This window comes from Sparus aurata, chromosome 14 (genome assembly GCF_900880675.1).
Source record: "Sparus aurata chromosome 14, fSpaAur1.1, whole genome shotgun sequence".
In the NCBI taxonomy this organism is placed as follows: Eukaryota; Metazoa; Chordata; class Actinopteri; order Spariformes; family Sparidae; genus Sparus; species Sparus aurata.
This window is the reverse complement of record NC_044200.1, coordinates 11,742,707-12,031,064: the sequence shown is the minus strand read 5'-3', so window position 1 is coordinate 12,031,064 and position 288,358 is coordinate 11,742,707. Positions and strand designations below refer to the sequence as shown.

The window sequence follows — 288,358 nt, the reverse complement described above, 5'->3', positions numbered from 1 at the left end:
GCGCGCACAGACACGGGGCCAACTGGAAATGGAAAAGGAGCTTTAATCTCACTCTTTGTCATGCTCCAAAGAGTTCCTCCTCCCTGTGTATTTTTCTGAATCTCTTTGGTTCATCCTTCGCCTACCTCTCTGCCCTTTTCCCGCTCGCAATCCCCGCATTCATAATGGCACAGCGCGGCGCAGCACCGAGGGGTGGGCAACAATTAATGAGTGGCTGTTTTCGATCCGCTGCTCACATTGTGGTCGCCACAATTGATTGCATCTGTGAAACAAAACCATACCGGGAGGTGTTATATTTCCGCGACAGAGGCGGAGGCACAAAGGGAGAGATTTTAACGCTTGGAGATTAAACAACAGACCCATGGCGGGGGGGGAGATATGACTGCGGGATTCGCGTCTTCGGCCTTCCGCATGTGATATTCGAACTTACAGATTTGTATTCGCCAAAGGAGCTGTCAAAGTCTTTTACCTTTTTTTTTTTAAGAAGCACAAGCAAACTAAGAGGATGTTTCTGACACACATCCAGCAGCCCTAATACTGATACACCATAGTATCTGACATCATTGTATCACTGTCAATTGCCTGGCATAGTTCCACCCCGAGGACAACAATGATACCATGGCACAAAGGCAGTTGTGCTAGTCCCTCTCTTCCTATCTCTTCCAGTGATTCTCTCCCCCCCACCCCCCACCCCCCCTCCTCTTCTCTCTCCCTCTGGTATCTTTCTAGTGCAGTGGCCCCCGTTTACCACCATAACCCAAATTAGCTGGGCAGGCGTTATCCTCTCCATCGCTCTGCGCCGTTTGGAGAGGAGAGGAGAGGAGAGGAGGGGGAGTGTGTGCGTGTGTGTGCGTGTGTGTGTGTGTGTGTGTGTGTGTGCGTGTGTGTGTGTGTGGTGGGGTGGGGTGGTGTTGGGGGGCGAAATGTGGCAGAATTTCCTTTCTGCCTCTGTGACAGCGCTATCTGACAGCGTTTTACATCTCCCCTGCTCTCCCCTCACTACACTCCACTGTCAGACAAAGAAATTAATACCCCCAGTGACTGTGTTTTAATTAAGCAATTTCATGCAAATTACACATTTTAGATTGTCAAATAATATACTGCGCAAAATTGTAGGCTGGCTGATCTGATATGCATGGAGTGTTATTCTTCCAGGCACTGTGCATACATGGAAAATGAACAAAAATGCTAATTTCTAATCTATTATGCAAACAGTGGAGATACTTACATAGATTTGCACGCCTTTCTCGGATAAATACAGCTCTTCAATTCTATGTATAGAATGACTGGGTTTCTTAAGCAGTCTGCCATTGTTATTTATCTTTTTTTTGCCTTTATTTTTAATCGTATCACTTTTTACTTTCCAAGCAATGTATGCTAATACTCCCCTATCCTTACAAGGCGCAGTCTGCGAGACAGGATAACATAAATAAATACATACGGAACAAATCTGCTAAGTTTTTCATTAAACACTGTTTCGAGATCTCATTGACGATGAATAATGAGGGGAGGACTGTCTGACAATCAAAGAACAACTTGACATACAGTAGTAAAAATCCTATTTGAATATTCTCTGTCTTAATACAGTCTAATGAAACATGGAGCCCCTAACTAATATTAGTAATCCTCACCGCTCTCCATCTTTTCCCATTAGCACATTGAACTTATTTGGAATTCATTATAATCCACAAGCCTTTTAGTACACTGGAATCAGTAATGATGACAAAATGAATATAACATTATACTTTATTATAGCCGACTTGATTTAATCTGGGGTTGCCGCCGTATAAGAGTCCTCAGAACTACCCCTCTTGAAAAGCCATGGGTGTCAAAAGTCAGCGTGCGCAGGTACAGAGTGAAAAAGCAATCCTTATTAACTGAAAGCTTGAGGAGGGGTCTTGCTGTTTCTTTGTGATTCAAATCCATTTAATCAAAGGTTTGTTTCTATATGCTGCCACTTAATAGTGTATATTACCGCATACAATGAGACCCCAATGATTGCAATCCATCCAGCGCCCCGCTCCATTTTGTTCTTAAGAAAAAAAAATGGAAGGATAAGAGCAGCAGAAGGCGAGGGTAATGGTAGGGTATGGCAGAGTTGTTGACGTGCTTCCTGCATATTCAGAACAGCGTGCCTTTCAACAGTCGCAGATTCATACAATAAGCAGGCCTTTTTTCTCACCCTCTGGTATAATAACATCTGGATGAACAATAGGGAAACATGTTCACCACGCATTCTAAAACATTGTGGGGCAATTACAGGAGCTCTGAATATTCGTGCTCAACATGACGCTGCTCACAGGTTCCCTTGACTGTGCACTCCTGCTGCGAGGCCCTTTTTACATTATACCTCTCATCTCGCTGAAGTCAACTCCAGGTCCAGGTCCACCGGAAAACAGGGTCACAAAACCGGCCTCTCAAACTCCCGCGAGCTTCATCTAAGACACAGTATGGCGGCTTGAAACTTTTTGAGTACCGCGTGGTGGTTGAGGCGAGAGGGGGACGGGGGGGCAGAGGACAGGAAAAATGTAGGGCTTAGATGAAAGAATAGAAGAAAAAGGGCGTAAAACTATTTCAAAAGAAGAAAGTGCTCTACCACCACTACAATCCAATTCTGACAATCAAGCGAGTTGCTAAATTATTAGTGTTGTCAAAAGTACCAAAAAGTCATACTTCAAGATGAAAAGTAAAGATATTGTGTCAAAGGTGCAATATCTAAGAAACCACAGAGAAGGGCAACATATGACCAGAGTGAATGCTAACTGCATTCTCTTTATATATCCATGACTGCAGCTCTTGATAGCTTGTTAGCTTAGTTAGCCCTGCAGCTAGCCGGACTACCAGGTCACTGTCGTAGTTTACATTACTAGCACATGTGCTTTAGACCACTAGGAGGAAGAGGTTTTCAGGCATGGGGCTAGGTGGTTAGCATGCTAACTTAGGCAGATATCTCTGTAGCAAAATACACAACAACCTTTGACATGATGTCAAAACTGTTATTACTTCACATCCTGTTCATAGTTTTGGTATATTTTCTAATTTTATAACTGATTTTTTTTTTTTTTTTTTTTTTTTTACACATTCTACCTTTAAAGTAAAACTTGTGAGATTTCATATGAAACAGAAAGCGTGCCCTAAAGCTGACTTGTGCAACCTCAATATATCTAGAACATTTAAACAGATTGTGCAGAACTGCCCAGAGGTTTATGAGTGGCAGTAACTCTGATATAACTGGCAAGCCTGTGCCCCTACAACCAGTTCCTCTGTAACTCAGTGATGATTCACGATTGACTGAGAAACAACACAACTAATGGCTTGTTGGCTTAACTGCAGCCTAAAAGCTTTTAGTGCAATGCTGGCCACCACCGCACAAACTAAATAGTAGAGAACGATTAAATCATTTCAAGATCCAGTCATTTTTCAACCGTCCACAACCCGGGTAAACAAAGCCAAGGCCATCTCGCCTGGAAGTTGGAAGAAGGCTGCCTCTGAAATAATAGACCTACTTTAGTCGTGGAACATAAATTTGTAATAGTAATGCAAGTCTAAACCAAGATGGAGGAAGGTAAGTGGAGGGTAGAAGAGGGGTGAAGGTGCACGTGTATTGTAATGTGATTAACTCTTACATGCCAAACTAGCCGCTAGACATAGATTATTAAAATGTGTGACTCTGTGACGTAGTGAGATGTCACAATGTCACACAATTAAAGGCGGGGCCACTGGCGAGGCCTTTCCGGAGCAGTGTTTTCTGGGTGTGGACTTTTGAATTTTCGAGATGTTTAAGAACTTTCTAAAACGCTGAAGGAAAGGGGGAAAAAAAGCACACCTGGTCTCCTTAATTTGCCTATTGGGTTAGATTTAGGATCAGGATTTCAGGCACGGGCTAGCGATCTCCAAGTAGTAATGGAGTAAAAAGTACAATATTTGCCTCCAAAATATAGAACAGTGGAAGCATAGAGTAGTAGAAAATCACAAGTGCCTCAAATGTGTACTTAAGTGCAATACTTGAGTTAAAGTTACATTCCGTCACTCACCCATAAGAATAACATGCGGTCCTGTGTCTTCCTGACCACCCATTTAACCTCCTCTCCTCTTCTCTTTGTCCGTCTAGTTCCATAATTCCTCATCAGCTTTTTTTCCCCTACTTTTTCTCCCTTCCAAAGCATCACTTTATTTCAGGCCACGCTGAGGCGCTGCCTTCCCGTTCCCTACAAACTAAACAGCGATCTGACAGAAATTCAAAGCCTCCCATCGGCCTTCTGTGACTCCTGGGTGAACCTATGGAATCACTCGAGGCCAGCGAGGCAGCGGTGGAGGCCAAGCGGAGGCTGCGTCCTGCAGTCGGGTCCCGTGGATGTAAACAGAGACTCAGGCAAGACAGGAGGGTTGTGGAGGGGTGGAGGGAGTCAGGAGCTGCCTGGAACCATCAGCTGCACGCTCCCAAACTCCTCGCTGGGTATTAGACGGTGATTAGAAGATTCGCTGTGCCATCTGATTCCCACATGGCAACAGCCTTTATTGATCCCAGGTGGGCAGAGGGAAAATGTTTATAGTATGTCGCCCGGGTGAAATTGATTTAAACACGGCAGTCAAACAGCGAAGCTCGGGGCCAGGGACGGAGCGAGATTAGAGTCGAAATTCAAGTCAATGTGGCAGTGGCAACAACTTGGCAACGACACAGAGAGTGATGCAATAGGATAAACAAAAAGGGTAATGGAGTGTTGGTCGGCATCACAAGGCTCCACCATGACATTATATCCCTGTGGTGTAATTACTGCATTGATATTTCAGAGATAAGGTGCCATGCAAGAGTTGTCCCATTCAAATGCCAAAAAAGGTTTTTAAGACAGCTTTGCAAAGTGAGCAATGAGCTGTGATTATTGGGTACGAGATTACTCAGAAGGTCATTAGTCACACTAGCCGTTGGACAAAAAATATCACTGTGGCGCTCTGATGTCATGCAAACGCGAGAAAAACAAAGTTGAAATGCCCCTTAAAGGTACAGTATGTGATTTCTGTGGGTTTCTCAATCGGAAAAATTTAAAACGAAGAAGCGGTTTGACAACGCTGTAGAGTAGACGAGGCGCTTCAGGAGTAGTGTTCTCAGCGAGAGGAGCTTGTGTTCGTGCAGACTTTGACCTTTTTAACTTTCAAGATCTTTTACATGCACAAGAACCTGTATAAAACACTGAAGGACAGGGAAGAAAAAAAACAAATAAGCATAATTAATCTGCTAGTTTTGAGCATTGTTGGAAGCATCTGGGATAATCTAAGTACACGGCTCAACAAAATATGTAACAAAGTCCGCTCGTTTTCAGATATTTCACTGCGGAAGAGTTACATCTTCTATCTTTAATTCATGTTTGGTTACAGGATGATCCCTGCCCCGAGCTCTACTCGAAAGTGTTGGGAGGGGAGGGGAACTGGAAATTATTCTTCATCATTCTCCTCCTATTGAAAACTACGAGGCAAGAGGCAGACAACAACAGGGCCCCGGTGTTGTGCTTTGCTCATTAAGTCTGCCCAGAGGTAAGCCAATTGATCTGCAATTCATTCTCACAAGCGTTAAATCGATGCAGAGAGACATGAAAAGCCCCAGATTTTTTACGACTTCAGTCAAAGATTCCTGAAAACGCTTTGTAACGGCAGATAATGGTAATCCGCCTTGTTTGTGACTCCGAACGGCGCGATCGATATGGTAAAAAGGGAAGTGGGGGGGGGAGCCGTGCACCCTGAGAGGAAGTTGATTTGAATGAAAACAATACAGTGCAGTTTTTTCTCGCTCCGTGTCGTCTATACTCCCAGATAGATCAGTCACCGTTATATATGCATGCACTGCTCTCTCCGCGTTCCTCGGTGCCATCGTGGGCCACACTGGAGCCACTCTCAAATCTAAAAAATCCAGCCACTTGAAGATAAATGATCGTGCTCACAAACCTTATCCACTTACATAAACCACACTGAAGTAACCTGCTAATTATTCCTCCGGAGACCTCCATCGCACACGCAAACACGCAAACAACTGAACTCCATCGCTCTAAGTACAGTATGTGACACCTGAGCGATCCATTACAGCTCGTTCCATATTGATTGACAAAGCAGCAACATAAAGTAATTATAATTGATTCCAGATGAGGCTTAGCCTGCCATACACAGATCCTCCTCCTCCTCCTCCTCCTTTTTCTCTCTCTCCATCTCACTTACTGCTCGGAATCTGAATAGGGAGCTCGGGTAATTAGGTCACGCTGTTAAATTTTTAATGATCTCTGAAATCATATTCATGCTCACAGTGTGTCAGGTACACGTACAGCCAGCCTGGAGTGATACATCACCATTCTATGACATGAACAGAAGGCCTTAGCCATTTAATTGTGTGACCTTTTCGACCGAGCACTGGGTGAAGCCATCGGGAGAGGGAGGTATTTAGTGGGAAAATGAGTGATTGGGTATTGGTGGGATGTACAATGCACAAGCTCGTCATAATAAAACAGACTCAGACATTGTGTGTGACTGTGTGTGTGTGTGTGTTGCGAATGAGGAATCTGTGCCGAGGCACTGTGATGGCGGGTTTCCTGCTGCATTTTTATGGAGGAGGTGGCTCAGCCGGGGTCAAGGTTGAGGCCAAAGGGCATAAAGGTCAGGCGCAGAGACAAAAGCTGGCAGCTATCCCATAATTTGTAATGACAGATGATGATCATCTGTCTGATGGAACATGTAGTAAGAAGGCAGGAGGGAAAAAAATCCACTGCACGTCTCGAGAAAGTCGGCAAATTCGAAGAATACTTCTGTTTACTGTGGCACGTCTTTAGTAGTGAATTCATTTGTCTATACTGATGAAAACTGGCTAGTTTACTAGCTGTGATATCCTGTTAAGGGAGATAGTTGCACTTGACCAACCTGAACAAGCTAACAATAGCATTCTGTTGACCCCAAAAATCCCCAGGGTGCTCTGCAGTTTTCAGAACCAGATATTTTTTCAGTGTCTTACGGCTTATTTTGTTGTGGTGTCTTTCATTAAAGCAACAAAATGCAACATCCTCGAGAAAGACAGTTGATTGTTGCGTCTCACCTCCAGGTCATGAGTTATGGGCGCTATGGTTTGACCCAAGCTTCTAAGCCAATACAAGTCAGAGTTTGACGATCTCAACAATCCATTATCTTTGTCCCGACATATATGATCATATTTTTATGACGCAGCATATCATCACATGTCTTACTGAACAGAATTATTCAAATGATCTGTCTGAACGTCTGAGCTAATCTGTTGAAATGTCTACTAATGTTAATAAAAATCATATTTATTCATCTATTTTTACAAAAGCTGGGTAATTTCATGGAATACATTGTTTATTGTGCTTGAACTGTGATCAATGAACTGTTTCAAATGATATCACATCAAATATTTGTCATAATTATCATATTGATATAATTGTTCTGCCGTTCTTTTTTTTAAGATAGTGAAGTTAGGCCAATTTGGGATGATACTGCTGATGAACTCATAACAATTCAGCACAATTTCAAACACTGGCCACTTCGCTTGGTTGATAAATTGATTTGTAGTTGTAAGTGCCGAAATGTCAGCGTCAGACCATTAAACATTATCTGAACTGTTAGATATTTCTTCAGCAAATGTAAAAATTGTAATTGGAAGAATTTGGCTTCCACTCGCTGTCCATGTTGCCATTTTTTTTGCGAAGTGGACACTGTTTGACCTGCTGCTTCATCTATTTTGGGGGCCTTTTTTTTTTTCCACCTGAGTCCGACTTCAGAGTGCCGGCGGTTCACCTATGCGAATGCTCTCTTGACCGCTTTACCACAGCACTTACATGCAGTCAATGCATTCACTCTCATTATTCATCAGCGGGTCAAAAGACTGCGGTATTACAAACCTACATAAAACAACATACTAGGGAAGGGCACAGTGAGCAGCAGACAGAGTTGAGAAGGAGTACCTTGTTCACCTCGCACATGTAAAATCCTTCATTAGTGAGTGATTGTCTCATCCCGCACCATGCGTCTGACAGTAACGTGGGCTTGATCCCCTATAATTACCCCCTTCCCATGGAAATGATTGCATCTTGAGTTTCCAAACTGACAACTCTATTTGGACACAAGTAATCCACTTTCTTCGCTGCGGCTGATACCTGAGCATAATCTGCCCAGTCAAGCGGCAAAGGAATGGCAGCAACCGCGCCGTGAAACACAAACGATGAAGCTTCTCCCCCTGTTGCACTCTGGTAATTTAGCCCATCCTGGGTTTGTGGGGGTTTTTTTTGGAGGCGTGTTTTTTTTTTTTTCCTCCCCCCTTTTATTCATCATTGTAGGGGCTTGCATGGCTGGTAGGAAATGGAGATGTAAATGTGGATAGGTTGCCAGCGCTTGGAGAGAGTGATGTGAGCCGCAGATTAGCTTGCTCCAGTGTGGCGCAATCCGGAGATCAGACGAAGCCGCGTTCGTCCACTAAAAAGAGGTGGGTATTGACTGGATTGTGGACTTTCAACTGGGGATAAATTGCACCACAGAACGCTGTTAAACACTATCTCACATTATACTAAACCCCTCTGCCATTTCTCATAAAATCCTACTGTATATATGTCTACTTTTTAGTGAGTATAAGCATCTTAAAGGGGCAGTTCCCCTGTCTAATCAAAAAAAGCGTATTTTCCTGCTAAGTTCTTCGTGTTTTTGAGATGTCTGCCACTTCTCAAATATAAAGAAAGTACATGACACTCGGCTTGTAGTGCTCACAGCTCAAAAAAAATATATTTAGAAAAAATTTGACAGCGATGCGTCTTTCCAGAAAACATGACCAGATTACTCAAGATAAATCTACAGGGGCGTAGTTCAGTTGAAAGAAAATAGTCCCTCCAATAAACTGTTCACAACAAGGACTGTCTGGAGTAGCTGGGTAATGATTTCTGGAAAATGACATCGCTGTTGAGTTTTTCTAATGTTTTTTTCTGGCGTTTTGAGCACCATAAGCCGAGTGCCATCTTAATTCCATTATATTCGAGAGAAGGCGGACATCTCTCTGGCTGTTATTCCAGATCTCAGCAACTTCCACCAAAAACAGTCTGGACTGAAAAACCTTCACACTGCCATGGTTTGGGTTTTTGGTTCAGTTATTTCCTGTTTTATTGTGGTAGATTCGTCCCTGTGTGTTTCCACTTCCTGTCACTGTCTGGTTTTTGGTTTTGTTTCTGATTGTGCAATTAGTTTCACCTGCCTGTGTTCCCCAAGCTGCTAGTTTGCACATTTTGTATTTCTCTCCTCTTTTTTAATGTTCCCTAGCCTGCTTTTGTCAGGTTTGTGGACTTTGTGTCTCAATCTCACACTCTCTCAAAGTTTAAACAAACCCAAGATATGGTATTTAGCACGTTCAAAAGCCGCCGCATCAAGTGGCGCATCGGACAGATGTGTGTGACGTTTTTGTTGACTTGAGATATCCCGCGGGAGCTCAGACTGCATCAGTCACAGTGATACTCTTGTCTATTCATAGCAGTAATTTGACACGAATCGCAGCAGATTCTCGCACATACAGAGGTGTTAGAGCTTAACCGGTTTGTGAAAATAAATTGTGGATGTGAAAAAGAAGAAGACAAAGACCAGGAGGAGGACGGAAAAAAAAAAGAATCAACAGAGCCTAGCAAAGAGCAAATTAATAGAAATGGCACCTTAAAACAGACTTAACAACTTGGTGCTTTCGATTCATTAGCGTGCCCCGCCGTTAATACATCATTGTGTGAGAGGCATGAAGGACAGGCAGTGACGGGATTACACCCCCTTCTAATAGCACGTTGCTGAAATTAAAATTCACAGGGAGACGATGCATCAGTCGAAAGTGAACGGAGGCAGTTGGGTGATGGAGTTGAGAAAAAAAGAGCGGAGGATGTCGGGGGCCGGGGGGGGAGAGGAGGAGGAGGAGGAGGAGAAGGAGGAGGGGATAAATAACAGAGAAAGAAATGACTCCCATAAATAGAGCCGGAGTCGAGAAGGCCATTAGGCAACGTAGCCAACATGACAAGGCAATGATGCTGGGTAAATACTTGCTATTTATTCATTTAAATATCGTTCAGCTGGCTGAAATAATCATGATGAACAACCGCTGCCACGGCGGAAGATTAAGGGTCCAAATAACATGCAACGATATAAAAAAACAATTTTGTGTAGCTCATTTACAGCGGGAAAATATCATTCGACACGGACACAGCAACTGATTTCATTTTCCAGCCGCGGATTTCCGCTAAATCAGGAGGGACTAACGCGATCAGCCTTTCACAGCCTGTTTATGTATTTATGTATTTATCTATTTACATTACCATGGGAGTTGTGGTGAATGCGTGGTTGTCATGTTTGCAGAATCCCCGTTTCCTAATAAGGCTAAGCTTCTTCTTATGAGCCCAGAGCCACAGAGCTAAGCTCTCCCACTCCGGCTGAATATCTGGAGTCAAAAGGAAAATCAATTGACTAATAAGAGAGGGTGTCACAGTGTCAATATCTGCTTTTATATTGGACGCTACGGCGAGGCGTATGTGCATGAAATAGTACACAGAAGATCGGAAGTTTTAGTGCAATTTGCGAGTCACTGACGCTCATTGGAACTCAACAAATCATAAGGTGTAAGGTGACAGGAAACTGATAGGAGATCAGACTCAGCGGATGTTGAGACAGAGACACCATGAGAGCGTCCAGCCCTTTCAACTGTACCCTCAAAGTGATGGGTCCCCAGAACTTCTGGCGCTGAGGCCAGGCCTGGAGAGAAAAAAAAAACCACAGATATGCAGCTGTGACTGTCTGACACACACACACACACACACACACACACACACACTCACAGACAGGCAGCGTTCTGGAGAGAGTTGTGCGTTGTAACTTTATGATTTGATGTCTCAGGGCAGCTGAGGTCACCACTAAGAATATGTTTATGCAGAGTGCGAGTATCTTTGACTTTTTTTCTCTTCTCCCTGTCTCTCTCTCTCTCTCTCTTTCCCCTTCTCTCTGTTTTTAATTATTTACAGTTTTTGAGAGGGGAAAAAAAGAGAGAAATAAGTAGTCAAGCTTTCGGACATTCCTGATGCTGTGCTGCACTTTCCCTCTGAAACTTCATGCATATTTAAAGTTAATAAAGCATATTCCTTACCTTTTATCCAGGGCTTTTTAATGCAGGGCATAAAGCGAGAGGAAAAAAGTATGTGTGTGTGCGCACTTGCCTGTGCATGTGTGTGTCCAGTCAGTTATCTGCTCTCCCCGATGAGCCGACTCTCAGAAAGACAAATCAGATCCACGATCAGCATTAGCGCAAATTACAGCCGATTCCTCCAAGGTTTCATAAACTCAGACCTAAACTCTCGGACAGCCACATCATATGACCTTCGAATGCTGACGAACCTCCATCATTTATCTGTCGCATACACAGTCCATTGGAAAGTCATGAATAAATGAGGCAGTGGGGTATGTTTGCCATGGGGTGGCGCTATGATTAACATCTGGATGGTGTATTTGATGATAGCTATCAGAAGTTAAATTAAGCTAGTGATGAGAAGGTACAAGTATGCCTACCAGTGCATCTCTTAGCATGTTTGAAGGGCTAGTACTGGGCTATAGTGCTATTTTTATGTTATTTACAGGGACAGTGCATATTGACAGAGTTTGCCAAGAGGGTGTTTCTCATCTACATTCCCTGGACAGATGCTTCCATAAAAACACCACGCAGCGCACATGTTTTGATGCTAAAACAGGCGCATAAAAAAACATTTAGATCCACATTTTTTTATCGGTGAATCAAAATTAATGGATGGATTGAGTGACACGAAAAAACAATCGTAAGTGGCAGCTGTAAACACGTGCATGTCACACATCAGACGGCTCGCTTGTTTGTGCTCTTTGCAGATCCTGACCAAACGTGGGCATGTCCAATGCCATCAGTCTTTAAGACGGCTGACGAGTGTCAAGAAATTCCAGAACTGAGCTCCTAAAGATACGTTATTATGAGGATGCAGCACAGTCTGTCAGCCAAAGAGCTCTGACTTCTTTTTTTTCTTCACTATAAAAAGTGCAAAATCAATACATGTCTTTTCAATAACCAAGTTTAAGCGAAGGAAAGCCGGTTGGCATATTATGATCCGATATGTTGTTCTCAAACATCGATATCAGTCTCAACAATCCACTATCGTTCCTCCTAACATGTGCATGTCTGAGCGATCTGGTCAAGCCCAGGTGTGTGCGCGTGCGAGAGGGGCAGCGTCTCGGCTTTGAACAAAAGGCTGCTGGATGGAGGATTTGGAGCGAAGTCTTGACTGGGGATCGTCATAAATCACCGGCCTAGCGGCTGGATTCTGACAAGCCTGTATAGCTTTATCTGCTGCTGCTGTTCTGCCTCTTCCTCTGCTGTTTATGCATATCCAGTGGATATCCAACCTCTTCTCTCCCCTCCTCTCTTTGGATGGCCCTCCTCCCTCTTCCTCTCTCTCTCTATCCCTCTTCCCTCCTCTTTACTACTTCCCCATCTCTTCTGTTGTCCACCTCACTCCCTGCGATTCCCCTCCAGCAGGCCCAGCTTCTCAAGGCCTGGCCAAGCCCGGAGCCTCCCAAAGACTCTCTTTTCCTCCTCTGCCCGCTTAATTGATTCTGCTGGGGCGAAGGGGAAAAAAAAAGAAAAAAAGAGATATATACCTCATAACTTATTTATGCTGCCCTTTGATATGTGTGATATTTAAGAAGGGTTAATATGTATAGGGTTAATCCTTGAGGGGTGAGATGTGTGAAATTTTCATGAAGTACTGACCAATGAGACGAGATAAAATGAGATAAAATGAAAGTTGGAAGTTGCGGCGCGGGCCTCTCTCTGTGGGACGTTGCTACGTTCGCATACCAAAGGAACGAAACGGGGAATGAAATCAACTTTTGAGGAATTTATTTTTGCTATAAAATCTTAAATCCAACTTTCCACGGACCACCTGGGAGGGCTTGCATATTTTTCTCCCATTTTTTTTTTTTTTTTTTATAAAGGAGAATAGAGAAGTTGGGCAAAAGGAGTGCTGGCGAGGTTTCCACTCATGGCAATTCCAAAGCCAAAAATTGCATTTCATATACATATGCCATTTACCTTCTGGCGCATGTGTAGGCACTATATGTGTGCAGACGCCCACGCACATGTATGTATAGTCCGTGGGTTGCTGACAGAGGGAGGGGAGCCCATGCTCTGAGGCTGGTGCGTAGAGGCTTGTGGGGCTACGGTCCCAGCATATTCATAAATCAGGCCTTTCAGGGAGCTGTCAGAGGCTCCATAATGAGGGTCATTACTCAGGCAGGGTGTCAAAGCTACTATCACAGGGACCCGTCCCTGGAAATCACACTCACTCTGCTCCTTGTTAAATAAACAGTGCAGTATACAAAATGGCAAACAAGCTGAGGGTCAATCTGATGCAGTGCGGGGCCAGGCAGGCCTCCAGAGTAATTTACCCTCGGGGAATACCTCTCGGCTGGGGAGATGGATTATAGAAGGCCCTCGAAAAAGATTAATGGAAGTAAAAAACACAAAAAGAGGAGCGGAGGAAGAGAAATAAAACGAGAGATAGCGAGAGGGAAGGAGGGATGAGGAGTTTTGGAGGGCTGATAGACGGATAAAAAGCGGTTGCATCTTCACACCGAATCGGAAAACTACAATTCAAGTTTGCGCGAAAAAAAAGCAAAACAATTTTCAGGGCTTGTTTTTTTCCGCTGACGCGAGGAGGCGGCATCCACCTCGAGTCCGAGCTCGCGGTGCTGATGCAATGTCCAAGTAATAACAGTGTCGGAATCCCTGCTATCAAATATTCATCCTTTTATTGCCTTGCTAATATCTGACACGAGGCTTTATTAATTCGGGGCGGTGGAGGTGGTGTGGCTTGGCAGGTAATGGCAGATCAGAGAGTTGAGATAAAGAAGAGGGACGTCTGGATTGTCTCCCAATTCAACTGCTTCTCCCGCCTTCTCTCAGACCTCGTCTTTATTTTAAGCTAATTATCGTTAATTATTCAACATTTTTACTTCGGATGTCATGTGGCACGTACCTTTTGACTCAGAGTCGCCATTGTGCAGTAATTTTACCGGTGTCAAAACACGCTCATCTCAATACACCAGTGAGAGGGCAATAAGCAGTGAATATTTATACCTTTAATCTTGGTTGTAATATACGACATTATATCGCCGTGTGAAAGGGCAAGCCTCACTCACACACACGCACGCACGCACACACACACACACACACGCACACACACTCATCAGGGCTATGCAAAATTCAAGCAAGCAATATTTGAACCCTGTTTCATCTAAAATAACAGGAACATTCGTTTTGAATTACGATGCATTCATAATGCTCAGTGATTATACTCATTAAAGCATACTACGAGTCCTTTCTAGAGTTCATTGTTAAAGAAAAAAAAAGTTCACCCAGAAGTGAAAAATCCATTCATCCGCTCAGGCCCAATGTAGATGGAAAGGTTTCGTAAGTCTGCAAAACATTTGTGGAGCCACACAGCCAAACAGCTCTGCAGCATTCTCCTGAACAACTGCCTGGCATAATCCAAGTCTCAAGAAGCCCTGACATGTCCCGAATTGATTTTAAAAAAGGCATTATTTGAACCATTTTTTAAACTTTTTTTTAGCAGCTCAGCTAAAAGCGTTCATCTTTTTCAATCAATTTGGAATCTCAGGGCCTCTAGACACTTAGATCATATCAAACAATTTTGATGCTTTCATACAAGTCCCCATCTACTTCAGTTGTTTGGGAGAAAGCTGCCACGCTGTTTTGTTGTGAAGCTCCAGAAATGTTTTAGTGGACTATGACACTTTTCATCAGCATGGAGGCGAGTATATATAGATAGAATTTTCATATTTGGGTAAACTTTTCCTTTAAGGTGTGTCTAGGTGAGTATAGGTTGTCATAATGTATTATAAGCCCCATCAGGAACCTTTAGCCAAGAGAATCCATAAGACACTTGAATTTATTATTCATAATGAGTCAGCCTAGATTATTTTAGCACTGTTAATCTGGTGCCTTAAAAGCATTATGTCTGTTTATGAGTGCAGGCGTTCACATTATTAATGTATTATAATTCAACACTTTACAATAACCATCATTAAGAAAATGTAAATCTATAGAAATCAAACTTTAATTGATAGCTGTTTCACTGTCAACAAACAACAAATTGCTTCACAAACCATTCATGAAGCAACTTTTTAATGTCTAGAAGTTAGTAAACGGTTCATAAATACTGTGTGGTTCATAAACATTCGGATGGCCATTATAAAGTTGCAACTGATGTTTAAAAACCTTTACAATTTCTTGATAAATAGTTTATAAAGCATTTCACTGTTTGCTAAAAGCGAAATAACTAATACCTACAGTTTCATTAAGTATAAAGTAACCATTTATTAATGCCAGTTATAATAACATGCGACCAAATTTACCACGAACGACCTCATCTTTACTGAAAGTGTTACCAAAGCAACCGTTTACTGACCTGAAAACTTCCTTTGTACTGTCTCTCACTGAAGAAGATGTAAATTATTGCTAATGTTTAATATTCCAGTCACTTCTTTGTTCTGGGATACAGAAACAGTGCAACTGTCACATGCGCTGTGTTCAAGGACAAAACACTGAACACTTCCTACAGTAGCGCGGATGTGCCCTCTCCTCTGTTCTCCCCGCTAACCAAACAGCTAGGAGTGCTGCCTTTTCTTTTTTTTTCACCCACTGATTTTCAGCTCACCTACCTGAAGGCAAAAAGATTAATCTTTTACATCTGTGAGTTTTAGACAGGCGCTCATGCTGTGCGAGACACTGCTAAAGCAGCCAGCCCTTACGCAACGCCAATTAATGATTTTGTCATTTCAGTGACGGGGGGGTGGGGGGGGGGGGGCTGCTGTGAGTTTGTCAGAGCACTTTTAAGGCACAACTGCCATTGTAATTTGCGGCCATCTGTTTCTGTGCTGGAGTTGAGAGGGGGAGACGAGAGTGGAGTGAAGACAGTAGCCGTGTGATGATGCGTTTGTGCGACTTAGCTTAGCTGCACGCTGGCTGCCATGTCTTGGGGACATGCAGGGGAACATATGTTGTCTTGGAGCCCCGGGGCTGACATTGAAGATGAGGAAAGACAGTACTTCAAGGCAAATGTTTTCCCTGAAGTGAGGCTGCCACAGCCTATACGGCTCCGAGTATTGACAAGTCTCCCGCGGACCACCAAACGTTGAGATTTACACACAGGCGTGAAGGGGTGACTAACAAAGCGCTACCAGCTGAGATTCCCCAGACTGCGAGCGGAACGGGACAGATGCCTTCCCCCCCGAAAACTGGATCATTTCATCAGATTAGCCTGGAGGAGATGCATAATCACACATGTTACTCTACACGCACCTGCGGCTGCGCTCGTAGCTGTGACTGCACTCTGTGGTGGCACAGCTGAGCTGAGGCCAGGGGATGGTAAAGACTATACATTTCAGCGGCAATAACATGCTACCATCACGGCGCTGGGTGCTGTGTAATTACTGCGAAGAATGCCTCGATGCTTTGTTAACAATTCGAGGTAATGCTGTGCAGCAAATATGCACTTCCACACGCCCTTTCTTTCCCTTTCCTTACAGCTGTAAATGTAGCCCCATAATGACTCTATGCCTAAAATAACACTGCCAGCCACATGGCTCATTACGCTTAATAAAACTTAGTGTCCATGTTTCATGCACGACATTCGGAGTGCACTTAAATCGAACTAATCAAACCGACTACAATGTACTGGAAGAGCAAAGACACCAAACTACCTAATCTTTTAGCTATAACCTGATGCAATAGGCGGCTAAATGCAAGAGAAAAGTTTCGCCGCAGACTTTTAAAAGCACTGGAGGAATTTATTTAAAGCACTAGTGTTTAAGTTCCATCAAGTGCATATCCCATTCCTCTGCGACTTTGACTTAAAACACTTCGAGCTCAAATGTAGGGCCTCGCACCTTGATGGCTGGCTGAGAGCGACACCATAATTGACCCAGCTTAATATCGCTGAGGTGTTTGCATGAGAGCGGAGCGAGGGCCTTCATTAGGGCCTCGCTAGCGGAGGGCCTAAGTGTCTCGCTCCCTTCTCCCTCTCAGCTGCGTTCAGGCCTTATGATGAATGGCTGCAGAGATGGACTGCTGCCGAGGGAGAGTGCCTGACGGGCCCGGGCAAAGCCTTGGATGATGAATAATGACTCTGTAGCCATTTCCCCACAGGAAGCCCCCTCAGACTCCGGCCGGCTCTTCTACAAAGGAAATCCGGTTGACAAGCTCCCCTTAACCAGGGACCGAACCCTATCACGGCTAGGTGTGGCTGGGGATTGCTGAGACGGTGTGAGACATCACCTGCTTGAGACAGGATTCATCATCTCATCAAAGCCTGCGAGTGCGAGTGAAACAGCGAGTTTTCAAGTCCTTTTCTTTCTGAATGAGGAAGAAGAACTCGTCTGTGAGGACTTCTCAAAAGTGGTGGGCAAAAAAAAGAAAAAAAAAGAAAGAAGAAGAGGCAGGGGAAGAAAGAGGCAAAGAGGGAAAGGATAAAAAATCAAAGAGCACGTTTGCAAATTAACTTTGACTGCTCAACAAGGAGCGCGTGTTGACAGGGGAGAGAGATGATCTGATTTACTGACACAGGCAACGGATAGAAAAGAGAGCAAGCGGAGAGGAGGCACGCGAGACAAAACAAATTCAATCATCTTTTCCATCAAGAGGAAAAACCTTAGCCTTTCCTCCACAAAAGACCCCCCCGGCTTAAATCAATTGCAAACAAACCTGATTCTGCGACGAGACACAAGGGGAATAAACAGTAGCTTTCAATTTAATTCAGCCCCGCGCCCTGGGAGAGGAAAACTTTCATCCATCACTTTCATGTGCCTCGCAAGGCAGCCGTAACTCCGAGTGCGTGGTGGAATTGGTGACAGCAAGGAACGGTAAATATGTCTCAACAAGCAGCTCCGCTGACAGAGCCAGTGTGTTTACAGCGGTATACACTTGACAGACATCGGCGCTGAATGGCAATACATACGCGTTATGATCAAGCCTGCTCTCTGCCTCTTTGTCAAGGTAGAGTGGGGAGGTGCCCTGCAGGAGGTTAAGGATTTACATCAACCCTCTTTAAAGTCTTTCACATCTGAGAGACATACGTGCGCTATCTTTATGTCAGTGTGGGTAAAGTTGGCACGGTGAAGCGTATTTACTGCAGATGTTTACAGGCGCTTCGGGGCGTACGTTAGAGAAAAAAAGCCTGTTGTGGCAGCTAAGTGCTTCTGTGATGCGTGATTTGCGTATCTAAGATAAATGTGGATCTACCGCAGCTCCTGCTGTTGGAATTTAACACTTCGTGGCTTGTACAGTAGAAAGTTTAACAATTCATTTGTTGGCCTTTTCAGAGAAGTTTTGGCTTCTTTACAAACTTTTTAGCCTGGACTTTTGAAAGGGCATGACGTAGTTTAGGGGAAGAAATTCACACTTCATTTTTTTATTCATTCATTTTAATATTAATGAGGTAATAATAAACTCATTTTTCCCATAACTGAATAAACAAGCCGCTCTCAGAGGATAATAAGGTGCCCAGAACACTGTGTGAAGCTAGAAAGGTGGCAGGGTCCGCCACATATAAACAGCAGGAAACTGTGTGGTCCTTTAAGGTCAGTTTGTTTATTCAGTTTATTTGTTCATGAAAATTTTAAAAAAGTATTTGTTTATTGAATTTGTTTTGGCATTAAAAAAGTCAGTCAATACAAAATCATTCTCCTTTGGATCTAATTTCTTCCCCAAAAACTACATAGGGCACCTTTAACTACTCTGTCTTGCCCTACCCTTTGCGGGCATTGTTAATCGCCACTTAAATCAAAACTAAACAAAAAGCGAGATGTTCTGACTTCACTTCGGCTCCCTGCACCCGACTTTCTGCTCGTGGATAGAGGCTCAAACTTAGAGGCAGCTCTGCAGCCCCTCATCCAGCATCCTGTCTCCACGCATTGTGTCTGAATGAGTAGGTGGTCCAACGCAGTACCTGCATCTGCCTACCCTGCCTAGCTGAGAGCCATGTCATTAATCTGCCCTGACTGATGATGAGCATTAGCATACAGTGAAAACGTACGTGAAAGTGCCATATGCGCGCGTGTGTGTGTGTGTGCGCGTGTGCGTGTGTGTGAGAAAGGTGAAAGCGAGTGTTTTTAAATGGGCTACCGGTGTAAAAGCGTATGCGAGCTTCAACACGCGTGCGAGCGTTTGCGCAGGCGAGCTGTGTCTGCATGTGCAACTCCCACCCACGCCGCCATCCTTCACAACTCGGTCCGAGCACTTCCTGTCATTAAGACACACTCATCCTTCCTTCCTTCCTTCAAAAATATTCTCAGCAGTTTTTTGTCAATCCAGTAATAATTCAATTTAGCAGGACCGGGCCGGGTTGGGACTGCCATTAGTTTGGAGGAGGTGATTTAAGATTGATGACTTGTGTCCCCCGGGAGTCGATTCCTCATCTTTCGGGAAGGGAGGCGGGGGCGAGAGTGGGGAGGGGGGCACCGGTGGCCGGGGCTCTCCGGCTGCACCGAGCGTGGGAGTCGTCGAGCGAATTAAGGTTCCGAATTGATTTCCTCCAAATTTGAGCTGACTAATGTGACAAGTGGCAGCTGTGAGCGCCTCACCGCCGCGGCCTCGGCTGTCTCCTCCGGGCTCCTCACTGTGACACCGTGCCGATGCAGGAAACGGAGGGAGAGAGCTGCACCGCTGTTCGTTCTCACAGGTACACACACACACACACACACGGTAGCAGGTTCACATGGCCACATCTCAGGATGGAGACAGACAAAGACGTGCAGAGGCGCCGCGAAAAATGCGCACACACACAGCCGAGTGCGTACACATTTACACACACACTCCACCTTGTGACACAGTGTTGTGCGGAGCTGCTCACCCATCAAACTCAAGTCAGTGACACAAATTACAGCCGAGGACTGGATGAGGAGAGCGTTGCTTGGCCCTGACACAGACACACGCGGATGCACCCACGCGGCTGCAACACACGCACGCACACGTACACACACATACACACACACACACACACACACAGCTACAGCACTGACAAGGAGCAGGTCAACATGATGACACTGGTGAATAATTCAAGAGAAAACTGAGAGTGAAAGAGAGAGCGTAGTGAACAGAAAGAATTGAGAGAGATGGTTGATATATACAGTAAATAAAGAAAGAGTGGAGGGGAGGCATCGCTGTGAATGCATACTGTACATACTGTACCCCTTTTTATAAATCATACACCTTGTCACGGACCTGTATACCATCACGAGGATGTTTTATTCAGAGGGTGCTACGGAGGGTAAAGGCCCATTAATCCATGACTGTAGTTATTTTCCCCCTGTATTAGGACACCTTTGTATTACAAATGTGCTTTCTTCAAAAAGCAGGGAGAAATTCACTGAGGGGCACGTCCCCCCCCCCCCCCCCCCCCCCCCAACACACTAACGGGCAGCTGACGTATTTGTTTTTAGCAGCTCTGAAAGTCTGTCTGTGCCCGTGTGACAGGTTATAGGCGGCTTGGAGGAACGGTAAGCAAACAGTGTCTCTCCCTCTTTCTCTCTCTTTCTCCCCCTTTTTTTTTTTTTTTTTTAAAGAAACAAAAAAATTGTGCAGCCCTCCACGAGTCAACGTTGGAATTGGTTTCACGCATGAACGCAGCCTTTAAGACAAAAGCACCTCAGGAGATAATTACAGTGTCAAGCATACCCTGCCAAGTGCCTGACGATTGCCCAATATTTAGCTTTAATTAAATCAAAGCAGAAATGTAATTTCTCCTGAGTGAACTCCGCATAGAGTGGATTCCCAGAAACACACAACATGGCTGACTAATGCGTTTCCTTTGTCCCTGTCACATCGCCTATCGCATGTTGTGGCTCCGAACCCTCCGCATCCAGGAGGTAACTCCTGCCTCCAGCAAAAGGCTTCCCTAACCCGCGACACGCCGCCGCTTCCTCCGCTGGTGTGTTTACATGTGTGGAAAACAGACACAAATGAGCTGTAAACAATTGGAAATTGTGTCCGGGAGCGTTTTCAGCGCCGTTCTTGAGGGGAGCGGTGACGAGAGGCCGCGCGCTGAGCTGTGTGTTATTTTTCAAGCGAAGTAATTTGCTTTGCTCACAGACTTAAAGCTCCTAACACCTGCTTTGTAAAGTGTTCTTTAACATATCTGACTAATCATTCTTTTAACCTCCTTAACAGGAGTTTGCTTTGTCAATTGTGAAGCCAGTACAATGTGCCTACACGCTGAGGTTGGAACAATTAGCCGCAACACTTACTTTCTGTGCCCATCAACATCTGAATATGAATATATATATATATATATATATATATATATATATATATATATACACATATATCACATACGAGATGAAGTGAGAGCTGACGTCAGTGTTAATGATCAATGTCAGTGATAAAGTTAGCCTTATGTTGCGCAAGCAAGAAGCTTAGACCTCGAGATTTTTTTTTTTTTATTAATGTGTGCAAGCAAGTGTATGTGTTTCTCCCACCCACCACCCCCCAGACCAGGGAATTAAAAACAGCTTCTGTCTGTTTGGACTGCAGTACGGAGCCCGTGGATGGCAAAAGGTCAACACGAAATTAATATGGGCATTAATATTCCTAATGCAAACTCACACAGTGCTCTGTGTGTCAAAGTTTTGAGTGAGGTCTGCACAAAGTTTAATAAGACCCCTCTGTGTGTGATCTGCGCTCAGCACCTGGCACCAGCAAAGTTCAATACACAAGCGCGAGCGAATGCGCACGCACGCACGGCAGACAAACACCGACGCACACATACATGCACATTGTGAAATTGTGGAGTGAACGTGGATGTTATGAATGTCTTTGAAGCTACTGATCAGCACAGAGTGCGGCGGTGCAGAGGGGGCTGCGGGGTCTAATTGATTGTAAAACTGTTTAAAAAGTGCTTGAAGTGCAAAAAGAGGCTGCAAGGTTGTGTCGAGTGCTAAGGGATGTAATTACTGTTATGATGTGAGGAGGGATTTGACTCTACAAATTCCTTTAAACTGTCGAACCCTGTATGTAAACACCGGAGCGCCGCCACTGAAAAATACCAAAAGCAGAGTCGAATGGAGGGGAAAATGCTTCTACGTGAGATGTTAATTTCTGTGGTTGTGTGTTCGGTATATGAGCTATATACCTGCGGGATGGCATTAAAGGGGCACTATGTAGTTTTTCCAGATGAAATCCAAATTCAGAATTTAATATTTACAAATATTAATGATGGAATAAACCTAACTTTTTTTCCATAACTGAATAAACAAGCTGTTCTCAGAGAAAAACACTGTTCCCTTAGAACACTGTCTGAAGCTGGAAAGGTGGCAGGGTCCGCCAAATATAAACAAAGTAAAGCAGTATGAAGTTGTGTTGGTTATTTAGTTTGTTCAAATCAGTCGATGAATATTTTTATCTTCTTACTAACCTTTTTCCAAAAAAATGCATAGGGTACTTTAAAATCCTAAGTGACAGCCATATAAACATTTAAAAAAGGCAGCATTTTAGCCTAAAAAATACATTTCTGTGTGTTTTTTTGGCTGAAAAGAAAGCCATTTCAGCTACAAGAAGCTTGTGTATTCCCATCCATTGGTCTCTACGTGGTGCTATTTATGTGGGCTCTTGTTTAGGGATGCACAGCCTCATGTGTGCCTAATTAATCCTGCCGACAATTAGATATTGTTTCAGCTGCAGCTGAGTGCAATTAGCACGTGGCGGCCCGCATATGCCAGCGACGGCACGGATTAGGCAGAGATGTGGGCGCTTGTTAAAATCTCTTACCTAAGGCCACTTGTGCAGAACTCCTCCTAATGATCCTCTAAATGTTGTTGATGGAGAAATAATCCATTTTCCTGTTGTTAAGCAGTGCGCCTTCGGAGTTTGGAAACCTGGTTAACTCAATAATAAGCCACTTCATTAGCATTCCCTGATTACCTGGTGCACTTGTCTGTTGCATAAAAAAAAAAAAAAAAAAAAAAAAAAGGTGGGTTTTTTGGGACGAGATGGATATCAAACAGCTCCGAGATTAATGAAGATCATTACTGTCAGCGAGGCCGGGATTAACGTCTTCTCACAGTGTCCCCGCAATACCACAAGACCACCCCGAAGTTGAGCGTGCGAGTTTAGTCTCAAGCGTGATCAGACACAGTGAGGCACTGACTCTCGTGATATTCTGCGGGCAAAAAAATATCCCATTATTTTCTCCTCACCAAGAGGCTTCCACCATCGTCCTGTGACACATGTTAGAGGCCCCATTTGTGAGGCCTCAAGAAGAAATAAAGCGAAAAAGTAAAGCAAGAGAGGAGCGAAATAGAAAAGAGCTAAGCAGCGAAGCCTCACGCCCCGATCAGGCTCGGCTGGACTGGGGTTTTTTTTTTTTTTTTGCCAAAGCAGTTGCCTGGGTGACGCTTCACAGACCGCGCTGACCTTCCACAATTTCCAACCGTCAATCTAAATGGGAGCCCCTTATCTCATCTTCTTCCCCCGCTCACACCCCCTTCTTTGTAGATGTGCACATCTTTTTATTCTAAATCCAGTCATTATTGTTCCTCTCCACTGGCCAGCAGGAAAAGCCCTGCTGAAGTTGGAGAGTTAATTGAGCATGTCTCTCTCACTGGCGGCTCTGAGGGCTGTAGCGACTGGCTCCACTGTCTGGCTGCTTGGCTTGCTGGCTAGCCTCTTTCTGCTCGACGTATTTGCCTAGATTGCCGATGCAGGGGCCTGGCCGAGGATGTCTTGTCCACCGGACTTCACTTGAGCATTCATGTCTCGGCTGCGGCAGCATCCGCTCATTACAGAGAGAGAAGTGTCAGAACCGGAGAAACCAGACGGCTAAGACTCCTCTAATGTAATCTGGACATAGAACTTTTTCCTCCTTAATGATATGATAGCCTGACTTTATCTGAACTGGTGCCCTGTCAGGCCTAACAGCTCGAAGTTACAGGACCACAGAGCTCCCTGGAAGACAGAACTTAGCCAACACTGCTTTGCTATGCAAGTCTTTTGTGCTTTTACGGTGTAGAAATTCACATAATCTAAGCGAGGACAAGGTAGAGTGTTACCGTGGCAACAATTAAACACACGTACCGAACAGTCTGATATATCTCGGAGAGATTTAAAGCCTAATCTGAAATGTTTTTGCCTCCTTGGGGGAACTAAAGGTGAAGCCAGTTATCTGCCATTATTTGGTTTAAAACATTCCCAGCAGTATCCAACATCTCTGCCTATTTGATTCACTTTGAGCATGTCTCTCTCCTGGATGCATTCATCCTCCCTAAACTCCTGAGTTGGAGTGGTTCGCCTCAGGCAGAGGAAGCAATAATGTGAACCCTGGAGAGCTATTCAGAGTGAAGAGGAGAGTGGAGAGGAGCCTCCTCCACTGTTCTCCTCCAGCGGGCCGTTTGGGAGGCTAAACGGCGCCGATATCCCTTATTAAACCATCTGGCTGATGCTAATTAGATTATCAGAGATAAAGAGAAGGAGTTTTCTTTGTACATTTTAATGAGATAATGTGTCAGGCAATTGCGGGGAGAAGCGTTATTTTCCGAGTGCAAAGACTTTTCAGGTGAAAGTGTACAAGAATGAACAGATGCAGGGGTATGATTAATAGTGCTTATCTGGAAACATCTTGCCTACATAAGAGGAAAAAGAAGATGAGGAGAGTAAAAGTCTGGGTCTTTTAGTGGCTTCCTGACTGCGTGAGTGTTAAAAAAAAAAAAAAGTGCCTCCCTCGGCTTCAAAGAAAATTGGGAAAAACTTCGGCTCAAGCGCTCTCCTTATCGGTGGTTATTTTGTGGCATCGGACCAAAAAACAATCCGAGCGCATCAGAGAAATCCTCCACAGTGCATTTTTTGATTCAAAGCGCTCGTACGGCCGTCCAGGCACTTCCAGGCTAAACATAGTCTTGGAAAGCTCTCGCCCCTAATGAGAGCGAGGAGGGGGGACTATTGATCAGGCTTGTCACCAGAGAAGAACATAAAAGTACACATTCAATAAGGGACTTCATATCGCGTCCGGCTAGTGTAAAGGTTAAGTGCTGGAGAATATCGCCAGGATCAATAATTGTCTGCAACTTCACGTATGGTCCACCATCACTGCCTACTCCTGTCGCTGCTCAACGCTGATTCAAGTCACATATGAAATGCCACAGGAGGCTTATGGGACTTTGTAGCTTCTGTTTGACAGACCTATTTAAAACAAACACAAATTTGACATGCGGCCGCTCCCTTACTGTATACGACTAACACTTTGGAATGAAGACAACGGCCCGCGCGAGGCGTCAACACAGTGTAACAGCCGGAATTGGAGCTTATTATGATTTAATAGCCTACGTACATAACTGCCGCATTTCTTCTCTTACAATAAATAAACTCAATTTCCCTATGGTAATGGAAAGAGAGAGGCTCCTTAAGCAAGACAAATGAAGGGTTTGCAGCACCGAGTAACAACATTAGCTGGCTAATTAAACAACAATGGAGGATGCCGCTGACTCGCCGTAATTATGCAATGCGGTTTAATGAAAAAGGTTAACTGCGCAGAAGAAATAGAACCTCAGAGTCTCTCTTTGCCGGCCCCGAGGATGGCTTCCGACAAACAATCCCCCCTATTTGTCTCCCTCTTATCGAGGCAAAGTGATATGTGTTTCTGCAACTGCATTGTCTTCCTCCTTATGGCAACTCTATCCACTTCACAGATGAATGCACGATGAAATGGAGAGAGCAGCGGTATTATGTGGCCCGCAGTATTGCTGGCGTGACTCCGGTGTTCACGGAGGCACAGCCGACTGTCAGTCTGAAAGGGGAGATGGGACATATGCACATATAGAAGTTACTTACAGCATTGCTCAGTGATCGAGATCAGTGTTCAATGAGTGCGTCATTGCCTCATGTGTTCTGTAGCAGATACTGTATGTTTTGTGTGTTTTAAAGGACCCATATTGTAGAAAGTAAGATTAAGATTAGATTATGTCTTTTTTTTATTTTAAAGTCAAGGTGCTATTAAAATTGCTTAATCCACAAACAAATGCACACAGCCCATAATCAGAAATAATACCTTTAAAGGTGCTATATGTAGAAAATGACCACCTGTCAATCCTAGCTGTAGCTGCCGACAGCTAATTAGCTCTGTTAGCAATGAACATAGCTGTCTCTGCCCGGACAGGGAGCTCCGAGCCCGAGGGGAGTGGTGCTGTTGTTTACTATCGCAGCAAAATGTTTAGGGGCTAGCTTGTTAGCAGGCTAGCTTCAGAAAATATCAAACATGTTTTGGATATGACATCAAAAGTGTTATTTCTACAAATACAGGTAATTATACAAACTCAGAATTTTGTTTTTCCTTAACTGAATAAACAACACTGTTTAAAGTTAGAAAGGTGGCAGGGTCCGACAAATATAAACAAAGAAAAAGAGGATGCAATTGTGTTGTCCTTTAAAGTCAGTTTGTTTATTCAGTTATGAAAACAAGAGTTTGTTTATTTATTTAGTTTGGACATATCTCATGGCAGTGGATAATGAACCTTGACCTTGACCTTGAAAACAAGGGTTTGTTTAATTATTTAGTTTGGACATTAAAAAAATCAGTAAATTAAGATTTGTGTCTTCTGTTTACAATTTATTCTCCTAAACTACATAGTGTACCTTTAAATGAGCCGACAGGTCTGTAGGGTTGTGATGCACAATTATATAGCTTGAGCCCACAGCCATGCCCCAACATAGCCTTGGTTGCAAAAAAACAGAGCTGGCAGAGGCACTGTGGAAACACAGTGGACGGTCCCTACTCAGGCCTGTGAAAGCTGACCAATCATAGCATACTGGGCATTTCCAAAAGAGCGTCCTTAAAGAGACAGGCACTGATACAGAGCGTTCAGACAAAGGGTGAATAGAGGCGCTGCACTGATGGACACAGGACCAAAATACAGTGTTTTATTTAACTTAAAAGCATGTAAACACGTTCTATTGTACATCCTAAATAAAAGTATGAACCTGAATATCTGCACAGGAGCTTTAAATGGCTGTCTAGGATGCAACATACTGGCTGGAAAAGTAAAAAAAAAAAAAAAGAGGAAAACTTCAAAAGCTAGCCTATTAGTTGTCTCAACCAGTCTCACGTAAACAGAATGATTTCAATATGACTTCAAATGTCATTTCCATCTGATGTGATCTGACTCGCTTTGCAGTAATGGGATGTGAAGGGCATGGTTTGTTCTGAGGAGAGGCCTCTCCTGCTTCCTCTCCAAATGCAATTAATTGTGGCTCCATGCTGTGAGGTGTTCATGGCTATTCCATGCGGACTCATCCTCTTGCAGACACTTAAATATTCTATTAATTGATAATGTAAATACCCGTTGGGCATTGCCACAAAGCCATGCTGGAGACTCCTGCATGTGGCGGTTTATAAGTGACAAAAACACCATTAGACCCCTAAAAAAGAAAACACCTGCGTTGCTGCTCTTTCCTGAACCACATGACCCCCAGAAATGTGGGTGTTAACTTTTTTTTTTTTTCTTTTTGGATTACAAGAAGACTGTTTTCTGCATTGCGGGCCATGTGCCCATTAGACATGCTTGTGAATGTGTTTTTATTGGGATAGAGGTTGCACTTCCAACTGTTGGGTTATGCGCTCGCCGTGAACCCTTTTCCCAATAAAAACCAAGAGAATGTTGGGAATTAGACACAGGTGGGCGCAGTTGATGGACGGAAAAAGGATGGAGTAATGGGTAATGAGGTCAGGCAGGAGAAGCGATGTAGAGAGGTTGACTTCAGTTAGAGCGGCTGACCATATGCCAAAAAACCAAAGCTTCCTGCTATTAAAGAAGCTCCAGTAATGTTATTGATTAAATCACAGTGCTGTGACTATCACAATATGTCCACATAAAGCTGAGGGAGACATGTTTTCATTTTCTGCTATGTTTATCACCACTCTCATAAATACATTAATTACTCCTAAATTGTTTATCATCACTTAGTGAAAGCACTTTTGAGATTATGGCTGCCGCTGTTGCACTCCATTAAATAGATCATTCATCGAGCTACAGACTCAGGCCCGTGGAAAGTCGGGTGAAATTTTTGCAGTCCACAAAACATTTCTGCAGCATTCTCCAAAACAATTGAAGTAGATGGGGACTTGTTTCAAAACGTAACGTAACAGTAGAAAGAAAAACATAAAAACCCTCCATACCCAGGGTAACTGATCTGGAAAAGCATTATTTACACTCTCGTTGTGCTGTTAACTTCAGACAGACAGTTAAGACGTTATGGTGAAGATTTCTTTTTTTTAAAAAGGGTGTAAACGAAAAGAACGTATTTTCAGATCAATGTAGGATCTCTGGGCTTCTGGTGACTGGAATCACGCTGGACAAGCTGTATGGAGCCATTTTCGGATTTTCTTACGTCTTAAAACAAGTCCCCATCTTCTTGCTGCAATGCCGATCTGCTGGGAAGCTCCAGAAATGTTTTGTGGAGTACGAAACTTTACCTGACTTTCCACTGGTATGGGGTCGAGTAGATAACGACTCAATTATCATTTTCGGGTGAACTTATCCTTTAACAAGATAAGAAGATGAAGTAGCAGTGAAACAAACGGACAAAGAAATCTAAAAATTCTTAAGACCCCTGTGAAATCGTGGCCTTGGTCAAACACGTTCTCTATCCGAGCAGCTTCTGACCTCGGTCTATTATGACTTTTCCTCACACTCCATTCTGACATACTTTCAATTTTGTGTAACTGCAAAACTTGTTGATTCTCTGTCAGAAAGTGCAGGAATTTATTCACACAATGCACAAACATTTGAGGAAATGCATTTATTAAAAAATATGAACAAGAAGACGCTCTGTGACGACCTAACCAGCACCTCCGAGGCCACCGCCATGTTTTATAGACACTCTATAATCAGTTTGATAAGGGAATAAAACAGCAGGTATATGGCTTTTTTGTTGAATCGCGCAAATATTCAGCTCGTGCTTCAGATGAAGTTACGTCGGCAAGTCGCCTCATGTGCGCGAAGACGGCTCTAAAAGCACTCACTGAACCACAGAGCCACTGCATGCAATCGCCCGCTGAGGCAGCCTGTTACTTATTCACTGCGAGCTGCTGCCGAGGAAGGATTTGAAAAACAACTGTAATGATCAATAATACAATTCTTTGATTGTACATATTGTATAAGTGTTAATTATTCACTAAACAAAGTGACATAAAAGTCCATTAGTGAAGCTCTTCCACAAAACAAGAAATCACTCCAAGCATACGCCCAATCTTATGAATTATGTTTTATTGGTGTGGTGTTTAAAAAATGCATGATACAAAATATTTATCTTGTTTTTTTTTCAAAGGCCTGGGATGCAAATCTCTGATGATGATGATGATGAGCTCTAAATGGATGGTGTCTTTTCAAAAATGTATGCGCTGCACAAAGCCCTCTCCCAGCATGCAGTGTGAGAGGCTTTTTTCATGAATTTGTTATGAAATGTGGGTTGACAAATACGAAAACATAAATATTGAACGCATTTACAGCATTTTACTTTATGAGTTGACACATTTAATATGCTGATTAAAAGCCTACAGTTCTAAATTACTGTGCGTGACTGTCTGCGTGAGTGCGTGTGTTTGTGTGTGTGTGTGTTCATTGTGTGTATCGGGGCACTTAAAACGCATTCTGCAGAGAGGAGCTCACTTAGAAAACATTCTCGTACCTCAAGGCTTCATAAACACTCTTGCATTACACAGATAAGATGCTGCTGTGCATATTGTACAACTTCAAAACATGCACTCATTGCATTCATCAAAACCCCCATGTCTTATTAGAATGGAAGTGCATTAAGCTTTAATACGGACGCCGGAGAAGCCTAAACACGGGCGAACAGCTGAGTCGACCGCGCAGGCACGCACACGGCGGCAACGTGGACACAAAAGGCAGCCGAAGATTACCATTTAAATGCTTTAATATAACTGCACACACTTGATTCTTGGAAATTATAACAAAGCAACGGGACAGATGTTGAAAGAACACATTGATAAGCAAATCTGCAATGATGTTCTTTTGTGTTTGCGATAGAATGAGTCACAGGGCAAGCTGCGGTTTGACTATTTGACAGAAAAATACTGAACAAAAGATGCTAACGGATACAGTGAGCCGCACATGACATTTCAGGGAAGGGAAAAAAAAAGAAATATATATATATATATATATATATATATATATATAAATATATATGTAACAGAATTATTTTTTAATAGAACACATCTACAGTAATTTTTAACCCTCACTCCCCCTCATTCTTTTGTGGGTAACACACCTCACTGCAGGGAATTCCACTTCTTACTTTTGACTCTTTTAATATTCAGTGTTTGACGAAAAGGAAAAAAAAAAAAAGAAAAAAGAAAAAAGAAAGAAAACCGGTAGATTGTCAGAGAAGAAAAACGATAAATAGCACTACAACTAGTGTGATTGAACCTTGTTGTGTGAAGATCAGAGTCCCCAAATCGCACCTGACAATTCAAACACCAAAAGTTATGCACACACACACTCGCGCACACACTTCATGTGTCCCCTGTCTCGCTCTCCGGGGTGCTGCTTTATTAATGAGTTCGACACATAAAAAGCATCCGGAGGACGGGAAGTGTCACTCATCAAAAAAGGCTGTTTTTGAACAGTCTTGGCGCATGTTAAAGAATTATTCCCTTTCATAAGGACAAGAGACAATCAGTGATTGCCAGGGTTTGTTCAGATGACCAGACCGTGAATCCTCATCCTCAGACATGGCATGAATATTGTATGTAAAGTGTGCAAAGTTGGCCTGCCTGGTGGGATGGAGGGAGGACTGAAGGCTGTAGACATTTGGTGCTGTTCATTATGACTGTTTGCAAAGGGAAAGAGTGTGCGTGCGTGTGTGTCTGCGCAGAGACAACATGAGCGAGTGATTAATTTCATTGATTTAATGCGATGTTTTGGGTAAATACAGATAGGTGTAAACCACAAATGAGTTGAACGGATCAATGGGATTGATTTTTTGTGAATAAACTTTCAGTCCGGCTCAATAAAAGCCGCCTTCTCGAGCCTAACCTGCCAAGGCCAGTAATAACAAACCGCGATATGACAGGTGAGTGAAAGCCTCGCCGCGCACACAATCTGCACCATCAAATCAACCCGCGATCATTCGGCCCTTCACCTACCTATAGATACACACACAAACACCGCCGCCCAACGACCGTGTGCCAGCTCATGCAATGAGCACATCACGTTTCCCACACACAGACACAGTACAAATGCCAAGTAAGGACACACACTCGAGTGCACACAAACACACACACGCATACAGCACTGTTCCCTGTGTGATCTTGCCTGTGCCTTCCCGGACTGGAACAAATAATGGGGGGGAAGTCGACTGCGGGATTTTGAAGCTCTCCCTGTCAGTGACACTGTGTCAGCCCGGCATCTCTCTCTACCAAAAAACACACACCTTTGCTCCCTCCCCACCCCCTCCCCCTTGCTAAAACAGCATAGGGAACAAGGCCTTTGAATAATAAATACTCCCAAGTTTCCACACGACTCCGGCCAGAGATGCCCGTCCAGCAAACAATGTTGATGTGTAGAGGAGGAGAGCCATGGAAGGTAGCCCGGATGAATACAAGATACATGTTCAGACACAACACAGGGAAGCGAGTTGGGCCTGCAGAGCAAGGGAGCGAGTGGCCTGGAACTTCAAAATCCCTGTGTACACACACGGACGGCTGACATCCCTGCAGAAGGTGGTACAACTGCAACACAAGCAAAAAAAATAAAGTTGAGGATATTTTTCCAGGGAAATTTGAAGATATGCTGCAGAAAGAGAATATTCCTAATGAAAGAAACAATGCAAGAGCGACCGAGCCACTGAATCTTGAGGGGAGTTCACAGTTGTGTAGCACAGAGCGGAACTTGGCTCATAATTGAGCCACCTGATGCGTGATGTTTTCCTGAACTTTTTCCCTCCGAACCAAAAGAAGTCTTGACAGAAAGTTACGTGCCATTTCCCCCGCCTGATGTAAAGATTCTTAAGAACTTGGCTTAAAATCCCCCAAAGGCCATGAAGCGTACAGTATTAGACAGAAGGATGATGACGGACCAGCCCTCCGTGAGCATCGCAAGGTGGCCCCATACTTCACTTCCCCTACAGGGGTGTAACGGGAGAGGGTGAGGCTCGGCTGATGAACAGGGGCCATTGTAGTGGTTGATGTGTCCATCGTCGGCCGATATTTAATCCTCCGGTTCCGCAGCGTGGCCCGAACATGACAGAAAATCATTAGCCACCGTGGGCCGTTAACTGTCACATGAGTGATTGAATAGGCAGTGAGCCGTGGAGTTTTGTATGGCAGTTAAACGTCTGTCCTGACGACTCGCAGTGGCGGCCCATCGAGGTCAATGATGAGGCAGATTTGGCGGGCAGCCACTCCCACTCTCTGAGGGATTGGGGTTCCTTGATGTCTGGCAACTGGGGTGGGGGCAAGTCGGGGTCGGGCCGGCAAAGTCTACATCGCTGTCTGAAGGTGCCTCCAGATATAAAACGTACATTTAGTCAAATACTGTACTGTACAGTCTACGGTACAGGCTATTCTATTTGAGCATTTCAATTTTCTTCTACATTTACTTCCACTCCACCACAATGTTCATATGTTCCACTTTTCACTCCACAAAATGTGTTTGATAACTTGGGTAAGAAGTTATTTTGCAGATTCATGATAAAAAACATAATCAATAAATAAAATATGATGTCTTATTATTCGTAAGATGACCAGCAGTAGAAGCCTACATCAAGCCATTAAAAAAGTTAAAAGCTCTGCCTTTTACCAGCTGCAACAATATAGCGACAGTTCACCTCAAAATCTATGTTACATTCCATTACTTCATGTTGACATCTAATGCTTTTTCGCTGACTTCCACATCTGGGGGTCGGGGGGACGGTGGTGGCGTTATTACAAAACAGGTATTTCAAGCCAAACCATAATGTTTTCCTAAACCTAACCAAGTGGTGTTTATGCTTAAGCCTAACCAGAGCGTAAGCACGGGGTTGTGGCAAGAGAGAAATTGAAAAATCTACCTCAACAGACATAAAGTTGCAACATAAGAGATGTCCACTTTTAACTTGACGTCGGTTTTCCAGAAACACACTTGATACATCCAGTGCCGTCTCAAGCATTGTGCCTGTCGTGCTGTCACTTTTTCGAAACGCTTGCAATATAGGTCAATATCATCCAAACAGTTGAGTTTTTCATATGAAAGAGGGCAGTACCTAGGTTTTTTTTCATATTGAGGCTGATATAAGAGACATATATAATACAGAACCTGCACATTTTGTTAGATATGCATTGGAATGACAGCTCGGAGGGCCAATTGCATGCATGCAGACTCTGAGGGATAAGACTCTACATGAGCTGCCGCAACACATTTGACATATCCAAGTGGACAACAATATCGTCTCAACGGACAAAAAAATGTCCATCTAACATCCACCCTCTCTCCACTCGCATCCTCTACACCTCCTTCCCTCTCGTTCCTGTAGCTGAGCCTTGACACCCACACCTTGGTCTGCGTAACCTATACATAAGATTGGTTGTGTTACCCACCAGGGCCGAATCTCCATTCCATTCCCTCGTGGCCTCTGTCTGTTATTTGGAGAAAGTAGGAGGCCGAGCTTCATGCACTCCTTCCCTGAGTGTGTATGGGTGTGTGTGTGTGTGTGTGGGTGTATGTGCAGGGGGGGTCGGGTTTCCTCTGGGGGAACACGGTCCAGTTTAAGAGGACGGATCACAGGTGCCATTAATGCAAGATCATTCTGCCTCTCCTTTTCACCGCGCCACACATTCATTAAAGTCACTGCTGTTAAATGTTTCTCTCAATTTCCCTCTTTTTTTCTTCTTCTTTTTTTTTTATTGAAGGCATACATGAAAGCGGGAGGAAAAAAAAAAAGGGGGTAGCAAATTGTCAAATTATAAATTAAGCTGCTGCTTCAATTATTTGCTTGGTTTGATAATAACGTGGTTAATTTTTGAACGAGGTTAATTACAAGAGGGTTAATGATATTCTAATAAAAAGCAAGAACTCATCACATTTTGCCGCCTAAATTACACTGACATATATGAACCAAATATTTTCTCCAATTAATTCGTAATTGTTAATAAATATCTTACAATTCAGGGGGCCGCGCGGTGCTGAGGCCGAGTTTTGGAATGACATATTTGAACAGATTCTCGACACATTCTGTAACAATAATTGCTGGAGCTGACTTCTCACCGGAGGTAATCTGACTCTTGCTGTCTTTGGTAGGTGGCCAATTTATTTCATGAAGAGGGGCAGATATTGCACTTGCTGCACATGGCGTTATTGAGTGCGCGTGTGTGTGTGTGTTTTAGAGAGAGACAGAGAAAGGGAGAGTGCGAGAGAGGGACAAACAGGGGGCAGGTAGGTGTGATCGCTCATTCACACTAGAGCTGCTTGACGTTGAGCCCTACGGGGCATGATTACTAGGCCCTGGGTGATCCTTCAGCTCTCCGTCTGACACTTGCAGCCTTTCCCCTTCCCCGCGCTCTCCTCGCATCCCACCTCCGTTCCTTCCTCTCTCCTCATCCATCTCTCTACAGCTTCTTTCTTTAACTCCCGCTCCCTCTCTCTCTCTCTCTGTAAGTTTTTTTAAATGTTCTCACAGTGTTTTATTTACTCCTCTGGACCTGCGTCTGTCTTGATAATGCGTTTCTGCCAGTCTGATAAATAAAAGCTGTTTGTCTTTTTACAGTGCCCAGGACACTCGCAGTTAATGTCTCTGCGTCCACCTCTGCTATTTATCAGACTTCAGACATGCGTTTACTGTGTATGTGAGTCCCCCGCGGCACATTTCAACAAGGCTATTAGATTTCATGTGCCGAGGAAAAAGTGAGTATCTACATTTCAGGCTTCAGGGGTAAGCGATTAAATTTTTTCTTTTAAACAGTAAAATTAGCATCTCTAATATCAGCTGAAGTGGCTATCCACGTTGATGGTCGCCCGTGTACTTTATGAGACAAAAAGACAAGTTCTGTTCAAACTAACGTCACCGCAAGGAGTGATCAGATAGCAACGTAAAGCTAACCAAATAGAGAGGAGGTATAATGCACCTTTGCGTTAAATTTAAAACCCTGACAACTTGGCATCGTCGCAGATCAATGTTGCAAAAGGACGTAACGCAAGCAGATCCACATCACACTTTTGTACCACTGCTAAATGGAAATGCTAGATCATAAGATCGGATGCTCCTGAGCAAGAGAGCCAACTCTTGGTTGCCGCCATCAACCAGATGTTGTTACTGGTTCGACTAAAGTTCAACTGAAGGGAACAGGAAACATGGACGGTATTAAGAAAAGCAGTTTACTACTTTCTACTATTTTGGTCACACATGAAGAAAATGAAGAAAAACTATTCCTGTGTACGATAATTTCCAGAAAGTGTAAAGAAACTATTTTAAAATGTAGTATTGGGTGCACCCAAGTTATGTTCTGGTGCAACCGAATGAAAAAGTTCCAATGAAAAAAAAACAGCATGAAAAGTTAATCTGGAGCCCTGCTTAGCAAGCTTTACTAATCAACGTTGTGTTTATCTGTGATGGCAATGCTGTACCCAAAGGGAAGACAAGAGCCAATGGCATGTACATATTATAGATACTCACACAATAGGCAATCTGTTTTGTGAATATGGTTGCAAATAATTATTATTTACATTATCGATTAATCATGTCAGATTTAAAATCTTACCGCGATTTCCCACATCCTTAAGGGATGTCTTCAGATTGCTCCTTTTGTCCAACCAACAATCCAAAACCCAAAAACTCTTCATTTACCATCATACACGACAAAGAAAAGCAACAAATTCTCACATTTAAAAAGATGGAACAAGCAAACATTTCATATTCTTGCATGTAAAATGACTAATGTGATGAAGCTGGCCACTGATTTCCTTTCAATCAACTAATCACATAATGGCTGCGGCTGTGGTCGTGAACATTTCATCAAATATACAAATCCATGCCCATGCTCACATTATGATCGGACTAGATTGTCTTTCAAAATTCAAATTCATCAGCTACACCGATGTCCCGCGAAACAATACGTCTGATAGCTGCAGAATTCCCAAACTTGTGTTTAAGAAAACAAATGCAAACCCATTAAAACCTTGATTTTGTCACGTTTCACTGTGAATCAACTGAGAGCAGATGATACGATCAGATACGGACACTGTTGGAGCCTTGGTGACAAAAAAGTTGGACGGAGCATGAGCTGACAAAATTGCTTCGACTTTGAGCACATAGTCTCAGGGTTTAATCTGCTCTTTTTAGAAGGACACAAGGGACCTGCGGTGACTTCTTTAGGGGGCTAAAATATTTCCATGATAGGCTAGCAGCATGCTTTCATGCTCTATCCCACAGAGTTCATATAGACATGGTTGGCTTAAAACCACCTTGTTAACAAAAAAGAGAGTGAACATAAAAAAAAAAGAATTGCACTCTGTAAAAATCCTGACACTTCTGCAATGTGCGTACTTGAATTTTTCAAACACTTGTCTTTTCTTTACCATAATAGATGTCAGTTTCCTCTGATGTAGCTCGAGTAGGGGGAGCAGGCACGTAGGGTCTCACTCTTAATGCATTTGAAGCTATCACTCAATAGCGGATCTGTGTTGTTCGAGATCAAACGGAGGAGACATTCGCGGCATCACCTGCAGAGCGCTCCAAAGGGATGAAGCAAAATATCTTCAAATCACTTGTCCAAGACATTTCCCCCTATTAAGGCTGCCTCCACACAGGCTTTAAGGCGGAGACAGGCCCTTTAGATAAGCTAACCAAACCCGAGTGTTACAGCTGGGAGATCAGACACACAGCCTGTGTTCTCTTACTGAACTCCCTTACAATGGAATGCCATTAGAAGAGAAAAAAAAGGTTGAGCGTTTAACACACCTAAATGTGTAAAATAACCTATTTTCTGTCGAGGCAAATGGCAAAAAAATGAAAAACATAATATTTTGCAGGAATTATCCCCCAGTTTATCTGTCTGATACAACAAAGGAGAGCAGAGAACAGGAAGATAATTGCACTTATTGCAGTTTATGACTCATATCCAGCTGAGTGACAGCTGACAATCTGCTGGTCAAACATGCGAAGAATTGATCGGAAACTGAGCCACTCATTTTGTTTTTCTAATCTATTCTCTTTTCATTTTTAAATGTAGTGAAATTACGAGATTTCTGGCCACAGAGGCTTCATTTCCGGTCAAATCATCTGCTGTCATTTCGAGTAAAATGTAAAAATCTTTCAACTCTTCACAGCATGTGTCTATTTTATCTGTATGAATGTGTATGACTCCCAACAGTGAATATGTGCTACCAACACTACAGATGCGTTTCGGTGTGTGTGTGTGTGTGTGCGTGCGTGCGTGCGTGTGTGCGTGTGTGTGTGTGTGTTGTAATCTCAGCAGCAGATCATGTTTTCCAGGCCTCAGATGAGGCAAAGCAGCTTTGGCAGCGGGCCGTTTCATCTCAGGCACTGGGGCCCAAAACAAAGAGAAAATGATTGATTGGATGATGAATTATTTAGAGGTGGAGGGCTGAGGAACGAACCAGCCATGCTGGAGAGAGAGAGGGAGAGAGGCATAGAGAGAGAGTGAGGAGACCGGAGAGAGAGAGGGAGGGAGTTGAGCCTCCCTTTATCACTTTCTCTCCATGTAGAAGATGGGAATCTGAGTAAAAACTTGCCCCTAATTGTACTAATGCGTGTCACCGCAAATTTGCCAAAATAAAATATTGATGTGGACGCAGTGACAGGGTGTGCAGTGCTGAGCGCTGATTGGAGAGGAGAGGTGTTTGCTCAGGGATCTATAGGGTGTTTGAACCTACATGTAACACTACACCGAAGACAGAAGGGGGAACAAGCCCCCTCAGCTCCAGACATCCATCCTTTCACCGCACTCTGTCTGCATCGCCACACTGTCACAGTAAAAAAGAGTAAAAACCACCGTCGCTGTATGTTTACCTGCAAGCTTACCTGTGGATCGCCGGTATTATTTCGAATGGCAGCGTGAAAACACACTTCCTAAAATGTCAGCGACAGAGCTGCGTTCACTCACAGAGCCACAAAGCCTTTATGTGATGCCCAGTTGGACCACAGGGGGCACTGATGTGATATGTGAGAGAGAAACAGACAAGGCTGGAGAGAGAGAGAGAGAGAGACAGAGGAAAAGAGAGAGGGGGAGACAGGGGAAGGGAGAGAGAGGCAGAGAGGGAGGGAGAGGAAGAGAGATGCAATGAGGCAAGGCTACAGGGATGAACGCAAAGCGTCTCTCTCCCTCCATTTTTTCAATATCCCCTCCTCATGAAATTTCATTTGGATTGTAAATGTTCAGTAATTTACCATCATAAATGTGTAATGGGCCCCTGAATCCAATGACATTGTGCTGGCTAATCAACTCATTTGAAAATGAATATACATCTATTAAAGGGAACTCAGCATTTCCCCTTTGTTAAGACTGGCATGCTGTCAAACATGGGAACACTTCCTAAAAGGGGTTTTTTCGGAAGAAGAGATCCTCTTCGGGGAAAAAAAGGCAGAAATAATCTACTCATCAGATGTTTTGATCTTAAATAGAGATGATGAATGAGATTAAGTGCTTGCGTTAAATTTCCTGATTTGTTTTGTCATTGGAAATCTGACATGCAATCGACTTAAGAGAAAAGGGGGCTCATTTCAAAACCTCATTCAGAAAATAAAAAAGCGGGGACAGGAAGTTAATGACGCTTCATTTTCTAGCTGGGGAAAATACGGCAAAATTAAATTCGCAAATTTTAAACTGCTTCTCAGTCCCATAGCAGACAGCCACAGAATCCTCCGGAAAACACACAATAACACCCACACACACACACACACACACACACACACACACACACCAGGATTACGGCTTCTTATCTATGAGAGACGGGGCCCGAGGCGCTACCTACAAACACTTAATCAAAAACCAAGTTCAACTCGTGGCAGCCAGTGACTCTTAGAAATAGAGAGTAATGGAGACAGTACGGAATGCAAATTGCAAAATGTTGGGAGTCTGTCAACGTGTGTGTGTGTGTGTGTGTGTGTGTGTGTGTGTGTGCATGTGTGTGTACAGTATGCTTGACTCCCAAAGCGAGTCAATCAACCCTCCGGTGCAAACCAAATAAGTTACAGTGTGTGTGGCTGAGCATCGGTTGGGCACTTTGCGGATCAGCTTACAGACCTTCCACTGGGCCATAGGACACCTGACGTCACTGACAATGGTCTGAATCTACATAGTATTCTCCTCAAGTCAAACTCATGCATCTATTGCAGCTTTTCAAGGGGTAACACGAACTTGCGTTGCTTGACGTAGCTGTTAGCTGTTATTCCACCTAACTGTCACGCGACTTTGAAGCAAACTTTTGAGTTGTTTGAAAAAGAAAAAAAAGACAATGCGAATTAAGGGTGTTTCCATCCACTGGTTTGGACCGGATAAACCAAGTCCTGCAAAGTGTTGTTCTGTAACAGGTTGGTGGTACAGGCTAATACACAGAGAAGGAGAAGAAGTGGAATAAGAGCAGGAAAAAGGAGGAAAAGGAAGAGACAAAACCAGTCGGCTTCATGAATGTATCATACATTTACTGTGGCTTTAGCAATCTACGATGAAATGAGGAATTAGGAATATCTGACACAGCTTCTTTTCTTCTCCTCTCTTCTCGGAACAGAAATGGCTGATCAGTCATGTGAGTTAAATGTTCGCTACGTTACAACTTACCTGTAAAGGCTGGTTCCATGTCTCATTTAGGGCAAAAACTACCAAACCAACCAAAAATGTGCATGCGTACTGTTTAGGCTAACTGATTGGGATGCACGATGTTTTCAAAAGGACATGCATCACCAAGACATACACAGTTCAATCTTTAGGTTTAAAACAATGCGTGAGGGATTTGGTCTGCTTATCCAGAGTCTGACAAACTGACGCATGGCTTGTTTACGTCTGTGTGTGCAGCCTGAAGGTGTGGTGAATCACAAATGTACGTTCTATCAGATGAGTAGCAGCTCCAGTAGCGGTGGTCAGAAAATGTCTCTGTAAAGATGGGTGATGTTTCTTAAAGGTGCACTGTGAGGTTTTTGACCACTAGGGGAGCTGTTGAGCAATGTTTGCAAGTAGTGCACAATACCCTCGTTATTTACTTCCACCTGGTAATGATGTATCTATAATAATACAAAAGTAATAATACACTGAACCTAGATACTTACTACGTCCATTTTCAGGTTATCATACTGGTTAGAGATGACAACAAATTGTAAAGACGAATAGGCCTCAGGGGCACAAACATCTATCACTTCTGCACTTGTTCATTTTCTCCCCAGTTCTCTCTCCTTCCTTCCTTCCTTCCTTCCTTCCTTCGTCTCTCTCACACTTTCACTCCCTCCCTTCTCCGTTTCCTCTCCGCCCGTTTCCCGCTCTCGGCCCTGATGCAGCAATCAAGGAACAGAACTCATTTATCAGGTCTGATGGCGGCAGGGGGTGCATTGTGCGCTGGTGGGGGGGCACCCGGTTAGCCTAAATGCGTGGCTTTAGGCTACTGCCCTGTTGTAAGGTCATTGTAATTAAGTCTCGCCTCACAGTGGTGGACCGTGCCTTTGAGGTTCAAATGCCTTTCCCCTCCATCCTCAAAAGTCCTTTCCAGCGCCATTTGCTTATGAGATCATCCAAAAAAAAAGTCTTATCCCATGCCAAATATTAGGCTCTGTCTGTGAATATTGATTTATCTGTGGACTCAGATGGGCTGGAATGAGTTCGATTCCCCTAACTTCCTCAGTGATTACTTTGTGGAAATAGAATATTAGAGTTTCAGTGATTGCCGCAGATGGAAAAGCGCAGTGCTCGACCGAACACTTAAGATTGCTAATCTCAGATCCTGAACTTGCCCTAACTTCAATTACAGGATTCTGGATTGAGGAAGAAAAAAAGCGCAGGGATGACCTATTGTTAAATGTACAGTATATCTATGTCATCTCTCTCTTTCCTTTCTTCTGCTGCCTCTCATGTGGCAGTTATAGTTGTGTTAAAGTTATACGTGACATCAAGTCCAATGCACTGAGAGACTTCAGCTCATTCGGGCCTGTTTGTGACGGCAAACCGGCCCAGATGTGGCAGCTGTTTGCCAGTCCCCACAGCCAGAGTTCCTTTGTGTGCGTCAGTGCGCTGAGTGGCCCCAGGTGTTACGGACATTTTTAAATCTAGACCTCACCGTGCTCCCTTATGTACTCTTTCTGCTCTTTTTTTTTTCTTGTGGCTTGGATGAGTAAACTGTTTTCTTCCCCTTGAAGACCTCATTGACCACCGATCTCAGCGCGGCACCCCAAAAATCCCCCCTAAATCTCCAAGTTTTTACTCCACTGAGTGAAGTGCTGACTTCTACTGTATGCCACTATGACTGTAGTGTGGTTGTTGTGCTCCTGAAAATGCTCATTATGAGAGTTCAAATTCAGCATTTCTGGCAACACGATGCCGGGCGTTCTTGCTGATGCAGCTTCCCCACAATTGTGATTTTGATTCTTCCGAACTCTGGGAGCATCTTACCGACCTATACAATAGTTAGAGGTCACTGCCTCAGTGATGCAGCACGTGTTTATCTATTCAGACTGGACAGACGGTCTGCAACACAGCCTCAATAATGAGATGGATGCACAATAAAAAAATAAAGAATGCAAGTATCCTATATGGGAGGCTAGAAGTCGCGGAGAAAAAAAGTTTCTGGAGTCGATAAATAAGACGTCAATAACACGTCTTCAATAATGTCAGAGATCAACGAGGATGACAACCCTGCGGGAAACACTGATATTGTATCCACATTTCAGTATATGAGACAGTGTGACAAAAACAATACAACCACAGAAAGACATAAGGGATTACAGAACAAATTAAATACCGCAGTCGAGGATTCATATAGTTTTTCCAGGATGGATTACATGTTCGGAAAAACCCACATTGTTACATAACAGCAGAGGCCGAGCCCCAGGGGCCACTGGCTGGTGAAGCTGCACTATAGGCCATGTAGTTTTTTACTACTTTCCAGGACACATGCACATCAAATGCAGACAGGCACACAGTCGTACGTACGTGGACGGGAATGCAGTCCATGTATAGTGGATTTTTCCGTGACCGCAGTGATCACAGTGAGTGGGAAGTTACTGCTCCCACGGGGCAAACAAAGAGGGCCAGATGATGCGGAAGAAGAAACTTTAATGAAACTGGGCCTCTGCTTTAGTCTGTCTTTCTTCTATGGTGGTCAATGAACAAAAAAATCACTATTAAAGGCTGCCTAAAGAAATGAAGGTTGCTAATCAGCAGAGACATTTTTCTACTTTACTAGAAAGTGAAAGCTAAGTTTTGGACTCTAAAGGTTTTGGAATCTCCTCAGTCGTAACAATGATTGAAAATTTTCCAAATTAAAACACAGTTTAGTACTGTATGAACATAAATATAACTGATATGGAAAAAACATGGCATAGAACATTCCGACTATTGTTATTTTCCCTCTTAAAATAGTTAAAAGTTTCTCTTATCCATAGTGATATTTATCCATCAACTCTAGATTGTTTTGGTGTTAGTTGCTGACTTTTAGAGATGTCCACCGTAGAGATGTCTGCCTTCTAGTTGTTCTAGTTTCATGTCGGAACGATTTCCTTTTGACCGAACTGCTCCTTCCAACCGAATCCCTGCATAGAAGAAATTATCTACTCATGGACAAGAGGCTAGCTAACGAAGCTAATCAGCTCACATTACAGCCATGAATGTATTATAGCCCTGGATGTGACAGAACCATTCCGCCCCGCTTCCAGTTTTGCCCTGTGGCCACTGGCGGTATTGCAGCAAAAAAAAATCATGCAACCTACAAAGCATTTCCCTCATAGGCTGCCACTATAAAGGAGAACTCTGTAAAACTGTTTATAATATACCTCAAACTGCATACAGGATAAATTATGATTGTTTGTGTTATTATTTTTTTAAGGAACACAGATTTCATTTTTCTACTACTGTCCTCGAGCCGAAAAAAGTGATTTAACTCGCGGGTGGGGCCAGCGGGAGCAGCTTTACTGTGCATATCAAGTGGTGCGCACAAAACAGGAAGCAAAGCTTGAAGCTAGAAAACTTTTTTGGCATGTGCGTCAAGTGAGTGATTCTCATTTGAATTCAATTTAAAATCCACAATTAGAGCTCAGCAATGGAGGATGCCGTTAACGGTCACACTCTACACCGTCACAAGCACAGGAAACTTGTCCATGATGAATGTTGGCAGGTGTAGTTTTGTTGAAAGAAAATTCTTCCCATATGAGACAGGTGAATCCAAGGTCCGTGGATTATCACGAGTAGAATGTACTGTGTATATTCAAGTCCAATGTCATCCAGTTCCATTGTATTCATCAGACATCATGAACTCTGTAACTCACAACAAAACAGACTAGATGGATAAATAGCGGCACAGGTAAGAGGAAAAATGTGCAATTTAGATTTTGGGGTGAACTGTCCTTCATAACAATAGAGGGTGTCACTGAATAATCTCCTCTTTTGAATTTACTGCATATCAAAAAACAAGTTTTACCATCGTTTGATCTTTGTGGCATGATGAACACAGGCGCCCGACAATTTACAAGGCTCTTATTCCGCTTACATAACAGAGTGGGATTAGAACTTTTCTTTTTTTCTTTTTTTTTTTTGCCTCAAAATGCTCCTCACACGTCTGACAGTGGGCTGAGCTGCATTTCAACTAGCGGTGTACTGTGGCGTATCTTTGAACAACCAAACAACTCAAGTGAAGTGCCTGCAGTCCTTTAAGTACTTTATCCTCAGAGCTTCATTGGGCAACAGACAGGCAAAAAAAAAAAAAAAGAAAGAAAAAAAAAAAACAAGACAAAAAATGCAAATGAACTCTTCAACGCTCCTAGATGCCATTCAAAACCACAACAGAGTACATTTTAAAAATGTTTCGGAATGCCAGACTCATAAATGCACTTTACAACAATGCAGAGAAATGAAAAGATGGGGGGAGTGATAGACGGAGAGAGACAGAGATACGTTCTTTTTCTGAGGCTCCTTGGCATCGCGCTGGGGATTCCATGTGTCTCATCGTCTTGTTTAGAGTGCATTAGCAGCCAGTGACACAGCCTCCCTCCCTCCTCATCGCTCTAGTTTTCTTGTTGTCGGGGAGAGTGTCCTGAGGCAATAACAGCAACCATCAGCACTCCTCCACCACCACCACCACCTCCTCCTCCTCCTACACCTCCTCTTCATGCAGCGATACGCCAGCGCCTAATTTTCCATCAGCAAAGCATGAAATCAAGAGAGAATGCCACACAACAAGCACTCTTATGAGGGGACACTTTGCCGGTTCGCCCACCCGTATGAGCACGCAAATACTGACGCGCGAGCAGGGACACGTCCTAACTTCTGAATAAATTATGAAATCAAGTGGATGCTAAGCTAAAGTGACAATCAGAGGCTTGTTGATGAGAGCAGGAATGTGACTTTGGGAGATGGTTGCACAAACGTCATTAAATTAGGGGGGGGGGCACTTGATATTTTCAGACTTTGTTTTTCTTTGACACGACGATGACGCAAAGTATGTTGATCGCGTCAGCCGGTTGCTGTATCCAGATGCTCGCTGTAACATCTTGCAGAGGTTGATAAAGAACAGAGGTTGACAAAGTCCCGAGAGGACCGCCGAGGTAGTTTTGCTGCGCATCTCGAAGGGAAATGAGCCACAAAAATTCACACGAGAAGAATCAATCACATTACATTATCATGTGCTTTAAAATGCAGCCAGTGCATTTCTATATCGTGAACAATGTTTTTGGTATGGCCTCTCAGTCAACATGCATACACATTATGCAGTCAGCAGACAGCAGCTGTACTACATTTATTATATATCAACTGTATTTATGTATTTTGAATCATGCTGAATGTAAATATTGCGTCTGCACCATTTTTTCTCTGCTTTGCTTTTTTAAAGCTGCGCGGTGAAGCCATAAACCGCAAACAGTGGACAATAAAGCTTCTATTCAACTGGCAGCACGTGACTACACATCAGAGATGGAATGTCACTAAGTATTTTTACTCAAGTAATGTACTTCATTTTGAGGAACCTGTACTTTACCATAGTAATTCCATTTTCAGCTACCATATACTTTCATGTGTTTGATCAGTTCAGTTACTAGTTATGTCCGGATTGGATCAGCAGCACATCTTTAAATTATTTTCTGGGATCTGATTCAAAAACATAAAAAAGAAAAAAAAGAAGAAAAAAAAGACCGCCATATATAAATTAGAGGGGTTAGAGATCCAAATACAAAGGCAACAAAGCCCATGTATCCAAACTTTATTTTCATGGGAACCTTGGTTTCAGATCTGTGATCAGGTTTATCCGTCCAGCACAATACTACAAATTTGGCACTGAAGTTTGTGTTCTCATGAGGCTTTTCAGGTTTTTATTGTGTGTGTGTCTGTTTGTTTTTTTATGTCTTGGAAGAGGAGTTCAGAACCGCTGTGACGGAAAGTCCAACATTGTCATTTCCTGAGTATCAATGCAGTATGTGCTACCAAAAAAAAACAATGGAGCCAAATAATAGAGTCATAACTGTCCAAAATCTTAAACCGCTGCTCACTGTAGAGAGCCCCGGCATTTTTAGATGTTAATCTTGTAGAGAATAATGAATGAAAGGGTGATGAAGTCATTTCAGCCGCAGCTCGAGTGTGTGCAAAATGAATGTTTTCCTCCATATTTTGTGTGCCATTCACGCATGTCAACAATGACACACAACTAAAATGTGATCAGGAGTGCCAGCCAGGTCGCGTCTGTATCCACATGACAAGATTTGTGTGACTGGATGCATCAGGGTTACAGGTTCACACCGCAGCCAGACACACTGAGCTGTCAGTCTGTGCTGGACAAGGAAAAAAAAACAGGAAGAAGAGCCGAGAAAATAATCTCCTTTGAGGAGTTGTGACTCAAGAGGACCGGCATTGTGTTTTCAGACAAGCAGCCGAGCAGAGACATATAGAGCATATGTTATCAGAGACCAACTGCCGGGCTAAACTGAACAGTACCGTATCTCGGCTTTCTATCAACTGAAAAATAAGGCAGTTAGTTATTAGGACAGTAACACTGACAAACACTACAGAGAGTGGAACAACTCTTTCTCTGCTACACACACACACACACACACACAAACACAGAGAGAAGAAACAGATCTCACAGTGCTGACTGACAAAGATGCCCTGCAATATAGATGACGAGAACAAAGCCCCCCATAACAAACTCCAGTCATATTGAGACGATTTCCTTTTCAATAATGAATCGCCATCAGCATCGGGCGTCAATACTGCCTCTGTGTGTTGCTCCCGCCAGCATTCGTGTGTGTGCGTGTGTGTGTCGGTGCGTGCGAGCGAGTGGAGGGGAAAAGGAAAAACATCTATCCTCAACGAGAACAAAACTTCTATATTTAATCTGCGCTGAGAACAAGCAGGCATGCAAAGTCAAAAACAAAACGGGGATGGCAAGCTGAGGCTTTGTGTGTGGCATGCAAATCACATCCGGACCAACCAGCTGCTGTGAGCTTATCCCCCACATCTTTGTGATTGACAGGATTTTTAAAATGTGTAGATTATAAATATTTATAATTGACTTAATATTGACTGTATTCTCTCTGTTTGGTTGAACTTGTGTGGGGAAAAGAAAAAAAAAAATAAGGCGCGCGCCAAAAAAAAAAAGCTTTAATTTCTCAAAAAAGCACGATACCACAATCCAGTTCATCTGTGGTGCCGTCTTCACATAAATTACCCTCCCAGTGCACCCCATTGTGTGTGCGTGAATGTTCAGTAGCCTGTTTTCCTCACGGAGGATAATGAGCGTTGCTTTGAATTTCTCTGGTGTTGTCGGGTCTGCTCGAGAGTTTTCCGGCTGGTCTCGGAGAGGTCAGCGCGCACGCCTGTGATGTCACGCTCGCCTTATAAAAGGTGACAGTCGGAAACACGGGCCGGATCTCCAAAAAAATTACACCAATAAAAAGGCACGACGAGCCAGGCCCAATCATGGCTGGGACAGGAGCCCAGTCTGGGGAAAGGGCAAATATTTAGAGTGGTGTCGCAAAGGGGCAGCGCTTGCCCGCCGTAGACTTCTTGTACCCAATGAACTACACCACAGAGCATTTCAGCATCAGTGCACAGCTGTAAGTAGCCTCCCGTCCTCTTGCGTTGCTGTATAATCCTGATGACGGCATGTTTTCCAGACAGACTTTGAATCTGTGGCTGTAACTTAGGGGTCATCAACTCCATTTGACCACGGTTCAGACTTTTGAATTTATAAAAGGTCATTTATTTTGTCCTAATTGGCTGTTTAAAGGAACAGTATGTACGATTTAGGAGGCTCTATTGACAGAAATGGAATATAATATTCACCTGAAACTAAAAATGGTTGTGTTTTTGTTACCTAGGAATGTGTCTTTTGTCTCAGCACAGGGAGTGGGTCCACCATGTTGCACCAACTATTGTTTCTACAGTAGCCCAGAGTGGACAAACCAAACGACGGCTTTACGGTAACGTTTTTCTTGTTTTTGTGTCCACCATGTGGGAGGGTGGGACAAGGGATGCTCGGTTGGTTGAAATCTGCAACCTCATGGCCAGATGCCATTTAATCCTCATACTGGCCCTTTCATGCTTATATTTTCATATTCTTACAGATAAAAAGTTATTTTCATAAGCCTACATCAGTGCAAACACACTAAAACATGGGAAATTCAAAAATGATGACTAAAAACATGTTCAGTCTTGCTGCTTGTTTTGGGAACTTTGATTTCACAAATGAAAAAGAAAATGTTCCACTGACGATGACAAAGAAACCACTGAAAATGAAGAGTTTCAAGGTGTCATCACACGGTCCGGTTCCAGAGCAGAAGCTGCGGTCGGGCGGAGGACAAGTGCAGGAAACAGCGCGCGAGTGGAGAACTGGGACGGGCCCAACCTCTAAGAAATTGAAATAGCTTTTTTGGCCTTTGATTGAATTGCGCCATGTGAGCTCACTACACTGTATAAGCCCTCTCTGTGTCTCTGTCTGTCTAACTCTCTTTCAGCTCCACATCAAAAAGGCCATCTGCAGTAAAAAGGGCCGGCCAACACACCACGCGCTCCCCATCTCATCCGCAAGTTTCCTCTGCCCAGCATCCAGACACGGCACTGCCCACCGTCTCATCAATTTTCCTCTTTGATTTAATCACCAGGTGAAACTAAAGTGGCATTGCAAAGTTTTATTTGGAGCGGAGCACTTCTTTTTTTCGGTTTACGACTGAACCTGTCTGCCGACCAGAAACTCCAATTTATGATAAAAAATAACAAAGAACAGTCTGTTATTTAAAAAAAAAGAATGTGGTGCCAAACAAACACACAAGGATTTGTTTTACAGTCTCAATAATGCAAACTGCTTTCAATCCCACAGAGCATTAGGATTTAAAGTGAGCATGAAACACAAACCCTTCAAGCAGATTAAATTTCAAATCAAGCAGGCCATGTAAATGATGTGGTGACAGGGGGCCCAGTGCAATTAGCATGCCAGGCTAGTGTTAAAGCAATTAGGCAAAACAGACGGCTAGAGCACCAGGGCTAAGCATGGGAAGGGAGGAAGGACGAATATTTCCATATTGTTCTTCAGGACATGAGTGCATGTGTGTGCGTGCGCATGTACAGTTCTGTTTGAGGTCATACGGCACTCGACTTGTTTGTGGATTTCTCAGAGGGAAACAGAGGTTAATGAGAACTAGACTTTGTTTACTGACGGACTATTCTGCCCTTTTTGGAGAGCAAGACGGGGAAAAAACTAAATAACAAATGCTGCAATCCTTGAAACAAAAAAGGAAAAAAAAAAAAAAAAAAAGAAAGAAAAGAAAACGGAAACACTTGTGTTGCTTTGGGGAATCACAAAAACATTTACTGGTAAACAAGCCCAGAGCGGAAACTCTGGGAACCACTTTGGGGAAAAAGCAGACACATTTGGGCAAATCTCTCAGGTGGAGCCATCAAAAGCAGTGTCGGCTCGCACACGGAGATGTGGCAGGAAAGACCACCTGGAGACGAGCTGCGACATTCGTTTGAGCGTAAATTACTCAAACAAGCATGCCAGGGAATGGCATTTAATACTTGATGTTTCCCCAGAGGGAACAGCGTTGGATGCCTCTAATTCAAACAAAGAGTTACGATATACAAACACGACTAAAAACAAACACAGCGTACATTGCACGCCAAGTTGTGTACGATGAGACGCGGGCCTTTTGGGATGCAAAGTGGGACAGCGACTCATCGCTGTCTTCAGCAATGTGGGAAGAAGAGCAGTAATAATGAGGTCGGAAAAAACAGGGTTTTATTGTAGTGCCTGTTATGTTTTGTTCCACTGCACAGTATCTTTTCTCTGGAAAGTAGACAATAATCGGAAATGGCTCCGTCTTTTTTATTTCCTTCCTGCGCGGGCAACAAGATCACACCTGGCAGGCACTTCAATTAGAAAAAGACAAACATATTTAAAAAAGAAACTTAAGTTGAAAACAGATGCACTAAACGAACAATATCTGTATTTTCATTAATGGTTTTTTTTGCATAATTTGATGTATCGCATCAGGGAAAAAAAAAAGAGAAAACTGTTGTTTTATGCTACGATGAAGAAGGAGAAGAAGAGGTTTCTGCTCTCACAACTGGTCTTGTTACAAGTTCACACTCTCCAATCAAATCGATTGTTTCCAATCTCTGACAGAAATACACTTTTATATTGCCCAGTCAATTTGCTATTTTTGGCAACATTTCAAAAGCTGGCTTCACATTTTCTTTGGAATTCAGTGGAAACACTGCTGATGTATTAAGTAATCAATGCTATAATCTCATAAACTGCAACATAAACTTAAGTATTTACATAACCTAGGGTTTTTATGAGTGTTACACAGGCACCATAAAGCCAATTAAAGCAAACTACTGGCACAAATCTGAATCTCTTTCACAATCAGCGGTCATCTGACACATACTGGAACACGGGAAGGACAAATGACGAGGTTTAAAAAGGAAGCGACGCATACTGGCACACTAATATTTGCTGACTCTCTGTGTTTCGCTCCCTGACTGATGGCAGTCACCGTCGTTTTGAAGAAGTGTGTACGTGTGTTTTTTAACTGTCACATTTTCCTGCCATTAGTAAAGCGAGTGTGTGACTTGAGAAAACAGCCAGTTGAGAACCCCGAGCCAGGACATGTATATGTGTGAGTGTGTGTGTTTATGCCAGGGGTTGCTTAGATACCACTTCCCTGGTGTGCACTGAGGTGAAACCTAATTGCAGAAATAAAAGTGTATTAAGGTAAACAATAAACTTCAACCCAGGAGAACATAATGACTGAAGCGGCCAGCGCACCACGGGTAAACAAACTCGCAAAAAAAACACAAAAGAGACAGAGTTGTTCTCAATTCCGTGTTCACATAAGCTCGAAAAAAGCGTTTAATTCTTATAAAAAATACCAACATGTAACCGTTAAATAAGTGCAGCAGGATCACACATAATTGTTATATCCTACTTTTTACCACTGCTACCGATGATTAATCTGCTCTGAAGACACCCAGCACCATGTATAACCCTTACAGAGAAATTTCCTTTTAAAACAGTCCTAATGTACACAACTCAATTAACTGAAATTAAAGATTAAATGGAGTTTCCAGAGACTGTACTAATTAGTTCCTGTTCGAGTCACCGCCATGAATGTATGCTGTGTAGTACAACCCATCAGACTATGTAGCGCCATATGGTCGACATGGCCTATGGGCTTTGTGAGAATTACTTCATGGAGAGAGTCCAAGCCAAGCAGGTGAAGCGGTGTTTTGGCTGCAGCGTAGCAGCAGGCTTTATAGACAGCGAGGGAGACACAGGGTACATTTTTCTTTTCCCTTCTACAAGTTCTAAAATATGTGTGGTGGGGAAAAAGTGCTGGAACACACATCACGCGACGAGATGATCAAAAAAATCAGGTCGAACGGAGGAAGATACTCTCACAGAAAGGCAGAAAGTCCAAACTGAGCTGCACAATGAAGTGTGGCTCGCAGCCAAGTAAAACAGATGACATGATGTAGCTGACTACTGTATCCTAGTAACACAAAGCCCAAAGCAAGAAAATACATCAACAGATGAATACGAATCATTAACACACCGGGTAATTTTACCTCCAAAACAGGAGAGATGACAGTGGTGACGGATATTCTTCACACTACACAAAGCGTGCTAATATGCCTGATGCTAACAGAGTGACAACTAAATTGCAAGTCTCAAACTTTGGCTGTGATAGCGCTTTCATGTGGTGTAGGATTACTCGGAAAATGAAAAGTGAGTTCCAAACAGGGACATTTCATGTGAGCACATCATTCCTTTGCTTACATGGTTTGTAATACGGTATTTGGTTTAAAACATATTTAGCATCAACCCTGAAAACAAGCCCAGATAAAGCAACATTTTAGCGGTTTTAGGGAATGCACCGTCTAAGCCCCTTTGTTATACAACACATCGGCTTTGTAGCAACAACGCTGTTCCCACACCACGATTTAAAAGCTCATGAATGCAGCGAAGTTGGAGGAACGACCTACCAACTCGGGAACCATCCGAGGAGCACAGGAATACACCGTGAGCCACCTGAAACACAGCTTGTGACGCAACAAACTGGCTGGCACAACAGACTAAAAAACCAGCCACACCAAACAGCTAAATCTTTCTCAAGAGCCTTGACGCACTGCAACGGCATTTCATTTCATTGACAGCTGCATATTAACTCTACTGAGACAAAGTTGTTGTTGTTGTTGTGTTTTCTGGGGTGAATCCTGATGACTGCATTGTGTGATCTACCCATGACTTCAGCGGCTAAGCTGCACTGTGGGTAGTGTAGGCTGCCAGGTTTTGAAAAGGAAGAATATGATGTAAAGGTGCGATACTAGACCAGTGGACTGCTTTCCAAACCCGGTGCCCACATTACCCACAATGCAATGTCACGGGACGCAATTCATCAGATTGCACGGGGCTTCCTCAGGAGCCACAAAAGGCTTCATACCACTTTTTGCAGATATGTGGTAGTACTCCACAAGACCTGCAGGCACACTTTAATGTGTAGCACTGGTGGAGTTTGCCTTGAAGCCGCGCTAGTCCCAGCAAGTCCAGTTATCCCGGAATCGGATCACTTTAATGCTATATATCTACACCTGTGATTTTCCTGTTATGTCACAAATTATCCAATAAATAGCCAACGCAGACATTTCCAGATAAAACGTTGATGGTAATATGGTAATATGGTAACATTTTCCGCTCTGTGGGATATGTTGGTGGTTGTCTTCCGCATTTGTTTTTCTCGGCACTTGAGCATTGCGTGGCAAAGCAACGCTCTTTCTACAATCAGAGCAGTGTTTATGAGGCGGTAAAGAAGTGTATTTAAAGTCCTACTCAGCTCTCTCTCGACAACTCCAAAATTGCAGGGTACTGTGCACACAAATGCCCAAGGGGCTAACAACTCACTGTGATTACACATCTTGAGATTTATGTCCGTTTACACATGTAACCCTCCCACAATGTCCAAAACCATCAAGTCATTACAGTGGATAACACTGTGCCATTTGTCAGCTCGACTGGATAGAAGTTTAGGCAACAATATTGTGTTGATAAGTACACCGAATGGCCTTTACTGTGCCTCCAAGTCCCATATGGTTATGTAAGCATTATACCTTGGGGATGGAAACTGCATAGCTGAGTGTAAACCGCTGATCAACTGAGAGCTCGGCGGGAGTATGTTGTGGCTTCCATGACTGGTTTATGACATGAGATGCCTGTTTTTAAAAGAGGAGGTTCTGTAGTTGGAGGCACGGCACGGCCCCCACGGAGAAAGCAGAGCCCAGCCGCTTTATCCATCACAACACCATTTGATTATACAAAGGCTAACAGGGAAAGTGCAATGTTATCCACTGCAAACAAGCAAAACGTGTACACTCCAAAGGGGTGACTGGCAAGACTGGCACCAATTGCGGGAACAAAGTTTGGTCAAATTATGCAAGAATCAATGTCAGGTGCAGTCGGAGAGGCGAACCGAGCGGATGTTTGCTTTCACCTGTCACACGCAGCCATTTCCTAATTTCCAGACTATCATGAACAAGGCTCAGGCTCTCAAAACAAAGGGGCCCGCTAACAAAGCTTCCCATGGAGAATTGTCTGCGGCCTTGGTTTGCTATTTACATACAGATGCATTGGCGAGGAATTTGCATAATGTTTTTTGTAGCTGGGTGCTCAGGGGAGCGGCATTGTAACATATTGGTGCCTAATGAACTCTGAAAAAAATTGATTTTCCACAGAGTAAATTAAGAAATGCATTATAGCTGTTAAAGCAATCTTGGGGGAAATCGGAGCCTTCCTCTGCTAAACTACGCTTGATAAGTAATAAATTACATGTTACACTTATTTGCTTTAATTCATGCTAATTTTGCCCAATTAATGTATCACTGTAGTTCTGAGGGCAGCCACTGGAGATTTAATTATTTATTGGATTTCCGTGTGTGTGTGTGCGTGTGTGTGTCTGAGCTTGTGATGCATTGTTGGCAAATGATGTGTGTATGAATGCAGTAAAGGATTTGTTTGTTCCACATACAATTGCAGGCTTCTGCGGTAATTGTAAATGTTTGTATGTGTGTCTGTGAGTGTCTATCAGCGGCAGAGTCAAATCCTGTGTCTGCTGGGACTTCCTGACAGAGGCCTGATTGTCTGTGGCTGCACACTCTCAAGTCTCTCTCTCTCTCTTTCTCTCTCCCTCTCTCTCTCTCTGACTCGCCACACACACTCTGGACTAGTTTTTGGCTGCCTTCCTCCCCTTCCTTCCTTCCCCTCCCCTCCCCTCGCTAGGCCAGAGCGCAGGGTGAGTCATTGTTTACAGGCCTTTCGCTCTGCTGTCCTATCACCCTGCTCCTGACGCTACTTTTCCATTCAATCAGAGCGCCTGCATGTGGGGACACGACAACCAGGGCCAGGCCTTGCGTTTCCTCCCCGAGACATCTCCGGGGGCCGACTGCTTCCGTCCACATGATAATCTGACTGCAACCTGCCGCAGCTTTTTCGCCACTTCCAACGCTTTACTTTTAAGCTCACGCTTAAGGCTGGGTCACTTCTAATGCACATGCATGCCAGAAGGTAGGGGATTCAGACGTTTTCTGTCGCCGTGGATTAAAACCTGTGACCTTCCACGTCCTCATTAGCCGCCAAGCTGACCTTATAATCAAGAACACAACGGAAACCTGATTTGGTACGAAGTACGAAATATAAGTGGATTAAGCCGGGGAAAATGCTGTCACTTTGCCCTTATCTGAGTATCATCTGCCAAATGATACACACACAGCATATTGGAAGACTGAATGGAATCTCAGGCCCACTTCTGAAATGTTCCTATGCAAACGTTTGGCGAAGCAGTCGGAAAAATGTACTGTTGAATTAGCCTTTTGTTTCACTAGGCTGTAGCAGAGAATAGGCCCCTGTTTCCCTCCTCATAACCTGCCACTGAAGACATTTCTCCCGTAACAGCGACGCACGGAGCCGCTCACATGAACCGAGTTCACCCAGAGTACTCGATACAACTCTGTGCAATCAGAAACTACATGCAAATTCAAGTTTCACTAAGGAGATCTGCAAGCACACCTGTGAGAGGGAAAAAAAAAAAAACAACGCAAACAAGGGCGACATGACGGCCTAGTTAGCTATCAGCCGGCTGTCAGACCTAATAGGAATTAGGAGGAGTTAACGCTACTTTGTTTCTCTCCCCTTCAAGTACTCCCTCTACCCATCGCACTCACTTCTGAGGCATCCACTAAGTATCCACCCTCATCACGCCAATATTAAAAAGCTTAGCTGACGATGGTTTTTCAAGTAAATTAGAGAAAACAAAATCTCTCAGATTAGTCAATTAAGTGGCACATTAGCCCGAGACTTAATTAAAAGATAGCGAGGCATACAGTCTTTAAGGATATTGAGAGGCGACAGGAGTGTTTAAACAGCAGATTGAACAAATGGCACTTATTAAAAACTTGACTGTGAGTCACTTGACACCTCACATATCCCCTGCACCTTGAGCTACATAAACAGAGTGTCAGCTCCCTGGCTTCCTGCTATGCAAATCTCGGGGATGAGGCGACGAGAGGAAGTGCACTCGTCATGCAGCATCCCTGCCTGGAACGTCAAGATGCCCTCCTACAATCAGCGGCTTAGCAACCGCAGCAACCAGAGCGGAAACGTTTACTAACTCGCGCTTCTCTCACACCGCTTCTGGATGGCGATTATGAATGTTTTCGAAGGGGAAGGGGAAATTGAACTTGCCAAGAAAGAAACTTGAGTCAGGGTTGAGATGCATCTTGTGCTCGAACACAGGAAGTGTGTTAGCGGGAAAATGTACCCACACGAACACAAACCCCTTCTGGGATAATATATGTGTGTGTGCATGCTTAGTGTCAACCTCTCTTTGAGAGGCATCCTTAATTAAACCTTTTGTTCTTCCGAAATGACAGAAAATAGCAGAGCCTAGGCGAGCAAAAGGCAGTTATTTTGTCAGAGTGCCGAGACTGAAGAGCAAGGTACACTAAAACATCACAGTTCACTGCTCGTGTTGCCATCTCAGCGTCACTTTCTATCCAGAACAATGCGACAGCTGACAGCTCGCACCCAAGAATTATCACGCTAAACTGAATTATTTCTGCCACGTGTTAATTTATTAACAACCTGTGCATGCTCTAATGTAGCCTGCATTTGCATATACATTTTTAACCTGCGAGCTCAATCGTCTCGAATATTCTTTCGTGGGGGGATGAGAATATTTCATACCGCCTTTTGTTGCACCACGTTTGAATTTTCAAGACCAGGGGTGTGGAGAAAAAAAAAAAAAACATAAAGAAAAGGAAGAAAGACACATAAATCTCACACATGTCCGCGGGGCACATATTCTTTAAGGGCAGATATCTGCACTTCATCACCTTGCAACATATGAGATGTGGCATCTCCGATCTGAAGCCTCCTCCTCCTCACTTGTTCTGCGCCTTGCTGACTCTCTCGCTCTCTCCCGCATTCTATCTCAAAGAGGCACCTATGACTGCCTTCAAATGGCTTCAAATAGTGCGAGTTGGCTTGTTTAGATGGCTCCCCGGGACTATTCTGTTAAAGAAGAGCAAACATACAGTATTAATAAGCGCCGATGAACTATTCATGTCAGGCTTCAATGCACTAGATTGAATATGTGACTGTGAATGCGCCAAGTTAAGGCGTCAAATGTGTAAACCTGTTTGTGTTTTTAAAGTTATTAGGTACAAAAGAAACGGGAGGGCAGATAATATAGTCATTAACGGAACGGCCATGGTCTAACAAAGTATCCAACTACATCATAGTGTGTCAATTATCATCTGACAGACAATGAATGAATAGGAAAACAGAATCTCGGGGGGGGGGGGGTGAAATCACAACTCCCACTTTAAGAGCCACCTTCGCTCGGCCCAGATGAACCATTAAGCATGCAGAGAAAATGACATTTGCCACCCGGCAAAACAACTCACACCCACCAAATTTTAATCGAAAGAGATGGATCATCATTGAGGACGAACAATCTAATACGGTTTCACTTTGTTTATAAGTGGCGGACCCTGCCACCTCTCTAGCTTCAAACAGTGTTCCAGGGACCTTATTTTCCTCTGAGAACAGCTCCTTTATTCGGTTGAGGAAAAAAATAATGTTTCTGAGTTGGTATTATTACCTCATTAGTATTGCAAATATCAAAATTATGAGTTTGAATTTCTTCTCCAAAAAAGGCAAAGCATTTAATTGTATAAATCTATAAAAAGGAACGCATATTGAACAGATGTGTTCATGTTTCTCTGTCAAAACTGCACTTATTACCATTTTTTTCATCTGTATTTCAGTTTATTTGCTTAATAATCTGTTAATTGAAACTCAAGGATCAGTACACCAAAACTCCTTCTATAGGCACCCTTATGTACATCATGAAGATGAATGTAACTAGCTTGTAGCTTGCATGTAGCTTGTTTTTAGTTTTGCTTATTTTTCACTTTACTTTTCTGAACATTCCGTAATTTCCACATTTCCTAAAAAAAAAAATAACAGCAACTTGTCTTTCCCCATGGAACTACTTACTAACGAAGAAATCCCCTATGAAAGCAGTTTTAAGGAAGACACAAGGACACACGAGGAGGTCCAAACACTAACCACAAACCTATAAATGTGCTGCATTCATCCTAGCGATGAATGAACGCGTTCCACACGTGTAATTTACACTCTATGAAGTTCTCCACGGGATTCGGATGCGAGCAGGTGTTGCAGACGCACACCTGCAAACTTTCCCCGCACATCAAATTCCCCATGGCATGCGTACAACATACCCAGACGACGCCTAGTTACCTCGCCTTTAATCTTTGCTGCACGCCACACGCCGTCACAAACAAACTGTTGCCGCGGCTGTTTGTTGCCGAAACGGCGTGTAAACAAAGATGCAACAGGAGATGTGTTTATTTGTAGCAGATGAAACAATTAAGGGGCGCTGACAGGCAAATAAAAAACACGCCGAGGCAAAGCATCTGGTGTTATGGGGGGTTATCGCTTGCTGTATTGTTGTTGTTTGTGGTGGTGGAGCTTGTAGAGACAAGGCTAATAGCCCAAGACGTGGAAAACAATTTATCAGATCTGACAAACAATTAATTCCTCGTTTATTTGTTTAAAGAAGGGGGGGGGGAATATGGGAAAAAAAAAAAAAAAGACTCATGTGAACGTATTTGTTTGATCTTGTGTTTTTGTTACGAGGCATGTTAAATGCAGCCTATTTGTGTGTGTGTGCTCGTGTGTGTGTGTGAGAGAGAGGCTTTGCCTGTCACTCATGTTAACTCAATGTGAAGAGGCTGCTCCAAGCGGAAAGTTGAGTCCTATATATTTGCCACAATGGCTGGTGTTATTAAGACCTTGATCCGTGTTTTCTTTCTGCATGGAGGGAGGTAAGCTACTACACGCTTGCTCTCTCTCTCTCTCTGCAGTGTGTCAGGGCGGGGTGGCTCGGTAGACTCGGGTTAAGAGGAGACACGGACACACAAACACACATCTTGGCTCTGTAAACATCCCTTTTTTTTTTTTTTCTTGAACCACCGCAAGGGAAGTTTTCCGTTGGTTGCTCGTGTTTGTGCTCGGTGGGAAGCATTTTTTGGTGGGAGCTGTGAAAAATAAACAGGGCTTTTGGTGTGCAAAATGGTCGCAGTTAATCTCAGAGGAAAAATAAACAGCCATAACGTATAAAGAAGAGAGCATTGTTCAACCGACAATGACAACCGACCTTCTCTTCCATTGAATTCCAAGAAAATTGCACAAAAAACCCAGTGATTAAAACCCAGATTGCATAAGACGCCTTTATTTCAAAAGCGAATTATCTCAGGGTGTTTCTAAATAACAATAATTGCCTTTTTTTCCCCTTTTTTTTTTTAAAACGAGCAGCTGATTTGATCATGACATATCCGGCTCTGTACGCGATTGCGAACCCTCAGATAAACTGCTACAGAATAAGCGCCCCTGCCAAACAACCTGCCAATCAACCCATGAGATCCAGATGACTGGAGGCCAGCGGAGTCGGCGTTCATTTAAGTGATGTTAAGAACAAACAATCAAAAGTGCTGCTCGGGAGACCGCAACACGTCCACATCAGCAGAATGACATGTAACAATGGTGACATCTAATTTATAGCTCAAGGAGCGTGTACAAGCAAATAAACAGGCATCCCTGGTCCGCACGTCCCTCTCAATTTGCCTCTCCCACGGTCCATTGCCTTTCAGACGGAGGGGCAGAAGGAAAATAGAAAAGTTGAAAGTGCGCAACTTTAAGCTGATGTCTTATTCACAGGTTCAAGACCTCGGCTTCTGTTAGAAACCTGCGCAGGCATCCGTTAAAGCCTCCCGAAGACAAGCACACAAACAAAAAAATACTCCGCTTGCAGTGTGAGGTGGAATCTGAACTAGGGGGAGGAGGGGTGTGAGGCGGGGGAAGGAGGGGTTGTTTTCAGCTCTGTCGAGGAAGAAAGGAAACGATTTGAAAACATCCCAGCATCTCTTCCCTCCTTTCATTCCTCTCTGATTCTCACGTTCTCCCCGGCAGATGTTGTCGGCACAGACTTCACGGGGGCAACGACGCGTGGCAGCAACTTTGAACCTCACCGCGCCCCATCCAGGAGGTTTTCAAGCCCCAGTCTCGTGATCTCACCGACTGCCGCGTTATCTTTGCATCGCCGTGGCGACGCCTCCAGGTAACAAGGAGATTAGAAGCAGTCGGAGGCCCATGCACCGCGGCAAAGCTTGAGCAAAAGGGGGTCTTTAAATATTTAAGGTATGAGTGCGATCACACATTGTTACTCTAAGACAAGAGGGAAACAAAGAAGACAAATCTTTCACTTGGAAATCATTTACATTTCATTGCTCAGACTCTGTTCTGAGACAATTTCTGAGAGTTGGATTTTCGAGTTTTCTTGTATAAAAAGTATACAAAATTTAACAGACGCGTGCCACTAAAAATAAACAAAGGAAATAAATTCTGATCAGCACTCCGTCACTGCTAATGCAGTTTGTATGCACTTTTCATGTGGGAAACCACATCAATAATTTGTGCGACAGAAATAACAAGCAAACAAATAACACGTGGTGCGAGACGGACGGCCTCTCCGGCCTCTTGTCAAAGTCAATTACACTCCTCAGGTAATGACCCTATTTGCATTGTAAACCAGGCCCTTGTGTGGGAAGGCTAATGGGGCCACTACCTGAGGAGATTAATTGAGAGTGACATTACTTGAACTCTCCTCTTTTTTTTTTCCTTCTCTTACACAGCCCTCTGAAAGATCGTCTCATCTTATTTTAATGTCGTGCCACAAGTCTAAACAGCGAGGTTGAGTCTTTCAAACTTTGACACAAGTGAGGAGGAAGAGTAAAAAGGGGTGGAAAGGACACTGAGGTGTGGCAGAGTAGGGGTGCATGTCTTTTTACTAAAAATAAAAAAAAGAGGTTGGAAAGTTTAACATGTTTCATGTTCTTTGGTATTTAAATGGACAGTTCAACCTGAAATCAAAAACAGCTTTCCTTTTAAACTGCTATTCATCCCTGTAGATTCTTTTGGTGTCAGTTACCATTTTTACCAATTTTTGGGGATATCAAAGGTGATATCTCTGGTTCTGCTGTGTAGATTTTGAACGTTTGTTTTTAATCCTTCCATAATGAGTCCAACAGTGTTGTGAGAGTCCAATGCTTAACCACTGGACTGTTTTTCGAAACCTGGTGCCCATATACCCACAATGCAATTTAGCCACTGTGTCACATCGCTGCAGGCAATTCAAAAGGCTTCGTACTACTTTTTTCATATATGCGGTGGTAATCCCCAAGCGCTGTAAACATACTTTTAATGTGTATAATTAGAGGAGTTGCCCTTTAAGAGAAGGCAGATATCTCTAGAGCCAATATCTCCCAAACGTGGCGATTCACACCAAAAACAATCTAATTAAATAAATAGCACAACGGGTCAGAGGAAAAACATGTGCTTATGATTTTTGGGTGAAGTGTCCCTTTAACAATTTAGCAACAAACCTCCGTATCACAAACACTGTCATGTTTACAACCTATGATGACACGTGCTGCAACACAATACAACAATGCCGGTGATTTTCCCTAATGTGCTCGGGATTCGAAACTTGCTCACAGACGCTGACAGTTATTGCATCTGCTTCATTATCTTTAATGACTCACAACACAATATCATAAATATATCAAAAGGAGTCACCTCAGTGCTAGCAGCCAGGTAATGACGGCTATTATGGATCCTATGGATTGACGGGGAACTGGGGGAGAAAAAAAAGCAAGCGTGGTTACGTTTTCAAAAACAAGCACTGATGTTCCATCTGGAGCAAAACAGATGTTGAATAAAAGAGAGGTGTCACACATAACTGCCACCTCCTCTTGTCCTGTCTAATTAGTCGAATTATGCGTAATTATAACATGGTTATAATCTTACGAGTATACAACTCTCAGGTCTACCTCCAGTATGAAAATGAAGGAAACAAAACACCATTAAGGCACCCATCTGCTTTTTCCCCCTCATATAAAGCTACAGCAGAAGCGGTAATTTGTTCCTGTGGCCGAGGGCAGCAGACTTTCATTTTCTGAGTGAAAGAGTTGCATCCCACTCAATTGAGCAGGAAGGATGGATGGATGGATGGATGAATACACGGCTAGTCAGAGGAGGAGGCGGCCGCCGCTGCTGCACTCCTAATTTATTTAATATTGTAAGAGAAATGACCTTGAGATCAGAGAAGCGCTGAATTTCTCCCCAGACGGCAAACAGAAACAATGGAGCCGTCCTAATTGTGACATTACAATCCGGCACACAGTGAGCGATCAGAGGGGGATTGATTAGAGGAGTGGAAAGGTGGACGACTTTGTGAAAAGGTCACCGCACACTCTACCTGGAGTTTTTAATATTTCCAGCCCTCCTCTGTGAACGCGGAACAAAGTGAAAGGAAGGGAAGAAAAAAAGTACAACTCCTGTGTGATTACAGACTTTCTGGACAGCGATATTTTCCCAAACGCATTAGTGAAATAAGATGGTAATTTTCCCGGGGCTGCGGTGTATCCAGGCAGAAAATGATAAAAGGAAATACGGATAGAATGGAAGAGAGGAGGGGGTTCTTCCTCTCTGCTCTCCCAGCACGGGTGCCGACGTGGGGGTTAATTGAGGGGTTAACAGGGGGTGGTGTCGGCTGAAGGTCAGACCGCTGTTCAAGCCACCAGGAGGTCCCTGCTCCTTGATGACCTCATTGAGTGTTGTTGGCCATGTTTCCATGTTGGCGCTAACGCTGCTGCCAGGTGAGCATCCTCTCTAATAGAGAAAGGACCAGAGGAGGAGGAATGTGCCACACAGAGCTGTGAAGAAGGGGGGGGTGCAGAGGGGAGAGGTGTTACAGATGTGGCCACCATGAAACTCACACTTACTGCTGCACAGCTGGCCGTAAACATTTCTGCTCAGGACACAGAGGTCTCGCATTAGAGACGCGACATTTTGATATAATTGAAGATTGCTGCAGTAACGACGCATGTTAAGCGATGCCGACCAGGACTGGAGACAGTCTGAAGATGAAAGGCACAGCTTAGGAAGGAGAGGAAATTGACGGCAGCAGCAGAACTATCATTTACAAGACAAGTGGAGGGAAAGTGACAACAGCTCCTGTACCGAACTGTCTTCAAATTGCATTTAATATCAGGGCTTCAACTGGCAATTATTTTTTATTATCAACCAATCCTGCTGATCATTTTCTTGATTAATCAATTAGCCATTTGGTCTATAAACCATCGGCAAAAAATACTGAAAAATGCCGAATGTACAGTCATTTCCCACAGCCGAAGATGTGTTCAAATGTCTTGTTTTATTGGACCAACAGTCCAAAACTTAAAGATATTGAGTGTTTTGTCAAATCAAATTTGCAATGCTAAAACCAGCAAATATTTGGTACTTCAGCTGAAAATAACAACTAATTGTTGGAGCTCCATTTGATTGTAATTGATAAAATACTTCCAGTTGTTACTGCAAACTCCCAAATGTTGACTTCATGGGTGAGAACATCTGTTTGGACAACTGCTGTAAAACAATTCATACCCCTCAGCCACCAAATTAGCTCTAATGGCTGAACCAGTTCCATCTAAGAGTCTAGGCACCATTGTGATCAAAGCTGCATCAACAGCGAAGGGCTTTGCACAATGAATAGAATATGACACGTCCAACATCAGTTCCCATTTCAGGTCTTGGAAAACCAGCAATTGTTTAGTTCGAGCTGGGAACGTTACCTGTTACAAACCGCTTAAATTTTAGTTGAAATGCTCAACACAGTTCAAATTTAGGGGTGAGAACTAAAGATGGAACCGGTTCCATGTTGGTGGAAAAGTCCCTAGACTGAGCATGCACATAAGCAGTATCAGTATGGAAAAAAAGACATTTTGATGTGACAACAGTGTCCTCTGAGGAGTTTTAACACCCATCACATGGAGTTTGGAATACAAAATGTAAATGTATAACCTGTGTGTCGCACAAGATACGTTAGACTCCATAATCAAAGAGAAGAGAGGCTTGCGGGTCACATTTTGCCACTGGGCATTACCTGATTGGACTGAGAAGAGTTTGCTAGTCTTATGATGGAACGAAGGACACAGAATGTATATGGAAAACAATCATATATTTCTTTGGTAATGTTTTATTTTTTAAAAATGGTTCTCTTTGAGATAATGTACAAAACTACTAAAAAAGGAGCTGTGAACTCCAATTTGAGAAATGATGCATCGAGATGAAATTGAAAAGGATCAAGTGTAAGAGGCACAGACTTTTTATAAAAAAGAAAACATACAACAGGATAGTAAAAGAGGACAACTACTGTAACTACATGTATACATTTTTTCTTTTTAGATGAATTCTTCACATTATCTATATAGTGTTTTCTTGACACTCTCTAGCCCGTAATAAACTTGTGGCGTGAGTTAATCATAAACATGAAAATGAGGTTTACTTTCTGCACATTATCTGCCGCAGAGGTGCCGATCCAACCTACTTAACACACAATAACAGTGCGCCATTAAGACGGGCTGTGCATGACAGCACATTATCTATGTTGGCGTTAGGAAGGGACATTTTTTGTTACCATGTAGCAAGCAGTGCTAATGAGGGCCAGCATTAAGTATCATCACTTAAACAACATCAAAGCGGATCTCAACGACAGGAAAATGACTCTGTTGGTGATTCACCACAAACTCATCTCGAGATACACAGAATTAAGCAACAGAAAAAAAAAGGAGACAAAAACTGCCTTTACCCTGCATTAGTTTACCATTTCAACTTGACAGTTCATGATTCCTTTTTTGTATTGTGAGCCCCTGGGCCTCATACCGGGAAAGCGGCTTATATGGCAACCAGGGTCACCATTTTTTAATTCCTTATCACGGCCCTCGTGCACAGAGTGCAGTTCAACAAGTCACACTCAAACGGTACGTATAGCATCACAGAAAAGACTTGTACCATACACAGCTGACAAAGCCTAATCGTCGATGGCCAACATTAGAGGAGGGCTCTCGTAGTGATAAAGACATAAGCTGTACACATTGTTTATCTTAACGTTGCTGAAACTGTACAGTGAGCTGGTCCAGACCCCTTTTTGTTCTGTAAAAAAATGTGAGTATCCGCACTGTATTTCCAGTAAATCCAAGGCTCCAAATACTGCCAAATCCAGAGATGATTCTTTCGTACAAAATGTTTTCATAGACTTTCCCGGATTTAAGATTTGACAATCCGTTATGAGCTTATCGGCAATTTTTGTGCAGGTTTCTTTTGTAATAGAAGGTCACTATGGTAAAAAAAAATAATAATAATTGCTTGAAATATAAAAATAAAACAGAGCAAAAATCAAGCACATTCTCTATCTTTGGCTTTAAGCAAGTAGCAGATTCTGATGTCCTGATTCACCTTTGATACTTTGATATCAGTTTCAACAGCTCTACAGTGCTACAGTAGATATGTGTAAATGAAAGTCTGTGTTGCAAAACTACAGTATCCAACTAAAAATATGTCACATAAAGCTTTTACAGTGTTGTACAGTATGAAGACTGCAACCTCTTTTTGAGCATAAAAACAAAAAAGAGAAAAAAGAGGGATGCACGATATGGATTTTTTCATTTTCGCCGCCACCTGCCTCTCCAATACCGATATCTGATAATTTCACATTTTTGCATTTAAACAATAACTAACCTGTAATTTATGCAAAACCTGAGGGTAAGGAAGGCTAAGATGTAGTGAGCAAAGAGGATTAAATATAAGATTTGTTGTGGTAAAGCTCAGATTTTCTCTCTCCACTCTGAACACTTTTGGAATGTGTATAGCAAATAACAACCATGTTATCTCCTCTGGACCTGTAAAAACTGTCAAGTTTATTGATTTAAGTACTGAACTTGCATACAATCTTGGGGTGCTTGTACTTTACTTGAGTATTTCCATTTTCTGCTATTTCATACTTCCACTGCACTACATTTTGGAGGCAAATATTGCACTTTTTACATTTACAACATTAACTTAATAACATTATTTACTAGTTACCTTTCAGATAATATGCTGCAGCAGAGCCAAACAAATGTACGTTTAGATACATTTATACTTGTTTTTTCGACTGACCTAAAAAAAAAAAAACAACATTTCCAATAATTGGAAAAGTGCTCCAATATTTGATCTGATAAATGACCAGGCCGATAATCGATCAACCCATCATATACATCATGTACATACATGTAAATATTGTGCATAATTGTTTTTTACTTGTACAAGTGATACTTACATGTGATTTGCATTTAATATCAGGTACTTTAGGACTTTCACTCAAGTACTTTTCGTACGAGTGACTTTCACTTTTACTAAAGTAATATTTTAACACCGTATCTTTACATTTACTCAAGTATGACTTCTGGTTCTACACTAGTTATTTTTCGTGTTTTTTGTTGAATGTCACCAGTTTTAAACTTGTATACGCCCAACAACTGTAGTGTGTTAAAAACTGCTAGTTAATTAAAAAAAAAATGTGGCTTCATATTATCATCTCAATATGATTAACAGCCAATTATATAAAGTTCCCATTATGGGGCTGACAGTAATATCGTGCATCCCCAAAGAAAAACTGAATGTCAACATTTTGCTTACAACACGTCAGTCAGATGAATGACTACAAAGAGGAAAGATACAATGAAACAGCATTCCTGATGTAACAATAAAATCTTTAAGGCAGTCTGTGATAATACTTCTTATGTAAAAGGAGATAATACATAACAGAAACAACTTACTACACATTGAAGATTTAACTAACTTGTTCATATATCTGGAGTTACTTTAAGCCCCTGCTGAGCTGGTTTTGATGGAGAAGCCCAGTGTCAAAATAAGTCTTTCCAAGCATGCTTTACTCAACTACACAATCACTCAACAGTCATCACAGACACACAAACAGACACACACGCACACACACACACACACACACACACACACACACACACACACACACACACAATCACACATTCCCTCTGTCTGTTGCTGAATTCATAGTGACAGCAGCAGCAATTTCCTTCCATGCTTCCATCATGGGTCCAGTTATCCCCCTCACAGAGGAACCCTGGTCTGCACCAGCGCAGGCCTGCTTATGTGGGGAAGCAGATGCCGCAGCACTCCATACAGATTTCCAGGCAATCCGAGGACTCGCAGCAGGCATCCATGATGCCACAGTCCATGTCACAGGGGGAGTTGCAGTCGTCGCCCAGGTCGTCGGTGCAGCAGCAGCAGCAGCAAGCCTCTGATGTGCACGCGCCGCACGAGGCCTGCGCCACCACCATGTTGCAGAGTGTCAGGAACTCGCAGAAAAGGCAGGCCAAGATGCAGTGGACGCAGCAGTCTGGGTCCAGACCGGCCATGGTGATGAGTTGTAAAGTAAAATAAACATGAACAAAATAAATAAGATGAAAAAAACAGACACGTAACAAAGAAATATACAAAATAAAAATATTTATTTGTAACATATTAAAGCGCAAATTCAATTTTCGCCTAAATTAGCTGACATTAATGAAAACGGAGCAGGGTGGGTGAGTGAGGACAGGCTGACAGCGGAACAGAGTAGGCATGTGGCAAAAGGGCAAGGGCTAACGAGGCAGGGGGCTAAAGGAAATAAGAGAAATTCAAAGAAATGAATTCCTCTCCTGCAGTTCTGATTAACGGACCATTAAATAATTGTGGCATTATCATGCAAACTGCCAGGTTGATCACACAAAGATGATTAGCGAAGTCCAAGAGTCTCTCCCGGTAAATAGGTGGATTAATGCTGGCGACGCTCACACCTCTGATTAACATTTAACCTCCCCACAGACTCCTGTTTAAGAGCTGGTGGCATGTTTTCAGCTTGTTGTTTCATAGCGATAAAGAGTTCCACTATAAATTACCAATATACCTATTAACTATCCCAAGTCTGTTTCTGAATGGCCAAATTAGTTGCCTTAAAATGATTCCGTGCTGCATAGATAATGGAGTAGAACAGATTTAATTCTTACTTAAAAACTTCCTCTGATGCAGTTTGTTAGTAATGACATGCAAAGTCAGTTCAAGATGCAGAGGTTTATTCCCAAATTCTGTGGCTTCAGTCAGCAAACGTCATTAAATTAAACTTAAGCTCTATAAAGAGATGTTAAAAACAGTCATTTAATTATATCAAAGACCTTAACTGACATGCTCTCCTTAAAAAGAGGAGAAGAAAAAAAAGAAGGAAAAACTCTTTAAGGACACAATAAGGTGTGAAAAAAGTTGTTAGTACACAATGTTGGATTACATAGAGAACAGGGCTTGTTTATGCCCAGCATGAGAGATAAATGTACACAATTTATGTTGTCATCAATCAAGCTGCTCCACCACAACTTCTGTAGTTGTATCCAAGTCACTAAATCATACTGAGTATCATTCCGTAAGTGTGCATGGCACACAACCCTTGCAGCTGTCTCCTTTCTGAACCAAGGCCAGCCCAGTGCCACTGCTTTGGAGTGTTAAAAAGACATGATGTGGATGTATGCAGAAAAATAGCATTACAAACAGGGCACATTTGCATAACTTTCATCAGCCCATCTTGAGCTGTCAGAAGGGGCTGTTACTGATTGGGTTAGAGGGAAAGCGAAAGGAGGAGAGTGTGGAGGACGGCATGGGAAGGCAAGCTGCGGACCGCTGGATGCTCATGTTTGATTAATCAAAGTAGAGGGGGATTTTTTTCTTTTTTCCCCCTCACTATTTTTGTGGCGCTCAGGGCTGCAGAGCTGACCAGAAGCAGCTAGCTGACTGTGATACAAACAAGATAGAGAAGGGAACATGAAACGGGCAAGTGTGTGCGTACACGTGTGTGTGAGGGTGCCTGGAGTTTGAATGCATCTTATTATCCTTATCTGAGGCCATAACACTGGCAGTGATGGAAGATGCATGAGAATAAATCCCTCACTACTGAACATGTGATGTGGACATGCAGTCATTTGCTGCTGGGAAGATTTTGGATTTATTTCATGTTGGCAAAACAAAACCCATACGACATTCTTAACTGGCATCCACTTTAGTGTACGACCATCTGAAATAAAGTTTAGGTTGTACCGATCCAATACCGGTATTGGATATCAGACTGATTTATTTGTAATATATTTAAATTCAAAAGATTTTGGTGTATTTTTGCATGTTGTATGGTTTACTACAATTCTACAAATAATACCATAATAAGAAGAACAATAATAGTAATTATAATAATGGTAATAACTTTGATGATGTTCAAGAAAAAAAATAACTCTGGAGTCAGTTAAATTCAGGGATCTGATCTCTGACCTCAGAGCAACAAAATGCCAAAAGAACAATAAATGCTGCCTAGCCACAGCTCTGTGCACCAAAACCTTAAAGTTCAGCCTAACAAAGTTTGAAGGACCCAGAGGGTATAGCCATGCCAGCGTTCAGAATGTAACAGTAGTCTCTGAATACGATATAAACACAGTACACAGGCATTAAGCAGCGGCCGGCCATCTCAGCTATTCGCTTGGATGTATAATTCAACACCAGCGATTAGTCTGGATCTTAGAGAAAGCCAGCACGGAGGAGGGGAATGATGGAGGGGGGGGGTCGTATACTGTACACAAGAGATCTGGACGCAAGGCACATCTCCATGAAAACAGAGGGAGACAGACAGAAAGGCAGACAGAGACAGAGTGAAACCAACCAACAGACAGACAGAACAGCACACAACTGACACTGCTCCTGTTTAATGTCAGCGAGCGGCGATGAAGCCCAGAGTTTGCAGGGCCAAAAAAACAGCGTCCGGCGCCTCTGAGGAAATAGTCTGAGACATCTGGAAAGCTAACATCAAAAAAAAAAAAAGGGAGCGGCATGACACAAAACAAGCCGGATGGGCCTCAGAGCGGCAAGCTGTTGCAAAACATTCAAACTCACAAAGAGGGAGAGAGAGGACGAGATGGCTAGACAGAGGAAGATGAAGAGAGAGAGATTGATCAGAGAAAGCCTTGGTGGCCATGGGAACGCACAGAAGGCACACTTGGGTAAAGAGGGCAGCGGATGTTGGCTGGATAGTGCAGGTTCACCATAAGAACTTCAGCAGCAGGCGTGTTTATAATGTATGACTGAGGGAAAAGTCAAAGCTGGAGGAGAGCTTACACAACACACACAAACACATTAAGGTTTATAGCTGGCGGCCTTGGCCCTAAATCTCTAAATGAGGCTAAAGCAGCTTGGAGGCCTTAACTGATTACACATAATTAACAAAAAAAAACATAAACTAGATGACAAGAGTTGAGACAACCCACCCCGCTAAACAAAAGCAGCGTGGTAAATGACTCCTCAGAAGCTGCAGTGTTATCACAGATTGGCTACGGTGCCAACGGCGTGTGCCAAGAAAACGCAGGGAGCGGCAGAATCCCCAGAGCTAGCTCCTGCTAGCTTACGCCTTTTATTTCCTGTGTTCAGGGGGCTGTTTAGGAGGCTAATTTCACAGGCAAACAGATTATGTTAATCCGTGTAAACATTCAAACACCACAGCTTGGCTGTTTTCCGGGGGGAAATAAATAGTTGAGAGCGAACATATTGATTCTGAGAGCTCTCGCGCCGGCAAATAAGCAACACAAAAGCCATAATGAGACAGCTGCTATTGTTTTTTTGTTTTTTTTTTGCACCCTCTCTCTTCTGTTATTTACCAATTAAGATGTTGAAAACATGACGTGTCTGGAATATCTCTGGTGGATGCATCCCACCTTTTCGTGCAATGTGTTGTGTGGATGTGTGCGTCTGCCTTCTTGTTTTTGCGCGGCCCACAACTCAATCTGATGCATATTTCAGGGGAAACATCATCAAATAAAGATCAGACTGCCCACTTTTCTCTTTCATTTAAACATAAATCTCAACCTGACCGTTGTGAATCTTTCATTAACACATATCACATCTTATTTTCCACCGTTACCTTGGAGTAAAAGCCTGCATAAAAAGACAAAACAGTGAAGGCCTTGAGTTGGATGGACAGGGAGGAATTGCCCCTCCACTTTGAAGAAACATGCCAAAACCTTCCTTCTGTCCATGCTACGAAACACATGTACGTCAACAAACACAGCCACAGAGTCTAAAAGTCGGAGGAGGGATGCAAAGGGACCCTATTAATGAGGGCCGGGGTGGCACTGACAGGATGCAGGGAGAGCCAGAAAGGGCCCAGAGAGGTGTGAGGGCCGTGAGGGGCCCGAAGAAGGCTGGTCACATCTTTTAATAGGCACCCCATGCTCTCTGGCCTCGTTAGACGGTCACACCTATCTCCCCCCATGGTAAGAGGACCAGCCGACCGCCTTCATTACTGGACTCACCTCGGCCTTGCACCTGACAAAATGATGGCTTCCCCGCACGGGTAACGGACTATCTGACTTGTTGTTAAAGAAAATAAAAGACTGGGGAGAGGAAAAAAAAATGTCACTTGCTTGACGGAGGTGATAAATATGAGAGGTCTTGCACTCCCATCATTAAAGGTGAGTGGAGGTATGAATTTATTATCAATATCTTAGTTTCTCTAAGGTATTATTCAGTAGTGACTCATTTTGATGACGTTTTTTTAATCAACTACTTAAATCTACCAATGTATGTCTTTTCTGACATTGTTTAGTGACTGGTCCTTATATTAAAAAATAGAATGAATATATCACAATAAATCCTATTTTCAAGTGTTTTAACATCATTTGAATTGGTGATTTGACAGCTGATGTATATGGAGCACAATTTCAAAAATGTCCTGACCTGCCTCAATGACATGAAGATGGGATGCAGAAGAAGAAGCATGCATGCTATCAAGTGTTAGTAAAGTTAGTGTGTATCAACGTGTGTGTGTGTAAATTTGGGCTCTCTCGTTACCTCCTCGAGTGTAGATACTCACCCTCTGGTAAAGGAGCTTTCTGTGAACCCGTAGAACTGCCTTTGCTGCGTCGGCTGCTGTCGCTGTTGACCGACAAGCTGGACCTCAACTTCCTCTGCATCCTCTGCGACACGGGCATGGACGACTGCTTCCGCGGCTGCTCTGTTGTCGCCGTCCCCACTGATCTTGTGCCAGGGCCTGACCCGCCCGTGGCGCCTGCGCCTATGCTGGCACCACAGGAGCATGTGCGCGTGGCCCCAGCCCCGCCGATGCCAGGGTGGATTCCGTTGCCGTTACTCAGTGTGGGCGTGCCAGTGCTGTTGTGGCGAAAGCCGTTTTGGTCCTTGCCAGCGTCTCCCTCGGCTCGCTCAGAGGGCACTGGCTGAGAATCCGACTGAGGTTGAGCTGGAGAGAGATACAAAGAAAAAAGGATTTCATTTTCACTCAATGTTCACTGAAGAATTGGTGTGTAGTCTTCCCACGATTACTCAAATCAGTATTTGAGGACAGTTTCCCTGGAGCATTTTATCTGAAATCTACGGCTCTCAATACAAGAAAATCAAATGAAACAGAAAATTGAAAGAAAACAGAAAAGATGCTTGTTTATTCAAACATATACTTTTGATGTGAACGTAAAAGGACAAAACACTGAAGACAGTAAACAAAAGAGCAAGTGGTATACTTTAATAACTTTATATCTGTAGTGTCTGTTCTAATGAAAAGAGTTGTGGATTCCTTTTACCCTTATGGGGCTAAACGCTTGATAACCCTGTAACTTTATTTCCACTTAAGAGAACTTTATCTGCCATCTTGCACTTCATACCTTTCAGTCGCATACAAAGCCGCTGTAGCTTGTAATGTTCAGCTCTTACAACCAGAGCACAGCTAAATATTCTCAGCAAATCTTGCCACCCTTTCCTAACATGATAATATCGATCATATGGCAAACATTTCAACCCGCACCGACAGAAAGAAAGTGGAACCTCATATGTGACAGGTTCACAAAAGCCACTGCTGCAGGCAGACACATTTGTGGGAGCAGTACCCAGGTGAGTTAAGACAGTGTGCGAGGAAGAGAGATTAATGCAGTGAAAAGCGAAAGAGAGCCTGTGATACTGTGCATATACAAAATAGCTGCTGTCTGCAACGGTAATGATCTCCTTTCCTCTGAAAGCTCGGAGATGGCCTCAACTAGTCTTTGTAAGTGTATGTGTGACAGCCGCAGAAAGTCAGGAGACAGCGACCTGTCTGATAAGAAAGAAGGCGAAGGATGTGAGTGAGCAAAGGCGGTGGCATTTTACTGAGAGGAACACCTGCACATTCAGCTCTACTGGGAGTTACTCCTACATTACCTTCGCTCCACATCAGAGCCACTGTGCATGTGCACGCACTGCCAGTGCATGGTTAACTTGAGAGTTTGTGAATTATTCATCTCTTTTAAGTCGCTCTGAGTGAACCATACTTATTCATTTTTTTCCTATTCTACACTTTTTATATACACATTGAACATATGGTCCCTTCACCACCACCATCTTTTTTTTTTAAAGCAGTGTAGCACAAGCTGGAGAAGGCAAATGTGTTGTGCATCTCAGCTGTCCAAATATCAACAACTTTCCCAAAGTGGACACAGAACTTAATATAGAACTTGGTAATTTCTTTCCATCTCTATTTTCTTTCAGCTCACCAACAAGTGCAATTATGGTTAACAAGAGAGGGAGCGAGCGTGGGAATCAGGGCCTCGCGCCTTTTTAACAACACATCACCCTGGGAGAGGCCGGACGTGAATGTGGATGTAAAACAAAGCAATTAAATACACACACTGGGTTTTGCCTTCTCCTCATCCAGGCTTCTGCATGCTGCTTCAATAAACAAATATACACTTTAGGGATCAGGATTCCATGCAATTTGAATTAGACAACTTGGAAGCTCACGATAGAATTCATTATGCAGTGATTTAAGGCCAGGTTGATGGATTTTCCTCTCCAAAACACAAAAGCCTTGCAGCCTGCCCATGACAATGTGGGGAGAGTAAGGCTTGCTAATAAGGAGACTGAGAGTAGGCTACGTCTGCTGTTGTTCTTCACTTTTACCCCTGACAGCTGCAACTTGCTACATTATTCACTCCGTTTTAATATATGCACCTTGCATTTTTTCACCAGTCTTTTTCATTAATGCTTAGTTAACCATCATCGTTAAGAAAACTGAGAAAACACACACACCCACCCTAGAAGGGTTTTCTACATATCAATACAATGGGCCTTACTTGGGTGGCCAAGGATAATGTTTTGCCTCAGCAGTAAGATGTTTAGTTTCAAACTAAACCTGTAGCTTGAAGAAGAGCTATCAGAGACAGACAGTACATCTTTTGTAGCTACGACCAGCTGCTCTATAGGTCACTATGTCACGCTCTCAGTTGGTAGAAAAATGTTCCCACCCTGAAGGTGTGTAGGTGCCAACTGGCTAATAGCGGCCATGGCAAAGGGAGGGGCCTATGACTAAAAGGCACATAGGTTTCAAATGGATTCATGTGACTAAACAGACACGCACCATTTACGCCACGTACAAATGCATTACTGTGCTGTTGTACACTCTTGTGGGAGGCATCATTCAACACAGCAGAGTTGGTCTTTCATTGCTCTATCCTTCTTTTTGTCCACCATGCAGTATCCACCCTATAGCAACCACAACTTTATATCCACGAGGCTGAAATTTGACATATGTGTACCTCGGCACAGTTTTTGTGAATACGCACTTTTCTTACTATGAGTCAGTGCACACTGCACACTGTATACACTGTATAAATATAATACACAGGAACCATTTGTCCTCATTCCTCTTCAACAAGGTTGAATTACTATTCGCAGAATGAAAATCAGAAACTCTTTGAATCACACTGCTGGTGTTTTCTCATGTTATTTGATTCCACAGATGTAGCTACCATCACAAACTAACACTAGCTGGTATTAAAGGGGCTGAGAGGGGAAATGGCTCTCGATAGCTAATGATTAACATGTCCAAACTCATTTGCTAAGACCCTGTCCACACAAACATAGCACGACTCGCAGCCAACACCGCACAGTCTTCAGGATTGTCCAGTCAATGCATCACAGCAAACTCCTGCCTGTCGAAAAGGATGACAGTTCCTTGACAAATCAATCACCCGGAGTATCTCACATAATAAGACAGCCGTTTTTCCCCATTTAGGTTAAATGAAACAGCCACACGAGCTCACGCACACACACACATAAACACATGTCCATGCACAAAGAAGCCAACTCGGAGGCATAATTACCTTTCCTTTTGAGGAAGTCAAGCTTTCAATTTACCAAAGCATAAATAGTTATTAAGAAACCACTACGTAAAACCCAGAGCACATAAGCGGCGACTCAGGTTTCTGACACGCTGCAAAGCCCTAAAAAGTGGGTTCAAGTCTGGAGAGAAGTGTGCCTCAGTGGCAGGTTCCTGCATAGTCTTTATTTTTATCTTGATGAACACTGCGACTAAGATGAATGGACACTACGGAGTAATATTCATAATCATTGATCATGATAATGATGATACTGCCAGAGATGGCAGTGACAGACTTGGTAGAGTCACCACGAGACAAATGAAGACATAATGAAAGAAAGAAGAAATACAGTAAGTCCTGCTGGAATTGTGCTACGCTGGTAGGCTGGGGCATCAAAAACATTCTCTGTACATGAAGCGCAGTGAAGGAAAGATTTATAGCATAAGCTCTGACTATGTGCTCAGGGGTATTTGGTTGTTTAGTGCATACAGCCCAGAAAAGACTGCTATATTATATATCATAAACAGTTATAAAAGTTTGAAAACAACTTTAAATAGCTTGTGTCATGAGTTTTCATAAGAATGGACTCAAAATAATATAATTGCGGATATAAAATTTTGGAACATAAAAGTTTATTTTTTCTTCTTCTTAAGATTCTGCTGATAAATGCAAATTTACGCTGAGCCTGTTAATAAATCCTGACGGAACAACACAGACGCACTGCTACTCCTGTGCTCCTATAGCACTGCACCAAAACACAACCTGCATCAACATTTTATATGAAAAACTCCCAGCAAGTTCTTTGAAAAGAAGAAATCATAGAAGTTGAGCCACAACCTCTATGTCCCGAGATAACTGAATGCACACAACCTGACAGGTTGCATTAAAACACCATGTTTTAGAGGAAGGGCTGGACACACACATGCACACACACTTCAAATTGGACTTGTAACCTCCCTATTTTGAGCACATCAACAACTGTTGAGAGTGTACATTTGTAGTTGAATAAAACATGGTACTCCCCTACACACGCTGTCACACACATCACAGGGGAAACTAGGGGGTGAGTGCTTCTTGACTGTCTAAGCAGCATCCCAATTTGGTCCCAGCTTCTAGTAGCTGACAGCCTCAAATATCTGGGGAGCATTTTTAAAAGGCCAGTGTTTGATGGATTCATGAAGAACACACAAATATAATTGCCATTTGTCACCGAGTCTTCAGTGGCTGCGCCACACAGGGACCAAGCACCGGAGTGCCTGGAGAGCACAGGAGCTGCGCCAGAGCTGTGCGGGGGGATCGCTCTGTATGTAAAACTGAGTATATAAACACCTACCTTTTTGTCACAGAAAATAGGTCCTACAGGAGGGAGCTGGAAATTGCACCCAAAAGACAGAAGAAAGAAGGGGAGGAGTATATATATGTCAAAAGCCTACTGGATCTCTCTCTCTCTCTCACACACACACACACACACACACACACACACACACACACATATATATATACATACATACACTCAGACCTACCAGGAAGGAATATGCATGCATGCATGTCAACTGAAACAGAGCTGTATAAACAAGAATTCTAAACCAGTCAGGAACATGAAAATATATCTCAGAGGTCAAACAGGGCAGTGTTGAGATTCTCATTTGCACACTGCCACGCCGAGAGTCGCAGGCAAGGCTGGGAGCGGACTGAACGCGAGCTCTGTGTTTCTAAAGCTCAGTCCTTTTTAATATTAATGCCCCTGAGACAGAGAGAAACAGGGAGAAGCGGAAAAGGTGTTTGCCCAGGCTTATTAGAATGCCCATCATAGAGAGCATACAGTTATTCAAACGTCACATCATGTCAGCCAAATAAACACCGCGATCCAGATCTTGTATTTATCTCCTAATAGCCATTATTACACAATGCAACGAGTTTGTGAGTTAACACCGAATGGAATACGAGAGCGGATGAGGAACCTTTATTTTTAGCCCCAAACAGAAATGCTCAGAATACACAGTGACAGTTAGCTCTGAAATGCTAATTCTGCTAACACGGCCGGTGTGTTGTTTATCTTTTTTGTGCCTCGTATTAGAAAAACATGTATATTTTCTGCTCGGCTGGCCATGTACCTGCATGATTGAAATGCTAATTTGCAAATGTGCAATGACCTAGCCAGACTCCCTCTTACCACCACCACCGCTGCCACTACCACCACCCCCCTCCTCTCTATGCCAAAACAGCCTGAGGTATCATCTCTCCTCCTAACAAACAGCAGCGTGTGGAACAGCCCCTGCCTTTCAATCCAAAGGGATATATTTTCTCATTAGAAATTATACATCTTCCCTGTCCATATTTATAGACGCAAAACCAGGGGAATTATACTGCAGAGAGAGTGAGAGGGACAGGGAGAGAGAGAGGAAAATAGTACAATGAATGTTATTACAAAGGGCTCTGATTGAAATTTTCCTTGGGCGTATCAAAGCCTCGTTTACCATTTGACCTTCCAAACTACAGGACAAGGACTTTCTTTATTGTCTAGAAGGACGCATTGGAAGCAACACATGAGCGACTCATCATTCAAGTGTCCCAGCACAACAAAACCCACCAACTGTGATTAGCATCAATATAATGCAGATATCAGAGGTGTGAAATGAGAGCAAATTAGCGATGTCAACCTGCAACCAAGAACTACCGTTTGATTAGAAAATCAGACCCCTGTTAGCGCAAAGATGTGGGTGCCATGCAAACCTCAGCGGCGTTTGCACAGAGTGGACGGCGACCTGACACGGGCTAACAGAAATGTCACTTGTTCCAACAGACATGAATAAAAATGTGACTCCGGACATCACACAGCAATCCTGGTCCTGTCAGTCCGTACGCGCACCTCACGATGTTTTGTATTTATCCAAGATAAAACGATGATGATGGCAGCGGCACGGATGGCGATGATGACCGCTGAGGATAGCTAAATTACCTGCTCCGATATTGGATCCTCATCAGCAAAAGTGACATGCTCTGTATGTGTGCGTGGGTGTGTTATGGGAACCTGCAACGGAACTCTATTAGCTGTCTTCACCTGTCAAGGCTGATCATATTGTGTAGCGTCTCATTTAAGCAGGAAACATCACATTTCTTGTCTGTTTTTTTCTATCCCATTCCAGGACAGTCGGTCATATATTGCTCAGCTCATTTTCTGGCGCCGACACACTTATTTTCCGCCCTGTTTTAATTCTCTGTGACAGTCGTTCAAATTTGGCTCCTCCAACCTGCTGAAGAGAAAGTGACACGCGAAGACGGAGCTTAATATTATTTCCAAACCCCCTCCTTACCACCGCCGCCTCCACCCAACAAAGAGAGAAGCAGGGCGTCAGGGATTTACTAATTTCAAATTTTGCTGCTGATTGAGTGGAAAAAAATAACCCCCTCGGACCTTGTTCTGCTTAATTACATTTTACAGTAGCAAAGGCAACTTGAAAGACAAGAGCTTGATTTGACGACACAAACCTCTCAGCACACTCAGTGCGTGAGGCTGGCTAAGGTGTGTGTGCACGTGTGTGTGCGCGCACAGGGAAGGGGTGGCGGGGGAGAAGGGGGTCATCAATTATCCTTTGATTTCCAAACGGAACATTTTCCCAGATTAATATGTCTGACTGCTATCTAAATCATTGAAACTCCCAATGAGATGCCATTTTCTCTTACATGAATCACGTTGAGGGGGGGAAGTCATTCACAGTCGGCTCATCCACCCCTCCGCCACCCCCAAGCTCCGACCACAGAAGTCTCTGGTCTCTCCAGTGTTGTGTGGAATTTGGCATGGTGCTAATTTGAGTGCTACTAATGTAGCAGAACGCCAAGACATCAAGGAGCGTTCAAAAGCCTTACAACCTGGCTGCTGTGAGAGACACTAAATGGTGCCTTATTCTCTTCCTCTCCTCATTTCGGAGATGAATTTGTACAAGCCTGTTTCTGCATTAAGCTTTGTCAAGCGCCTTTTATTCTCCCTCATCTGCTCCTCACCATCCGAGAGGGGAGAAAGAGTGCGGTAAAAAAAAGACAGCGCGGGTGCAGTATCTTTAAAAAGCTGCACGTCTTGCACGGATTTAGACTTTACATGGCTAGCTACCACAATTTCTAGAAAGATCAATTATGACGTGACTCAGAGCAGGCCTGAGGGAGCTGCCAGGCTCCATACTCCAAAAACGTGCTCCACCCTCTCCTCGCTGACGACTCAAAACAAAACCGGAGCAACAGAGCAGGAGTGAATGGGAGGGGAAGAAGGGGGAGGGAAGGAGGGGGAATGGGGGTATTTTCAGTTTCAGTTACATCGATGACTCAAATATTCCACCGGCTTCAAAATCTCCTCGCCGAAGTAGAAGTTCCACAGGAAAGTTGTTTGAAATTCAACGGCAGGCGCGCAGATGTGCACATGCGCACAGTCGAACTTGTGCACATATACATAAAAAGGCATGCAAAGCAGCAGACATAGTCAACCACACACCAAATAAATACAGTGTGCAGTCAGAGATGAGGACCTGGCAGCAGCTCCACCACTCCCTAAAAGTCAAAATACAGCTGAGGTCGGTCTCCGGGTCAGAGAGGGGATAGACAGTCTATCAAAATACCCCCACATCTAGTTCCTTTATTTGCTCAGTATCAATCTCAGCATTAACCCTCTGCTAATGGGACAGCTGTGGGTCAGCGCCTCGCATCTTCGGGATGCCAATCAAGGCCTTAAGCTGAGAGATCAGCCTTTGGGACAGAGGTGCTCGTCTGCCTCTGAGTGGCTTTTTAAACACGGAGACGCCCGTATCGATTTTAGCTCTAGCCTGAAAGAGAGGAGGGAGGCGGTGGTGGTGGTGATTGGGGGGGGGTTTATAGCACTAGCCGGGGCCCGTGTCGGCTGTGGCTGTCTGCGAGTCTGGACGGGAGCCATCCCCTGGTCCCCGGTCACCCTCTGCTGATCAGGGGGGCCTGACAGAATGACCTAGCAGAGACGCACTGAACCTGCAAACACGAAGGGGGCAAGGAGCTGGAAGCTCGAGGGGGTCGGGGCTGGCGGGGGCAACATCAGCAGAGATCTCAGTAATAGAAAAGGGTTTTAACCTTAATGTTGGAGCCAAAACCCTGTTAGAGGCCAAGTAATCCCCCCTGCGCTGCTCTCATTTGAACTGTCTGATTTTTTTCTCTCTCTGCGAGTGGGTTGTGAAAGGCACTGACACTGCTTTGCCTTCATTGGTTAGGGAGGCAGTAAACATGAGCTAAGCAGTGCACCTATGTTACCTGTGCTGAACAGACTAGGGAGACTACGTTTAGATTGTCTGTCGATTTATTGTGTACATTATGGAAAAAAACTACAAACGCACAAGTGTGCAGCAATGCTGAAAATAAATAACTTCTGACCCAATTAATTTAATTGTTTGTTACTTCTTACTTAACATGATACAGTATCATATTGCAATTATTTGATATGTGTATAGCAATTAAGATATTCACTACTAGGGGTAAAGATATTTTTTTGCATCAAAATTTTATCATGCTGATGTGAAAACAACCATTCTTCCTTACACCTGGAGAACAACATTCTTAGGCCAGAACCTCTCTCTCATCTCCCTCCATTTTCTCTACCTTTACGAACTTAAAGTTTTGGATGCATGACACATTTTGAGACTTTTCAAACTGCGATATCGCCGCTTTCATTCCACTAAATGATCGGAATTTTCTCTTCCACCGCTGAAGACACGTGCTACCGAAGATACGAAGATACGAGGGTGAATCGGTGTTAAAACGAATTGGATAGATTACTCGTTAATATGCAAAAATGCACCCTTTCAAAACAATCACAGTCCGTATATGTTGCCATGTATCCAACACGAGCACTTAAAAGACTGCAGTCCATGGATTGAGGTACGCATATCTAATCATTTGGCTCAAGTATTTTGAATACCTTAAAAAAAAAAATTAACAGTGAATAGGCTAGGGCACTTCGGGTAAAATATGCTAATTAACACACTTGAAATTTCCCATATGAAATCTATCTGCACCAAGACAATGAGAAAATAATTACAACAGAGGTAGAATTACAATGGCCATTTTAATCAACCCCTACACTAGCATTTCACCCTATTTATACAGTTTTTGATTCCATGACCCACTGGTAAGTAATCACTTGAAAATTACGGTTCAGTTTATAATAGGTCTACGCTTTAGACACATTATTTCTGCAGAGACAGGGCTCTGCGGGATTACGATAAAGATATGAATCTTGCATAACAACAATCACCATGCACTTCCTATAGCTGGAAAAAACATTCAGGGAAAAGAAAAGCTGGCATGAGGTTAAAAAGTCTCCAAGTACTTAAATAACTTTAGAATATACATGAGGCAGAGCGTGACAGTCTGAGAATGTTGATTCCACACTTTGGTGGCAAAAGTATGTCAGCGCTGATGATGGAAATGATGATGAGGAGGCACTTGCCCTTTTGTTTCATCTTAGTCTAACTCTCTAGCATCATAACGCTTTATAGTTTTGTGTATAAATCTTAATTTTTACACTGTCAAGGAATCTTTTCTTGCAAGAGAGATACTCTCCATTTAAACAATCCCTTTTACTGCATCTATTAGGGGTCACAAATTCACTTCTAAAAGGTCAATTCTGCGCACAGGTAATAACCTTGAAGGTGTGCCACTAAAGAGCCCAATCAGGGATTCACACAAAGGCCAGACTAATGTCTTTCTTTAAAAAAAAAAAGAGAGAGAGTCATGTTATTTGACCTTCTTTTCTCACTACAGAATTTAACTGAGATAAAAAAAAAAAAATAACAGACCTGTTCCTCAGAAGCTAGTAAGGTCATCTTTATCAACCACAGAAGCATTAAAAAAAAAGGTATTTGACAATCGGGTGAATAATGTGACGATTAAACTCCTAAACTTGGTGCTGCTGGGGTGGTTGCAATTTATTCTGAGGCAGGGGCTGGAGAGCCCAGGTCCTGTTTGCAGGAGATATCAGCTGCTTGAAAACCCAGAACGGTCTCTTGAGGAATGTCTGTCGCCCCCACAAGATCCTCCCTCATCCCCCAGGACGGCGGAGCCACAGAGGAACCGTTCACTGACAGCAGCCTTACAGAGAGGGCAGGATTGGACTTCTTTTTTAACAAACCGCAGTGGTTGGCAGGCCTTGGAATTTTTTTTTTCCACCAATTGAATCTCTGACCGTTCATAACAATAATTTTAGTTTTTTAGGTCAGACTGATGATCAGTTGTGTGATTGCTGACTCTGTTCTTAATGCACTATACACTCCATACAGTCTTAAATGGAAATGGAAATGCTGCTTTGTTTACTTTCCTGTTTTGAAGGGGGATCCGCTGGTTTAAAAGTCAGCATGTCAAAACAATAGTATCCCAGTTAACATAGGATACGTGCTGTTATTACAACAGTACAATAGGCTTCCTCTTGTTGTGAAAAGTCACCCACCACACACTGTACACAGGCTTTAAGTCAGGCATCGAGCGGGGGTGAAAACGGCGAGGGCCAGGATGTAGGCAGGGAGATGATTTCTTATTGATTTCCTGTTTCTGCAGTGAAGAGGGCTCTCAATTACCCGTGCCAGCGAGCAATCTGATTGGCCCCCTCAATAAACAACAGTGAGACGAAGACCCAAACAGGCTGACTTGAGCCCCCTCCTTCAATGTTTCCAACTTTGATTTAACCACAAACAGACACAAGTACATTTAACTCAAACAAAGATTATCATAGCACAAATCTGCCTTTATTTGACATGACTATTTTATGTTCCTGTAACTCAAAAGAGAAGCAGCATATCTTCCTCCCACTAAAATTCCCTTACCAGACTGTGTCAGTGTGTGTGTGTGTGTATGACAGAGTATGTGTGGAGGTTGGGGAAGGAGGGGGATGACATCAATTACAACGCAAAACTGTTGTCACAGGGGCTTATCTGCTGAGATGAAAGAAAAGCATGCCTCCCTCCAGAAGTGCAACACTCCACACACCTGCCAAGCTAAAAAGACCTCTTGACAGAAAATCTTTTTTTTTCTTTTTTTTTTTTTTTGCAACTGAATCTCTTTTCCTCCTCCCTGATTCAGTAAACAAGCCACCGGCAAGTCATTAAGCTTAATACTGAAAAAAAAAAAAAAAAAAAAAGCGGCAGGAAAAGGCGCCCTGGAAAAGTTAACAACCGAGAAACAAAAGAACTGTTGTGTCAAATGCAAACACAATCCTTATTATAGCAAGGCACTTACATGGATGGAAGCAATCAGCTGCTATTAGCCTCTGCTGACACATCTCACTCTTCTTAGGAACAATAAAACACACACATACACAAAGCTTTTAGCCGGTTTCCTTTTGTGACCTGCGATCCATAGCTCAGTATCAAGTCATTTCTACTGAACAAGAGTGCATCTAGACTCAATTAGACCTGCTAATAACTCAAGCAGTTTGATGCCAAATAATTGTTTCGTAAAAACCTCCCTGTGTCAAGACATTTGCATAATACAATGTGATTATTTCAGGGTTACAATACAAGCTTCGCGAGTTATGAAACCAGATTATCAGATGCAGAAACCATCATTTTAAAATCGAAAACTTATGTGACTGTTATGGTAGATTACTGCCAGGAACAATAAACTCCTGTCAAGCCGTCTCAGCCTAAAACTGAATGACACTGTTCAACAGAAAAACACCTCAAGCAGCTGGCGTAAGTCCTCTCCAATAGGTAAATGTTTGGTAATGGGTAGAAACACTGAGGCTAAGATGCAATCAGTGCGTTAAAACGGCCAATGCCAGAACCACAAACAGGATTTCCCCTACTTCCAAAACAGAGGGGCTGAGGGTTGGAAGGAGAAGCCAAAGAAATGGAGACACGATAGCCAAGTCTCGGTTATTATGGCGGAATGAGAGCATGTTGACACTTACTCGCCAAGAGGCTTCGCTGCTATCGTGATATTATTTTAATTGGAAACACTGAAGCTAATATTTAAGTAGGCCAACTGACCCTGCCTCATGCATGTAAAAATGTGCAACTGTCACAGCAAAAACTGGTCTTGACAGTCGGAGCATGTTCACTAAAAAGGGATGAAACTGCGACGATTTGAAATAAAACACTGCTAACCAGCAGTTAAACTCGACCATCTGACCAAGCAGGCAAGAAATATGTGAATCATTTTCACTCAATTAAACGCCTCATTGTTGTTTATCATTAAAAATAACACCAAGATATCCTGCTGTCCGCCCACAGCTTTCCCAGGTCGTTAAAACTTACTTCTTACAGGCTCGCAATAATTAGGCTTCTCCTCGGTCACGTGACTTTGTCCTTCAGCGGCTGGTTTCCTGGGAGATGGTCGTCGTCCTGATGATTCACTGTCACAAGCATCTAGGATCACAAGCATTGAGAGTTAAACACGGTCGAGGAAGGAAAACCTGTTGCACACAAAGTTAAAGCGGCAAAATACTATGCTGCATAGTGACCAAAAGGGAGGGCTTTTCAACTATTTACCTTAATGTTATCCTATTACCAGCTCAACTGTTCTAAATGAATGTGTATTATGGCCGTTCCTCCTAAAACAGATGTAAACTTTTACAGCAGGGTCAGCCACAGTGGACAAAATATCAGGGACAGCTGGAGGAGCCAGAGGTGCAGAGGCCGCTCTGCCTATTTTTGCCAGAAAAAGCACAGGCCGCTGGCAAATGGTTGCACAACATGGTGGGGCGGTTCAGGTAAAGGCCTTGCCAGAGCTCTGGATCTCATTTTCTCTCCTTCTGTTCCCGGGTGTTCTCTACCTGCCAAGCGTCTTCTCGCTGCCATAAAGGCTGCATTCATCTAAACTGGAAAAAGTATGTGGGCAAAAAACTTTCTAGGCCTGATAGCTGTGTGAAAAAACACAAGAGACAGTCCACTCATCTCTCTCTGAGCTGTGTGGCTTCTGGCTTCTTCACTTCAAGACACGCTGACACTCTGCCCATTACACACTGCTGCTTTGTTCAGTAAATAAACCTTCCACAATGACTTTATTCACTGGTTTGATGCCAGATGCCTGCACATAGCACACAGATTTTCTCACAGCCTGCAGGTTTTACAGGAGCATACTGTGTCTTCTTGAGACACTTTTGCTTCAGTTCTAAAGAGAAAAAAAACTGGTGAAGGATGATTCAGCAAAAGCTAGCAATCACGTTTACCAAAGCTTGATGCGTTTGTTCCAATGCTACAACACTCTCTGTTTGTAAGCAGTGATGGATGACGGGAGTGGGACGGATGGGCGCAGGCCGGCAGCCCTAGATAGATGTGGCACATATCTCAGCTAGGAGCTGATGTATGGTAGCGGCAGTTGCGTTAGCAGCAGTACTGTGTGATGCATCGCAGTATTTAGTGATCACAGTTAGAAATAAATTGGTCTATTCTCAGTACATCCACAGTCCCCTGAGAGGGGAAATCCAGTCTTAACTGCAAGCGCCTTTGAAGGTCCAGTGAAAATCCATTCGCAATCCAGCAGCCCCAGTGATTGCTTACTTTGTCCTACTTTGCTATTTTTTGACAGTGCCATAATGATGCTTGGTATAAATAGGATGGTTAACGGTTCATTGCTTGTTTGAAGAAAAATGAAAAGGGGGTGTGGGGGTAAGCTTATTTTACATGTGATAATCTTAGGGGCAACTAGAAAGTTAATTAAAAACTATAATTGGCTGTGGTTGCTGTTAATAGTCACCAGGGCGTTTCTTCAGACTTTATTGAGGGGGAAAAAAGCAAAAACATTATCAAGGCTTAACACTGGCACACGCAGATACTGATGTATCCTAAAAGTCACACAAATGTAATTTAAAAAGGACAAGACTGATATTGTCTCGAGCAGGCTGGCAATATGCGTTCAATGGCTGATTTTCTATATGTGGATTTCTTTTTTTTCCCCTTGTTTTCTCCCATGTTTGGCTGTACAGGCGACATGCGTGCTTGACGAAATGTGTCAAGCGATATTAATAGCTCAGTTTCATTGCTGGTGCACTGGCAGCGTGGGGAAGAACTTCACGTACACGCGATCCGTGGATTCCTATATGTTGCCAACATCTGCAGTCACCTTTTTAGATTGCGAACCGCAAGAACTTGCAGAATTATGTTGTTAGGTGTGAACCACAGCAGGGCAGCAGGACATATTTACACACTGGCAGGCGATGACTTCCCACTTAACATTCAAAATCATCTTCCTGAAGGTCCTCTGGGACCCCTGTCATGGGCCCCAGGGTGCCCCAAACCCCAGAGGTCACCCTTAATTTAACTTATATCGCCCCCCCTATGCTATTCCTGTGTGCCCTCCTTACCTTGTGAGGCTGACAGAAAGGGACTTGTCTCTTGTTGAGGGCCCTTTCCCGGCCCTGCCGGCCCATCCGGAGGAAAGACGGTCTCCTTGGACATGAGACACCCGTCTTTTTTCGGACACACACAAGGCAGAAGAGGTTCCTCCCTTTTCCTCAGCCCTCAGCGCTGTGAAACACAATGTCTCACCATGAGAAAGACACAGAGCCACACGGTGCGGGTCATTTACTCAACTTGAGAAAGTCGTCTGCTCAGAAAGTGACGTCGAGCCGCAGTGAAAACTTAGTGGAAAATTCCCCTTCTGTCGGTTTCTTTTTTTACACACACTTCCTGCAGAGAGACTCCATGTGCAAACTCTCTCAAATAAAAAAAGCGACGGACTCTCGCTAAGAAGTTCTGTGAAAAGCCAAAGCGGACATGTTGTTTAAGTAGCATAACTTACCTTTCAAACATGACAACTCCCTCGCCTCAAAGCTGAATTATTCCCATCCTTCCTTCCTTCCTTCCTTCAAACTCTTTTCTCCCCGAGTCGATGGAGGAGAACACAGCAAAACACACAGAAAGAGTAACTTCGAGTCCCACTAAAAAGCTCTCCTATGACTTTTTTAAGGTTTTCAAGTTTTGTCCCGGTCCAACTTTGGTCCGGACGCTGTTGACGCATTAACAAAATATATCAATAATAGTCGTGACGACGCCTCCGACGCTCAGTGGCGGTAGTTTTCTGAGGATAGCTGAGGCTCGAACATTTTCATCATATCCGGATTCCTGTAGAGCAGCCAGTAAAGCTGCTCTCCTCTCCCTCCGCGGGCAAAACCCTCCCTGAACTCCCGTCCTTCAGGAGAAAGTTAGGAAAAAGTAAAAGAATTGAAAGAAAACATGATTAAAATACGAAAAATAAAACCCACTTCAGCTTCTTGGCGGTATGTTCTCCATTACAATGCTTGCAAATGTAGTAGAAATAAGAAATGATGAAAAAAATATATAACTGTCATATTCAATGGGGCGTTATTTGGGACTTAAACATGAAATAAAAATGGTCAGACTTACATATGTCAGTGTCCTTGCATGTGATTGGTCAGTTGTCAGGAGGCTTTTAATTATTATCACGTGACCCAATTATGATATTCACCTGATAATCACTGAGGACTGAGATGTGTGCTGGAAAACCTCTGAAACAAGTAAGTTGGTCCTTGTCTGGAGATGTTATCTGTTGCAGGACCTGGTTATTACTCTTTTACATGACAGTTTATTTAATTCACAATTTTGTTATGTGAAATAAGTCACTGACATCACACGAAGGCATCAGAAGTAATCATTCAAAATGTTTTTATCAGCTTTTATTTCTTAAAATCGTTGATTTAAAAGTTGTAATATCATTTATAATTCCACAGTCTACTACGGCTGTGGCTCAGAGCCAGCGACTTGTTATCCAAAGGTCGCTAGTTTGATTCCAATGGTCTGCATGTCAAAGTGTCCTTGGGCAAGATACTGAACCCCAAACTGCTCCTGATGTGCTGGTCAGCACCTTGCATGGCAGCTGCCACCATCAGTGTATGAATGTGTGAATTACTGTAAGTAGCTTTGGACAAAAGGCTCTACAAAATACCCTGAAACGTAAATGTACTGTTGGGGCTAAGAAGTGTGTGCAACATTTTTTTTTATCATCTTGACAGTTCTTAATTTTAAGAATCTTATATCATCTTATAAACATCACAAACAAAGAATGTCATGTTACCTCTGACAGCTGTAAAACATGGGTAAATAGCCTACAATGGAATTTAATAAGTTCTATATCTGTGATTTTGTTGGATGTAGGCTACTTTTAAAGCAGCACCACCCCTCCCTCTCTATTAATTAAGATTTCTGGTATTGGAGTTTAGTAACAGGTTATGCTTAAGAACTTTAAAGTAGGTTTGAAGGAAACCCTGGTGTGTTTTTTTTTCAGTGCAGAGGTGCCCTTTCTGTTTTCTGTTGCCCAACTGTACACAGCTGGTGCCCTCTTTTCTCTTTTTGCCCCTCCAACATCCTGAGTCCACCACTGCCGTAGGATAAGGTACTACATTTCTTACTTGGTCTAAAAACCATGCTTGACAATCATTGCCATATTTTGTCCCCTTCATCAAATGTTTAGTCTAGTTTGTGGCAATAGCAAGGGGTCTCACCTCTGTACTTTTCTACTTACTGGGATGGGAGAGAATGCAGAATTCAACAAAATCACAGCTGGTTAAAGTCTAATTTTACTCCCCACAGAGCTGTGACTCAGTGAAACCTCCACTATCTGAAGTTTTGGTGGCTGGATCCTCGGCGGCGGCTCTAAACTCAGCCCCTGGCCAACCCTATCTCGACGAAGGATAGGAACAAAACTACTGGAAAGTTGAGCCAACATGAGTAAAAGTTTGAACAACTTTAAATACACCCCAGAGTTATAATCTAAACAACCTCTTTCGCTCTATTTCTATTCATATATAATTCACTTTAGATAAATGGCGAGGCAGCCCCATGCTGTGTCCTCTGTGTAGTCAGTGGGGTATTGTTTAGTGCAGTGTCTTGCTGATTGCCATCATAGCCATTGAACCCTATTGGTAACAGTATAAGTGAGATTTAAGCCTTGGTAACATGAGAGTGTGGAGGTGATTGATGTGAAATATGCCCTCCCTCATTGACTGGCTGAACTCCATTTTCTGCTCCTAATGCAGAAATCACTCCAGGTCCCCAGCATAATGATTTACGATGAATCTGTGTCAATGTTGAACTCGGCAAACCCCACGTAATCCATCTTGCAGATATACCTACCTACCCCGCCCCACCGTGCCTGCTCTCGCCCGCCCCGTCCCCCCTGCCTCCGCGATGGGAAGGTAAGGAATGCGTCTCTCTCCCTCTCTCTCCGTCTATAAGTGTTGAATCCATTACAGGGCTGATGTGTAATCACAGAGGACCTCTGTGCCCCCTCAGACTGTAATTACCTGGATACAGATACTCCCTCACTCCATCCCCTAGAGCTGCTCAAAGCCAAGAACTCTGTTAACCAGCATGCAGCGCTTTCAGCCTGCCTATCTGGGTGGCAATGTGGAGATAGATTTGAGAGATGGGGCCTGTAGGAAAAAAAAAATCAGGGATAAAATTGCATTTAAGTAATGGGATTTTGACCTTGCAGTGTGTAATGGCCATAGTTCACCTCGGAGATTGAATCATGCACAGAGCAAATCAAAGCCTGCACCTCTAAAAACTGACTGCGAAGCCCCCCCCCCCCCCCCCCCCCCCCCATCCCCCCCCATCCCCAACATATGGTAATCTTTTGAGGAGTGTACATGCAACATGACTGCACCGTGAAATCAACCCCCGTTGTCTGTCTTTGTCTCTCTTACACAGTGACATCGCTGTTGCTGCTGACAAACATTATCTTGTGTGTGATCATGTGCACAGTGTCATCCCCCCCCCCCCCCCCCCCGAAACCTCCCTCAAAATAAGTCAAAGTGGATGCCGGCTGTGTAGACACAGTAGGCTGTCACGCGGTGTCAAGCGTCGGTGTCAGCGTTGCATCTGTTGCAGTCACATCTCAGAAGACACAAGGAAACGTCTCTCTGTTGACTTCATCTGTTTGTTTGGCAGCCTGCCTGATTGCTGGAGTGTGCACTGCGCGAGGGGAAAGCGCCGGCTCAGTCGGTGCACATGCTGCCGACAAGCCTAATCCTCCTTTCGCCGGCCCCAAACAAACACACATCTCTGTTTGTGGCTTTCCCCCGGCACACACACACACACACACACACACACACACAAACACATCCTAAAAACTGTCCCACTGCAGTAATCCAAGCATCCCGAGTCTTTGCGGCTAGTCTCTGATACATTTTATGAACACAATAACACAACATGAATGTTTTTAGGCAGACTTTTTGTGAGATTTGTGCTTATTCTTGCAGCGAGTTAGATGAGGTGATTGATACCACTCGCGCATCATTACTGTGAAAAGGCCTGTAATATGTAAATATTCTGTATGAAGCTGGAGCTAGCTTCTCATTAGCTTAGCTTAGCATACATACTGGAAACGGGGAGAAAAAGCTCACACAAACAAGCTACCTTTCCCCCCTCCTAGCTTTTCCCTGTGGTATTACTGTTGGGGCCTCTGTCGCAACAACACAGCATTAGCAACATGGAGAAAAAAGATGAGGTGATACTACTCTCACTTCTGTACAGTCAATAAAAGCAGCCTGTGTAAAGATTCTGTTTGAAACCGCAGCTAGCTTCCTGTAAACTGAGCTCAGCATAAAGACTGGGTAACGGTGATAAAGCTAACATGGCTCCGTCCAAAGATAACAAAACCCCCCTGGCTCCAGATAAACTGACCGAAGTTCCTTCTTAAACTAGCTAAAGAAGTTAAATCTGGTTTAATCCCGGAAAAAAGACGAAAGTATACACAAATAGGCATTTTTAGTTTAAAAGGAATAGTATGCAAGCATTACCTACCTGCTGAATTAATGCTCAAAGCAAATCGGGGGCAGCATATCAGCAGAGCAATCGCTTACTGCTGCCATCTAGCTGCCATTAGCTAGTTTGGTCGGTTAGCTGTGCATTTAGCAGTCCAGACTGGGAGTCTGAATTACTGGGGGCTGTTGGTGTCTGCACCGCTAGCACAGGAGCTTTGGAAAGGTATGAGCCAGGGCTAGCTGGTTAGCATGCTAATTTCAGTAGATATCTCTGCAACACAATACATAGATACACAGACTAGCGAGTGGTATCAATAACAACTCTCAGCAGGAAAGTGAGCAAGCCAATTTCCAAAAATGATTTAACTGTCCACCTAATACACTGGTAATTACTTGAGTGGAAGAGTCTGAGCAGTCTACTTGTTTTTTTTCCTGATACACCTTTATCATTAACTGGGAGCTTCTCACGAACCCACATTTGTTTTTTGTTAAAACTTTTGCAGAAACTGAGCTAGAAATGAGAAATGGCTGCAGGACCGAACATCTGTAATTATCCCTAATGAGCTTATTCCTCAGCAGGCTGCGATTCTAATGGAAATGCAAAAGTTGGCCCGTGCTAGCCTTTGCGTCAACTTTAATGGCCAGGCGAAAGAGCTGAGGCGTCGCTTTGAACAGCAAGAACCGGCACCTGTACCTGATCAAATCTTCAAAGATTTTACACACAATTCCACGCAGAATGAGTCGAACTTAATAAGTAAGGCTTTTTGAAGCTGACCGTGACACCAGCTGAACCCTGACGCCCTCACATGATTAATAGCATTATGGTAAGTCCTTTTTTTTTTTCTTTTTGTTCAAGTAAAGGATTGTTTGAGGCTGTCTGATCAAAACATTCAACCTTTTATTGGTCCAACTGTCAAAGGAGGCTGACTTGAATCATTCTGTCTGAATGGGGAATGGACATGAATAGAGGGCATGAATTGATGGACTCATTAAAGAAGAATCTCTCTGTGATCAGAATGAAGCCTGTAACTGCAATTGATTAGTGTTTCAATGCAAACAAACACCCTATTCCTCGAGGAACAGGGACCCCGGGAGCTGAATAATGACTGACTTTCTGCTTATATAGCTGCACATCTGGACTCCAAGTTTGGAGTGAGAAGAGCGCATATAATCAGTTGCAAATGTTCACACAAACGGACCAGACTTCATAAATATGTATCCCCTCGGATAAAGAAAGGGAACAGCAGGTGATTGACGATTAATACTGACGTTCGAAACAAAAGAGCCCACTCGGCAGGTTATCACAATAACTCGGGCCAGCCGGCGTGAAATCCACATGTGAGGAGGACGCCTGTGCCACAGCTTTAGAGGGGATCCAAAATGGCTTCCGTCGGCTCCTGGAAGAAAATGAGATCAAAGTTGACACCCATCTGTGATTAATTCCACTTTATTGACAATCATCCAAAGCCAGTGAGACATAAACTGCAGTTGACCCGTCACTCAGGCTCATTCTTCTCGTGCTGAAGATACGTGGAAACCAGAGAAAGGAGGAATCGGCCAAAACTCAAAAGCAAGGACTACTTGATATGAGGAACCTCGCACATTTTGTGCATGGCGTCACCGTATCTGCCTCTCGTTAGCCACCTCAGCATCATAACACATGGAACAAACACATCCTCCATGATGACACATTACACCGTGGGAGTGAGTTATAACATGCTGCTTTACATTACGTGCATGCCACTCAAGCTTATGCAGACGTTCACTTATCGGGCTATATTGTGACAATTGATGCAGTGTTACAAGTTCGTGACAGAGATGACTTGCAGCTGCTTATGCGATCGGAACCTTCAGGCACACACTTAGTGAGAGAAGGATCGCTGCAACTGTGAATTAGGAGTAGCAGCTTAATGTTTCAGTGAAACTGTCTTGTTTTTTCAGATGTCATTTCACGCATTCCTAGCCCTAACTCTGCAAAATTAACGGATGCAGTATCTGCAAATGATAAGCCTCTTGCGCCTGAAAGTTTTTGTGTCTCCTTCGTCCTTTGCCCGCCTTTGTTGTCCAATGTGGAATGATAATCAAAAGTGTCAGACTGTTTGGATTTCTAGGATTCTTCGCAGATTTGCGATTACCATAAACCATAAGCCAAGCTAAAGCGACACTGGCTAAAATCACAGTGGGATGCTTATTTGTTAAGGCGTGAAGCCTCATAGCCTGGGTCCTGCTTTCAGCTTGCTCACACAGTGCCAGCGTGTACCCCTGAGTCCTGTTAGCGAAGCCCCTCGGGTTGCGGCAGATCAATTTCTACTTGCGCCCGTGAACACAAACGCACAAAATGATGCACAAACACAAATATGATCCCGTATTCATGCAATAACTCCCCTCTCTCTTTCTCTCACACACACGCGCGCGTGCTCGCTCGTCCACCGTCTACAAACATACCTATTTCTTGATTAATTGGATGCCCTGCCTAAGCTTCCCAGATTAGGCTTTGACATAGGTTATAATTAAATAATACAAATTCAGGAAGTGTACGAAATCTCTCATTTCCTGAACCGAAAATGTGAGTTTTAATTTACCTCATGCCGAGACGAGCTGTGGTCACCTGCAGAGAGCCAATTCAGCGCGCAATGCTCGGCGCATGATGTCTGGCTCGGACTGAATGCGTCGTTAAAATAAACCCCCAATGCCAATTTATGGAACAGCGGTCAAATATTTATCCAGTTGATGAGCTGGGCTGTGTGTTCCTCGCCGACAATAATTAAAGACAAACCCCGAGCTAAAGGTGAGCGGCAGCCATGACATCACTTCACGATTGCCGCTCAGATGGCCTGGTTTGAGCAGTGGACAATACAAAAAAAAAAAAAAGCCTCTAATTTGCATTATTTTCCTTTTCGTGAGTCGTGCGTGATAAGTAGAAGGGAGGCTGGATGCAGCTGGTTGTTTCTTCCTGTTAGCATGTGTGGGTAAACATCCTAAATGTCAGAGTCACTGCTTATCCAAACCAATTTAACCTTCTCAGCAGCTGCGGCGAGGAATAAGCACAGTCAGTCTGGGAGGGGGAAATAAGTGAGTTTGCCTTGTTGATTTGAACCTTGCACCTCCACCAAAGCACAACGTCGTCCCCGCTCGACATGACGCGGTGGAATATCAGCCTAATTCTCTCATCTGGAAAAAAGGACTACATTCCCCCATCTTCCAGCGCGAACACAATAGACTTCAAAGATGTGAGAATGAGCCTCGATGCCCTTATTCCCCTATGGTTGCCTGCTGCCTCCTCGGCGGAAGCTATTGAGACGTAGTTATGAATGAGTATGAATGGGGCCCTGGGTTGTGTGCTGTGGGAAGGGGGCCTGTTGTGAGAGCTGGGGTTTCTCAGACAGGGATCACAGCCCGAGGTGCTGCGTGTGTCCAATGAACAGTGCTGAGCACCCTGGGATAACAATGAGAGCAGAGCAGTTCTGAAAATCAATAAACTGCTGGAGCTCTCCGTATAGTCTCCCTCATAGAGAAATAACAGCACGCCAGAGTCGATTCGTGTCTCTTTCTCTTTTTTTTTTAATGTCTATCTCTTTTAACGCTCTCTGTCTCTTTGGCTATTGTTTTAAATCAAAAACACAGTCATACAAAAATCACAAAATCAGGTCAAAAACAGTACATACAGTAAACACTAACTCCTCTTCATTTAATCTTCATGCATTGAGGATACTTTCTATACGTTTTCAGCTAAATACAGCCCTTATAAATGTCACATCTAATCCACGGACTCACAGCATTAACGCGAAGATTGCGAGACGCGCATGGAAACAAGTCAGGACGGGAGAAAAGGGGGGATTTTGTAAATCTCCCATCAAAGTTGTCTAATTATGTTAATCAAGAATTCTCCAAATGTCAGCGTTGCTGGAGAGGATGAGATTTGGAGAGAGAGCACTGTAAATGATGAACCAACCAATCAGCTGGACCACAATGATAGTAATGACATTAATTAATTTAAGTTGGACATACAAAAGAGGCAGGCTTAAATCACGGGCACACTTCAAGAGTGAACACATGAATTAATATCAAGAATCAATTTGTTGAAAGATAAATGTTTTCTTATGCTGAATCAGCATAGATTCCCGCTCAGCGTTTATGGAAATTAAGAGTTTGGCTTCCCGAATAAAAATCTGCCATCTGGAGAGAGTGACATCCACCAGAACTCACTGATAGAATTAAATGAATGGAAGGATGTGTGTGAAACATTTTTTTTAACCACCTCTTGAATAATAAAATTGAAGAAAACTCATTCATTCCGCGAGACACGTGCTAGCCTGACAGTAGTCTGACCTCAACAGGGAGAAGTTTAGAGATTTAATCTATTGATCTTGAAAGCATAGCTCCACATTTTGGGGAAATACGCTTTGCCTATTTGCTTTCAAGCCCATGGATGAAAAGATTATTAGCCTACTTGCAATTAAAGCCTAGGCTAAGGCTAAACTGAGCAGCTGGTTAGCTTAACTTAGCATAAAAGTTGGAAGGGGCTAGCCAAGCAAGACCTCTAAAGCTAAAAGCTTAAAAAAAAATGTGGCATTCCTTCTCGCCTTCCATGACATTCACGTTACGATATCGCTGTTGTTCGAAATCATCTGCCACCTCAAATAGTTGCCAGTTTACACTATTACGTTACCTTTTAACATAGCTAGGTTAGCTATTTCCACCTGTTTCCATGCTTAGCTAACTGTTGACTGGTTGTAGCATAATATTTACCATACAAACACAACAATGAGTAATTTTTTTCCACCCTATTTCCTTCTGTTTCTAGTCTTCTTGCTCGCTTGCTAACCTGAGCTAGCTAGCTGCTTGTGGTAGCCTCAAATTTAGTGTTCAGGCATGAGAGTGTCAATCTTTTCTCCTGGCAAAACAATTTTTGGTTCATTTCTGAGTTAATACATGTTCACGATAATTAAAGAAAGGTTGTAGGTCAAGATGTTTTTGAAATTTTAAATATATATAACAAAGGAATTATCAGTTTATTCTTCGAGCAAAGCAGAATTTGACTGTGCACAGTCAAACCTGCATTCAGTTTCAGTAAAGCACAGGGGGCTCTGTGGCAGAGAGGGTCTAGTAGCATACATTAAAAACAATCAAGCTGTTTATTGTGTTTGCAATAATTAGATCTTAAACAGCAGGAGGCTTTTCCCCTCTGATTCACTAATTTGATACAGTATCGTCTCATCGCCGTGCTGCAGGTTAGCCACATAGGGAGGAAAGATTAATTTAATCCAACACTTTATTCAAAACTCCAGGGGATCCCCGCTAAATGTTGCAATCGCTTGCTATTAAATTAATGTTGTTGTTTGTTTCGCGACGGAACAAATAGGATATACTTGATGAATTAGTTCCTTTGCTGAGCAGAAAATTGGACATTTGAAATGATGCACGGCGGCAGTTGGAACATTATTAACATACCTGTGGGCAGTATTGGATAGCTAACAGACTGGAATTTAAATACGGTGTTATCACTTAATATTAGTGTTTATATCAATTTGATGAAGTGAGTCTTGGAGCTTGGATCTGTGATATATGATCATTTCAAAGACACATTAATAATTTGTTAGATCTGTTGCCAGGGCGCACTTGTAATTCTTGATTACTGACTGCATGTAATGCAGATGATTAAAGCTCGCCTCGTGTGAGTGTAAGTGGATGAGAGCGTTGGATAAAACGCCTGAAATGTGAACTTTTTTTTCAAGTTTTTCAATGGTCAGACCTATTTTGTGCTTCCTGGCAGTCATTGATGGGTCAGCCGTTCTTTAGGACACATATGCACACTATACTATAATTCCCATAACATCACAGAACTCTCCAGAATGGGCTTGAGACAGAACAAAACATTACAACCCCATTTGCATGTCATTAGGAAAAATGGAAAGCCACCTCCCCCCTGTGGGTTTAACCCCTTATAAATATATTTAAATATATAAATATCATGAATACATTAATTGAAATTACCCTCGACAACACAACCACTAAAAGCACGCCACAGCCCCACTAAGGAGCTGCTTTGTCTCCGGGGAGAGGTCATGCGCGCGGGCGGCCCCACGCGCACCTGGAAACACACAAACAAAAAAAATAAAATAAAATCACCACGACTCGGCCGCACATTTCACCCAACTTATTCCCTGACCTTCTCGTAAACACACACACACAGAGAGCCTCACGCTCCACCCTCTATAAAACACTCACACAGACGTCCTTCCCTCGGACCCCCTGTCACATAATCCGAGGCCTCATCCTGACTTTACAAACACAGGCTGTCTCTCTCTCTCTCTCTCTCTCTCTCGCTTGTCTTTCACTACTTTTCCTCTCCTCGCCTTCGCTCTCTCTCTCTCTCTCTGTTTTCATGGATCAGCGGAGAGAGCAATTACATCAGCGTCGGTCTGGCGGCCTGGAGATGAAGAGCTGTGTGGCTGTGGGCAAACACCTGGCCGCGGTTAGAGGGAGCAGGAGCAGTACGATGCAGGAGGAGGAGGAGGAGGAGGAGTAGATGCAGTGGAGACAGATGTGCTTCAGGTTCTTTGGGCTGTGGGGAGGCCTGAACGCACGGTGTGTGTCGGGGCGGGGGGGTTGAGTTCTGATGGAGAGAGCGCTAGAGCACAAACGTGAGAACCAACAGGATGTGTGTGTGTGTGTGTGTGCGTGTGCATGCGTGTGTGTGCCTATTTGTAAATCATGCGCGAGAGGTGGTGGCGTGGAGCCGGTGAAGCCCTAAAACAACCCCCCCATCACAAGCAGTTAACATTACAATCCTTCACAGCAGCCAAAACTCCGCGCCGCCAAAGTTTCGGGGCGATCCGTTCAGCATGCGTCTGCCTTTCTACTTATTGACAGAGTCACATCCATTTGCATTACAAAAGGGGGCTGTTTGAAAATATGCACAAAACATGTCATCTCTGATAGGGCTTCAAAAAATGCTTCAAACGTGCCCCAAAAAACTGCACGGAGAGTCAAACGTAAAGAGGACAATAGAGTGTAAAAACACGCTGCCATCGCTGAGGGATATTTAACTTAAATGAAGGGAGAGGGGAAGGAGAGAGAGAAAGGCCATGAAACAAAGAAAAAGCGGGAGTGAAAGAAGAAACGGAGCGATAGAGGGGGCGAGAGAGCGGGGTTTGCGTGTCACAGATCTGCTCTTTGACCTCAGTCTAACCTCCGAGAGGCCCGAGACAGGCATGTGGTTGCCATCTGGCCTGGCTCACCCCGCTGTTATACCAGCTGATTTATTCTTAAATGTTCTTTGGATTATGCTGCTATGGCTGACTTAGCTTTAGTTTTTTTTCCCCTTTTCGTTGTTCATAGCTCACGTCGATTTTAACCCTTGAGGTGTTTCAGGCGGCACGTAATAACGTTTTTTTATAACACGTGTAAGTTGAATTTTAGTGGTTATATCGAAGCAATCATCGGAATTTTGGGTTACATTGAACGTGTTTGATTTGAGCTGTTTATATGAGACAATAACTACATTGGTTTAAGTTCAAAGTATAATTAGGAGGTGCTGCATTTGGACTTGTTGGACGACTACAGTTACAGTTCTTACCTTGCAAGCCAAATATTTGACATGCAGAAGATGCAGTAAAGTCACGAAGGATGACGCAACACGGACACTGAACGGACATGAAGTGTACCAATCTGGTATAGGTTTAAGTGGCACTTAAGAGTGGAAGCTGGTACAGACCCAGTTTAGAGACATCCGCGCTAAACAGGACGACAGCTTATACATTCAGAGAGACAAACACGTACGGTAAGACACTTGGCTGGGACGCTTGTGCTGTGGGGGAACACACAACGCAAACCGCGGCTTGTCTTTTTCCAAGATTCCTGGCTTAGATTTAGTTAACCACTGATTAAAGGCTCCTGTCAGTTATTCGCCGAAGACATTTGGCAGACTCCGCAACTCAAGATCGATTTCATATATCAAATTCAATTTATACGCCCGACAATCACGTGTTTGTTTACCGTCCTTTTAACGGCAGGCTCTGAAAGTCTGAAATCCGAGAGACCAGAGAGCCAGAAACCCGGCGCACGGATAAGGCCTCGAAGGCAGGCTCACGAGGACAATCTTTACTGAGTCATGTTTAAAAAAAACAACAGCTCTTATCAGAGAAGCAGCCAGACAGTCAGTCGAGGAGGCTACAGAGGGCGGACTGTCTGAAAAAAACAGGTATGAGGTCATACAGGAGGACAGGCAAACTGACTTTATATACTTTCAGACTTTATATAACATATAAAAGTATACATATTCATTTCCTTTTCGATGGGGGAAACATTAATAAACATGAAGAGTTAAAGTGCTCCTTTGACCACGAATTTGGACATTTTTGTCTCCCTACTCAAAAAAATGAAAGGTAGAAGATAAATACTGCTTCAGCTGTTGATGATAATGAAGTCAGAATGAACGGTTTGTCGAGCGCCGTAAATAAAAGCACCGCAGCAGCTTTCTGTCTAGCGCAACTCCAGCCGCGGGTGCCGACATCACGCCTCCGCCGCTGCAGCCCAACTCGGGCGGGCACTTGTTGCAGACGAGCGCGGAGCCACAGCATGCCTCCTAGCCAATTAACAGTAGAATCAACCCAAACAGATTTTCCAATTGATAAATCTTTAATGATACCAGGGATTTTACACAAATGCACACTTGACAGTGCTAATTTAAAGCAAATAGGAGGCTTGATTAAAAATTCCCCAGGCGTGGTGGGGGGAAGATAAATGTTTGAATAATTTATCAGATTTAATTGACACGACTGCGATGTTGTAAACAGAAATGTTTTGATGTTCGTAATGCATTCTGACACGAGGAGATTTTTTTTGGGACGGTTCCAAGGAAGAGAGCGGTGGAATGCGAGAGATTCGCGGAGGGGGAGAAACTCCAGGAAGAGGAGGAAGAGGAGGCAGAGGAAGGGGAGGAAGGGTACGCTTATTTACATCTTACTTCGGATCAAGCAGCCTGTACAGCACTACTGGGTATTTTATCATAACAAATAAAAAAAATAAATAAAGCGGGGAGAGTGCCGGGGCTATGATAGGCGGTGGAAGTGATCAGCAAACACAATGATACACAAGCCTGGGAGCCAGCCCGAGGCAACAGCACTTTGGTTTGACCCCAAGAATGTGACACTAAACAAGGATGTAAATACGGAAGAGAGGACGAGATAGAGGGAACGGAGGGGGGGGAAATTCTTACGCTGAGCACATATGGTGTTTGTCGGGAAACGCTGCACCGAAAAAAAACCACAAGCACTTGTCGAGATAGACGGAACGGAAAAAGGAAGCGGGAAGGAGGCATTGGAAAGATGGCGGGAACCCGTCTTCAGGCTCGTGTTCCCGCTGGGGACCGAGCAGGGGTTACAAGGCCGGCAGGTGCGGGGCCACGGCTCGCCCGATAAGAAACCGATCTGCATGTGCCCGTCCGCCCCGGCCCCTGGTAAACATCCCGGTTATCTGCAAACAAACAGAGTTTACTAGTGACTATGAATGAATACATCAAATTTTGATGGAATTGCCATGTCGGGCTCCCCCCCCCCCGCCCCGCGTGCCGAATGCATCTCCACCATGATACAATGTACACCTGAATACATGAATAGCCAACAAGGAGGGGCCCTCGCTGTTTGTAGGGGGTAATGTTGACTGAATTTTTAAAAGATGTTATTTTGATTTGACACGACTGCTGGCTCAGCGGAGTTCGTGGCGGGCGGGGGGGGGGTCGTTGAGATACGAGACAGCCAGAGGAAGAGGAGGAAAATCATACGAGGCGGCCTGTGCCTGGGGAAGGGTCTGGATAAACAGCAGTGGGAGAAAGAGGACGGAGACAAAAGACAATCAGCTGGTAGGGGATGGAATCACCATACTGACTGTCATGGGGACAGACAGTATAGAAAGAGAGGAAGGAGGGTGGAGAGGGGGGACAAAGATACAGAAAACCAGCAGATAAACAGGTCCGGAGATGACAGGCTCACAGTGACAACCCTACACATAAAGACATAAAAGCACTAACACGTAAAGACAGCCAGATGCAAAGACGCGGAATCAGATGTCAGCATTACAGACAGCAAAATAAAGTCACCCAGACTTGCCTGCAGGTAATGTGAGTAATTGGCACCATTTGTTTTTTTTTTTTCTTCTTACACCTTCAATTTATTCCTAACAATGACAATAAGAGTCAAAGTGAGAAGCACGACGCTGCGCCTCCACACTGCACGGTGCAAAAAAAAAAAAAGGAGGCTAGGAGCGGAGCTGACACTACAACAAAATGCGTTTATGTTGCCTGACAATGTATCGCTTCCACATCAAAGGAAGCTTCACCTTTTGCAAAAGGAGGCGAGGGCGAAATAAGTGGAGGGCCCTCGCTTTATTAACTCCCAATCAATAAACATGCAGTCGGTGGCAAGGTAATCAGGAAACACTGGCAAATGGCCTGACAATGTATCAAAGCCGACGCTCCGAGGCAACGGCACAAACCCTAACAAGCATTTTATTACCGGTAGCTGTTACTGACATTAGTCAAAAACCAAGAGAGATAAAATAGAATAAGGAATGCAGCGTGGCCGGGTGAGAGGGCCCCTTGGCTGAGAGTGTGTACCTCGCGCGTTTGATAGCCGCACGCCTCCCCTTTGATATGATAACAAATATAAATTGTTTAAAAACATCAAATGGGCAGCGAGCTAGAAGCAGACTTGCTGTGACGGGCGTCTGGTCTAGGGGGCGACGGAGCTGCTCGTCCGCAGACGAGAGACAATTGTGCTGCGGCTCGTCGCTCAGCCACAGGATGTTTCAGTGGGATGACGATGCAGAGTGAGGTTCAGCTTTTCAGCACTTGCGTCCCTGCATGTCTGTCTTTTGGCTTTTCTGCATGTCCCCACTGGAAGGAGTAGTCATAGTCCGAGCCAAAAGTACTCATTCTGCAGAAAAATGGCCTCTGTTGCTGATGTATTGTTATAAATGACATTATTAGTCAGCAAATACTCATATGTCAATTTATAAGCAGCAGTTTACTGTTGCAGCTGGTTGAGGTCAGACATAGAGTCATCTGAGGGGTCGTAAAATGAAATTTGGTACACAGATTTGCATACAGTTTTTTTTTTTACCTTTTCTAATCTTTGCTTTTGTGCGAAAAGAGAGTTAGCTAAAGCTATCATTAGCTGGTTTGCTTAGCTTATTACAAGGACCAGAAACAGAACAGCTAGCTGGCTATGTCCAACATTACATAATACATATGTCTTATTTGTTTAATCTATACACTAAAAAACCCCAAAAGAGTAAACACAACACACTGGTTTTTTTGGATGTCACGTGTGTGTGTTAAGAATGACGCTACAGCTAGCGGACACTTAGCTTAGCTTTACATTGAGACGCAAAAAGTAGCTAATCACAAAGATTCAAAACAAGGGGAAAGAGCTTGCATTGCTGTATTGAAATTAAAAGGTATTACAATATACAAGCACCTCTAAAGTTCACCACCAATAGCAGACACTTAGCTCCGTCCAAAGATAATAAGAAAGTTAATTTTGTTAAATGTCTAGGTTCCTTTAACAATGTATTTATAGTAACTATAGCTGCCTAAAACTTATAACGAAGCAATATAATTCCCTCTAATATATAGTTATAGTAGCTACGAGACAGTTAGACTCTTAGCTTAGCATTAAGACAAGGAAAGAATCATGAAGACTCAAAATAAGGGGAAACAGCAGAACCACTCTACTGTCATGTATGCCAAATATGACGCTACTGCTAGCAGACACTTAGCTTAGCATTAGGACAGGGAAAGAACTAGTTTAGCTCCATCCAAAGGAAACAAAATCTTAGTTAATTTTGTAAAAATGTCTAAATATTTGTTTGACAAGGCATTTATATTAAATACAGCTGGCAAATACATATTAAAGTAATATAGTTCCCCCTACAATAAAGTACAACCATAGCTACAGTAGCATATAATGTAAATAACGCGTATCTTACATTTAAAGTACCTCAAACTTGAAGTTAAGTAGGCTACAGTACTTGAGTTAAAGCACTTATCTACTTTTTCTACCTCTGCCAACTTCTGCCTCATCCCATTTGTCTCTCACCATGCTCTCACTGTTTGGGAGGGTTGTTCGGGGCCAGCTCCTCACCCCAAGGATCACCCGCACAGGTGAGGAACCGAGATTGAAACCCGCTCCTCCCGTCAGCTAATTTGTTTGTTTCGTTCTGGGGGCATGGCTGATATTAAAAGGAGATCCTGAGCAGGCGCTGTGGCGGGGGGGGGGGGGGGGGGGGGGGAACGAGGGATGGAAGAAGGGGGGAGCCGGGGAAAGAGAGGAGGGGAGGGGAGGGATGAGTTTACAAGCCCCAGGTACGGTGAATAGGTGAGTGAGAAGATGCAGAAAAGGAGGCAGTGAGGGAGCGAGAAGAAGAAGAAGAGGAAGAAAAAAAAAAAAAAATCTCATCCAAATAATTTTCACCCCGTGGGCACTAAAATGCAAATCACAGATCAAAGAGGTTTGGAATGGAAACTAGCGAGATTGGGAGAGAATATCATCAAGCCGGGGTTATATATGTATGTTCAGGATGTGAGACAGACATGCTGGACCCAGGTAATGGAGCTGACCTGTACTTGAACACTGCCCCCCACTGCCACTATCATTTCCCCGCCTGCCTTCTCCCAGGATTATAGCATGTACAGTACACTGGAAAGTAATTTACTTTCTCCTTACAGTACCTTTCTTCCCTTTTCTGTCTCCCTCCGCCTCTGTTTATAAAGGCTTTTCATGAGCCGGTGAATGTGCGGTTTACACAGACGCACACCTCTCAAAGCAGCGGTGAAATTCCCCCCTCTTACATGTTGACACCGAATTGATGTTTGGCAACTATACGGCGGCCTGTTTGCATGTCGCCCTGTACAGCGAGACGCCGCCACCCCCACCTGCCACCCTGCAACCCCAATCCCCCCCCTTGCCTCAACACACAGCACACTCTGCAAAACAGATTAATGTCAGGAAGGAAAGTCAAGTAGTTTGGAGGGGTGTTTGCAGTTTGAATCCTCCCCCAAAATGCAACCTGCAAAAGCGAAAATTTGAATTTTCTAACCTCAACCTGAAATAGATGAGAGAGAGAGAGAGAGCGTGCGGTGGGTGGAGGGGGAGGTACAGGAAGGCACGTACAGTAGTGGAGAAGGTGAGGGCAGACTGTACAAAGAGTCTCCACATTAATGCCTAATTAATGTCTGTCTCCCCGTTAATGTCGAATTAATTATTCATGTCCGTCTCATCCACCTGAAGCTGTCAGAACTTTTCATGTATTCTGACATTAAATGTGACAACGATGTCTCGGTGCACGCGCTCGTGGTGCCCGCCCCTGACTTGAACTGGCTAAAGCATCTTATACAATCACGTGAGCGGACGACTTTAAGCAGAAGCACATGTATGTTCTGATACAGGTCTTTGTGTATTTTCAGGAAGCTCCAATCGATCCCAAAAAACACCAATTTGTTCACGAGGTGACAATATTCCATGTATTGCACTGTTAAATGACATCACAACACTGTACGCTGGTGAAAAGATATCTAAGTACTTTACTCAAGTACTGTACTTTAGTAGGATTTTGAAGTTTAGTATAGTTTGGGTAATAAATACTGTGTAGTTAAGTATATAAACAATATCTGGAACGATGGCCATTATAAAGTTGCAACTGATGTTTATAAACCTATAGGGTTTATAGGGCTTTCATTGTTTGTTAACAGTGAAATTACTATTAACTAATGTTTAGTTAGTAGGTAACTACTTAATATTTTAGTTATCACCAAACTTTTTTGTTTATGTTGATCTTTATTTTTTTCTCCAACATTTTTTGTGATGGATTTTCGTCATCATTTACTCTCCAGTTCAAGCTTGCATCCAAACAAATATATATTTGTACAAGTGGCTTCCGATCGGTCACATTTCAGTTCCACGGACTACAGGTTTCCCATTTAAACTTCTCAGATGGGATCATTTCAATAACCACTAGACTAAAATTCCAACTGCATAAAAATAAATTTTGCTTACAAAAGTTCAGTATTTCTTCTGCTTTAGTGAGGTTTCAAATGAAAGTCTTACAACTGAATATACTGACATTGCTGTACCGGTACTTTCACTTAAAGGATTCTGAACACTTGTCTCTCCAGGGGAAGTGGTGAGAAACTGTTTTCCTTCTACGGTGAAGGAAAAACACGAGAAAGCCGACTTAATCTGTGGTCTCGAAATTAACACCACCTAGCAAAACAAAAAAGGCTACAACGCTGCATTCCTCCATTCCTAGATCACATTTTAAAAAAAGTCCAGACGCATCAAAAGAAAAAAACACCTTCTCCTCCACAAAGTCAAGGTTAATTTTCCCGAAGCTTCACTATCTCTTTTTCAGAACCCGGAGCAGGTATTCAGTTGCACTTCTCCATGTGCCATCTGCATCAGCACCAAAGCCCCTCCGCTGATGTGGATTAGCGGTTCGCAGCACTTTGACTCTCACCGCCACAGGATTCAAAACACAGCTGTTTTTTCTCTTCTTCTTTTTTTTTTTCTTTTTTTCTTTTTTACAGCTGGTCAGCACAACCTGTGCAGAGCCACGCTCAGCCCTCCTCAAAGACTCTGTTTCTTCTGCACTGTCGTCTCTTTCTCTCGTGGTATTTGCTTTTGAATGTAAATCCTTAATCCTCCCATCTTTTCTTCTCTCTCTCTCCCCACCTTCTTCTCTTTTCGTTGTATTTGTCCATCCATCTCCGTCCTCGTGCCTTTCTCCACCCGTCAACCTCTCCATCCCCTTGTTATTGCCAGCCGTCCAATTTTTTATTTTTTTCCGCGCCCCGGTGTCACCTGCTTTGTAATCTGATTACTCCGCGGCGGAATTAGTATGTATATTTAATGCAGCTTTTTTTCTTCTTCTTCTTCTTCTTTTCTCCTCTCTGTCTTTTATTCTTTTTAAATCTTGATGAGTGATGCGGGGAGTGAACGGAGATGGGGTGGGGTTGCTCTTCTTGCATGTCTGGCGGATATGCCAGGGCCATGCTAATAAATGACAGCTGATTTATGCGTCTGTATTCTTTTATTTATAAAAAAATAGCAAGCGGGCTGATTTCTGATATTAATAATACAAGTGGATCCACTTTGATTAGGCTTCTGTGGAGAGCTGTGCATATTCAGCATTACAATTAAAGCCTCTGATGTGAAATAGGAATGACACGCTAATGAAGCGAGCTAGCGAGCCTGAACCGCGACTGTCCAACAGCATTACGGCCCATCTCAGATGAAGAGTAATTATACGAGGAACACTGAAATGTCATTAAAAATCTTCAGTAAGTGATTTAACCCACCATTCCTCACTAATGCTAGATATTTCTTTTTTTTTCTTTACCACCCCTCACAACCCACCCCCCCAACACACACACACGCGCGAACAACTCCCAAGGTTTTTCCTGTCTTTTTTTTTCTTCTTCTTCTTCTCCTTCTTCTTCTTCTTTCAAAAATTTCTCTCTCTTTTCTTCCGCGAGGCTGTGAGACCAAACTTCTCCTTCAGAAGTTCCACAAACAAAAAAAAAACAAAAAAAAGGGGGCAGCCAGGCTCCCCTTTAAACACAAACATATTGAGATTTGAGACAAAGACGTACAATTGCATTGTCCTAATTTAATTGCGGAACTCAGTGGTGCCGGTGGTGGTAGGTAATTGAAATCATTCCATTATAAATTCCATTATGAATTGGTGATTAAGGCCAGAGGTGATTACCATGGATTAAAGATGATAGTTGGGATTTTTCTTCTTCTTCTTCTTCTTCTTCTTCTTCTTCTTCGCCAGCGTAACCTCTCCGGCCACCTGCACGCCATCCACCTCAAACGGCTTGGTTTATCGCAACTAACATGTAAGGGGAGCGCGTAACATGAGAGCGAGCGAGATATAACGCGTGAAAGACGAGGAGGCGGTAAAAAGCCAGAGAGTGTTGTTTTCTAAGAGGATTTAGTTAATCTGATTCTACCCCTGTGTTCCTGTTTGATGCGCTCATTTTCACACGGCTGTTGTTGTTGTTGTTTAACGCAGAAAGAAAACAAATAATGAGCGATATCATGTCGCCATATCATATTCATTAGGGCCATTGTCAAGTCTCTCTGTGCTCGCGTGTGTGTGTGTGAGAGAGAACCTGATAGGACGCGCGTGTGTGTAGATAACGCCACAGGCGAGAATTCATGAATATCAGCAGTTTCTCACCATTTTGTTGGGTTAATCCCTTGTTTCAGTCGGAGAAATAAGGCGTTTCTCTTGCATACATTACACCGGTGCCTGCGCATCGCATCCGCACACACACAAAGTGAGAAAGCACCTCAGCGTCAGGTCCCTCTGATGTAACGATGAGTGAAGTTTTATGTATCGAGGTCACGGAGGTTTTTTTATTTTTTTTTTGTCCGTCTCAGCAGCTCCCCTCAGACAGAGCGGAAAGACAATCAGACATGCGGCGGTGGGGCAGATGAGTTTGGACAAGTGAGGAGCACAACACTGGGACGAGCATTAAAGACAGTCTGACCTCACGGGGATTCTTCTCATTTGAAAATTGCAATCTTTGTCTTCTGATGTGAGTGAGAATCTGCTGACTGCGAGGATGCTTTTTTTTTTTTTACCTAAAACCAGGCAAAAAACATGACCAATCTGAACCAAGGAAAGCACCCAAAACCTTTAGAGAGGCCACCACGTGACTCCACTGATGGCATCTGATGTGGAGCGCGACGCCTCGTGGCGCCCAGCTAGGCACCGGCTGGGCGCCTTACAGGAGCCGGGTGGGGTAGGGGGCGCGGGCGCACGAGTTCCCCCTCGCCCACCACCGAACCGAGCATCATGCCTCCGAGCTATGCAATTATTTTTGCACTGCGTCCAATATCAACTTGAGAGCAATGCAAATTATTTAAGACGCTGCTTTTCAGGGCTCGCAATTATAATAATGATGATCTCAATTAGCGTTGCCATTGCCTCGGACTATTTAGCAGGCAATTTTGCAGCCCGGGGCGAGGGTCTTCTAGGGAGCCGACACGCATCGTCAGGTCAGGAGGGGTTGGAGAGGGAAAAGGAAGAGACAGAGGGAGAGAGAGTCGGCACTCTTAATCAATAAACTGTGAGACTGTGAGATATTTACCACCCAATCCCGCAAGGGGACGGTTCATAAATTGACCTAATTGGTCAGTGTTGGAGATGAGACGGATGATGCCAGGATGCACTGTCTAATCCAGAAGGGCAGGCCACGCGCCGTTTGGCCTCTTACCATTGTACCGAGAGAACTATTCCACGTCAAAGTGGTTCGAGGAGTGGGTTTGAAGAATGCTCACGCGATTCATCCTGAAAATTGACCCCGCTCTAATGTCTTCACGGTAAATATTAAGATGCAACCGGCAGCCGGATAGCTTAGCTTAGCAGGAAGACTGGAAACAGGGGGAAACAGCTAGCCTGGCTTCATCTAAAGGTAACAAAAATACACTGACAAACACCGCTAATGAAGATTCTTGCCTATTGAAACTCTCAACAAGGAAGTGCCGCAGTGAACTACAACCAGCAACAACTTAGCTTAGCATACAAACTGAAAACATGGCGACACAGCTAAGCCTAACAAAACACAACAAAACACCTCTAAAGCTCACTATTGAATGCGTCACATCTTGTTTGTCTTTACAAAAAGATATGTCCTTTTGTAAAACAGCCCACTGTAATGATATCACAGCTTATGGCTTCGTGCTAAGCTAAGCTAAGTGGCTATGGGTGGCTTTATATTAACACACAGGTGTAAAGAGGGGATTTGTAGTTTTGTCTCACCTACAGTAGCTCTCAGCAAATCGCTCTCATGTAAACCAGTCATTTAGCTTAGCATGTAGAGGGACCCAGCTAACGTTAGCTTTGCACTGTCCAATGGTAGTGCAATCTGCGTGCTAGCAGCTCTATTTATCAATTCACAGTTTAACAATTCTATCTAATTGGTTTAATGTAAAAAACAATCTAGCATATAACCCCCATGTAAAACAATTAAAACGTGTCATTTTAACAAGATACAGTATAACAAGAGTTATTGGTTAATTAATTAGATTTATAGCTGCATGTAGATTTTTTTTTTCTAACATTCAAACACGTAGCACATTCATGCGGTGTTGGAATAATCTGAAAAAACATGTTTCGACTGTGAAAATTAATGTGAATGCCCTCGACTTGGAACAACACCTAAGAAAAACAGCAAATGTTGGTACCCAACTTGTCAACTTTGATGGCATATATGCAAAAAACATGGTTGGAAAACTTCACGTATTGTACATACACTTTTTGCTCCCATGCAGTTTGTAATATGGTATAGGGTTGGAACTATTTGTTGCTTTGTTGTGGTGGTTTTAGGGAAAATCACTTTGAAATACAACACATGTGCTTCGTAGCATCCACATGGCTCCCACATTAGGACGCACAAAGCTCATGAACGCGTTGAAAGTGGCGGTGTGATGCGGCGAGAGTCGAGCCAACTGTTTCCCTTTTCTTGTTTCTCCTGGCTGCAGCTTCATATTTACATTACACAGGTGAGAATACTTATTTTCTTATCCATTTCCCCCACCCCACCAAAGCATCCAAAACACCCACTTTTTCAAATAATTAACTCCGGTTTCAGTGCATCCTCTGTCTCCCGGCCTCTCATGTAGTCTACTGCACTGCCACTGTGTATTAGAGGGACTTCTTTCCCCCCGCCATTCATGTGGAAAAGGCTTGCACCACCAGCTACCCTTTCTTTTATTCATCGTACTGTAAATAACTCCACTTTATGAAAAGCAGCCAGTGTGACTCACGGATACCTCTCTAACCACAACCCATTATTATTTCATGGCCTTTGAAAGAAGGGTCTATAGCAGGCGCTCTCACACTTTAATGTCGGAGCTCCCTCTGATGTTGTGTAGTACACAGCGGCCCTTGTTGCACTCCGTATGCGATCCCTCACTTGAATTCACAAACACTTCCAAGTGCATAAATAGCACGGAAGACGAGTGCCTCGCGAGCTAGCTAATGCTCTGGAACGCCATTGCTGAGGAGATAACAGGAGCCTGCCATGGCTGATGCCTGGGACTGTCATGGGGGCGGGCGGGTGGGGGGGCGGAAGAGAAAGAGGAGTGCGCCTTTATGAAAAATGCTGTTGTTTTCTGACCCCTCATGGGACATCATATGGTAAGGAAAAAAAAGAACATGCATCAGCGTTACGACTAAATGACCAGCGGACATGATTCAAAGGGTCCCACGATGTCCCTGAGCACCCTTCGGAACGTGTAGAAGGCTCTCGGCATACAGACGAGCTAATGGGCAACCTATTGGTCATGGTAGATTCAGTTTGAATCTCAATGAGGGTGTCAGCGCGCGGCTGCTCCATGACCGACAAGGTGTGGTAGGCCTGCTGGAGTTGATTTAGCCACGCGGCCTGTCATAGAGTTTTACCAGTCAACATCCATCAATCGTAAGAAAGGGGGCTAAAAGGCGTGTGTTTTTTCTTCGTTTTTTTTTTTTTTTTTTTCAGTCCCCTCTTTTGAAGTGTCAAGAGGAAAAACTGTTCTCTTGAAGCCGGGATGGAAAAATGGAAGACGCCTGATGAAATTTCACATCGTTGTTTGCTCCACGTGGTGCGGAACCTCGATGGTAATAAGGCAGATATTTTTTTACATGAGCATGACAACAGACTTAATAATGCCGTTTGTGCCAAAACCACTTTCACAGAGGAACGAAATCCAAGCCGGGGCCTAGTCGCCGCTTTCACACAAAAAAGGGCGTACACAGCGGCGCTTCCGTGTATACTGGGACATGCTTGTGGTACATGAAAAGCAGTGGACTTGAATCATACAAAGGGCTAAACCCATTACAGGTCCAGAGGGGTGGGCAACACAGTGCCTTGTCCCGCTCTTCTAAACAAGACTCTAGGTGCTGCAAGCTGGAACAAAGCCTTGTAACATATACATTAAACTTTAATTGTTTTTTTTTTTTCTCCCCCCAACCCCTTCCCCTTCACATCTCTGAAGTAGCAGCTCCTGAAACGTTAAAAGTGTAATGCCAGCTAGATTTTCATGGCTGTGCCTTTGTAGAATAAAAGATATATGTGTAACAGTGGAGGGGGGAGATAAAAAAAATAAAGAATAAAAAAAATAATAAAAATACTCTGTGATGCTGGAGGTAGACAGTTGCTTTTCAAATTCCAAGTTTTGGTCCTTTATTTTATTCAGCAGTGAAATGCCATGAATACAGAAAATAATAACGTCTGTTACAATTCTCAACCATGACCTTCTAATGTCAGAGAACCTTTTAACGTATGGACACAGTACACAGTAATGAAAAGTATCAAAAAAAGTAGTTGAATCTCGATCGTTAAAGGAAAATGAGAACGAAAACAAAAAAAAAAGTCTTCACCAATTACATAAACATATGTTTGCTACAGTCCCAATTTACTGTATACATAGGGGGATCATATTCCCAATTATTAGAGAAGGATAGCAGTAGAAAGGATACATGACTCAACTGCCAGACATAATGCTTCATAAAGTATGCACAGAGGTACAAGCAATAAATACACACATTAGGTTAAGCCTTACAGCTACGCAAAGCAGATGCAGAAAAAGCAGGTTTTGCTATTCTTAGCGAGCAATGAGAGAGAGAAACAGTAAAAATTCAGGTAAGTCAGAAAAGAAACACTGAGATTTTTTTTCCTCTTAGAAAAAAGTCTGGTAAATTTATGGGTCCACCAACATTTTTTTTTTTTTTTTTTTTACATAAGTATGCACAGTTATCAAAATACAGACAAAATCAACCCAGAAAATCCAGACAATCCTAAAATCTAGTGGAGGAGCAGATCGCAGTTCTGGAGGTCTTTCTGGTATTATGTGCAAGCAACTATTTTAGACATTTTTTTTTTTACTTAATTTATACAAAACCCATGCAAATCTACAGGTAATATGCATTCTGTGGCTGACAGGTTGTATCCCTCCCAAAACAGTATATCTGAGGTAATGCACTCCTATGCATTGTACGTACATTTAGGCCATCGTCCCGATGATTTTTATTATATTCTTTTTATTGGTTCTTGTTTCCAGTCCACCAAATGATTTTTAGACATGCATTTTTAAAACACAATATTCCCTTACAGGTAATCTATACATTATCATTCTACAAATGTTTGAGGACAACCTATTACAATGCAAATCTTCCATATCTTGACGCAGGGAATGTAAACGTTGGTTGGGAGCCACGTCCTATGAGACAAGCGTAGTAAAGTGTAACAGCTCTTGTGGCGTTTTTTTCTAATAACTCGTGCAATCTGTCATAATTGTTCTGAATTTTGTTGTGCAGAGGTAGAAGCTTTTTTTTTTCCGAAAAAAGCCTTTTTGGGTGTAAGTGGGAGAACCCTTTTTTTTTTCCTTTTTTTTTTTTTGAAAGACGCAGCGTCCCTTTTATTTGGTGTGATAAGATTATTAAGAACGTCGTCTTCAAGTCGTTTTTGCTGACTCCAGCTAAGTATTGAAGGGATAAGCTTTGTTCCTGGGCCCAGTACCCTCTTGACGTAGAACTGGCATGTATTGTGTGTTGTGTGTGAGCGAGTGCGAGTGTGTGTGTTTTGTACAGTACTGCACGTGTCTGTGTGTTAAGCTCTTACAGTCAATTTTCTTGGCTTGGCACAACACTCGGAAAAAACAACATATGCACAGTGTCTCCACTTTGGTCCAAGCAGGCAGACGCGTCGCTCGTTACAGCGCGACACAAAGCCACTCGTCGGTTTCTTTGACAGCGTGCGTGTTCTGCAGCTGGAGAGTTAACTGAAACAAGAAAGTTGGCAAAAAGCTCGGGGTCTGTCTGTCTGTCTGTCTGTCTGTCTGTCTGTGTGTGTGTGTATGCGTGTGTTTGTTCGCGCACAGGGTGTGTGTGTGTGTGGTTTGTTTTCTAAGCATTTCTTTATCCCATACAAGAGGAGGCAGAATTTTGTGTAACTTTGGTTTACTGAAAACAGAAATGACCATTAAAGCAACAACACTTTTCTAGATGACATTTAGCTGTGAGGGAAATGATGGGACGCAGTCTCCGCAACAACTCTTTAGTCTCTAAGTGTGTTAGAAAAAAAGCTGGCTACCTATAAAGAGTACGTCAGTGGCAACACCGGCTGCATCTATATAGTTTAGAAGCTATGAACCACACAACGAGTGTCTGATGTTAAAGCAAATATCACCTAGAAAAGGTTAACTTTCACCTAAGATATCCTCTTCTGCAATGGCTATTATTATTTGCTTTTACATGGTAACCAAGCCACATCATTTCATATCAACTTGAAATTATGACTTATTTGGCTTCACTAGATATTTTTCATGTTTGGTTAGCGATGTTTTCAGTTTCGGTTTTTCGACGCGGCTCGGAAAGAAAAGGAAACGAAAGAGGAAAAAATAAACAGGCCACAGAAATATGACGTGACATTATTTTTGACAGTCCCACTTAGAACATTACATATTTACCAGGTTAGAAAAACAAAGTTGTAAAAAAAAAAAAAAAAAGACAGAAAGAAAAAAAAAATAATGACTTCTGATGTGTTCAATGCCTAACAAAAAGTAAAGTCACAACAACAGAATGTTTCTGCACTTCCACTGAATACACAAATGTCTTGTTTTGGTCATAATCCACTTGAACAGTTAGCTGCTCTCTACCAGTCAAAGCACAAAAAAAATGCCTGTGGTTCAAATATCACATCACCGTTTTTTTTTTGTGTTTTTTTTTTAACCTAACAGTACGTCTGGCAGAAAATCTTCAAAGTGGACGTTTTCTATGAGTTATCAAATTACACATCAAAATCAGCATTTATTCCCCCTCTCTCTTACTCGTTGTGATCATCTTTGTATAGGGCTAAATGAAACAATCCCAGAGGTTATTCGAAGGTAGTTTGCGGAACGAAAGCTTCTCTTTGTACTAGTTTAAAGTCACAGAAGGCGGACCAAGAGGAGTTTGGTGGCTTCTGTCTATAAGCTATTGGCCATTGCTAGTGTTGGCTTTGGTTTCTAGCTGTTGCCTGTGACTGTTTGCAGGTAGACAAAGCTTTAGAACGAGGAGGTAAGGAGAACAGCAAGAAGAAAATTATGCAGAGATGCATTTGTTTTGTAAATGGTGCTTTACACAAACTGTTTTTTTTTTCCCCAACTGAATTTCCAGTTCTTTTTTTAACTTTTAATCACAAACAGATAATAGACTGGAAGCCAACTTTTTTTCTTTTTTTTTTCTCTTTTTCTTTTTTCTCTGGACAGCTGCAACAACAGTTTTGGTACCGCAGTTCCGTTTAATGGTGTGATTCGGGGGGAATGGCATTTACAGTTGGTGGTGTCGAAAATCATATTCTGAAAATTAACGATGGTTAAAAAAAAAAAAAAGAAAGAAGAAAGAAAAATAGCTAAAAATAATATACTGGTTTTCATAATAGTAGCAACATACAGGCAGTGACACAAATTTCTGAGACTACTCCTGTGCAAATGATAACAGAGCAACAACTTGAATTGAACCAGCAATTGTCTCTAGACATTAACAACTACTGGGGGTCGGGTTATTCACAAACATAAAACGTCTTCCTTTTTTGGCAGTATATGAGGCCGCTAGCTTTCAACGGAACATGATTTGCTCATTTGTTTCAGGTTTTTTTCCCCCCATCCATGAGTCCATCATCCTTGTACTGTATGTGGCCACGCCATCTCTAATGAAATAGGTCTCGAAGAGTTAATTTTTTTTTTTTTTTAATCAGACATCTCATGCCTGTCATGTTTGGGGATCCCAAAGGGCTGCAACAAAGAGTTCCTTTGGAACGGTCTCCGTCCGGATGCATGCTCAATAAATAGTCCCAGTGGTGAGAGAGACGAAGAGAGAGTCAGCTGTGGTTTGCTTGGACTGTGGAGTGGTTTCTTAGTCTTGCAGGAGGTCTGTGTGAGAGAAACAGTGCGGCTGGGTGAAGGGATACGTCGACCAAAAACGGTATCCTAGTCACTCCAGGTCCTCTGATAAGTTCCCTTCCTCCAGCTCCCGGTCATCGTCCAGCTCCGGACTGTGATTGGCTGTCGTCACCAGTGACATCGGACAGTCGTCGTCATCCATGTTGAGTGGCTCCTCCTTCACGTGAACTTGTGGCCTGTGACACAATCACATTTGGGATGAATATTAGATTTTCATACTCGAGTTGTATGCAAGATTCCTGCAGCCAATAGCATTCGTCAGACCAGGAACTTAAAATGTACAGTTATTAGAAAACAACGAGGAGTAGAAAGATGATAAGAAAATACATTAAAAGGAACACTGAATTTTTTTTTCAGATAAACAAACTGACCTTGAAGGACAAAACACCTTCATACTATTTCACTTTGTTTATATGTGGCGGACCCTGCCACCTTTTCAGCTTCAAAGTGTTCTTAGAACAGCTTGTTTATATAGAAATGTAATAGTTGTCTTACTGAGTTTGAATTCTTCTCCAAAACTACATGGTGCCCTTTATTACTAATTATCACTATAAAATAATATGGCTGCAACTAAGGATTTTTCCATTGCTGATTAATCATTAGATTATTTTCTTGATTAATTGATTGTTTGGTCTATAAAATCTCAGAAAAAGATTAACATTTTCAATCAGTATTTCCAGAGCCCATTATGACATCCTCAAATGTTTTTTTTTATATATTCTGGTTACTATCATGGAGCAAGTAAACCCAAAGAAATGTAGAATATATTCTTCTTTTTTAGTAGAGATAACAGATGGCGATTAATTTAATAGCTAGCAACTAACTGATTGATCATTACAGCTGTAGTATGTAAAAAAAAAAAAAAAGGGTTTCTGGTTATTGGTTGTCTTTACTGCACACAGAAATACACAATGTGCTGTTCGGCAAACAGATAAATATTATGGTGCATCAAAAAAAACAGGCGTATAACAGCCATTACATGCATTATCCAGTGAAAGTAACAAGCGTGTTGTTTGTGAGACGCTAATTCGACATGATGCCTCACGTCTACTGTAAGTAAGCGCATGAAAATTGCATGAAAAACATGGCCCCTGTAAGGCCGATAAGCTGTGATGTTCCAGACATGTTTGGCATTTAAAAGTTTACTGATGACACCAGGTTGAAATACATGAAAAAGGAAAAAGGGAAGAAGGGAAAAAAAAAACAGGCCACATGATAAATAATGGAGAATTTCTCATCCCTGAGCCCCCTGGAGCAAAGGCAGAGGAGAGGCTTTTTTATCTAGTTAATAGAAAGCGCAGCCACTCGTTAATATGCAGGGGCTGTGCATGTCGCTCCTCAAGAGGAAAAACCGGCAGCTAGGTTCTGCCATTAATCAACTTCAGCCCCGGCAGTTCGCTCGGACACCATGATACATGTTTTTAACTCTAAATGGATGAATATCTTTAGCCACTGTCAATAAGCGCTGGGCAGGAAGCAGCAGAAGCAGCGCTGCGAGCAGGACGCCTCTCCCTTCACAACAACACAGGAGTGGGCGGAAAGGAGAAAAAAGTGTTGGGCGACTAACAAGAATAATAATGCTGTCACACACAAACAAGGCATAACATGATCTGGGGCCCTAGTCGGGGAGAGGGGTTTGTGCCACGCTGATAAATCTGACAAAACCTAATTATTTCTGACACATCGGATGCATCAGAAAATCCCCCAAGACTTTGAAAAGAGGGGAGCGGGGAGAGAGGGGGGAGACTTGTGTTGGTACGTTAGGACTCGTCTCATAGCCTCTCTCCTGGGCTGCCTTCATCAGTGGAAAGGAGGGGTTGGGGGGGGGTGGCGGTGGGGCTTTGAATTTGAAAAGAATTTTAAAAGGTACAGATGGCTTTAATATTCAGATCCAAATACTGTAAATTAATATTCTGATGTGGTGGGATGAAGCGAGGAGGCTGATCTTAGCAAGATGCAAGCAGAGCGATGAATATTTCTGTTTCTGCTCCTCAAGATTCACGTAGGCAGCGAGAGGCGGAGGGAAAAAATAACACCTCGGCCAGAGGTTACAGAAAGAGAAAAACAATAACTCCGCTGCCTCTGACCTGGAAACACACACAGTCACACAGTGCTCAACGACTCATGTTGATAAAGGAGTCAATTCTGCTGTTATTTTGCAGAAATAAAAGAAAAAAAGAAGAAGTATAATTAGACCACACTCATTTAAGTGTTGTAATGTTAGTAAATGAAATCCCAATAAGTGCAGCGAGATCTGAGATTTTCTTAGATAATACAAATAAAGCTGAAATTGATAAATAAGACAATAAAAAGATAATAGTATCAGGAACAGCTTTTAGAGTTTATCATTTATGAGCAAAGATGCCAGAAAACGGTGCTTGGGCTGATTTGTAATTGTTACATTTACATTACATTATTACATTTTCAGGCCACTGATGTCATTTTGAACAAATGTGTTGTTAAACTGTGAAACATCCTGCATCCATTACATATTTTTGTGTTGTTGTAGTGTTTAATAGCCCCATTTGAGGGATCACTGCAAAAACTGCGTGCATTTGTCGGCAGATAAATCGATATGGGCACTTTTTACTTGCTAATATCTGTCAGTTGGGCTCTAAAAATAAAGTTTTAGTATGTTTTTTTGTGTGTTTTAAGAATGTTTTGTTACAGAATTGTGTTTGTGATGTAGATGAGGATACAATAGATGGTATCCAACATGAATAAACTACTGCTGAGTACGTAGTGTATGGCAATAAAGATTGTGAAACTGATTAAAAAACAAAAGGTGGAAGTAACAATGGACAGTGGAGGGGGCAGCCACATTTTGTTGAATGTTGAGTTGTAGTCAAATACATTAACACTTGGATAATGCCCCCACCGCTTGGTTCTCTTAAGAAATCCTGATCATCCTTTGGACACTTACTTAAAAATCAAAATCTGTGTGTACTTGAATGCATCACGTCGATCAAATGACAGGGCTTAATGTGAGCTGTATCGCAAAACAAAAGTCTCTGCTGTTATCTGAATATGTAGCTCATTAGGTGTTTGTGTGGCTTTGAAGAAAAATATGCAGGAGCATATTCACAGGCTTTCTGACACTTTATTAAAAGATGTGGATGAGCCATTTAGTGCTTAATGGCTAGCTGCCATTATGGAGTCACTCAGGAGTAAAACACTGGACTTTGCGGTGTAATAAATACGTGGTGCTTTGAGCGTGTGTGTGTGCGCGTGTTCTCGAGATGCCTGCTCTCACATCAATCGGAGATTAGCACCAGCAATCATGCAGAGGTATGTCAGGGATGCAAATAAGGTCATTAGTCCACGGGCTTAATGGTAGGTTGGAGGGGGGAGGACAGGAGAGGTGGTGTGGCAGGGAGGGAGGAGGACGGCGGAGGGTGGTGGGGGTAGGAGAGGAAGGCGAAGGAAGGCACGGGTGAGGCATCAAAGACATTCATAACATCTCACTGTGATTCATTAACTAACACCAAAGTGGGGTGGTCACCAAACAATTAGATGTGACAGCAGCACAAGTTGCAGCTGATAAAATAAAGTGATATTAAACTTGCTTTGATTGGAGTGCACGATTAAGTTGGTTACTGTTAGGGATGCAACCGACAAATATTTTTCTTTAACGATTAACCGATTGATTGTGTAGTCTATAAAATGTTGAAAAATTGAGAAAGATGCTCATCTCTGATTCCAGCTCTTAAAGGGGCAGTATGTAGTTATAGAAGAAATTCAAACTCAGCTTGATTATTCAGTTATGGAACAAAATAATATTTCTGAGTTTGTATTATGACCTTATTAATTTCATAAATGTTAGGATTCTGTTGTCAGAGGAAAATAATGCCCCCATAACACGATTTGAAGCTAAGAAAGTGGCAGGGTCCAGGCAGAAAATGTGGACATTTTCTGGTTTCCTTACTCCTCTATGACAGAGAACTGAATATCTTTGGGGATGTGGGCCCCATCTTGGACTTTGGGAAACACAAATCATAATTGTTACCAATTTTCAGTCATTTTAGACCAAACAACTGATCAATTTATATGAAAATAATTATTAGGTAAAGCCCTGCTTCAAATTTCTTCGTTGGTCTACTCAACAGTCCAAACCCCAAACACTCTTCATTTACAGTCATAATTGACAGGCAAAGCGGCAAATCTCTACATTTACGAAGCCTGAGCCAGCAAATGTTTGACATTTTTGCTTGAAAAATTGCTAGAGTGATTAATTTTTCTTCCAATCAGCTAACTGACTAAAATATCCTCCATTGGTTGTTTTAATTTTGTGTGAAGCAGCACATTTGCTCACATTAGGAGACCCTAATTTACAGTTTTACTCATTTCTGGTTTATAGTACTACTTCTTTTAAGGATAGCCCTTAGGGTGTACACGAGTGTATTACACATGCACACACACACACACACACACACGCATGCAGGCACACACCCAGCATGGCCTGGGGCGATCTGGTTTGCGGTTAAGCAGATAGCATTAACCTTTAGACGTTGAGGGGAAGGCGAGGTTTGTCTAATTGTTGGATTGCCTCGGTTGTGCTGAGGAGTCCTCTCCTGAGAAAGGCCCTTCAAGGTGATGTACTATTTAGTTTAGTGCTACGAGTCGCTCCATTATTTAAACAACATCCTGGAAAAGCCAGTCATGAAAAACACATTTCTTCCATTTTGAGGTTGTCGTGGCTGTGTCAAGGCAGGCGGGGATGGAGGGAGGGAGGGAGGGAGGGAAGGATGGATGAATGCGTCTCATCCTCCGTAGCCACTCATGTCGGTGTTAAGGCGGCGTGGCCAGAGAGGAGGAGGAAGCGAGCGAGAACGAGAAAGTCAATGCCGTCCGGTTACTAAAAGTTAAATGAGCTGGGGGAGTGGTAACACTGGGATTCTGTCGAGGGCTAGGCAGATTTGCTCCACTTAACACCCCATTTCAGAGAGGGGTAAACACGTCCAAATAGATTAATGTATAGATGCGTGGTCGGGCTAACCAAACACTCTTCTGTTCTCACTCAGAGAGGAGTGCATCCTTTATCCATTACAGAAGTGGTCGTCTGATGCCGGCTGACTTTGCAACACGAGCTTTGATGGACAGCAGAAGAGAGAACTGATGTGTAATTTCTGTTTTTCAGAGAATGCGCCCCATGTGTGCGTTTGCCATTAGGGATGCATCGATATATTGTCTGAACAACGGTACCGGTATCGATATTCAGCACGTTGGCTAACATCGTCCTATCAGCAAGTCAGACATCTACCAATAGCAGAGGACGAGTTTATCTGATCACATTTTTTAATCTTTGACTATGTAGTTGAGTAATAATGCTTTTGAAGCAGTTGTCAAAAAGCTAAGATATTGTAATAAAGGGCTGAGCTCGATTCAACATCTATATGAGTATCGTCCCAGACTTCCACAATCTTTCCCTGCATGCTACCTTCACCACACTGTGGGCTCACGCAGACCTCGGTGACACCACTGGGCTCGGCTTGTTTCAGACATTCCTGAAACTCGTGCATCAATTTTTCAAAAACACTCTCTTTCTCTCTCTCTCAACTCCATTAAAAACAGAGATGGGAAAAAAAAGGGGGGCAGATTTTTAAAGTAATTAATGCTTCACTTGCTCAATATTAATAGGAACAGTCCTGCATAAAATATAGCAGCTAAACCCCTATAATGCAGACGGTGGTGTAATTAAAGAAGCACGTGTAATAGAGCCTATTTATAGATTCAGAAGTAACTGTTATCCAAAACGTTAGGCTCACCTCAGGTAGGAGCACAGTGCCATTGAAAGCACTCTGCCTATGATACAATACATAGTGGAAAAGTGAACCTTGCCCCCAGGTCATGGAGAACTGAAGAACATACTGGTACTGTGGGTTTAATATAAGGCAATTAAACTAACAAAGGGCGTAAGGACAGCGAGTGAGCTCAGTGTGGGAGAGGAGGTGGAGGTGGGGAGGGGGGGTTGAACATGTGGTGCATTCTTACATAGCTCCTCGTAAAAATGTGCGATGTGTGAGTCTGTGTGTGACACAATTATCTCTCGGATACTGCACTGAGAGAGCAGGGAGGGATTAGAGGTGAAAGGTGTTCACTCTGGTGGGTGTCGGTGGACTCCATGGCTGTTTGTTGGTTTAGAGTCAGACTCTGAAGTTTGGGTTATGATCTAATACTCTGTATTTTTATGAATATACATCAATATTCTACTTTTTTTTTAAAGAAGCAGATAAGTTTGAAAGAAAATGAACACAATTTTCTGAACCCATGCATCCAAAAACTGGGGCTCTTGCAGGAAGAGGACACTGCTGACCACACTTTACAGTAACCGATAATGGAATGTCAATGTAACGATACAAAATCTCCAAAGTGGTTAAGTGACAAATTGTATACTCTTTGTTAACACTTGATTAATTTTTTTCTTTTCAATGATCAAAAATGCACCAATTAATTCTATTTTTTCAATTAAAACAGTAAATAATGAACCCTACACAGCAGGGCTTCAAAGTGTATTTGAATATTATGGAAATCACAGAATGGCCAAGTGCAATATCCAGATCTCTGAAGCTGCAAAAATGTGTGACAAAACAGCATCACTATGAAATACTGTAGTGCTGCAGAGATGCTGCGGCCAACAATTCTTTTAATCCAGATGTAAGAAAGAATGTTTGTTTGGTACAGACTCCAACAGATGTCACATATTCATGAATCATATCAATCACAATATGTCATTATAATATAGCTGCATGCTGTGTGTAGCTGCAACACACACATTACACACTCCACACTCCATCTGAAGGAACTTACATGTGTGCTGGTGGGGAGTATCCGGGGCTGCTGTGTCCGTTGGTGTCCAAATGGTCGAGCGAGCCGTTTAGCTCCTCGTGGGCCGAATGCATCAGGGTCGGGGGGCTGCCGCTCAGCGTGCCAGGTGGGCTGATGCCCAGCAGTCCCGGCGGGCTCCCGCCCAACAGCCCTGGCGGACTCCCGCCCATCAAGCCGGAGGGGTCACCGCCAAGGAGGCCGTGGCAGCTGCCTCCCATTGGGCCCGTGGAGCCGCTGTTCATGAGGCCGGGGGTCCCCAGCAAAGGCAGGGAGGTCTCTGCCAGGGCAGCCTGCAGGAGGAGACAGGGAGAAGGAGATGAAATGTGGAGGATTAGCGTTTGCGGGGAGGTTGTTGGTAAGGCAGGTTAGGTGTTTGAGAGCAGAGAGTAGGAAAAACTGTCAGGTGAGGGAAAGATAAGATTTAACGTAGTAATTATTAAAACACAGTTGTCTCATGCTGTTGCAGGCTATTTTTCCCCCTGTGACACCTTCCTGACAACTACCTCCCCCCAGCTGCCATTCATATGCCCTTGTGTGGTGTGGCTATTTAAAAAAAAAAAAAGAAAAAAAAAAGTCCCCCCGAAAACTTTACCTCAAAATAATAAAAAACTCCTGACACTTTCGCCTGCTGCGCATTAAAGTTATATACAGTGATTAAATTTTTAAAGTTTTTGCCATGAGCACCTCGCCAGCGTACACTATGAAGCCAAATCATTTATGACAGCTTAGATAAATATTAATGCACATGCCCTTGCATTTGCACATGCGGCTATCAATCTAGGGTGGCTGCTGTAGCCGAAAGAGGGAGGAAAGAGGGGAAAGAAGGAGGGAGAGCTGCTTCCTGCTCCGACCACAGGGTGGCCAACTGAGTCTGACGGCACGGGAGAGAGAGAGAGAGAGAGGAAGGGTTGAGAGAAGAGATATAGAAACACAAGAGCAGAGAAAAGAGCCTGACAAAAGAAACTTGCTCTTATGAGTGTGAGTGCTAATGTGGAGGCCTATTGTTCACACTCATTCACTCAATTGGTCAATCAGTCAGGCAGCAGTCCTGCCTGTCAGTCAAACACGCAGGCAGCCGGTGAGTCAGAGGTTCTCTGAGGCTTTTGGTTCGTACCTGTAAGCTGGCGTTTAGTGCAGTTCCATAACCAAGACTGGAGGGCAGGTTCTTGACAAGTGATGGGCTCCTGGAAACATTGTGAGGAAATATAAGATATCAGTAACTAAAGAACAGAGACTAGACCATATGTATAAAGAAAGAGAGGGGCAGAAAAGAGAGACAGACAGAGGTGTGTTTCACAAAAGAGAAAGGACAGAATTTGGGGCCACTGATTCTCTATGATCCTCTAGATGTCATCGACCTTCAGATCTAGATCTGAGGCGAGGTGACAGAATTCGTACCCTGTGATCTTCTGCGACCTGCGTTTCTGGTACTCCACCTCGTCTACCGTCCACACCGCCCCCTTCACGTTCTCCACGCGCACAAAGCACTTGTGCAGACTGAGGTTGTGGCGGACGGCGTTCTGCAGAGAGACACAGGTCAGAGGGATGAGGTAAAACCAATCATATTCATTCATTAACTGTCAAGAAAAAAAAAGAAGGCTTGGAAATTGAATTTTTTTTTCTCGCATTTTGAAGAAATTCTTAACATTCACGCACCATTGATTTAATTAGTAAAATTGAGTGAGAGCGAATGCTCTTACAAGTCCTGCACACAGTACATATCAATCAGAGTAAGTAGGCTAAAAGGAGGTAATCAGCATAGCGAATGGCTTATGGTGGTGACAGAAGTGGTAATGCCGGCCTTGATAATGGTGATGTCAGTAACCCTTTCTGCTCCAGAAAAAGCATTTCTCTTAATGGACACATCGCTTTAAAGATGACAGAAAGACAGTCATCTGGAGGTCCTTTTGTCAGTGTGTGTGTGTGTGTGTGTGTGTGTGTGTGTGTTTGAGAGCGTGTGAATGAGGATTAAGGTGAACTGTATGTGACATCTATATGTCCAAATATCCTCCATGTGGTGTCACATCTGGTGTTGAAGACATGATTCCGTGCCACGCTTATCTGTCGAATTTATTATGCGTTTAAATTAAATCATGCTATATCTGTCATACAGTAAACCAGTGAGGTGTTTTCATTAATTGCAAAAGAAGGAAAACGAAGAATAAAAAGCCCTCTAATATTAATATGGCCGTATGACCATAATTAAAACATGCATCAGACTCTACAAATAATAACCTTGGCTTTAATATCCCCGCCTCTCATATTTATCATCTCCTTTAGCTTGCTGTGTACTGCTCCTTCTGCAAGAAAAGGGATTCAGAAAAAAGAAAGGAAAAAAAAAAAAAACTCATAAGCAGATCTCGCATCTGACCTGAAAATCCCAGGATTTGATTGATCTTAATGCCCATGGCTCTGAATATGATAATTTTAATATTAATGAGCAAATGAGCAGTTTTATTATGCATGCTATATAGTTAGAACTAATAAGCTTCTGGGGTGAGAGAAAAAGAGAGAGAGAGGGTGGGGTGGGGGGGGGGGGGGGTAGATCCTTCTTTTGAGATGATGAGACCAAGCTGAGATATTAAACTACCTTTCATATCTTTCTTTTCTCCCCCATTTTTTTTTTCTTTTTTTAAAAAAACAAATTCCCCCCGTTAATCAAATGACAAACCCAGCGCTGATCATCCCACTAATACTTACAAAGGGAATTGTGGAGCTGTATATGTAAATAGATCACCTCGGTTATTGTGCGGGGTGGGAGACGCCGAGATATTTTTAATGTCATCGTGATATCTTTGCTGTTGTACCACAGGAACAAAGGAAACCAAAAAAAGAAAGAAAGGATTCTAAAAAAGGGGCATCTGCGTGTGTGTTGTGTTGTTTAGTGCCGCAAATGTGACAACAGCCACATGAGAACGTATCTTGTCACAACATTATTACGCAGCAAAACATGGCTCGTACTGTACCTAACAAACTGGAAAAGGGCACCGATCCTTTTTGCATGCCCTCCTGAATTGGTGATCACACGCCCATGTGCTTCATTTGCATCCCAAATCCAAATTAATTCACTTTGCTAAATCTAGTGCTGCGCCATGTCTTGCATACTGATGAGCGGCTGGTTCTGAGTTTTCCCTCCAGTCCTCTGTGCAGCCACAAAGGCTAAAAGGCGGCTAACGGATGACGCGCGGGGGCCACGGGATAAAACGGCGACGACTCTCGAGCGAGGCTTTCTTTATCAGCAGGCAGACACACTTCTGGTTAAAACGTGTGCTGCTGGAAGAGACATTTTTTTACCATCTTTGTGGAGGCAGACAGGACAATAAAGTTGTCGGGACAGATATACAAATGGGCTCTTTTGTGAGGGTAAATAAAGAGCGCTCCCTCCCTGACAGGCCAATTCTCACTTTCCTCACCTGCTTTAGTTCTACATGAACACACCCTTAACCCCTCTCTCAGACGCAGTGTATGCGTTTGTGGGTGTGTACATGTGAGCTCCTGTGTGCATGCGTATCCGGCCTCATACGGCTGAGAGCTGGTTAACAGGCAAACAGCCATCTTTCTTCCTAATTAACCAATGATATGCGAGAGAAGGTGGTTTCAGGAGTAGGAGGTGGGGTGTCTCTGTTAACAAAAGGTGCTGATGATGGAGTGGCTGCTGTATAATTAGTGCGTCAGAGCACCTCTCCTCTCCACGCCAAGCCTCCGCTATTAATTGCACCAAATTAGAAAACGATATCTGAGGCAGAATAATTCTTTCGGCTGTCATTTCCAAACAGAAAAGGCAGAATGGCGGAAAAAAAATAAATAAGAGGGGGCTCCATTGGAGGGGTTGAGTAAATATGTGCTTTAGTTGAGGTTTTGTTTTCGACTACACCAGCGAGATGAAGGAGTAGTCTTTACAGTAAGAGGAGTGAAAGGGCACAGCGGGGTGCAGGAGGTGGACGGCTGCGTGGGGGTTCATCAAGGTTACCTTCCAAGTTGCGGCATTGCGTCTGAAGTAGGCAAACGTGCGTGTGAACCAGCTGTAGATTTCATTAAGCGTTAACTGCATGTCGGCAGAGTCCATGATAGCCTGAAATGAGATGACATCAAGTAATGGTTTACTAACGAGACCACGTAACTGACACACACACGCACACACAGCAACGGATTGAGCGAGCTGCCATGATTCATGCAGCAATTAATTTTAATCTAATCAGGCAAAGTTAATTTATTTCCCACTCACCTGTCTTATGAGGGTTGCATAAGTAAATGGCGGTCTGACATCTGCGTTCTTATAAAACTCGTAGTTTGGGGCGATCTCTGGAAAAATAAATACTGTGTCACCACCTGAAATAATTGGTAAATTTTATTCCTTTAGGTATTGAATTCACTCAAGGTTTCATCAAATTAAAAAGGGGGAGGTGGACAGAAAGGGAAGAGAGGGGAGGGGAGAAAAAGAGGGTGGGGTGGGGGGGGTTAGAGGGGGCACATCAAATCAGCATTTTCCATGTCTAACAAAATGCATTTTTAATTAATCTCTCTCGCGAGAGATCTTAAACACTAATACATCCATAAAATGAGATCCGTGTAGTTAGTTAGGCTCAAGTTGAATAATTTATGTGTCTTCACACTAAACACAGAGAGAGTAAATATAAACATCAAAGACAGACCGTTTAAAATGCAAAGCTTAATACATGGAATGTCTTAATATAATAAATATTGTATTTTTTCACCATTATTTGAACTTAATTAACATTCATGCAATATTTATGCACACAGGAAGTTCTTGTCTATTTACATATAGAGTGATTAAACACAGGATTGCTTTTATAAACCAGCCAGACATCACGCAGTGCTAAGACCAACAAGCCTCTGACTCTGAGTGAGTGTGTTTATGTCAGTGTGTGTGTGTGTGTGTGTGTGTGTGTGTCTGTATGCAAGATAGTGTCTGTGCACATGCATGTCTGTGCGTGTTAAAAAGTACACCATTACGGGTTGTGTAATATTAACAGTGCAGCACTCAAGGTTGTGGTATCACATGTAATTTGCTATTTCAACATTATGATGTCATTAAATATGAATATAAATTCAGTTTAAAGGGAAAACAATCAAGTCAACAAAGTCTGAATTGGATTTTAATCCAAGTCAAATCAGTGACACAATTTAATATTCGTGTGTCTGTTTGTCTATGTGTGTGTGTGTGTGTGTGTGTGTGTGTGTGTGTGTGTGTGTGTAAGGGTCAATTCACATTTTATACAAGCAAATTAGGAAGTTAATTTTCCTCAGATTACAAAAATCAAAGACTTTTATCTTGTCCTTTTTTTAGAGATTTACACGTTTTTGAACATATTGCAAACATATTTGCTTGAACGTGAATTGTCTGTACTAACTGATCGTGTGTGTGTGTGTGTGTGTGCGTGCGTGTGTGTAACATGCAGCTCTGAGTAGTTGGTCCTACCTGACGAAAGGGGCATGGAGTATTTGTCCGAGTGACGTCGGCGCATGGCTCCCATGCTGGGGACGTTTGCTCCTCCCAGTACTGATGGCACCTGAGGCATGGCAGCCATGGGTGTGATCGGCGCTGTGGGCGTGGTGGGTGTCTGAGGTAAGTTGGGAGGTGACGCTGAGGGCAAGTTCTTGGACATGGTGACGCTGGACACCAAGTTGAGCTGGGGCGGAGGAAAGACAGTAGCAGGGAGCGGGAGGAGGGAAGGAGGGAGGGAGAGACAGATAGAGGAAGGCATTATTTTGTGGGTTCTCTGACAGCGCCGAGTGTCTGCTCTCCTCCTCTCTAACACAGCTGTGTTTCCACTAACAAGGCTCGTGGAAAGGAGCCAGCCCATCTCCACTAATTACAACCACCAAATTGTATCATAAGAATTCTAATTAGAGCACGCTGTTCAAGATTATCCAACGATCAGCCTCCGTGTTATCCCGGCCCCATCTCTCTTTATCTCTCTATTTATCACTCCCACCCTCCCTCACCCCCCGCCTGCCTCCCCACTACAACCACCCATAATCCTTTCACGCTGAGGCAATAAGCGAGTTAAAACCTTGTTTGCTGTAGGTGTGAATCGTTCGACCCTGGACCAGAAGCACAACCCTACTCATGACATTACGTTGCCCTTTGGTATGAAGGCTGAACTGAGGTTACTACAGTGAGCCTGGCAATACTACAGTTGTCAAAGACATTGGCAGCAACTTGAAGCCACCTCAGCCAACATTCCTGCTATTACAGGTGCAACCAGTGAGTGGCCTGTGCCGTGGGAGAAAGTAATTAGACCATTTTTAAACCATACAAGCCCTTGTCTTGAGCAGGTTTTATTAGGGGTCGATCAATATTTGGAACCGAGGTAAATGTAAATCTTTGCGTTAAAATTAAAATAACCAGTGATGGAACATAACTAAGTTCAATATTACTGTAGTAAAGTGCAATTTTGTAGCACTTTGCCTGAACATTTCCATCTTCTGCTACTTTATACTTCCCCTCTTGACATTTTGAAGCCAAATGCTGTACTTTTTACTTAAATATGTGTAGATTCATTATATATTACTACAGTTTAAGCAACCCAGAAGTACATAAAGTAATTTAAATGAGCTCCACCTTGAATACAAGATAGAAGCGGCTGCATCAGAGGAACTCCTGGGTCACTACTCCAGTGTCAAAGAGGTTCAAGAGAGAGAGAGGAGTCACCTGTTCAGGACAGCCAGCTATGGAAAAGGTATTTGTAAATAATTAACAATGCAATCTAAATGAGTGTACATGCCAAGCAAGTATTATTTTCTTAACAGTCTTACTTGATAGGTAGAGTTTGAGACTGTATTCTAATGAGTCTTTGTGGATGGACACTTATAATCACCAAACTTCAGACATCATCGACAACACAACTGGAAGTCATTGTTAGTCTGACAGAGATTAGCGTTGATGTATCTATCTCCCCTAATCTGGTGAGACATCCAGTGGATGAGGAATTAAAACACATAGAAGTTCATGTTCTTTCCCAGACAAAACATGTGCATGTGCAGTAATGATGACTCCAGACACACTCACACTCATTCACTCCGTCTTTGTCTCCTCCACTCCTTCAACATTAGGGACCAGAGAGCGTCAGTCACCTCTGGCACGAATGCCAACTGTGCTCGCTAATCGTCCAGCTTTTCCACCACTTTTGCGTTCGCTTCCCAAATCTCATGTGAGAGGCTCTAACCGACTGGAAAATTCCTAACTGACCTTTTAGTCTCTGCGCTAATTTAGTTGGAATGGTAATGACATCGTTACATATTCAAACCAAATTGCCTTAATTGTGAGTCTACAAGTGGAATGCATCCGTTTGCGAGAGTCTGAATTAGAACCGACTTGAAAGATGGAAGGGAAATGGGAGGCCGAAGGCGCTGAGAGACGGAGGAGCGAGGCTGAGGAGGGAAGGTATCGGCGGTCATTTGTGGCATGTGTTGATAAATACGATGAAATGTCAAGTTTGAGAGACTCCGGTGGATGTGGGGCTTTTCGGATGATAATTATATGCCCACTTAGCTGTAATGAGCTGCTACAGTGATGTGCTGGGACAAGGGCTGGGTGCAGACACAGAGCTTGGCTGAGTACGAAGGGTAAGGGTGAGAGTTGATGGGTTGGAGAAAGTATATACATCTGTATCAATATGTCGGACTGATTATATACACAGCTAATTCTCTTTCTATTAACTTTTTTGTGTGCCACAGTGTAAATCCCTGTTTAATTCATAACGTTTGAGGTCATGACAGTGTGCCTGCATCACAGAATAACAACTGCGTTTTCCTCAAAAGGCAATTTGACAAACATTCACGCACTGTGCGGCGGAAAACACCTCAAAATATGCAAACTAAATTCAAAACAAATGCCTTTGTGTGTGTGTGTGTGTGTGTTCGGGCATGTATATTTATAACTTTAAAACAAGATTTCCTGTCCTTCTTGCCGCCTCTTCAACTACGAGACCCGGCAACAAGCGTGACATGTTTGCAGGCGTGCCATCCCGTCTTTTTGTGTGAAATAGAACTGATTACAGTGAAATGGACGGCAGAGAGAGCCCTCCGTCACCTCTCGCTCATCTGAATACAGGGAGAGAAAGATCTTATTATTCCCAGCTTGCAGCCTTGCTAACTTTGATTCTCACCCAATCGATGGCATGGCCGAAAGGTAGCTTTTAATGAAGTGTGATTCGGGGGAATAAATGGGGTCATATTGAAGACAGTGCACCGGCGTCTAGCATTTGTCTGGCTTTGGTTTGTTCCCGGGTTTTGCTAATGAAAAAAACAGGATGGGCTAACACAGACTTTTCATATTTATGAAACGTGTCAGTGTGATCCCACTGGGTGTAAATACATGCTGCCATCTCTTTTGTTGCATGCATTAACTTTCGCACACACACGTTATTCCACGCGCTGAATCTTCATCTCGCCTCCCCTTTTTTTTAAGAACTGGGGGAGCCTTAAAACTGAGGACTTAACTGTTCGTTTAAGAATTCTGTCTGAATTGCCCCCACCATCAAATGCAATTAGCTGCTCTTTCATGTGTGCTTTATGTAATGCAATACTTCATTAGCATCATTCATTCATATTCAGGCGTGGATTATAGGCTGCAAAAATGCTTTATTGGACGAGATGGAACCAAGCTGCTGGAGTTTTGAAGATTAAAAAAAAAGAAGCTACAGAGAGAGAGAGAGAGAGAGAAAGAGACACACACAGAGGGAGAGAGATTGAATAATAAAAAGGGAGTTTGATTCCTGATGGAATTATGGGATAATTATGCTATCTTGTGATTATCTACATTCTATGATGAGAGGTGATGAGGGAAATTATGCTATTGAAAGTAGGCACTTACTAAGCAGCAGAAACACGCTAACAATGTTTGGCTCTCAAATATTTCAAAATGTCTGAAACTGGGAAGAAAAAATGTTTGCCAGAAAATGTATCATCTTAATATTAAATTCAAATACAGGAAGGGAAGAAATGCAGTCGTAATCATTCAATCGAAAAGAGAGAAAATGTAGAGTGACATCATTTTCCTCCTTCAGTGACCCCTTTCACAATTCTTTTGATTTTCTTCTTTTTTTTTTCCTGAAACCAATTTCTGCTGCAGTGTGGGTATTAATGTCAACATCGCGCCGTCTTCACCACTCGTGGGTGTAATTTTCAGGTGTTTGTTGTTAAAATGACACATCTTCTCCTCTCTCATTCCACTTCTGAGCACCACTGCGGCCATCGAGCCAAACAGTCATCAGCAGCCAACAGGTTGTTTTGGCTATTATATCCATCACAAAGAAATGACCCTGCGTTTTAGCCAAGGACTCCACAGCTCTGCCATCTAACACACTTTCCAAACTCTATTGTCCTCTCACCGAGCACAATACCGATAAGAAGCAGATGTAACTCGGTATTAGAAAATCCCATTCCCACCTTTTCATCTTCTCGTTCAACTAGCCGGGTGGGTTAAACTGTTCATTTTCTGTGTGTGTGTGTGTGTGTGTGTGTGTGTGTGTGTGTGTGAGGGGGGGGGGGAGGACTCATTCATAGCAAAGCTTGTTTACGGTAGCCGGAGCAATATGCACTCACTGGTTTGGGAGATGACTTGGGTTCCGAGGGCCGCATGTGCAAGTGGGCCATCATCGCCTGAAGACGCTCACGTTCTTTAGAAAGCTGTTAAGAGAGAGGGAGAAGAGAGTACATTAGAGGAGATTAGAGGAGAGGAGAGGAGAGGAGAGGAGAGAGGATGAGGATGAAGAATCTCAGACATGGGACTCCACTGAGGTTTAAGAAATAAAGAAAAGGTTTGATATAAACCAGGCAGTTCTGCTGGTGATGTAGAATATGAGAGGCTTGGGGAGGGAGTGAGGAGAGGGTGCAGACAGGTCAGGCAAAACAAATAGCGTTTCATCTTTTTGTCAATAGCAAAAATTTAGGTCAGCGAGGCTCTGACAGTAACAAGCTAGACGGGCCATAAATTAGGTGGTCCTGAGTGTCTGCTCAAAGTCCTGTGGACACTGTTAGGGGGATGGAGCGCAGCCAGCAGCTGCCGAGAGGTGAAGGGGTCTTCCAAACAGGGTGCCAGGTGGCCCCGCCTCCCCGGTCCAGTTAGTGGCCCCGGCCATCGCCTATCATCAATCTAATTCGCAGGGAGTGACAGGGACTAGACCATGTGAAAGGCTCAACGCCCCCACCAACACCCTTAATATACACACACACACGAGGACCAAACACACAGAGAAACAGACAAGCAAGTACGCACACATTCGAACGCACACCCACACATACATGCACTGAGCTGGGCCTCATTACTAGTGACGGCTCTCGTGGAAAAAAGAGAGGAAGAGAGGGATGGTGGGAGAAGAAGAGAAGAGAAGAGACAGGACAGACAACACAAGTGCACCGCTGTAATTGGTCACACTGTAAAGCTCAGGCTTCAATAGCTTTGGTTTGCAATGAACAACATAACACAGAAAATGAAGTAAAATCAAATAAATAACAGAATCCTTTTTTTTTATTTACATGCCAACAGAATGTATTGACTTTTAAGATCCAACCAGATGCCAAACAATTAAACGAAAACTGTTTTTCCTACCAGAAAATAAGGGTGGAGGAAGTGCTGGGCCTTAGGAGTCTAGCATTAAGAGTTGGATCTCTTTGTAAACTTCTGCCATCATAATATATCCGTTATATTTCCAAGAGTACTGACCCATTTTATTAACTTTATATATTGAGGAGAACTCATTAGCTCTGACCCAAAATACACTACAATGCTGAAGTCTGAAGGCCTGGTTTCGACTGGCAGACCGAACATTTCCAGCTGGCACTTTGTTTGAACATACATATCTATTTGTTTCTAAAGGAAGAGGAACGCTTGTCGGCAGTGCTGAGTAATAATGTCGCTCAATCAGCGCTCTCATTATCTAGCCAGCATGACTTCTTAATAAGGTCACGCTCCACCTACTGAAAATAGTTCCCTCCTTTTGAGCTTTCTTCAGGTGCAAAGTGCAGTTAATTAACACAGCAGACCGGGAGAGATGCGCTTGCTATTAATTGGAAAGAAAAAGAGAAAGAAAAAAAAAAAAAAAAAAGAAAGCAGAGAAAATAAAGCACACGCTTAATTCAATTAAAACAGCCATAATGGCTTTGGTTGTAAGGCCTGAGGATTCCTTTGTTTAGTGGCTTTGTTGAATTCAGCAGGTCCTGCTTGTCTGGAAGTATTAAGCAGACCACAGTGTGGCCTTCCCCGTGCTCACACAACTTTCAAAAAATAAAGTTTTGACTGGCTTAAATGAGAAATGGGTTTGCTATAGCAAAATGAGACAATGGCCCAAATGTAACAATACATCAAACTTTGTTCCAACTCAGGTGTATTTTTGCTCTTTATTACCTGAGAGGAAGAACTTACTTGTATTTCCAGCTGCTGTACCACTTGCATTTGGACTCTACACTGGGCTGTGCTCCGGTCATCGAGGGCATGTTCACTGTTTAGGTGCCTGGAGGCGGAGGGACAGACAGACAGACAGATGGATATGTTACACACCAGCTTCAAAATCTATCCAATGTGTCAAAGCTAGCAGAAGAACATTCATTTTCACCATGATCCAAATTGTAGAGGATGATAATTACAGTATCAACTTCACCACGGTTTTATTTTAATGATAATATTTCTATACTGGGACAATCATCTATAGGATTCTGTTAGAAGCCATTGTTCCACAGTGAAATGAGGTAATTAGAAGTAACATGACGGTGTGTGGTGCCATGTTTAACATGACAATAGGCCTGTGTCAGTTAAGATGGCTAACTTCAGTGCCACCCCGAGCGCCGCTGCTGCTTTTTACAGAGAATAAAAGATGCTAGCCCAGCAGAACGGCTTTGTCTCCTTCGTTTACCGAAAACAATACACACAATTTAACACCGGCAACATTTGACACACAAAAGCAGCTCTTTCCACTGAAGGTGCATTATCTGGCAGCAGACATATTAAATGTATCTGGTGTGTTCGCCTCATTAGAAGAAAAAGGCAGCCAGACAGCCATAACAGTCAATGAGGGTTTTTGTCTTGATTGGATTTCGTCTGTAGGACACAAAAGAGCCTCGCCATTAAGATAGACCTTTATTCCTGCTAAAGCGCACATATGCAGATGCGCGCACACACAAATATGGGGCGAAAAAAGGGGTTTCTAAAGTGTTGTGATGCTGGGTAATGAGCCTCTATCTAAATGATCATTGGTGACAAACTCACAAAGCAAGCTTTGAGGAGGCATGCTTATGAAATGCCAGAGCTGCCACTTTATCTCCAGTAATTATAGGTTAGCTTGCAGACCCTTCAATGATCATTTACAGCGCTGCCTCCAGTGCATTAGAGGGAGTACAAAATCTCCCTCTCTCACTGGCTTTCACTTTATCTGAGAACACACACACTCGCTTACATTATCGCGAACTTGCACAAACAGTAAAAAAACACACCGAAACACACACACACACACACACACTCCCCAGCCGCATATTCCTCTATTCTCCTCCCAAACCCCTCACTTCTTGTTTATCTGCAACGTGCAAAAAACAAGAACTCATTGAGCCGCCTTCTCTTGGCCTGCCAATCAAAAGCTGAATAGAACATTTGTAATCACAATAGCTCTGTACCTTTCAATTACACTGCACACCATTTAAAATCATTCCATCTCATCCCTGCTTATACATTTTTGCGACCATTTCGGGTCTAATGCTCAGAAATTTTTCATTATAAATCAAGAATGAGGTAGCATTAAGAAAGGAGGGGCGGGGGGGGGGGGGGGGGGGGGGGGAGAGAGACGGATGAGGGATAGCGACGGCGGAGAGGGTGGAGGGACGAGCTGGTGCGCTTTCTCCAGCCCTGTGCCTAATTGCTGTTTCAGAATGCGCATGCAAAAAGGGGGCATTACATTAATCATTTAATCACGTCCCTCGCAGGATGAGGGAACTAATGTTGCAAATACCCTTTTCATTTCACTGCCCATAATGCTATCTTATGCACTTGATGTATGGCGTGTGTCATGAATTACAGCTGCTTCAAAAGCACAGCACGGCCTGCTCGCTGTCCCTGAAGATACCTCATTACAAAAAAAAAAAGAAGAGGGGGGGGGGGGGGGGGAAATCTTTATTAAGTTTGCCTCTCATCGACAAGCAGCTTGTTTTTCTTTTATTTTGTCGTGCGATTGTTCTACGGCCTCTCGACAGCCCCTCCAGCCAACACACACGCACACCTTCATCTACTGCTGGCCAGTTAGGAAGGTGATTACAGGCAGATTACTACATGCATTTATGAAATATTCAAATGGCAGCATGTCCTACTGTGCATTAATAATGCCACACAAAGACAAAAAGAGGAGGAGGAGGAGGATGAGGAGGAGGAGGGGGAGACACAGACAGGGAGACAGAAAACAATAATGAAAGAACACCTTATTTACTGAGATGCAGGCAAAAAAAAAGCACCTTGTGCTTCTCTTCTCTTTGAGCTATAGACTGTCTTCTCTAATTACATAAAAATCCCTTTACTCTTATCTGTTATTTCATCCCCTTCCAAGCCCATATACTCATGAGGAAATTATCATTACACTGTAGCTCTGATCCTTTGGTTGCCTCTAATCATAAAGAAATCTAAACGAGATGCAGGTGAAAATGTAAACAGAAAAAAAAAAAACTGACTCATCTTAACTGTAACAACCAGGTACAATCCTTTAAACCGAGAGGCGGAGGTTACATGTCTCACTGTCAGGCTCGGCTGGCTGCTGTTTGTGTTTACTGTTCATGCTCCGCTTTAGAGGAACATTGATTTCTGCCTTGAAGAGGGAATTTCTCATGCGATGAAGGGGGGGTGGGGGTGGGGGAGATTGAGAGATGTAGCGGAGAAATCAGAGCAAATAACAGCAACTAAAGAGACTGATAAATAAGAGCGGGAGGAAGGGAGAGGTGAGACAGAGCCGTTGTTTTTCATCCCCCAGATAAAGACTTTCTTTTTATTGGATGCTGCAGTTTCTCTTAAAGAGAAGGGAGCAAAACATCTCAAAGGTTTTGCCCCACAGCTGTGTGTATGAATATGTATGGGCCATCAACGTCCACCAAGGACCTAATAATAAATCTACTCAAGCCAGCATGTATGGATGATACACTTGTGCTAATTGTCTGTGTGTATTATCAGGGGCTATAGAGGAGAGCAAGTTAGGCCCCCTAACTGTCTACATGTAACACACCAACACTCGACTAGTCAAACTAACACATACACATATACAAAGAGAGGAAGAAGCAGCCATATGTGACTGCTGTACACCTACTATTGTGCACAAACAAGCACACACACACACACACACACACACACACACACACACACACACACACACACACACACACACACACACACTCTCCCCATGGTGGTAGTGCATAAGTAATGCCCTCCGTTTTAAAGGTCTTGTCACTGTGCAGCAGACATGTGGAGGGGTAGAGGGGAGCTTGGCTATCCAGGGGCCAGGGGCCTGCCTGAATCCACTGTGTGTGTGCGTGTGTGTATGTGCGTGTGTACGTTAAATAGAGACGAAGACACTTGGCTGCTGCCTTGTGGGTTTAATTAGCAGCGGGTTACAGACACCAACGTTCAGGTTAGCGGCTGAGCTTGCCATTTTAACATGGAGCCTGCCTTCCTGCCAGTAATAAGGAGAGTGGAGTGGTGACAGAGAGTGGAAGGAGTTAAGTGTGTGTGTCTGTGTGAGCAAGTATGTGTTTATGTGTAGAAACGCTGTCTCTTATTGCGGTGCAGGGACACTGATATACAAGGTGAAAGGCCAAAACAGGGATGGTGAAAGCTGATATAGCTTTATATTTATCATAACATATATATTGGGGGGACATGTGTCAAGAAAAATGTCCCCCACCCAATTTATTGATCGAATAAATACATTTAAAATAGACAGCCATGCACAACTGTCTGACAAAACCATCAGCAAAGCTCTCATCCGACTTAACTGAACAACTTTCCATTGATATACTGGTTTTAATTTACTGTGTACTGCAGTTCTACATATGGTTTGTCCAAGTGGTGTTGCCGTAGCCCACAGGAAGCCATTGCTCAACTGCTGTAGGTAGGTACAATGTCAGCAATGTCAAACACTGTCTATTTCATTACGATCTATGGAAAAGTGAAAGAACAAAAATACACTTTTTTGTAAAAGTGGTAATTTTATAAATGGTTCTCGTCTTGTCACAACGTTAGCCAGCTAGCATAACTTCAATGCATTAGCTAGCTAATTAGCTAAAAAGGTTAACCTCATGTGATAATCGATTAAAAAAAAATCTTAGAATGAATATTAGTTTGCAAAATGTTTTGTTTTTTCTACGGTTGGGACCCCCCCACCAGAATGTCCTCCCCCTGAATGTCGACTCTATGGCTACAGCCTTGCTTCCTTTTTATTCTTTATTGTTTACCATAAAAGCCCCCACAAAAATAGCTCCACTTGCACTAATAGCATTTATGTTCCTCCCTCTTTCTTTCTCATGTAACTGACACAAATACACACACACACTCCAACACCCACCACTCAAGAAACATCCCCAGCAATATCATTTCATTTTGAACTTCAGAGAGCTAATTCAGGGTGCCAGCCACCTCGCGGCTACCTTTTCCAGGTGAGAACACTTAAAAGCATGCTGAGGAGCTATTAAATGCTGATCTTGACAAGTTTCTTCATGCAACAAAACAATAGATGACTAAACGTGTCACCGCCGCTGAGCTGAGCTCCTACAGCGAGCTGTGAGACGCCAGCTTGACTTGCCCCCCCCCCCCCCCCCCCCTTTCGCCTCCCCGCGCACGTAACCCACACCCAACTACCTAACATCTAAACTGTCATCTAAATCTGACACCCGCTTTATGTAACCCCGTTTAAACTGTGCCTGTGTATGTGTGTGTGTGCAAAGTGTGTGTGTGTAGCCCGACTGGCATCTCCGGAAACATGAAAGGACTCCCTCTGACACCGACAATCACTGCTCCAAGGCACGCCACCGTGCAGCCATCTTTGTTCTGATGACGAGACTGCCTTCTTTGTTGGTGCCTGTTTTCATGTGCTGGCTGGGTTACAGTAGAAGAGCCAGCCTCTGACTTGCAGGGATGTGTGTGTGTTGGCGGGGGGGCTGAACCAAGACACTGTTCTGTTTTGTAGCAGCCGATGTTCTGGCACGCGCTCCTACTAAACCATCTGCCAACCTGTGTTCTTGCTTTCAAGTTTGGAATCTACCTGTTTTCTCCCCGTCTGTCTCCCTCGCTCTCTCAGTTTGTCTTTACAACCACGCGTCCTTTTGCATCGGCTCGCCAGCTTACTGGATTTCGCAGACACATCGCTTTACACGTTGCATCTCTGCCCCTCACCTAAACAACCAGCTAAGCTACCTAGACACAGTATCCTCAGAGCACACAGACTTAAGTTCTGTTTGCGTGTGAGCGGAGCGTACAGTGCACAGGGATAGGCTGATGTCTCCTTTAAGTAAGTGAACTGAGGTGATAGGACAAGATATCAGAAAACCTGCTAATCCCGTGCAGGCTTGCCTCCTCACACACACATTTGTTTCCCAAGCTGCAAGGCAAACTCTTCTACCTGGACTGAGGCACATGTAGTCCGGGTTGGACGCACACTGCACGCTGAAAACTGGCTTTTCATAAGCAGGCAGCTTCTGGAGCGAAACAAGACGATGCCTATGGATGTCCTCTGCAGAAAACTGATACTGACATTGACAAGCATGTGGCGCATTTTCCACAGGGGATAAGCAAACACACTTGTCAGGCTGCAGCTGTAATATATATTCACCTCGGATTCATTTAAATCCATCGCTGTCAATTATGGCTCCTTTGAGCGCATTGTATGCGTTGATAGAGTGTGAAAATCCAGCTTAATGTCACGTCTGGCTGTGTCTTTTAAAGATCGGTAAACACCGTGTTTATAAGACTCATTTCATTCCACAGACGCACCTTTTAGCTTTAATTCACAAGCTGCTGTAGAATTAGTAAAAGCCTGACCTAAATCCTACAGCAGCTCCCCCATGGGTGGACTAGTTTCTTGTATCTGTACTTTTTTTTTTTTTTTTTTTTGCTTTCTGCAACTTATTACAGTCACTAGTGTAGAGAAATGCATAATTTGGGGGAAAATACACCAGAACAATGTCCTGATTTCGGGAGTTTATGCGAATTCACATGGACATTTACAGCCCCTGAAAAACACTCGCCAGATCGTTATTTCACAGTTAATTACAAATCTAATTAGAATATTCAAATTAAAGCTTTCCCTTTCTTTTCTTCTCTGTGTGAGAGCAGGGAGCCAGGGAAAGAGTGATAGTGAGAAAGAGAGAGAGAGAGAGAGAGAGAGAGAGAGAGGGGGAGAGAGACTCAGTGAGTGGCAATGTGATAACCTGTAATCGGCAGTGCTGCAAACACCTTCTTCCTTTGATGTCCCCCCACTAACATCCTGGCAACAAAGCCGGCCAATTACAAATGAGCTAATTAACTAAATTGTTGATGGAGCATGAAGAGTTCATTCGCTCTGGCGGCTGCACCATGACAACAGTGAATGGGGGCCTTTTGTTGTGGAGGTAAGTGCGCGGCCGTGCGAGTTGCCATTAGCTTTTGACGCTTTTCCACAAACCTATCAGGCCCCTCCACGCCGGGAGGGAGATTTGTTATGGATCAGAGTTGGTTTGAATCCTGCCCTGCCCGAGCTGAACCCTGTCAACTGGCTGTCTGCGGGGTCAAAATGTGCTCTTTGAGAGGCAGTGATGTTTTCTTTGTTAGGCCCACACAGAAAGGAGGTGCTGTGGCATAAGTGGGTGTTAACAGGGAGAGGTGAAGAGGCAACATCTCTGCTGTAGAATCCTTACTTCAAAAACTGTCCGAAGTCCTCGCAGATGTTCTCACAGCCGGGCCACTTGCAAACGCCGTGACCGTACAGGGGGTGGGTCCCTCCACTTTCTTCATGTAGCGAACTGAAAGAGAGAAGAAGAAGGGAGAGAGGTCAGGAGAGTGAGGAGGGGAGGCCAGCATCGAGGTCGTTGCAGAAAAATCTGCAAAAGGCTTGAGGAGGTTTGTAAGTTGAGGTTACAGTCAGCAGGAAAGGGGTCAAAACAGGCCAGTTTTGGCTGAATTGTTCAGCGAGAAACATACAAATATGCCAACAGAGGCACAATATGCAGCTACACTAACTAAGAGACTAATATGTGACTTTGGCTAAATCCCCCAATGGAAATCTAGAGTGAGCTGTTGCTTTGTCTCTCCACAGACCGCCACCATCCCCATCTTGTAAAGCCATTACGGGGGTGGAAGGGGTGGACGCTTTCAAGTAAACATTAAAAATCCAGACAGCCATATAATTTTCATCAGGAGATTAATACTCTGTGTAACTTATGTTCTTTGAGGACGGAGGGGGAGCTGGCGTTTTTCAAATGGCACCCAAATAAGTTACGACCCTGCCTAGACAGCACGTCCTATTAAAGATGACAGTTTAACCTTTAGGCTCGGCACTGGTGTGTGTGTAGATGTGTTTGTCTGCTTATAGCTGATGCCTGTATGTGTGTGGTCCATGAATATGTGTGTGTGTGTGTGTGTGCTGGCAGAGCTCACACCGGGTTTTTTTTACGGAGGGGCTTTCCCCGCATCGATCCGTGGCATGTTAGTAAGCAGTGCTCCTGACAATACTCCTTGTTCGATCATTATGAGACACCACACACCCCTCGGGACGCACGCAGGCAGATAAAAAGTATTTTTTTTCCCTTCCTTTCTTCCCTCTCCTCTCATTCCCTCCCTTCCTCTCTGTCTTCCTTCTGAAGGTATCTTTTTCAAGCCTCCTTTTAGTGGTACTGGAGAGATAGCATCTACTTTAAACCAATTACACAGCACTTCCACCTCCAGTGTGAGTCTCTACCGAGCATCCACACAGACACACACACCGCTACCCTAAGTCCTTATTATAATATCGCCCAAGAAAAGCCTTTGAATAATGCATGGGCCAGATAGGCAGATATGTGAACAGTCAGTGTTTTGGCGCTGGGTGCATTTATAAAAGACGCCATCACAAGGATAAACATCCTGGAAACGCCACTCAAGGCATCACGTATTCTGTTTACATGACAAGCGAGCAAGGAAGGTAATTTTCAAAAGAGGGAAAAAAAAGAAAGAGAAAGCACTAAATACTTAATGTACAAGCAGGTTACCTTGTCTTGCCTGCCAGAGAGGCTTGTTGCAAGTGTGCCTGCCTGCATGGCTTCCTCTCCCTGCTTTTGATATCTGTGTGCAAGCTAAGTGCGTTCAATGGCACACGCGCTCCCTCGGGAGAACAAGGCTCTTATTTTGTTGAATATTGCCAACACGCTAATAAACTATTGAACAAATAAACAAAACATCAGGTTTCCCCTGTTGTAAAGAATGCCGTTATTTCAAACGAGGACAAACACTCTGGATGAGGGTTCTGATGTGTGTCTGCACTGCATTGTGGCACAAAGACAAACAAGCTCGTGTGTGCGCTGCTGTAAACTTTTCATCTTCTCTGCCTTTCTCCTGTAAAAAAAAAAAAGAAAAAAAAAAAGAGAAGGTGGGTGGATGACATCTCAATTATTTTTTACCTCTCTCGCTCCCTTTCCCGTTCCCGTTCCCGTTCCCTCTCTCTTCTGTGGTTGAGGACGGGGGACTGTCCGTTGGCGATGGAATGGTGAGAGATGGGTGGCGACGCTTTGGCGGGATTGGAGGAGGAGGTAGTTGAAGAAGAGTTGTTGGTGGAGAGGTCGAGACCACCGCCGCCGCCACCCCCGCCGGTGCCGGTGTTGCCGCTGTTGTTGTGTTTGATGCCGTTGTCCTCCATGCCGTGACCGCCGCCGCCGGTCACATCCTTCCACAACTGCTGGAGCTCTGCGGGACTCAGGCCGGCTAGGGAGACGAGGGAGACTGCTGTGAGACCAAAAGCTGAACTCTGCAAACTTTATTCAACAGCCTGAAAAGTTGGCTAAGGCTGCATGACTCAAGGCCTTCCCCTCAGTGACTGACTATCATCCTGTGCTGCTCCACTGCAGACCTGAGCTTGAACTCATACTGTACTGATCAATAAAAACAAGTGTGCTGTTGTTCTTCCTCTCTGCTCAGTTAGATACTGATTTTCACCTGTTAACTGATCACTCCGCTCGTCCTCAGTCTCAAATTTTGTGCGTGTTTTCACTGAGGAAGAACTATACAACATTGATTACTGTGAATGGTCCAGATAAACAAGCTTTGTCCACTGCTTGTTTCCAGCTTGGCAACCAATTAGGCAAAATTGCACTCCTTTGATTTCCTCCTAACATCTCTCTGCCTGTTGTTTTTTTTCCGAGCTCCGCCATTTTGGTGGTAAACAACAAACATAGGTGTTTACTTGGCTCAGGGGAAGAAAATGGAGCCTGCTCTCCTCTCTCTCCCTGTCCTTTTTTATTCTTCTCTTTCTCCCCACCCTGGCTCTCGGTGAAGGCAGTAAACAACAACAACAACAACAACCGAGGAAGAAAGGAGGGGAGGCCGGGGGAGCGGGGGGAATAGAAACAGAGATTGGAAAAAAACAACAAACACAAACATAGGCAGAGCTGAGCTGAGAGGGAAACAAAGAAAGCCACAATCAGACAATAAGAGAGAGAAAAGAAAGAATGGAAGACTAAAACAAAATGATCATGTGGAGAGTTAGGGACAAAGTAGAAGGCACGAGAGCATACCAATGAGGGGAAGGCAGACAGACATACAGACATACTTAAGAGATAACGCAGGGTGGATGCAGGTGCATACCAATGAGAAACACAAAGACAGACAGAAGGGGAGTGGGACAGACAGTCTTGGAGATGAAGAAAGGGACAATGACAGTGACTGAGGCAGCAGCACTCACACCTGCAGACGAAACACAGGAAGCACGTGACCACCACTGGAGCGAGTCACATGCTCTACATTAGCGCGACCACATTTCCCCCGTCCTCCCTCTCTCCCTCCCACTTACCTTGCGGAGGCAGGGTCTGTCCGGGCAGGGCGGCCTGGCCGGGCGCGGGCCCCGGCAGCGAGAGCAGGCCCTGCCGCTGCATGTTGAGCAGGTGCTGCTGCTGCTGGAGCTGCTGCATCTGCAGGAGCTGCTGCTGGAAGACGAGCTGCTGGGCGGCCAGCTGCTGCTGCTGCTGCTGCTGCTGTTGCTATAGAGAGAGAGAGGAGAGAGGAGGAGGAGGAGGAAGAGAGGAGCAAGAGAGGAGGGAAAATTACAGAGGAATTAACAACTGTGTGTGAGAGAGAGGAGACAGAAGACGGAGGGCTGTTTGTGCTGTGTGAATGTGGAGTGTCTGCACTCGCTCGCCTCTGCCGTGACCTTAGCTACAACTCTCTGCCTCTTCTTCTGCCTCTCTGCATGCTCCCCCTCTCTGTCCGTGTTCACTTAGTCTTCCCTCCTGTTCTTTTGGGCTGTACCACAGTGCTGTGCTCCTCTCTTTGTGTGTGTGTTCATGTCTGTGAGTGCGCTAAAACAGACACAAAGCTGAACTGATATACCAGCTCTCAAGCCTGTCAGTGTATGTGGCTTGTGATTGTGTATGATACTAAGCCTCTGGTATAATCCCCCATCCCACAAACCCCCCCACTTGCCTCCCCCACCACCACCACCACCACCACCCCTGATAGTTAATTGTCTCGCCTTCGCTGATGGTCTGTTACAGCTTATGTGGCCAGAGGGAGCTGGCAGAATGAGAGATTTACAGCATAAAGTGTGTGTGAATGCAAAGACACAAGTGCAATCACACCCCCAACATGTGCACACACATGCACAACGATTCAACCCCCCCGTTTTCACCCACCCCTCTCTCTGCTCTCCTCGCTGCCTCACTGAGTTGTTTATCGCTGGGCCAGACAGGCGATTGCGTAAGCCCCTGTGCAAAACAACAACAAAAAACAACAACAAAATGAAAAACATCAAACTCAGTCACTGCCGCGAAACAAGTCTCACACAGAGGGAGGGAATTCTTGGGGGGGGGGGACAAAAGCTTTGAAACTGAGTCGTAACACAATGGACTGTCATTAAATCATGAACACAGGTAATAATCAGCAGCAAGTGCACACTATCAGATTTGGCAGATTGTATTCAGTCTTTCTGGTCTGTAATGTCCAGTTTCTGTACTCCTCTCCTCTCTATATACATGTCTATGTGCACGCAGCGTGTCGTGCTCATGTGTTTCTGTATGTTTGCGCCGTGGTGGACCTGGGGAAAAGCGCGGAGGTGGGGGGTAAAACTTGTGATGCGCTCACTGGAAAACAGGCTGCATAATGGAGTGATGGAGGGAGGTAGTTTGTCCCCCCCCCTCTGCCACCCACCCCCACACCCTGCCTCAAGAGAAATAAGGGAGCAATTTCTATTCCATATTTGATGGCGGGGGCCCCCCTGAAAAATTCTATTCGCAAATCCAAACAGAAACAAAGCCGCCGGGAGGTCAGTGGCGGCTTCCTGTAGGGGCAGCATAATGGGCTGCTTGAGGAGACACAGAGATGCAACGCAGAGAACGAAGTGTGTGTGTCCGCATGCGTTCGTGTGAAACCTTTTTTTTTTTTTCTGATCAATTTAACTGCCTCCACACGTACGGTATTGACTGGATGTGGCCCACCGCGTGACACTAGAACGCAGCGACACAAATGTGGCCAAGGCTATAGTGCTCATCCCCTCCTCTTCAACAGCCGGAGAGAACGAGACGAAGCCGTGTCTGTCCACCAGCTGCCTGTCATTTTGATTTATGGGCGTCGCAGGCTGTAACTTTAGCTGTGGACGCATGTGTTTGGACGCCCGTAGAAAACAGTTCAATAAACGAATTGGACCCAGGACCCTCGGTCTCTGGTCTCGCGCAATGTCGCAATGTCTGGCGTGTGTGAGCGTCACTTGGAAGAGTTTATTAATGGAGTCAGAGCCAGTGTGAAGGTAGTGGGAACAAACGTACGGCTGGGAGTCTCGTTTCATCGCTCATCAAACCAGTTAACAAATTTACCAGCTGATCTGGTTAATCCAAGGCGAGGAGACAAAAGGAAATCTAACACTCCCTTTTTCTCATCTTATCTTAGGTGTAGGTGTGTGTGTGTATGTGATGCTCTTACCTCTTTTACCTGCTTGCCGGGGTGTTGCTGTTGGAGAAGCTGCAGATGAAGCTGCTCCTGTTGTTTCTTATAAAACTCCTGCAGGTGTTGCTGTGTACACACACACACACACACACACACACGCAGAGGATAAGAATTAGTTAATTCGACATCATATACAGTACAACCCTGTAACATTTTATAGGATTCAAAGGGCAAACTTGTCATATCAGGGACTAAGTTCAAAAAAAGAAACATCAAAGCAGACCTATTTTCTCTCTTAATCTTGTCTGTTTGCTCCAGCTGTACTTCATATGTCAGTTCTGCAGCAACTGTTGCACATTACAAATAAAACACTCTCCTGCTTTTGGCATTTGTATCCTCGCGTCGTTCACAGTCCTCTCCATATGGACTTTTAATAGTTGCACTACTCTGTAGGGGGCAACAATTCATCATATTAACTACGCATTTGGCAGCCGGAGTCCACTGGCGTCCTTTGGAGTGGCTGAAATAAACAGAGTGAACCCTCTCTGGAACAGGTCTGCTACATTAAACTGATTCCTTTAACACACAAACTGTGAGAGCTATTTAGGGGATGATTTTATTTCATGAGAATTTCAGGTGGGTTTTTTTTAGCCTGGAGGAGAGGTCTGTGGAGATCTTTCAAACTTCACTCTGTGCTCACTGAGGGCAGGTTTTGACACTGTGCTTCCCTGTTGATTTAGGATTTCAGATGCTTAATGTTCTGTGTGACAGATTCCCTTCAAAATGATTCAAACTGACCATGTAATCCTGATAGCACTGTAAACTCAAGAGTGCCTTTAGTTGCTGTGAAAAAGGCAGTGCGCTGAAACCAAACGTTGAGTCTGAGGAAGAGGAACAATCAGAATGACTGACATTCTTAATTAAACAATTCTCTTTCCCTTAATCAAATCTAAGAATGAGAAATGCATTTCAACTCTGACATGTGCCTGTGCAGAATGTGTGCGCCTTCTCGAGCCTCCAAACATTACATCATCCATCACCTATCATTCAGCTCTCAGTGCCCTACTCTCCCAGTCCCTGATGGATGCTTGTCAGGGAATTGAACCAGTGACACACCGGAGACGGTTAATTAGAGGTGACGTGAACAAGTGCGTCAATTTCAGATTCCTCTTGGTAAGCGTGTCAAGGACACCGGGCTGTGGTGAGTTGGCATGAGCGGCTGGTGGCTGTGATACACTGGAGCACCAGAGTGACTCAGGGTTGTGTGGGGGAATGTGTGTGTGGTTGAGTTTGTGTTTGCACACACGCCAGACAGTCATGCCAAAACAGGGTAATTGCAGGATGTATATATATATATATATATATATCTCCAACATACCAGCCTACTGCTGATGGGGCATGGCCCAATGTAGGTGTGTGTGTGTGTCTGCATGAGCTGGAGTGCCCCTAAATATTTGTCTGAGGGTGCATGCATTGAAGTGTGAGTATGTGTGTGTGTGTGTGTGTGTTTACCTGCTGCAGCATTACAGCCTGCTGCTGCTGGAGCAGGGCCTGGAGCTGCTGGGGGGAGAGAACCTGCTGCTGGAGGATCTGCTGCATCTGTTGCGGCGTGATCACCTGGGGACTCATCATGGCCACTGACACTGGAACCTGGACGGGAGGGATGAGATAGGACGGGGTGCGATGAGTTGACCAACAGGATCGGGTGCAAGGGAGAGGTAGAAAGGATGAGGAAATCGCGAGGACAGGAGATGAGGGTAAACAATGAAAGAGCAGGTGTGAAATGAATGGAGGAGAAGGGAGAAAGTTGGAAAAATAGATCATTAGAAAATGTGCATCAGGCCTACTGGCAAAGATCTACTGGGAGCGTGGTAATTGGTGACTGAGAGGTAGGGAGAGCAGGCCTCCCATGGCCGTGACGCTTGGCAGCCTAGAGGAGATGCTGAAGGACAGATGGGTGCTGTGCCTTTGTGTTGCTCTTCTTATTTTGCTCTGCCTCCACCCCGCTGGGAAAAGGACGAGATTTAAATAGACGTAGACCTTAATTAGCGGGACCCTTGAACTCCCCCCACACTTCAGCGTGCCTATCAGCGCTGCTATTGTGAAACAGCGTGAAAATGCACAACTATGAAGTTGCTTGAAACTACACTGATGAAGTGGACACCTCGGCGGGATGTGGTGGGTTGTTGGGGGTTCACCTTAAGCTACTTTTAATGTTGGAAGAGAGCAACTTATTTCACAAGATGCTTGTTGCTGTTTTACATTCTCACACAATCAACCAAAAGCACAGCTGTCTCTCGCTCTCTGCCGACATGCCATTTTTATAGAATGGATGTCATTTTTAGGTGATAATCATTAAAATATGTGCTGTCAGACTGCAGCCAAAACAAAACAAAGACACGTATCCTGTATTTCCGCCAAATTCTTCTAAAGCGTCAGCGCGAGCGACTTCTGAGGCGGTAGATCAATGGGAAGAGGATGTGTTTCTCTTCACACTTTGATTGTGTGCACGCTTTAACTGGAGAGTGTGGGCTAACAGTGATATTGTGGAGTGTCGACTCCTCGTAGCTGCTTAAAAATTTAACAACTTTTTGGAGAGAGAAAAGAATACTGTGCTAAAAGTGTTTACTTTTTTTCTCGAGTAAATTATATTTTATATCCAACGCTGCAACAACACACCAGTTGATTCACCTTGACTCAATATTGATTGAAGTGGGTCAAAGCTCCTCTTCTTTCCCTACATGACCTTTAAAATGTCATGAAATCAGCGTGGACACTTAATACTTTGATGTCGCCAGCACTAAGATGTACCAACATATAATTTTTAGATGCATCTTGTCAACGAAGATTCTTGACGGACAGGCTTTATGCGACTATAACACAATTAAAATATCAACTTGTAGCAACACCTTCACGGATGCTAATTGCGACAGTCTCTTGCACGGAGCTGCCACGACAGTAGCCGGCCTATATGGTGTGTCAAGGGGCCAATAAGACATCCCTGTCCTCATCGCCAGCTAATCAAGCTGCCTTGATTACTTTCCATGCATGTCTCTCCTCCCTCGCTCCCTCTCTCTCTCTCTCTGTCAGGCCTTGACACGTCCTTGTTTAGCTCTCCTCTCCTCGACGCCCACCCCCCACCCCAGGTTTTCCCCCCTCTTTGATTAGCCGAGACATTTGCATGGTCACTACACATTTTTCATTTTAGAAGTCATTATGCATTAGTGGCTCCTGATCGCCCGCCTTGACTAATCCTGATGAACTGAAAATCACAGCTGAAGGTCAACTTCCAGCCGGCCCCGCTGCACATTCATATTCATATTCAAACAAATCCTGCCTCCATTGTTCATTAGGGTCTTAGAGAGAAGGGACTCCATCTAAGGTGGGAGAGGTGGAGGAGGAGGAGGAGGAGGAGGATGTTGTGGTACATCTCTTTTCTTCTCTGGACTCCTCTGTGCAAAGGGTGCGGAAGAGAAAACGCATTCACAATAAGCGAGGTGCCGAACAAAAGCCGTCAAAAGTTGCAAATTAAACAGTCCATGTGTAATTATGCAAATGCTCTGCTTACACCTTCAATGTTATTAACCCTTAAAGGTACATTTGCTAGGTAAGTAATTACCCCCGCAGTCACTCCTGGTTTTGTGTTGGATGCCATGACAATAGGACGAGTGCAGCTGAGAAACAACATGAGTGATGCACTCATTAAGTCTATTAATTGGATGCTGGCTCAAAGATGTTTTGGTTCACAAAAGGGATGCAGGCATTAGACATGTAGGATTTAACACAAATGTATGCGCATGAATATATAAAGTGGAATTAAATATAAATTCTACATTGTACTTCAAAAGGTTCCCTTGTTGTGTAAGTGGGGGAAAGACGAAGCATTCGTAGTCAGATACCTGTGAATGAATAATGCAGGGTATCCGCAACAAAACAAGACTTCGACAGAGAAAGTCTAAACAGCAAACAGCCAGGTTATTAAACTGGAAGTTCCTTTTACACATTTGAGGCGTAATGCACGATAATCATCTTCATTTCACCGCTGCTCCACACAAAAAGAGGGACGAGGAAGAAGGGAGAAAAGGCAGGAGGAAGAAAAGAGAGGGGAGAAAAGGCACTGGCCCACGTCCATTGTGAAGTGCAGCACAATGCTAATTCCAGCATTTAACTGCATGCTTTTCTGCTTGACGTATCAGAGGCTCCAAGATGAAAGCAGATAAGTAATTGCTCTCCTGGTTCTTATTCTTCACTGACAACCCATAAATTTAATTTTACACACACGTTCATTTACATTTTCGAGTATATGACATGATAATTGCAGGAATATAACACCTCCATTTTGCAGGATACTGCACGAGGGCTTGATTGACGGGAGCAGTGAATTGAAAGGAACAGGAGGCTGAATTGCCTCTCCTAGAAATGATTTTGCCACGAAGGGATAAAATTAATGAGCATTTACTCGACGATGGCAATGGCGTAAACATCCGCGCGCCGTGGATAGACTGGAGACAAGCCATGATATCCAATTGGGCTGTGCCTCTGTTTCTCTGTAATCCAAAAGGATGTATTTCGAACACTGGTGCTCGAAAAAATATTAATAGGATTTATTAAATTGTTGGAAATTAGCTGCGGCTGATGTGGCCACTGGGGACCTTAATAACAAAAAAGGTGCTTCTCCTGTTTTTAATAGAGAAAATTTGGACAGAGAGAGTAGTTTGGAAATTGCTTTTGAACAAGTCATTTGAATATAAAGAGACATGCTTATTTAACCGTGTCCACCATTTGAACCCCTATTTGTTTATGTCCCCTGTCTTAAAGAGAGACACGAGCTGTATTGACATGAACTTTGAAGCCATGTGCTTTACCCTCAAAGTTGGAGAGCAAAACAAAGGACCTTTAAAATTGGCTCCTGATGTGAAAACACTGGTGGGGGCCCCTCACCAGAACAAGCGGATCATAACACCACTCTTGTCACACCGGCAGCCTGTAACCAGCCTCTCCAATGCCTCGTGAAAGGTCAAGCTCCTCCACAGAAAACTCAGGTATCTCTTCCAGGCAAAGCTGGCACCACAGTCTCTTGTTACGTTTGATTTAACTGGGCATCCTGGCATTAAATGCAGGACACTGCCATCTCCGCTGTATGCTGGCTAACACAGCCGCGTGCAACTATTTGGACCGATGGACAAATGCACTTTCAGCAATTACGTCCCCTCCACTATGTGGTGCTTTATCCTCACAGTTTTTACGAGCGAACTTGAATTACCTAAAGAAGGAGATAAGTGCTGTATCAGAGTTCAAGCTTAAACAATTAAATCAGTCCGGCAGAGAGGAATTCCTTTTATTCGATTTCTTTTCAAACGCAGTAATAATCAGCAGTGATTAGATGTCGGCCATAAACATCGCGTGGGCAGTGAACGCGGGGCGGTTATCAGCGACAGAGGTTGTTCCTGTAGCGCTGGGCAGGGCGCTGAGCTGCGCTACAGACGCCGCTCAGATAAATGCAATGAGAAACGGAAGGGTCTTGGTCGGTAATTACTGTGGATCCTTGGCAGGGAGAGTCACTGCTAATTAAGCCACTAGCTTCGTTTGACACACAGGAAGAGAGCGAGGGGAAAAAAAATACGGGAGAAACTCCAACCGCCAACCCCCGTCCCCCTTTTTCATCTCAATCTCCTGAGCATCCCAAGGGGGTCCCAAACTCAGACCCCGCCCCCCAATAGCTTGTAGACTTCTGACCTCTCAACTCCCTCTCAGCTGACACTGCTCATTTACTCGCCAATTACTGCCAAATACGGCCACGCGATTATTGATAGCCGGGACTCTCCACTCGAGGACCACCAATGCTATGGGGCGGATAGCACAGTGAGGACCTCGCTCTGAAGTTCAAGTGTGTTGACTGTGTATGCACTCACTCAATCGCACGTCGTGTTTTCAGCTTAGGGAGATCAATACTCCAGATTGTCAGGACTGAAGCTAAGTGGATTACTGAATGTTTTCCTAAATCAATTTCCATAGCTGTTTGGCAGCCGTGCATGGGAAGCGCAATTTATCATAACATAAAGACCCATCATGTAAAAAGCCTCTAATAAAAAGCCTTGAGGAGATTGGGACGGGCTTAGCACAATTTCCATATTGATTTATCTCTACATGCAGATAGTCATTGATTAAGCCTCCCCAGTGTTGTATACGCCCACTGTAGCTGTATCACATTGCTCCTGCACATTGTTTGTGTCATTATTGGCACAAATTGTCGCACCTTTATCATTAAGCTGGCACAATTCACTCCTGACTGATGCCTCCCCGCAGGTGCACATATTTCAAGAGTAAATGGGAGTGACAGATGGAGGGGGAGAGAATAAAAAAAAGGGAAAGTGCAGAGAGGAGAGTGCTGAAATAGAAAGAAAGTAAGAGAGAGAGAGAGAGAGAGAGAGAGGGTGGGGGGGTAGACACTTCCCTCTGATGTTGCAGGTAATATGGCCTCCACTGGATCAGCCTCTTCATCAGTGACACACAGTAAATTACAAGTGCTTCAAGCAGCTCAGTGAATTATAGTTCATCACTTGGAAAGGCTTTCCCCCCTCACCATCGGGGCCCAGGCGTATCAGATCTGCCGGTTAGGATCCAATTAACACCCTGGCCAGAATCATCTGATTGCATGTGTAAGGGCTGGTATAACTCGTTTATTGCACCCATGTATCTTCTGTCACAAGGTAAATTTGTTGCTGCTACATCAAAGGTCTGAGCTACTTTTTTTTTCTTCCTTGCTATCCTTCCCTCCCTCTCACTTTCTCTTGATCCCCCCGCCAAACTCAGCTACCTCGCCTTGGGGTTGCATTTCAACTTCTTTTGCATCACAATGATGAACCTGCTCTGTCCTCGCAATTTAGCAATCTTGTCCTGTAGGTGTTGTAAATGCAGGGGGGGGGGGGGGGGGGGGGGGGGGGGGGGGAGTAAAAAGAGAGCTGGGGTGGGAGATGGGGAGTGTATAAAAAAAAATCTTGTTTTCTGGTTACAAAAGCAGTAACCAAGGGTGTTTGACTTAAAATGTGCTGACGCTTTTTTTTCTTTTTCTCTTAGAGTCAACAGAAGTTTTCCTCATGAATAACATAATATTTTCCCCCTTCGTAGTGATAATTTTTCTCTATTTTCAGATCCAACCAGAGGGGATGCAGCGGAAAGATATATTCATAAATGTAAATGTGAACTACCATCCTTTAGCCACGCGCGCTGGAGTCAGCTAACCTATACACATGCCTAGCGTCGCAGCCCTTTTCCTTGACTCTGTGTGTGTGTGTGTGTGTGCGCGCGCGCGCGCATGTGTGTGCGTGCGCAAGTTCCGGATGAAAGCCAATAAGCAGATGAGTGCTGCTATCGAGGTGATATTGGCTCAGTGGTGAAAGTGTGGACCTGACCTTTAAGAGTGTGACACTTCCAAGGATGGCCCAGTGCCCAAAACCAATCTGACTGAGCCCGGGAAGGAAGCTGCAGAGTTTACAGAAAACAGGGCTTAAACCAACATCTCTCCTGATCCGTACACCGACCATAAAATCTTAAATATTTTCATTCATACTTAGAGGGAAGCGTTGCACAGATGGGACTGAGGTTATTAGTCTTGTAAAAAGGGGCATTCACAGCTTGATAGTGTGACAGGGGCACAGTTACTCGGGTGTAAGCTCTCAGGTTTTCAGCTGTTAAGAATTGGACATTCACTGTTGGGATACACCCCACGTGACAGTGTTAGGGGGGTTATTGTAGCTGTTTTATGAGGCTAGAGGTGGTGGCTATGTGGCAACAGGAGCCTCAGTCATATAAACACCTGGCACTAGGAGCTGCAACTAATGATCACTTTCATTGTTGATCGATGTGTCCATTACTTTCCTCATTAATCAATCAGTTGATTGATCTATGAAATTCCACAAAATGGTGAAAAATGTCACTGATTGTTTCCCACAGCCTAAAATGACGTCCAAAAATGCCTTGTTTTGTCCATAACCCAAAGATATTAAATTTTTTTTTTCACGTTATTTCATGTTAAAGAAGTAAAGAAATGAGGACAGTTCACATTTTGGAAGCTGGAATTTTGACCTTTTTTCTTTAAAGATTACTGCAATGGATTCATTTAATAGATGACAACTAATCTCAGCTCTATGTGGCACCCATTACAGCTGATTGCACTGAAACTTGCTCCCCCACCATGTGTTAAGCTACTTTAAGCCCTGCTCTGCCCTGTTCTTTATCAATAATGATCAATAGAGCCACTAACTAACAAGGCTCGCACAAAGTCACTTCTGGCGGCGTGAAAAAACTTTAAGTAACTGTCATTGCTCTTGTGTTTGTGTATGAGTGCACGCTGTGTGAAGATGCTTTATGTACGTGTGTGTGCGAGCGAAACAACTGTCACATTCGTAGGCCACTGTAATCCTCTCCGCCTCTCCTTGTCCGCGTTTCTTTATTTGTATTCCAAATGTCAGTGTATAAATGCCTTTTCGGAGGGGGTGTGGGGGTTATATTGCCACGGAGAGGAGGAGAGCATGGGGAAAAAGGAGCAGAGGAGAACGGCGCAGAGACGAGAGGGTGTTTGTGTGCCTTGGGAGAGCCGTGTAAGCAGCATGGCGGCGGCTGGGGGGATTTACAGGGAGAAATAGGTGTTTATTGAGTGCTCCCGTGGGCTTACTGTGTAATAATAGACCTGTCACATTACGCAAATGTGGAGAAGAAGCAGCTTGTGTGTGTGTTTGTATGTGTTTGTGGGACTGTTTTTTTCTTCTTCTTTTTTTTTTTTTTAAACATGTGTGTGTGTGCGTGCATGTGAATGCCAGAGATGCCTGCCTCCGCATCATCAACTACTGAGAAGCAGTGATGAGCGAGTGGATAGAATTAGTCAGGCGAGAGCCTTTAGCCGCTAATACGCGTAATTAAAACTGCAAGCTGAGGCACTTGGATGCTTGTGTACTAAATAATTTACATGCCATGATCTATGGATCATTTCCCCGCTCTTAAATACCAAAGATGGGAGAACAAGAGGGGAAAAGACTGGCAGAGGATTTATCAGTATCTGTACTATAAGCAGGATGTCATGGTAATATTAATCCTTTTTCCCCACTTTCTACTGCGCTAATCATACAAGGGTATCAATGCGCCTCATTCCTCCGGTGGAAAACATGCCGCTTGATTGCCACTGACGCTTATCGAGCTAACAAAATGCTGCACTATAGCACCCACTGTGGCCTCATAATCCAGGTAAATAATGCAGCTTTATTGGGTAAACTCCCTCAAGACAAGAATGAAATAATCTGGTGCTGATAAAAAAGGAATAAACAGAACAATAACAAGAGCAAAACAAGGCCTTTTAATCATGAGTTTCTGCTGCTTTGATATTTGCACAATAGGGTATTGCAGCTAAAAATGTCATCTGAAATGAGCGGATTCAAAGGCACACAGCGGCACATTCCACCTGTAGAAATGATCTCGAACCACAATGCACTGTCTGAGGCCCTGTTTGTGCAAGTGTGCATCACTGCCACGACTCTCTGCTTGGAGACTTTTCGGAACAAAGAGGTGAGGCTGTTAATAAAAGCTGGATCAACAGATGGATTAGCGGGGAGCTGAGGACGGGCCCGTTCGGCAGGCCCCTCTGATTCACATTGATTCATATCGCCAACGCGAGGCAAGGATGGAGTAAGCAAATGTAAATATTAAATATTTACCATCTGCTGGTGTTATTAGAGGCAGGGGCTTGGACATGGGCGGACGGTTATCGTGCAGCCACACTGCTCTCATTCAATATTGTTCTTCCTGCCATGTATTGTACTTGGTGACTCTGCAGGCATTTGTAGATCAGGAAACCCATTTGTTTGAAACCATTCACTTTGGCATACAGGACCCCCAAACAGAAGAAGGGCAATGGAGCCCAAACAAGACGCCTTTCCCCTCGCAGCTTAATAAACAAAAAACACCCTTTAAAATCCTGTTTTTAATACTGATGCCATTGTGTGGGAATATATACTGAAAATATTAACACTCTTGATGAGGTTGAGCTGAATTATTTAAATGCAAAAGCATGACCGAGTCTTCGCCAACCTTATCTCTTCGCCAGTGCGTAATTAGGTACACAGGGGTGTGACTCCAATTGGAGGTGTCGCCATTGTTAGACTCTGTGAAAATATCAACGGGTGAGGTTAACGCCAATTTCCCTGACATTAATGAAATGCACAGAGCCCCTAATGAGGTAAACCATTGCTCCTTGATAGTACTTATTAGCCGAGTGGAGGGCACAAACTCCCCACACTTCAATTTCAAACCGCTAAAAATAAATTAAATGAAAAAAAAAAAAAAAAATACTAATAATAAAAACAGGGAGCAGATGTCAAGGGGCCTTACATAATTCAAGAGAGAGAGAAAAAAACCTAACTAACTGTCTTGTTGACTTAAGCGAGCAGAAGGGAAAGAGTGCGAGAAAAATCTTAACACTGGGAAGAAAGCGGATTGAAGGCAACGTGTTAATGTGTAAATATGTGTGTGTGAGTTCGGCGTCGGCGTTCAACTGTTCCTGTGTGTGCGTGTGCATGTGCGTGACCTTTTCCAAATCACTGACAACAGAAATAGACAGCTCCACGAATCAATAAGGCAAATTAGCGCTGAAGAGTGGAAATGACAAGCAGTTAAAATTAGCTGTCTTTGTAACCTACTTCTCAGGCAGATGTGTCTTTCAAATAATAACTAACCTCTCGGATCGTCTCGTGGATGCAGCGCAGCAAAGCGTACGGGTCAAAGGATTTGTCAGCCCGCCATCTGATCTTTTGATATGCTTTAAGTGACCACTTTGATGGGCAGTATGCGTAAAATGTTTTTAAAGCTAAATACTAGTCGAGATACAGCGATTCAGCGATACTTGTGTCACTGCAGCAATCATCTCTGATAAATCACAATCTCTCCGTTATCCAAATAACCCACTGACATCTAAAGATGCAATTCAGTTTATATAAATTAAACCACAAGGAGCTAAGACCATCTGCATGTTTTAATATAAATATCAACATTTGGCACCTGTGTATTGATAATGTATAGCAGGAGGAAGCAGTACAATATATAGCTGTTTCAATGTTTTGTCCCATCCCTGCTTGAAAATATACAGGAGACCTCTATGGATTAAACTTTGCTCTCTCATATCTGCCTCTGTTGTGTTTTTCTTGTGTCCGTGTGACGCCTAGCCTCCAGGGGACTCGCTCTCGTCCAGCTTTAGGATTCCAACGGCAGGCCCGAGGATTGCGTTGGCAAATCAAACACACTTGTGGAACAGAGGAAATCTTCTTTTCGGAGGAGCATGTATTATGGATGGACTTAAGAGATTAGACGGGGAGCTGCTTTACCTGCAGTGGACGCTGCTTGTCCTGGCTCTTTGGAGATTTCAGGCCACTGCCTGGCTGCTGCAAGAGTAATTGCCTCGCTGCTTGTAGGGCCTGGGAAGAAAGGAGCACAAGACAAAAGGGCGGTGTGAAAAAAAGGAAGGAAGAAAGAGGTAAAGAGACAGTGAAAATAAACTATTAGATTCCCTGCAGCTGACAGCAGATATTATTCTAATTTTCAGGGACAATGACTGACTGAAAAACCCTGTCGAACATCAGCTGGTATTTTCTGCATTCTTGACATGGTTAACACTGCGTTGGAGATACGTTTTAGTAACAATTCAGCGAGCTGTGATCAAGGATAAATACAGTTTGTCTAGAGCACCCATGAAGAAGAGGGTGGAGGGGGTGGTGCGGCAGGAAAAAAAAAAGGCAGAGCGTCAGTAGAATTGACCTGTCTAGTGTGTGCTCAACTGAAATACCCACTTCTCTCGGCAAATTACCGCCACATTTGCATATTCATAATATCAATTTGAAGTAGAGGCAGCACCATGTGAAGTGTCCCTGGGAGCTGTAATTAAAGTTGACAAAATCAACATCAGATTACATTTAGAGTGAATTAACTAGCAGCACAGGTTTTACACTATGTATTACGGGTTGCTTATGAGCAGCGTGATACATAGACAGAAAAAACAGACTGATAGATAGAGAAAGAGGGACCTTTTCCTGCCTGATGAAATTAGTTCACGGCTGTTTGCAAAATCTGGAGAAAAAAAAAAAATCATATTTGTGAGTTGTAAAAATTCGTCAACATCTTTTTAATTTGTTTGCCCGAAACGGAGGAGATAAGAAACGGAGAGGCTGGGATGTGGCGTAATTTATTTCTCTAGGGTTTGATGGGATTACAGATCCCCTCCCGCCCGGCTCTGTGCGCTGAACGTATGTGACGAGCGGAGCTCCGGCTTCACAGGTACGGTGGCAGCTGGGCGAGCAGCTTCACTCTGATTCTTCAAGAGCAGATGGATGAAAGACTCTGGCAGAAAAGAACACTGTGCACAGCTGCTACTACTGCTGCTGCTCCACACTGTCGTATATACCTTGTATTCTTCAGGCCCATGAGCATCAAGTGGGAGAAGAAAAAAAAAACACGTATGCGCGCAGATACATACACACACACAAAAACACAACACAACAACTTCACAGGTGTTTCTTTTTTTTGATGAAAAAAGAAGAGGACGAGTAGGAGGAGAAGCAAGAAATAATACCCCCCCCCCCCCCCCCCCCCCAAAAAAAAAAAATCAAAAAATCTCAGATGGAGAGTGACACTTCCTCAGGAATCAGGGGTGCTCATTTTATTTTCTGGTGCTTGCCAGTATCCATGACAACAGCTGCCTTGACAGGGCGTGCATATGGCGCAGCTCTGCCAGCTGGTGGGAACAATGTTTGAACAAGTACATTGAGATCCTGAGCAAACAAGAGGAGAAGACGGGAGAGGGAGAGAGAGAAAGAGAAAGAGAGAAAGGGATAGCAAAAAAAAAGAAAAAAAAAGAAGATGCCATGTCTTAACCCCTCAGGGAACGCAGCCACCCCCTGATCAATTATGAAAAGACAGAGCAGGAGGGGGCGGGCGTGGGGGGGTGCTTTCTGTCTGTCTGGGTGCTCAGGAGGAGCCAGGCTTTCTGAACTCAAGTAAACAAACACATTACACTGGCACTGGGTCCTAACTGCATTGATCCGTCTCCTTGGTAAGAGGAGCCTAGTCGCCACCGCTTTGTGTGTGTGTGAATGTGTGTGTGTGTGTTGTGACATTTGTAAGCTGAGCCAGTGCCTCTCTCAAGAACACACACACACACACACACACACACACACACACACACACACACACACAAACAAAATGGCCTTATATTAAAACTGAGATATCTTTATGCTATATCTCGTGATACACAATATACATTTCCATATTGTGAAATCTCCTCAGAAACACTTCATAAATGCTAGGACCAGGCGACAAAATATTACAATTTTTTTTACCAAACACCTTGATATCGTAGAACAGTCTGTTAAGTTCAGAAAAAAAAACATTACTTCACTGTAATGCAGCCTCTAAAACCAGGAAAAAAAACAACCTAAATGCCATATCACGGTGTGAAAAACAATATATATTTTCATTATTCCAGCCCTAATCAACACCTGCCCATGCAGCTCTGTCCGTCAAACTGCATGAGGAAATCAAACAATTGCTCGACTTCCTTTTACTGAAGGCAAAAAGACAAAACAAATTCCTTGAATGCGGCCAATCACTTTGCTAATTAAAACACGGGGCCTAATTAATCTCACCATGATTGGCGAATCAAAGTAATTATAAGGTTTATTGAGTCCTGCACACAGTAGTTAGAGGGAAGGCTGCTTGATGAGTGCGACCCGACGTAGCTGTCAGGAGGAAATGTTTATCCATGTGTGAATCAATAATGACTCGCTGTGTTATATCCAAAGTCAAGAGAGCCACTCGATATTTTACACGCGGGCCAGGAGCACAAGGAAAGAGATGTTTTTAAAGGCACTTCCAATATCGATGCCAGGTAAATATGGAGCGAGGTGTGGGTATGAGAGGTGATGCAGAGAGATCAACTACACCTGGCTTATTAGAAGAGAAGTCTGCTCCCACTGCATAAAAAGTGCTCCTCCAAACATAACACAGACCCCTATCAACACCGGCCAAACTTTTTCAGAGTGGTTTTGTCGTGTCTGAAACTGTCTGTCACCTCTCCCTTGGAAGTGGGGTTAGACATTTTTTGAAAGCGTCTGCGTGTGGAAGGCAGGGGAGAAAAAAAAAACACAAAAAAAAAACAAAAGTCCTGTCCCCCTAGCTTTCACTGGCTCTGAGTATTCAGCCATTACAGTAAAAAGCACCAATTTGTGCCACCTACTTCCCACTCCACAGAGATGGCGAGCAGAAGCCCATCTCCCAGCACAAAAAAGCACAAAATGCCAAGGAAAGTCATCAAAAGTTTGCTGGAGAGCCGCTGGAGGGGACAAAAACGCAGACGAGTGCAGACGCACCGTCTATTTAACCTGGGTTGCTATGCAAGAAAAAATGACATCCCCAGTCTATTAATGCACACATTGTATAAACAGCACAATGTGACACATTCTTCAGAATGAGCGAGCGAGCCAGACAGACAGAGAGAGAGAAAGAGCCAGACCGGCTATATAAATAACAAGGCACTCAGAGGCATATTTGATGTTGATATCCATCACTGAGGTTGGAAAAGAGGAAAAAAACAAGAGGAGGGAAAATAACACACAGAGCAACCAAGACCGCGACATGGGGATCCTTATGAAAATAAGATTCTGCCCAAATGGATCTGCTGTAATTGGTTTCAGATAGTGAGGTCAGGAGAAAGGCGATACAGCCAACTATTATGCGAAACGGACTGAGAAACAAGAATGTTTACACAGGCATTCCTCCGCTACATTAATAGGCATGCAGAGATCGCTGGAGAGGGAGAAAAGGAGAGAGTGAGGAGAGACTGACAGAGAGAGGGAAGTGGGGAAAAAAAAACCAAACCCATCAGCCATCCATTCATCCCCTCCCCTCCCACTATCCTCCACTCTCACAGCCCCAGTGTTTAGACTCCATACAGAACGGGTTAATAAGGAACACCTATCACAATGCACCTTTGTAAGGAGCATGCAAAGATCTTAAACAAGCATGAAATACATTAGCAGGCCCTGCAATACTGGGCCAAACCATTACAAATCTCCAGATTGCTTATTGTGTGTGATGGATGGGGGGGGGGGGGGGGAAATAAGCCATCCAGTAAGAATGTCACTCTTTCAAATCCACCTGGAGACTGCACGATATGCAGCCATGACATTGGAATTGATATATCTGAGGGGCTGTGACATTGTGTTTGGACAGTGCAGATCACTTCCCGGCTCAGGTCACGCTGGGGGTTGTTTTTATTAGGGGATATAGCAGATATTGGAATGATGACACAGGTGTGAAATAAGTTGCCCTCAACAGGTGAGTCCTCACAGCACCGTGGCCTCTGCAGGACGGTCCAGAAAGTAGCTGTAAACACGGCGTATCAATCATCGGTCAATAAGAAATGGCTTGCATCACCATAGCACAGCCTCGCCGTGGTGTGCTGCAGAACAGATGTTTTGTGTGTATGCATGTGTGTGTTTGTTGTAGGGACTAAAGGGCTGCTGTTCAACGCTAGGCTGTCGGCCAGAACAACTCCAGTCATGCTGACAGCTTTGACAACTCCCACACACACGCACAGCACCACCAGGCTTATCTATCTTCGCTTCCAGGAAACACAGAAGGAGGAGGGAGGGGAGGGGGAAAAAAAAAAAAAAAAAAAGAGGCAAAAAAGAAAAAGTGTGACACTTTATCAAGCCGGAGAGAGTTGCATGCCACGGAAAACAAGGCACAAACAGTTTAAGCTGAACAAACAAACATGGCTGATTGGACTGAGGCCGCTGGCCCGCTGGCGGGGGAGACATGCGCTGACACTCCACACCAAAATATTTACACCCTATCTTCTTATATAAGTGGATTCGGGGCAGATGGATGGATGGATACGGATTTGGAGGGGCTGGCTGGAGAGGATAGACAAATGAGAAGAAGAAGGGGGAGAAGGATAAGATGCCCCACACAATGTCTGAATACAAAAGTGGGGCCTGAGTTTGTGAAAACAAGCAAAGTGTGACCAGGGAACGTTGTCGGGAGGCCCTAAACAGTCTTGGCGCAGGAAGGGAACGGATGCAGCTGGGTGGGTGTTGAGATTACAGGGCGTCCTGAAACAGAGGTTCAGTTGATACAGTTTGTGTCTATTAAAGCTCCATGGTGTTGTATCAGAGGTGCTGGTGAAGTAAAGGGCAACAAGGTACGAGTCTTTGAGCTCACTCACTTGTAAATGAATGCAGCTACAACAATTTCTTAGAATCAGGTCAATGCCTGATGTGTGCCGGCTTCTGTGGTTGCCATTGATCTCATTCACCTTAAGTAACTCGGCCAGTAGAGAGTAGAAAGACTCCTATCCTTTTTCTAAAGGTCAGAACTGGTGATGACGCGCTGGTGCCTCGACAATGGCTCCAGATACAGTTCCCTTATCGCCTCCACAAGGCTCACACAGAGCGCAATACACACCTGGATTCAGTCACCTCTGCCTGGTTGAGAATTTTCAAAGGAAATACAAACGAAGAGCTTCTTTTTTTAGCGCAGAAGGAAAGCAATGACTACCTGCAAGTGTTGAAAATGCTACTGCAACTTGACAAGATTGTTTTTTTTTTTTTACCCTAAGATGAACTACCAGAACAATCAATCTGACAAATGAGTGCATTACAGAGCACAGGGTTAGGGATCTAGAAAATGGAAGGGGAAAAGATTGCAATTTACATGATTGATTGTGGCTGCTATTAAGTCCATTTTTTGGCCATCTGACAAGTGTATAAATCAGTCAAAATCAGCCATGGTGGTTGCCTCCCAGGTTCCCTCCATGTTGCCCCAAAACGTGGATCATCTGGTGCAAATAACTGTGAGAATGGTGGCAGGCTGGCCACCGAAATGTCTCCCAAATTCCCAACAGAAACCTGTAAGGTGCATTCATGAGAAACTCGAGAGGAAGAAAGAATGGGGGGAAAAGCAAATTTGGAAAGTGTGTAGGAGTAATGAGCATTTTAATGTATGACTCAATAAATCAACAGTGTGCAGTGAACAAGGGAGGGAGCGAGAGGTCCATGGAGAATCTGCCGGGGCCTCAGGATTGAGGTAAAGCTATCCAGCAGAACAATGGGCTTCTGTGTCCTCCTCTGTTATCACTAGCTCAGGATTTTTTAGCTACTTCAGCTTCCTCTGCTGCTACATATAAAGCGCATCATCCCCCCCCCAAAAAAAAGCAGATAATAAGTCCATATTGATCACTTGCACTCTTAAACTCCTCTCCACCTCTTCACCGCACTTTGAATTCAGCTCTTTCTCTTGCTCTTTCTCTCCCTCCCCCGCTCATATCACATTATTCATTTTCTTCCCTTCATCTTTCTGTCTTTCTCCCCCCACCCCCGCCCCGCCTCTCTTCTACGTCTCTTACCCCTTGTTTATTGATTCTCTAGATTAAGAATTCCTAGGGTGGAGGACTGTAACACACAAGCATCAAATTATTTTTGGGGTGTGCTTATTTGCCTTTCCCTTGCATCTATTTGGCCTGTGTCTGTAGACAATTATGCCTACCCAGCCCCAGACTCAGGTGCTAATAATGAAGGACAAATAGAATCATATGTGTAAACTTCCCCCACTGATGAAAATTTATATTAACTTTCTGCCACAGTAAACAGAGCTGCATAGCTACACCCTCCCGGGAGGATTGACGAGATGAATTTGCTTGCTCCTACCCCAGGAAGAAACGCTTGTATAGGAGGTGAGAGGTAGGAGGGGGCTTGAGGTGTCGAGCGCCATTGTGTAACCTCACACTTATTTTTCCACTAACGAAGACAAAACATGGGTCTGCTTTGCCCATCACAGATAAAGTGTGTGTTTATAACTGTAAGAGGGAGGTGAAGAGAGCATGTGTGCCGATATGCGACTGCTGAGACGTTTGGAGGCCCACGCCAGCAATAACAAAGCCGCTGTACAGTGCAGCCGCTAACATCCACCTCTTGGTGTTATCACCATGGATATTCTGTGCAAATATGATAATACATATCAGTTTCGGCGAGTGGGGATAATTGTTTTCAGCTACCTTCAAGCTGAACCGAGCATAGTGAAAAAATGCATTTGGACTGATTTACATGCTGAGTTCTTGCTCTCTGCAGCCATTCTCCTGTCCATTGTCTTCCTCGCTTATGAAATTCAATTTGCCCCACAATGCTCCTCTTTTCCCCCCCACTCTCTCCCTCTCTGCTGGTGGCTCTAGCAAAGTCTTTGCTTTGACCTGGGCTGTACGTTTAGATAAGGTGACAGCAGGCCAATTCAGCGGCGCGCTTTATCTACTCCCGCTCTTAGGGAAGTCCTTTAGAGCCAGACAACTGAGCACTACAATATACTATCACAAAGAGGACAGAGGGGAAGAAAAAACAGAGAGACACACGGAGAGAAGAGGTATTTGTGTGGGAGTGTGTGCGTGTGTCTGAGGTGGACAGTGTGTGCGCGAGGTCAAGTGTTCTCACTGCAAAAGCAAAGCCGGCATGAAGTATGAGTGTTCAACTGTGCAGGCCCCCCCGACCGACCCTGCAGGCACACAAAAAAAACACAAATACACGCATTCTCTCTCTATTACCACACTCCTTCTCTGTCCTGAAGCGCTTGATTTCCTCTTCAGGTGATTATGATCCCTTTCCTCCTCGCAGTTCCAGGCGAGCGGAGGTCACACAGCTGGATGAATACCTGATATGAAATGTTGCTTTCAGGGCCAGCCATAGTTCATTTTCGAAAAAAAGGGTCCGAGCCCAGTGGAAAGACCGGAATTGTGGCCTCAATCGCTTGGAAGTAGTGTGCATATTAGCTGAACAAGCTTGATGTGATAACACTACACGTGAGCCTTGTGCCTACTGCTGCTGTTCAGTGAGCTTGAACGCAGCTGCATTCCAGCATAAACAGGGTTTTCTCATCATTCCTGTCAAGACTCTCAGATGCAGGAATGAAGTTGTTTTTTTACGCCGCTCGTGTCTGTCTTTGTTGACAAGGCCTTATTTAGACACTTCGACTCCAAAAACATGGCCAGAGGCGACTAGTGATCCGACTGTGGCACCAGAGAACAAGCAGCGCCGCGGCAGAGCTCGTTTTGTGCAGGATGCCAATACTGATAGATGCTGTTGAGAATGTGCTGACATGCGCTGTACATAGGAGACACGCGCGCAAACAAAAGCACTGGGGCTACAGTGGTGAATAAAAGGCTGCTGCATCCTCGGAAGGTAAACTGCATTTAAGTAAAAAGGCATACACAGCATGTACACAGAGTATATACACTCAAGAACACAAAACAGTGATTAAGGAAAACAGGAAATCAACTGAGTGACAACCAAAATTGTCTTTAAAAAAAAAAAAAGGGGGCTGCTGTCACACATTTTGAGTGTGCATGTGCAGACATAAACCTGTGTGCCTACTTAGTGCATGCGTGTGTCTTGGGGGCTCTGCTGTTGCAGGTCAATAGTATGAGTGTCTGTCTGTCTCGTCCTGCACAGCTCAGGTTAAGTGCTGAGTCTAAGTGTTCTGGGGTCGATGAGAGGGCACCCTGACCTTAGCTGTGAATGACCTCACCTTACCCACTACATGGCTAACCTTGACTCTGTCCTGTAGCTCTAGTGACACAAACTCAACAAAGCGTATCAATGGATACTCTAAACAACCAACATTACAGTGCGTTTGTTTTTCTGCAAGAGTTAGTTGATTAATTGATTAGTCGATCTAAAGAAAGTAATTTTTTAAGCAAGACTGTCAAACATTTGCTGGTTCCAGCTTATCAATAGTAAGAATGTGCTGCTTTTTTGTGATTTATGATAGTAAATTGAGGGTTATTATTATTATTATTATTATTATTATTAGGGTTTTGGACTGTTTGACAGGACATAGGAAGCAATTTGAAGAAGATTAAAGAGCATTTTTCACAATTTTCTGACATTAATAGTGAAAATAATAGGGAGGTTAAAAGAGCGATGATATTAATTTAAGAGACAGATACTTTGAGCTCATACATACATTCTGATCAATAATTGTTTATATGTTAGGATGTGTGGCTTTAAATAGTCGATGGCTCCATTGAATATGAGGACAGACTTTTAATGTCCGTTAGTTTAAACAAGTTTATGTGGCTACTTTGACTTGCCATTACCCCCCCGTCACCTCAGTGAAGACTGCTCTACATTGAGGGTGATGTATCCTTCAATGAATGCCACACTCCCCCCAAAGATCAACTCAATAAATAGCCACTACATCTACTAGTGGAAGGGCAATGGATCACATTCACCGCCATCCCTCCTCTCCTCTCTCAGTCTCTTTACTTATGTAACACCTATCTTCTCCTGTGCTCCTCCTCCTCTCTTTCTTCCCTCCACTCTGCATTGTACCTTGGTAGTTGTCTTGTGAATATTCCAATTACAGCGATGTGTGTTTGACCTTTAAATGTCCTGTAGAAGATATAGTTATCTGCCTTCCACTCTGACACCCAGCGTCTATCAATCAGTGTTGCACCCCCCAACCACCACCACCACATGCACCAGCAGCAGCTGCAAGACTGGCGAAATATGTGTGCACATATGCGTGTGTGTGTGTGGAAAGGGAGCGAGAGATGGAGAGAGGGAGTTATCATGGGCACAGACTGTGACTGGGGTAAGGTAAGCAAAGAGGCTTGGAGAGTCCCAGTGATAACAATGTAAAAATGCATAAGGTTTGTGTGTGAATACATGAATGCGCACAGAGAAAGATGTTAAACATTTTTTTCTCTTTAATCTTCCGCCAGCCTGACTGAGCCTTCCTTCCATAAACAAAGCCTTTCTCCAACTGCATCCTATATCACGCTTCTAAGAACAAGCGAGCGTGAGCAGAGTCATACTTCTTTAGTCTCATTCTTATTCCCCGCCCTTTTCCAAAGGGCTAATCTACATCTTTCATTGAATCAAGAATGGAAATTCACAAGAAATGCTTCTTTTTCAATTTCATGCTGAAGTAGCTCAAGTTAGTGGATGTAATTTCTCCTAACAAGAAAATTTATCACTCCGTCGCACACTTAGTCCGGCTATGTAGGCTGCAGTTTTTATTTTTTTTCATTTCTTGGGCTTTGATAAATGTGCCAAAAGCATGATCACTCCCTTCATAGCTCTCAATACAAGGGCAGAACAATTACAGTGGTTATTTAAAAAATAAAACCTCTGGCTGAAATTTGTATGAAAGATAAATGACATATCATTTAGGACTGTGAAGGCATTACAAAATTAAGTCAGGACTAAGCCAAGAGGGGGGGTGGGGGTCGCTTTACACATACTGTAGGGACCTCAACTTCTGAGTGTGGGAATTATGTCATGGTGCAGACACGAGCTGGTTGGCACACTGCTAACACAAAGACTGTGGCGATGGAGTGAAAAGGAAAACAGCTTTCAGAGGGATTCTCTCTTCACACATTTGAAGGAGTATTTCCTCTCGGAGACTAAAATTCCGGCGGAGACTAACGATACACAAAACTCATGCAAATCCATTTGAAGTTTTTGTGCAAATTATGATTATCGGGTTCACACCGAATTGGATGATGAAGTCCAAACAGGTGAGAAGGAATGCATGAAGAATAGTATCGCTGACACAATACCACGCATGGCCAAGCCACCGGGCTAATGTATATTTATCATGTAAACTTCTGATAAATGCATATGCAGAAACAATCAAATCTCCGGGTTTCAATTGGGAGATTTTGCGCCCACGGACTCAAGCGTGAAACCAATATCAGCTTAGTGTCTAGTCAAGCTTGAAGTGCTGCGCCTAGCCCGCAAAGCATGTTCTGCATATGCTCATGGGCGTCGCTTTTATCAGGGTGGAACAAGCAGCTTTCCAGTGCTATCGCTGATCAATTCACGCGAGTTCAAGTCCCCCCAGTGTGGGTAAATAAGCAGCGGTTAGGTCTTGATGAGGAATGGCAGGCTGTGTGAGCGGCAACATAGGCTGCAGAGAGGCGGGCCTGTCTATCTCTGGATTTCTCGTGTGACTTCCATCATTAACCTCAGACTGGAGTACATCTTACTCTCTGTATCAGCCCCAAAACAAATGTTCGGTCTAGCCTGCTTTCAGACAAACTGTTTGCTCTTTTTGATCACATTTTTTCCAAAAAACATGGCAAATAATACGTCTGACGGTATTATAAAGTTGGAAATGATACAGATGTCAGTCCACTTTGACAGCAAAGCGAGGACCCGACCTTGCCTGATACACTCAACAACCCAGCAGCTTCAGCTCTAAAGCCTGCAGTGAAGAGAGCCAAAGCCAGCGCTAAGTGACATGTCAGTCACTTCGTCTGTTTGGAGCCTTCAATTCCCCACGGCCTCAGCTTATTTACTGCATTTGTATGAAAAGCCTGTGAAAAGGGAGCCCGGCTGGCTCTCTTACATATGTATACAGTGTTTGGAGGCAATGCGTAGAGAGCAGCCTGGAAGCGATGCAACTACAAACAACTTGGGAGAAGGACAGAGCCATTTATACATTCAAAAATGGGTCAGGGATGAAGGTAATCGGAGCAGCGGAGAGTGTTAACAAGTGCAAAGGCAAAATAAAAAACTGTGGCGATACCTGGAATCTAGAGAAAGTGACGCTACCATGTTTTGCTAGTCATCTTCTGAACCAGATTTGAAGTCATTTTAATATTAGTTAGAGAAGGGAAAGAGGAGGGGAGGGGAAGGGGTGGGTGGGTACACACAACAAACCATCAGGCATGCGTTTCAGAGTCTGATTTGTTACTATTCATGGCTAAAGCAGAGAGGAACTGTAATACTAGACATGCTTGTTAAATTCACAACACTCCAAAGCTGCCTTCTAGCAAATCCTGTCTTTTGGTTGTCAGCTTAAGACACCCCGGCATATGCATATGTAGGATTTTTAAGCTCTGTTAAATGGATAGCGGTGTCGTGGCCTATCAAATGACTATAAGCCACTTGGCTTTTTTTTTTTTCCATGGAGGGAGGGAAGCATTTACAGGAAAAGACAGCAAATGCGTTACCTTGTATGCATTGCAAAGCGCCCCCCCCTCACATGTGTTTTCTCCTGTTAGCTCAGGCAAACAGAGCCATTTACATGAACGTTTCCAGGCTGAGGGTGACAGTAACGCTCCACCCTGCCATATTAACGACTGGTACTCTGTTTAAGCCAACGACAGGGGAGTGGCAACAAACAATGACAGAATGCCTGTTTTCGATTGTGAGGCGACGAAAGATGAAACGCCATTCAGCACCAAGGCGGTTAGCAAATAAATTATTGTGCGGGGTATTGAGCTGAAGCAATTGCTCAGTCGGTCCACTCAGAGAATGCACAGTGTGTGTTTGTGGCGAGCGTGTATGCATGCCTGTGTGTGTGTGTTTATGTGAGTGGACTTATAGATCCAGTGCCATTTATTTCCCAGAGCTGGGGCAGGGCAGTTAGGGAGGCGTAAAAGGAAATGAGTTGTGAAGTGGCCATTGATCCCGGCCCCGTGCTAGGCTGGCTAGAGACTGCAGGACTTCTGGCCACAGTGTGTGCGATTGAATGGCTGCCTCTTATTTACACTGAGGTGGTTAACCCCGGCCCAGTTCATTTATCACCCGGCTAATGCCCTACACAGGAAAAAATGTGTCAGGTCAAACAAAAGGGCCTATCTGGAATGATGGCTTCCATTTAATGCATTTACCGTTGCCATTAAAGTATGTGAAAATGTTAATGTACATGTGGTTTCTGTTTTACTTCGCATTTAATTATATTATGAGCAAAAAAAAAATGGACCTCTGTGGCATTAATCTGATATCCTATATGCACACACTCGCAGCACGGTGTGTTCTTTTCTCCACCTGTGCTGCCCCTCGACCTGCAGCTCCTCCACAGACCCCCCCAACTGCTTGAGCATAAAATACCCATAAGTGTTTATTTCCAGCAGATTTCACTCTGTCTATCTCACTCATCCTCCACGTCGCTCGCTCTCGCCGTCCCTTTCTCCTCGTCTCTCTTTCAAGCCTTGCAGCTTGACATTTCGCAGCGCTCTCGGGGGACTCCTGTGCGAAATGGAGTTACTGGGAGAGCGCCACTGTAAATTCCAGAAGGCCACATGTAATGTGTCTTAAACGTAGATGGACGGGCCCGGTTTCGAGGAGCTGGGAGAGAAGCGGAGACAGAGGAGGAAGGGGTGGCGTCGAGATAGATAATAGAATAATACTGTGTTTTGTCTGGGGAAGGGTGAGCAAACAGTAGCTATGCTGTCATTCACACCCTATATCTTTAGTGTCATCACAGAGGGGGAAACTACAGACCTATATGTCACAGGCCTGTATGTACCATTCTGTGGGGACTGTCTGCCGATAGGCGGGCTTGAAATAAAAAGAAGGATGGCTTTCATTGTAAATAAGTCAGACACAAGGTATTGCTAGGAAAGAGCTGTCTTTTCACTGAAAAGGGGAAATAATTTTACAAAGACATACAGTACACGCTGCTTCCCTAATGCTCCTCCAGCCTTTACAGAGGAACCTTATCTTCACACGGATGACGACGCTCAACAAAAGGCCCCTTTATGAAATCGTTCATATTTCAGCCGAGGTCTGTCTCCTGTCCTGAGAGGTGATTGATGCATCAGGCCAGGGCCGGTGTCTTATTTACACAGTTGAGTGGGGCAATCTCAGGCCTGAAAGATAAACCTAATGAGCTTCTTTGTGTAAGGGTGCAAATGAGAGACACCATCCTCCCTCCCTCCTTCCCTTTTCCATCCAAAGGGACAGTCTGGGTGATTAGGCCTTTAAATTATGCTCAAGGGCAAAGCCCAGATTTGCATCTTAGGTGTGTGTGAGTGAGTGTGTGTGTGTGTCTGTGTGAGAGTGTGTGTGTGTGTGTGTGTGTGTGTGAGTGTGAGTGTCTTCTCATATGCGGGGAGAAAGACAGAGAGGCAGGTGAAGGGCAGAGAGAGGAAGATGCTTGAGGCTTGTTTGTGAGAGGTGATGGTACGTGAATACTGTGTGTCAGTATATTAAGTATTTACCTGCACTAAACAACAAACTCCAGTTATTATAAGAGGGAGGTGAGCTCAGGTGCCTGTCACACGAGCACACACACACACACAGTCATTTTGTCCCTTGTCTGTGGGGTAACTTTCTCCCTAATGACTTTCATTTTGGGGAGAATTTCATTTGCCCCTAAACCCTAAATATTACCCATCACTTGCTGTCAGATTTCTCATCCCCTCCATTTCCTCCAGCTAAACAGCTAGGAAGGCAGGTTAATTGCTGTCACTCTCAAGTTGGACCACTGCCTAACTCTCGTGTAGCGACAGGGGGTAGCCTGGAAGTAAGATGGCACCTCTGCGCACTTATTGTAATTTATGTCAAAATGCTGCAGTCATTTAAATATGGTTGGATGGTTTGCATTTTGCTGTATCAGGTGCTTCAGGAAAAGAGTACAAAATGCACCCCTAACCAGTTGACCAACATGTAGACCTCTGCGTCACTCTCTTGTCAACTGGATTTTGGTGCAAAAGTAAATATAAAATTGTCTTCACAAACAAGCAGATTAATAGTTTTATGACATTAGAGAAAAAGGTGAAGAACAAGAAGATGAATTGTTAGATTTCTCCTTTATGTTTTAGATAGACAAGTCAGTGATCTGGATGAGTAGTGCGCTGCAGTGACAGAAGGTTGTCCTAGCAGATACCCAGAGGTCTTTGGTTAAAACAACTGACCTGACCACAATAGATAAGCCGAGGCCTCCATCCTGTTCTGAATATCAATACACTCCAGTACAGTAGTGAGCCCATTTAGAGGGGGCAGGGAGTCCTGTATATTGGCTCATCAATCCCACTGATAACCTTGGCAGGATTAAGTCTACAGACCACTGTAATCAACTAACAGCCTCATTATGGGACATTATGGTATAGATCCAAAGATCAATGCATATAGCTCCCATGTACATACACAGCAGCATCTAATATTAAAACATAAGACTGACTGCGGCCAATGATAAATTGATTGGTAATATGAGCTCAGCACATTTTTTTTTAAAACAGGGGGAGCTTTTATAGTGATCATTTTAGCATAGTAATTAGGGCTGTGCAACATTCATCATTTGCTCTGATACATATCTGCAGCTGGCAAATTGCAATCAGATACAGTGGGTATCTAATCTGTGATCTCAAATCAAATTAGGCCTATTTAGACAACCTTGGGAATGAGGGTGATGAAACCCTGACAGAAATTAGGGGTTGAAAATTCAATTGTGACACAGTAGTTATTATTCAGATGCACGGATAAGACGGAGTGTGTGGCTTTCACACGGAACACAATAAAGATTGTGTACAGGATTTACCATCAAATATAAGTGAGTGAATGATTTGTGGGTAAAAAAGGCAAATTGGTGATGCTTCATGTTAGGTCCTTATTAAAAGTGTTAGTTTATAGATAATGAAGCCCTTTAAAGTCCTTATAAGATGCTTACTGACATTAAGATTGTATAAATGTTAATAATAGCATCATAAACATGTTAACTGTGCACTTAAAAGAAGTTAACAGTTTACAGACTGCTCATAGTATTTACAATATTAATGATGTAATAATTCAATTCAATTCAATTGTTTGAATGTGGAAAGGTGGAAGGGTATGCCAAATATAAATAAAGTAAAACATTATGAAGTTGTGTTGTCCTTAAAGGTCACTTTGTTTATTCAGTCATGAAAATGAAGAGTTTGTTCTAATTACGTTTGTTTAGGCATAAAAGCAAGATGATTCTCTAAAACTACAAAGTGCACATTTAATGATAGCATTACAAAAACATGTCTTGAGTTTAACTGATTTACCTATTATGTCACTGTTAGACCTATATTTGTTACTTTATTGTGATGAACACACTCTTAATAATACAAGGACTTAAAAGGGCCCTTTTATCTTTAAAACAATGTTCATCACAAGGACCTTAATACACAGAATTACCAAACTATCAATATTTGAATATGGAAAAAATGGCTCCTGTGTAACTTCGTCTTGATCTGTGTCCTATGAGCCTTTGGCCGAATCTAAGGCAACCTTAAGATGCAGCTTTTCTAATTATAGCTGCAGGTGGTATTTTGGAGCTGCTAGGTAATGGCAGAACCCACAGGGACAGTGGAGAATTCATCAGTGCTTATTATTAATCATCCCCCCAGCAGCGTGATGAGAGACTGGAGCGTCTATACCCACCGGACCACTCAATGTCATTCCAAATATGGGCGGAAAATTACACCCAACAGCCTTCCTTCAAAATGGACTCAGAGCAGACATGGTTTGGAATTTTTTTGAGCTACACACAGGTGCAAAAAAAAAAAAAAGAAGGGAAAAAGGAAAAAGAAAAGAAAAAAGCTAGAATGGATAGATGTATGAATATATGACCACACATATGCATGCTGTCATTCGCATCACAATATCACCTTGTCCAGATCAGCACGCCAACAGCTGCAAAATAGCGCAGCTCCGTGCTAACAAATGCATTAAAAAAAAAAAAAAGAAAAAACTTCCATCCATCTTCACTCTCTGAAGAGATGCGGTGTGAGCACGCCACAGGAAGTGTGTGTGAAGTTAACAGCACAAGGCCCCTGTTTTAAAAAGTCTCCAGAGACCTGTTAGCTGGACTGCTCATTTCAATGTGTCTGTCTCTGGGCTCGGAGAAGGCCTGGGCTGGCCTCTTTACAAGGCACACACTGTCACACACACATGCACACACACACACACACACACACACACACACACACACACACACATACCCCCAGCCCCACCTTCCCACCCACCACCACGGAGCTCTTAGCCGTACGTACATCTCAAACACTTAACTAGACACTTTATGCTTACGTCGCTTCTTTTCTCTCTCGGAGCTCTGGCCTTTTTTTCTCCTTCGTTTTTTTAAAAACGCACCGCTTCTCTTTGTTTTTAGATGATTTACTGAGTTCACATTTACATTCACACATTCACACGGTTTGCTCTTCTTATGTCAATGGGTCTAATCTTGGTAATGTCTCATATTAGATCTCGTAATGTTTACATAGATGTAAGCAATTTTTCAATTGAATAAAATTCACAAAACATTTCTCAGATCGGCTGCATCAATTCCTTTTTTTTTTTTTTCCACTTTTTGATTTTTTTTTTTTGTATTGTAATTGTACCCAAAAAACACAATTTTAAAATGAAATACTACAAAGTTTGATACAAAAAAATAGTTTCTGCTGTCTAGTACAATATACTGCACTGTAGTACAACAGTAGCTTCTTATCCTGCTCTCTATCTCTTTCTATTTCACCCTCAATCTGCAGAGAGCATCAACACAGAGGGAAAGCAGTCCTCTACCCAATACGTTCAAATGTAAAAGAGTGATGACTGAGAGAGCGAGAGAATTGACCCCAATCAGGTGTGTGAGTGTGTATAAGAAGAGTGGCAGAGTGGTGATAAATGGGGGGTAAGGCCACAGTGCTATGATGCCGTTACAGCCACCAGCGGGACCACTGGGGTCGTGCAGTGGATGGAGGATGGGTGTTTGGTATGGGGGATGGCAGAGGTTGGCTGCAGGACACGCTACGCTTTTGCACACACCGAAACACATCGGCATCTATTGTATCGCCCCTCCGACCGACTGAAGTGACCACAGGCTTTCAGCTGCCTCCAAATGCACACACGTATACACACACTTGCATGAAATATTCCCATCAAATGGAAAGGACAGCGCGCATCATTACAGACCCGCGGCGTTGTCCCCCATCCGCCCCGCAGCATGGCCCTCTGACCTCGGCTCCCACTGCTCTTTTGGCGAACTGTCAAAGCCATCATTCACCGTGAAAAGACACGAGAGACACTTGACTCCTTTACTCAGCTGGTGACTGACTTTCACAACTCCCCGACCCCCCCCCCCCCCCCCCCCCCCCCATGTTTCATTCATTCTTACCCTGACTAAGTAGAATAGAGCCTGGACAATAAAACATGGGGATGAGGAGGGGAAAGTTAAAGATGTTTGGGATTAGTCAGAGGTGCCTCCACCTAAAGCAATGGCGTAAAATCAACACGATAAATAACCGACAGAAGTGAAGAGTATCATCACGTCAGTCAGAGAGAAAATGATCTCAAAGTATGTTTTAAAAATTAATTTCTTGTTAAGAAAATTAAGACAACGTGCCCCCAGTCAAAGGTTTCTGTGATGCTGGGGTGTCTATAGTTGGAGCGTATGCATCTGTGTGTGAGCCTCCAACTAGTGCCGAGTTAGGAGGCCCTCTGGTGGATACAGCGCTGCCATGACACACACACACACATGCACACACACTACCCAAACTGGTCCGTACGATGCTCCAACACACACATGCTTTCCCTTTCTCTATCTATTGCACACACTCTTATATGCACACACACAGACACACACACACACTCTCACATGGCCTCAAATGGCTGCTACAAGCTCTCTGTAAATATAAAATTCAAATGCCAGCGCAAAAACAACAACAAAAATCAAGTCAAACAGTCTCTGGAAAACATTTTCACCACTCTACAGGCAAAAAGCTTCAGGCAAAAATGCGTCGACAGCACAACCGAGAAAATTTACCAACAACACAAACAGCCGATTAGATAAACAATGTTTTTCCAACGTGCTGAAAAAAACAACACAAAAAAAACAACACAAAAATAAATGCAGAAATAATACTTCATTGTGCCTCCTGCCTAGGAAGAAAAAAACCCCAGCGCTGCCTGAGAAGAGAGCAGAGCAGAGCAGAGTGGGAGAGCGAGGGGGAAACAGAGTGAGAGAGAGAGCCAGAGAGAGAGAGCGGCAGAGAGACGAGACGGGGGAGAAACACAACTTACCTGCTGTTGTTGCAGATGCAGCAGCTCGACTGTGCTTACTTCGCTGCTCGTGTCACCAGCGCTTGATCTCCCATCTCTACTGCCAGCCTCTAATTGGCTGCTGCTTAGGGTGCTCATTCCATTTTGACTCATTGAACTGTTGCTTATTGTCTCTGTGGCCGACTCCTGCATCATCATGATTTAAAACCTAGAAGTGATTAAGAGGCACCGGTTAGGGCTCTTCTTGTTACAATTCCCCCCTTTTTTCCCTCCTATTTTTTATTTTTTTTTTTTTATGCTTCCATTATCAAGCCCTCAGTCCCCCTCTGCAAATTAAAGCATTTAAAGAAGAGGGAGGGGGGAAAGGAGAAAGGTGGGGGGAGGATGCAGGAGGAGCAATTATGCATTCATTGTGTAAATGAAGCAATACAAAGAGATGCACGTCCTGGTGCTATTTAAAATGGGAGGGGTGCTGAAATGTGGCTGTTTTATCCGCTAAAATTTGTGCATAAATCTCAGCTTTAATAAAAAGTTGCATTGTTTTTGCCTTTTTTAAATAAAAACACATTTGTGGTAAATTTAAGACAACAAATGAGCTTGATTCACAAATGAGCTTAATTCTTAATATCACCCTCACACTTTAGGACAAGCCAGGCTGACACAGACAGAAAAACAGAAGCAGGCACTCCTAAAATATTTGCCGTCTTGAAGCTGTCAGATTTTTTTAGTGGGTGTCGTATCTGAAAGGAGTTGCCTAATGACGCAAAGCTAATCATGCAAAATTAAAATTTGGTGGCGGAGTGAAAGAGGAGGAGGAGGCACCAAATCACATGGTGCAGGGCTGGTGATGAACACCATAATGGGTTTGTCATCGTTGCAGTGGCTAAATAAAATTCTGCCTCACAGGCTTTCTCATATGTCATTCATTGGCTTCCTTTTTCCCCTTTTTCTTTAATCAAACCTTATATACACTAATTTATTTTGTGACATTTAAAACAAATCTCTCAACGGGACACAATTAAACCAACATTGGGCTGCAATCAAACTTTGCGATGGGTGGGGGATCTACAATTCGAGACAAAAATTTTAAATACATTTTTAGGATTCTGAATTAATTTCCTCTGCATCTATTAGATATGGAAAACTGGTGAAAGAGAGAGAAAAGAGAAGGGAAGAAAAGGGGGGAAAAAAAAATCTATCACGAATATCACTAATGATTGTGCTAAAAACAGCATAAATTATGCATATTACCTCCTCTCTCTCCAGTAATAAATGTTTTATCATTTCCCCCTCGCATTTAATGCTCTGTACCTTCGCTGGGGCAGAGAGGGAGCCCCACCAACATCAGTCGACATTCTCACAATAAAATAAAAAAAAAGACACTTGAACGGCAACTCTAAATGCACTCCAGAATTATGGATTTTTTTGTGCCGTCTCTATTTGGAAAATAATTAGTTTTAATATTTAAAATTGGAATTTGAAATACATTTGAGACAATCAATATTTCAAAGGATTAATAACACTACCACTGCCTTATGGAGGGAGTTCTTAAAAAAAAAAAAAAGAAACACAGCTTTCTTTGAATGAAGAGAGCAACTGCGAGAGCAACCTAATCCAAAACGCATGCAACAAAAGAATTATGACTGTGTGTGCATCTGTGCCAAGCTCACATGGGTACCGTGAGTATTCTACAGCCAGTAAATGCAGTTTTAATAGAAGTGTGTACACGTCCTTTAATGTGTTTGTGTGTGTGTGTGTGTGTGTGTGTGCCAGTGTGTGTGTGTGTGTCTGTTTGACGAGGGGCAGATACAGGACAGGCCTTAAAGGATGTCCACAGCCAGGATAAACAGGATCCAGGCAGGGAGAACAAACAGGGGCTGAGCTGTTACACAGAGCAGGGCGACAGCTGCCCGGGACACAAGTAAATAGGGAAGAGGCCAGGACAAGGCGTGCTTGTGAACAAACAGGCCCCTGTTTAACACTGCACCGCTCACTACTGATGGAGAGAGACACACCGAAGAAAGACAGAGAGAGAAAGAGAGAAAGAGAGGAGCAGAGAGGGTGGGGGGTGACGGAGAGAGACAGATGAAAAGAATGAGAGTGAAAGAGAGAGAAAAAGGAGAGTGAGTGGGAGGGAGGGAGGGAGGGAGGAAGGTGGTGGAGGTGGCGGAGGGGGGCGAAGACTGGCACAATGTGACATCCAATCCGGTGATGAATCTCAGCATAAGAAACTCAAGGCTGCAGCCGAGATCAGCCGGCTAATAAGTATTCAAATTAGGCATAAATTTTACATGCCCGATGTTTAAAATATTCAGAGAAAGACTGTCTGATTGCCTTTACTACAATTTTATGAACATTCTAATGGAGCCCGGATCGCTCGCTCTCTCTCTTTTTTTTTCGGCTTTCTTTCTCGGACCGGCAACGGATGTTCGGAAAACTTGGAAGATATATGAGTCGAGGAAATAAGGATTTTTAATAACATCTGAATGCAAGGAAAGTCCAGGGAAAATTGCTACTTTGATATTAACAAACCAATGAAATTTGCTTTTAAGGTAATTACTGAGGTATGAAACATTAATATTTTAAAAAGAAAAGGGCAAAAAAGGAAATCAGACATCATGGATTTGGTAAAAAAAAAAAAAGTAAAAATCAGGACGTGTAATTTAAATTTAATACACAAACAATAAAAAACCAACAGCCGCCTTAATCTCGGCGCCATAATCTTCCCTCCCTCCTCCAAAATAAAATCGGTGCAATATGTCTAACTGCAACATAATGATAATGCAGATATATGCAAAGTATATTCGCAGAGATCAGATGGTGCTTTAACCTTAATGACAGCGGTGAGATAAATTAATTAGCCATCTAAAGGCGGCATTCAAATCTGCCAATTAGAATGTCAATTAGAAACACAGCCAGGCTGCAATGATGAGCGGGCTACTGAGCTGCGGATCCGACTGTGGGGGTGATGGAACTGTCACTGATAGACATAGACAGACACACACACACACACACACACACAATACTCAAGAGAGACTGAGAGTGACAATACTCGACACCTCAGGGTGTGACTATATGCACATGTGTATCTGCATTTGTGTGCGCCGACTGCCATGCCCTGTACCCCTCTCTCCCTGAGGGGTACCAGCCCTGACCCCGGCTCAGCCTGTCCTAAACCAACTGGGTCGGAAGGAGCCGCGCCACCCCCAGCGACAGTATCGACCGGGGCCCTCGCTCTGCCTGATCTGCGCCGGTGCAGGCAGGCTTTAATGCCGCATGAGAGAGGGCTGCCGGCTTGCCCGCGCGTGTGTTTGACATCCCATAAATTGCCGGTGTCCTGCATTTCAACACACCCGCTATTTGATGCCATTTCCTCAAGCCATAATCTTCCAATGAGGGAGAACCCAGACCACTTATTATCGCGATCGTAAACAGAGAGGAAGGGTGTTATTGCCCTGGTAATACGCTGGTAATTCTGTAGATGTATAGCTTTGGGAAGGAAGATGATAGTGATACTAAGTGTTTAGGTTGTGGGGTGGTGGAAAGATAGTGAGAGACGGAGATAACTCTGTGCTCTCTAAATTTACCGTCACCAACGATCGCTGATGGCTCCAACATTTCTATTAAGGTGGAGGCTCAATGGAAGGGAAAGGCATTTCCTGATTAAGCAAAGATAGACACAGACAGACACTTTATTTGCAAAGCTTCGGTCCAACTCCGGCTTTTGTCTCATTTCTTGTGCAACCATACCCTTGCTTGCTATTCTTCTTCAGCTTGAGCAAATATTTACTCTCGAATCCTCCACTACGCAAATCTGTCTCCTCCATCAGGTGCTGTATCTGAGAAAGGGTCCTGACGACGCATTTGGCCCAGGGATTGGGAGAATTTCTCCTCTTTCTTCCGAAAAGTGACACAACAAAAGGTGTAAGGCGGATTGAACCTTTCATTGCCTCTCACACGCACGTGCACTCTCTCTGCCTTTCTCTCCCTTTCTCTCTCACTCTCTCTCTCTCTCTCTCACACACACACACACACACACATACACACACACCTATCATTAAAGGGGAAAGAAGCAGCCCTCCATCTTTGTTTGCGAGCTCTAAAAGCCCTTAATGTAGCCTCATTACCTGGCCTGTCTACCGCTCTATCATGTGCAGTAAACACACACTATGACACTGGCCATCCATCTAGTGGGAATACACAGCTGTCTGCTGTGCTCCAACACTGTCTGGGGAACACTGGGGAATTTAACACACACAGAAACACACGGACAGGAACACACTCACATACACATTACGTTGTTAACACACAATGGGCTTGACACCGGTTTTCGTTCTGACTCTCTGGGTTATCTATTTTCAGTGTGAGGATGTTCTCCGGTGCTGTGTCTCTATCTAGAACACTGATCCGTTCTCTCATCTTATATGCATGAGTTGCAAAAAAAAAAAAGAAAGAAAAAAAAAATGTTTTCATTAGGATGACGAAAAAGAAGAAGGGGAAAAAAAATGACCGGTAATCTGTGATCCCAGAAGTCCGTTCATTATCAGTTCACATTTCAGGTGGCTGCCTGGAATTCTTTTGGTTTGTGAGATCAAAATAATAAAAAAAAAAAAAAATAACAGAAATTACATTTCACAGTCTGCTGACTCCTCACAGCTCTGTGATCAAGTGGAGATATGGTTACCATTTAAAATAATCACACATTCTGTGCTTGAGTGAAATTAATTCGTCATTGCCATAAGTTACCGTGCATACAAAATAAAGAAGTAACTGGGCAGGGGCTCACATATTCAATACTTCAGATTGCTTAATAAATCAAAAGCCACATATGTGCTGACTCAAAAAGAAGGAGAAGAACTGCATTTAAGAAGTGGTGAATTTAAATCCAAAAAGTTTAAAATAACTTAATCAGTCGTCTTGAATACGTTTACGCAAGTCGTACCATAAATTTATGTCTTCAGCGAGTCTTTGATTATGATCATTTGTTTGTTTGTACTTGGGTGTGTACTGTAATTTCTTGTGGTTGCGAGTTGTCACAGCACAGCGACACCACAAGCAGTTTATTACAGTCTTCAGCTTCGAGCGAGTGAGTCGGAGATGGAAAAACGACCACTTGGAAAGCTGCGTTCGACAAAACCCAGTCCCCCCCTGGATTAAGGAAGGCAAGCCAGGCTGCTGTGCCTTAGAATTAAAAGCTTCCTTTTTGGCACTAAAGGGCCGCCATAAAAGAGCATTAATGACTACTTCTTATAAACCTGTGTATGGTAATGGTTTCTGCTCTCAGATAGAGGAATTTCAAAAGTGTTTCACCGGTGAATGAGGAAAAAATTGGGGAAAAAAAAAAAAGGGGCTGAAGAAATCATATTTACAAAATCAGGAGTGGGGCCAAATGAAAAGAGATGAATATGAATAATGGACTTTGCTTTTTTCCGGGATTAACATTATTCAAAGCAACAGAATCAAATGTGGTTATCTCCTGTCCAATGAGCCCTACATTGAGAAAACCCTCAGTCATATTTCAATTCTTCATTTGAGCTGACAATAAATCGTAGTTCTGTGATAGGAGACATTCAGTCAAGAATGTTCAGAACTTAATTCTCTTCTATTTACAATAAGGAGATGAGACAGAATAAGATAAAAGACAGACTATTTGCCACAGTGTGTAAGTGTCCCTAAATGGAGTGTGTGTCAGAGAGTCAGTGTTTGTGGAGTACAGCGAAGAGGGAAAAAATGACAAAGAAAGCCAGAGGAAAGGGTGTAAAGTGCATGTTCAATTGTACGGTCTGCACAATGTCTCCTTAGAATCAAATGCAAGAAGCACTCATGAATAGTGTGAATGATACTACGTTAATACAAATTCATTTTATATGAATACAACCAGCTCAGAAATATGACAATGGCAAAACAGATATTGTACAGAGGCTATCCAATTACGAAGAAAAACGGAGAATAGCGAGGCAACATCAAACTGTTAAAAATTAAAAATCAATAATGAATCGTTCAGTAAAAAAAAGGGGGGAAGATATTTTAAAGATGAAATTTAATTCACAGTTTATCAAATTTCTTAAATGCCCACTTGTTAAATGTGTGACTGCAGCAGCACGCCCCTCACAGACAGAGAAAAAGAGGAGGAGAGAAACTAGTTTTCTCCTGCATTTAGGCTCGTCCCATATCATTTACACGTTACCCATCAGCCACCTCATTCTGCTGAGGCAGGAGACAGCCCCGCCGCCGTGGGTGAGCGAGACGGTGACGAAAGCTGATCAGTCGGCTCTCATTTGCATATTTGCCAATTCCATTAATTAACTCGGCCCACCTAATCAGGGCTAATTGACCTATAAAGAGGGGAGGCCTCATTGTCTCGTCCAATCATCTTAACCAAGAGCAGAGGAGGTGCATGCTGGTGAAAGCAGGGTACTTCCGACCTAAGTGTATTTTTAGACCTCATGCATGGAAGTGTTCCCCTCAGAAAAAGACATTTTATTCTCCACCTGAACTAAAGCGACCGGGACTTACGGAGCGAGAGCTGGGAAAGACAAAAAGGAGAAAATGGACAAATTCTTTTACACTGGTCCGGCGCCTTCTCGATGGGAGAGGAGAAAATATCAGAGGATGTAATGACAGTCGGATGGCCTGACTCTGCCGCCCCTCTCCACAGCGTGACTCGTCCAGCGGACAGGCGCAGGAGAGCCAGCCGCGGCCGGCGCTGCTTCAGAGACATAGCTCATTGTGACGTTTCCAGTTATTTCTGGTTGATTAGGGCCATTATGTCTCTAGCTCTGATTTATGTTGTCATTCCCCCTCAGCAGTCCTGCATCGATAGATCTTAATGAATTGGTAAATAAGGGTGAAGATTGCAGTTGACAACACCGCAACATTTCTCATTCATACCAGACAAGATTTATGTAACCAATTAGGAGCATAACAGTGGAGGTGGGGGGGGGGACTGGTCAGGAGAAAAAATAATCTTTCCACAGGAAAATTACCAAAGACGAAGACACGACAAAATAGATAATGGGCAGTCTTTAACACCGGCTTAGTCACACTTTCTCCATGCCCGGTTGGGGACTTTAAAACTGCAAAGAAGAAAAGGATCACTCCTGCTCCTCTTAGGATTAAGAAATTGATTTTTACAAAAATATACAGAGATTGGTTGACAGCATGCACTGCCTGACTGCACCTCGCCATTCTGAAAACACACCAGACTATTCAATCCACATCTGAATAATGCCCCCACTCACATTAACCATTCAAAATTAGAAGTCACTGGCATGCAACTGTGTGTAGGCGTGTTGTTTAATGTCTGAGTACATCCACCAAGAAATACATTGTAAGTCTCACATCTCCATCATTTAATTTATCTTCTCTAGGAATCCGTTAGTAGACAAATAAAGGTCTCTTTTTTTTTTTAAATAAAATAAATTCAGATAAAAGTGCTGATCATCAATAGCAAGCGACAGGCCAGGAAGACCCATAGGGCAGGAGTGAACAGAGGTGGAAAATTAAAGCGGAGTGATACGGGAGCCGGCTCCTTTCAGCCTCTCTCCCCTTCAAGCACATGCAAATGAGGCCCGTGCTGCTTAACTGCATCATTTATGTGGATAATAGCGGCATCATCATTACGGGAACTCAAATTAAATTACATCACAATTAGCATAACAAAGTGATTGGTTAAACTTTCAAAACAAATAACGTGGCTCGGGTAATGAACGGTGTTAATTGGCCAGTGTGCATTCTAAATAAAACATGTAGGTAAACATGTGCTTTAGTTAAACATTTTTTTAAATACATTTCACCGTTCAATTTCTCCATTACAAAATCAGACAGACGGGAAAAGAGGAAAGAAGAGGAAAAAAAAAACAACAGGAAAAAAAAAAGAGTCAAAACTGGATATTGCCAGGGGGATTTGTAAGCTGAAATATAAAATGTGTAGCATTTAATTTTATTGCGCTAAAGAACCTATTATATGCCAGACTCTGGAGAACAATGTAAATTATCTGCCTTCAAAATGGAGTTTGGCCAATTCTCCATGTGAACTAATCACATAGCTCATTATGCATTAGGGTATTAAATTATGAAGAGGAGTCCCTTTCGCATTCCTGCACAAAGCCCTATGAAATGTTAATAATATGCCCACAATAGCCCAATACCATGCCTTGCTCACCCTCATCAATATTTAAGTAAACAAATTATCCTACTCGCCTTTGATAAAGATAATTAGTGCTTCAACGATTATCAGTCTTGTGACCTCTCTCCACTTCAAACTAAACATCTGCTCCAAAGAGTTTTTTTTTTCCCCCCACCCGCACCAAGAGATGGGAGAAAAACAAATAAGTCAAACTTCGACTAAAAGCTTTGCCCTCTCAAAACACACATCTGCAACTGATTAATATTTGATTGTTATTAGCTTATGAAAGGTTATACAGCAGTGGTGCCCTTTTATTCTGTTTAACCGTAGAGCTGAATCCCTGTCCTCTTGATTTTAATGATCAATGATTAGCTAAGCAAGCAGGCAGCGTATCTTAAAAAGCACCACAACACTTGGACCAACTAATGCGAGAGCCACAGCAAGTGAGTCCACAGTCGCACGCACACACTCGCACGGACACACAAAGCCACATCGGTGTGCGCACAGACGCGCGCGCGCGAGCACACTTGTACGCATGCACACACACAGGCACACACACTGAGCCATTCATCAGCACTAATTAAGCAGCAGATTAACAGAGCCCGCAGACCAAGGCTGCACGGTTACACAGTGGGATGAACCAGCGGGGGAAGGCAAGGAGACACAGCCCGGCAATAAAACACAACCATTAAACACAGCCAAGAGCCTGGAGTCGACTATGAATGACACAGGATTGATGGGTGGATGGATGGATGATGGATGGATAGATGGATAGATGGATGGATGGATGGATAGAGTCTGCCTCACTTTTTTTTCTCTTTTTTTTTTTTTTTTTTTTACCTGAAGGTGAGGAGTGCCAGAGAGCTTGACCAGAGAACAGAGTGCTTGCCTCTACCAACGCCGTGGGTGTCTAGCAGCGACGGCCGCAAGTCGACTGGTGTCACCCCGTGGAGAGGCAACACTATCTGTGTCATCACTTCAGCCGTGTTTATGGGGGATGGCATCATAAACAAGCCTGCTCCCCCCTCACCGCCAGCCCCCGCCCCAGTCCCCCCCCCTCCGCTCCCTCTCCTCTCCTCTCCTCTCTCTCGCCACCTCACCACCACCACCGCTGCCGTGCCATTCATGCATACTTAAATCACCCTCGCCCCATTAAAAAAAAAAGAAAGCCCAGACGCCTCTCCTGACAATTATTCTATCATTTCCAGTTGTCACCGGGGCAATTACCGACCGGGGGCCCCCTGTGCGGGTCGGACATGCAGGCCTGATAGGAGAGGCTTGAGTTGGGGGAGAGAGGGAAAAGAGTGGGAGAGGGGACAGCGGAGGGAGTGTGTGTGAGTGCATATGTGTGTGTGTGTGAATGGATGGGGGTGGGGGGGTGGGGGGGGGTTAGTGTACAAAATGGAAATTTATGACAGAGACACGGTGGCTTCTTTCTCTCTCTCCACACTGGAAATAATTAGACCATCATTTCTTTTGCCTGCCCTGATGAAATATATCACAATTACTGGAAAACAGTACTTATCATTTCATTCCACATTTTATTGGAAATGAGAGACACGGCAATTATGAGTTTCATCTCTACTTTGGCTCTTTTAATTTTAGTTATTTATTTTTGTTTTTACAAGTAAGTATAAAGAAAATTGTGTTTTTCTGCTGCAAATGTGTGTGCAGGTAGTCTGTGTATGTGTGGGTGGGTCCTATGTATGAATGAGCGTGAGTGTGTGTGAGCGTGTGTGTGAGTGTGTGTGTGTGTGTGGGGATATTCACACGAGGAGTGCTGTGGCTCCTTGCAGGATGCTTCGCCGGCTCTCCCCTTGCATCTCGGCTGCATGCTCGCGCTGCTCTCGCTCTGATCGCACATCTGCTTCTCTGAACGCTCTCGGTTTCGCTCTCCCTCCCTCTCTCTCTCATACAAGTGCACACACACACACACACACACACATACACACACTCTCTTACACACAACCTGCCGGACTGGCTCTCTTGCTTCGCTCTACCCGGCATCGTTGAGACGAGAGGGAAAAACGGAGACGGGAGCAGGGCTGGAGGACGCTGCTACGAGAGGTTGCATTTGTCGCAGAGGTATGTGTGTCAGGCTTTATTCTAGCACAGTTCAGTGCTTTTCCTTTCACCTCTGATTGTGTGCGTGTCAAAGTGTGTGTGTGTGGAGATGTAAAGAGTCTGAATGGGATTAGTGAAGGGCTGAGCGGCAGTCGGTAGCCTCCACGCCGTGCTCCGGCAGAGAGTGTATAGGGCTCTTAAAAACAATTAGCCATATCACATCCATGCATTACCAAGTGACACGCTATCCAAAACACTGCGACTAAACCACAAGTACAAAAATCCAGCAAAACAAAGTCAGAAATAGTCCACGACTGCAGAGGAGAGAGGGAGAGAGTGACGGATAAAATGACCTACCTTTTAAACAATGAGTGAGAAATCCACTCTCCTCGGTAAGAAGCATTTGAAGAAGTATTCTCAGAAGCCTGGAAGCATTATCGAAAATGAAGAGAGGGGGAAAATGCCACAGAGCATCAAAAGTGAGGGGAAAAAAAGGGGGGGGAAAGAAGAAAAAAAAAAAAAAAAAGTAAAGAGAAACTAGCTGACGCTTACTGTCAAAGACATCACCAGAGAAGTATTTACAGCGGTATTTACAGTAGTGCGAGGGGAGAGCACCTCTGCCTGGTCACGTCTGAGAGACAGTTGCCGTTTCAGTGCTGCCTAATTAAAACAAGTCAGGCAGCCCCGCTGGATTGTTTTGACGCCTGAGGACCAATAGTACACAAAAACCAGTGGCTTGATCGGTGGGGTAGGGGGGCTGGTCGTGGGGAAGGGAGAGGAGGGGGCGGAGGGTGGCGAGAATTGGCAAAGGAATGGTGGTGGTGGTGGTGGGGGGTGTAACTCTGTGTGTGTGTGTGTGTGTGTGTGTGTGTGTGTGTGTGTGTGTGTGTGCGTGCGCGCGTGTGTATGAGTGGAGTTGAGAAGAGGCGTTTTGTAGAGGAATCTGAAAGGGGAGGGAGACCACAAAGGTTCAGAAGTGGGGAGACCTCCACATGCCGAATGCTCCCTCACTTTTATCTTAGAGAAAACACCAAGATGATGCTTTTTGCGAGTCTTTGTCTGCACTTCCCAGACCTTTTTAAGCATTAAACAAAGAACCTGACCGCACCAAATTAAAAACTCAACACAGTACCAAGGCTAGGATGAAGGTTTTGAATAACGTGACGTTGACAAAGATTTCACAGCTCGGCTGCCAGCTTTTTTTTAAAAGCCTGGTTTACCACTTGATAAAAAGGCAAACGTGTCTGTACAGATGTGTTACACCAGGCTTCACACATGTGAACAAGTCTCTCCTAATGAATTAGTTCAGTATCTCTGACTGAGACCACAAAAACCGCCGGTACCTGCTTCCTAAGAAGCCGGCGAGCAGCCAAAGCGAGGTGAAGAAGCCGAGCTGATGTATCACCATGTTTCCTTCCACTGTAAACAATGCACAACAGGCAATGAGCTGGAACATTTAGGGCTAATGGTGTTTGTCAATGCTTTTGTCAAATTTTTTTTTCTCCCTCTCTCTCTCCTTTCCCCTGTCTCTCTCCCTTGCATGCCACAGATGTTTTCCTTAGTCGCTCCAACAGACAGGAATCTACTGGCAAGAAGAAAGGCTCGGTCTTCCCCAGGAGAGAGGAGTACAAAGCCCCCAGTCTGCACACAGCAGATGCAGAAAGCCAGTCCATCTGCCACCAGCTCGCTCTGCCACATGGACCTGAGAGATTTAATACAAGAGGGGACCTTTTTTTTTTTTTTTTTTTTTTTAATACATCTGCCTACACAAGTTTGTTCCATACAGAATCAAATACAAACACACGTCTAAATATGGCATATGCAACTCCAAAATTAAATTCATAGGTATACACTAACACCTACAGGCATATAGGCAGCCACAGCATGGGGTTATAGAGAGTGCAAGAACTTTAATGTCTTAAAGAGAGGCACCCAGGGCAACTATGACAGATTTATTTAGGAAAAGACGTAGCCCCTAACGCGGGGTAAAGACCACTTGAACTAGCAGCTCGGAGCAGTGCACTGGCGTAATTTAACAGCCTCTGAATAGCACATTATCTCCCGGGCTCCGCTGGAGCATATTTCAGCCGTATGATATCATTATTTAGAGACTAACACAGACCAAAAGATGCAGCATTTTCATTAGTGTCAACTGTCTGAGCTCTGAGGCAGGGAGGGTAAACACTAAACAATCATGGCAGAGCAAAGAGAGAGAGAGAGAGACGGGTGGAGCTGAAGCGAGAGAGAGAGAGAGAGAGAGAGAGAGAGAGAGAGAGAGAGAGAGAGAGAGAGAGAGAGAGAGAGAGAGCGGTGGAGGGACGGGGGGGGACAAGAGTGCAAAGCAAGCAAGAGAGAGAGAAAAAAAAGACAGCAACAGAGAGAGGCAAAGGGGGCTAGCATTAAACAACTGCTGTTAATTGCTCTAAGCATCCACATTATGCCAGTAATTTCTCCCATTTCTCTTTCAGTGCTCAGGGCTTCAGGCTAGAAAGCTCCTTCAGCCCCTTTAATAAACTACTCAGAGTGCCTCACTGGAAAAGACAAACAAGAGGCCCCTGGCCTTAGAAACATTGGCTTCACTGGGGGAACGCTATGCTGCCTATTTCTACACATCTGTGACAACTGTGTGCCTCCTCCCTTCAGGTATTTACTCCCTACGTCTCTTCTTCCTGTGCTTTCTGCTGCCAAGGTCAACGGAGACGAACGGGCCCACCAGCGTCTTGATGTGGTGGCAGCAGAACAGTGGAAGAGAGAGAAAAAGGGGGGGGGGGGCGGAGAGGGAAAGACAGACATGTGTAGTGGTGGGTACAGTGGGGAGGGGTGACGGTGGCAGCAGCTGGTTACCAACCCTGGCAGCAGCAGCAGCGGCAGCGAAAGCAGCAGCAGCAGCAGCAGGGGGAAGCAGTGGCATAACGACGGTGGCGAGGGATGCTGCTTCCCGTCTCTGCTATCGTTTTCACACACTACCACTAACTATTAATTTTCAATTAAAGTCACCGTGAAGTGCAACGCCTCTGGGGCATTAGGCAAAGTCAAAAGCCCATTGCGGCGGTTTACCTCGTCATTTCTGGCGCCATCACTTTAGCACCAAGCCACCACAAAGTACACGAGGTCTGTCAGTCAGGAGCAGCCCTGCCTTTAGCCATATGAATCACTCTATTAACCCTTGAACAACCGACCGTTGGCCTAAAACTTGCTGGCTAATGATAAAATTGAAAGTATGCGTTTAAATAAAAGCGTGCACGACCATTTAGATATCTACACATGTAACAGAGCTGGTAACATATCGATATTACATGTTATTTTGCTATGAGACGTATATCGTCTTTTTTTTTTTGATGAAGTAACTTGGCCTATGTGTTGTCTTTTCCTGGTCCCAAAAGGCTGCATTGCCCGCCTGTTATATTTGTTTTAATATTTTCGACATTATATCCACATTACTGGTGATTATTAATCAAAAATCTCTTGTGTTGATATTTTTTTAAAAAGGACAGATAGTAATCCCTATAATACTGTCGCAATCTAGATATTGAGGTATTTGGTCAAAAATATTGTGATACTTATATTTTGACAGACAGTCCTAGAATTAATTTACTGTTTTTTAGAAGAAATCAAAGATATACAGCCATCTGATATGCATCGTAATATTCCCTTAAAATATTGCAGTATTATTTTTGAAGGCCATAATCACGCAGCCGTAGTGGAAAGAGCAAAAAAGACAAAGAGGCAGAAATGGTGCAGGCGGAAAAAAAGACCTTTTACTGATATCGATGGTGTTCACTTCGTGTTGGGAGGTTAACTGTTTGACTTCCCTCCTCCATCGCCCAATCGTGCATTTAAGAGCCAGCCAGACAAAATGAAGTGATTTTATCGTCTGCTAAAATATGTTCAACTGCCCCCAAAAACTCCCACACAGTGATAACCGTTGTTTCAAAGAAGAGCAAAACACCACACATTTCAGCCAACAGAGCCAGCACCGGTCGTTAGTTGTCACACAAATGTTCCACAAGCACAATTCATGAGCCACTTAGTCCTGCCTACAAATAAATATAAAAGAAGCCAAATAAGCCATAATGAGGGGGTAGGGCTCTTTTATAGTCCTGGGCAACGCTGATCACACGATACGTTGCTTATGGCCAGAGAGCAGAGACCATTACGGACCGGTGATTATATAAGTGGTTGGAAGGCAGCACCATTTTAATATACTGTACTTAAGCACCAGGGGTATCCATGGCAACTTGCCTTACTCTGTGCATTCAGAAAATCCCTAATGAAATGCCTATTAAGTGGCTGATAATGACAGTGTCCAAATATATTTGCATATGTATTCCACTGCAAAAAGATGAGAGCAGTGGATGAAGGTAGAGAGGGGCCTGATTACTGCAATCACAATAACACATGTGGTGATTTTGTTTTGCTTGTTGTTTGAGAAATTGTAGCTATTTTAGGGAAATGTGCTATTTCTTAATCAGTGAATAAGACGAAAGCAGGGATAAGGACTGCTTTTAATAAAACTTACACATGGAAAAAAAGTAGTGGCGGTGGGTGTGAATTGAGGCCCCATTGCCTTCCTTTGGGACTCTCCACATGTGACTTCCATTTGCGACTTTGGCTGAGTGCCCAACAGGACATCCCTGAGAGAGTGTTTGCTTGACTCAATATCAACAGCCCGAGTAAGCAGCCCGGGGAGGGGGGGGGGGGGGTCTCTCTGGCCAAGCCCCGGCCTCAGGTTCCTATTGAAAATAAACCAGACTGTACATTCACTGGGCCCAAAAAAATATCAACACGCGCTGCGAGGAGCCACGTATAGCACTCAGCAGCGTTCCGCTGGTGCCTCTCCAAGGCTTAATGATACCTGCACCTCCCCTCCAGCTGCTTCTGCCGACGCAGCCGCTACACACAGACAGCAGGCGGGCGGGAATTAAAGTATACATTACAGCAGAAAAATAAAAAGAGATCGAAATGACAGAAGTCAGACAGTTCAAGCTGACCGGGCCTCTTGAAACGAAGGAGCTGGTAGACTAGCGACAGACACTCGAGGTTAAATTGGCCCTCCTGTGCCTCCTCTCATTTTCCCACCACCACAGCTGCCTCCAACGCCCAGCCCCCCCCCCCCCTTCTTAAATAAAAAAAAAACCTTTTCTTCAAAAGCGTATTTGAATTAAACGAGTTGCTGAAATCAAAGGCTCGTCTGAGCCGGGTAAATTTAAACAAGCAAGTGCGGCTCACAGCAGTTTACCTGTTATACAGTAGATTGGAATTAGATGAAAGAGTCGAGCATGACAGACAACTTCCCTTTTTTCACAGTAGTAGATATTATCATATAGTAAAGGCAGTTGCAGTTTAAATTACATTCCTTCTTGTTTTTTTCCTGTTCCTGGCCATGTTGTCAAGATGATGGAACAGAAAAATAAAAAAGTGATATACAATAGTCGTTTCACGCATTCAGATTTCCTGTTGAATGAATCTGATGAATCTGAAACCCATTTGTGACAGTGATCTGTCGTGTCTGTGGAGCCCACAGCTCCAGCTCTGCCAAACAGACTGTCATTCCCAGAACCTCGGCTATACAGTTGAATGGCAGCAAGACAAGCTTCGCTGGCAGTCAAAAGAGCACAACACCTGTATATGCGATGCAACAACCACTATCTCTGATCCGAGGGATCCTGTAGATGCATCTGTGAGTAGTGATGAAAAATACTTCCATGCGGGATGACAGAAACATTAAACACTGACCATGAATTTGATAATGGAGAAAGTTTGGGAATCATCTCCAGGAGCGTTCTGTCCTCCGATTACCTCCTTCGTCTAACTTACCGCTGACACAGTGGCTCCCCATTCATGACTAAAACACCATTCAACTAGACACCAATAACACCTAAAACCCCACTGATCAAATTAATTCAGGAAAACGGCGTTCCAGCAAAGAATAATAAACTCATTATATGGAAATTTCAAACTCTTCTATTCTCTGCACCGCGGCTAATTCAAACCTAATTTTTACTAGCCACTAATTTGAGGGCGAAGGGCGGGGGGATAGGAATTACATCTGGAGGTAATTCATTGTGTGGAACTGAGCCCAGTGGAGGCTACGATATCCCCCCACCACAAAAAAAAAAAAACGAGAGAAAAACACAGAGACAGACATAGAGAAGGAACTATTTAGGTGAGTGGGACTTCCATAGCACTGAAACGACACTTTTCAAAAAATTGTTTTCATTGTGCTGTCACCAGAGATGGGCTGGAGAGGATATAGGCACCGCAGGGAAAGACACTGATAAATAAGGGAGACAGGGAGAGAGGTTTTCAGGAAATTCTGGACATCTTATAAAGGAAGACAGCTGCATTGGTTCAGGACTTAGGAATTAGCCAAAGATGTGGAGTTTAGGAACGAGTGTGGGTGGGTTGGTTAATTTGGACTCTACAGTTGGGTGCTGTGCCCGCTCTCAAGGCTCAGAGTTTATGAGGACGTCTCCCTCTCAAGTGACCAGCTACATCTGGGCTGCCTAAGTGGGCTGCCTAATAAATGGCACACTTTCCCAATGATCTGCAGTTTCAAAGCACTGAGTAAAGGGTATCCAGCTGTATCAGTTTCACTGCATGGATGCAAACTTTACACTTATTTGAAGGAAGTATTTGTGCGGGGGGAGGAGGACTAAAATTGGACATATTTGAAAGATTTTGCTTGATTGCACCAAAAGAAGTCAGACTGATCATGCTGAGCGCACGAAATATAAAGTTTGGCTACCGACAATCAGGCACTGTGAAAAATTCCCTGCATAAGGACATTAGCATGTGATAGAGAAACTTGCCTCAGTCCCTTCCACAGCAGAACCCCCTGCTCTCCACTTCCATCCTCTGCCACCCCTCCAACACTAAATGTGTTTTCCAAATGAAAATAAACGGAGTCCGACCGGTTTGAGGCAGTCATACTCTGGAATATGAGATCAAATAAAGGCTTCTGTGGAGGCTGAAAAGGAGAAATGAAATGGCTTCTGAGGGGAGATGTACCGAGTAATAAAATTACTCCTTTATATCTTCCTAAACAGCACATGTTCCCCTGGAGTGGGTGAGGGCTTCACTTTGGTCAAAGACAAGTATGCAAGTGGCAATTTTTCCTTCAGGGAAGATCCCCTGATACACTTCTGGAGACTCGGCGCACTGCAATTTTCTTGAAAACGAGAAACTATTTCGGCAACAAGTTAAGCGGAACTTTGGAAGTTTCACTTTGATGATGTGCTGGTACACGCTGTCATTGAAAGGTATGTTCCATTAAATTGGAACAGCAAGATGACTCATAAGCCTATTGCTTTTCAATGAGTTCAAACTAGGCTGAAATGTTCGGATGAACAGTTGTATTTTACAATAAAACATACAGTCGGCTTGGAACTGACCATGATGTCACTACTTGAAATTGGTTAGCTATAACCGCTATACAAGCAGCGTTCCATTTGGCATTGGGGGAAATTTACAACAAAAGTATGACTCTAACTACTTAAAATCATGCAATTGATTTGTATTCTTAAAAAGCTGGCCACAATAACATTCAGATGGACTTTTTTGCTACGGCAGAGGGGCTATATTAGAGGACATTTGCAATCGGAGAGAATACATTATAATTCATTATACAGTAGCTATTAAACCTTCAGTAGAAATGCTTTAGTACAAGGATTGAGCCACTTATCAGACCTACTCACTACCTTTAAAAGCTGTCCATGTTCTGTACTCTGAGTGGCAAAAAAGCAATCGCTGATGACTTTGAAAATAGGACTAGATGTACAATTTATCAAAACAGAAATGGCTGGCGGGGATTTCAGGGAATCAGGAGTTGTAATTGTTTGTTCAGAAATCACAGGAGAAAGGATGACTGCAATTTACAGGAATTAAAAAAAGGAAATTGAGCGACATCGTTTTTTAAAATTTACCAATGAAATTCTTTCAACCAAAAACATCTTCGAGACATTGAAACAAGAAAAGTGTATTATTCGTTTTGAGACACGTTCACTTCAATACCTTACTTTAATAAAAAAAATCTGTGCACTTTTCCAACACTATGTTTTAATGGGTTCTCTTAAGGAGGGTTATTCAAAGAAAAGGATAAAACACAAATAAATTACTAGCAGATGCACATAATTTAGCTTGTTTCAGTTTGTTTAACGCAGTCTTGGAATGTAATTAAGCAGTTTACACCAGGTTGATGATGTTTGTGTTGTGACTAAGAATTCATTTCTGCCGTGAGCACAATATAGAACTTTATTCTCACTGACAACCTGCAAGACTGTTGTTTACAAAACATACACAAATGGAGAGCAGACTCATTAGAGATCTCATAACACCAGGTCCCAAAATAGAGCACGGAGCGTGCATCCGTGGGCTAAAACACTTGTCAAACCATTATCAAGGGTGACTTTTAATTTACGCAAAAGGCACCCAATTATACTTTGAGGCAGCGTTTTCAACACTTTGCGAACTTGGGAAACATCATTAACTTTCTCTCGGTATTGCCTTTTGCCCCTGTCGAAGCCTGTTGCCATCTACTCAGGAAGACGAAGAGCAAAGGGGATGTTTCTGACAGCTTAAAAGTACCCATCAGCTGCCTGTGAGACATCTCCCTGCACATCCAGGCCCGAACCTCCCCAAACAAACAGCAGGCTCCACTTCAAATACATAGCAGGACTATTAGGTAATCTTCTCCTTTGTTCACTCTCCCTGAGCCTTGGTGACTAACCTCAATCTCTCCCTGTTCCACCTCCTGCCTTCAAGCTGACTACACAACACTTAATGCTGCCGGGGCTCTATAGGAGCGCGCTATGATGAATGGCTGGAAATAAACACATGCTATCTTCTGTATTCAAAGAAGTTTGTTGTGTTATGATGACAGTACCAGTTTGGTTTTAAAGTGAGAGGGGAAAGAAAAGGGGAGGGCGGCAGCACAAGGGCTCTTTGTTTTTGGGACGGGACAAATCTGAGGTTTCCTTTTGGATATTCAATATCCTGCAAGGTACAAAACAGAGTTACAGTAGTCTAGTGTCTGGGTTTTTTTTTTTTTTTTTTTTTGGGGGGGGGGGGGGGGGGGGGGGGGGGGGGGGGTGAGGAGGAGGGGTGTAAGGGTTTGCTACGTGTGTCTGTGAATTGTTGCATGCTTTTTAGTCAATTGCCGTGTGGCTTTGCGTGAGTCGCTTCCAACAAAGCCTGGGAAATCAATCAATCTGTGAAGAAATACCTCTTATGCCAGATGTGGCACTTGGAAAAAAAAAAAAAGGGAAGGACTTAAAAAGACTTGCTTGTATTAGGGACTCTAAGGGTCCAAACAGTATAAAACCACGTTGAAATGAAATATTTATTACAAGTGAATCAAGCTGTCAAAATGCTACCTACTCCACTTTGAATTTCTGCTTGTTATTTTAGGTGGCTTCTCTAAGGCAAAGCATGTCAAATCTGTAAGTGTGTAAACGTCTCACTCTGAAATATATCTCCACTGTTTACTTAACAAGTTGCCAAGGAGAATGAAAGACAAATGTTTCATTAGCAGGTGACTTTTTTTTTTTTGTTTCTTTTACAAGTCTTCAGTAGTTCCGCTCCTTGACACACATACGCGCACTCTTGCATACACCGAGTGTAATTATAAATGCAATGCTTGCTATAGGGAGCTGAACTTTTCACACCTTTCAAAGCCACAAAATTGGATGGTTTTGTGGTTGTGCAGCTGCTGCCGCTCCGCACTAATGCAAGGCGGTGTCATATGAAAAATATTCCTCTCCCCAAACCACAGGGCTGGTCATTAATGAAACACAGGCCGCGCAGTGAGGTCATACAGAGTCTAGATTTCAGCAGCCACACTTAAAAACCGCTCAGAGAGAATAGAGAAACATGAACACAAATCAGATTCCAGCTCCAAGGACGGGGAAAATAAATAAATAGAGAAAAGGCACTGGCCCCTCTCACATTTTCCCCCGGCGCTCTGCAAACAACCGTCAACTGCAGCTCAGAAACAGCTCACAATGAGAGCAGACTAAACAATCTGGTCCCGGCCAAGGAAAATGCTAAGCAACTCTGCACACAGGATGTCTCACCCTAATTGCCAACTATCAAATCTCACAATGGAATCCATCCATTTGGCATAATCTTCACAGTAAACCTGGCGATATACTTTTTTGCTTTTAAAAGTGTCAACTTTTGTGATGAGAAGACGAGTTGCAGTTGTTGAGAATTTCATTTTCTGTCTTGGATTTGCTGTGGGGGTTTACGGAGCTTACAGGGAAAACTAGCAATAATGTGTGCTGAAGGAGGAGAAAAAAAAAAAACTTTGATTAGATAAAGGTGCTGGGGGTCTTGTAAATGAGTGATTAAAATCCTCAGCATTAAGATAAACAGACTAAATAAGTCCCTGAAGACGTGCACACTAAGGAGGGGGAAAGAGCATGGGCGAGTCAGCAGGGGAGACTGACAGGCTGGAGGTTGGCATGGGAGCGTAACTGGAGCCTGGGGACTGGTATAAGAAACAGCGTTACCAGGAGGGACCAGGGCTTTAAACAGGAAACTAATGGACAGTCTCCACCATCCTCCATGTGGCATTGTATTTTCTAGCCAGTCAAAGCCATGCTCGCAGAGACCCCATGACTTCAAACAGCCAAAATAGCAGCACATTCATGAAACAGAACAGAACTACTGGGAATTAAAGGAGGCAGGGAAAAAAAGAAAATGCACACGCACACACACACACACACACACACGCAGGCGCACACAAAAAGGTAGCAGGCCTCGACAGCAGATGGTAAAATTAACATTTCAACAGTTCCTTCCTTTCATGTAGGTCTCGGCAGAACTTTTTCTTTTTTGGGAAAAAAAAGAGGGGCTTCGGTTTTGGTGAGATACAGTGGTATAGAAGGCATCTGGAAAAGGGGGAAGATGAATATTGGCTTATTGCTCCTGATGGTCCACCTCTATGAAAAATTAAATAGGTCTGTTTTGCAGGTTTCCCCTCTCTGGAGTGCCCTAAGCTGTGTTATGGAAACATCATCTTGGTAATTTATACGCCAAAGAACACCTGGTGATGAAAGAAAAATAAACTAGTCCTCTCTTTCTTTCTCAATTTAAAGCCCCAACACTTTGGCTTTGCGCTCTCTCCCTTTTATGTCTCTTTTTCCACCTTTTTAATGTCCCTCCATTTGGCTTATTTTGCAAGAAGTTGGCATCCATTGTAGTGTTAAGTCGTTCACAAAATACTTGTCAGATTCCATTTTGAAGTCTTGATATACACTTCAAAAAAGGTTCTGTAGAGACGTTATCATGGAGCGAGTGGAAGACTGAGGCATCTCTAATGAAGACCCAAACAATGGACAGCCTCTCTCATTTCCAACCCTGTCCAATGGAGCGTCTCAGTAGTACCCATTAATTTGGACACAGTTCTGGCTAAATTACATGTGTTCCACCTCTGTGACATTTTAAATGCAATTAAAAGCTGGTTATGGAAGTGTGCGCGGACTTCCCTGTGATGAAGGGAAATCACTGACGTGATTAACATGCAAACGAGCTCACGCTGGCAGACTAGATTGGGGTTTGAAAACCTCAATTACTTTTGTGTGATTATCTATTTACCAGTACACAGATTTCCATTTCTCATCTCCAGCCGAGCTCCCTGCGCACGAGCCTCAATTATACGTGGCACACCTTTATTTATGATGCGCGCGACGGCGAAGTACAAGCTGTAGTTATTTTTCACTGTGATGTATTGGGTCTTTACAGGCTGCTCATGAGGCTGGGCCACCACACCAACGCCTCCTACTGCTGAACCATTTGCTTTGTGAGCACTTAATATGAGCTTGATCCCTACCACCCTACACACCCAATCCATCCATCCAGCCCCTGCTTAAACTCAGTTTAACCCTCCTTAGAAAGGAGAGGGCGGAAAATACAGAGGGCAACCATTTGTCCCTTTTAACTACATTTTATACTTGGAGAATAAATAAAAAGTGTACTATACCACTAAAAACTACAACACTAGCAGAAATTATAACCCTTTGTGTGTGTATGTGTGTGCATGTGTGTGTTGGGGGTCTATTATCTTGAGACTAATTGCAGGTGAAGATTCAACTGTATCGAGTGGAGGATGAGAGGTAGGTGTGGATTAAATGAGCAGAAGAAAACCACTCCAGGCCCTATAGTATGTATCATCTTGTTGATGCAATTATTAAAGCAACGCCTGGCAGCGCAGGAGGAATGCAATCTAATTAATTTAAACGGCTGAATGGTAACAGAATTACAGTTGCTTTTTACAGTTAAAATTTACATTAAAATATATATTACATTTCCCAAGCTGTCAAGATTTAAGAAACAGAAAAAAAAGACTGGAACTTTTTTTAAAGAGAGGGGGTACAAAGCAAAAGATAATCTCCCGAAACACACAAAAAATTAATGACTGACTGTACAGTGACTTTGCCAGTACTTGCTTTCAACCATTTTATCTGAAGCCCAATGATTATTTTTTTTAATGTATAGTGCATGAGTTTATTGTTTGTCAGTGTTGTTGCATGTTTCTCGGTGCCCAGGGACAAGAAGAGAAGGAAGACACACATATCTGTGGCACAGCCAGGCTTTTCACATTGTGCCCAGCATACATAAAACATGCCCTGTTGCTTCAGCTGGAGCAAAAAGGAAAACAGTGCCATCAAGTGAAATTTCTGAGGATTCCTCAGCAGATAGATCTATCACCTTATCAAACAGAAGGTAGAAGAAGAAGAGAGTCCACATTTGTAAATTAACAGCGTCGTCCATCCAAAAATACGAGACAGTAACACTTTTTAGTGTCATTAAAATATATTCTTTACATCTGCATCTTTTCCTAAATAAATGAAACCTGGATGGGAATTTTAGACACAAGAGCGCCTCCCACTCAAGTGGAGATGATAAGACAAGGAATGAACATGAAGCTTTCCTGACTTCATGTTCACAATCCTGTTTGAGGTACCTCAGGAACAAAGGGAATCATTATTACTATTTGAACTCAGTTGCCAGGACTTGGCTACAACACTGGTATGAGGTTGCTAGAGTAGGTAGGGGGGGGAAAAGGCAGTGGGTGCAGCATATTGAGTGAGTGAAACTGGTGGTGACGGCTAGAATTGTGAGTGAGCGAGGGAGAATAAAAGAGAGAGAGAGGGGTAGAGCTTAGATAATAGTAGATAATGGACAATTAACTCGGGCTGCTAGTGCCGGCTGCACTGAATAGCAGCTTGTGGTGCAGCGAGTCCCCGATCACCACTCAGCCATATTCACATTGGGAATACAGGCGATATCAAGCTGCAGGCTACTGGGCCTCAGAGGTGTACACGCTGCATTAGCAATCTCCACAATGCCTTCAAACAATGCTCGATACCAACAAAGTGTCCCAAAGTGCAAACGCAAGCACTCTGCCGATGGGAAGTCTGCGCGGGGTGCCATAACCTTGTCCATTGTTTCATGTCCTTTCACCATCAAAATAAACCCAGGAGCCGTAAATCCATTAAAAAAATATAGTGACATACTGCCATTCCAGGGTGCAGACGTGGAAATTAGCATAATTAAACCTATATAAAAGCTAATTGCATAAATAAATGAGTGAAAGTCACCACTGTGCATCACACAAACAATGCATGTGTTCATATCGGGAGCCTCAGAAGTGTTTTTAACAGCCCCTCCACCCTCCCACATCCCCTTCAAGCTCCATCTAAATCTATTGATCTGTGAAACACAGGGACCCAGGGGAGGCAATTCACTTAATATCATACATCTAATGATGAGATGAATAACGATTATACCATTTGGTAATTAAACGTCTTACAAACCATTTAACTGACTGTGCGTCACGAGGGGTCGCTGGAGGTCGTAGTGATTGTTTTTCATTTCTTCGCTCGGCACGAAAAGCAGGAGACGCACGCAGGAGGTGAGGCTGGGGGAGGCGGTGGTGGGAGAAAACAGTGCGTGGCACAATGGTGAAAACACGCTAATGATTGTTAGCAGCTATGGCACTAATCCCTAATGCTGTCAAGACTTTGAAGGGAAAACAATTTGGAGGGGGGGGGGGGGTGAAGGAAACGTGGGGAAAAGCCAGACAAACATCTTTGCTTCCCTGGATTTTTTTTTTTTTTTTTTTATATGTAGAAATCTCATTAGCTTGCTCGTGTGTCCTCTCACAATAAGGGATAAGTGAGTGAGGAGAATAAGCCCGTATTTACTTGTGAACTGTAAATATATGTGAAAGAGGAGGAGGAGGGGGTTTATGTGCAGACACCTTCATTTTTTGCAAGAATGTGTCTGATCCATGCAAAGGTGTGTTAAACACACGCTCTGAGAGCCAATTTACTGTCAACAACCAGAGCCTTAATCCCTACTTACAGGCAATAATTACCCAACATTGCCATGTCAATGTGTTGTTGTGTGTACTCCAAAGGTCTGTTCAGGGCTTATTTCTTATTAAACGTAATGTAATGTATACAGTGAGGCAGGGAAATCGGGTAAGAAAGTTTGGAGACAAATGTCCAATCCATGTTATCCTTTGAGGTCTAACAAAACATTTCTTCTGTATCTGCTCCTCACGCCTTCACACATTTACTGACGGAGGGATGTGTGTCAAGCTCCTGGCTCCTTATTGAATGATAGCTGGTAAACATTGTCATTCCAAAGAGAGACGGGATTAAAGCCTGCTTCGCCCATTGAGGCGAACAGTGCGCGGAAAGAGAACCAGAACAATGGCCAAATGGAGGACGGTATCACAAGGGTCCAATGTCTGCCATGATGAATATGTGGGAGATTATAACCCATTCCATCATTTCCATAATGTAAAAACTCTCTTTCTTCTGCGCCCCGTCGACTATTCACTAAATAAATGAGAAAACTATCACCCGCGCGGAAATATTCGACAAAAGGCGGAAGGGGAGGCTTTGAATGACCTCCGTGCCTTTGACAATACAGCCGCTGTCCGACCACATTGGGAAGCATCAGAGTGAGTGAGACCTGGTTTGGGTATTTATCACTGGGCACAATGCAAATGTATTACCATGTCACCTATACCACTTTACTGCACAGAATGGAAGCACGGTGAATACAAGGGAGTTTTGTACAATACCAGGTGGAAATGTGAATGTGCTTTGGACGTGTGGCTTTGGTGCCTCGCGAGCGCTCTAAACTGAGGGATCATTCAGTGGACGCCTGTTTAAAAAACCCCGTAGCAGCAGAGAGTCAGCCCTTTGCATTTAACCAATATGCTAAATAGCCAGGCTAATAAGTCCTTTCTAACAAAAAAAAAAAAAAAATCATTTGAATTGGACTGGTTTGAAAGAACTTCTGAAAAGAAAAGTAGAATTACAGAGTTCAGAGCAAAGAGGACGTGAAGAAAAGAAATGATCAAGACTACCTTTGGCTGTGGGTGAGTTAATAACTTTTCTTAAAAGACTTTTTGAACATCTGTGAAAGCTATCTGGTTAAGTACGGCTTCCGGGGAAAAATAAATGTCCTTCGCGTTATAAAGTTATACTGCATACTGACTTTACACTATGGACTGACGATGTGAGCGGCCACTTGACTGCAGGCCCTTGAATCCAACTGTAACTGAGGCGAGCTCCTCAAAAAACATTAAACTTGTGAAATTCCTGAGCCATAGAAAATATCTCCCCACTCCGCTCGCACCTCGGCATCACTGACACCTTTTGCAGCCATTCACTTGATGCATGTGTGTCTGTTTATGTGTGTGCAAGGTTAGGTGTGTGTGTGTGTGTGTGTGTGCGCGCACGCTGCAGACTATTCCAGAGATTTCTCCCACGGTTACCTAGTTTATTTACTTTATCTACAATATAATGCTTCAGTGAACATTAGCAACTTTGAGACACAAGTTTCAATCAGTGGTGCAGCGGCGGTGTGTGCTCAGCCAGGTGCGGAGAAGAGATGAACACCGCCGCCGAAGAGACGGCGCAGCTTTAAAGCGAAGGGCTGACAAAGAGGTCCCAAAATAATGTGATATAAAAACGGACAGCGGGAGAGGAGGGAGAGGGGAAACAAAAGGATGGAAGAAAAAGAGAAGCAGGGAAGAAAGCCAGAGAAAATAAACTGTACAGGACAGCGGGGGAGAAGAACAGGGAGGAAAGGCTAGGGTTGGTTTACAAAATAAAAGAGAGAGGTGAAATATTGTGCAAGAAAGACAGACAAAGAGAATGATAGATACGGACATAAACAAAGTGAAAGAGAAAAGGAGAAGGAGAAAAAGAATAGGGAGGGAGACAGGGTGTTCTCCCTGGGTAGTATGGAGCAGGTCTTGTCCAATAAACACAGGTGAGCGGCTCGACAGGCCAGGACCACCAAGCTGACTGACAGCTGAGAGTGCTCACTGACCGCCAGCTTTATGTTACATGACATGAGGTGTGCAACTCGACTGACAAAGAGAAACTGCCTGCACCTCTCAGACTGTGGGAGAGCAAGCGAGGAGGGGGGGTGTTTGACGAAAGCACACTGGCGGCATCCACGCACCGTGGCCACAAAGTTGCAAAATATATCCACTCACACACACACACACAGACAGGAGGAAGGCTGTGCCATTTCCCTTCACAGGTGAGCAGAAGGAGGAAACACCCCGGTGCTTCGGTTACTTAGCGGGAGAAAGTGAGGAGTTGTTGGGTGAGGTGAGTTGGGGGGGGGTTTGAATGTATGCTGTGTGCCGACTGAATCTTTTCCACATGACGGGCCTCGGGCTGTTTTTGTCAACTGCACTCTTGAGCAGCAAGGAGTCAGGTAGTGTGACCACATGATTGCCCAAGAGGCACTGTGGTGAGAGAGGGAGAAATGGGAAGAGAGAGGGAGTCAGAGTGAGAGAGAGAGACAGAGAGAGGGAGAAGGATCGGGGGGCCGGGGACAGGACCGATGCAGCACGCATGATGAGGTGTAATCACAAACCCCATTCAGAGTGCAGTGGAGTTTGTCAACATACACACATTCACATTCCACTGTCTGTCAGCTCTATGACCCAAATCGAGCATGCTGGGTGAGTGTGTGTTTTTTTTTTTTTATTTCACACACACACACACACACACACACACACACACACACACACACACACACACACACACACACACACACACACACACACACACACACACACACACACACACACACACATCACGGATGCTTTCTGCCCATTTCGCCTCCAACCAGGTAGTAACGGTTTGCACTGTCTGGGCTTGTGGTTTGCGGCAGGGAAGTCAAGATTCCAAGCTCTTGTAGGATTTCACTGCCGCCTGTATCCCTTTTCAACGGGCGATCAAGTGATCACGATGAACAAAGGGACTTGGCTTGTTGCCTCTGGAGTAAAAGCTTTTTCAGTGGCTGTGACCGTGTGGTTTGATTAGAAACTTATACACAAAAAGAAAAAAAAGAAAGAAAAGTGCATGAAAGAGGAGGATGGTACTCATCTCAAGATGGAATCTAAAAAATGTTGCCTTACAGACAACAAAAACAGAATACTTGATAAAAAAAAGTTATTATTATAGCTTATAGCAATTATAGCTTAATATGCCATGTACATTATATTCTGAGTGAAACTATTCAAATGCTGTTGTATTTTCACGTTAATACACACGAAACTAGATGTCATTACATACATGGCATGAAACAGAACAAACAATCCTATGTGTCTGATTAGTTAAACAATATGAGTCTTATTTCACCGCAGGAAGCCAAAATCCCCCCTGTCACAATCTATTCTGAGGTGGATGTAAGTGCAGGAAACACAGATGTGTCTCCTAGAAACCAATTTCTGTGGATATCATACAGTATGTGACAATATTAACATAATGTTTGCGTTTTGTTTCAAATATTAAGAATTCAGCACTGACTTGACGGCAGCTCGAGATAGCTCCACGGACGTCAATATCATTATAAAACACTGGACTGTGAAGGGCTAACATAAACTGAGGGCTATGTGTGCAGGCTGAAAAATGAGGCCCTGCGTGACAGTTTGGTGATAACACACAAGTTCAATCTGTCAAGACAATCAGCATTTCGACCTCGGGAGAAGAATGCGCGACTGTGTGCGACCGATTCATTGGACACGATCACCTGCGAGCTGAAGCCACTCGTAATTCTTCCCACCTGAAATGAGGAGTTCAAGCTCGTGTCAGGCCGCTCTGATGTCATGCCTGCCTCGGGTTGGGTTTCACAATAATCTCAGGCTCTTGGAGAGATGCCATCGGGTCCGGCATCCGCACCCGAGGTTCCTCCAATTAAATTGCAGGGAAAGAATAACATTAAGAAACACTAGATCCCCGCTCGTTAGAAATTAAGGTGGCGCACGCAATATTTGCAATCAGTCATTTTTTAAGTATCCATCATCTCTACTATGAGGTTTACAGAACTTTTAGAGGGGCCCCAAAGCATGCGGAGGTCGCCTTTGCTGAGAAATGTACTGCTTTTCTCGCTAAGGATTTCCAAAAATCGCATCAAGATTTGGCATTTTAAACAACTGGATAAAAGCTAAGATGAGGGATACAGAGAAAGAAAGAGAGAAGGGTAGATGAAGCAGCGACAAGGATCAATAGACTCATTGAGCCTCTTTATCTCCTCCTTAAGGAACGATGGCAATACTTATTCTGAGCCTCCTCACCTCCCCACTTTCTAACTCCATTCTCATGGCAAATGTGCACTCTGGACAAACACTCTGCATGCAATCTCTTTTCTTCGCTCCTCCACATCCTCTCTTGTCCCCCCCCCCTTCACCCACCCCCAGTCGTTTCTCTTTCACATCAGACTCATGCGAGGTAAATACCTGACACTAAGAAAAGACAGCTGAAATGTTCATATGGAGTTCTGGACTGAATTCAGCCTTGTTATATTTGCAGTGTCTGATGGCTTTCATATGGGGCGATCTCGGCAGTAAAAAAAAAAAGGGCTTGGAATATACATATCAGGTGTGAAAAATATTTCCTCTGCGGATATAACTTAAGTACGATTCCGGATGTCTATTTAAAAAACAGGACAGCTCCTAATCCGAGGGATCAGCAAAGGGCAGGATGTCATTGGTCCGTCCACTTTTACAGCAATTTGCACACAGCACGACACTATCAGACCCCAAACCAAACCTCATTAAATCAAAATATGGAAAGTTGGGGAACTTCCAAAAACTTCTCTCCCTCCCCCATGCCTAAGTGTGAAGACAAAACAGTGGACCATAGAGAGAAGGGTGCATGAAGAACGGCAGCAGATCCTCAGGACTGAGAGCAAAAGGAAGGAAGAGAGGGAAAGTAAACCTTTGATGAGTAAGACTTTTTTTGTTAAGCGAGGGAGGCTTAACTTTAAAATATTCTGGGTGGCAGTGAATGGGGGATTGACCAATGGCCCTGATCTCAGCCACACACTGGGGCACTGGGGTTAATGGTGGATAAAGATTAGAAAAAAAGGGGGTTGCTTTGCCTGATCTCCATCCACCCCCACGCTCCACCCTGCAGTTTTCACCTTCTGCACCAATCCCAAATCAGCTAGACAATGGGGGCTGCCAATGGGGAATGATCCGAGTCCCTTTGATTTCTGCTTCTACCCCCTCGACTGCTCTGAGTGCCCAGGGTAAAGACCCGTGGAGGTTCCCCCTGTTTGCCCACTCGCGGGGACGACAGTTAGCAGGCTCAGGGAAACCATTTGAGGATTGGAAATGGAATGACAAGAGGTCTCTGATCTATGACAAGAAATCAATTTCAAACTGGAAATGTGAGCAGAGGGCTGTTCAGTCCGAACTGCAGCTTTTTTAAAAGCGGCCAAAGATATATTTAATTACTGTAGATTTTTATATACGTCTACGCTGGAAGAACAGCTCACAGTGTTGGGGCAATTACACTTTTTTTGCGATGATTAGAAGGACTTTTTTAGGCCAGCAGATATGCAGTAAGACTTCATCTTTGAAGATTTTACTGAATACTAGACAAATTAAGAGCTAATATTTAAATCTCTTTTAGGTAGGGAGAGGAAATCTGGACTCTGCTCCACCCTGGAAAGATGGGACTCTGGGGGAGGTGGACCTGGCTCTGCTGCCAAGCCACCCGAACTTTGCTCCCACACATGCACTTTAATTCAAATCTTTACCTCAAAGGTGCCACTGCACGATGACGTACTGAGATAAACAGATATTCTCCCTCAGGTTGGAATTAGAACATCTAAATAAACTCATGGTCTGGATTCAGAGCAAATGGACATCAATTTCCAGGTTCAAAGCAAAAATCACCAGCCAGTATAACAATCGGTATATCGCTGAATCATATCATAAGGACTGATTATTGAGCGACAGCACGGGGAAAAAACACCTGTAGCTTATCATTCCATTCAAACATACCAGCAACACTCGTTTGACCCAAAACTGCTTCTTTTTTTGTTTGACATGTTTACTTTTTATATCAGATAAACACCCAACACCCAGTTTATATGTTTAAACTTTAGAGTAGTGCATACTGCTGTTTTTTCACATACTTAATTTAGTTCCAAACCAACTAAATTAAGTTTGACTCTCTCCATCACGACATGAAAGTATTTGGAAATGTGTCTGTGTGAATATATATGAGAGATCTAATCAATAGAAAGGCCACGCTGGAGATATAATTGGTGACTCCCGTTACGCGACCTAAGATTCCTCACACTCAATGGTAGAGTTACCTGGTGACAAACACCATATAGTCTCATTAGCTTTTAAAATGGAGCTACGATCGTGTCAGAACTACAAAGATGAAGCCTCAATTAAATAGTTACTAAATAAAAGAGCTGCAACTAGTGATACTTGGTTAATCTGTGAGTCATTTTTACTAAGTACGAAACTTAGTTAGGGTTAGTCAGTAATAATGTCCGAATTCAGTCAAAAATTCTAACTTTTCAAATGTGACTATTTTCAGGTTTTTTTTACTCCTCCATGACAGTCAACTGAATATGGTTTGATTGCAGACAAAACAAGACATTTGAGGATGTCATCTTTTGGCTTTGGAAAAATGCTTTCCACATATTTCACAATTTTCTGACCCAAACAACCAATCAATTAATAGAGAAAATGACCGATGGATTAATCCATAATGATGACTTAGATATTGACTGAATAACTTCTAATATTTGATAACACCCGTAAATTGAATCGTACGTGTTGTTATTCTGTTGAAAAACATTGTGTTTGATACAAAAACATAAAAAAATCTGTCTTTAAAAACATTTTTCTAAATGATGCCATTCTAATTGTAATGGCTCTAAATGATGTGAGAAGTTTAGACCTTAACACAGCTTTTAACACTTTAAATATGAAGCTTGAAATGCTTCTCTTGAGAAAATACTTTCCATTGTTGAATAAAGCCCATAAGAAAAATATTTACTAATAGGTCTACTTTCCTCATACCTGGCTCTGCTGTTTTGTCATTCAGCACCCAGGACTGTGTTTTTCTAAACGCACCGGCAGTTATGACTGATGTGAGTCATTACTGTGGACGCATTAATCAGGGGGAAAAAAAAAACACACAACACCAACTTCAGGCATGCAAGGACAATGAAAACTGCTTTCACTTACCACTTTGGACTTTACAGTGTGTGTCGTCTGCTGTTTTCTACGGGCGCAGAGTGCACATATTTGATCCTGAAAGGAAAGACAGGAAAATAGTTGTTTTGGACTGAAAATATGAACAAAGCTGCGTTTTTTGCCTCTAGTTTTAGCCAGCAGAGTAATGCATACCAGGTACACTAACATCGGGTTAGAGCTGAAATAACCCTGTTCACGTTTTCCGTTATGTTCCGCTACAAATCTCAATCAAGACGTCAACAAAATACATTTAAAAAGAAAAACTGATATCCAAGCTCTCCCGCATTTGTCCGCCATAATGCATATCATAACTTCTAAGTTAGAGTAGATTGAAAATCCTTGGGGTGTGAAAACCAAACAGGCACAACTGAAAGGTTGCCCAGTGGAGGGGGAATTCTATCAAGGTGGACAAGATGAAGATTTGTTACATTTGAGCAAGGGAATGGGGCCCCCTTGACCTCCACTAGCCACTACAATCACCCGAACACAGTGGGGCTAACGATAATCTAACAGCACCACCACAGACACAGTTGGTGTGTTGATAAAAAAACAAAACAAAATCAGTTTATCATTTTAAGACGTTCCTTCAATGGAGTTTCACTTTGACAGATGAATGATCTTGAAGATATAGTGTCGGTTACTATTCATTTTAACACTGATCCTTGAAAAGACACTGCTAACGCTACTCTGATCTCTCCCAAGGTTGAGGATTCCTTGACAGATGGACATGAAGGGCCCATGTTCGAATACTCACCCTTTGGGAGAGAAACTTGCTGTTGTTGTCCGTCACAGGAGTGGAGGGAATCCAGCGATGTCCGCAATCTGTGGCGAGACAAAACAGAAAGTATACTAATTAGTCCAAATCTAGTCAAGTAAAAGCCGATCGGCCTTTTTCTTTTTTAAAACATTGCCCTGGCACATTCAGTGCCGGTGCGGACATGTGTGGACTAGATTGCGTCTTGCATAACTATTGTAGTGTATGTAGGTGAAAGCAATAAAGTTTAGAACAACAAAGTGCACCTGGATTTTGCTGTGAAGCATGAGAACGTGTGTGTGTGTGTGTGTGTGTGTGTGTGAGTGAGTACATGCACAAACAGGCAACGTACAGTACAGATGCAGCTACAGTCCCCACACCCCCACCTCGTCCACCTCGCCCACACTCCCTCACTCTCTCTCAAGTGAAAAGGTGCAGTGCCTGGAAGGCTCGAGCTCTCAGCGCCAAGTAAATCACACTGTTAACCTGACACCATTGATTTCTCATGTCGGTCCATTCAGCTGTCTGCATCTAAGTACACATGTTATGGCATCCGTATAATTTAGAAACCATTAGTAATGATTATTTTTTGTGTTAATCACTCCAGCAGGAGTGTACAATACCGAGACTGCAGCCACAGATTGCTCTGGACGTTTTTACTGCACATACATCACATTTAGAACATTAGGGGGGGGGGAAATATTTAATTCCCCTCATTGAAGAGCGTCATGGAGGCAAATTTCTGCTGCTGCTGGGGGCACAAGGGGCACAAAACGGCCTGGATGTTCCTCTCCAAGACTTTTTTTTTTCCCCTCACCCTTTTATTCTCCCAGAATTCCAATGACCCCTACAGGCAACCAACGACTGCTGAATCCTAAGGAATGTGCTCTCTGAACTGTACAAAAAGCCCTCAGCTCAGAAGAGCACAGCTGAAAACAAAACATGCCAACTGCTATAATTTTTCACTGTTTTGAGTTTGTGGAAAATGTTGCACAGATTGCCGTGCAACATTTACTCAGAATGGGGTGAGAGGGTTTGAGGAGGAGGGGGGGGCAGTGCCAAAAGAATGCACTGTTACTAAGAAAACAGACATAAAACAGTCTGACAAGTGTAGACTCAAAGAGGGGCATTACATAATCGTATGATTAAATTGTATTGTGTGCGTACAGGAGCTGCAACAAATTATTTTTTTTCATTATCAGGTTATCTGCTGAATATTCTTATGATAAATGCATCAATTGTTTAATCAATAACATGTCAAAAATTGACTTTTCTTTTCTTTTTACATATGACAAAGCTCTAGAGCACACATACTAAATATGTGAAAAACATTCTTACTTATGTGTATAACGTTTGACATGATACTTGAATTTTAAACTTCTTCTTCTGGTGTATAAATGAATATTTGATACGTCTTTCAATATCAGGGCAAAAAGAGAAAATAAAATAAAGTTCAAGGTAAACAAAAAGGAAAAGGATACCGTTTAAAGTGGGTTTTTTTTATTAATTAACAACCTGCACAGAAAAAATCACTTGATATATACAAACATATTTGTAAAAATGTTACTACTTGGTTTGAAAATTGGATTGTATATATTTATTTTTATACACTCAATACTGTTGAATGGGGACAACCTTAATATGTATATTAAGTAAGATCAGCAAAACTGTGGAGATCTTGAAAGAGCCAAGCTGCACGGGACGATTCAAACAGCCAACCTTACGGTGAAGTCAAAAAGACAAATAGTTTGAAACATAATTTAGATATAAAGCATTATTTCAACTTAATGCCCCTTTACCTCAAATTATTTGCTGCCAAGTACACCTCTGGGCTATGCAGATGTCATATTTTATTCACTGGAAAAGCATTAGGAATGCTATTAGTCTGTATGACCTCCAATTCGTGGGGATTTACAAATACCACACATATCTTTATGCCAAATATAAAACCAGTGGTAAATTCTATCAACTTATAAATATGGCAAATGCATTCAAGTATTCATGAAGGCCTAATAATGCTATAGGCTGATATTTACATAAAGTGCTCGTGCACTAAGTCAAGATAAACTATTTAAGACCCCGGACCACAAATACCTCCACAGTGCAGAAAAAGGAGGGTCCTGCGATGAAAGAGGACATTATGCTAACAAGTCAGATTACTGTATACAATAACTTTATCTTAAAAGTAAATACCATCCTTGGTGTTGGAAGAAGAGGGGGGAGGCGTTATGGAAAGTCGCTGGCAATATTTCTGTGGGGACCAAATGCTCCTTATCAGTGTTAGTCGAGCAATTCAGGCCCGCCCGAAGAAAGATGAGTCTTCAAACTCATTCTATTCATGGTCAGACGTGTAATTACCCTCAGCTCACAGTCTAGACGTAACCGCTTTCACAGTATTTAAGACCCCCTATGCAACGCGCGGACGCCGGCTCCTACCACCAAGCCCTGCACGTTAAATCTGTGGGCAGATAAATTAGCGAAGAATGCAATAAAATAGACACAATGAGAGGAACTTTATCCTCCCCGCTGCTAAATGAGATTTCTTTGAAATGCAGATCAGTGGCTCTAGATTAGTGAATTTTAGCTGCTGTCAACATCATAACAAAATACAAATGCGATTGTTCGCCGCTGCCTTATCTCCTTGCTTCCATCTGTTGGCTGGTTATTTACTCCCCCCTGATTTACTATGCAGATCTAAATAAGTCGCATCAAAAGGAGGGCTTACTGCACAATGCCTTCTTAAGCTTCTACATCAAGGTATTTGAAAAACCGGTAGTCACATGAAAAGGCTGCCCATCAAAGGCACATCTCTAATGAACTCTCCCATATCAGAGGGGGCTTGTGGGGCCTGGCTTTAAAGCCGTCTGTGCGGAGAGAGAAAGAGAGGGAGAGGAGAAGAACTACAAATCAGACCCACCAAGCCACGGTAGAGGAGAAGGGGAGGAGGACGACAGAGAGAGGGAGAAAAGAAAGGACAGGGAGGAGGAGGAAGGCTCGAGTTATCAGATGAGATTAGCTCGGAGAAGGGACTAGTCCCGGGGTCTTTCAATCCATCCATCCACCCATCCATCCATCCATCTAACTCTTCGGTCTAGGTGGAGGAAGGCACTCATGAAAAGCACTAGATTAGAAGAAGTTACAATGGATTAGACTGGGCACAGGTTAGTCATACTGGACTAAACCAGAAAAAAAATTCATGCAATTTCTACCTTTAAAGTTACTCTGAAGGAAGTGTCCTGAAGGCTTTTTACACAACTGGGTGGCAAATCAAAGAGCATTAATACATATCTGTCAAAAACTGACAAACCAATCCGGTTCTCAGAGGGAGATTCTTGGACTGTCAGGGGAAAAAAAGCACACTCTGCTGCCCCCCCTTCTCATTCTCCCCAGGTCTGCAAACAGCTTCGGTAATCTTGAACAGAGCTTTTGCATTACGCTCCTGCAATAACCTTTAATTTCATGGTGTATTTGTTGCATTCGGCGCACAGGCCGGATTACAACCGACAATCTTCAGACTTATACGGGGAAAATAAACTGCATGGAGAGATCATGATCTGTCCCCCCCCCCCCCACACACACATACACACACACGCCACCCCACCCACCGCCGTCATCACCGCCACCATCCTGCTTTGTAGCAGTGTGTCTGGTTGAAGGGGGGGGAGACCCCCACCAACAAGCATGCAGTTTACCAGTGAACAATTAGCCCCGGAGCAAGAGCAGGCCCGGCACTGGCACATGTGGTTAAGAGGCGAGCGCTGCGGGAGAGCGCCAGATGATGAAGGGATGAGGATGGGAGGAGGAGGAGGAGTAGGGGGGAGGAGGGGGGGGGGAGGGAGATGAGGACGCTGAGGGGTGAGGGGGGAAAGGAGGCGTGTTGCCAGACACGCGTGTGCCAGTTTTTGGCTACTGGGCATGTCCTTCGTCATTCTCTTACTGCTTCTCTTTACAGGGAAGATAAAGACAGATAATGGGAGGGGGAGTAACCTCTCCTCCTCAATAGCAAGACAACTTTGACTAAGAATTTTAGGAAGCCATCCAGATTAAGCTGTAATGTGAAGGCATCCGACGGCTGAGTCGCTTCGCTGCGGAAACCCAACTTCTCGTCCCTCCCCTCATCCCGCCTCGAGCATCTCTCTGCTGAGCAGCATGCCAACTGGGCCCGATGCCAGTCGCATTTGCAACCACAAGGGACCCTTGTCTTTTTGCCTTGCCTAATGAAATGACAAAACAACAGATTTGCATATGTAGAAACAGGTGTTGTAACAGGTTTGACTCCTCTTGACCCGGGCCGTGTTAAAGAGAGAAAATGCAGAGAAAAAAAAACATGCCAGAGAAAGAAAGAAAAAAAAAAAAGAAAAAGTTTATGACCAACAGCTGCCTGGAGGTATTTAGGCTCTAATGGGCACTCGAGTTTGCACCATCTGCCCTGCTGCTCGCCAGAAGTGACAATCCAAATTAAAAACCACTCATCAAATATCATAAAAATAAACCATTGTTTTTGCTACCTCCATATGTTGTGGCCATTTTATTTCGCTCAGCGTTGGAGGCTCAGCTTCTAGGCCTGTAGCTGTGATCCAGGGAAAATCCAGAGAGCCGCACGGTAGCCTGTAATTACCCTCCCACCGATCCGCTGTCTTCAGACCAGAGCCCTGCGTCATCCTACACATTATCCAAGTCCATCCTCTCCACATTACAGAGGAGAAAACCGAGCAGAGTCAGTGTGGCTAAAACATGGTCATTGTTTAGAGTAGGATTAGGGGTTGCCATCCAAGAGAGCGAGCTGGGTGTTCAGATGGTGGAAGGAGATAAAATCACTCCACTATACTTGCTCGTAACCAGATAACTGCTGTTGTCCAAATTTGTATTTGCAATGCCAGAAACACAAATTGTGGCCGAGTGTGTGCTGCTGTGATGTGAAACAACCCAAATGTAAAAAGAGAATCTGAAAATGTCAAACGTCTCCCCTGCACATTTCGACCAAATTATGTCCTGACCCAAAGGGCTCGACTGGAAACATTCCTTTTGTCCTTTACTAAATGACACAGCTACTGTACGGACACCCCTGCCCGCCAAACCCGCTCAATGCCGCCACCGCCACCCAACCCCCCACTTCTTCCCCTGTTTTTATTTAGATGAGTGAGACAGAAGGAACAAACCTGAGACAGTCGTGACCCTGCGCGAGTGTTGTAACTTGGTCTAGAGCTACGCCGGCAGAAGGCAGCACCATATGCCCTCAGCCCCGAGCTGGATGCTCTTTCTGCAGCCTAATGTGCCTGTCAAAAACTGTTACTGTCACGAATCCCCCCCTACATGTTTTTTTTTTCCCCCTCTCACAACATGTTGGAAATAAACATTTTTTTTTCTCTGTGTGTCTCTCTGGGTAAGGAGGAAAGGTCCTTGGAGACGTGAGGCAGTAACTCTTTTGTGTGTGTAATCTTGAGATTACCTGTAATCTTGTGATGATTTAAAAACTAGAAATTTTTCTAGATCATTACACTCTGGTTGTCACTTGGTAGACATTAATCTTGCTGGAGGTGACCAAAAGATGTGTCATTTTCTTAGTTTGTGTTCTGTCAAATTTGCAACGTAGGATAATCAAACCTTTATGTGTTTACCAAAAAGATGCCTTAGTAAAAAGGCCCTTGAAACAAAGGTTCGGTTAGCCACCACTGTTAGCCTCAGCGCTGTCTCACATCATGTTTGACTGTTTACGACTGACGGGCTGACGGCTGAATGCGGCATGGACATCAGTGACCTTGCCTTTTACCACGAGTGACCCTTCATCTTTAATTCAGGGCAACCCCGCCCCCCCAAAAACCCAACACATTTTGTCACACCAGGACAGTGTCCATCTGACCGTGACTTGAATAAAATAGCCATTGTACCTTCACACCAGCGAGTAAACACGCAATTGTTAACTCAACGAAGGGCAGGGGGAAAAAAAAAACTGTGGCTGCTGCCGGGTGTACCGTGATTCAAATGAGTGCATGAGTTTATTGGATAAACAGACTGACAGGTCAGCTCGAGTTACAGGCAGCTCGATGGGAGACTATTAACTACACAAGGTGGAGACTATGGTGCCAAGAGGTGAACTCTAAACCTTATGAAAAGGCATAAATTATTTCACACTGCTTTAGGGGAACATAAACGAAATGTTTGTTTTATAACTCTGCAGGCACGTCCCTCTCTGACACAGATAAAAGCTTCTTGGCTTTGCGGGAGCCAGGTCATTTGTTTGTGGCTTTACAGTCCTTGGAGGGAGGTATGATGACGTAGGCCGTGGTATTTGCAAAACAATCTCTGCAAGATATATCTGACGCTTGATTGTTTTGGCGAGTAAATATATAACTTGGCCGTGCAAACATTAAAAACCCTGACAAAAATGAACTCAAACAAATTCTACACTAGGCTACAAAAACCCGACTCTTTCCTCAGATAGCTCTTAACTCACCCCTGTGTGGGCAGCCTGCAATCTCCCCTCTAATCCTCATCTCCTGACCCCACCCTGCACGGCTTTCTCCGGCCAAACAGTCACAGCGTTCCCCGCTCGCAACAACAGCAGTGTCGAGTCGGGCTTAAGAAGTGACCCAGAGCGTAACTAAAAAAGTCTGAGCTGTCTCAAGACTCTTAGTAACCGTGGCACACAAAACATCATTACTGTGATGTGGATAATTACAGTGCGAAAGGGTGGCCTCTTAAGCATGTAATACACTCTTTTATCTTAAGAAGTCAATCTCTCCGAGTCTGACAGCTTGCAGCATATGATCCCGGTAAACAAATACTTTGGAGCGGCACAAAAGTGCCATTAAAGGCCAAAACTGTCAACACAAATTCCACTCTTTACAGGGGGGAGGGAGGGAGGGGAGGAGGGAGGGAGGGGGAGCTGAAGTGGGAGGGGGGGGGGGGACTTGATCACTTCTGGTTGCTTTAACTTGCATGGAGGTTGTCATGGAAACATTTCCATGAAGTTAACAGGGATAAAACCTGGACATTTTGCCATTTAATTGCCTTTAAGCTTTGTGACGGTGCCAAGTTAGCTAGATATGAAAGCACACTGTGGATGAGCTCGGCGAGATGTTTAGAAAAGTGAAGCTGGTGCACCACTCCCTTGATTTTAAAAAAAATAAAAATTCTTTACCCCATTTCTCCCCCAAATGCAGCAACACCTCAAGGGTTGAGCGAGCAAGTCTGGTTCATTACAGAGGTGTTGGGGGATGGGCGATGGTGCAATTCAAAAGCTAATCCAAAAGTGAGCAAGTGTTTCATTGCCTATGAGTCAAAACAGAAATGATGCGATCTGTGCATAAGAATCCACTTTTCTGGACTTCGCACTTCCTGCGCCGAGCTCTGCATCGCGAGCAGGTTCTACATTCACAGTGGAGCGCACGCAAAGTTCTCACAAGATTGCAAAAACAAATTGCAAAAGCATTTTTCTCCTTCGGCTCGGCTGGAAGCAACAATTTCCATATCTGAGATAAAATCATGCATCAACTGGTGTTCACTGAGCTGAAAGCTGAATCTTAATTTTGATAAATGATTGAAACGTATGACAGGGTATACACATTAATCCTGAGGAGGACATTCATTTTCCTATTACCATAATGTAGAGCACGACCGCTCAATGATAAATGCAGCAATCAAAAAATGGACGCAGAGTGGGGAGAGTCCGGGTAATAAGTGCACTGCTCCCAACAACGGTCAGTCACAGAGGGAGACTAATGGCGAGACTGCCTCCATCTCTCCTTTTGCCTCGAGAGAAAAAAAGGAAAACATCCTGTTTTACAAAATCAAGTGACCTCGCAAGTAAACACCGGAGTACGGACTGTTTTAAACTTGCTTTAAGAAATGATTACAGGGGCACTCCAACAAAGGGGCTGATTGTGCACTGTCGCTGACATATTTCACAAGGGGCATTTATTGCCGCCTGGCCTTTGAAGAGTGAGAGCTGCTGAGTGAGGGGGGAACTGGCCCACACCTGCATAACTGAGGAGGGAACACCTGTGCACCCTGCGGCTCGAACAAGGAGGGTCGATCCAGCTAATCCAGGGGTGAAAGCTGATCAGAGGACAGGCCCGGAGAGTTCAGCAGCTCCCACTATACCTTCTTGTCCTTTCTTTACCAAAAAAGAAGAAAATAAAAAAAGTTACATCTATTGCTATTTGGGCGACAGTGGCAAGACACCAGAAAGTGACATAGAAGCTTTTTTTTCTTTTTCTTTTTTTTTTTTTTTATGTTTAGCTTCATGAGTTGATATCGGAGGTTGATGGTTGTGAAAAACTGATTTGCTATCAGCTTCACTGTTTGTTTCTGGACAAGGAAAAGAAAAGATGGGATGTGAAAGTGGAGCGAGCAAGGCACGGTAAGGTGTTGACTGCTGACGATCATAGATATGGATCACGCAGATGAAGCATTGATAATTACACCGCAGCCTTTGCTTATCATCTATTTCTGCTTCATATTTTTAAGCGCACAGGCTCGAGCTCGAGAAAGTGTAAGGAAGGTGTTTTGAAAAGATGAACAATGCTAAGTTGAAAAATGCTTTTAAAGCTGTTTACAAGCCCTGTGTGTCACAGGTGATAATATCCACTCTACAACACTGAAGGAATGCATTAATCCTACTTCACAAATAAAGATGCCACATGGATTTTTATATGTGACACCTATAAAAAGTTGCATTTGCACATAAGCAATTTAGTGTTTACTTCAGATTTTTAATTGATTAGTGCAATCCAGCAACAAGGAATTAATCACAGCCTACAATGCATATATAATCTGACATTATATGTTATCAAAGGCGTTTATGGCTCAAATGCACATCTAAGGACGCGGTTATCAATTTTATCAGCCAATGCAGCACGTTTTAGTGCAGAACACGCTTTAAAATTAGCTTTCAGACGTGACGTTCATCACTTTAAAACTAAATTAAATTTTAAAAAGAAATATTTGTGAGATGCAATTTGCAAGCTGGTGTTTTTTCTTCTTTTTTTGTAAATTAATTAGAGCTTAAACAGAGCAATAACACGGAAATGTATTTATTTTTTTTAAGTCCGCTTTGAGCGTTCAGACCAGGCGGAGGCTGACCGGAGCTGTCCGAAGGTCCCCACACCAGCGAGCTCGAGGTCCGCCGGGTGAAAATGTAAACAGCTGCTCGCTACTTTAAAAAAAAAAAAAAAAAGCACGGTGAAGTCCGCTGGCAACGTGAGCATTAATATTAACATATTAATAACAATAACCAATGTAAGTTTCATTTGCAAACACTAATAATAAAGTTGCACAAACGCTAAAGCTAGCAATACAAAGACAAACTTGTGGCCGGCGGACCACTTCCCCCTAATTCAAGTACGGTGGACAACAAAAAAGTCAAAGAGTGCGGAGAAGGAATAAAGCTCTCGGGCTAGAAAAACTTACCAGGGAGAGAGAAAAAAAAAATGGCAGGTATAATTTTCCCCCCTCGCGGTAAAGTCAAAAGGGACACGCCAGGTGAGAAGTCGTCGTCCTTTCCTGTAACTCTCTCTGTGCACAGAAATCTTCACACGTGACTGTCCAGGTTCACCATAACGCGGAGTACAAAAAAAAGCCGAACAACAAGCTGCAGAGTAAATAAAAAAAAACACACACACACAGGCTGGAATATTCCTCCGCTGGGCACCTCTGTCGGAGACACACACACACACTCTCTCTCTCTTTCTCTCTCTCTCTCTTTCTCTCTCCTGCTGTCTCCCGTCAACGCCGCTGTTATTACTAATGCAACACGGGGAAAAGCAGTACACTGAGTCCTGTTTGAATGACGCGCAATGCGAGGAAGACGCGGCTTGTTTTTTTTTTTTTTTTTTTCTTCTTCTCGTTACGATTCAAACACACATCAAGCCGTATCCCCGGCAAGCAAAGTCTATTTGGGACTAGAAACACCCCCCCACCACCACATACACACACACACACACACACTCTCACTCCACACTCTACACTCCACACCCCCCCAGGGGAGGCACTTGCTTGTGCGCGGAGGTGTGTTGTTATTTTTGGGCGTACTGCGACCCCGTGTGACGTCAGGGGCCACCTGCTTTCTAAACAAGAAAGTGGTTGTTATAAAAAAAAAAGAAAAGTTTGTTTCCCTCCCTTTTTTTATTTATTTTTTATTTTTTTCTTAACAAACGTTTTGTGGTCTCCGTGTTCCTCTCCTCGATGGTCTTGTGTTCGGAAGTTTTCACGCGTTGTTGTTGCTGATTGTTGTTGTTGTTGTTGTTGTTGTCCCCTTCCAGTAACGGCGCGTGAACCTCTCCACCCCCGCGAGATAAGTGCGTTCCTCGGGAAGGAACTTGTCGCTTTAACGCAAGGATAACAGCAAGCAGAAACTATTTTAATAATAATAATAATAATAATAATAATAATAATAATAATAATAATAATAGCATTCATACATAGTCCAATAATGTTCCATGTGTTTTTACAAGTGAACTACCCATCGTATTAAAGGGAAATGAAAGCAGAGGAACCACACTGGTGCAAAATTAACAATAACATTTGTGTGAACGTGTGTCATCACCAAGCTTCAGCATCCTTCATGGCAGAATGTGAACTTGGACCTTCAGCATCACTTTTTGTGGCCAGACATTTTTAAATGAGCCTTAAATTTTAAGTATATATTTACATGCATCTGTATATATATATATAGCTATATAGAGAGAGAGAGAGATAAAGAAAATAGCTTATAGTGAAAAATGGGATATGAAAGTGTGTGTATACAGTAATACGATGTGCAACCTGTAACTGTGAATGCATCACAGATTATTTTGTATTATTGTGACACGAAAAGGCAACGCAGTTACATGTTTTCATCCAAGTGATAAAATCGCTGCAAAATAAATAAACACTTTATTCCAAAAATAAATTAACACAAACGAGATGCACTGTTTGACTGAAGGAATTTTTTTTTCTTACCCTCTCCGTCATACATTCACGAGGTAATTTAGCCTTTTTTTATTCATTTATTAGTAGATCCGAAGCCAGAAGTTAAAAAAAAAGAAGAGAAAAAAAAAGGTTTGCTTTATTCTGTCACGTCTTTCTTTTTTTTCCTTCTTCTTCTTCGTCTTCTTCTTCTTTTTTTTTTCTTCCCCCAAACCGCTGAGACGTTCACGGTCAAGAAATGAATGACCGGATTATTATCAACTGGAGAAAAGAAAAGGGTGGAGGGGGGGGGGGGGGGTTCAGCCTGAGAAAAGCGAGAAGTGTGTCTTGTTTCATTCTCCCTACTGTCAACATTTAAATGCTGTATTTTATGTATTATTTATTTATGTATTGAGATGAATGTGATTTGTTTGTATGTGTTGTTGTTTTTTTTAATTAAAGACCTTGCAGCCAGAGTGGCATCACTCAATATGTCAGTGATTATTTAAATTCTGTTAAAAAATTACTCGACAGCCCTCCTCTTATGTATTATTATTCATATAAATAATCAAAGGTAAACCTTTTCCAGAAGGCTACTTGTGCCCAACATGGTGGTAGAATATATCCAAAATGCCGTTAAATGGCCTAGTTTTTTTTAATTTTTATATATGTTGGTTTTCTATTTGATGTGCTTTAAAAAAAAAAAAAAAAATACAAGTGTTATTCCAGTTGAACATATGGGACAGCCGTATTATCTTCTCTTCTGTCCAATGATATGTGTCTGTTAGATTCTCATGTTTTTGTTTGTGTTACAGATTCTTATAAAAAAAAGAAAGAAAGAAAGAAAGAAAAATAAATCCGACAAATACAAGCAAGAGGAAACAACATCTGGAAAGTGATGAGGATGGGAAGGGAGAACGACCATCACGGAATTGTGGTGGTGTGCTGCCACCTACTGGTCGATTGTGAGAACAGTCTGTCCAGGGTCACACTTTCAGACAGTGGACTGGAAATGTTGCTTGGGATGTTTTCTTGTTTCTCATTTGCCTTTATGTTAAAATAGTTTCCCTCTAACATTACCTCCACAGTTGGAACTCATTATCATGTCGGAAGTGCAAACTAAAAAAAGTGCAAATTCACATGCCTGGCTGAGGTGCTGTCTCGTCGGGCATGTGTCTAACTCTGATCACAGAGTGCCATCTACTGATATACATTAGACATACACTTTAGACACACACTGTCCTCTGTAGATATTAAAGAGGTCACAAAGATATGTTTTAATACGATTAAAGAGGTGCTGATTCAGCTCTGTGATCTTCTTTATGTATCTTTTTCCTGATTGCTACATTGTTGTTTTGTTCTATGCATTTGGTGTTGACAGTATTTTCAAAAATAAATGGCATTTGAAACACTTGTTCATATATATATGCCTTTTATTGAAGTTACCAAATGTGAAACTCTGATTCTATATAAGGACTTAAACTGCAATTAAAATTAAAAAAGAGAACCTCTGTGGCTTCATAGCCTGGAACAAAGGGTCCTTTGAGGACAAAAACCCACTCACCTACCTGTGAAGGATTGTATAACCAGCCCTAAAGTCTATTTACAAGATATACTGGATTTTTTTTTGGGGGGGGGGAGTTACACTGCATATCAAGGATTGGGGGGGGGGGGGGGTCATGCATGTATTTGGTCACACGCCAAACTATAGAACAAGTTAAAAATTTGACCTGACGAAGGCACTGGATGAACAGTCAGGGGATCATCAAAGTTCTTGCAGTTTGTTCGGAGGTGGACATGAACGTTCAGTTTAATTGCAATCCAACCAGGAGCTGCTGAGATGTTTCAGTCTGGAGCACAGTGGAGGACCCACTGACACCGCCGTCCATCCATAACTGAAAAACTTCTCTGTGTACTTTATATTATAGAGACATTCCCAATGCATGTTTCTCAAGTTTTCTCAAGTCTCACCTCAGTTTCTATCACTCTTCCTCCCCCCCGCCTTTGCCTCCTCCAACAGCGCGGTTCTTTGTCTTTTTGCAGCGTCGAGTTTTTACAGTTATTCCACTTGTTCCATCCTTACCTGGAAAAACAATGGCACTTCCTGTTTTGGTTCGACGTGCTTCCTTTGTGCTGTGACTCGTCCTTTATTTTGTTGCAGTAGAAATCGAGCTTGGTAGCAGGCCAAACAGCATCGTTAAAGTGAGGTTCATAGGGAACCAGTCCATGCAGGGATGGCATCGTTTTTATTTACAGCCCTTATGCTCCGCGATCAGTATTTACTCCCGGATGACAAGTTAAAGCAACAAAAAAGTTGTCTATTGCCAGTTTGAATAGACACATATTTTGCTTTAACTAAGCATTATGAAGTTAGTGTTGACGCAAGGTGATGTCTATAGAATAATGACACCATCAGTGTTTAGACTGGTTCGCTTTAAACCTTTTCATTATGCATTTTTGTCTGCCGCTGGACACAAAATCTCCCTGGGGGAAAAAAGGAGGTTGACTGTGACTATGTTCCAGTCCAGTTGGCCGCCCGGCACCATTCCAATCTGCTTTCACGTCTACATTATAGACCAAGTGCATAAATAAACTCACATTTTCACATCGAAAAGGAAAAAGGGAGAGCAATAAGGGAGTCTACGGCGGCAGCAGCGCCAAAAATAATACCACTTGGAAATGGTTGGGGGCCGGAACTTCTCTGCTTCCCTTTAACATGTCGGCTTGTTTCCACACTAGTTTAAAGAGCTTTATAAAAGCTCTGATCTCATGTATTTATTTTCTTTCTAGCAAACATATTGTGTGAGGATAACTGAGAGGATAACTGGCCAGCCCTGGTCTAGTTATATGTGTCCTATTAATAGGCCTAGCTCAGACGCACAATGTTCAGCTGTAACCGAACTCCATCTGCAAGTCACGTCGTCTCCCTGCTCTCCCCTCTACAGTTTCACCGCAGCCGGGCTAGGGGCACTCTGGTCTGTGCCACCCTCCAAGCCAGACAGACGGCAATACAGGCAGACAGCAGCCTCCCAGACCGCAGCACATTATGGAGGCCATGTACATCAAACCCTGGGAAGAGGACGGGGTGCTGTTAAAGGCAGAGGGACAGGAAAAAAGTGGGGAGCCGGAAGAGGGAGCGACGGAGGCCTCGTCTCGGACGGGTTCCACGACAGAAGAGGAAACGGACGAGGACTCGGAACCAGAGCCCCCACCGGTTGTTCGGAGGAAGGTGTCATTCGCAGATGCATTTGGCCTTAACCTGGTATCAGTTAAAGAGTTTAACAATGCTGAGGAGACAGAGTCGGATGTCAGCCTGCCCCCTGAGAGGGAGGCAACCCTTCCTTTGGAGGAGTTCTACATGTCCTGTCTGTTTACAGTCCCCTCGTCCCCGGAGGAGCTGGACCAGAGGCTGCAGGCGCAGATGGTCGAGTTGGAAAGCATCGAGCTCCTTCCTGGAACCACCACAATCCGCGGCATCGTCAGGGTGGTCAACCTCTGCTTCAGCAAGTCCGTTTACGCTCGAATGAGCCTGGATCGCTGGGCGAGCTTCTTCGACCTGCTGGCGGAGTACGTGCCTGGGTCTAGCGATAGGAAAACAGACAGGTTTGCCTTCAAGTATACCCTGATTCCTCCCTTTGAGAGAGAGGGGACCAGACTGGACATCTGTCTGCGTTATGAGACCTCAGTGGGAACATTTTGGGCTAATAACAGGGACATGAACTATGTGCTGTTCTGCCACCAGAGGGGACACGTACATGAGCATGGGCCTTACGTACAAGGGGAGAGTGCCAGCTACAGGTGCACAAGGAGCTGTCTGAAAGGCTACAGGTGAGTGAACCTAACACCTTTTTTAATCTATCTATCTATCTATCTATCTATCTATCTATATATCTATCTATCTATCTATCTATCCTGGCTGAAGGAAGTCACAACCCAAAACTCAACAGCAGTGTCTCTTTTCAGTAATCGTGACCCAGTCACTGAAGATAATCCACAGACTTTGTTGCGAGGAGTTTCATGTAGGAACTATTTTCTTGTTCATCTACTACATCTAGTAGACATCTACTGTTCATCTCATCTACATCTACATCTGTAGATGAGGGGCTAGCTAACTAAGCTGGCTAATGTCACAGCTCAGCTCATTAATGTTTTCTTCCCCGCATGAGCCTCTCGTTTTTATTTTTTGGGTTCCTCGAGCTCCAAAAGCCCAGTGCCATCTAGTTCCATAATAGTCAAGAGGAGGCAGACATCTCTACAGCCAATACCTCACCAATTAGGCAACTCACACCAAAACAGTCTAGGTGAAAGAATATCACTGCAAGTAAGAGTAAAAAGATGTTGTTTTGATTTTGGGCTGAACTGGCCCTTTAAACTGCTCTTCTCAGGGTGGAAGCACAAGCTTCCGTTGGCTGCTGGCCGGGCCGTTGTGTGTTTACAGTAAGCTGTTATGTAAGTTTTCAGTACATGTATTGCCCATTTATGGTCGGGTGTGTGTCCAGGTTTCCATGATGTCTCAGCATGGCAGAGGGAAGACAGACACCCTCGCTTTATCCTCCTTCACAGCAGTTCACAGATGGCTGTTTTCTGCTTTAGGGGCGAAGGCTTCTTCATGTGTGTTAGCTTCATGATCTGTTCTGACCCGCCCCCGTGTTAAAGTTATTGAAATGTGATAAGACAGCAGACCGTCTGAACACTGACAAAGAGATTTTGTCAAGTGTTGACGACGCCTGATGAAAAACATGACAAAACTTTTCACAAAAATGAGACGACAAGGCCCGCAATGATGGTGGCTCTTGAAAAAACAAACAACACACACCTCACACATGAAAAGCAGCCAAACATGGAAGCACTGGAGCTTGACTCTAAAAGGATGGAGTCCCAGTTTGATCATGTGCAACATTTTCTCAAGTAATCATTGAAACAAATTGGGCATTTTGGAATAAATCTGTTTAAACAGCTGCAAAACATCTGTGGACTTATGTAACATTATTCTTACCTTGCTACGAACCACAGGAGGGGAAGTGCAGAGGAAAAGACCAGGGACACCAGTAACACATCGGCTGTGGTTGCAGGTGTGTATACATTTTGTTTATGCGCGTCTGCATGCACACATATACGTGACTGTGTGTATACAGTAGGCGTGTAAGCAAACCTTGACCCCTGTATTTGTCTTTTTTTGCAAAAGCGGCGGCCACGGATAAAGCAGCGGAGACTGACAGGAAGACACTGGACAGCACAGAGATACAATCACTACTACACCGCAAAGAACACAAACCTTCGGTGAGGTTTATCTATCTATTGTCTCTCGGGCTAACACGCTTCTTGAAGTCTGCCTGCAACAAAGCGGCTTGTTTACTTTTTTTCTCGAGCTGCAGACATAAACTGTAGTTACGGAGCGTCAGAGTGCATCTGCAAAGACGCGATAGCTGGGCCGAGATGCATGTCATGCTGCACGTTGCTCCGTGTTTCCCAGAAGGGTATGAAAAGTCAGCTCACCTGACACTTGAGAGCATGTCTGAAATCACTCACATGCACGCTATTAATAATTAATGCAACCTGCCAGATAACGTGCAGGAAAGTTGATGATGTAAACAAAAAACGTGCTGAGGGTTTCAGCCGTGTTGCGCTACATTGCATCATCGCGTTAATGTTAGATATCAAAGAGTACCTGACGGCCGGGCCATTTCATTCAGCTTTTGTCATCTTGCCAGGATTTAAAGTGGACGGTGACTCCAAAGACTAACAAAGTTTTGAGGTGGTAGCCTGTGGTCATAGTTCTAGTAGTTGAAGCATTAACACTTGGCTTGACCGCTGACCTTTGGCTTTTTTGACAGGTGGATAGCATAAAAAGCGGACGCAGAGCAACACGTTTGGCCCGTGTGCAGGACTACCTCTCCCAAAGGAGGCAGCACATACCAGAGTCTGATTCACATGACTCAGGCAACGGTGGCCAGAAAGTTTCTCAGCCGTTGCCAGCGCTGTGGGGTGACCCTGCCAGCTTTCTCCATAAACGCCAGAAGAAACAATCCAACGAGAGTCCACAGGCACTCACTTACCATGAGATTCCCCTGCTTACGCTGGACTGGAACAGTGACAAAGCCCATCGGCGAGGGTCCGCTCACGTGGGTGACATCTGGAATGGGACAGCTAAAATGACCCTGTCGAGAGCGGCAGTGGAAAATATAGAGGATCCACCTTCTGTTAATGATATGTGGGAGGCCTTTCTTAACGGTACAGATGATATCGCTGGTACAGAGACCTCAGTATGCGATGCGTGGCAGGCATTTCTTAATGGGCCAAGCTGTACGAACCGCTCGGGCGTTCGAGAGTCAGAGTGGCTGCAGACAGCGGCGTCGGTGTCTCCCTCAAACGATAACGGGGCCAAGACCAAATATGCAGCAAGCAGTCAAGAGCAGGAATCTCAGGTGGGCGCGGATACACCCACCACCTTACACGGGCAAACCTCGGCAGCATGTCAGCCGCTGCCAGAAACATCGCCGGCTAATGTCGCCTTGAACACTGCGGACCACCAGCCAGCAGAGGCATGTGTCAGCAGCCCACGAGATGACGACACGACGACACGAGATGCCTTCCAAAGGTCAGAGACAAACTCCGTAACAGACACTCCGCAGGAATTTAGCCTCGAGGGGGCAACGCCTGTGTCCAAGGGCTCTGTTGACAGTTCAGCGGAGTGTCACAAGCAAGCGACGTGGGAGCGAGAAAGAGACGGAATAATAGAAAGTGCAGAAGGAATAGGACAGGATGAGCCCTTCACGCCGAACACAGCCGACTTCGTAACAAGCTCAGGGGAGTTGGAGACAACAGACATGACAGCAGAGCCAGAGTCTCAGAATGCCAGCACCGTTGATAGGATCTCACAGGGAGCAAGGCTGGCTGAGGGTCTTTCTTCCAGCGGGGAAGGGCAGGGTACGGGTACCTCGCACAATGCGACGGATGACACGCTGGCATTTAGGGGGACAATCAGACAGGGGACAAAGGATGGGGAGAGGTTTGTCTTTTCCACATCCAGACAAGGAGCCGAGGAAGGGATGGCGAAGGGCTGCACAGAAAATGAAGTAGTTACAGGAGAGGAGATATTTAGGCCACAGGAAACAGAGGAGTGTGAAATCTCCCAGAGGTATGCAGATGGAAAGCATCGTGAGGAATTCAGGCTGAACCGAAACAGTGAAAATCCATTAGAGGAGAATGAGAGCGGCGAAGATGAAACAAGGCCTGCACAGTCACACGCAGATGAATTCAATCCGGACCAGACCTGCGACGAGACATTTGAGCGAAGCCAAACAATGGCAAGAAAATTCAAATTGGGGGAATCAGAGAATGACGATGCCGCATGGCAAAAGGAAGGCTTGGAAGTATTCAGAGAGGCACAGGTGGACACTTCCTGCTGTGCAACGAGTGAAGAAACAACGAGACTAATTGGTGCAGAAGTGGGAATTACTCAGGTGTTAAATGAGGATGCATGGCAGCGTAATGACGGAACACATGATGAACAGACAAGGTCAGTCCAAGCAGGGGAAGTGGGGGACAGTGTTGGACAAAAGTCTGAAACAGGTGAACATGCATTAGCCTCAGATCAGACAGAGGAAGGAAAATGCTCGAGTTCTGAGAGAATAATTGAGGAGAGACAGGAAATAAACCTTCCAACAAAGACAAGAATCAGATATGACCATGACACATCTCCTACAGATAAATGTAACCCACATCCGGTAGAGAAGGCAGAAATGAGACAAACCCATTCACAGGACAATCTGAAGGATCAGAGAGAGGACGCGGGTCACGAAATAAGCCCCGAAGAAGTTACGGCGAAGGAGACCGGCGCGAAGAGAAACACTTCAACAGACCTTCAACGCCGAGCGGAGACGTTAGAGAGAATAGAGGAAGATATGAGTCAGAGAGACAAAGATGAGAGGGTGAGTATTGGAAAGCTGAAAATAGAAGCACCGGGGGAGTTGATGGGTAATGTGGGCAACCCTCAGGGGGAGAGGAGGAGTGCACCAGCTCAATTGAAAGAACAAGAGTTGTCAGCGGAAGTCGAGAGCTCTCCACGTGTTGAATGTAAAAAATTGTCAGAGGGAACAAAAGACCCTCTTACAGCAGAAAATACCGCACCACTCCAGGTGATAGAGTCTGGAGTGGAGGAGACGTTCGTAGAACGATTCGGAGAAGATTTGGTCAGGAGGATTTGGGAGGAGGTGTTTGATCTGAAGGCGCAGGCCTCTGACAGAGACGCAAATTTTGATGATGGAATGGTGGGCGAGCTCGTAGACACAGCTGATATCACACTCGATCGCCATCTTCCCTTTGAGAAAGACTCTGATGATGCTTTTGATTCAGGTGTGTTTTCCTTGACAGAACTGCCACCTGATCCAAATTCGAGCCTCTGTCGAGGCCTAGAGCAAACCATAGCGACCGAGAGCAACGAATACTCCCCAAATGAAAAAAGTCAGTCGCTTTACACAATAGAACAAACTCACTTACTCCCAGAATCTCAGGCTGATTCGGACTCAAGTGCTCCTCTCAGTCAAGATCTCATTTTAGCGGCTGGGAGAAGGTTGACCGAATCTGCCCAAAGCTCTCCGAGTGATCAGGGAAACTGCGCTCAAATAAAAGCACCATCAGTCACCCGTCAGGGGACAGGCAGACAAATAGAAGAGAGCGCAGTAGCCCACAAGGAGAGATTTAATCAATCAGTTCCCCGAGAGAGATCCCCCTCTGAGACACTAAAAGAGTCCGATAGTCTTGTTTGGTGGAGTGTGTTATACATCCTCAGTCACGTCATCCGACTTTTAATCTGCGCCCTCTTGGTCGCTGGGTTCTTCCTCGTCGTTTTCATGTGGGATTTCCCAGCATTCTCCGCGCTCTACGGATTTTCATTGAGCTGGTGGTTTTATAAATGGAAGAGGCATCGAGTGATGGGAAACAAGGGGATGGTGGGATAGTGCAGCATTTTTCAACACTAGTACATCAAAATCAAACGAACTGTAAAGTCTTCAATATCTTTACGCTGTACATTCAGAACATCGTGAAGATGATTGGAAGCCACAAAATGGTGCAATAACATTAAGTCCTTCTCAGAGCACTGGTTGTGTGTTTGGCAGTGTGTATTCGCCGTATATCTGGTTGTTTGTTTTCCATTTTTAAGGAAATTTAGTGCAGTGGTTCCCCCAACTTTCTGGCTCGTGACCCCTTAAAGGTCGAGTTCGTAAGATAGTGGACTTTTGAGTGTATTTGACGAGCTGGGAATGAGACTTAAAAGCCAACTTTCTTACAAAGTGGACCTTTAAGACAAAAGGAGTGTTTTTTTTTTGTAACCAGTTCATCAGTAGAGTGTTTTTATTTATTCATTTTCACGTTCACTATTTAAATGATTAGAAGAAAGTGTGAGAAAACAAACATTTCACTTTATTCCTCGTACTATGTATCGTGCCCCCCCCCCTTTTTTTTTTTCGTGTCCCCTGTGTGGTGTATTGGTAACCACTGAATTAGTGACCCAGGAGAGATTTGGCTTTATTCATCAAATCAACAAACACATGTATCTTTTTAAAAAATTATCTTGAATTTAATTTGAGCAAAATTTCAATAAAAGCATTGGATTTTTTTTTTTTTTTTGGGGTTTTTGGAAAATTTCTTTGAAAATTCGCCTGCTGTTGAATGTCTGCAACCACATGTGTATGGTGTGCGATTATTTGCCGTGTTTTATGGGCCCAAAATCACTTTAAGATGCGCTCAAAGGAACAAAGTGGGGATGTGTTTGGTTCGTGTAGGGAAGGGGTGCAATAGTGGGGCATTTGAGATTTGAAACTTGTCTCTTTACTTGCTTTTCTTCAATAAAAGAAAATCACATGACTGAAGAAACCACTTGTTTGTGTCTTTCATGCCCAATATTTGCCCATATGTGTTTTGTCCTTTTTTAAGGGTCAAATTTCAGATTTGGTCTGATTTCATTTGTTACATTTCTGTATTTGATGTATATATACAGTTTATTATGCACCTTCTCCTTACCATTGTTTAATTATCTCCTTTTTTAAGCATTTAATAGTTCTTTGGAATAATATCAAAAGGGTTATTCCCCGAATAGAGCGGACCTGTATGAGTCTAACAACTTGTTCTGTATCCAACCCTGCATTTGTAGCAATCAAGCCTGTCACACTGAATTCCTACCTGTTTAGCCACTGTGAATGTCACTGGACAAAACCTTAAAGGAGAATTTCGGCCGTTTACAACTCATATCCCTGTTGATCGAGGTTACCGAGTGCTGTCAGTAGGAAAAATAACGTGATTTTTTTGCACAATATTGACCAGATATCAGGATGGCAGCTAAAGCGAACCTATGGGGGCAGACATCCTTAAGTTTCACTTTTGGTTATGTCTGCCCCCATAGGTTCGCTTTAGCTGCTGTTCTGATACTCGGTACATATTGTTCTCGTTATTTTTCCTAATGACAGCACTCAGTAACCTCGATCAACAGGGATATGAGTTAAAAACGTCCGAAGTTCTCCTTTAATTACGGCAATGGGAAGTTTCATCATTCAGTTCTTCACAACCAGGTAGAGTGGAAACAAGTCATATAATGTTGTTTTAAGATCACATACGTCAGATGAATGAAAAAAAAAAAGAAATCTGGTCAATATAAATCTAGAAAAAGGTTGCAATCCTACTCGGCGATCGTTCACAGACTGTGTATTAACGGCCACACAATCTTCCAATATTACAGAAAAGATAGCTCGCTGACCCTCAGATGACACCCTTCTCAGACCGGAGGAGCAGTCAGCAGTTCTTTGTTCTTGGATTTGGAGATTGCTATGAAGTTGATTTGGTCATTTTGAAGAAGCTGTAGCATTAATGAAAAAATGTAAAAAAGAGTTCAGAGTTACGACAATGTTTGAAGTACGTAATCTTGGACAGTTTCGACAGAATTACATGTTGATCATCAGATAAAGCAAGTCTTTGAACCGCTGCAGTTGGTCTTTAAAGTGAAAACCATGCTCTAATCTTTGCCTCTCTCTAAGGAGTCATTCAACATTTCAATTTTAGTGCCTGCTGACAGGAGTTGGAATCAAGTCAAACTCACATGGCAAGTCCATTTTATCCCTTTTCCTAACAGTTACAGGGTCAGAGGGGCACTGTGTAGTTTTGGAAAAGAAATACAGAAACTCAGAAAAGTAATATTTACAATATTTATACAATTTACAACATACAATATTATAATTAGTAATTATACAAAATTATACGGAAGTATTTATTATTTACAAAACTGATTAAATAAGCCGTCTTGTGAGGAAAATGAAGTCCCCACAACTCTGTTTGCAGCAAGAAAGGTGGCCACATATAAACAAAGTGAAACAGTATGAAATTGTGTTGTCCTTTAAGGTCAATTTAGTTCATTCAGTCATGAAAATGAAGACAGTTTGTTTATTTAGTTTGATAAAGCATGAAAATCATTCAATAAAGATTTTAACATTTCATCCCAAAAACTACATAGTGCACATTTAAGAATACAGTAGAATACAATTATTATTATAACAAGTGGGGTGTTTACTGTTGCGTTTTGTTTCTGTGTTTTAGGAGTCATTCCTGCAGCACTCTATTAAAATAAGCCAAGGCACATTCAGGCTAAATGGATATTACATCATAGGTTACCTCAAAATGAATAATGACATCAGACATTGTGTCACATCCCATTCTGGTACTATACTAACACAGATCTCTCAGTGCTGTCGTATCGCTCTACATATTATCTGCTAGTCCATCACAAGCAGGGAAGTCTAACTGTGTGACAGTGTGCGCGATAAAGTGGTGCTTTGAGTGACACTGCAGTTCAGTAGAAGTCACTGGATCCCGTCTGGGCTATGTTGACCTTTTGTAAGCTGGCTCCAATCCCACGCCGGCACCTTTAACAAACTGGCTGAACGCCAATGTTGGCACAGTGGAGGGCTCCTCTTCACAGGGCACTGCTCTGAGGAGGCACACTACCAAACCTGGCAAAGCCCGCCAGAGTGCACGCAGACGAAAAGTAGCAGTGACGGGAAGAGAGTGGGGAGCAGGGACAGAATGTTGATGAGCTGAGGTTACCCTGAGGTGCAGGGCTACCTGTTATATTATTGACGAACTCACAGGCTAACACAGAGGGATTATAAATCAGTGGTAGGTGGAGGTAGAGGGTTGCACGTTTGCAAATCCAGATGGTAGTGAGAGGTAGCTGTTAGGAGACTTTAATATCCACAAATCATGTAACTACAACCTAATCTACCTGCCTTTTGACCTGTCTTGTCACATGATTTACTGAACGTTGTTTATTATTATTATTAGTAGTAGTAGTATTAAAGGTGCAATATGTAAGAATTTTGATCAACAGAATGTGAAGAAATCACTCAGTTTTGACATAATGTCAGAGACGTCTACGTATTGTGTTGCGGAGATATCTACTGAATTCAACGTGTAAGCCAGCTAGCCCTTAGCTCGACAGTAAACGGCGCCCTGTGCTCGGAGCTCCCAGTCGAAGTTGTTTTCTAAAGCTGATTAGAGTCAGCTTAAAGGAGCGCTATCTGCACAGCCAGCTGAGCTAACTAGCCAATGGCAGCTACAGTTAGCAGTTAGCAGTTAGCGGTTGCTGCCCCCTATTTGTTTGGAGCATGCATTGTGCAGGCAGCGGATTCTGACATACTGCACCTTTAAGAAACTTCGTACACTTTTAAATAGATAAAAGGTTGCTAAATGGGGTGTCAATTAGCTCAGTTGCTAGAGAGGCTTTGTCCTCACTGCAGTGTCCCGGGTTCGAGTCCTGGTCTGGGGCCCTTTGCTGCGTGTCAGACCCCCTCCCATCCTGTTTTCTGTCATCTCTGAAGCTGTTCTATCAATAACGCCATACAAAGGCCAAAAATAAATAAATAAATAAATAAATAAATAAATAAATAAATAAATAAATAAAGGGATACATCTAAAGAGTTGATTTAGATTGAAGTATTTTCTATATTTTAGAATCTTAAAAAAGAAAGGCCTGGCAGAGCTTGAACCCCACTGTACATGAGGTCGCTGAGGGTCACTGAGGCAGCAGAGGAAGACAAGTTAATTTACTCTCTGGATCGCACCCTGAAGCGTGTGATACAAGCCCCGACTAAAAATGAGAGCCAATCATCGTCAGTGATCCTCTCCTCATTCTCACATTACAGCGTTTATACAGGATGTGTGTGTGTCGGTATGCATTTCTGTGTACGTGGGTATGCGCACTATAATAAGGATTGCACTATCATGTGAGCAATATTCTCAGGAGGGGCTGTCCTGAGGACACAAGCCTCCTGTAGGCCAATATACTACAAGTTACCACAGCTTAAATGTGCACTATGTGGTTTGGGGGACGTCATTTCAATCAGAAGAGAAAGTTCTTCACTGGCTGATTTTGTTTACGCCTAAACAAACGAAATAAAGAAACTCTTTGTCTTTGTGGCTGACCTTGGCGGACCCTGCCACTTTTCGAGCTTCAAACAGTGCTCTGGGGACTGTATTTTCCTCTGAAACCAGCTTGTTTATTCTGTCATGGAAAAAAATCAATATATCTGAGTTTGGATTTCTTCTCCAAAACTGCACATTGCCCCTTTTAAGAGATTATTTTGGAAATAAGGAAGAAAGGTTGTCTTTAAGGTACTTCTGCAACTCATTTTGGTCATGCTCCATATGCAGACAATACTACAACTACAGCTAATGCTACCCATGATTACGAAAAATGTATCTTGTCAAGACAACATTATACACTTTGGATGAGTGTACACCGACAGCCATTTTTCTAAAAACCAAGGTGCAATGCTGCATTTTTCCCAGCAGATGACAACGCAGCTCCACTTTTCAAAGGATCCCCTGAACGTTCAGTCAGTCTGCAGCTGAAACCATGGCTAATGGTTGTGGTTGACACAAAAATAATATAAGGAACTGAGTGATCACCTCAAGCTAACATTTGGCGCCATCTGCATAATCCTAAACCTCAGATGCAATTTTGCATGAAAGCAACAAACGCACAACAATCCATTTTTTATCCCTGTGGCAGAAACCACTGTGCAGTCAAGTGCACTGGCAGGGGGGGGGGGGGACAAGAGGCTGCGTGAGGACATGGTATGTGAGTGGATGAGAGCGCAAAATGAGGCAGGGCCGTGTTGTGCAGCCTGAGGGGAACAGAGGCATTCTGCTGACAGAATGGAGACCTGACAGACTGCATCGTCCACACTCTCCCTGTCTGGGGAACCACTTTTTTTTAATACACCCATCCCTCCATTGCAGCCTCCCTGTCGACGCCCTGCGCTCCCCTCCCTCAACCTTCAACCTTGCCAGCTTCATCCCCCCCTCGCCCTCCCCTGTTGCCATCTCGGCTTCTCCCTTTCCCACCAAAGCGACGTGCCTCCCCGCCCACCCTTCCCCAACCCCTTGCCTCCTTCTTCGACTACCCTTAGCAACTCGACATTCCCAGATGTCTGCTGGCTCTTGCATCACTGAGACAGCCAGGCTTTCTGCTGTTGTCACTTGGCATTTGAAAGCTGTGCGTGCGTGGGACACCGTCGCCTCCCATTCAACGCTAATTGCAGTATACTGACTGCTCGAGGATTCATCCGAGAATAAAGTAGTGGAGTGGTACCACAGGGCTAAAGATTGTTTCCTCACATTTTTATGTGTTTGTTATTAGATTAATGTCGGCCAATGTGACTATATATGAAATTAATAAAAAAACATTTAAAGATAACCTTGTCCGTGAACACGTAGATAGATTTTCATCAGCAATGGATTTTTGTTTAACAACGAACACAACAACAGCGGTGGCACCAGAAGGATTTGAAATGACGCTGCAAAGGTTCCCTCTTGGATGATCCTATGGATAAAACATGATAAACTGACCTCTAACGTGCCCGTCCAGGGAACAAAACGTGATAAGGTGCCCTCTCGCCTTCTCTTCCACTGAAGAAAATGACTTGCAAACACCATTTTCGCCCCTGCCCCTCAAACATCCACTTTGAGTACTCGTATGGCAATGACTACAATGTAATAACTGGTATGAACATGAACGTCTAAAGTTAGAGGTGCCACAGTTGTTGTGATCCCGCGGTAAGACGGTCTCTACTGGATTTTATGTTGTCGAATAAAACGTCAAACATCTCGTTTAGGCATCCAACCAAAAACCCATTCAGAAAATGATTTTGAGACAATGGAACAGGACTTGCAAAATATCTCAATGACTCAAACATTTTTTTTTGGTTTTGCAGCCTCATTCCTAAAAAAAAAAACCTGAACACCAGTCTGCGATTTTTGTTGCATTTTAAACATAAATTCAACTTTAAGAGAACACGCTCGTCAACATATCTCAGGCTTTTATAGCGCTCATTAGAGCACTCCTATTTCCTTTGCTTTCATGAGCAGCATTACCATGAGATGACAGAGCTGTTTGTCATCTTTAGTGCCGTCGGCCGGGGTTTGTTTCATCACAACGAGGAGGTGTGAGAAAAGGAAGAGGAGGACGATGAACAGCAGAGGAGGAGGAGGAGGAGGGGCTGATATTTCACTCATAAGGAGTGCTGTATAACTGTAACTGTAACATGAGCTCCGGTCAGATGTAGTCACGATTTGGCAGTGGAACAGGAAGAGAGCGACAAGGAGGGAGAGCTTAAGGATCGCATAGGCGAGCGCCTTTTGGTAGCCAGTTTCGAAATGAATAAGAAGAAAACAATATTAGCCTTAATAAACGTACTAAAAGAGAAAGCGGGGGTGGAGGGTTCAGTGAGTGCTCCGTATATATTAACCCACATGGCTCATGAGGGCTGCGGTGGATGACAGCTTTGTTTTTGCCTTTTCTTCCCCCCAAAATAATCTCAACTCATTTTACTTGAAAAATAGCACAAGTGCGAGGTGAAGTGGCTTGTAAAAGAAGGACACTCTTTTTTTTTTTGCAAGCACACAGAGTGAATCATGATGAGCTGTTTGTTTTCTCTGTGCTGTCCTGCAACTTGGCCAACTAATACAAGGAGACATGCCATTCCTGAGAAAATGTCCCTTTGGCGGCCCTCCCTTAACCTAGAAAACCAACAGCGCTAGTCAGTTCTTTGTTCTCTGCGAGCATCTCAGCCACTAGCCATTGTTCGGTCGTGTTTTCAAGGCAAGGAACACATCTTTTTATTCTAAAAGAAGCATGGGAGCACATGGTGGGCGACCAATACACCTCTCCTATACATACGTTGACTTCATGGATTAATTCGCGATATTGTGATTTACTTACCTTTATCTGTTCAGGGCTGTGTGTTAAGTGGGGAAATGGGGACAAATTTCTCGGGTCATGCCAGCAATACTCATCCATCCATCCATGTGATCTCAAACCCATCCTGATGTACAAGCAATGATAACCAAATTTAGTTTTGACCAAATTACTTACTTCACATATTTGAATAACAGAAATAAACATTTGAAATGAAAGGAGAAGAAAAACGGGGAGTTGGGAAATGCCCTTTTGAACAGGGGGCTAAGATTACATCCTTATCGTTGTATGTTTCAGATATCAGTCAGTCAGTGGAAATGTTCAGACACCAATAAAAACACATAAAGCACTCTCTCATCCAGGCCTACTTCATGCTTTTTGGCGAGTCCGGTCCACAGACGACAACTTCAAGCTGAAACATTATAAATGATTCTAAGCGTCTTTCCGAGTTGCAGTGTTTTACAGCTGGCGGCAAGTAAATTAAACCAAAGCTGTTTCCATAGCGATGAATTTCCAACAAAAAAGGCCAGCTAACATCGGCGTCGTGACTGATGACTTAATGCTAATGTAGTGTCGGATGAGCTGGTGTGGAAGCTTACTCCAATAAACAACATAAATTGAAGAACGGATATATCTCTTTGGATTGTTTACTGCTTTACTTAGGAAGTGTAGTGAAGGCAGGATTTAACGTTCAAAGGTCCGCTTTGTAAGAAAGTTGATTTTTGAATCTCTTTAGCAGAGCGTCAAATACTGACACTTTGGGATTGTAGGTCGGTGCAGCTGCCATCTCAAAGCATCAGTATTTGATGAGATGGGAACGAAATCAACTTTCTAACAAAGTGGACCTTTGAGTTATGACAGAAAAAACATTTAAACTGCTGTATCTCCCTTTTCGACAGACCCAACGACAAAAACAAACTTGTACAAACTTACATGATTGATCAGCCATTTCTGCTCAGAGAGAAGAAGAAGAAGAGAGAGAAGAAGAAGAAGAAGAAGCTATTCATACAGAAGCTCTTGGAGATGGCCAAGGTGATGGGTTTTGTTTGGTACTTTGAGGTTCATTAGCGGTTTGGCGAACAACTGGCTGCTGTTAGAATAGACCATATTCACCACTTTCGCCATTTTCCTCTGGCGTCAAGCTCCAGGTGGGAAGCTGCATATTTTTATGCTGCTGTGCTCCAGATTGCAGGTCATCTAAACGTATTGAATCTGACAAATTGTCATCCCTTCAGCACTTCCTGACCGATCAGCAACTGAAAAGATGCGAGATAGTGAAAATCTGGAGTGTTATTGAGCATTTAAACATGGTCAAACACATTTTTGGATAACCCATTGGCTAACGTTAGCAGTTCAACCACTTCCTAGCCAACATCACTGATTACATCCAGTGCATTTCACATCCAGGTCTAAATAAATGTGTCCAAACTATGAGCTGATATTTAAGAATTAATTTACATCTTTCCTATTGTATTGTATCAAATGTTAATGTTAGCTAGGACATGATTGAAAGCTAGGAGGCTAACAGGCTATCATGTGTGTTGATATATGGCCTGACGCCCCTCTGAATTTTCATTATTCATTGAATGTTATTCATTTTCCGCAACTGATCATCAGGAGGCAGTCAAATGGCAGTTGGAACACAGCATTATGACATTTGAGCTTCCCACCCTGAGTGTGTTAGGTGTCAGAAGAAAATGGCCACCATGTGAATATGATGTACTGGCAAAATGAAAAGGGGACTCGTTTTATGTGAGAAACAAAATCATGTCATTAAAAGCTGTTAAGTAAATGCGTACAAAGCTGAAATAAAATCAACATTTAGAAAAACAAAGCAGTTCATGTAAGTCAAGAACTAGACGACATGTTATGGATTACACCGACATGTAGGCAAAACGAAGCACGGAGTTCAGAAAGGCTTAAGCAATGACCAGCAGGCCCCAAATGTGTGACAGTCAGAAGACAAGCAGTCGGCCTCTCTGAAAGCCCTCAGTAAATCTGTCTGCATGCCATTTAGAGCGTTGGCCTGACCTAAATGTCAGAGCAACATTTGACAGAAGCATATAACTCTCTTTCACTCTCCCTCTCTCTACCTCACTGGATCCTTTCTCATTGCCACTGCGACGGTGGTCTTACAAAAGGGTTAAATCACTCAGGCACAGCTCACGGTGTCCGTTCATTTGAAAGGCCCTCGGGCTCCCATAAGACTAGTTAAATGGGTATTGAATGGGGACGGGTCCGCAGAGCTATTGACATTCTCTTGTATGCTTGCTGAACCTCTTATAAGAACATACACACACCTATCAGAACACCATCTCCAACATGTATTCTGGCTCAAATTTGATTGTAAGAATAATAAAATAAAATCTGACAGCCAAACTGGCGAAACACATTTGTCATTTGTTGAAAAAAATATTGTTTTTTCTCGGCGCCTGTTGTATAATGCCCTTGTCCTTTGCATGACAAGTGAGAGAGACATGAAGCAACATTACCCACTGATTTTGTGGCTTGCTTTTTACAGCAGAATGGGATTTTGAGGCTAAGAGTTTTGGACAGAAGGGACAGATTTCTGGGTGATTCATTCAGTGAGTCTGGAGCCAAGGTAAACTGTGTCATGTTTCGTGCCTGCGTGCCGTACGCATGTGTGTTTCAGTGCATCCCAGTGTGTGTGTGTGTGTGTGCATGGGTGAAGCCTCACTTCACGTGTGTCCATGCCCGTAACGATGCCTTCGCAGGTATGGGCGTGTTAGGGTATGGGTGTGTGAAATGCTGCAGAATGTGTAGGGTACGTGTGTTTCTCCCATGTGTGATTGTGTATTGTATTATATGGCTGTGTGTGGGCAGTTGGGATTACACAAAGAGTGCACCATATTGAGAATCAACATACTGTTGGCAGCCAGGCTCACACGAAACGGGTTTCATCACGAAGCCTTCTCCCTCTCTCACTCTATCTGTCTCTCTTTTTGAGGAAAAGGTCATACACTGAGCAGGATCTGTCTCTCTATTTTGATTCGGCTTCTGCCTTTTTTCCTCATTTCAACTTGTGTTTTTTTTTTTTTTTTCCTCTGTTGCTAGTGGCTTTTTTGCTTTCACCCAATATCACCCTTGCATTTCCCTGCGCTGATCTTCACAGGCTATTTTTTGTAGGACTGAATCACATCACTGGGTCGACGTAACAAAGAATCACAATATATTTCATGCGGCGCAAACACCGAGCTCATTTTCCATCACGTCCTCAGACCTAAATGACAGAACATGTAATTTAACAATGACACCCAGAACGGCACATACAACCTTTATTAAGAAGACCTATATGACTGGAGAGGACTGGTGACAGGCGTACTGGACAAACGCCTGGTTAATCTTGTGAAACGGTCACAGTTTGGTCGCGTTAAGGCACCAGAACTACTTATCTCGGTTGAGGAAAAGATGACAGGCAAAATAAGTGTTTTACTTTCTTAAGTCCAGATTGCAGCGGTGATCTGAGGAGGTGATGGCGTTAATGTTGACTGCCAACTGGAGCTGGAGGGGTAATGTCCTAAACTTATTGAACATAGTGGTACAAAGAGGAGTGGGGGAAAAGAACACAGACAACTGGAGTCTCTGGTGAGTGCTGAATACAGTTAGAGTTGACCTGAATTTAAAATCAGACAAAAACACCTTCTGTGCCATCTCTCACTAACATTGGGCTTTGCCTGGGTAACGTGAATAAACGACAACCACTGCCGCTGAAAATCTATCTGACATAACTAAGGATTTCCATGGGTTTGATCATTCCTGAATTGCACACTCAGCGCGAGTTACATTAGGTAGACGTGGTATGGGGAATGTTTGCCAGTTGAGAAAACGTTAGCAAAGGCCTCGACCAAATGCTGACCTCTCGCCACCATCTTTCCAATTAGCAAACTTTATCCGTACCTTTTTTTTTTTCCAATATAACTTCTAATTCTCTTCTATAAAACATTGGACATTTTGGATATTGTTACTACAAAACTCAACTCAAAATATATAACAAAGGTCTTGTTAATTTTAGACATTTTAATGCAAGAATTCCAACATATTTTATCTTCAAGTTCAAATGGTTTCTGGTTTTCACACTGAATGCGAACTCAAAGAGAGTCCTGTGTTTGAACCATCCACCGCAACCTCTGACCTACGCAGAGCCCTGATGAAAATTCTTAATACAACGTCACCTGATTACTTCCTTTGCTCCTGTAATAATAAATGTAACGATGGGTTGTAATAAGCTGCTGGCACAGACAACCTACAGTACATAGCCGTTTTTTAGGGGAGGACGGTTTTCTGTTTTTTCAGTGCCAGGCATTGTAGTTAGAACACAGTTAGTAGAACTCAACCACCAATCATGTCTTTGGTGCTCTTGCTGCCAGCCGCTTCCTCTCATTTCCCTGCCTGTGTTCCTATTTCACCTCGCCTCGCCGCCCTCTGTCCTCAGCTACACTATTTCTCCTCCAACCTTCCTTTTCTCCCACTGATATGCCCAGCAGCAATCCTCTTGACTTGCCACACAAGCCTACAATACCTACTGTAAACAACCACACACACACAATGTGAGGCTAACGGTGTAGAATTGATGAGAGTAAGACACAGATGGAATGGACTACCAGGGGTTGAAGAGAGGGATTAAGAGGGCAGGGGGACAGAGGACCGTGACAGAAGGATGCAAAGGCAGATATAATTTATGAGGGGCTGCAAGCCAAGTGGAAACGTGGTAGAGGAGAGACAGGTTTTGGGAAAGTTAGGAAAGAGACATGAATGAAGACGCTGACGGTAAGATAAAAGTGAATGGACGGGAGATGTGCAGTGTTGAACAGATGGATGGCAGGAAAGAGGGATTCTGAAGAATGTAAAGAAAGGAGGATAAGACAGTAAGAGGGATGAGATGTGTATATTGCAGCTGTGCATGAGCTGAACCTGGGTCTGATCGATTTTTTTCAGCTCTGCTCTCGTAAATCATGAGCGTAAGTCCGAGTCTGTGGGTCTGTAGGCGGGTGTATTTGTATGACAATATGTGTGGCTCACGCGACTGTGTGTGACTTAAATCCCCTGGTCAGTGTTAACCAGTGTTGAAGTCCTTAGCGCACTGTGTGGACTGTACACACATAAATCCTGCCCACATAAGCACTCACCTTAAATTCAATCCTGATAGGAAGAAAGGAAATGTTGGTTAATGGTGATACAAATCCCTGGGTAGTAAAACAAAGAGAAGAGAAGCAGTAAACAAAATCATGACAACATTTTTACCTCAGTTTTCAAGTCGCCCAAGAGACATATTCAAGGTCCCTAGAGGATACATTCTTGCACTGTGAGCACTGTCAGACTTTTCATCTTGCTCCTTCATCTGGTCAAAACTCTTGAAATTTCCATCATTGTCATTCTCATTAAGCCATTGTAAGCATGCTAACAAGTTAAACTTGACGGTGAACATGTTAAGCAGATGCTGGCATCTATCAACATGTTAGCTTTGAGCATGGTTAGCATGTTGGTTTTTAGCATTTAGCTCAATTTTGTGTATTACAGGCTACTTTTACACATACATTAATATTCCGCTATTATTCCATATAGGCCAAATATTCCGAATTTGATACAGGCTGTGTAAACAGCTATTTTTGTACGGATATTCCTAATTGGCTTATTCCGAATGTAGCATTTTTCGATCAAGACACGTGGTATGCCGATATCATTCTTTGGACATGTAAACAGTGCATACAGAACATACATCTGGACGGCACATCCTTAAAAGAGAACTTCGGTCGATTTAAACATGCAGCTTCATTGCTCAAGCTACCCTTGACTTGCCAGTACCGAAGACGCGAACACATTTCGTCCAACCATTACAGAGGTCCATGAACGGAGACTTAGCATAGACAGCTAACAGCATGGGGTCAGAACTTTACACTGGGTTTTAAGCGCCTTAACATGCTCCACATCTCACACCAAAAGTTATGCAACATCAGCAGACACCTAAGCACACAGCACTGTAGCGTGTATGACTCAAAATGAATAAAAAAGTAGTTAAAACAGGTGTGTTTGTGCAAGCAGCTACTTACCTGTTTGTTGACATCCGTGTCTTCCGGTAGCTAGACCAAACTAGTCAATCCGTCGAGCGTGTGTTTACACCCTCACTGGTGGAGACGGAAACGTAATCCAGCTTTTTCGTGTTTATGTTCATAATGTACATGTCCATGTTACAGCCTGTCATGAGCCATGAGCCTTACAATAGCCTGTTAAGCCTGTTAAGTGCACACTCGATGGATATGCTAGTTTGGTCTAGCTACCGGAAGACACGGATGTCAACAAACAGGTAAGTAGCTCCTTGCACAAACACACTGTTTTAACTACTTTTTTATTCATTTTGAGTCATACACGCTACAGTGCTGTGTTGTAAGGTGTCTGCTGTTGTTGCATAACATTCGGTGTGAGATGTGGAGCATGTTAAGACGCTTAAAACCCAGTGTAAAGTTCTGACCCCATGCTGTTAGCTGTCTATGCTAAGTCTCCGTTCACGGAGCTCTGTAATGGTTGGACCAAATGTGTTCGCATCTTCGGTACTGGCAAGTCAAGGGTAGCTTGAGCAATGAAGCTGCATGTTTAAATCGACCGAAGTTCTCCTTTAAACCCCCACACACCGCCCAGACGTCCAACTGCCTTATCCGACCACTCTGTTGCCTCTTGTCTGACCCGTTCGGCACAAAAGTTGCATTGAACACACCGCTTCGATGTTCTGCCAGCTCCATAGTAGCTTGTACATTCTGCGCTTGTGCGAGATGCAATAAGCGGGTGGCTCTAGTGTTAAAGACGCTGGACTAGAGGTTTATGCACACAACTGTCTTTACTTTCGATCAAAACGAAACTTCACTATTTGAGACAAAAACAGCTGCATACTTAACATGCAGCCAGGCATTACCAAACGAACACAGATTAATTCATCCTGAACGGACATAGCTAGTCTCGTGCCAGTACTCCAAAGCATGAAAACAAGAAATGACGGAACGGAGTGCGTAGAAAACCAATGCGCATACAGTATTCCGCCCCTCCCACACACTGCACTGATTCGCTAGCACACCACCAATCAGAGAATCCAATGGCTCAGACGCCCGACGGCCAACCTCCTCAGACTTTGCATGCTCAGTCAGATCCGACAACGTCCGCGCGGCTCCGAAAGCTTCCGATGCAGCTGAACACACCAAACATATTTGTTCCCGACCTCGTCCGAATCTCTCCAAACGCTTCAGATGTCTAACAGTTGGGGCGGTGTGTGGGGGCCTTTAGTCAAAAACGACTCGAAAGGTTTATTGTAGGGCTGTCAAAGTTAATGCGTTAATAACTCGTTAACACACCATCCTCTTAACGCAGTTAATTTTTTAACGTGCGATTAACGCTCAGTATTAAAAAAATAGAAATGCGCATTGTTTGATTTACGGCCGTCGGTGGCACCTGTAGTCTTGATCCAGAGGGTGGCAGAAGAATAAGAAAGGGAATCAGAAGAAGAAGCAGGGTTGGCGTTCGGGAAAAACACGGTGGACTGAAAAGCAAAAGTGAAAGTAAATGGAGAAAGGTCTAATGAACGGCAAATTCAATTTCAAAACACTGCCAGATGGTTCGGTCGTTAGGGCAAAAGTTATCTGCACGTACTGTCGACATAAAAAGAGTTACCATTGAAGTAAGTCGAGTCTCAAATATCATTTGCAAGCATAACACATGGCAGATGCAGAGAGGAGCCTCTCCTTCTGGGTCCGATTCTGGGTCAAACTGGTTCGGTTGAACGAAAAAATCTCCGCGAGCCATAGTGTTACATCCACCGTAAACATTAGCACTTGCTACCGTTAGCATAAGGGGCTTCCTCTCCCTGAGAGTGATGTAGCAGGCAAGGCTCCCCAAGTAGGCGTTGACAGACGGAGCTCATTAGCATTTAAAGGTGCAGGCACAGAAACAGAGTGCTGTGAACAGACCTCAGCAGAGCGACAGCTGGAGTTCAGGACCATGGATGTGTTTGGGGCAATACATATCGAATACAGAGTTGTTGGACCTCTGACAGCTGTGTGAAATTGATGAAAAACAGTATAATATAGGACCTTTAAGGTACATTTAGAACAGAAAAAAACAATTGCGATTAATTTGTGATTAATCGTGAGTTAACTATGGACAAAATGCGATTAATCGCGATTAAAAAAATTAATCGTTTGACAGACCTAGTTTATTGTCAAGGTCTCCCAAAACAACATGATTGTTGCAGCGTAACACACCGTTGTGGTACAGTCGCTGTTTGGTCAGGTTTAGGCACTAAGAAATACTCGGCTAGGTTTAGGAAAACATCGCAGTTTTGGTTAAAATCACTATGTAACTTCTGTTACTTCCGTCACACTCTTGCCCATGTTACTGTCACTTATGTTTCATTATGTATGTGATATAACTCCTTGTGCAATGTGTAAGCATTGGCCACCTGTTGAATTCATGCTCAAAACAACCAGGAGGCATCATATCGCTGTCATACCTGCTAGCTTATGCTGACTGTCGCTTTGGTTAGCTAGTTAGCTCAGTTAGCCATGCAGCTAGCGGTCCTGACTGAAGCCACTCGTAATGCTTTGTAAAAAGCTGCTTTCGTTTTCGACATACTGTTCATGGTTGTTTCTCTGATGAGGACAGGCTCAGAGCAGAATATGTTTTGTGCATTTGAACATATTCAGTGAAATACAGTGAAAGCTAGAGTCACTCCCTGAAAGAAATCTTTTGCCCATATTGGATTATTTCACAAATACAATGTGACAATGCACTTATATAACAGGCTCGTATCGCACACTTTCATCCCGATCGTGGTTTTTCTTGCTGTGTTTTCCCCGCTCATCGGATGTCTGTCGAAAGCATTCATTTTAACGCTGCCCCCTAACCCACTTCACACACACACCACATACACACTCACACCCGGGCACACACGTCTTGTAGATGGCCCTGTCTGAGCCCAGGCTCCCCTGGGTCTGATTAATGCTCTCTCTACAGGCCTCCCAATGGGGGATCACTGACACAGCACACACTCATGTACACGCCACTCTGCTTTGGTTTATGCACACACACGTTTCCACATACTGAGAGTACAGCATGAGAGCTGCTAATAATGTACCTGCCTCCGGAGTTAACAAGGTGATCGGAAAGGGCATTTTCTATACAGTCGTACGTTACCTCATCAGTGACTGTGAGTGTGTGTGTGTGAGAGGGAGAGATTGCGCCATACTTTCAAACAGCACATAAAATAATACGGTGTCCTATTACAGACCAATAGGTAATAAAGTTACCGTTTTTCTCTAAATTATTTTCTCAAAAAGCAATTTCTCCGCTGCTGCTTCTACCGGAGTTCATCACAGGTCATTGGTTGTTGTGGAAGATGGTGCTTTCAGTTTAGTGAAAATGATTTAGTGTACAATTACACACAGGTGCTCGAGATCCAAGCCACACTTTTGAAGATGCTCCAGTGCACCGAGAGAAGCCAACATCTCTGAGAAGCTCATCATCCTGTTCGCTTTCTAAGCTCATCTGTGAATAGTTCATCTCATAAAACGGTGTATAATTATCTCGCCGTGGGAACAATCCCAGTCAAAATGAAATTTTCTTTGTGTGTGTGGGTAATGAAAAGGGGTTTGAACACTAGTTTTAACCGTGACATTTTGCTCTGTATTTGCTTTTTCCTCAAAGCAAACATGTGCTTCTCTGGCATTTTAAAATATCTCAGATTGTTGTGATAGCAGCTTGAGGCCAGGTTGTAAGGGCAGAGAAGAAAAATATCGCACCCTTGATGAAAGTACTTGACGCAATAAGCAACGAGCTTCTGGTTAAAAGTAATGGAATTGAATAACGGAATAGGAAGGACATGTTTGTGGTGCTGCAGAAAAAGCCTTGCAGTCATGAAAATCAAATTATTTTACCCACTCGGAGAACTCTTGTAGCCCAATGATGCCAAAGAAAAGTGAGTAGAACACAAAAAAAATCCTCTGGGGACCATAATATTTGACATGAGTTTATGACAATATATCCGAAAGTTTTTAGCCATGCTATCAGGATGGCGATGTCGGTCTGTCCACCACTTTGGTCCAGACTGAAAAATTTTGACAACCATTGGATGGATTGCCGCGAAATAAGGACATTCATGGTCCCCAGAGGATGAATCCTCCATTACCAATATTTGGACCAATTAACCAAATAAACTCATGAAATGTCAAGAAGTTAAATATGCTTCCTGGTATGAGCTAATTGGCTAATGGTAGCCTGCCAAGGATAGCTGGCAAAGAGCAGCAGTTGTTGGTTTTTCTGGTGATATGCTGCCTATGTTTTTCAAGCTAACCTAGAATTTTGGCTTTATTCAACAAATTACACCTTTAATTAAAATGGTGAACACAGAAAAAGTTACCTGCTGAATTTAAGTCATTGTGAGCATTTTAGCATGAAATCAAAGGCTTTCACTCTTGAGAGTTGAGATAGTTCGTCATGCAGGGATGGCCATGGGGAAAAACTACTTCACAGTGGCGATAGACGAAAGGTCAGGGGGTTGGATAAATCACCAGCAATCATTCTCTGGATGTAAATATTGAAGTCAAAACGAAGGCCTGTCAGTGTTGAGACGTCTCGATCTGGAAACCGAAGCCACGGACCAGACTGTCTGACAGGCAAGAGATGAGCGCGAAAACCCAGAGAGATTCTAATCACTATTACACACACTTTTCATCATACTCACAGTTACAGGTTGAGTGGATAGCACTGTGTTGCCATACACTTCTTGCTGTCGTAACGCTTGGTGCGAATAACCCAGATAACATCCTTTATCCATTTTGTCAGTTCATGAATTATTCACGTTCACATTAATGATCCAGCAAATCTGCAACCGGGGTGAGGAAACTTGATGGCGGCAAGGTTTCCGCCATCATCTGTATATTGTAGGCCGGCATCAGTTTGACTGTATAGTAACCCTATAGTTACCATAGTAACACATGTTCCGGCAGGATTGTGTGATGTGTGCACAAACCCTGTTGTGAGCAGACGGACAATGTGCACTGAATGCATGAAGATTCAGGAACAATGTCACTGAAAGGTGCACGCTGTGGTTTTGGGGAAGACATTTTAATCCGACGAGGAAGATCTTCATTGACTGATTTTATTTTTCATGCCTAAACAAACTAAATAAAGAAACTCTCTTTGTTTTCACGACTGAATAAGCTAGCTGACACTGTGTTGTCCTTTAAGGTCAGTCAGTTTATTCAGTCATGAAAACAAAGAGAGTTTCTTTATTTGGTTTCTTTAGGCGTGAAAAATAAAATCAGTCAATGAAGAGCCTCCTCGTCGGATTAAAATTTCTTCTCCAAAGTGACGTAGTGCCCCTTTAAAGTAAATCACGTCTTCAGTGAGTTGGATCTACGTTTCACGGGGGCAGCTATTATCCTTCTCCTCGAGGGTGCGTGAACTCACATGCACACAGGGGCATGCATACACAGACTCTGCTCCCGGTCTACCGCTCTCAAAAATGTACACCAGTTCTCTCTTTACCTCTCTCTCTCTCTCTTTCTCTCCCCCTCTTTCTCCCTCCCTCCCTCTCTCTGCTAACAAGGAGGAGGTAAGGGGAGACAGGCCTGTTATGGTTCACTAGCTGCGAGGCTGGTGAAATGTGAGAGGATGGGTGTGTGTGGCGTGGCTACTGTAAGTATGTGTGATCGTACAGTGAAATAAAAGAGAGAAAGGAGGGCTGGAATGAATGTAGTGTGTGTGTGTGTGTGTGTGTGTGTGTGTGTGTGTGTGTGTGTGTGTGTGTGTGTGTGAGAAAGTGAAAAAGAGAGAGAGAGAGAGAGAGAGAGAGAGAGAGAGAGAGTCCAGTCTCCCTCATTCCTTTTTACACCAATTGATTTTAGCTTGAGTGGCAGGCGAGAGGAAACAGCACCTCAGCCTGCTGCTGTCAGCTTATGTGAATAACTGCCTCTCACTCTCCCTCTTGTTCTCTCTCTCTCTCTCTCTTTCTCTCTCCTCCTGACATCCCTTCGTTTCTTTTCCTGCCCCTACACACACACGCACACACACACACACGTCTTCTCACCAGCAAGCACACAATAAAATCACTTAAGACACACACCCGAGCCCCCCACTTGCACTTCAGTTCCTCATAACCTTCTGTGAACTTTTTTCCTCCCGTGTCACCGGGCATCCGCTTAAGTTTATTGGTGGAGGACGCTTCAACAAGAGGACAGACACAGACAAAGTAAAGGCGCGGTTTATTAAAAGCCACATCGGAAATACAGACAGACTTCTGGAAATGAATGAAAGAGCTGTAGGGCCCCGTCTGTCAACACCCCATCGGAGACGACATATCATAATCGCTCGGCGTCAGCGGGTGCCTGTATACCTTGTCGGCGAGGAGAGCAAAGAGGGGGCGGAGAGTGAAAGCCGCTTACAGCAGGACTGCTGTGTTGCCATGGCGACTGTCTTTGCATTGAATCGATAGAAAAGAGATGCTTGGATTTCACACACTTCCCCTGCTTTCTTTCTTCCAGTCCTACTTTATTTCTCTTCTCTCCGCCGGCTTTGACGCTCTGCCTCTGATGGTGTCTGTGATGTGCAGACATTGGCACGCACACATAAGTACTTCGGAAAAAAAAAAACACACACACACACACACACACCAGATAAGCTCAGACACAGCGGCACAAAACACATTTCTGAGGAATTAACAGGGGTCTGTTTCCATCCCCCTACCACCATCCAGTTCCCCATCATTGAAGGAAAGAGGCATAAAAATAGATCACAAGAAACATGCAGCTGATATGTACAGAATGGCGACGAAGGAATGCCAAGGTGGCGATGACTTTTGACTTCTCCCCGGGTCGCCTTTGAGGATTGGCAGGTCGAGTCTCAAAGCCTTGCGTCAGAATCAACAAAGACCCCAGGTTCCCTTTCATTCGCCGCACTACAAACACCTCCTGTTTTTCATTCTTTTTCTGATGAGTAGATAATGATAAAAGTGTAAAGTCGTGTATGATGTGTCATTCCAATTATCCTTTGATCAAATGTGCCTTTGATGCAAAAATAAGACGGATTGGCGATAGATTAGCAGGTTCGTCTCGCAGAATTAGAATGGACAGAAAGGAGCCCGGGCGCAGGATCACGCTGATTATTCTGTAGCAGATGCTTGATCACTGGGAACGAGTGTGTTTTATGTGCGAACAGCGCTGTGAGGCACACACTTCAGAGCGCTTCATGATTAACACGACGACGACTGGCTAAATGAAGCCTTTGCCATGGTAACAGGTTCCGTTTCGGAGTCTCATGCACTGTACCTCTGCCCATTTCCATGACAATGTTGTGTAACATTCGACAACAACCACCTGAAGAGCGCCAGATATCTGACCATTTTAGTCAGTTGAAATCAAATAGAAAAAAAATAAAAATACCAATGGAACCAGAAGAGGTAACGCGAGGATGTTTTATGTCTTGTAAACCTAATATATGTATTTGTGTGTACATTTCCACCCTGTCTCCTAGAAACTGTTTGTCCATAACTTTTATTTTTGTTTATGATTACTTTGTAGTTTCAACATAATCGTGGTGTGGATTATGATCAGAGGCAATTCTTTTGCCATTTTTACACCAAAATGAGCGTGTGTGCAGGTTTTTTTAAAAGCGAGTAAAGCCGACAAAATAAGGGGATCGCCTCCGCTCCCATTGCCGTGAGTTTTCCTTTCTTTTTGCTTTTCTTGTGTGTAATGTTCATTGTTTACTTCTCACTTGAATGAGGACGGATGAAAAAAAACACGTACGAGATAATGTCTGGAAATTACACAGGGATAATAGCATTGTGCCGGGATAAGGGGCGTAAATGAGCGTGCCCACCTGGGTGTCATGTTTTTCGTTACTGGAGATTGCAGATAAAGGCGATAAATAACCTTGATTGCCTCAAAATCATATAACCTGGGAATGAATGCCACTTGTACCCTTTCGCATGGGGATAAAAATAAAATGAAAAATACTTCGAGCGCACCAAAAGCTGCAGGCAAACTTCCACATAGTCTAACTTGCACTTATTTGTGATGTTTGGTACGAGAGCTTGACCTCGAGTCACCGCAGGTACTAACTATTTCAGATGGCTTCTCACTGCGACTATTTGCCCGATGAAGGTCTAGTACAGAACAGTGCGTGGGAGTTTACTTGCCATTGAAGATAAAAGCCTGTAAGTGGGTATTCATGGGATTTTCTTGTCCAATGTGAAAGGTTTTTTTGAGTGAATGAAACACTACATTTAAGTGGCGGAGTCACATTGAAAGTGGCCGGGGTGGATGGTGAAACTGCAGCACTGTGACACCATAATCCATTGGCTTAGGAATGTGGGTGGGATAAAGCTAACATACAATCTAAATTATGTTCCCAAATGAGGCTAAATTTCCTGCAAACTGGTGCCTTTGACAGGTGGTTAGGTGCTTAATATAACATGTATATATATATATATATATATATATATATATATATATATATATATATGTATATATATATATATATATATATACATATATATATATATATATATATATATATATATATACAGCCCTAATATATATATATATATATATATATATGTATATATTAGGGCTGTCAAAGTTAACGCGTTAATAACTCGTTAACGCAACATCTTCTTAATGCAGAATTTTTAACGCTCGGTATTAAAAAAAAAAAAAGAAACGCGCATTGTTTGATTTACGGCCGTCAATGGCAAAGTAGTCTTGATCCAGAGGGTGGCAGAAGAATAAGAAAGGGAATCAGAAGAAGAAGAAGCAGGGTTGGCGTTCAGGAAAAACACGGTGGACTGAAAAGCGAAAGCGAAAGGAAATGGAGAAAGGACCTTTGAACGGCAAATTCACTTTCAAAACACTGCCAGATGGTTTGGTCGATAGTACAAAAGTTATCTGCACGTACTGTCGACATGAAAAGAGTTACCATTGAAGTACGTAGAGTCTCAAATATCATTTGCAAGCCAAACACATGGCAGATGCAGAGAGCCCACCGCTCCCCCCCCTCGCCAAAAGCAGACATCACCATGTTTTGATCCCATTTAGGGTAAGGGGATATTTTTTGAGCCTTTTATTTTCTTGAATGATTCGAAGTGTTGAATAAACATTTTCATAAAGCAAGCATATTTGCCCTTTCTTATGTTGTTAAAAGTATTCAGAACATGAAAAAAATACATTAAGGTACATTTAGAACAGAAAAAATTGTGCCAAAAAAATTGCGATTCATTTGCGATTAATCGCGAGTTAACTATGGACAAAATGCGATTAATCGCGATTAAAAAAATGAATCGTTTGACAGCCCAAATATATATATATATATAGATATATATATATATCTATATATATAGATATATATATATATATATATCACCTGTCAGTATGTGCGAGCAACTCCTTCAATTTCGCTCTATAAACATGATCATTTGTGCAGAAAAATATCCACAAAAAAGTCGAATAACACTACAGTCAGTACAAGTGGATGGTGTTTAGGAAGTTTAGCTAACAGAAAAGTCCATGGTCTGACAACCAGAAAAGAAAAATATGGTCATTGTGGGTGTTGCAGGCCTCTAACAAGCCCATTCAGCAGCACACTTACGTAGCGGCTAACGTTAGCATTGGCCCACACCCGAAGTAACGGTAGAGTTGGTTTGATTTTTTAGAGTCAGGTATGTTCGTGACTGCTATTTTGCGTGTGTATACACGATTGTGACATTTGTTTACATATTCATTAGTCAAAAAAGCAAAGAGAGCGTGTAGAGTGTAGCAGACTAGCCGCTTATTGTGTCCCAGCTGAGAGCTATGTGGCTTTCTTTCACAATGTCAGGCAGTGCTTGGTCGCCTGGTCGTACTTTAAAAATTCAGCTCGCTTTTGTTGTTTTTCAACAGTCTTACAAACCCTTAATTAATGAATGAATTAAAGTTAATTAACAACAATTCATCATTATGTTAATTAACAATGTAATTTGGTGGGCATTACCTTCCATAATCGCTATTGCAAAATTAGCTATATAAAAATGTAACGTGGCTGAAACCTTTTCCACACTAAACGCTACACAGAAGGCACTGTCATGACACACATACACGAGGATCCACAGATGGCACGTTCACCGCCATCACAAAGGGTTCAATTGAGTTCAAGCTTACCAGGCGGTATCTGTGACACAGGAGATGGGCGAGAGTGATCGCGAGCGTGGCAGGCTCAGTGCACTGTATGTAAACACAGGGGAAATGAGATGTGACCATCGTGGTAGTGACACCAAAGGAACACTCATTTACCTCCGCCGTGAGCCCGCAAACACAGCAGCAGACGGGCAAGTGAGAGAGTAGAGATAAAAAAACAAATATGTTTTTATATGACTTGTGTTCTCAAATCTACCTTCCGTCCATCCCTCCCTCCCTTGTCCTCTCTTTCTCTCTGCCCTCATTTTGGGGGTGGGGATTCCATTTGAACAAGCGAGCCTCTGCATCGCTTGTGGGAGACAGCTTGACTCAGAGGAGGAAAAAAAAAAAAAAAAAGAGGAGCAGGCGAGTGAAGGAGAGAACGTGAGAGGTGTCTTCCGTGCACCAGACGATGCAATCCTCAGCAGGAACACGGCGAGCGCTCCGCCAATGGCAGCTCACGCATGGGCCGACGCACGTAGGGTTTCCACGGCTACCCCCAACCTTCCTCAACATCAGTCCTTCCCATCCCACTTCCCCCCTCGCCCCTCCTCCTCCTCCCTCTCTCTCTATCTCTCTCCTCTGCCTTGGAATAAATGTCAAACAGCTAATAAACACAGCAGTGCATGAGGCTGTTCCAAATGACCGCCATAGTTGGTCAATTTGTCAGGATTCACCCACACAGCTACAGATGTAAGGCCGTCACACATGCGCGGATACACACAGACATGCCTAATAAGGCAGATTACACACTCCCTATGACTGATGTCACGTCTGCGGAAGATTCATTTGTGTATTTGTTTTGTCCCCAATGGAGCACATACCCTTCAGGCGTCAGGATAGTGAAACTACATAGCATCGGACAAACTGGTTTTGTAATGTAGTAAATAACAGGGTTAAAAAAAAAAAAAAAAGCTAATCTTCATGCAACAATCACGAAAAAATGTATCTACAATGTGCATTATTTAATCAAATCAAAGTCAGTTTACATGGAGGAGTAAATTTGACTAAAAAGGTCCTTTAAATGTCACTCTACTCAGTTACGCTGTGTCATGGCACAGCAGTCCAATGCACTGTTGGAAGATCGCCACCCCCTCACTCTCCAGCTGCACACTCTCTCAAAGCCAAGTGTCCTGAATCAAAGTGATTTAACACTCAATGTGTTTTTACAAAAACGACACGTAGACTACAGGCTTCGGTCCAGTGTACAATATGTCCGGTACTGCTCTCCTGCAGTGCAGCTGAGGCTGTGTTGGCATCTCACCATGAGGATGTGATACGACTTCAGCAATGTCACCAGGTGCAAATGCAATCATTGCACACGGTCAAGAGTCTCTGCTCTTGATGGAAAACATTTTGTTGTCTGTGATGTATTGGATCAGAACTAATGAAACAAGGAATCTTTGAGGAACCTAAATGATTATATTTAGAAACGTTTCTAACATTTCACTGCAACTATACACTACCCTCAACCCCTCAGGACCATCCTTTTTTTCACTATTACGTGCATATTAACACTGATATTGCACATACTGCACCATTTTTTTGCATCTACTGTATATGTATGGATAGTATATATATATATATATATATATATATATATATATATATATGTACCTAATTAGGTTCAATCTACTTTGTACCCACGGTGCACGCCCTATGCCATAGACTTGTGGTGCATCTCCCCAGAAAATGAACTGCGCATTGTAGCGACGCAGACCACAATGACTGTGATTGGTCCACTTGGTAGACTCGCATTTTCTGGCTTCTTTTCTGGTGGTTAATAGCAGTGGTAATACCAGGGATTGTGACATGTAGTGTCCCCAGTAAACACACCACACTGTTCTGCTGCATTACCTCACAACCAGCTGACCATTTTGGGTTCCTCCTCCAGAGACACTTTCTGCAGGAGTGTCTCTGGGCTACAGAGAGCGGACAGGCTGGGCTGCTCCCTCCATTGCCAGGTGGTCCTCCCTGGTGACACTCTGCCTGCCCCTACCCTAGACACGCAGCTGTGAGCGGAAGATGTCGGGGTGTTTAGCGGGGTAAGTACAGCTACTTTTGCAATCAATCCGCTCACTAGCACCAGTGAAGTAACGGCGCACATTTATAAACACTGCCTTTTGTGCAACCATGAATCAGCCTTCATACCTAAATGACTGAAAAGGTCAACTGCTAGTGACATATATCACCATTCCCAAACAACAGCATACCAGCAACAGGTGCTCACAGTTTGGCTATGTTTAGGCATTTTGTTCGATTTAGGAAAACATCGTGATTTGGATTCGCATAACTGCCTTGCTAATATACCAACATACCTTTTTTGCGCAAATGATTTCAATTACTTAAGAAACAACTCACGATTGATTTACACTTTCAGAATGGACACAAACAGTGCTATCCAGGGTGAAAGTCCTGTCCATCCCCAGCCCTCCCTGGCTTCTGTAATAATAGCCACAGCTGCTATAAACCGCCTAACAACAGACGTCAATATGGGTCGTGATAGGCTGCTCTCACAGTGAACCTATACAGTCGTTTTTCTGTTAAGGAAGACTGTTTCCGCTTTTAATTGCTTCCTTTGCTCTATTCTATTGCCTATTCTGTCGGGCTACAGCTGCGTTTCATTATGCGATCCTGTATTATTTACTAACAATGAAGCTAATCCCATAACCTTGAGTGTGTGTTCATTCATAGAGAAAGTTTTCATTCATCAGTTTCTCTTGTTACTAGTGGACAAAGCACAGGGACGAAATCTGCAAGCTGTGACTGCACGACATACGGGAGTACGTGCCATCATGCTTAAATATGAGTGTGTGTACACATGTCCATACAGTGCGCAGACACACACAAGTCCATGCATAACTTTAAATATTGTGTTCCAGTGTGTTCCTATGCACGCAGGCAGGCATATGTTTTTTGTTTTGGTCGTAGCAAATGAAATTCTACATTTTCGCCTGCATTTGGATGTTTGATGTGGGAGCAGGCATGCGGTCCGCTCGGCTGCTGCGAGACGTGGCACACTCGGATCATTAATCAGACTCGACGGCACAGCGGGTAGAAGGCAAGCCACGGGAGAGCCCTAATGCATGCAAATGTATACTCGTTTTGGGGGCAGGTTGAGCCAAGGACAGAACCTAGCCCGAGCCAGAGAGGGAAAAAAAAAAAACAAGAGTGCAGAGAGAGAGAAAGGAGAACATATTACAGAGCGGCTGCGCACCTATTCATTCTGCTGTGGTCCGATTCATCTGAAGCATGAATGTGCTCTAAATCAACATGACAGTGGAGAAAAGGTAAAGCAGAAAAATCATGCAGGTAACACAAAAGCTAGCAGAGGCGAGTCGAGAATAGGACTCCTCGTTGCTTCAAAGGCTTACAGTAGATAATAAACCGTATATTATGTCATGACATGGAATCACAGCAACATTTGACTGGTCAGATCTAATCTCAGCCGCTGTAGCATCCCCCCCTCCTACATCTTACCGGAAAGATTTGATAATAAAACAACCTCCTTAAGCTAGACATCACCTAACATGCCAAACTGATTTACTGTCAACTGAGGGCGCAGCTTAGCATCCCACCCTTTTTATTATTCCGCTCAGTGCGTGAGCCTCATCATGGCTGGATTGCACCTCGCTGGAGATAACCTCACATGACTTTCTGAGATGAACCTTCTACAGAGGAGCTTTATGCAGAGAAGATATCGATGCTGGTGGGCGTCTTCATCTAAAGTAAATCCTCCTCTCGGTCTCTCTCCTTGCCAAGTTCCCTCGACACACAGGCTTATAAAACAAAACCATTGTGGTGTTTGGGTCCTAATCAGTGTATTTTGCCGTCATGTTGCAAAGCTCGTTAAATGCTTGAAAATAAAACGCTTGTGTGGTAGATTACGACCCAAGCGATGCAGATGTATGGACGGTAAAGAGAAGAACCTCGCTCTCCAGCTGGCTTTTTAATGTGATGCTTCGTGTTGAGAACCCTCTAAGAATCTTAGGTCTTATATGTGCTTATATATGCTTGTATAGCTTAAGCTATACGACACAGTCAAAAGTCTGCACCAGCTGCTGATCCACTTTGAGGACATAATGAGGAGCTGTAAAACACAAATTGCCATGTTCGATAACAAAAAAACGTATGGGTAGAGAATCATGGCATCACGTGCCTTCCATAGAGCTTAAATTTCTTTTTTTTTTATGATGTTATATCAAAGTGTATACATCCTTGTCGGATTTTCTCTGACGTCAGGTTGAAGACCTGATTACCTGATGGGCCGGAGACGAAAGAAAATGACAGCTTGAGTTTTCTTACACTAGAGAAGAAAAGAAAAAATAGCACGAACTGATGTTAAATCGTTACTGTCGGGTAGATTTGGTCACTCTTTTGATGATCAACACAGTCCAATGTACACCACTACAACATGTGGAGACATTCTATGCTTTACAGCCGCTATTTGCTAAGCTACAAGCGGACAGTGGCCCTGAGGGGCAGCTGTTTAGCGAACAGTGAATTCCACAGTATTAATGAATGGGAAGCCAGTGAGGGATCACATCCCTGTCAATGCAATTGCACTTCCTATTGGCCAGCACGAACACCTCGGGGCTTGTATCTGGAAAATGAGCACAACGAGTTTCACAACACCCCATAACGTTGAGTTTATGTTCAAAAACAACTTTGCGTTTACATTTGTTTTTCAAAATGACACACAGAGGATTCATCTCAGCGCGCTCTAGCGTCCCAGTAAAGTGTCCCTGGAAAACATCTGTCCACTGAACTCATGGCTCATGAATCAAGGTTTCACTATTTTTTTTCCCTGGATAGATGGAAGGATGGAGGGAGGGAGGGATGAAGAGATGGAGTGAAGCGGCAATTGTTCTGCTCTTGCAAACAGGCCATTCAGTGAAATTCCCCGGGGGACGAGCTTTTTCAAGGTTGCGTCCTACTCCGCTAGCTACCTCTGGTGTGTGTGTGTGTGTGTGTGTGTGTGTGTGTGTGTGCATGCCTGAGTGCATGTAGTCCTCTGGGTCTCAATAACGTTCTGTCAGGCTGATATCTCCCCCTGCAAAGTGTGGATGTGTGTTGCGTGTGTGCTGACTCGGCCAAGTGCCAGAGGTTCCTGCAAGTCTCCCAGGTCAGATGGAGGGTCAACAGCTGTTGGCGAAGAACGTTCTCTGTGTTCATTTTGCCTGGCGTGCGAGCGAGGACCGCAGAAATGTGGGTAGACTGAAACGCATGACGGTGTCATTGTTCTGTGTGAAGCGGAGGACTCTCGGAAGGAAAATGCCACTCTGCGAACACACGCCTGCCTTGTGATTTTCACATAACACAAACACTTGCCATCAAAAGGTTGCAGGCATCCCGGCTGTTTAATGACTTACGCGATAAGGCTGTTTGTCTGCATAAGTCACCTGAGCTCGACAATGTTTTAATAAGGTCTACTTTCAACTTTAATCATAGCGTCTCCCGTTTTAAACCCCACAAGTAGGCTTGTGTCATTTGATTGAAAAGTCATTGCAGAGAAAAAGTGATGACACGTGCTTGAATGCCACTAAAATGAAGACATAAAACTATACGGTAAGAGACACCACAGCAGCTTTGTTACGGCCCTTAATTTAAGACGACATTTAATGCAGACTTCATTTCTGCCCACAAACCTTTCCTCTGCTTGCGGGGAATTGTTAAAAAATACTATTCCGTTCCCCCCGCTCGTTGTTTGCATTGTTTGTTATTGGAGCAAAAAGTATATGGAAATTGGCCTGAAGGATGACAGAGGTTGGCAAATTGCATCTCCAATCAATGCCAGGACTCTGCGAAAAAAATCTTTGTAAGCCGCGTGTGCAAAATCATGTTTTTATAGATTGGAGCAAAAGCGCTTACAAACAAACCAGACAACAGAGAGCAGGAGCCATTATTTCCTCGCATTGTAAATATTTCTTCCAGGCAGAGACGGCAACGCCATACAAATGAAGGCACGGCAGGGGAAAATTAATTAACTGAAGAAAGCGAAGGGGAAAGGAGTAGTGTGGCTGGATTTCTATGTTGTTGTTTTTTTAACGTTAGCCTGCAAAGACATCTCCCCTGCTGTTGTGATGAGGTTGTAGGGATTATGTTATGAAATCCCTGACATCGCCTCTCTCTGTGTGTGTTCCTGGCACCATCTTAGGAAGCCTCATGTAGCCTTGATAAACTCACAAGCAGGAGCACACACACACAGCCAAACAAGCACACCAGCATGCACATGAGCACAACACGAAGTGCAGACACAGACAGCTGGGCGACCCTGGCCTGTCCAATGTGAGGCAGAGGATAGAGGAAGAATTATGTAATACTTTGCCCCCGGATGAAAGGTTTCAGCTCAATTGAAGCAGCGACCATCAGCCAATGGCTCTTTTTCCAAGAAAGTCACTAGTGTTTGCTTGATGGTTCTGGTGTGAAAAGAACGTTGCAAATCTTGCTGTTGGAAATATTTTGCTACTTTTTTTCCACCCATTTAAATCAAATATTATCCTCGTCTGGAGATGGAGGTCAACGTTAAAACCAGCACATTCTCACTCCAAACACATCTAATACATGGCCTGGTCAGTGGTCCTACGCTTCTCAGTTTGACGTTATCAGAACACCCCTAGCATCACTTCTCTTTTGTGAACAGGAGTCATGATTTTTGTTGAGTTGACATCAAGTTATATTTTGTCAGTAAGTTTACATACCAAAATGACATAACTTGCAATTTGTAAGTGACATACTTACATAACTAACAGTACGTAAGGTACGGTACTAAACGTAACTATTTTGACCTACATTTATGATCTTTTCCTAAACCAAACCAAGTAGTTTTGAAGCATAAATCTAACCAAATACATTTTGTGCCTAAACCTGATGAAGCAGTTTTGTTGCCTTAACCTAACCAATTAATTTTGGCGCCTAAACCTAACCACGTGGTTAAGGTGCCTTACGTTACTGACATTACGTAAGCTAGGGGACTGAACGTAGTTATTTTAAACTAAATTCATGACCTTTTCCTAAACCTAACTAAGTAGTTTTTGTGTCTGAACCTGATGGAGTAGTTTGGTTGCCTAAATCCAACCAATTAATTTTGGTGCCTCAACCAAACCTTAACTGCGACCATTTGACCATGTTTACATCAATCCAAAACATGTGATATATGCAAACTGTTTATCAGCCAGCTTTATTTTAAAAGTGTTACTGGACATTGCATGGACGTATGTATTATGGCTAACTTGACTGCAGAGCCATTCATGCCCTCAACTGATGCCAGACGGTTAAGATACTTTGCAGCTTCAGGCCACTGAGCTACCATGTCTGATGGGTTGAGAGTGTTGGTTAAAACACTTCAATTTGGCACATTTTGGATTAAATAGTGGATCGAATGATGCGACATCCTTACTTAACATGCTGCATCACGCTTAACTATGAAGGCATTGGCAGCCCATGGTAATAGCAGAGCAATTTGTTGTGTGATATAAAATGACATTCAAGGAGAAAGAAGAATCCTCGAATATGTGCCATTTGCTTCCTTTGTTTTCTCAGACATTTGGACCCACAAATAATGCCAGACAGATTATTTAGCACTCCCTTGCTTAATGATTAAATGGAGTCAGCAGAAACCTTGCACACACACACACACGATGCCTAAACTCTTTCCTAAAAAAATACCAAGAAACACCAACAAAAGACATCTAGCACTGAGCCTATTTACAAAATACTGTAGTGAGTCTGACTATAATATTGCTTACAGGGCCTTGACCAGAGAGCTTCCTAAGGGTTACTGCTTTGAGAGCTGTGACTAATGCATGCACAGCTGAGTCACGGTGAAACGATCGTGAAAAATGTATTCCAACCAATACACTCGTCCTTTCATCCCTCAAACTAATACCTGTTCCATTCAGGCCAGTCACTGCAAGTTAAAAAGGGTTGATGTGGACTTCATTAGGGGGCGCTGACATTGTCTTATGTTGCATCTTAGCCTTGCAGAATTGGTTATTTCAGACTTTTTGGATAAAATGTCAAAGTTTTTTTTTTTTTTCGGTTTAGTTTGTGGGGGAGGGATGACTGCACCGCCGTGACCTCCAGCTAGAGTACTGAATAAAAAATGAACCATAAGTTTTCTGAATAGTCACAAATTACATCCTGATTTTCAGTTTGAATGAGATGAGTCATCCCTCTTGTATCTCTCAACACACTCTTTCCAATCTCAAGAGGATAGCTGCCTCAGGTGCAGACGTTCTAAGATAAATGTATCTTAGATACATGGGGTGTGTTTTGCTGGGAGGAAAGAGGCATAATGGTTCCTCTACCACTATGCTCGCTGGCACACCTTTTCTGAATCAAAGTGATTGGCTTGGATAGGTTGTAAACATGCCCACTAATGCCAGAAGCAGAGAAGATATTTAGGCCAATCCCAATGCTCCCCTTGCCCCTACCAATTCGCCCTTCCCCTCCATTTTGCACATTCATGCCCAGGGGTAGGATGTCTCGATTCTTGCTGGGATACAGGGGTAGGGCTACATGGCCCTCTAAATTGAGTTTTTCAGAGGTACACTTCTAATCAAGTGATCCCTCGAAGTTGCTGCGTTTGGTCTAATATCAGTGCAGACAGTGCAGGGTTGCTAACGTTAGCCTATAAAGCACCGCTCTTGGCCAGGTAACGAAGCTGTGTTCTTTTATATAAATAACTTGACCAGTAGTGTGAAGTCGTCTCCATCAGATAAATGGGAAACAGCATTGTGAAAATACTGGGATTGCAATAGTAACGCAAGATAAATCTCCACAGCTGAAGGTGGCATATTGGAAATGTTCGGTCGGATGTGTTCACATAAAAGCAATCAACGACAGCTAATGGCTATCTTGAATGGTTTCAAACTATTCAACAAGGACTAATGGTTACAAATTGGAAAAAGGATTTTGGACTTGCTCACTGGTAGACCTTTCAAAATAAAAGCACGTTCTTGCATAATGCATCGGATAAATCTAGCCAAAAAAATATAGTCACGGTGTTCATATTGGGTGCAGCGAGGTAAGAGGTGCATTGCCTTCACACCGCTGTGTTCTCATTGTGTATCAAGTACGGTGCAAAACCTCAATCTGTTTAACCTAAAAAATTATGCAAGGGTATGAATAGACTAACATAATCTTTCCTTTCAAAAACACTGAACCAATCCCAAGGACTGCCCGACACAGACCAGTGCAGGGGAGTCAAGTACATTTCAATGTGTCCTTGCGACGCTTAGAGAAAATACTGTTGATCTGAAGCACTGCGACGCAAACTATATCCAGATAGATTTGCTGCACTGGCACAGAAGTGCATGATTTAGTTTTGCCCTGGGTGGATTGACTCACTTTTCAGGGGGACGTGGGTGTTGGGAGAGGTCAGGCAAATGTTGGAAATATTTTTGACCTTTGATTGTCATCATGAATTAAATCACCAATGAAAGCTGCAGTGTCTTCAATCAACGTGTTCAAGCAGTGGCCTTTATTTTTTATTTTTTTTTTACAAATAACTAGCATCGCGACAATTCTGGATGTACGCTTGGTCTCACATTTTGGGGAGTATATACTTAGCTGCTTTCTAGCCAATAGTTAGTTTAGAAGAGTGTCATACTATTCTCTTGGCTTATTAGGGGAATGAGGTTAGGTTGCAGGCAGGTGGTGATCGGTTGATAAGGAACGTTGGGAAGAGCTGAGAACAATTGCTAGCTGGGTAACAAATGACACTCCAAATAAGCACGAATTATGCAAAGATAATGGTAGGTGATCTCTGTTGCCATGACAAGCATCTTTCCGCAGCTACATTAGATTGCTAGATTGCGTTGTCGAGCACTCACGAGGGATTTCTCCGGCGACATGTAAATGATGCTATCTGGACTTTTTTTTGTGTGTTTCCATGCCGCAGGCCTTTTGGATAGAGGATGTGCAGAGTGTGTGCCTGGACTGTGTAAAAATCCATGTGTGTGGACTAATAAATAGACCTGCCGAGGACAGTTACATTGTCCCCTCGTTGCCTCCCTCTGCCAGATAGGCCTGTTAAAAGCCACAATGGAGGCCAAGTGGCAGGGTCATTTGCTCGCGCACTAGCTTTTATAGACTGCGGTGAGAACACTAAAACTTTAATCAGTCAATGACACGGCCTCGTTCTGTAAACTGACCGGGAAGAGCTTTCATGTGGAATCTGAATTAAAGGGAGGAATATGCAATCTTAAAGGGACAGTTCACCCCAAAATCGTAACAACAAGCTCGACTGTTTTGATGTGAGTTACTGAGTTTTTGAAGGTATACTGGCCCTAGAAATGTCTGCCTTCTCTTGATTATTATGGAACATGAGGGAACTTGCAGTTGCTCAAATGCCAAAAAAATACATCAACAGCAAATCATGACCTGATTATAATAATATATAATAATATAATATTAGCTATGCGTCATTACAAGTGTACTTCAGATGATCAAGAGTGACTTGCAGTGGCAGGTGAGAGTGCAGCATCTTACCGAAGGACACTCACAGGTTCAAAATTAACCCCCATGTCTCTCTGGTTATGGCGTTGCGTCTCTCCGCCGCTATAGGCACTCCTGCTGGTTACAGTTATCGCCTGCGGTCAGTGAGGAGCTGATCCTCTGTAGAGCATTACTTGACCTGGCTGTTGAGAGAAAGGACAGACGTAAGCTTAAAATATCTCCCAGGCTTGACACAGCACTGCTCCAGCTGCACTCTGTAATTACCAGCAGTGCAATCAGCAGACTCGTTAATTTCCCCTGACTGACAGCCGCTGACGGCTCAATTGCAGAAAATGCACTGGTACAACTTCATAAGTAAATGGAGCTGACGTCCTGAAGCATTCTCCAGCCAGGGAGGCTGCACTCGGAAAAAAAAAAAAAAAAGTGCATAATATTATGAACACATGAGGACACACAGTTGCAGACAATGTTCTGTTCTGTCTGGCAGTCATTGAGATACATGCTCCTGACAAATGACTGTCTTTGACAAGTCTCATTAAAGCAATAAAGCAAAAAAGAGATAAAATAGGCAACATGAATTCCCTCCTCCTGCCCCATTACGAACACACAGCCTCACACTCTCCCTGCACAGCCCTTATCTTATATAACATGTTTAAAGTGCCATGTGAGGGGATGCTGAGAGGGCTGCCACATGGAAGCACTTTCTGGTTCTGCAGAAGTATTGATTTAAGTGTAAACCAATGTGAAGCGGTCCAGAATAGACATTCCACCGGCAAAGTAATTGGGGTGAGTGAGCCAGCAGAATTGGCCCAGATAAATAGGTCACTTAATAGGTTGTTTACGGCTGTGATTCGACATGATGCATGAGGGAGCAGGCGGCACGGGGGTCAAGCTCAAGCGGCGGTGTGGCACGGGTCTAACAGCTAAAATACAGAATTAGAGAAAATGTTCCGGTAGAATTCTAAATATACCTTGCACGAGGCGCATATTTTTGGCAGAACAAGTTTGTATCTGACGTGGGCGCACCTTTAGAAATGTTTTAGAATCATAATGAATGTGGCGTTATCTGTTTACGCCGAGGTTATTTTCTCTCCTTCATTCCAGGTTATTCATTTCTTTTCTCCTCCTTCACTTTCACCTGATCTCGGAGTGCTCTGCTGAGTTCTTTCACTCGCTGCTGTCCTCGCGCACAGTTTGAAATCCAAAATTAAAAGGACCCAGCCAATGGTAGCAAACGAGAAGAATCTAAGGTCTGCACAGAGCATCGAACAGAGTACAACATTAACACAGTCAGAGCTACGCGGTATATAATTCCCATCATTCATACTGTGTGAGAAATGTGGTCTCAACTTTTTGAGACTCTTTGCATGAATGGTTCCATGACATTGTTCTGGTGGCACAGTGTTCTGATTCCTTGGGTTATGTTTTTTCACTTCTAACCCAACGTCTACGGGTCTGATTTGCTCCGACCCTGATGATAACCATCCAACCCAGACCCCGACCGATCAACGAACACTTGCCAGTCAGAGGGGAAATTGTGATCATCTGTCGAAAAAAAATGTTTCCTTTGTTGGGTTTTCCAAATAATATGCAAACGTAACAATGGGCAGACTGATGACATTATTTTGTCACAATACTTAGAACCTATATACAGCCAGGCTAACATCAGCATGTTTGGCAGCTTTAATGTTTACCATGATCACTACTTCAGTTAATTGTGTTAGCATGCTAACATTTGTGTATGAATACTAAACACTGAGTAGAGCTGAGGCGAATGTTTGCAGGAAAGTTGGCCTGATAATCGAGCTAGGTGAAATGTTAAAGGTGCAATGTGTAAGAATTTTAGTTGGGCATTCACATTCAACATTCACAAATTAACTGGAATTATCAACAGATTGTAAAGAAATAACAGTTGTGGTTTTGATATATTGTGTTCCAGAGATATTTGCTTAAGTTAGCATGCTAACCAGGCCTGTCCTGGGTCCGAAGCTCCTGTGCTAGCGGTGTAACCAACAACATTCCCAGTCGACACTGCTAGCTGCAGAGCTAACTAAGCTAACTAGTTAACATCATTTTCAATTATAGTTATAGCAATATGATGCTTCCTGTTTGTTTTAAGTATGAATTCACTGGGCTGCCAATTCTTACATATAGCACGTTTTGACAGAAGCGGAACGACACCAGCGGCTGCCGTTGTAAAGATCTTTTTGCTAGCACGTGCTGGTGGCGTGTGCATTTCCCTGCTGGAAAACCCAGCATAGACTAGCATATGTTGTGTCTTGGTGCTGGTCTATGCTGTCTTTTTCCAGCAGGGTTGTTTTGAAAGCGTGTGACAGAGAGACCGCAGAATGGATCTCGATAAGATAATGTATAACATGTGACTTTATTAATGATATATGTGATCTCATCTGACCCAAGCACAGGCATTAATAATAAACTATATAAAAAGTTAGTGTGGCTAAAAATGTCCGATAGTTGGATATGCTCTTTTTTTTCGTCTGAAAAAGTTGTATGAGTTTATAGTAATAGTAAGAAAATAATATGCTTCGAATGGTTTGTCTTTTATTTTGCTCTTCCCTCAGCTACCGAAGGGCAACAGCCAACGGCAACTGAGCATGAGCCTGTTTGATAATGCACTTATCAACAGCCATGCACTTTAAATGGGCGAGAGAGGTGCATCCACTAATGAGGTACCAGAAGTGTTTTTCCTTTCATTGCTTGGCTGCATTCTTTTATGTTGTTTTCCATTTGGCATATATGTTTAAAAAAGAAAACACACCGACAAAAGGCAGAAAAACTGGCGAAATCTGAATCACTAGTAGACTGAACATAGAAAAATGCAACACAAAACTAATTTTGTTGCAACTTTTTGCCAGCCTACAATGACTTTTATGTCTTTTATGTGACAACTCTACAAATGTATTTCCAATGATAAAAGTGTTTTAGAGCTGCCAAATGAATCGGATCGAATCAGTCAGTTTAGCCCTGACAAAGCAGCAATAGCTTGACCTTAATCAGACTGTTCCTTTGTTTCCCGCAGACCCTTTTCACACCTCTTGTCCTGGAATTTTCTCAAGGACTCTTTTCTGACAATCAACAATCACAGTAACAACAAATTAATGTGTGCTTGCTAATCAGAATAGAAATCAAGCGAGGAGGTTAAACTGCACTGTGCAGATTGTTGTACTAGTAATTGGTATGCTTTTTCCATCTTTTCTTGTGTTGTTTGTTTTGTCAGCATCAATAACCACCACTTTGGCCATTACTATGCAGCAATAAAGGTGATCTGGTTTGAAAGATACGCGAAAAGAAAGACTCTTCTGTATCTATCTGGTATCTGTGTGTTAAATATCAAACTAGAATAGCACTCAGCAGAGCGCATACCGCTACCAAGGTCCAGGGGTCCCCTTTTCGTACTGTTGTACAAGATCTATGCATTATTTCCCCAAGGGAAAAATGCCCTAACTTGGAATGTCAAAGAAAGTGAGAAATATTACAGAATTCATCCAGATCCATACTGAAAGTCAGGTGGGTGCACTCTATCTGGGCCAAGACCAATCCTTTATCCAGGAGTAAACATAACCTCCTTGGTGGGGATAACTACATGCAGCAGGTGACTAGCTTAATATAAAGACATGACACAGCTAGCCTTAGATCCAAACACGAAAAAAATAATAAAAAATCTACCAGTTGCACTAATTAAAACATTTAAACAAAAACAGAAATAAAAATTAAATTATGGTTTTATGGGGGTTGAATAGTGGAAACTTCCTGGGGTGTTGTCATATGTGTGAGATTGCTGGAAGACAACCAACAGAGCCTCCAGGAAGTCATTTGCTTTCTCCAAAATAGTAAACTTATTTTCAACATATTTCTTTTTTTCTTCCTGAGATCCGACACACAAAGGCAGGTTACTATCTTACCTTACTAAATTAGCTTGGTGCGTTAGCTACATTCCCTGTCCCCTCTCTTTTATGTTATATATCGTTAATGCTAGCTGCTCAATGTAAGCTAGCTGTTGCAACCACAACAGTGTATCGACATATCTCCATACAATGGTTTGACCAAACAATGATATTTGAAAATATATCATGGCTGGCAAAGTGAAACCTTATTCTTGCACTTAAATTCAAGTGTTATTGACGTTAACCTACCGCAAAGCTGACTTGGTTGCTGTCCACCATTGTCTGTCATGTGGTTGTCACTGGGCAATGCATTGTGGAATATTAAGGCTACGTTACATTCCCCTGAAAATAGCCCATTGGTTTCATACTAATGTTTAGAATAATCTCACATACTGTTCTAGCATACAAATTAACCTAGCATATTGGCACAGAATTTTGGAAGCAATCATTGTCTTTCCTTGCTTGCAGTCTTAATGCTAGGACAAGCTCACCGTCTACTGGCTTAAAATTGATATTTATTTGAAAGTGGTATCAACGTTTTCACCTCGGCCTCGGCGAGAAGGCAGATAAGTGTATTTTCCAAAACCCATTCAACCCACCACACCACACACACAAGTGTCAAATCAATGAATCACACTCTCCGTCTTCAAACCTGTGACACCTATGGCTTTCTTTTTTATGTGTGTGCGTGTGTGTATTTCCATGGAAATGAACACGGCAGATGATGAACCAACCACATGATTGCGTTCATCATTGCGAGCAACAGAGGTGACATTTACACCATGACAGGAAATGTGATGAGCTATCAATCCCCCTATGCATATACATATGCGCACACACACACATGCAATGAATAACCAGGATGTACTCGGCTGTCGGCTATATTTGACACGGAGATACACATTAGCGTGCCGCTGAGGAAAACTTGATCACCTTGAGTCAACCAGGACAGCACCGTTTTCCATCTATCTCGAAGGCGTCCATCTGTTTTGTCCCGGAGAAGCTTGTCAGTGCAACAGATGCCGAAGAGCTGAATCTATCTGAACAGTTCTGCAAAACACAATCTATTATAGAAAAAGAAAAAATATACAAAATACACTGCAGGAGATTCATCTCTAGAAATGTGAAAAATGTGAAGGACGGTTATCATTTTGTAAACCAAGGTAATTTGTTTTTTTAATAAGTTTTACATTTTGTGTGATAAATCACTTTGGTAAGCTGGTAGACATTGTTTCAGAGTACTTTATTTTTGAAATATATTTGTCACATTGCTTGTTTAAGCTTAGGGCTGTGCTGCTACACATTGCAGGCATCAATTATGCCTCTACTCATTTCCATAAGAAACTCCATAGGGGAAATCGCAAGGAGACCACTGACATTCCGACAGCCTGACAGAAAGTTATCTCACGACTGTGCAGCTGCCCTCAGCTTTATGGAGCGTTTTAGCATCTTACCGGACTTTTGTTTTGGCTTTTCCATAGACTGTAATTACAGAAATGAACATAGCTGTGTCTGAAAAAGGGATGCCAATGCAAAGTGCCTTAAACCTGTGTTGTTTCTAATGGCCAGCAGGGGGGAAAACTCCACCGGTTGTAGCCTCCAATTTTTAAGTTTTAATGAACTTACACATCCAGCGATCCTCAATAAAAAAAAAACACTTGAACTGATCTGAAATGAGCATATCGCTGGTGAACTCACGACAGAGCAGAGCAGTATTACTATTTCACCAGTAGCACATGTGTTCCCCCTGGTGGTATGTCAAAGTTAGCTTGTGAGTTAGCGAACGCAGTTTAATTCGGACTCGTCAGTAGCTGATTAAAAAGTGGAATGACTGGAATACCGACATATCTACAAAGTAGAAAAGAAAATACGTCGAAAGACAAGTGATAAAAGCTGGCCTTGTTGGGTTCAAGCACATGAGCAACCGGTGATGGAACAGAGCAGCGCCACTTCTAGCAGGAGAGCAAAACGACATTACCAGGCTCTAAATACCGGGGGTGGCTCTTTGTTTTTGTTGGTAATTGAAATTTGGCGTGGTATATATCGATACAGGGTCTGAAAAGTCTGGGAACCTGTGTCATTTAGCAGCTGAACAGCCAGATAGTTCCCTCACCGCTCTGGATGAAACGATTCCTGCTCCGTGTCGGCTTGATGTTTAAGTAAGCTGTTGTCAGATAACTCGTTTCACCACAGGACCTCTGTCAGGCGATACAGTTGTGTCGAGGGTGGAACGTTCTTTCGTCTTTTCAGTAACCATGTTGACCCGTTGCCCATAAAAAAACACCACCGCTGACCATTTCAAAGGAACATCGATAACTTTTCAAATTGGATTCCGGCTTGAATAAGGATGTTTTGAAGAAAGCCCGCCTCAAAAAAAAAAATCAGACGGATCGGAATTTTTCCTGCTTTCCAGGCGGCCATCGCTTTTACATTAATTTCAGTAAACAGATCAATCGCAGCAGAGGAACATTTCTGGCAGGTGCTGCTTTTCTCTTTCTTCTAGCTTCTGGGACATCTGAGACTTGGCAATCAGCAGCTCAACAGTGACCTTATTCAGCCAAGAGTGAAAACATTTACATAAGCTGTTTCTTGCACCATCACTGGTTTATTCTGGGTTTTTGATATTACCTCTGAATACACTGCCGCTCTCTCTCTCAAATATCACCCGAGCGCGCCGAGAGTGAAGGCGGCCGCCGCGCGCCGAGGCGACGACGACGACGTCACACCGACAGAAAAAGAGGAACCAAATATTCAAGTGTGACGAGTCGTCTCGAGCTAATTTCGAGGCTCCGCAAAAAGCGAACCGGCGAGCGCGAGGATGAATCGATTACCCTTTAAGGCATTATGCAACTGTCAGCGTAACACTCAGATGCGTGATTGTTGAGCATCCACCCTCAGACTCCCTCTCTCAGCTTCCAGTATGAATAGATAATTACACTGCGTCATTCATCTGTTGCAGGTTTGTGATTTCTTTTCTTTTTTTTCCCCTTTTTTTTAAGCTCATCCCACGTCCCTAACAGTGTGTGAGTCAGCGTGGTCCAACACTATGTTACACACGACCAAGCTGCCCTTTCCCTTTCTTTTTTTTTTTTTTTCCCTGTTAATTCAGGGGCCTCTTAAGTATTTCGACGTCTCCAAACGCAGGCCACAAAAGACACAGGAAAATCCATTTGTCATGTCACTCACAGTACAATTCATTATGGATCGTGCACCAGACTACTACAAAAGCGCGCGATTGCTTTAAAGGGTCAGCTTTTCAGTGTTTTCAGAGAAACCAATTTCAGAACATAATTAATCTTCGGGGGGGGGGGGGGGGGGGGGGGGGGGAAGAGATTTTTTGTGCCCTGGTTGGTAAAGGTGCAGCTCTGTCCTCACTGTTGTGGAAAGTAATTGAGAACGGATGATGCTCACAAAAACCAAGGCCTCTAAAAAAAGAACTGGCCCTTCGCAGTTCATCCCCACCTAAAATATTTGAGGACGGGTAACGACTGCATTGTGTCCTTGGCCAAAATAAAGTCTCGTAAATACTGGACACTAAGAATTGTTGAAGACGGTCTCAATCAAACTGAAAGGACTGCGTCTTTTCTTTTTTGCGAGGCAACCACCAATCACAGGAACATGACTCGGACACACACACACGCACAGTGTGAGAGGTTTAATACATAGACATTGGATTCAAACACAAGCAGAGACGGATGTTTTTATGGGGCGCCTCCCTTTGCCGGGTACGCCCGCTCATTCCTGGCAGGAAGCGGCACTGAGGGGAAGAAACGTCTCTTAGAGTCAAAATGGAAGGGATAAATAAAAATTTGGACTTGAGGAAATGTACAGCGCAGTGGAACTGAAGCTGAACTGAAATTGTAATTGATTTTTGGTCACAAATCCCAATGTGTGTGTTTGGTCCAAGCAGTAATTAGCAAATTGGAAAAAAGCGACTGAATAGGCTCACCGCCACTGACTCCCAAAACAACATGGCCGTTCCCACAGTGACATATGAATAGTTGCAGTTAGGTTAGATTCAGCACCAAAACCACTTAGTTAGGTTAATGAAAAGGTCACATTTGTGCATTGGTTACATATCTTAAGTTAAGAACCACAAATAAGTAAACGTTAACACAAACAGCCATCTCCTTGATGAACGTCCGGGTGTGTCCGACCCATCCATCCACCCCCAGCCTCCTACATATGCTTACACCGTCACTCTTCACGCCACGTCACCTGACCCCACCACCCACAAACATCCCTGTCTTTGTCTCTTTGTCTCAGCATCCCCAGTGTAAATGACACCTACGGCCATGGGCACAACTGATGTGCGTCCCGAACACCCAGCTGAGCCAGTGCACCCGACAACGGCATGCTCAGTTTGTCTACAAAAATCCCCCATGTCCTGTTTTTATTGACAAATTAAAATTTGGAGGGGCTGGGAAGCCCTGTTTTCATAAAGTGTACATTTTCATTGACAGTGATGTTTGCTTTCCTCATTATATTAGTAAAAAAAAAATTATATCAAACCAGCCGAGAGGGCACAAGAGGGGCTCCGGTCATCTGTGCGCGTGCCAGGTGTTCAGCCCGAGAAGGTCCGAACAAAGTTAGCTGGATGTCTCTGGTGAGGGAAGCTAAGAGAACCTAATGAGCGCAGGCATGAATGAAAGGATGGCACTCACAGCAGCCACCAAAGTAATATCTCCACAAACGTTTTTTTTTTTTTTTAAATCCCCTTGAGAAAATGAAACGTCTGCCCGGCGGCTGCAACATCATTACCGTTTCCTCTCACAGACAATGAAGAGAATTCAAATTTCGGTTTGGACCTTAAATTTAAGTCTTGAAAAATAAAGTTTGTCACACAATGAGCTCTTTATCGGTCTCTTCGGCGTACAGATTTGAGGACGCTCAGGTGCTGAGCAGCACATTACGATGCAGAACGCATAAGCGGGGAAGATTAATGTCACTGTCCTGGCCCGTTAGACAAACACTCTCATTTCTGGATATTCTCTCATCCTCCCACTGATCAATTACCTACACCGCTGAGATCCAGGGTAAGTGCTGCTGATGCTGCTTTGTGTATCCGCCGGTGTAGTTACCAGAGTGTGAATCTGGGGGGACATTTTTCTGATGGCTCAACACGTTAAAAACCTCTATTAAGTTGGATTTTTATGACGCTATTAAGAGCTGAAACTTACTTCAGTTTCGGGAATCCGTGTGAAATTGCTGCTTTATTATTTATCATCCAAACAGGAGGCTCTTTGGGGGGCGCCAGTAATGGACATGTGGGCCGCCAAAGAGATCAGGCAAGGCTCAAAAAAACTTGTGTCTGTGCGAGAACCGACTGCCAAACAGACAGCAGGAGCGGGAGAGAGAGAGCGTGTACGACGAGGGGAAAAAAAGCGAGCAGAGAGGGCGAACCTGCGCCTATTTATCTCCTCGCTCCGAGCAGGCAGGTACAGAGGTATGGCAGCCTTACAAGGTCAATATTTTACTTTGGCTTGTGCGCTCTAATTAAATTACAGGCAAAGTGCCCCAGGAGAGCACACAACCCCGCCCTCACGCTCACACAACTCTGCAAGCCAAACGTTTTGTAGCGCGGGCCCGAGATGTTTAGTCATCGCGTCACCGCCGATTTCAGGCAATTTCAACATGTTTCAGGAGACGGGGGGTTGGGGGGGGGGGTTGCTTGAGCGAGGCGCTGCACGGCTGGGTCGAAATCGGAGATAAGAGGTTGGAAAATTGAAATGCGGACATGGAAAGTTCACAAAACCACGTGGAGAGCGCCCATCTTGTGGCAATTTTTTTTTTCTTCCCGCCATGATCTGACCTTGACCAACAAGTGTCACACGCAGCAGACAGCGATAGCCCGCGCGCGTCAACGCGTGTTTGTCTTCAGAGGGGATATCAAGCCTCAGACGAGAGCTGTTGATGAGCCTGATGGATGTAAAAGAGTCTACTTTGTTTATAGCAGGGCCCGGGGGTGGGGGTGGGAAGCAGTGACGGCCTGTCAGCCTGGTCACAGCAGCTGCGTCACCAACCCACTCGCTGCAGAATAATTAACCAGAATATGAAACCGTTTGCATTTTTATTTCAATAAAATAAAAAAATTAAAATAAAAAAGACAGAACCGTGCATTTATGTCTGTGCCACTGAAATAAAAAGTGAATCTACTTTAAGGGGATGGGGGGGAGGCGTCCAGGAGGGTTAGAATAAAGCTGCTCTGCCATTGGCTGAGCGCACCAGGAAGTCCCGCCGTCATCTGACTGTGACGCAGGCGCAGCCCAAGCTTCCCGAAAAGTCAACAGCCCACGGCGTGAAAAAAAAAAAAGCTCAACATGGCTCCCAAACTTGAACTTCCGAACGCAGCAGCCCTCGTCTGCCTGCTGCTGCTCTCCCTGGTCGCCCCGGCGGAGGCGTACGACGCGGGCGACGCTCTGGCCCTGCTGCTGGGCACCGTCCTCACCGTGGTGGGCTGCTGCGCCTGCCTCGGCTGGTACGCACGGAAGCGGAACGGACAGCTGTGATGAGAGGAGGAGGGAGAGGGAGACTCTTCTCACCGTCCCGTCGTGCTGTCACCCCCACCGCATTATTATTACCTGTCGGATGACCCTGATATTATGCACCTTGGCGGCACAAGGTTTGTGTCGAGGCGGCCGACAAGAGACGTGCCTTACAAAGGGAGAAGGGAGGAGGGGGGGATAATGCGCAGCGGGAAGCACATGGACAGGAAACATCCAGGAAGTCCAGAACCAGGAACTGTTCTTCGTCTGCACTGCTGAGAATCAAACACACCAAACACAGCTTGCCTTCTGTATGAAAAAGACTGCTGCGGTTACATTCACTTGTACTCTCCTGAGGGATGCTTGCATTTTTTCTTTTTTTTTTTTTTTTGTGCATATCGCGCATATTTTTGGAGCTATCACTGTGATTCCCTTGTGTGTTTTCATGTGCGTCTGCGGCGCAGCATCGCCACTGTTTGAAGCACAATAATCTCAAGAAGCGTGGTTGCTGACATGAAATGACTGGAGTTGTCGTTGTTGTTGTTGCGATTTCTGCTGCTTTAAAAATGTGTGACAGCGGCTTTTGGGGCCTAATAAATTGATTCATCTGAAGCTCTTTACAACTCCTGGTGTGCATGGTACTTCAATAACCTGCTGTGTAATCACACGTGTCTGTCATTCAGAGTGCTTTCGTGTCCACATGTGGAACGGATCACCTTCACGGATTTGTTCAAACCGGACTTTTCATACTTTGAGAAGGTTTTAATCGCATACTTGCGACACATATTTGTAGTTTCTCTAATATAGGTGGAGGAGGCCACACACATACTTCAACTTTGGGCTAAATTATCATTGTTCTTGCTGTAGTTTATGTCAGAACTGTCTGATATTGACAGACATTTTAAACCTGGAGCAAATCGGTGGTTTAAGAAGTAACCAGGTCCTAAAAACGGCAAGATAACAGTGTAAAAATACTCAGAAAATATGCTTCAAGTATCAAAAGTAGGACATTCCCCCTTTTTGACACATAGATATGTGACATTATTTGATTATTAATACTGTTGTGCTGTTGTGCCGGCCTAAAGACCAGAGTATAAATCTGAAGAAGTGTTGAGATGCAAATTGGGGCAGGTAAGAAGAAAACAAGTTCCGCTACACCATACTCTATTCAATTTTTATCCAATTTAGTAATCGTAACTTTTTGACTGACATATCTGCCAATTTTTTATTTATTTATTTATTAATCTCTGTGGGATTTAAATCAAACCAGAAGAGGAGTTTAGAGTGGATTGGTCTCTTTAGATGCCTATCAAGCTATGAAAAGGTGGAACCCTTGAAGAATCCACTAGTTTAATCTTTAAGACTGTTTTGTTAAATGCTGCTGGCAGATTATTCGATCCAGTAATTTGTTTTCTTTAATCTGATCACTGATAAAATAAATACATTTTTAAAGATGCAGCCCTGGCTCTGATGCAGCATAATGATCTGAAATATAACTAGTAACATTGCATCACTATAGGACGCTGATTTACTGTAAGGAGTCGAGGTAAAGAGGAAGGAATGGCGAGTTTAATCTTTGTCAGAGCATTATGTCTCATCAGTTTGTAATGTTTTTCATGTAAGTAGCTCCAGTTGCAAAGTAGCTGATGAAGTAAAAATGTAAACTTACTCAAATATTCATGTACTCGAGTAAAGCACAAGGACTTTCCCTCAGTTTACCTCAGTGCAGCACTTCAGTAAATGTAGCCTACTCCACTTTCCATCAGTGGAGCAAATCTAATGAGATTTTCTCTATTTTCAACCAACATTGTTTTCAATGAAACTCACTTTTACAGAAAAAGGGATCATCTGTATTACTTGTGATTGACGACTGAACTGATGATTGAAGATCTTTGATTAACCTTGGAAAGACGATACATCAAAATAATTACAAGGTCTGCGCCCAAAAAATGAGTGGCGTTTCATTAGGAGGTATTTGGCCGCGCACAAAATCACGAAGGCCTTCATTTCAATTTAGCTGGACGGCAGGAACATTTTTCTTTTCGGAGCAATCACTCAGTCTCTCGGTCACCGCATCGCGAATGCACTTGTTGACTCTCGGCTCACACTGTCCCCCCTACTGTGTGACACAGTGGGGACACGCTTCCTACATGCATGATCATAAATATTCATGATTTACAGGCCAGGTAGATACAAAGGGAACATCTTGGCGTGTGCATCACTCACTTGTTACACTGCTCGTGACATCACAGCTTTCCATACATGGGTGAGAAATCAGATCGCATGAATTTATGATGCCGCTCGGGCAGAATGAACAACAGTGTGCAAAGTGCTCGTCAATTATGCATATACAGTAGAGGGGAAGTCGTTCTGGCTTGAGGTGAACTAGGCTGCCTGACTTAACCCCCTCGTTTTGTACATAATGGTCGACATTTCTGCGGAGTGAAACATGCATGAGCATGATGAGAGGCAGACGGGGAGCTATTGTATATGAGTAATGTTGACAATACACAAATGCTGTTGCTAAATGCATCTGATGAGGGGAAGCATGAGCGAGGGTGGGGGTGGAAGGATTTGTGGTCGGCCTGTGCAGAACCTCATTTAGATTTTGTCCCATTTCAGCATGATTTGATTTTATCTCGGCCCACTTGTGATTTGAAACGCATTTTTTCCAACTCAATCTGATCGTCCCAAAGATGCCTTTTCATCGGGACCATAAAATCAACCGCATTAAAAAAAAAAAAAAAAAGTAATCCGTTACATTCCGCGTTACCAGACGGGAGGGGAGGCGGCGGAGGGGGATGGACGATAACTACTGCTGTAACGACCAGCAGCGGCCCCGTCGAGCAGATGTTGCCGTGAGAGAGAGGGAGCTGCTGCTGCTGCTGCTGCTGCAACAAGAGACAAGACGCGTCTTGGATCACAAATAGGGATGCAGGGCGCATGCGCACTGGGATCCGTTTACTGTAGGATATTCACCGTGGAGGAAAAAAGGGGGCAGGCAACAAATCAGGCTTTTCGAAAAACAGCGAAATACCTGACTCGTGCAATGTAAATAACGTCCGGGAAGGGAAGCGAAATCGGATTATCAACAGGTATGGATCTTTGATTGATCTTGTGATCGGCTGTCTGTCTGTCTGTCTGTCTATCGCTCTCGCTCCCTCTCTCTCTATCTCTCTCTCTCTCCGTGTCTCTCTCCGATCTTTTTTTTTTTTTTTTTTTTTTTTTTTTTTCGGCCTTGTCTTGTGTGGTGGCTGTGATTCTGGGCAATTCGTAGCGGGAAGGACTTGGGGAAAAAATATATTCTCGTCTAATGGACGTACGGATCCGCCGCGGTGCTGTGCTTCGCCCGGCCGATCGGGATGGAAGGACGACGGTTTTGACGCGCAGTGTGTTTTTTTGGTGAAATCTGTCGCGCGTAAAAAAAAAAAAAAAAAGAAAAGAAAAGAAAGACAGAAAGAAAGAAAGAAAGACGGAAAGAAAAGAAAGAAATACTCGACTGACTGATCGGGAGGACGCAATTTAAACACGTAAGTAGGAACCAACGAGCAGTGTTTGTTAAAAAAAAAATAAAACAGATATAACTAGACTGTGTGTCGACTTGAAACATCCCATAATATTACCACCAGCAGGCTTGTTATTGTCACTTCAAACCTTCCCCCCCCCCTCTCTCTCTCCATCCTGGCTTTGACGATCACACCCGCGCATTAACACGCGAAATGATGTCGAAATGCGGCTTCTGGTGTCAGAATTAAACAGTGTGCTCTTCTTAATAACTCGTCATTAAAAGCATGATCTGGTTAAAAAAGATATAAAGAAAATGGAGGCTGGGCTCAATAAAACGTCCCTAATGAGAGCACTGTTTATTAACGTAATCCAGTTAACCTTTAATCAGAACAGAAACACGGATGCTTTTATTATGTATGCGCCCGCCGTCGAGTTTTTTTTTTTTTTTTTTGGTGCCACAATGGCAGAAAGGCAGGGCGAGTTTGTTCGAGGCATCCGCCGCTTTCAGAAGAGCCGTCCTCTGTTCTGCAGGGTGTAGGGTGTGATCAAGAAGAAGAAGAAGAAGGAGAAGGACAGCTTATTTTTATTTTTTTTTGGACCGCATTTCCCCTTAAAACACGCTGAAAAAATCTACCAAATGAATCCCAAACCGAGCCCTCCTTATTCTGCGCTCTAACCCCGTTTCTGTTAAAATGCGTCTTTTCTTAATGGGGTCTGGTGGAGAGTACTCTTTGCCATCAGCGTTTTTTTTTTTTTTTTTTTTTTTTGTTCATTCTTAATAATAATTCTTTTTTCTTATCTTCATCCAATCAAGCTCCATCACTGTCTGTCTATGTGTCCGTCTGTCTTCTTGTATCTAGACAGGAGAAGCGGAGCTCCCCCTCAGCTCGGAGTGCCACTCTAAATGTTAAAATGCAAAAAATAAATAAATAAGTGAATGTCAGGCAGGCAGAAGGGAAAATTATTGCTTATCGCAGTCTAGATTGTGCAAGTGCAGTTGAAAAACAATGCAGCTGTTGTATGGGACTGAATGCTGATGGGTGGATGATATTTTTTTTTAGGTGTGATGAGACAAAGGAACAAAGGATGCCTTAGAGGAGAGGTTGCCTACATGCCTGGAAACCTCTTCAAAACACGCCGCCAAATGGATCTAACGCCTCCCCCTGCCACCTCTAGATCATGATACTTGGCTGAAGCTATTCCGCTATCTTTATGATCCCTCCTCCATCTATGGCGAACTATAGCCATGCAGGGGACCACACCATCTTGCAGAATGTCTCTCCTCTCGCCACGTTCCTCAAACTGACCTCACTGGGTTTCATCATCGGAGTCGGCGTGGTCGGTAACCTCCTGATCTCCATCCTGCTGGTCAAAGACAAGAGCCTGCACCGGGCGCCCTACTATTTCCTGCTGGACCTGTGCGCGTCTGATATCCTGCGCTCCGCCATCTGCTTCCCCTTTGTCTTCACCTCGGTCAAGAATGGCTCTGCCTGGACCTATGGCACGTTGACCTGCAAGGTGATCGCCTTCCTGGGTGTGCTCTCCTGTTTCCACACGGCGTTTATGCTGTTTTGTGTCAGCGTCACGCGCTACCTTGCCATCGCACATCACCGTTTCTACACCAAGAGGCTGACCTTCTGGACCTGCCTAGCTGTCATCTGCATGGTGTGGACGTTGTCGGTGGCGATGGCGTTCCCGCCGGTGCTGGACGTAGGGACGTACTCTTTCATCCGGGAGGAGGACCAGTGCACGTTCCAGCACCGTTCCTTCAGGGCGAACGATTCGCTGGGCTTCATGCTCCTGCTGGCGCTCATCCTCCTGGCCACACAGCTGGTTTACCTCAAGCTCATCTTCTTCGTCCACGACCGTCGAAAGATGAAGCCTGTCCAGTTCGTGCCTGCTGTCAGCCAGAACTGGACCTTCCACGGGCCAGGCGCAAGCGGGCAGGCGGCGGCCAACTGGCTGGCCGGATTCGGCCGAGGCCCCACCCCGCCCACTTTGCTGGGCATCCGGCAGAACAGCAACGCAGCGGGCCGCAGGCGTCTACTGGTATTGGATGAATTCAAAACAGAGAAGAGGATTAGTAGGATGTTCTACATCATGACGTTTTTCTTCCTGGCACTGTGGGGGCCCTATCTGGTCGCCTGCTACTGGCGGGTGTTTGCAAGGGGCCCCGTGGTCCCTGGGGGCTACCTGACGGCAGCCGTGTGGATGAGCTTTGCCCAGGCTGGGGTCAATCCTTTCATCTGCATCTTCTCCAACAGGGAGCTCCGGCGCTGCTTCAGCACCACACTCCTCTACTGCAGAAAATCCAGGTTACCAAGGGAACCCTACTGCGTTATATGAAGGTTTTGCTGTGGGCTTTTTTTCTTTTTTTCTCATCTATGTCTCTATTTCCCTGATTGATCTTGATCTGGGCCTGCTCCCATTGTACAGCGCACTCTCTCTTCTATCTCTCTTCTCTCCACCCTCCAGTTTTTTCCCTCCTTTTCCTCCTTCTTCTAACCCTTCTTTTCAGAGGTAGAAGGGTAGACTGCCAATCACGAGGCTCCGCCGGGGCGATTGAGTACAAAAAAAAACGTCTCAGACATGGAGGCTGAAGGGGAAATGGGGAATACACGCAGGAGGTCTGGATGCCCCTCCTGTGTTTATGTTCTAGTAAACAGACGTTGTGGAAGGCCATGCCAATGCAGAGGAGCAAAAAGTTGAAAAAAGAAAAAAAAAAAAAAGAGAAAAGAAAAAGAAATTGACAAAACATTAAAAAAACAAGACCTCTTCTTGCTTTGGATATTTTGGAAAGATGCGTTTATTCTGTGAGGTGTGAAATCCATGAATATGAAAAGAAAAAGAGAAAAAAGAACAAAAAACTAAGAAATGATACCTCTCAAGGAGTCACTGGAAATGTTTTACATTTTAAGAGTTGCACTAAAAAGAAGATGTAAAGATGCTTTTCCTTGGGTCAACAGTTGCATTGCAATGGACAACTTTTCCTCCCCAACCCCCTCCCCCTTTTTTTTTTCCTCTCCAAACTAAACGATGAATGCTTTAATTTGCAACAGACTACACAATCGCTGTAAGTAAAGCAAAAACTTGGTGACTGTTGGAATACACCACCACAAGAGGATAAAAATGGTTTTAATGTAAGTGATATCTTTTTCATTTACCGGGGGAGCGGGGGGGGGGGGGAGGGGGGCTTTAACGATGGGGGATTTACAAATGTGTGGTTTTTTTGAAGTTGCAACTTAAAAACTAGAAATGATTTTTTTTTTGTTTTCCTTGTAGTTTTACGATCCATTATGTCCCTAGTGTCTGGCATTGTTCTTTTTTCTTATCACCTTTTACAACAAAAAAAACAAAAACAAAAAGATGAAATGATGTTTGGAATTTTCAAAAAGACGTTGCTTTTAAGAACAACCTTGTGCTTAAAAAAGACATTGAAGAAGTAGTTAAATGTTTAATCATATCCATGTACCTAAACACTATCATATTGTTACAGTATTGCTGATGCCACTCCAGGTGTTCTTGCCTTAATGGTTATGATATTGTCATGTTTCTTGGTTGTTGGGTTATTATTATTATTATTTTTATTCCATTCACTCCTGAGAAGTCGTTTTTTTTGTTTTTTTTTATAGATGCGAGGGGAGTTTTTTTGTTTTCCTTTTCTTAATCGCATCAATGTGAAGTGCATGTCCATTATTTTATTTTTTTTCAAAAAGCTGGTCCACTCCCATGAGCATCACAGGCCATACACTGAGCAGCCCATTTTTGATTCTGCAATGGTTTGCTACACCCCACAGAGTGCTCAGAGCACAGGGAGTGTGTGTGTGTGCGTGTGTGTGTGCGTGCGTGTGTGTGAGTACACGCGAGTGAGTGAGTGAGTGTGCGCGTCGGTGTGTGCATGGGTGTGCGTCTCGGAGCGTGCATGCATGCGTGCCGCGTGGATCAGACAACAGTCACTTCAAGACCAGAGCCTTAGTATGAAAATCTTGCACAATTTGTAAAAAATGTAAAAGAACAAAAAAAAAACAAAAAAAAAACAACAACAAGGAAGAAAGGAAAAAAAAAAAGACATTTAAGGCACACCGTCTTGTTTCTACTTTCCCTACATTTGCTCTCTACTGATTGTTTTTCGATGACTTACTTTTTTTCTCTTGTGGCCATTTTAATATTTATTATGTATTCTTTTTTGTATATTATAGATAGATTGTGTGTAAGTATGTGAGTCTTTCATTTTTGAAGTCCCGAATGTGAGTACAGTTTTCAGTTAGGATTGCATTTGCTGAAAGTTACCTGTGTAATCTGTTGCTTTTTTTGAAAAATAAAAAGTTTCCATTTTACAACATTTGTTTTTTTATCCCTCTCATTGGGGTGGAGATCGCGCTATGTGTGCGGCCGTAGCGGCAGCTGTGGGGGGGGGGGGGAACATCTGCAAAACCCCACCCCCACCCCAACCCTCCCTTCAGAATTGGTGCGGTCAGGGGTACGTGTTTTGAAATGGTGTTTTGGGTCACGTGGTTCAAAAATGTCTGTTCCTCACCTGAATTCATGACAAAACACTTAAAACAGTCCTCTGCTGAGATGTTATGATGTCCGTATTCTGTGTGCAGATGGCTCATGCTGGCTTCCACGAGGGTTTTGTGTGTCATTCATGTTGTGTGAGACAAGTGATGCAGCTTTCGTATGTGTCTTCTTCTGGAGCGCAATCTTTCCTGTCGTTCGAGTCCTTGGGACGGCTCGTCGAGACAGAATGTACGCTGAAAACCTTGTCATTGAATGTGAAGTTTGTTTGACATTTAATGGGAATAATCTCCATGAATATATATATATATATCCACGGGGCACACTCACCCTGGCAAGCCTCTCATTCCGTGTTAAAGGGGAATACCACTGAATTTCAGATGTAATGAATGCGACTCCCATGTGGAATAATGGGGCAGAAGCCCTCTCTGGATTAATGAATGTCCCCCTGTAGTCACAAATGACACGGTGGTTTGTACCCGTCCGCTCACGTTTGTTGAGGTCACATTGAAGCGCAGCCTGCACTGGAAATGAAAATGGAATTGGAAAAAGTTAAGAACGCATAAATGTTCCCCCATAACTTCTGTGCAAAGGCTTCATCGGCTTGTTCAAGGGCCCCGTATGAACTTTTTGGAAAATTGATCGAAATATCTGAGCGCAGAAACTGTTGTGAAACATTCAGCGGAGGACATTCAGTCCACAAGATCACGCCATGCTGACTCTCAGATTGAGTGGTATTCCTTTGCAAAAGACTGATTACACCATGTTGACGATGTCTGACAGCTAGCATGTGCATCTTCCAAAAGTAGAGTGCTAACCGATGAATGCTAACTGACTGGCCCATTTTTCACCGTAGCTCTCTGCTTTTTGGTTTTTATTTTATTTTTATTTTTTTAACTAAACATGTATACCACTGTCATATTCATTTCCCTTCCAGAATAATCATTTAATTAAGTAATGACCTTAGCCTGGGTGTCTGAACACACAAAATATGATGCTGAAATGGCTTGTAAACACTCCAGGTAATTGCATGCCGGGCTGCAGGTTTTCGCTGATGAGAAATATCTATTACGGATCCATTTTCATTACGAGGTTCGGCAATTACCATTTTATTTTGGACATTGATCATTCCGGTGTGGCCCAGCCGGATGTTGTGAAAGCATCTACTGAAACGTAAAGGAGCGGTTAGCTCTGTTTTTACATAGTCCCTTCTTTTTTTTTTGCTTTTCTTCAATTATGCTGTCATGAACCCCGTGCAGATGACGAGCTAGCTGATTTTCGTGGGATGTAATCTTGAAAAACTGGGGCTGAATCTGTGCTACTTGAGAACCGGAGCAGGGAATTAATGTCTCACTTATGTATATTTTAGCCTCATTCAGCATATGCAAAAATCACAAACGGTGCCACTTTTGAGCGCTGGCCCATTTCCTCGCCCGCCTTCATCCGAGTGCCCCAGTAATTCTGTTTTCTCTCCGTGTCTGAGGAGAGATGACAGGCAGAGGTGGTCGGCTTGAAAGCAGACACGCTCGGAACGCTGAACCCTCCCCCACCCCTCCGATGTACCGTTCTCTCTCGAGATCCGTTCGAGAAGCATATTGTTCAGAATCAAAGCAATTAGGGTGCTGCGGCCTACTGTACCATCTGACTGGGACGCATTCTTTTGCGCTCGTGTTTAGATCAGGGAAGAAAGCTCTTTTCTTTTTCTTTCTTTTTTTTGTTTTTTTGAGGCAATTACAATGCTTTGCTGGAGACACTTTTCATGTAGCGATCAGAGGACCTTCTCCATTGGATTTTGGCCGCCGATGAATGGCAGCGACCATCCCTAATTCCGTGTCACTCTCCTCGTCTCTCGGTGGATTTTCGCGCTCACAATCTGTTTTTTTTTTGTTTGTTTGTTTTTTAATGGACTGCCAATGGGCTCGGGGAAAAAAAGCGCCTCACCCTAGCCCTTATTTGCTGTCTAAATTTGAGTAAATACCATCTGTTGACAGAGAAGCATTGTTTCTTTTTCCTGAAAGGGACATGGGGCCATCTAATGTGAGCCTTTTGTCCACTCTTAAACATTTTCTATTTGAATAATGCATACAAAACCTTAATTAAAGTGCAGTAAAGGGCCTCTGCCGAGAAGCACTCAGATATGAAAAGCTGCCTTGAACAGAATGGAGTGGACGACTCAATCTTCTGACGAGCTACTCAGCAGAGAACGGGAAGAATTGCTTTCTGTCTTGGCAATCGGCCTCTTCTGCATATTTGTGCGATTTGATTGTGTGACCGCTGGAAATATAACAGTTCAATATGCTTTGCATAACCTCTCCGGGGGCATTCGTTTCTGTTTTTTTGTGAAATGACATTTACTTTCGACGCGTCTCGTGGAGTTTTTTCTCGAGATGTTTGGTCAAAGGATGCTTTTCTGTGTGACAGCGCGTGTGTGTGTGGACTTTGTCGCCGCGGGTTTTTCATGCATCCGCGTCTGTCCTCGCTCACAGGTCAAACACACTGTCGGCACATCAGAACAGGCCGTAGTTCCTCTTTTCAGAAGCAGACTACGTGGTTAATGATCACCAGAGTGCAGAGCTGCAGTAGTTTTCATTCTCATGGCTTCGCCTCGGCGAATTGGTAACGGTCAAACGAACGATAAAGCGAGGCTCACCGATGTGTGACTGTGTAGGTGTTCCCTAAAATGTCACGTATTTTGTCTGCTTTTTTCGGCTGCTGTAACAGTTTTTATACCATTCTGCCCTCTACCCATTCACGCTCCATTGTCATTTTCCAGAGCTGTTTGATATAACAACAACAGGTCTGTGTCTGCCAGTAGAACATCTGGGACAATGTAAGCAAAGCCACTTACAAACAAGCTAGACCCCTCCAAAAAAAAAAAAAAAGGTTTAAATGTGTGAGAACTGAACATCATGTAAACTAAATCTGAATCCGAACACGAGCAAGCCCCCCCGCCACATTATATTGTCTGATAATGTGTACCCAAGATAATGAAGAATAAGATGTCGTTAGGTAAAGATGCAGGGGGAGAGAAGGGCCAATAAAACTCAACGTAATGATGATTTCTGTTCCCCCGGGGGGCGGCCATGGAAAGAAAAAAATGTTGCTGCATTTATTGTCTGACAAGCTATTATAGGCGGCGCAGCCTCTGAATACCAATGATCAACAGGATGCCTGATAAAAAATTTGCAAGTGGATAAAGATCCCCTCCACATAATACCCCAGACTTTGCGTCTTCATTCCCACCACACTCCCTCCTAACTCATGCGGCCCATCATGCAAATGCCTTATATAAAGAATATCCCTGCTTTAAATATTAACTGATTAAATTGCGGATGGAGCTTCAAAGGTTCCGTCTTGCATATTTAAACAGTATTTTATTTTTTCTATCTCGCTCCTGTAATGTGCGATTCCGTGGTTGGATCGCTTCTCTGAAAATTTTGCAAGGAGCAACTTTTTAGCAAGATGTTTTAAGTCTTTTTAACTTTAGCATCACACCTGTGTGCACTTGAAGTTGTCCCTGGGCTGTAGTCAGGTCTCTTCACATGTTCTGTATGTTCAGTGTTAAAGGTGGTGGTTCATGCTCGATTTGGATTATGTTCTCCTTGTAGAATTGTTAGATTAAGGCTACTTGGTGATCAATTTCTGTCTTTTTCTGTGATCATTGGAGAATTTGCTTTGCTGTAGAATGAGCAAGACTGCACTTTTTTACGATTGTACTCAAAGCAATGGTTTAACATTTTGAGAAATATGCTTTGCTTTCTTGCCAGACACAACATGATTAGATTGATACCACTCTCATGTCTGTACGCTAAATATGAGGCTACTGCCAGCAGTTGGCTTACTTAGCTTAGCACAAAGGCTGGAAATAGGGGTGAACAGCTTGCCGGCTCTGTCCAAAGATAACAAATTCAGCCTACAAGCTGATTAAGTATCTCATTTTTTCATATCTGTGTCATTTGACCATGTGTTAAGAGTCCAAAATGTTAAATACTGAGCTTTAGAGGTTCTCTTGAGAGGTTCCAATGGGTTTTGTTACTTTATGAAAAAGCCAGGCTAGCTGTTTTCCCCTGTTTCTAGTCTTGGTGCTAAGCTAAGATAGCCCTAGCAAGCTGAGCCAACACTATCAACTAATCCAAACCATTTAATAAACCAAAAATGTGAAATAAGTAGCTTTAGGGGCTCTCTTTGGTGTCTTTTGTTGCCTTTTAGACAGAGCCAGGTTAGCTGTTTTCCCCTTCTCCAGTTTCGATGCTAAGCAAAGCTAGCCCTGGCAAGCAAAGCAAATGCCTAACAACTAGTTCCATGCAGTTAATAGTCCAAAAATGTGAAATTATATGAGCTTTGGCTGTTTTCTTAGGTGGGAGCCAGGCTAGTTGTTTCCCCCTGTTTCCTGTCTGGATGCCATGATAAGCTATTCATAGCAAGCTAAGCTTACCTGAGCAACTAGACCCAGGTACTAATGGTCCGAAAATATTCATTACTAAGCTTGAGAGGTTCTGTTGGGTGGGTTTTGTTACCTTTGGACAGGGCACTGTTTACCACTGTTTCCAGTCTTAATGCCAAGCTGAGCCAAGAAAGATAAGATATTTTTTGTAACTACACCCATCCAAGGAATAGTCCAAATATGATAATTATTGATCTTTTAGAGGTTCTTGAAGGTGGGTTTTGCTACCTTTGGACAGAGCCAGGCTAGCTGTTACCTCTGTTTCTAGTTTTAACGCTAAGCTAAGCTAACTGGCTTGTGACCCCAGCTATATATTTACTGTGCACACACGACAGTGTTATCAGTCTAAACAAAGACACTTTGTAAGGATCCTTGCTTCTTATACGATTTCTGCAGTGTTGTTACTCTGTTGTGAAAGTGCTGCAGCACTATGCCGGTAGGATACATGCAGGGCTCCAAGCTGCTTATACGTTTATGGTTATTCCTGCAAATGTGGTTATCATGGTTGCATTGAAATGTAAAAAAAATGAGTCCACAATGCTTTACGCTTTGATATCCATAGGTTCATTGTGTTGTGCAGAACTGAGCTGTTCATGGGCTGTAAATGTTGCAGCATAATGTCATTGCTCTGTGAATGGAGGGTTTAGTGGCAGAAAACTGCTGCTGCAGTATGTTTGGAGTAACAGGTCAGGATGTAAGCTCGCATAGGTTCTGTTTTTATTACTGTTAAATCCTCTCGGTTGCGGTCGGAGTCGAGAGTAAACATGTCCCCTCTCGCCTCTAAGACTCAGGATGAGTGACGGAGCCTCGGATAGATCACGATTGGTGGGTTGGTACTTAAGCACATGTACACCCAAGTTGGAATATGCGAAGAGAGAGAGAGAGAGAGAGTACTGGTCGGGAGTAATCCTCAGACAAGGATTACCCGTGTCTTTCATGCTAGATTAAAGGGTCCCATGATACCCCGTCGCGCTGTCCGAGTCCTGATGGGAAATCAATGCGCCGGATGACAAATTATCCCCGTCGTCATCTTTGTCATCTTTTTGCTACAGCGCCGTTGTCTGCTTGATAACGAGTGTGATTTGGGTCGCTTTTTTTTTTTTTTTTTTTTTTTGGTGCAGGGCATTCTTCAATACTCCAGATTTGGGGAGGATGACCAATCGCGAGCCAAGTGGTCGCTCGCTGTCTGTGTCTCTCTGCGAGTGTGTTGAGATAATCATCTTATCCACCAGGGGCCACACACACACACACACACACATGCACCCAGAGTCTGAAATGAGGAGATCTGGATGACGTCCCTCCAGTAGTCAGCAGAAAGGAAGAAGAAAAATTTGGGTCACATGAAAAACCGGAGAGTTTCTGTGATGATTTTTCTGGTTTGCTGCTGGTGATGAAATGCTTCTCCACCGCCGAGCAGGCTCGTGCTCTTGATTCCACTCGCATTGTACTCAAATTAGACCAAGCTTGTAGGATAAAAACTGACAAAACTAGCAGGCACGGCAAACATTTTCCTAACAGACTAAAATATTCAGGAGCTGCTATCTGGCTTATAGGGGCTTTCAGAGTATTATGATTCGTGGCGAGGAGGCTGAGACGACCATATTCTCACAGCGCTGCATATGCAGAGGGCAGTCTGTCGTGATGAAAAAGCCAAACATGTACATTATGGTGCCTGTTTACAACATGCAACCAACTGCTCGCATCTGCTCGCAGCGGAGAGACACATTTGCCCCCAGAGGAGCAAAGAAAATGAATATTAATGAGGTCGATGACAGTTTTGGTGCAGACTTTATCTTTACAAAGCTTAGGATCTTTTACTCACTTTGGCTCTTGATAATGTTGTTCTGAGGATCATTATTTATTTATTGTTCAATTTAAAAAAAAATGTTTTTAATGTGTAACAGCAATTGGGGAAAGTGTTTAGGGGTGTTTATACAGCCGATTTGTTCCCACAAATTCGGCATGTTTTGTGATGAATCTAAGGGCTTTTGGAGAGAAAAAAAAAAAACACGGAGAAGGAGGAGGAGGTTGCGGAGGGAGGGAGGAGAGTTAATCCACTCGTTTTCTTGTGTTCCAGCCTGTTCAGCACATTTCCCCCCGCTTCTCCTCCATTCCCCCCCCAACTCACTCCCTCCTTTTATTTTTGGAAACATCTCATTCTCGTGAGTCAGGCCCGTCATGCTCACAAAGGCCTCGGTCTAGCGAGCTCTCGCCTCCTCCTCTCTGCCCGTGTCTCTGCTGTTTATGATATCAGAGGAGAAGGGAGGAGGAGGAGGAGACTAAGGAGGTAGCACAACTTCAAGGCCATGAGGGAAGAAGCAATGCTTTTGCGAATTTTTTAATTCACCACTTTGCATAGTTGACAGGTAACGGGAAGGATGTGCCGGTGTAATAACTGGCGGGGAAAAAAAAGGGGCCTCGAGGAGGTGACAGGCAGCGTTTTCAAACCTGAGACTGCAAATCTGAAACTGCATTTATGCTCAGAATCAATGTGATGATGCAACCACATTTTTGGCATCCATCTTAATTTGCCGCGCGGCGCCGATGGCAGCGTTTGATTGATGATACCTGACTTGACTGATTGCCGCGTCACCTGCACTTCTGCCGTCCATTCGTTGTTTTCATCCTCATACATGCATTTGTTTTATTTCTATTTTTTTTTTCTCCCCGCCTTTCTTAACAGCAGCGGCTCCGAAAGGACTCACTAATTACCACGTTTGGAATCCAGTCACCGCTTTGAAGACAAGTTTTTTTTTTTTTTTTTCTCGCCAATGAGGCAGATCACTTCCAGGGAAATCTGCTAAATTAAGTTGCCTTGGAAACACCAAATTATACAACAAAACACTTACATCATCCTGCTGGCTGAGTTTGGGCTCCAAACGCGGGAGTAAAGGGCTCGACGGACACTTTCGCTCGCTTTTGCGCTTCCGTAATCGTTTTTGCAGAGGACTATATTGAAGCCAGACAATGTATTCCGTTATCTGTTCGTGCGTGTGGGAACGAGGATGATTCATGCCCCTTTTTCGGTGCTAATTATAAAGATAACCTGCTGTAACAAATCAAACATGTTCTGTGCCGCTCAAAAATAATAATAAGGACTTCTGTCATGTGTGGATGAGGATTCAACTCGGCTATAGGCCAGGAGCTGAATGTTAAACCAGTGTTTGAATGGGTTCATTTGTTGCCTTTTGCTTTGCTGTTGCTTCCTCTACAAGTGATGTTGCAGTATATCCTTATATGAACTATGTCTGGGTGCATATCTGATTTATATCAAGGTCAGCATCAGTTGATAGGTAATTAAGCCTTATCAGAGGCTTTCAAAGATTAATAAGACTGTCACCCTAACCAGGCATAGTTCTCGCTTAAGATCTGGCAGCTGCTGAAAGCATAGTTAGCTGTTCATTAGTACAACGTAAAGGGAAATTCTGGTTGCGCTGAAACCTGGACTCTTCCATGTTGTGGTGTGTAAATGATTCATACCAACCAAAAGTTCTGGAATGAGTCCAGTAGATAGCTTCCGCGAGCAGCCGCAACATGGCCGCAATGCACTCCTTTTTGGGGCAACTGTGACCATCAAAGCTGACTGTCTGTCACTGTCTGACTGTCATAATGTCTCTGACAACATTATGGAAACGATTCCGACAGAGGCAGACACAAGTCTCTCCCAAGGAGAAGTCTAGCTCAGAAATATCAGGAGAGATGAGGCGTGGCGGCAAGACGATTCCGAAATGCAAGTCAGAGTTGGGGATAGGAACTGACCGATCTAACAACTCACCTCGTGCAAGATTTCAGAGCGAGACTTTCTCCTCCGAACAAGACTTGTGTTTCCGGGTTACAAGACGGGTGTTTTCATTTAGAGGTCTCTCTCTGGAGGAATTGTTTCTGTCCTGTTATGAGACGCTTAGAGGAACAAGCTCGCCCTATCAGTGGCAAAACCAAGCACTTTTATGGGACGGCTGCAGTCGCCCCAGAGCATTTCATTGCGGCTGAGGCAAACTATTGGACTGATTCCCAAACTTTTGGTTAGCATGAACCCTTAACACACCAGAAACATTTAACATTTAACAAATGCCTAATGTAGTATGTATTATTCTCGATAATGCAACAAAAAAGCTTTGTAACGGTTTAACAAAGACATGATAGGTCAGTCGGTTGAACTCCATAAAAATGTTTGTAATCTGACAATAAATTTTTATACACTTCTATGCCAATCCCTATATAGTCTTATTACTGTTAGCATCTTTTAGCGACCTTATTACCTATTAAATAACCAGGACCTTAATATAAAGTGTTGCTATATCTGCAGACACCCTCTTATAGTCTCTGCTGCATCCTTAAGGAGATGGGGTGGGCAAAGTTTTTATTTTTATTAATTTTATAATGTTTTTTTTTCCCTGCAATCGAAAACTTCTAAAGGGATGTATTGGAACAAAGCTGCCCATGAGCTCGCCTAGAAAAAGGTTTCTTCCTACTGTAACCACGCTCACCGCAGTGAGAAAAGTAATTTTCTACCTTCTGTGTCCAATTTTCCTCTTGAAGAAGTATATTTGCTCCACAGATATAATAGCTTTCTTCCCAGAGACTGATTACGCTGTTGGTATTTGCACAATTTATGGGCTTACCATACTCCAGTTCACACGTAGTGCAAGCTGTGCCGTATAAGTCAAGGCTTTGTAGCAGTGTTTTACTTACCTCTGGCGGCGTGCGTGCTTCAATTTGCATCGCACATGCCCCAATGTATCTGAGATGGCGGTGTCTACCATATGTTAATTGTGATGAGATGTTACCTACCCACTGCGCACTGAGCGGTCCCTGATGCATTTTTGCGTCTCTCCGTGGTGCAGTGAAACAGTCTTGAAACAGCAAAAAAAAAAAGGCCCCGAGCGAAAAGGCAAGCGCAGAGCCATCATCATTAGTCATCAACAACAGCAAATGGCCCCTCACAGCGCAGTGCTGCTGTGAAAGTTTCCCTCTGAATCACCGCAGCCGTTCCTGCAGCTCACTCGGTCCGTCCCGGGTCTCTGAGGGGGCAGGATGCTTTTTCAGACACTTCATGTAATGCAACAGAAAACCTGCTACTGACTGCACTGCTGGACCCGCTGTGGCAGTCTATGTGATATTTGTGCAAACAACACTTGCAATAATATTCAGCTTACACTGAAATTGAATATATAATGTCTGTTGTATGTAATATGCCGATTATTATTCGTATTTTTCTATTGTGCCCTGCTGGTTCGCTAATTATGTTGTTTTATAATTGGATAATGT

The 288,358-nt window shown here is 43.6% G+C and overlaps 5 protein-coding genes across 14 annotated transcripts; 3 read left to right on the top strand and 2 right to left on the bottom strand.

Annotated features, from left to right (window-relative positions):
* Positions 1-63,426: 63,426 nt before the first annotated feature.
* On the bottom strand, positions 63,427-86,536 carry mdfic (MyoD family inhibitor domain containing). Its single transcript, XM_030440715.1, has 5 exons — positions 86,211-86,536; positions 85,774-85,936; positions 83,726-83,836; positions 71,198-71,581; positions 63,427-66,661 (listed from the first exon to the last, which is right to left on the bottom strand). The coding sequence occupies exons 2-5, from the start codon at positions 85,865-85,867 to the stop codon at positions 66,411-66,413; spliced, it is 840 nt and encodes a 279-aa protein (XP_030296575.1). The 5' UTR covers positions 85,868-85,936; positions 86,211-86,536; the 3' UTR covers positions 63,427-66,410.
* A 23,869-nt stretch (positions 86,537-110,405) lies between these two features.
* Positions 110,406-216,438, bottom strand: foxp2 (forkhead box P2). Of its 9 annotated transcripts, none has more exons than XM_030440117.1 (20): positions 215,841-216,434; positions 206,430-206,497; positions 205,667-205,732; positions 173,952-174,138; positions 155,463-155,552; positions 145,606-145,743; positions 144,130-144,219; positions 142,848-142,919; positions 142,010-142,196; positions 140,625-140,925; positions 138,888-138,992; positions 132,400-132,487; positions 130,581-130,664; positions 126,451-126,661; positions 125,236-125,339; positions 124,981-125,082; positions 122,409-122,530; positions 122,125-122,194; positions 120,993-121,300; positions 110,406-114,361 (listed from the first exon to the last, which is right to left on the bottom strand). In XM_030440117.1, exons 4-20 carry the CDS (start codon positions 174,126-174,128, stop codon positions 114,217-114,219), a joined length of 2,394 nt encoding a protein of 797 aa, XP_030295977.1. In that variant the 5' UTR covers positions 174,129-174,138; positions 205,667-205,732; positions 206,430-206,497; positions 215,841-216,434; the 3' UTR covers positions 110,406-114,216. The 9 variants fall into 9 exon arrangements, with proteins under 9 accessions (XP_030295977.1, XP_030295985.1, XP_030295981.1 ...); XM_030440121.1 differs by having other exon boundaries at positions 114,217-114,361; positions 125,236-125,312; positions 215,841-216,438; XM_030440120.1 differs by having other exon boundaries at positions 114,217-114,361; positions 144,139-144,219; positions 215,841-216,437.
* Positions 214,168-227,188, top strand: ppp1r3aa (protein phosphatase 1, regulatory subunit 3Aa). The gene is made up of 5 exons (XM_030440116.1): positions 214,168-214,791; positions 220,262-221,144; positions 222,330-222,388; positions 222,502-222,596; positions 223,151-227,188. Exons 2-5 carry the CDS (start codon positions 220,363-220,365, stop codon positions 226,274-226,276), a joined length of 4,062 nt encoding a protein of 1,353 aa, XP_030295976.1. The 5' UTR covers positions 214,168-214,791; positions 220,262-220,362; the 3' UTR covers positions 226,277-227,188.
* A 43,174-nt stretch (positions 227,189-270,362) lies between these two features.
* LOC115595648 (small integral membrane protein 30) lies at positions 270,363-271,244 on the top strand. The gene has a single exon (XM_030440372.1). It carries the CDS (start codon positions 270,457-270,459, stop codon positions 270,643-270,645), a length of 189 nt encoding a protein of 62 aa, XP_030296232.1. The 5' UTR covers positions 270,363-270,456; the 3' UTR covers positions 270,646-271,244.
* A 2,194-nt stretch (positions 271,245-273,438) lies between these two features.
* gpr85 (G protein-coupled receptor 85) lies at positions 273,439-278,468 on the top strand. Of its 2 annotated transcripts, none has more exons than XM_030440369.1 (2): positions 273,439-273,716; positions 275,190-278,468. In XM_030440369.1, exon 2 carries the CDS (start codon positions 275,341-275,343, stop codon positions 276,472-276,474), a length of 1,134 nt encoding a protein of 377 aa, XP_030296229.1. In that variant the 5' UTR covers positions 273,439-273,716; positions 275,190-275,340; the 3' UTR covers positions 276,475-278,468. The 2 variants fall into 2 exon arrangements, with proteins under 2 accessions (XP_030296229.1, XP_030296231.1); XM_030440371.1 differs by lacking the exon at positions 273,439-273,716 and adding an exon at positions 273,831-274,151.
* The last annotated feature ends 9,890 nt before the right edge of the window (positions 278,469-288,358 follow it).

Bases quoted from the DNA above. Each gene is read 5' to 3' on its own strand.
- gpr85 (XM_030440369.1), top strand. From the start codon at position 275,341: ATGATCCCTCCTCCATCTATGGCGAACTATAGCCATGCAGGGGACCAC.
- mdfic (XM_030440715.1), bottom strand. From the start codon at position 85,867: ATGTCCAAGGAGACCGTCTTTCCTCCGGATGGGCCGGCAGGGCCGGGA. The intron at 71,582-83,725 runs GTAAGTTTTAAC...ATCTCTCTCCAG, and splicing joins TTATTGCGAGCCTGTAAGAA to CTCAACCTCAGTCGGATTCT. The intron at 66,662-71,197 runs GTGAGTATCTAC...GTCTGGACCCAG, and splicing joins GAAAGCTCCTTTACCAGAGG to ACTGCTGCGTCCACTGCATC.
- ppp1r3aa (XM_030440116.1), top strand. From the start codon at position 220,363: ATGGAGGCCATGTACATCAAACCCTGGGAAGAGGACGGGGTGCTGTTA. The intron at 221,145-222,329 runs GTGAGTGAACCT...TACGAACCACAG, and splicing joins AGCTGTCTGAAAGGCTACAG to GAGGGGAAGTGCAGAGGAAA. The intron at 222,389-222,501 runs GTGTGTATACAT...TTTTTGCAAAAG, and splicing joins CACATCGGCTGTGGTTGCAG to CGGCGGCCACGGATAAAGCA.
- LOC115595648 (XM_030440372.1), top strand. From the start codon at position 270,457: ATGGCTCCCAAACTTGAACTTCCGAACGCAGCAGCCCTCGTCTGCCTG.
- foxp2 (XM_030440117.1), bottom strand. From the start codon at position 174,128: ATGATGATGCAGGAGTCGGCCACAGAGACAATAAGCAACAGTTCAATG. The intron at 130,665-132,399 runs GTAAGTTCTTCC...CTCTCTTAACAG, and splicing joins TACAGCAGCTGGAAATACAA to CTTTCTAAAGAACGTGAGCG. The intron at 125,340-126,450 runs GTAGGACCAACT...CAATTATTTCAG, and splicing joins CTCCATGCCCCTTTCGTCAG to GTGGTGACACAGTATTTATT.